Source organism: Myiozetetes cayanensis, unplaced genomic scaffold, assembly GCF_022539395.1.
Source record: "Myiozetetes cayanensis isolate MyiCay16 unplaced genomic scaffold, myiCay2020 scf6-25, whole genome shotgun sequence".
NCBI lineage: Eukaryota > Metazoa > Chordata > Aves > Passeriformes > Tyrannidae > Myiozetetes > Myiozetetes cayanensis.
In genome coordinates, this window is record NW_026087853.1 from 43,636,871 (window position 1) to 43,925,228 (window position 288,358).

Sequence of the window (288,358 nt, forward strand, 5' to 3'; positions counted from 1 at the left end):
AATGTCATCTTTTGACCATAGGGGGAAAAAAAAAAAATCTCATCTCTAGCACTGTTACTTTTCCTTTAGTTCTGAAAGAAATTATCCTGGTAAAGAACCTGGACAAAAAGGATAGAAGCCCCTTAAAATGAAGAGTATTCGGCAGTATCGATATGGATTGTGCTCCCTCCTTCACTTCTTAGAGTAAGAGCAGTTGCTTTCAAAGTTCAAGTACTCCACATGCAGTACAGTTACTGCAGTACTTCATCAATCCCACCCTCAGCCACTGCAGAAGCTGCTGTGGTAGCAGTAAGGCAGAGGGATCCTTACACACATATTCAGTAAACTGAAGGCCTAATGAATGCATGTCAGCTTAGCAGCAAGCCTCGTTACCTTTATTTCTCCTCAACAGAAAAGCTGCAGCTAATAGAAAAGCTCATGCTAATTTTGAGTTTCTAAGACATTCTTAGATGTCTGTAGCACACATCAAGGCCATACATTGTTTATAAAAAAAGTTATTCTTGTGCCATTGTCCTTTGTGCTCTGAGGTCAAAAAACCTTTTCTGTTATGAAATCACATAGTGATTCGTACAGTGAAGACTGTCAAAAGTGGCAGTATTCAAGGAGAGCAATACTAGTTTAGATCAAAACTCGAGCAAATCAGAAGTCCAGATGCCATATTAAGTCCTACAGTCAGATAAGAGCCTGTGGAATACCTTGAAGATACACATGGTTGGGTGTTATGGTAGTCTCAAAAATAATCTTTAAAATTAACTAATTACTTTTTCAAACATGCCATATTGTCAGTCGTATCTTTTATGTGTAAATGAAGACTAACTCCACAGTCCTCATAACAAGTCTAGACAGAGGAACGTTTCTTAAGACAACTGATGTTAATAGAAAACTAATAACCTTATAATTTTTGTCTAGCAGCAGCCATCATTTGAGCTTCTGAATCTTCACATTCTAAAGGGTCAGACTTCAGTATGTAATACTCAGCCCACACCATCAGTAAAAATCCTGACTTCATATTAACAAACTTCATATTCAGAGGATTCTATTACATGTATTTGCTTTTTCTATTGCAACTCACAACTTAAATCCTTTCCCCTCATGAATAACCTGACACAGCCATCATGGCGATGAAACTATGGAAAGAATTCTCCCAGGAGCATAAGGCCATTCAGAGGTTCTTATTTACAGCAGTCCATTAGAAAGACAACCTTCTTCTAGCTCACTGAAGTGTTGCAATGACTAAAAAGAAATTAAGAGCTTGCTTAAGAACTTCCAATTGCCCTCCTCTGCCTTCAAAGCTTAATTTCATCCTTTACCTGCTTTCTTTCAAGCCTGTACCTTGATACTTGCAAGTGATTATCTTTTGCCTACCTGTAACCTTTCTGCAAATTTGTGAACATGAAGAATTTCTTGCTCCTAATAAATACGTTCCAGTGTAACTAAGTCATCTAATTTCCATACACTACCCCAGCATTGCTTTCTTTACTCCTTTCCAAACACTTGGCACAAAAATGCATTTGGAATTAGCAGCTACTCCTCTCACTGAAGGAACAGGTTAGTCATTTAGCACCTAGTCCATACTTCCTCATATGACAGAAAAGGACGTTGGAGAATAGCTCAAATGGAGGAGCACTAAGCACCCACATGTGCAAATTACAGCTTAACATAACCACTGACCTGTACCTAGTTTTACCATGGAAGTCCTTTTCTGAGTTACTCCATTCCAGATCGTAACTGGAGACTCCCACTTGGATATGCCTTACCATACAAAGAACACTTCAGAGCTGGGTCATCTGCCAAGCCCTTTCTGTGCAGGTGCAGCCTGTTCAGGTGACACTGGGATGGCTGGGGACAGGTCCTGCATGCCCATCTATAGTCACTGTTCTCTCAACTTAATGCAAAGACAAGGGCAACTTGCTCCTCCAGCAGAGACCAGGAAGCTCCTGATGAGTAGCAGGTAACCACTCAGGTGAATTTATTTCCTTTGGACTGTTTTCAGGATGCATTAGGCCACTCCTTGTTCCACCACAGCCAAGAGACCCTACCTTTATCACTCAGGGTGTTATGATGGTTTACACCTGGGCAACACCAGATGCAAAGCTGCAGTGAACCTGTGAGTGTTCTCAATGACAGTACTGGTGACAGTTGCTGAAGCAGATAGACCTCACCATTGTCTCACGAAGAATTTAATGTAGTATAAAGAACAGATTAACAGCACCAGTACAAGCTTACACTTTGGCTTACATTTTTGGCTGGACTGGACAGTAGTGATTCAATGATGACAAATATAAATTCTTGCCTGAGAAGCTGTAAACATGGTAGCAAAAAGGCTCAAATATATCAAGCAGCTGGACTATCAGAAAATCAGAGAAATCATCTTGACAAAAGCTGAATTTTGCCTCAGAAACCAAAGGTAAACTGGTTTCCATCAAGATACATTTAGCCTGGCCAGAGGCCACTGACAGTGTCTACACTTGCAGAGACAGGAGCCTGAAATGCTTCAGAATGGGCTGTACCATATGCACAAGTATCTCTTTCTTCTTCCTGGTATTCTACAGTTCAGTGCACTTAGGAAAAGCCCCATGGGCACTGCAGCTAGCCACGTTAAGAGAATATACCCTACACATTGCTGTGTACACACACAGGTGGGAATCTATATAATTCATAGTTTAGTTACAGATTGTGTTAAGTGCTTGGACACAGCAATCAGTATGGATTACATATGAACCATGTAACTAACACCTGAAACAATTTAGTTATCCGGAAGTCACCCACCACTTCCCAAGTACTTCAAACCAGACATGCACAGTACCAGCATTCAAAAGAAAGTGTCACACTTCCTCAGTCTGCCCTTCTACCTTTTCAAGCTACTTCATTCTGAAGGGACTACAGAGAAACAACAGGACCTCAGAATCCCACAAATATCTTGCAGTTCCTGGTTACTACCTTTCCTCATCAATATGCACTCCCTCAATATGGCTCACTCCGAAGCAGAGTCCTGCTCACCTGCAAGTGTACTTCAGGATAGTTTAGCAGTGACTACAGAAGAACAACCCCTTTTTAACAAAAGCAGCATTAAGAACTATTTCTATAAAGATATAGGAGAAAAGGTACTGTGGAGAACTCCCAACAAGAAAAGTAACAAGGTCACTTGAGTTTTAGCAGAATCAGGACGCTTATCTCCGCAATCTTGTACCTCTGGCTGATAATCAGTAGAAGACAGTCAACTTCTTATATCTTTCATTCAAAAATATTGCAAAGAAAGGAAAAGCAGGTTTTATTTGCAATGTATGCGGTGTCCTGGCAAAAGAACACGGTTAGTGTATTACCCAAGGTGAAACTGTGACAACCTAAGACAGATGATTGGTGCAGACAGGGGGATGGAAGCAACCCACCAGTTAAAAAATATAGGAAGAGCAGCACACAATGGAGTTCAAAAGCAGACCTGACAGACACGTAACAGGTCCAGATTCCATCTGGAAAAACACAGTATGCCTCCCTTTAGAATAAATCACCAATCTACCTAATTATCATACACAGATCAAAGCAGTGAGACAAACAGATAAACTTTCCCTGTGCAAATGGGCAAGCTGAATCTCATGAGACATGAGTGACAAAAATCCACTCAGCCACAGCTAGACAAGATTTAGTTTTCTTACTCTGGATGGCTGTATGCCAACAATCAGTCTTCAGAATTATTGTTTTGAGACACAGAGAACACAGCTCACAGGAAAGCACCCACACCACACACAACTCTGAGATTCAGAGTGAGCAGAGAGAACACTCCTTCTGAAGAAAGCCCTAGAAAATGAATTACAGCATTTAAGCTATGGCCAGAAAGATAAACTAAAGAGAATCCTAACCCATTTTGTAAGGTACTTACTGATTTAGAGAAGATAAAAATACAGAAAAAGTTCCCCTCTCCAATCAAAAAAAATATGCAAACACTAAGCCCAGACTCATCTAAGACAGACATTCTGAAAGATACTACTAGCAAAACACAAGGTAAAGTTCAGGTCTCATTATTGCTTCAGTTTGTGGTAGAAGAATAAGCAGCACACATTTCCCTGCAATATCATCAGGAGAAGTGTGATTATACACAAGACTAAACACAGGGCAAATCACACGCTTGGAACAATCTGAAACAAACAGCCAAGCAAGGTCTGAGCAAGTTCAAAAATTTTTGTGCACTGTCCTAGCTAAAGCAGACAGGAAGCTGCCTCTGTTTTTAGGCCAAGAATATATTGGTTTTAAATTTTATTGCCTTAGTTTCCCTCCATGTTGTAACTGTATATATTCAAACAATAATGAAACAGAAGGATGCCAAATCCTTACCTGTTAGCAAGTAAGATGTAGAAAGTAAAAGACAAACATTAAAAACTTTACCAAAAAAAGGCATGTTGCTGCTGCAATAACTGCTATTTTCCACCATGGTTTGGGAAACAATCAAGACACTTTTATAATGAAACTCAAAAAAACACTTATACTACACTCGAAAAAGCACTATTTATTCTGAGACAGTCAGAAGTGATTAAGTCTATTAATAGAGCCAGTTATATACAGTAAATACTTCCTGATATAACTGTATAAGACATATGTCAGAAAACAAAATAATCTCCAAGGATATTAATGCCAATTTAAACAGGAAAGTAAGTTTATAATGAATGACAGTAAAACCTGATTCGTCTTCCTCACAAATCTTTCGTAACTCCTCAGTGGATTTCACACACAAAGAATGAATGTCACAATAAGTTTCCACAAAGTATGTGGATGACAATACAGAACTCACTGTTTTCAAGAGGTAGATACAAGGCTTAATAGGTGCAAAAATGAAGACTTCACTCAAGAGCATGGTCACACTGGATTGCATGTGCAATGACATGAGATTGTTTTAACTACCCTGCTGTGACTGCCTGTCAACTCACTGAACAGGGGGAATGCTTGCTTAATTAACAGCAATCCTAGTCTAGATGATGGCTTATGCTTTTACTTAAATGGAACAATCTTGCTATAAATCTAGTAGAGGGCTTATACTTAAAAATAACGCTTAGCTGGTCAAAAAGACATGATTCATCCACTCTGCCAGGTGTGAAGAGGCAATGAGCTACTGCATATTTTACTGGTCTAGCCACTTTCAAAACATACTCCTGTTTGAGTGAAAGTCCTTTATCAGAGAGGTCCTGAGGGTTAAATCCATTGCCCTTTGATATCAACTGATATCACTATTCCTCAGTTTCAAGTGACTGAGCTTTCAGCCATTTAGAAGAGCACTGTGGAATGTGGCAGTGTGCAAGCCCTTCAAAATAAACTTATTTCACACCAATTGCTGCTAAATACACTCTAGGAACTCAAACCTGTATGAAGGTATTACACTTTAGTCCATGTTGCAAATGCACTAAAATACCTTTACATAAAGAAGACTCAAATTCCATTGCATGCAAGTCAAACTTGATTTAAACAGGTTGGGTAACAGCCTTTCCCAAGGGTTCTCCCAGTACGCTCAAACCTCCGTAAGGCCACGTGAGCAGCATATCAACAGCAGCACTGATAAAAGATGGCAAAAGGGTGCATGTGCCTGTGTGTGTACACACACCCACAAAGCCCCTTCCCCCCGCCAAACACACCTCCAAAGCTTTCCCTTCAAGTTCAGGATTCCTTGTACAAGCGATGCAGGTAGTGGGTAAAACGCACTCTGCACTTCCTCAAAACAAGCTCCCACTACCTCAAATCTCACCTCCCACAGAAGCTGTAAAAATGAACAATAAATGCAACAGTAGGAAAGAACCCTCAAATCAGCTATAGGTAAGCCAACCTAGTTTGTCTCTAATGCGCCCTTTAGTTAGACAGCAAACTACAATGAAGTGAATTCCACTCTTCCCACACCTCCACTCAACTCATAAATGGAGTGGGATGCAAAATATTCCCCTTTTTCAATTTCTGAGCTCAGTATGAACTGGACAGAAGACTGATATGACAGTTGATTAACAGAAGGACAAACAATAGAAGACTGAACTGCAGGCAACAGGGCTGAAATTCAATTTCAACTACTATGTTCTCCAGTTTTCATGGCTATGTAAAACTAGATAAATCAACCTGTTAGCAAGGGACAAAGAGCTTCATTGGAAAGGACAAAAGTTTTACGCCTTGAAAGTATCAAACTCACATAAACCAACCTGTTGCTCGCCAGTATTTGAAATTTCTATTTGACTGCAATTCATGTGTTGAAATGAGCATTTTGTTTCCAAAACCACTTGTTTAGTAACAGATCAGAATGTAACAAGAGAACAGCTGCCAACCTTAGAGCTAACATACAAAATGATTTTGGTCAAGCTGATCTGGAAGTAATTCCGAACTGAAGAAGAAACAACTTAGAAACTAACTGGATTCCACCAGTGAAGTACAAATAAAAGGGCAACCATAGTTACCAAGTCCACCTGTGATAATGTGGGGTTTGCCCCTCAGTTTTCACACAACTGATCAGTTCGTAGGAATTTCCAACGACGAGTGCATTGAACTTTGCAGAAAATCCAAGAGAGAAAGCAATAAGGGCAATGACATACATGTGGGTTTTTTTATTTCTGTATGCAATGTAATGTTTAGGCACGTTGCTCGGGACGCCTTCTAAAATAAATCATTGGCCATTGTTTAGAGTATCCTTTTGGCTTTAAATACTGGTCAGGAAAACAAATGATGTAAAAAATAAATGATTACAGAAAAAAAATGGATTTGCATCTGAAAGTGCAGGAGTATTTTAACCCTTTCACCAGACAATGTGGCAATATACAGTATATTGCTTCTGTTTGTTTGAGAAGGCTGTTGGAATTTTACACTGACATAGAAAATTATAAATTACACAGAATTAGTTTCCATAATCACTATATATATACACAAACCAGCCGTGAAAAAACTGGTTTAGAACATACAAATGAAAGCCTCACACAGATCAGTACAGTGAAATTAACAATTAACATGCTCTGCTGCCAAAATTTGTATTAAAAACACTATTTACTTTTAAAATGCATGTACTGTAATTACATTAGCAGCACGGGCATTTCATTTACTTGACTTGTCTAAAAGGATTATAGCGTTTTAAATACGCAGATTGTTCTGAAATGTTCCATTGTATAATGCTTGGTATTGAAACTAAATCTTGGTGAACTGTTTAAAAGGCAGGTGAACCACTTAAACACAACAAGCCATGTGCACTCCAAATATTCTAGTGTTTCACCTGTAAGGTATTGTTTCAAGCAAACTAGACTTAACAGAACATATGGCTTTACAGTAACATCAATTTGTCAACTAAGCTGTTGCAATAAATACTTAAAATCTCTACCAATAGACTTACATTTTTTGATCTGTTTTGAACAATACAGAAAACAATTACCAATTAAAAAACCTGTTGTAAAATGTTGAACACCAAAAAATTCTTATTTAAATCACTTTTGTAAGCTAAAACAACCAAAATAACATTTATAGGGCATTTCAGTTTCAGAAAAAACATGAATTTTCTTTTTCTTTTTTACAAGGTGAAAAATGTAAGAAAACTGCTAAATACTTTGGTCACACTAATCGTCAAATAATTATGTCTCAAATACATTAGATTTTTGTATTCACTTTTTTTATAAAACTATTCTTACAGCCATTTTAACTATAGTAACACTACTGTCATCATTACATGGGTAGCAGGATCTTATTTCACAGGCTCCCCGTTATTTAGAACAATACAATATAAACATACGCAAAAATTATTGGTATTTTTCAATGTGCAATATTTTTACACTTATGAATTTCTGTACAATGTCTTAAAATCTAGAATATAAATGTTGCTGGTCCTGATTCCTTGCGAAATTAGTGCAGCAGTGACTGGCTTCAACAGGGTCTAGATGAAATCCTCAAGAAACACTTAAACACCTGGACATCAGTTCTTCCTCTTCAGCCAAGGTAGCAGACATCACATATCATACAGGGCCATTAACAGATGCCTCTCCTAAATGGGTGTGTTGATCAGTCCTAAGAGGCCAAAAAATGATGTAAGTATACCAGACAGGTTCAAAACAAATTCAGGTAGGCACAATAAGAACCAAACCAAAAAGCAATCCCAGATCATGTGTAGCATAACCCGCAAACTGAAGAGAGGAAACGTGCTCATGATGTCCTCCTCTCATTTATTTTCGGCAGTCCAGCATTTCTGGAGTCTTTACTGCCTAATTAAGCACAGCACTCAATTAACTGAGCACACCACTGAAGTGTTTGATCTTCATTAACAGGGATAGAAAGCAATCTCTAGAGATGAGATATCTCCAAGAGAATCACTAATAAAAAGCACATTTCTGATACTTATCCAAATCTTATTCTGTGGGGCAAAATGTGATACCAGGAGTTATCTGTGGGGCAAAACGTGATACCAGGAGTTATCTGTGGGGCAAAACGTGATACCAGGAGTTATCTGTGGGGCAAAACATGATACCAGGAGTTATCTGTGGGGCAAAACGTGATACCAGGAGTTATCTGTGGGGCAAAACATGATACCAGGAGTTATCTGTGGGGCAAAACGTGATACCAGGAGTTATCTAAGGTTACACTGGAAAGTAAGCAGCTAAGACACAACAGGAAAAACAACAGCATCTTAAAAAACTGCTTTAGTTACTAATCTAATCTACAAACAGTCATTTTACAAACACTTTGAATGTAAGTCCATTAGGATGAAAAGTTCAGGAAGTATGGAGGAAAATAGGGAGCAAACCTACAGAAGTGAAAACAGTAACGATATATACATTTCTAGACAAAGAAGTTTAGTGTAAACGTGGGCTCAATTGCTCTGGACTAGCATAAAGAGATCAAATTAGTGTATGAGAACTTTAAAAATATGCAAGCAACAAAGGCAAAAAATTTCAACTTTCATTCAGTGCAAGTCTACAGAATACATCTGAAGATTCCCTAAAAGAATGCAAATACTGCTTGAAACTACAGAGGAGAAAAGTTACCTGTAACTCCTGTTCTCTGATGGTGGACATCACAGAGAAGCCACTCTGGGGTCCGTGCTCTACATGCACATGACCAGCAGGAGCCCCCTAGCTAAGTCTTTGGCTGCTAAGCTATAAAAACACTTTTTAAAAAACATATGTACATATTAGAGAAAAGACAGCACTAGACAAAAGCAAAACACTTTAGAGAAACCTGGAAGGTAAGAAACAAGTGCTGCACGGACAGGAAGTGTGACAGTCTGCATGGCAGTCACTGGTCCATGACAGAATAGGGCTCCTAGCAGAGATTACTCCTGCCAGCCACCAGCCAGAGACCCAGCTAGGGGACGCCTTCCACTAGTCATACATACATGGAGCCCCAAAAGCACAACTGTGTTTGGTATTTATACTGTGCTTATGAGGATCTACTGTGACAGCCACCTTTAGAGAAAGTACTGAGCTTTGCTGAAGCCAGCTGGATTCAATGAAAGGAGTTGCTTGAGACTTCCTGCAAGCCAAAAGCAATCCAACAAACTGCTAGCTCTGAGAGCCCTCTGTTGGCTTAGACGGGCATCTTTGCTCAAAAGGCAATCACCCAGTACCCAAAGACTTCTTCCCTATAATTTAATGCATTAAAAAATAGGCTTGATAAAGACAGTACCTCCAGAAGAGGCTGTGAAAGAATTTTTGGTTTCCCACTTTAAGTATACAGGGTTGGGTTCTTTTTCTGATTAGAACTCACTTCTTGATCAAGTTCAAGATTTACGCAGAGCAGAAAGTTAGTAGAAAGGAGTTTATTAAATATTAGCTCATAAACAAGTCTAAAAAACCAGAATTTAAATTTTTCAAACATGTTTACATCTTTTTTAGTCTGCATACAGTATAATCAGAACATGTAGCAGAGTTCTGCATATCAATTCACTATTCTAACTTGATAACATTGTCACAAAACAGAATATGGATATTTACAACTCCCTGCAAGACAAATACATTTTGATGAATCAAGAGTCTTAGAATCAACAGAAAATACAGAATTCAATAAAACAGATGCAAGTACACATTTAGACTGAACTAAACTCAATCTGTTTAGATCAATCCTATTAGAAAAAACAAACAAATTGCTATTTAGAGGTTTGAAAGCATCCTTGAATGCAGTTACCTCTGTTCTGGACTGCTGTTAGTAGGCTGAAGAGCTGAAGGGACCTCTTCTGCAACCTCTGTATTCTCTTCTACTACATATTTACAAGAAGGATCCTGCGAGGTAGACAATTTTCCTTCCTCACTTAAAAAAAAAAAAGTTATTTAATTTATTTACTTTTTAAGTTTACTTATAGGGAATTTCAGGCAACAGGAGAAAACAGAGACGGGTCCGTATTTCACATGCAAATGGATTTCAAGTTACAATTGCAACATGAAGATCAAGCACATGGCTCTAGACTTTACAAACACCTAATGATGCACTGGTGTTCATTGAAATTTGACTGGATAAAAGGGCAGGAAATACAGTGATTGCAAATAAGATCAGAAAGGAAATAAGGAATGTGTGTGATGCCTGAAGTGGTAACAAATCACAGTCATGATCCTTTACTATACATACCGATACGATTTCAACACTCTGAAGCCAGAAGTAAGCGAAAATGGAAGAAAGTATAAAAGAAATTCAAGATTCCCTCAGAAACTGGCATTAATAAAATCTGTCCATGAAACATATCAGCAGAATCATTACCTTCTTACATCTTACAATCACTAATAACTCCCCAGTGAATATGATATATGGGTTACGTGGTACTAAGACACAGCCCAATCTACTTCACAAATTTCCTCATGAAGAAAAACAAATAAAAGTTCAGTGAAAAATCAGTACACTCACACAATATAAGACATTACCATGTAACCAGGTAGTTTCAAAAGTCATTAGCAAACAAATCTTCTGTTTTGCCTCAAAACCAAAGCTTTTCTGCCTCTCTATTCCACCCTCTTCCACCTCAGTCACACCATTATGAGTGCACTAAAATAGAAATATGACCATATATACCTGCAAGAGATAGTTACAAGATAGCTCTGAAGTAGACACAAACATCAATCTTATACTTCTGTGACAACAAATCTATTTATGCAAGAAGTGCCAATCTCCTCTGTTGGTTTTCTTCCTATTCTCACAGTTTTCCATGGATCCTCTAAATCTCAATGAATCCTTCTCTTTCCTCCTTCTACCTGCAGGGCCTGCAAAAATAGTCTTTTGTATTGCAATCTCTCCTCAAATTTCCCAGTCTAATCTTCCCATCTCATTTGCCCTGATAGTCTCTGTATTCATTCCAAATAAAATACTTGTCACCATCACAACTGGCGTCCTAATTTTTTTAATTTCTAAAGAGGTAGTCTCTTCTAGCATTCTTCCAGCGTTCTTCCTTCTCATTCTCCATTCTGAACTAAGTTCAGAAATCCCATTTTTGTCCTTTGCAGCTTTCCACAAATTAATTACTGTGCTTATAATGCTCTTCCTCCCCTCAACATTGACTTCAACATCATAAGTTTTCTACTGACAGAAATCTAGACAAAGCTGAAGTCTGGAAGCATTCACTTTGCGAGGTAAACAGGCCAGAATAGGACCTCCTCTCACTACTCTGTCTCTTAATCTAGACTTTTTCCCAGCAAGTTGATTTAAAAAAGAGCCACTTCAGCATTGACTCAGAATGAGGCCATACTTCTCTATCAGAGTTGAACAGTCTCTACACTTAATCACAGAATCACAGAATTAACTGGGTTGGAAGAGACCTTTGAGATCATCAAGTCCCACCCTTGATCCAACCCCACTGTGATTACCAGATCATGGCACTCAGTGCCACATCCAGCCTCATCTTAAAAACCTCCAGGGATGGTGAATCCACCACCTCTCTGGGCAGGCCATTCCAATGCCTGATCACTCTCTCTGTAAAGAACTTCTTTCTAATATCCAACCTAAACCTCCCCTGGCAGAGCTTAAGCCCGTGCCCTCTTGTTCTGCTGCTGATTGCCTGGGAGAAGAGACCAACCCCCACCTGGCTACAACCTCCTCTCAGGTAGTTGTAGAGAGTGATGAGGTCACCCCTGAGCCTCCTCTTCTCCAAACTAAATAACCCCAGCTCCCTTAGCCTCTCCTCACAGGACTTGTGCTCAAGTCCCTTCGCCAGCCTGGCTTCTCTGGACAAGACCTCATCTCTGAGTCTCCTTCCATGTTTTCTTAACATTTCCTTTCCAAATCAAGATCACAGAGTCCCCATTGCTAGACGTTTTCAAGATGCAATTGGACAGAGTGCCAAATAAACCATCTTGGCTCCCTTTCCCATGCAGATAATTCTTCAAGTTCTCTTCTGATCTGGGTAATTCTGTGATATTGCCTCCCTTTGCACCTCTCTGTCCTTTTAACTACAGTTCAAGCAGATAATTTCATGAAGGTAGGCAGAAACTGCCACCACATGCTGCCTCCTTATGTTAGTTTTTGCATCAGTATAAGAAGTCACAGAACTTCAAAGTGCACGTGAGCTAAAGCAGTTTAAGGAGAAGTTTAAAGACACCATGGATAACTAAATCAAATTGTAAACATCGAAGAGTGAAGACCATATAAAAGCACTCTCCAAAAGACAGAATAAACTGGAGAGCAGATGCATCATTTACTAAATCAGCAAGGCATGTCACATCAGTCTGCACAGAGTCCCAATACTTCTCTAAACTGCTTTGGTTCAATTCCTCTAACAATGCCATTTGATTTATAAGCAATGCTCCCTCCTCAGTACTGAAAAACATCAGAAGTTAAGTCAATCAGATAATCGAAGGGATGGAAGCAAGAGTGACTCAAATCTGCTACATTTCAAGTTCTATTCATTTTGGATGGTTCAGGAATTATCTACTACCACTTGCAGGAAAAAGTAAAATTAATGTAAATGACAGGCAGTGTTAAGGACTAACACTGGAAAAGCTTTTTCTACTGAAATCAAATGTGTTTGGGTTTTTTTTTAAGCAACTTCCAAAACATATAGACAGTTTCTTTTCAATATTTAAAGCTAGAATAGGGACAGATACTAGGAAGTTATTCTAAAAGAATGAGAAGAAGGTTGCAGGCCAAAATGCTAGTAGTGTGTTCCAATTTGTTAAGATCAGGGTAGAGGCAGAACACAACAGCTTCAATTAATGAAGGCAAAATTTTTGCAGGTCAGACTGTTTGTAGTCTGTTTACCTACATAAATATTTGCTACTAAATAAAAAACACTTGATCATTAAATCTAAGATCACAAGATCTTAGTAGATGGGATTAAGTAGACAAAACTGAAATGTGCTTTATTCTTGTAAAAGAATCATAGTGTTGATATATATAATACAGAATTTAACCATACTGAAAGACACTTATTCTTAAATAACGCACTTGGTATCACAAGATACCAAAATTAAGGAGTTGCTCTTCTGGTTATTCCAGAACTCCATGTGCCACTGTAGTCCAGAACAGATTTAACACAATCATGCATACCACTAACAGTGATCACCCCAAGTGTCTGACGAGCTGCTCTCAAGAGCAGTGCCTGGCTGGCCTTCAACTTCTGTCCTCCATCCTTCTGGATGAGAAGAATGAAATTCCAATCCAAATCTAAGAATTCCATGCAAAATTTAAAAAGCTTAGTTTTGACATGCAATTAACTGTATGTTAAAAGACCTGTATAGGGAAATTGCACAGTAATGAGCATCATGGTCAAAGTTGATTCAGTCTTCCACTAATAACCTTCCACTGAAACTAAGGCTTGATAAGTAAAGTCGTATGTTACAGTAACTAAGTAGAAGTAAAATTTCAAAACAATCATTTTGAATACTTTCTAATTAAATTATCACTTACAAAGAACTCTTTAATGACAGTGTTCCATCTACAGGGTCTACTTTACAAGGTGGGAATAAATAGGTATTCTTACCTTTTGAAAACAGCCGTTTCAGTTTTAGCATCTACAGTTAGGCTCAGTGTCTCCTTCATGCTGCCATTCATGACTGTTTCAGTTACCTTGTCTGCATTTTCTACATCATCCTCTCCATCTGAGCTGGCCTCCATGGCAACACTTCCTGGGGCTAGAAGTATAAATAGAAGTAATTTAGTACATGGCTAGTTATATTTCTATTTCATGAGCAAGCATATAAGCCAATATAACCAGAAAAATATTTTTGCAGTTTTGTACACTTCCTGAATTCTTCCTTACGAGAGAATCACCTTTCTGCAAGTGCCACACAGATATAGATATAGAGAGAGCATAAGTACTACTTACAGATGGCTTAAGAAGAAGCCACAGTCCGTAATTTTTTTTTTCATTTTACAGGCCACTTGTTGATTTAGACTGACAACAATTACTACAAGTTTGCCTAAACAAGACTTAGGTAGGATTACAGTGAAGAATTATTTTTCTGTACAGCCAAATTCACGACACAAGTCCACACAGTAAAAATTTGACACTACATTTCTGAGTACACACAAGCCTTTGGGAAGTCCAGTCTCCCTGAACTTCTCATCTGCACTTCTTGCTCTGTCTGTTAGTGATATATATAAAAAAAGTTCACTAAAATATTTTTGTTCTGTAACCAGTTCATATATGTAGAATAAAAAGTTAGTGCGTGCACAGCGAAGGTGGCTTGGAAAGGAATGAGTAGGAAGGAGAAATTTGAACACATTGAGGTTACCGGCCTGCTGCAACATTGGACGAGACTGGAGGTGACCACTCTTCTTGGGCATCAGCTCAGCTAAGTGCTGACACAGGTGAGAGGATTCTCTAACAGAACACACTTGGTTTCTTTGTAGTGCTTTTCTGTTTCATGATGTGCAGGCTTTTTAGAGGTAACAATAACACTGGTTCGTGTTTTGAACTGGAAACTACTGTAAATAGTTCATAAATTCTTTGAAAAGTCATTTTCATTACCTGGCAGAACAGCAGCAGAACCAGAGAAGAGGTCTCTGGAACTCTAAAATTTTAAAGTTCAGGGAGATCTTTCTCAGATACAACTCCTATAATCAAGCCATTTGCATTTGCGAATGCAGTATACTCACTCTCCAGCTGTGTTGCAAGAGCAGTTACGTTTGCACTCAAGGGATCACCTGGATCTGCGTTTGTTTCCATTTCCACAGGAGAATTACTTCTTAAGGAATCTTTTGAGCTTCAAATACAGTAAAAAAAGCTTTAGAAACCTTTCTGAATAGCAGAATGCAGTGTTCTTAAAACAGCATAAGTTCTCTATCAAAGCTCACTATAAAGTTCGCTAGAACTCTAGTGAAGCTGAAAGACAGCAAGTTTGTAGGAGTCTTGGAAAGACATGCTAAATAGAAGTTCAGTATTGCAAAATCCACCAGAACTAAGGTGAGGATGTTTGATGGTCATTTTATTTTGACTTGTTTGATTTGCTTAGCTTTCCAAATGCACTCTTTCCACCCTGAAAGATGGTTCTCTGAGACTGCCAATGCAGTCATCATCCACTACAAAAGTGATTTCACTACTTAATTGTACATGGCAGTATAGCTACAAGTTTTTCATTCTGAAGAAACTCAAAAGACAAGATTTGGCCACTTGAAAAACTTCTCACCATTTACAGAATAATGGCTTTTCTATCCAGTAATGTAGCAACACCAAGTCTTCATTTTCTAAACCCTTAATTTGGTTATCAATTTACCCATCTCAAGCATGAAACAACACACTGTTTCATGTTGAAAAAAAATCAAACTTTTATATCTGAGCTGTTTTAATGCCAGAGAGAAAAATCAAAAGCCAGATGTATAAAAGCGAAGTCTTCTGACTGGAGAAGGAATCAGTTCTTGATTGCTAATATCTGGCAACTCAAGATTTAGATCTATGTGATTAGATACACACACAAGACTTCAGTTACTTTCTGTGTACAGTTCCGTCGAAGACAGAACAGCATTATCTCGAGTGTTCTCGAAATAGTGCAGAACTGCCTAACCTAGTTATCACAGCTGCACAAATACATGAGTTTCCAAAACAAACAAACAAAAAACCAAACAAGCGAAAACCATCAGAAAACCCCCAACAAACCAAACAAAAACCCAAACCTATTTGCTTTATAACATCCATAGAACAGAATCCTCATCATAGACATTTTGTAACCTTTACATTCAACAGTTCACGTTCAACCCTTCACTGAGTTCAGTCTACATTAAAAAATAAACAAAAAAATTTACAGACCAAATTTTGGTCAGAAACCCATATTAAAGGACACAAATGTTCGTAAAACCCCTTTAAAACAGTGACACTAGTGTCATCCTAGAAAAGCCTGCTATGAAGTAGATCATACGAAGACATGCTGTTAGAACACATGGGACCCTTTGGACACTTTCCATACACCTCATATTCCATCAGAACTTCACTAACACAGGCTTGTGTAGAGATGGACACCCCAAGGAAACCAAACTTATTCTCAATGACTAAGTTTCTTACCTTAAAGAGGATGTGAAGTCAGAAAATGAAGCCCAGCCAGTTTCTTTTGCTGGCACAGGTGCTTCAGTACTCCACACACCAGACCCAACAGAATCCAGACTGGCACCATGTGCAGTCTCCATGGGTACATCAAAGTTCGCTGACCAGTTAGGTGCTGAAAAACCATCAGGAAGTTCATTAGGAAAAAAATTTAAATAAAGAACATGAATGCACATATGCCTAACACACTGATTCTCTCTATGCACATTTCAAAACCAAAGAGCCAAATTCCTAACAAGACTTCAAAGCACATGCAGAAAAATCTTCTATATCCTGTTAAAAAATGGATGTATTGCCTAAAAGGAAAATTCTGCTAGTAAGGCAGAATTAAGATCAGTAACTCAGAGTACTCTGCTAAAAAAAGGCTGTATTTATCTGAAGAACTAATAAATCATAATAGATCACAAGTATAATTCCACTTTATTCTTTAAATTAACATCAACATTTGTTAACATTTTTCAAAACTTATTTCTATAATAATAAAATCCTTAAGAGTTTTCATCCCTTTTTCAATTTCTTTAAATAATTTCTCATGCACTAACACCACTGCTAAGCTTCAGAAAAGTTTAAGGCTTTTTACAACTTAAAATATTTATTGGTATTCTAAATTTTGGAGTAACTGTGACTTAATAGCATCTAATTTAGGATAGGTCAATTCAAAATACTTCACCTACCCAAGGGAAACATGTTTTTCATTAACACTTACATACAAAAAAACAGGCTGAAAAGGAAGCTCTGACTAGCAATTAGAAATTCCAACCCAGGCAGATATGGGAGGAGACCCACATGGATCAAAACTTGTTTGACACACAGATGCCAACGACACCAATCTGACAAAAGAAAAGAAAACCCTTAACTTTTCCTTCTATTTTAATTTAATTCCTTACAGTCTAGATAAACACAGGGCTTTCACCTATAGACATTGCCAGTTTAACTAAAGCCAGTTTAGTCTTGACTTGAATGTGAAAACTTTTCAACCAATTACATCAGTTAAGATTTCACATTAGAGTCTCCTGAAGTGCACCTTTCATTTGCACATGAAACCAGAACAACACAAATTCACTTAGCTTCTGTAGGAAGTCTTTTCAAAGAGCATTGTTAAGATGAAAAGTTGGTCTGGAAGGCTTCAAGTAAAAATACCATCTTTTGGGATTGGAGATTAACAACCTATTAGTTTTGCAGGCATTCAATATTTATAAATGAGTACATTTAGTCCTTCCTTTCTGATACTCCTCCTTTTTTTTCCCCTCTTGAAGAGAGGTAACATGAATTTTAGAAACAAAAAGTAATTCAAGACGTGTAAGGAATTCAAACTTCCCAACATTTGCATGCTCTGTTGCGAGTGGGAAAGACTACTTTAAGATAGTTGGAATAAAAACAGTAAACAAGGAAAATCCTACAAAATCAGTCTGCTAGATCTAACAATTTCCTATAACCAAAGGAATAGGGAAAAAAGCTACGTACGTTCACTTAAGTCTACTTCCATTTTGTCTTCTGTATTGGTGTGCGATTCAAACAAGTCTTGTTTAGTTCCATCCTCTTCTTCAGAATCTGTACTTTCTTCACTGTCCGTACTGCCCGAACTTCAAAGACAAAGAGATAGTTTAAATTTTGCTTTTACTATCATACCCTGGGCACTAAGAAATACTGGAGAATTTGAGGCTAAAGAGAATTACAACCACCATTATTTCTGATTAGTAATGGAGATATAATTTTTAACTGTTAGAATTCTCCCCATTTCTCTCTCAAAAGAACAAGGCTTAAGGTTTTTCAGTTGATCACATAAAGAGGCTTTCAGTATATACTGAGGGAGGCTGCAAAACCCTGAGTTTTGGGGACTACATGCTCCTTCCCCTCAGTGCATCTTCCTATGTCCACAATCACACTTGTACTGTAGACAAGATAGCAAGGTGAACAAAGGTGTGGAGCTGGGCTGCCTTGTCCAAGGCAAGAACGGCTAAGCAGGTTTAAAAGCAGAGGGAAAGAACAAGCATCAGGAGGAAAAAACCCAAAACAACAAACTACAAAAGTTGAAGTGCAGATTATGGCTGGAAAACGGAACACTAGAACCATTTCTCTACGGAATTGAAATGCTGGACAGTCTGTACTAACAGCCAGTCTGAACCAAAGGACAGGGACATTATTACAGGCTCACTACATTGCTACTTGGATGAAAACCACATTTCCTACCTGGAACGCCTCTGGGACTCTGGTGTAAAGGCAATATGTTTTTCTTCCCAAATGTCTTCTTCATCAGAGCCACCATCATCAAACTGCTGTATCCGCTCCTTACAGCATGCCTCAAACAAGGCTATATTGCCCTAAATACAGCAAAAGTATAAAATACATATTTATGAGTGATCATTCTACTTACATTAGTAAACATCTTGAAAATATATGACTACTCCAAAGAGATTCTTAAACATTTCCCTTAAAGCAGTAGAAAACCAGAATGTCTTAATAATTTAAAGCTTGTCAAGAAAATACTCAGTGCTGTTTGCTTTACTTGGCTTACTAACAAGCTGAGTGAACCAAAGAACAGTTAGGAGTTTCCTTCATGTTTAAAAATGGGATAGAGGAATGACACCAAAAACCTTTCCAGATAACCTGACCACCAAGTATTTCAGCTTTATTTTCTGTAGGTGATGTCATTTCAGCTCAACCAACAAATAATATCTAGGTTTAGAGTCTCTGTTCTTACTTTTCTGTCACTATAATCTCACTGGAAGACTGAAATAGCTTCTAGTCATAAAACACAAGTGTGCAATATACACAAATTAGATTGAAGCCCGGTCTCAAACTCAGCTATACAAACTAGAAGCAATTCTGCTTAATACTGATCACAAAGAACAATAACAGTGCCTCCCAATTAGTCCTTCCTTTCTGATACTCCTCCTTTTTTCTCCCTCTTGAAGAGAGGTATCATGATACAGGAATAAGGTAGGGTAGTTATTTTCCAACAATTACACATAAAAGGAGTAAATATAATCACCACCAAAACTTTGAGGTCCCACATAAGTTTAAGGTAGTAATTTTTCTGACGGTACTGGAACACATACTTACACTTTCATTTGTATTGAGGGTAAAGTTGATGTCCGAGACGCGATCAAAAGAAACACTACAAGAAAAAAGCAGACATATTCAATAAAACAAGATTTTCTCTCATGACATTAACACATTTCTCATTGGTTTCTTATTTTCCAATAATCTAAATATAAAGACTAAAGACAGTAGTTTTCAACACAAAACAGTCAAATTTCACGTGAAGGAAGCCTGGCATTCATGAGATTTTTCTAACTTTAAAATATTTTAAACAAAAGCACAAAACAATGCCATCTCTACCCTACAGTTAACCATAAAGATGCAACAAGCCTAAACAAGCATAACTGAAATTATATACACAAATCTCAAATACTGTACTGTTATGCCCTGGAAAAAGTCTAGACCTGAAAATGCCTAACCTAACTATGGTCTACCATGATACAATTCAAAGTCCTGCAAATATCTGTGTTAGCAGTTTTTTTATATTCTAACTGATTTCATCACTCTATTTAAGGACCTTCTCAATACGAAGGGACAAAATGAAAAATGTAATACCAAGTTCTGTTTCCTAAAAAAAACCCCTCAGAAGTATTTTTTAACCACTGAAATATTTTTCCAAACATAATACTTTATATTAGGCTTGATACATCTTCACTTATTAAGCTATCAATCAATTTCACTAAAGTAATTACACACATGTCTGACTAAAAATTACGTTAGGCAACCTAGGTCTCTAGGGGACGCAAAAACAAACAGAGGAGAAAAAGATACAAAATATTACCAGACTTGCAGAAGAGTCAATACATTCCTTGCCTAGCAGTGCATTCAGCAGAGCATGCTACTACTCTTCCTCTGATCTTCAGTGCATTACAAATCAGGGAAAAAGGTAAGTGGTCTAAAGGAACCTAAGTTTCAAGTGTGATTGAATTACTGTGCAAGCGACCATCTGAATTGTTGGGCAACAGTATGCAGGTGACAAAGTGTAACTGATTCTTGCACAAAAGGCGTAGCCAAAATCCACTGGCTTCTAATAAAGTTAAGGAGTATCCTGAGTTACTTCCTCTACCATCATATCTTAATCTATAATCTCAGCATATTATATGGTGTAAAAAGGCACCATTTACTCAACATGTCTTATAGAAGAGCATTGAGATCATTATAAAAGTAAAATTTTTTATTCTAAAAACCATCTTGAAGTAATGCTTTTTACTCCTATCTATATGTTCTGGCATCCCAAACCATGAGATATTATAACAATCACGATGGACTCTGCTATCAGCAAGAACGCCCATTGTTCACCTTTCCCTTTATGGCATCAGTTTACTTAGAACTGAAGAAAGATATCAGTTTTGGTGGGGGGTATATTTTGTTGTGTGCTGGTTTTAGTTTTGCTTGTTTGGGGTTTTTTTAACCTGACCAAGACTGTTCTAATTTCCTCATCTTTGACCACATCTGTAGAAGTCTTAACTGCCTTGCCCTTATAAACAAAGGTAGATTTACAATGTCCTTCCTTACTGTCCCCTAAAGAAAAGTGCACTCAGAGACATGTTGTTCCTGTCATTTTTTACAGGAAAACTTAAAAGTAGAGATATTCATCTGGTCCAGTACATAGATTCAGCAAGGGAAAAAAAACCAAACCACTTTGAGACACAGAGAAAGTGAAAGTGCCCCAAAGCAATGCCAGGTCAATGGAGAGTCATAACTTTCAAAAGAAGAGTTATAATTTAGCTTTTTATTCCCAAGCACTGTGTTCTTAATGCTGACACAAGGAAGACATTAGAAAGGAAGATAAGTTGTTACTTTCCTCTGTAAACTGTTCAGAGATGCTTCCATCAATGCACACAGATGGCACAAAAAGACAGGACTGACTGGTAACTGCCTCACATCGGCAAACACTTTTGTTTATCATCAGCAAAACAACAGCCAAAAACACAGTAAGAAAGAAAACTCACAAGACTACAGCCAAAGTCAGTATAATGTTATACTCACTTGCCGATGTCATCTTGATCAGCAAACTTCTCATCGTTGAAGCCAAACTGGTCAATAAAATTGGACGTCATTTGTTGCATCTGATAATCAGAAAAGGCCTGGCAACCCCAGGACCAACGACAGTGATATAATGATTCTAATAATATTCTAAAACCTATTTGCCCATTTTGCTCCAAAGAAATAAAAGTCTATCTAAACTAAACATAAAAGGACAGGAAAAGGATTTGTCTTAACCTTTGAATTTTGAATGGTAACATCAACTACAACTCTTCTTACATTTACTGATTTGAAAGCCAGTCTAATAGTAGTTTTCAATAAAAGTTAAATCTGTAGTTTAATCATATTAATCAGCACCTTTCCAAATGCACCCTGAAGAAACAGTGAAACAACACAATATACTCTATAAAAGAAAAAGCTGTCTTTGATCAAAATAACATGAAGTTATATAAGTAGTAAGAACCCGAAAAGTAATTACATATTGATACTAAGCACAGTTGCATATTTATCATGTAGTTATCTCTAGCAGTATCAGTCTCAGGCACACACACCAGCAGCACCTATTAAATATCTAGAAGAACTACACAACTGAATATTTTACATGTCAGTGCAGTGTCACTGGCACAACCATACATAATTTTTTAAATAAAGATGCCAGTGTCAACTGCCAAGAGATGGGAATATACATATTAAGGTACAAGAGGGCATCTTCTCCTATCCATAACAATAGTTTTTGTCTCTCATTTCCCAGAACAATAAATTATAAATTATCACACATTCTCCAGGGACTTTTAATAATGTTATTTCCATGTATAAAGTCAGCCAATGCTAAGATATTCTAGGGAATAAAGCTGTCCTGCCAACTCTCTTGGCTTCTTGCCCCAGTAGCTGAAGGGACACAGTATGGTGGTAAAGTTGAATACAGTGAATATAGAAAGAAAACAAAAGAACGGTCAAAAACCCCCAAGTTTAGATTATGGCATTATGAAAACTGAAGGAAAAAGAAAATATATATAAAAGGAGGAGGTATACAGCAAGACAAACTTGAAAGAAGCAGCACTGGACCATCTGCATTTCTCCAGATTAACTACCTGGAACTGCTGGGATTGCCTAGGCACAGCAGGTCACTAAGGGGATGCATGAAAAGCACAGAGATATTAGAAGATCTTACTTTCTCACTAAAGCCGCTACAGATAGCACCCAACTTATCAAGTTTTTATTCAGGTGCACCTTACATGTACAAAAGCACTTAATTAGATAAAAATGCATCAGATTTTAAAGCTTGAGCCACCACCCACAATTCAAACTTATAGAAGCAATTACTTATTATAAAAACTACAGAAGATGCATACAATACTAAAGCCAGTCCTAGACTAAGTAGTTACTACACAGCTGTCAGTGTGAGTTGAAAGATTTTGGTTAGTAACCCAGCCAAGGAACATGCTCCATCTAAGGGATCTATTGACAATCTTGTGCCACATAGCTCCCACCCTTTCACCACCAGTGAAAGAATTCAAGGAGATGCATATTATGAGTTTGATAAGGCACAGTTGTGTGCATGCACACACCTTTTATCTTAAACTTTCTAGATTTATAGTTGCTGGCAAGAAAAATACAAGTTCCTTTGCTTCTTTAAAAACATCTGCATTTACTTGTACAGAAAGAGCAACTTAAACTGTTAAAAGAATTCAACTCACCTGCTGCAAGGAGGAATCCTGAGAGAAGCCAGTTTCTTTAAAGTCAATTTCATCATCACTGGAGGAATGGATGTGGCAGGTAGTAACCTACACAAAGAAATTTGGGTCACTTGCACAGCATAGCACAGTGTATACTCATATACACTCACACCATCTGGCTGAATCTTCAGTTTCATATCAAACCAAGAAACTGAACTATTGGTTTTTACCAGCTGTAATACCACATAAAACAGACCCTGAAATATCTCCATGGCATTATCACATACATGAAGCCAAAAGATTTTGACTACTCAAAATGACTATTTCATGTAAATAAGCCAGTCTTACAGCTGACAGTTATCTAAAACTAAATGAGACAAAACCTGAACCTTGTCTTGGGATTTTTTGCCATAGTAGCCACTGTTTTAAACATTAGTAATGAAAGAAGAGATTTATTTTTTTTTATGATATGACATGTAACTAGTGGGAACAGTTTGTTCAGTGACACTGCTACCCAAGCAATATGTTCTTAGAAGTACTCACTTTCAATCAGAACAGCACTCCAAAAGTAGTTTTAGGCTGGGACAGCAATTAACTAAAGTAATACTAGCAGTAGCTGACCCTTAAGACATACTCTATGAGGGATAACTAGTAAAAGGCAAATCTACAGAAGACAAAGTTCATACTGCACTGTAATATACTACATTATTTTTCCACACTCCTAGAATTCCATGCTACACATTCTCAAGTGATGTCAGGTGGTTCACAGATTCTTACTTTTTTAAAATCAAGTCTATTCAAAAGGAGCACAGAAACACATACAAAGCTTCATATGACACAAGCCTCTATACTTCAAGGCATTCCATATGGCATTCCATAGCACAACCTGAGCTGCCCTAGATACTGCCACCCTCATGTGGAACATTTTGAGAGGACAAAAGTTAATACACCTATCCCTTCTACAGTTGCAACTTATTGTGGAAAAAAGACACTCAAACCCAAGTAAGAAGCTGTTTATGTAGTGTTAGTTACTACTAATGAACAAGTTCATCTCCTGTAAAAATCTTGCCCTTACTCCTGTAAAAGAAACAAGCTCAGGACTCTTGACTAGACAGTTCTTTCTCCTCAAAAATCTCCCTTTGGCAATCAAGAGGACATAAGACCTTAAATCACAGACTCACGGGATGCTAAGGGGTTGAAAGGGACCTTAAAGATCATTTGGTCCCAACTCCCATGACAGGTTATGTATTGAATTAACTTGAAAAGAAACTAACATTACTCCACCCTAATAAATAAATGGCAAAATGATGCCAGGGAAAGAAGTGGGAATGTTCACTTGCAAAGTGCAGCAAGCAACACTTAGAGCTCCTCACTGTTCAGCCCAGTCACTTTCTAATACTAACACAGCACTGGCACTTCCCACAAATAATTCATTCTTATGTGTGGCTTTTTTTGCCTCATTTCCTGATAACACTGAGAAGGATTTCCTTAAGTGAAAGGAACTACATGGCAATTCTTAAGGCAAATATGAACAGTTTGTCCTGGAGACTGTTACTTTTAGGCTTGGGTAGGTATATTCTCCTCACCTAGTCTTTAGGTATACCTCAGAAACTTTCAGTATCATGAGTAATACTGGAAGGATGCCATAGAGGCACATGGGAAGTCTAGCTACAAACCTAGCATTACAAGCTGTATATCATTCCTTACTGTACCAGCATCATTAGTGCACCTTGTCTAAACTGAAAATCAACATTTACTCTTTATTTGTTTAATCTTCAGCTAGGTAAGTATAAGTAGGAAAGCCTAGAGAAATATTGTTACCTTCTACCAAAAGAACAATTAGCACTGAAATAACAAAAGTAAACTTCCTGTAAACTCTGTAAAGTGTTTTGGAGAAACTCTCAGACAGTTCTGCATGCTCACTTCTAAGTCTGCAATTATTGCTGTTATAGAAAATGTAACAAGAACTTGTCTGAAAGACAGTAAAACCTAAAGAGGAGAGAGTAAAAGGGATAAAGTGTTGATAGGTTTACGATCAACATCCGCAGTGCAGAACAACCAAAAAAGAATAGTTTTGGGGCTGCAGAAGCAGTTCATTATAAATGGAAGAAGACATAACTTGTTCCATTATAGTAAAATAGCCCTTGCTAATCACCAAAAACCTGAAGCATTGAATACTCACAAGATCAGTTATTTCCACAGCATTCACACACCCAATGCAGTTACATATTTTTCAGTTAACCTCCCACTATAAGGGTATGTCAGAGCACTGTGAATTCAGTAAGTTGTTTGAAGATCAAGTTTAACAGTAAATCACAGTTCTATCATTCAGGTCAGGAATCAGTGTCTGATATATTTTGCTTAACATCTCACTTAGCACAGAAAAACCCTGAACTAAGTAAATAAGTCTACTCATCTACCCAACAATAAGTATAAGGCTAATTCATATAAAATTAAGAAATGTGTGCTTAAGATCTTGCTCTGGGGGCATTGAAAAGTCTGCACTTTACATCAAGTGTATGATTTTTCAGGTATAAACATTAGTTCTGCTAAGTTGTTGTTTGAACCCAGGATGTTTTCATCAACTTGCAGAAGAGCTTGAACACTCAGACATAGCAAGTTGTCCAGGTTTATTTGTCTATGGACAAATCCATAGAGACCAAAGCACAGATCAAAAGTATGGTGGACAGCAGGGAACAGTATGACTGGGAAGAAATACTGTGCTTTCAGTATACACTAAAACAATAACCATACTTAAACCTGACTCAGCCAAACAGTAAGCTGAGTTTTCTGTGAGATCTTTTTTATCTCCTACACACTGTACTGTCCATTACTGATTAGCTTTGAACTAAATGTTAATCCTAGGTTCATGGTAATCAATCACACAAGCAGAAAGCAAGCCTGATTGGAGAAATTCCAAGACGAAGTTTTCCAGATGGCATTTCAGACAAAAGAAATTGTTTTAATGCTTTGTATTTCTATTCTACTGAAAATTGTGGAGTTTGGAGATAAGTTTTCAATTAAGTTTTACTGTTGCTACACCAAGTATATCCAAGCAAATGATTAGGTATCTAAAGAGCTAATTAGTGTTATCTATTATAAGTCAGTCTAAAACTCTTCCTCTTTACATAATCCTTCTCTTGGTGTTGACCAAGTAGTTTTCAACCAGAGGAAAAATAACATTAATCTATAAGCATTGTGCACTTTGCATTCACAGGATCAAGACAAATTGCTTTATCATCTGGTCCTGTCCACAAGTTGCACAGTTTCAGGTGAATTTTCTACTGCTTCTATTGACACCTGTTAGTATTATGTTCCACTTACTATATTATGTTGAAATAGCATGTAACAAACTATTAGTTTTATAGCCCAATTAATGTAGAACCAGCACAAGTTAGTTAATGAAGCCATATGCAAAGCACTGCATTCCTGGAAAAGTCAGGTATATTAAAATTCATGAATTGGTCTGTTGACATTGGAAACAGCCTATACTTAATAAAGTCTCCAAGTGATTACTCAAACTGTGTGTTTAACATGATTACACAAAACCTCTTCATACTTCTGCTTAAGTTTAGGGTTTTTCTAAAAGTGTAATCACTGCAGCTGCATGCAGAAGGAATGTGGCAGGTGCACAGGAGTATGCAAAGTTATGTGACTTAAGCAAGGTCAGTAACACTTGCAGTGAACACAGGTAGTATTTTCCCATTAAACTTACAGAGGGTCATTTACATCCTGTAGACAAAGCAATTAACAGCAGCTCCTGCACTTATAGTTGTACTCTTCAAGCAGAGAGAAGTTTGCAAGGACACTAATTTGAAGCAGTAAAGAAATCCTCATTCTTGGAGATTGTCTGGGATTAGCTATTACAAACTGAACTTCTGCATTATTCCCATAAAAATATTAATGATATGGCTTTAGTTGAAAAGTAAACTAAAGAATTATCAGTTCCATAGCTCAGTAACTAGATAGACTTCTCATAAGTACATGGTATTTTGGAAGACTGACAGTGCTGCTGACAAAAAGAAACTGGAGCCCAAGTAAAGCAGCAGCAATTTTCATACTTTATCCATCACTACTTACCAGGTCCACCGTATTCCTCTTGTTAGTTTCTCCTAAAGAGTTTGTGCAGAATGTCTCCCATCGCTCTCTGACATCTTCTGGAAGCTCTAGCGCAGGAAACAAAAAAACCCAAACCAATTTGATACTATCAACAATGAAGCAACACTTAATTTTCAAATGTTTTCTTCTGCTCTACTGAAAATACTGGTAAGAACAGACACATCCTCCTAAATCCAAAAAGATTCCACCTAGTAAACAAGTCCAAATTAAGCAGGTCAGCATCTCTTTGTATCTCTTTCAAGGAGCTTTGATACTGCTTGAAAAAAAAACATAAAACTTAAGCATACGTTTTGGGATAGCTGGGTTTAAACTGAAAGCTTCAGAAGTAATCAATATTTTCTTATTTTATCCAACAGTTACCTTTTAATTTAAGTTTGATTAATTTCCTCAGCATTTGATAATGAAATATATGAAAATAAATGTAAGACCATTAATCAATACCTTTAATGAGCTGCTGGACTAGTGTACTGTTTGGCCCCTTATCTGTACTATGCACAATGCAGTTTGCTATCCTTGTCAGGTGACCCATGTAGCCGTGCCGTCTTCCTCCTTCAGCCCTGCAAGAGACAAAAGGAATTCAACTGCCCACACTCAGAGCAACTGTGCTGCTACATGTTGTTATAAAACACTCTACCAGAGTCAAGATGTCACACAAGACAAATAGCACAGGGGTTCTTAAGCTAAAGAGTTGCATCTTAAACCAAAGGTTCACAAAAATGCTCAAGAATTTAAGGTATCAACTGCTGTCACTACCCTGAGCCAGTTTAGGATACTTAACAAGCATGTAAAGTACCAAGTAGGAAATCCAAATACTTTAATGTTTGTGCATGTAGAAAGAAAAATGTACAGCATTATCAAAATAATGACAAAATTAGCAAAAAATCTAGAGTTTTTAGGAAATTTCTGTCGCTTAGAGTATTTTGCAAAACTACAATACACATTTCCTCAGAGCTCTGCACCCACAATCAAAAGGCAAAAGAATTCTTATGTGTGTTTTAAGTATTTCAGAGCTTCTTAACATTACATTTAGCACATCAATTTAAGTCAGGACTTAGGAAATTTAGGAACGACATTTACATATTTACCAAAGATAAAATTATAAGGCTATTTGAGTATTTATGACAGAACTGCTCTGCAGAACCAGGAATTACCAGATGTTACAATAGTGCTGTGAATACCTATTATCAGTTGGAACCATTCTACATCTGTCCAAATAGCAATAATGAGAGGTCCAACTTGAACTGATTTTCTAGCATTTAGCTGCAAGGTAACCAGACTTCTGCTGCATCAGTTTAAGGTTTTGTGTTTTAAATGAAAACCAAGAAAGACCCGCTCAACTGGCTAGACAAACCTCCCATGAATTTGACTGAAACCTTTGTAAAGTGACAGCAGTTCAGGAAGTAGCTTATGTTATGCAAACACAAATCACATGATTTGATTTTCCACCACATCATCTGACACATGAGATTATTGAAATTATGTCAGTGCAAAATACCATGTATCAAACTATTACACTGTTTACAGGAACAACTTGAGAGAGATTCTTGCCTTTTTTGCCTTGACTACTTAGGTAATGATTACATTCAAAACAAGCAGCACATGATGATGGCAAAGCTAATAATTTCTAAGAAAGGATATGCCAATAAAAACTGTTTGTATTTGACAAACTGGACTGACTTGTCATTGCCCAGTCAAAAAGTCTGGAATACAACTGTGTTTTCTGTTAGTACATGCTTATTAATCCCAGTAAATCAAACAACTTTTCACTACATCAGATTTTTACCAGCAGAAAGAGTCTAATTGTTGATAAAGCTGGCAGTTCTCTATAACCTCAGGAGAATCGATATAAAATAGAAGACACTGAGTAGAGCATGTCTTCTACAGTTACTTGAAGTCACATTGCCTTTTTTTTCTACCCTTCTCTTCAGCATCCTTATTTCCAGGTCAGTTACATTAGCCATATATTTACTATCTGATTCACATAAGACAGGAACAGGAATGTTTTGGGGAGTGGAACTGTCTCAAATAACATACCATAGCAAACCTGCAGCACTATCCTAGTTACTTAATTCAGTATGTTGACATGTCAGAACTAACGTTTACTGTTCAGTATCTCCTGAGCCAAACTTATGAGCCTTCAGAGAACTGTTTTACCACCTCAGGTAAAACTGGAGGTTTTTGCTATAAAAACTGTTTCAGGCAACATTAGCTACTTAAAACTTATATCCTTTTCAACACATACTTTTAGAAGGTATTCCACTGCTGAGGACTTGGTTTTACTACTTAGGTATCTGAATGCTGCCCAGTACGTGATATCATAAATAATTCTCAATTGCTTACTTGGGAAAAGTATTTCCTGTCCTCTCAAAACTCACAATATGTTTCTGCACTTGAACATAGGTAAACTTTAAAGATCAAAGCAATATCTTACACATGGCAAGAATGACAACTATTGCATTCTCAAATCGTCAGGGAAAAGTATTAGAATGCTACAAAAAGTATGAGAGAAAGTTTTAATTTAAATACTAACACATAAGTGATTTCAGAACTGGCCAGATCACTTCTGATTCGGTTATACATTCATTTCACAATTCAAGATCTATGTGACAATTGCAGGGAATGAGAAAACTAATTACTCACTGTTTCTTCTCATTCATCTCCCAGGCTTCAAGTATTCTTTCTATTAATTGGCACTTAAGGAAGAGCTGTCAAAAAAGCAAAATATGCTTAGTAGCAGTAAAGTGGAACACTATTATGTATTTACAGTTGATACTTAAGTCCACAAGAAAACTAAATTCATACTTTCATTGGAGGATTTAAAATTTAGAAGCAACAGTGGATCTCAAACAGTATTTCTAGGCCTCTCTGTTAATGCTGTATTGTAGTAGCACAAAGCTACTGAAATAGTTATTTTAATTCTTAAAAATAGCAGGAACTTCAGGGAAAATAAATACTTGCAGCTCTGCACACATGCTCACTTTGGGGCAGCAAAAATCTACTCTATGACAGTTTCAGGTTTAACACCCTAAACTGATATTTCAAGTAAAACCAGAAAGATATTCTTGTTTGCTCTGTACATAAAGTAAAACTGGGGTATATTTATGTAAAACAAGAAAATTCAAGAGATTCACAAAAAACACAACTTACATGTTTCAGTAAGAGATTGTCCCCAGTGGAATCCTGATCCGTAATTGTGCCATTGTCCGTGCTTTCAAGAGGACTTGCAAGAATCAATGCAATACAGATTTCTACTTGAGTGTGCAGAAAGTTATTCCACGTATACTTAAAAAACATGTCCTGAAAAACAAATTCACCAAGGTTTGCCCAAACCAAGACCTTTTCATTAAACATAACCAATAGTCTCACCCCACCAAATGAAATGACTACCCTGGAAAAGATTCTTTAAGTCCTACACTAAGTATTACTACACAAGAAAAAATGTTACCTACAAAACCATTAATTCTTGTGCTTGCCATTATCTAAACCCAAGGAATACTATGCGAGATCAGAACAAGAACTCAGCTCTAATGGGATTTATTGCAGGTGTCACCAGTAATGCACTTTCAGACTACAAAGACTGGGACAAATGATGCTCCACACTTACACTGTTTCTGCAAGCTACAGGTCAGAAAGTCCCAGAGTCAGAAGGGTTATTTATGATCCTACAAGTCCTCGACAGATTTCTTTTTTTGAGTTTACTTAACCTTCCTAGTATGTACAGTACCTTTTAATAAATGTGCTCCTTAATTGAATGAGATTCCTTACAAGATAACATCTACCTATTTGCAACCCATCGCCTATTAATTTTATTCTTATATTGCAGAAAGCTACCTCAGATAACCTAGATGCAGTTTAAGATTAACAAGGCACAAGACAAATACTGAGGTTGAGACACAATAAGCAGCATTCATTTAGTCATGTTCCTGCTTCTCCCCATTTTTTTTTAAACATAGGAAAGATTTTTTCCAAGCTTTATGCTTAGTTATTTTAGACTACTTACTAAAAATCTCAAATGATTTCTGCCACTGTTAAAGGGAAATGAGTTATGGAAATATGCACAGTGATCTGAACAGCATTAAACAATTTTAGTCTCATTCAGAGTACAGTTAAAGGTCTTCAATCTTCATTCAGTCCTCCTAAACAAATGACATCCTCCCATAACTTTTCCTAACAGGCAAGTCTGCCCAGTAAAACATGCGCTGTTTCAGCAAACAGCATGAAGCACCGAGGTTTATGCGACTATGATTACTTTTTTCATTACGTAAAATCTGCAAGAGAAAAGTGTGTTCAAACCTCACTGAATTTAGTTTACAAAATAATCTAATTATAAGAACATACAAGTATTCATAGCCTGTATGTTCCCTTAGACAATGGATCCAGGAAAAGCTTTGGCTACAGTGAAGTTAGCTATTTGTACATAAGTTAGCACCTGCATGCAAACCCAACTGTGAAGAAAATCTGAGATGAAAACATTTCACTCATACTGTATTAATCAGTTGCAGGAAAAATGGATAGAGACAGTATTTACACTCTTAAGTTTGCAACTGCCTACTTAAAGTTTACATATTGTTCAGAAACTAGTTTAAGTTCTATATGATTTGCTAGTTATTTTTTTAATCGATACCAACACTTGAATTTCTTGGGTGAACCTAAACACAAAGATTACACCTGCTGTAGTGGGAGTATAAGGTAGGAAGTACTCAAAGTACATCAGCAAAGAGCAGCAAGTTAACTGAGTTCATTGTGCACCACCTTGCTTTGAGGTTTGAAGGCTACAAACTACCAAGAATAACCATTCCTTTATAGGACAGTGCTGAGATACCACTTGGTGGGCCATAAATTAAGAGAGGAAAGTGGGTTTTGAAGGGAATAACTTAGGTAAAAAATGAAAACAGCAGTGAAGCCTTGAACATGGCTGAAAACTTGAGAACATACAAGTAAAAATAAGCTTATGAAGAAAACCACTTCATATATTTATAAAGGTGTAGCAAACAAGAACCATTTAAGTGATCATAGGAAAACACTGACTTCAGGCAGATTAATTTAACAGTAAAATCCAACTTTAAAAGTTCTTAAACCAAGCAATAGTAATCACAATATAAATGTGCTGAAAAGTTAGGTTGGAATATTTTCTGCAGTGACAGAACATTCAGAGAAGATCCTAATAGCAATCCATAAAAATAAAGAAGACAGCATTAAGTTCTTACCAGTATTACTCCTATGCTGTTAAGTTCTATAAGCTCCTGATTCACACTGCTTGTATTCGTCTGTAAAAGGCTAGATATTAATCTAATCACATTTAAACGTGTGTTTCCCACAGGTGGATCCAGTACACCCCAGGTTGTCTTCATGACACTTTTCTGGAAAAGAAAAAAGGTACATACATAAAACCCATTAAAATGTACTTTTTAAAAAAATCAGCTCATCATTACTACAAACAATTGATGGAGTAGTGCTTAAAAATAAAATCAGTCCTTGAACAGCTGTCTTACCTTCACCCTGCAAAAAACTACTTTTAATTCCAAACACTATCACTTATTTTAATTCCATAGACAGGAAGCACTGAAACCAGCCACATGAAAAAAATGACTTTGTAAAAATTATTGTTAACTACACAGAGGATCTCAAAGGAGATGAAGTCTACTCAACACTAAATTCGGAGCTAGTTCCTAAGAAATGATTCCCACTAGTTGATCCAGCTGTAGTCTACATTGCTACAACATACACAAAACAGGTGGACAGTCTCTAAATTTATCATAATGCCTCAGCAACCCTAACTTCATATACTTGTAAATAATTTCATTAAGCAACCAGCATCTCTGGTGTCCTATTCTAATTTTAGCTGGTTAACAAACTGGAACTGGTGCCAGCCAGTAAGAAGAATCTGTAGCAAATGTGAAATGAACAGGAGAATTCATAACGAAAACGTCTCTCTAGCCTAAGACAAACACATGTTAAGAAGGAGACCAGTACTGCCTACTGTAACCCTGGATGTCATATTGCTGCCTTACCAGTGCCACCCTTGCATCAGAAAATGATCAGTCTATTTCTTAAAGCAGGCAAATATCTCAGGATGCTCATTTAATTAGTGTCCAAAAGAGCAACTTCACTAGCTGACTTATTCAAATGCCAAGTCCAACCATCACAAATTGTTCAAGTATCTTATGCAACCCTGCTTTTACATAATACAGACCTGTATATTGCCATGCTGCTGCAACAGGACAGTTTCTTTGCATTTTATTACCTCTTTTGCATTCATAAACTGTTTTTATCTTTTCCAGGCTAAAATAAACTTGAACACTACCTTGACTCCTATCAGGTATTTTCATACACCTCTGGTCTTTATGAGCACTTCAGCTCACAGGTCCCTCTCTGTTAAAAACTGGGGCACTCAGTTCAGGGTATCATGCTCCAGCTGAAATTCTGCCAGTGAAAATGTGAGTGAAAAATACAAATGGATCATAGGTATACCATTTATTTACACACTTGTAATCTTTTTTAAGATCAAGGCATAAATAAGTTGTTTAAATCAGTTAAAAAGCCCAAGGAATTTATCATGCCTGGAGTGCACAGATGTGCAGTGGAGCTGGTCTACTTGGGTCCTGGGAAAGATTAGAGAATTGTGCAGGCCTAATGTGGGTCATTTCAAAGTTCTGAACAACTGAAGCATCCATGGTCTGTGTTTCCTATCGAAATAGGATTTCCAAACAGAAAAAAGGACCCACCTTCAGAATTTGTATATATACATATATATCTGTGTGTATATATATATGTATATTAAAAAATCTATATAAATCTATATGAAAAGATATATATAAAATCCTTTTTGATTGCTTTCAGAAAGAATTAATTCTTCAAGACTACTCTGCTAATTAAACAATGTTTATGCCGGAAAAGCATATCAATTAGCACAATACATTACTGTTCATTATTCTTGTTTGCCTAAGCCAAAGCTCAACTGGCTAGGAAGTAGCCTGGGCACCTGCCTGAACGTTGTCAGACTGAGCTTTGTTTTTTATTATAGTCTGCCTAAAACGCAAGCACACAGTGACAGTCTTGCCTCAATTAATTTTGGTCACTTACTTTTGGAGGCTCAAGTAGGAGCTCATGGAAGGATGAAAGTCGTGCTTTTATGGCTTCTAAAACACTTTTGTTGACAGAGTATGTGGAATTGCTCATGCCTGGAGGACAGATCTCTATATGGCCTTCAAATCTAAAACACACAAGCAGGATCTGATAATTAATAATTAATATCAAAACAAGCTATAAAACATCTCTGAGGTATGTAACAGTTCTGAAAGAATGTGAAAAGAATGAAGAGGCAAACAACGCAAAAACATAGGGTTACACATATAAATTAAGTGTGAGGTAATGGCTGAACAAGATTTTCCCAAACTTCAGCCCTAGTATTTTTAGGTTAATTGTGCTTGAAATCTCTAGAATAGTTTTGAGATTAAAAATTACAGTTCTTTTTGCTCTTTGAGGCAGATGAATAGCTTCATTTGGCTATCCCAAACCTAAGCTGCACGTACCAGAAAGATCTGTTCAGCAGTTTCTCCAACTGAAGTTGTAACAACATTACAAATAACTTTCTAAGAAGTCAATACTCACTCACGGCACTATACATATTTACTCTATTCCTTGTATCCAGAAATAAACTGATGAAATGTAATTAGTCTGATCTGTCCAGTGGTACTTAAATTAGCTTTCAGAAAAAAAGTGCAGAAAGACCAGTCATTTGGTTAAAGTGTTGCAGTGCCAACCACAGTCACTTGGCTTGCATTTTACTCCTGCAGCTACAACAGGCACATAAATGGTTTGGTCACAAGTACATGAAAGACACTTGCTACTGCAGGCACAATTGAAGTGAAATAGTAACACTTACGTCTGCCGTCTTGTCTCAAGTAAGGTCAATAGTATTTGGATTGCACTGACTATTGCAGATTCATTTTTTTCTTTATGAAAAATATTAGACAGGAGCTGCTCTATGATTTCTTGTCTGAAAAGAAAAGCATTGGCATCAGATAACACTGCTTTCAGGATACAGCTGTCAGTAGAAGTAGTTAACATTTACCCACATAAAATTAATATGGGGATAATACCAAGAAAACTAGTAGCCATTTCAAGCTAGCAGGTATCACTAGGACAATCACTCCCATTCTCAGTGTCTCAATCATATTTTTTGATTCCTTCCACTGATCCAGTTTTTTGATCTGACCAAAAAAAAAAAAAAAAAAAAAAGGAAGTTCTCAGTCAGATCAAAAACCTGGTTCAGCTTGCCATAACAGCCACACATACCTAAACTTATAACCAGCAAAAGGCAGAAGGGAATACAGGAGAATCTGCTCTGGCAGAAACATACACTTAGATTAACTTAAAGCAAGTAACAGAACAAAGTCAAAATCTCTCATGTTTAGTCTGCACAGTATCAAGCTGACCTCCACATGTGAGATCCCAATAAATTGGGTAGCACAGAAAATATTTTAATGAGATTACAACTTCCCCACACCCCCACAAGAAAGTCTTCCAGGAGGGGCTCTGCTTACTTGCCCAGTTGTTTTAAATTACACAAACAGATGACGGGTAGTCAAGAAAATTCATCTGAAAAGTAGAGCTTGCCCTTTCTGAAGGTTTTCAAGTTCAAAAGGTAAAAACTAGTATTTTACAAAGTGAGAATTAAATCAGAAATTCAAACCAACTTACTTCTCTAAACTTGCTAGCAGTGGATCTGGTTCTGAGCTGTTCTGTACTTGTAACATCTGGTCTCTGCTTAGACGAATAATTTCACAGAGTGACTGTGATGCATTTGAATGCCTCTGAAACAGAAAAACATCACTTTTCACTACAAGAGTAACAACATGCTCCACTGCAATTCTTCAATTAAAAAAGGTGAAAGTTTCAACATTGACAAGAGTCCTTCCTAACCAAAAAACATTCAAGCAGAAGCTTCTTGCCATAACTAAGCCTTAACAAGACAAAAATAACCTTGAGACATGAGGCAAGAATCTACTTCCAGTATTAAGCTGGCAAAACACTAAAGCTGAATCTTCAAACACCAAGTATGCATAAGGCTTTGATATGGATCTCAAAAAGGGGGCAGGGAGGCAAATAAAACCACACACCCTCCCTCAAATGACCACACAAATACTGAAACCAGCTTACTGAAAAAAGCAAGCAGAAAACAGTAAAACTGAAACTTCTAACACCATGTTATACAGCTGAACAGATAGACCCAGAAGAGTGTCAGACTAATACTTACATCTTCATCTTGAGATGGGTGTACAATTTCCACAAGCCGCTGGATAATTCTTTCCTCATTAAGCCACTGTAAAAGTATTTGTGGATGTTAGTAGGAATTTCTTCCAAATGAATTAATTAAATGAATTTACAAAACTGAAAGTAGACTTTTGACAGCTGCCCCAAGTCATACGGTCAGTACTTCTAAACAAGGACTAACAATACTTCAGAAAAAAAGGAAAAAGTAAAATTAGTGGTTCTGAGCCACAGTAAAAAAGAAAGCCTTGGGTATAATTTTAAAATAAACTTTGATGCAAAAAGAACATTAGGTAAAGCACAAAACTTTTGTGCTTAAAATTGCATCTGTCGGTTGTTAAGTTAGATATTAAAGACTGGGGAAGAGACCAGCCACTTGAGTTCTAAGTTGTCCCCACCAGCACAGGGGTTCCACTGGAAAAGTACTGTCAGATCAAAGCATACAAAAAAACCCCACAACCAAACAAAACACCACACATCTAATTTCAGCACACTTAAGAAATAAACTTAGAAACACCATCAGAAGATAAGCCATCTTACAGTTCATAGGTCAGACAAAAATTCTGAGAATTTTACTTACATTCAGCACTTCTTGCCGGGGCTGTGGAGGTTCTATGCAAGTCAGTAGCCTGAGCAACAAATCCATGATAGCAGAGGTCCCTATGTGCTTAATAATGAGGTCTACAAAATCATGCTTCCTCTTTAAAAAATCCACAATCTGGAAATGAAGAAGTAAGTTTAGATTTGCTTCTCTGTATTTTATATGATAAATTACACCAACCACTTTTAATTTCTCTCTCCGACCAAACAGGCAAAATATATGAGAACTTCTGCCACTTAAAGCTTACAGTACAAGGCAAGATAAAATAATACACACAGAGAGTAGCAAAACTGGCACAGGGCAGATCCGTACTACATGCAGCATATGTCCTGGGCCTCCTCTCAAGCTCAACTTGCTGACCATAATCTACTTACAATTCAGTGCAGAATCAGTTTTAATTTTTGATATGAATTACTCTCATCCCAGCTTAGTGAGCAAAGTTCAACACAGCAAAGCCTTAACATAATACAAAGACTATCTCAGGTTTGAAAGGCAAGCCATTGCAGCCGTTTGCCACATGAACAGAATACAACAGCATTTCTGAGCAAGGAATCCAAACATTTCTCACCTTGTTCTATAATAATTCTTCACACCAACTCAGACCCACTCTCACTGATTCAAGTCATTTACCTTTGCCTCTAACAGCAATTAGTACAAATATCATATCACTGAGCTAAGCTAAGCCAAAAGGTAAGCACTCACACACAGATTATATAAATAGCTCAGGCAAATCTGAATCACATACATCTTACTCATCCAAGTGTACTTTTTAATCCTGTGCACAATAAGAAAGCATCTTCAGCCAGTATGGAAGCTGAAGGTTCTCTTTTGACTCTGCTGATATCCCTCAAACATGCAGTGTTAAAGCAGAATAGTACTTGTTAAATTGGTGAGTTTGTAAATAATTACCTGTTCTGGTTTTCTGCTTATAAGAATACTTAACACCTTGCTGAAGAAACTGGCCAGTAGAGGGTTTAGAGGAGATTCATTTAAGAGGAAGCTGTACAGTTTCAAGAGTAAGGATTCTTCTTCTCCCAGCCGATCATTGATCTGTGAGACATCTGATGTAAGCAGCTCACACGATATGTTTGGGTATCTGGGGAAAGAACAAGAATTATCTGTCACTCACACTTCAGAGCTGTCATACTTCCAGTTCTGGATGATAAGGCTTCTGACCAAGTTTTCAAGCAGGGTTGGTGTGCAGTAGAGTGGCAAACTAACACAGAGTAACAAAACTGCACATTCAGCCTACAAGCTCTGTTTTCCTTCAAGAAACAGACTACTTTGTTCTTCAGTAGCAACAGAATGCCAGTAAGGAAGTGGGGAAAGAAAAGAGTAAGTTTTTATTTTAAGATCTATTACTAAACCCATCTGTTCAAGTACTGATCTCTCATTTCAGAAGCCACTTTTTTTTCAAAGGGAAGAAAGTTATCAAGGAGTTAAAGCAGGCTGATGGTACTGGGCCAACTGTGGGGAGAGAGAAATGTTTCCCCCTTTCTAATATAAAGGGATTATATTAAAAAGGCCAAAAGGCAATCTTCAGGATTTTCTAATATACATGGCGATTATATTTAAAGTCAGTAAACTGGTCAAAACCTGACATTCTGCAAAACTAGCTACTAGTTAGTGACTGACTAGCTACTAACTAGCTACTGACTAGCTTCATGACAGTCAGAAGTACAGTTCAGAGCACTGAGTAATTAAACTACAAGGCAATAAACACCAGTAATTTCCTGTATTTGACAGTACTATCACCCACTCACACTAAGGCTCCTTTAGACAACACAGGTAGCTTAAGGTTATTAAGTGAAAGATGCCTAAATTTCAAACTCTACTAGAAACACTTAGAGGAGGCTTGGTTTACTAGAAATGGTGAAGTTCTGCAACTGAAAGTGTAGCTTATTTCACATTCTTTTTTACGACACCATTTTAAGAAAAAAAGTAGCTTTCTGCATGGACTACAGTAAAATAGGTCAGAAGCAGTAGAAGTACTTTTATACGAATTGCCAGATGGACTTTTGAGCTTGAACCTTCTCAGCAAGCCAGCTGAAGTCACAGTCATACTCAGGAAAACATCAGCAAGTGTACTTAAGTACACTTAAGTACTTAAGTACATTCTTCCAAGGAGTACTACAGATCTTCCAATAAGCATCTTCAAAACATATTACCAATCAATAAAACAAAGCTAATCACAGAACTATACTACACAAAATGGGATTTTCATTTAACTATTTTATTAATCACAACTATAAGACTCTTCATGTGAGTTCTGGCTGGACTTTTTTTTGCGTCTCCTTTGGACAGCAACTGGTTTTAGAAGCATTTGTGGACAACAAGCTTCCCTTTGAAAAGTATGCAAATATTAGAATTATTTATTTAAGTTCCACGAAGTCTCTTGAAAACAAACTTATTCTAAAAGATAGCAGCATTGTACTACACACTATCAAATTAACTAAGTTATAAGTTAGTCCTCTTTCCACCCTCCAAATCCCTCCCATCCCAAAAGTTTTCCTACTTATATCGAATTTTTTCATCCATGTCTTGAGGTGGCTCTTCAATAATAAATGAAACTAAGTCTTCCAAACATTCTGACTTCAGCAGAAACTCTATAAGTTTGCGATTCTGAGCCTTGCACTCCTGCAGAACATCCTCTTCATCCATCAATTCCTTCAGGGTTACATCTTCTCTCTCTAGAAGTGTATCTATGTGCGATGACGAATGGAGATCAAATTTCCAAAACATGCTGGTCTGTGTAAGAAGAATAGCAGTACATTAGCAATAGCCATTATTCTAACATCCAAAGATAAAGTTAGGCACGGTTTTACTTACACAAAAGGAACATGCTAGTTTGTATTAAAGAAAAGATTGTAACTTTGGTTTTCAATTTATAGAATTTGCTTTTCCCAATCTTTGTTTTTAATCTGTGATCTCAGATTCAGAACGACTTGCTCAGCAATTAACAGAGCAGGGAGAAGATAAAGTGGACAGTGCATAACTGCTCTACAGTACCACCCCCACTGCTGAAGAAACCTACAAAGGAGTAAGCTAAACTTTTAGGCAGCACACATCAAAGTGCAGGAGTTAATTTCAACACTTACTCTCATTGTCCCTGTCTCCACAAACTTGACACAGAAGGAACAATAAAGGACAACAAAATGTGTTACACAAACACGTCAAAGGACAGTGGCCCCAACCATTGAAACATTGTAAGAAGCTGTTAACAGAGATGCATAAGGATGTGCAATTTCACCGTTTCCTATAAAATGCTTTGGCATCTCTGTGTTAATGCTGTTTTTTTAAGTCACCTTGCAAAGTTACTACTGGGACAACTGTGCTATCAGAAAAGAGTCTAATCAGTCTACAATATATCCAATAAATTCCTGCTTTCACCTCTCATTAAGCTCAGTATAAGCATTTGTTTCATTCCCCTCACACCCCCAAAGGAGGGCTTTTACATGACACTTGACCTCTGACACAGGAGGATTAACTGGTCTCCAGTGAATGCAGATTTTAAGTGGATTGAAAAGAGATACTAGAAAACAGTAAGAAAAAACTTTCCTGTCCTTACAATTGGAAGCAGCAATTAGCAAGACTTCCAGTATTCAGGCTAAATATTGAAAAGCTTGGTATAATCACTATGGAGAAGTTCTAATTGCTTGTAGGGTTTTCACTGTTGCTTTAACCACTACATACTGATCACATAATACCACCTTACTTCAGAAGTTGTAACACACATAATTGCCCCTAGATTACATAGTTTTCTGTTTAAAGATATGGGAGTAAAATAAAATCAATCAGGAAATGTACAGAGATATTCAACTGCAGTATCAGCACTTCTAATTATCTGAGATCCCACGCAAGAATTAAGCAGTTTAGAAGCAGAAAAAAATTTTGTACTACAAGTGTTAGTAAACTTACAAGAAGGGTTTAATACACCTGATCTCACAAATTAGCTTAAATCAAATTATACAGTTGTTATGAAAAACATCAGCTTGTGGGTATTCGGGCTACACACAAACGTACTGTAAGCAAGTGAAAGTAGTGCATTATTAAAGTCACGGGATATTATTTCCTTGGGATTTTTAAACCTCTAGAAAGTAGATCAAATCCCTCCCCTTGCCCCAATTAGTGAAAGTATCATCCTTGTAAGTAACCACTACCAGCACTAATTTCAGACGTAAATACCTCTGTAGTGATTAACGCTCATTTCAGTAGTATTCAATGGATTTCTCAGTCATTTATTTCAAGAGAAATTCAACAATGGAAAATAGCAACAACAAAAAAAGAGGCATACTACTGCAAACATGTTACTGCGTTATTTCACAAACTGTCTCCCAGGAAAGCTCTTTTAGGGGCTGCTCCCTCAACATGTCAGGTGCCGGCCAAAGATTATTCCATCACTTCTCAACAGGAGCCCAGGTCCCTTGAAATAAGGAAAAATAAACAACATAAACTATGCCAAAGGGAAATCCAGGAACCCTGAAGAGAACTTTCTTAGGCATTGTCACTGGTAGTATTCTAGAATCAGCCTATCACAGTGCTGAATGGAAGTTTTAAAACCAAAACATGTTATTGATATTTTTCTCAGAGCCTACTGTTTTACCCTCCCCCCCAAAATCTACCGATTCTGAAATTCTAAATCATCATCATCATCCTTTTTCAAATTTCAGTCCCATTAACGGAGCTGGAATTAAGCTTTTTGTCCACAAATCAAAAGTGTGCTCCTCCCAGAATCTCACTACTTGCAAAATTACAAAAAACTCCAGAGACCAAAACGTTTATGGTACTCCCAATGTTACTTCACCGTCAATATGAACAGAAAACCACAACTAGATTTAATGCAAGATACAAAAGACTACCAAATATGAGATGTGCTCAAGATCAGATACTACAAGCAAAACAGTCCAGGATAATGTTAAAAACTCTCAGATGTGGAAAGAAGAAATGTGTAGAGATGGTAAAGCTGTCTTGTGTATCTGTCTTTTGTAACTCCAGCTAGTTTTCCACAGTCTCTGAAAGTTTCCAGTAAGCCAGACTGACATCCAGTTCATTAAACAGTACTTACAAACATTTACATCAACTTGCAGATGTACAACTTATGAGAACTCAAGATCCTAAGTAACATTTAATATCCAGAAAAAATATTGCTTTGTTTTCATGGTTAACATTGTGAACAAATTCTTCTCTGAATGAATGCTGAATAACATTCCATGAGTAAACACTTGACTTATATCTGAAAGGAAAAAAGCAGTTCAACAAGGCAAAGAAAGCCTGTCAACTGCTGCCATACAGGTAACTGAAATCCTCACTTGTATTATTTACTAAAGGGAAGAAATAAAGCTTAGAAACAATCCTTTCAGACCAAAAATCGAAACGAAGTCTTCTGCCTACTACAGGACAATAAACGACACTCCGTGTATTTTTAACAGTAAGTTTCTCTGTAACTTCATATGATAATAGCTCTTAAACACCTTTCCAAAATATAGACATTCATGTTTTCAAGCTACCAGACTAAGATGTGAATTCCAGTCAGAAAGGCATATGGTTTAATTTTGGACAACGTCTCCTATACTAAACGTTTTACAAAACAGACCAACAAGTCTTTAAGGTATCCAGAAGTCTTTTCAGTAAATAAGAAAACTAAAGCTGTTCATTTGAGTTAAACTCTTAAGCATCATATTTAGGTTAAACAAACATGAGAAACGTATTACAGTGAGTTACTTCTAACTTGGTACCTCATACTTCCACATAGCAGCTGAGTATTGGTAGCTACAAGCAGACAGGGTCATCTAGACCAGTTCAGAAGGAAAACTAGAAGGACCTCAGTAGCCAGTTGAAGGCTGTTTTACCCTGACAGATATATATATATATATATATGTTAAAGGAATATACACAGAGCTTCTGGTAGGATCTTCACAGATTTTCCTGCAATACCCAGTTTCATTTTTCAAGCAAGAGAAGCTTTGAGTGTACCCATGTTAAGCTGAAAATTTTGTAATATATGAAAGTCTGAGAAATACTACCTATAGAGTTGTAACAATAATTGCATTATAAAAAAAACAAACTCAAAACCTGTCATTTTTCTTTGTGTACCACTATATTTTCTTACTGTAGGGTTCAAGTGCAGAAACGGGGAAAAAAAAAAAAAGAACAACCAACAAATAATCAGATACTTTTGCACAAACATTTCCATGGTCTGAGGAAAAACAAAGTAATGGTGAAGATAATTTACCAACATTTTTCATGATAAAAGCATCAGAATTTATCTTCTAAGACCTTTAAACACATTAAGTTTTACTTTAAATGCCAAGCATGCCCTTCTGCCAGCTTCACATTACCTCAACTAATTAACTCTCTAGGTCTACTTGGTTAAGATTCCAGTTTTAAGGATTTTTTTTTTCCTTTCTCCAGTCAATGGACCATAATAAGGACATTGTGTTAGCTTTAAAGAAGTGCTTATTTTGACACTGAAAGTGGACCATCTGTCCAAAACCAAACTAAGCATGAATGCACGTCTGAAAAATATTTAGAGCTAAACAGAATTACCAGTGACCCAAAATGACAAAGAGACACCAGCGGCTACTTTTTAAATGGCCTACTGCACCCAGCCAGAGCATCACTCTCTGCAAACTTTCTGTCTACAAGTGCCTGTCCTCTGCAGGCTGGGGCACAACTCTTCATGGCATTAAATAGCCCATGAACTATTAAACAGGAATATTAAGCACTTAGGCATTTACTCTGAAATTGAGAGCAAATAATGCAAAAAGAGAAGACAGTTGCATTCTAGCTTAAAGATCTGAACCAAAACAATTCTTTTCCATAAAGTAATGGTAATTTACAGCAAGACATAGTTATGTGTAATTGAATTTCCCACTTTTCCACTTTATAAATGCAAAAAAATCTTTCCTATATAGCAACACACTTATACTGCTTCTTTTGCATTGAGTTCAAAGGAAAAATAAGGAATTCTTTATCTAATTTATCTCCCCAAAATAGTATGTTTAAGTAGTGTGAAGACTCTGCTCTTAACTATTCTTAGCTTTATTTCTAAATATTTCAAGTAATAAAACATCATCTATATCTTACCCAATAACCTAAATAAATTTATTTTCAATCAAAGAAGTCACGTTTATTGAGTGTTATTAGCTAAAAAGCTGTAAGTTGCTGTTCAAAGTCCATAGATTTAGTTACAGTACTTTACAATACACCTAGCAATTACAAAAGAATAAAAGCAATTATACAGGAGAATTTTCATGCTACAGTCACTACAATTCTTAAGCAAAATATAAGATCAATTTGACTTAGAATGCAACTCTCAAGTGAATGCAAAATAAGATGTAGCTGCTTCTTCGGTGTCAGAACAGCATGTTCACATCACAAATGAGAGACATCACAGAAATTAAATTTTGAGAAATACTTCATTACTTACATTATTACAAACTAGTGACGTTTCAAAGAAACTTTGTGGAGAAAGGAGACAACAGATGGTTTGAAATTATTAGGAATTAAATAGAACAGAAAATACAAACACTTCTACCTCAATAGTTTAATACATATTTCTAACACCATGCACATTCCTATTCCAAGGGCATAGCAAACTAGAAGAGATACCATAATGGAAACAAAATGGACAAAGAATTCTTTCATGGAAAGCTAGGAGATCTTGTGCAGGCTGGCTGCACCTCTGGCTTCACTGTGGGATTTCTGGATGCTTCATCGTCTCTCAGCTTCTTGGGCACAGGGGACTGCACAGTAGGAGGTTACCAAGGATCCCTGATCCTCCTACAAAACTGCTGCCAATATCTCATCCAGGGGACCCCAGACACGGGATAAGAGCAGGCTGGAACTCAGGCACATGAGGCGAGGTCGAGGGCAGGCCCTGTGCCCAAGGGGCAGCAGCAGCAGGGAAACAAAAAGGGGCCCTCAACCCACCTAACACTCCTCCACATTTATGCACACTAGCTGCACTTCTACCTAGGTAAGAACAATAAACACGCATTTGGATGCGTGGATGCAGTGGATGACAAGTTGACCACAAGCCAGCAGTGTGCCCTTGTGGCCAGGAGGTGCATCGGGAGGAGTGTGGGCCAGCGGGTCCAGGGAGGTGATCCTGCCCCACTACTCAGCCCTAGGGAGGCCATATCTGGAGTGCTGTGTCCAGTTCTGGTCTCCACAGTTCAAGACAGACAAGGAGGTACCAGAGAAGGTTTAGCTGGGGGTCACAAAGATGATGAGGGGTCTAGAGAATCTCTTGTGAGGAAAGACTATGGGAGCAGGGCCTGTTTAGTCTGGAGAAGAAAAGACTAAAAGGGGATCTCACCAATACATATAAATGTCTCAAAGTCAGGTGCCAAGAGCATGGTGCCACTCTTTTCAGTGGTGCCCAGTGACTGAACAAGGAATAACAGTCATAAATTAAAATGCTAGAAGTTCCACTTCAACATGAGAAAGAACTTCGTTACACTGAGCTAGCAGGGCACTGGAACAGGCTGCCCAGAGAGGTCATGGAGTCTCCCTCTCTGGAAACATTCAAGACCCACCTGGACACGTTCCTACATCACCTGCTCTACCTGATTCTGCCTTGGCAAAAGGGTTAGACTAGATGATCTTCAGAGGTCCCTTCCAACCCTAACTATTCTGTAATCCTGTGACGTTTTACTATATATATATATATATTTATATCTCCACACACACATCATGTGCATACACAAACATCCCCCTATTATGACCAAACGGCCCCATAATCTATAATCAATAGCTTTGACATGCTGAAGTATGTAAGTCCAAACTAAAATCAAAGACACCAATCCCCCAAAATTCAAGAGGTCATAACTGTTCAGAAGTACAAAACTCAGTTGAAATCTACAGCCTGCTGTGAAGTTACAAGAGTAATTTTATACCAAGCAACAAGTATATCCTTGTCAATTCTCACACTATCTCAAACCACAGGTTAATAAGTGTTACATACAGATCTTAATTACCTGTATTAACTACAAATCAGTAAAGAAAATGAATCATTTTTTAGTAATAACTGCCAAACAATTACATATTTAAAATATTCACTGGTCAAAGAATTCAGTTAGATTTTTCCTATTCTGAATTCTCCCAATTAGCTTCAAAATGGAAACGAAGATATCTACGCACCAAGAAAAAACACACAGTTCCATAATAATATAAAAAGCAAGCTAAACAATGCACAGCTAACCCAGAAGATACTTTTCCACCGAAACATGCAGTTCAGTACAAAAAATTCAACTGCAGAAGACAGTATTACTGTACTTCAATATAATAACCTGTAGTGCTAAACATCACTCATACCTAATATATGTCAGTTCATGAACACATTTGCTTTGAGACTCCTCCAAAGAAGGCCGGGTAGCAGATACACTTCCTGGCACAAAAGTAAAACACTGTAAAACAAACAGAATATCCACAACAGTGTGTCTAGCCGACCCTTGATTGTCATAGTAAGCCAAAGCAGGGTGGAGAAAGAAGATAGTGCAACAGCAGGGTGGATTAAAAGACAGTCAGAACCAGCCAGCTAGAACGTAGTCTGAAAAAAGCTGCTAGAAAAGATAAGAAATGGCCACAAAGCCTGAACTGCAGAAGGAACTGCAGCTTCGAAGGTGGCAAATGTTCAGAAATCAGGTAAGACTTTAGAGGACATCAGGGACATGAAAAACTTGAAATTTAAGTGGTTTCTGAATGCTTAAGAATAAAGCTTTATAGATGCAGAAGCTAAATCTATTGTTGGAGGTGAAGTTGAATAGTTTCTTACCTGTTAAACACAAAAGTTTTTAAAAGTTAAAAAATCAGAACGTTTGTATTCTCTCAGGCTCCTTGCCCATTACAGGGTGTCCTGGCAACAGCAAAAAAATCTTTCAATCTACAGTATTAGCAGATTAGCAGGACTGAATTAGCATTGAATTAGATGAAGCAGATTTCTTCCTACAACGACAAAAAAAAATGTAATACTGTTAACACGTTCTGTTCAATAGTTCAACAACTGCATGAATGAATACTAAGGATTGTTTTGCACCAAGTACAACACATAAACAGAGGAAGGAAACAACTTGCTAGGAAGAAGTGTCAGTTCAGTAGAGCATACACTGAAAACAAATTCAAAAGCAGCTTGTCATCTGAAAGACTTACTTTTAAACCAACTTTAAACACTCCCCTCCAAGAAACTTCACTGGCTCACTGAAATGAAATTGCCTTTATAAATCTGCACTGGACTGAAATCTAACACAAATCCAGACTTTTTTTATAAACTATGAGCAATTTCCCATGAAGTGATATATTCGGATCTAGAAGATTTAAAATACCCATTGCTAGAGCTTTCTGTAGTAAGTTTTTTCCTATCCTCATAACTACACTCTTATATTAACATCTGATTTATCCACAAACCTGCACAGAAGTAAACTAACAAGCATTAAGAATGCCAGTTATGTCAGCATAAGTCTGCAAAGAATTCAGTCACTTTCAATTTGAAAACAGGCTAACTTGGAAAAAGCAATACAGACTACATACAGGCTTCCAAAGGAACAACCTGCATTAAGACAGCATTCAGTCACCATTTAAGAAAATAAATAAGTACTAGCAACTAAGAAGGGTAGCAAAATTAGTAGAATGTTTATTAACTCAGGTCAGTGACTACCCAGTATTTGGCTGAGAAGCATTTCTATCACAGTTTGTCACAAATGCATCTTCAGCAAAAAAAAAAAAAAAATCAGAAGTGTTTCAAGTATTCTGCCAAAGAGAAGAATAATTTAACTTACACCTTCCATGTTAAAGATAAGGAGCTGTGTTTTTAAAGCTGGTTTTTGATCTTTGCAGATGATTTAAGAGATGGTCCCTGTCAATCTAAAGGTCACAGAATCAAAGAATAGTTTGGGTCAGAAAGGACCTTAAAGATAATTTCTCAGGTTATTTTAGTAACCAACAGACACATGAAGTTCAATGTTACAAACTGGCCATAATTCTTTCAAAGGTCACACACATTCTTCATCTGTAGACCTTCAGGTCTGCATGTCTGATAGACTTGCTAACCCCTTGTGAGTCAAGTGATTAAATAAAGCAGAAAAAGGAAACCAGCTACCTGGACTAAGTTTGTTTTACTGAAGTTTCCTAGGTTATTATTTCTGCATTTTAAGTGTGTACTTATGTTCAGAAGTAGAGTTCCAAAAAGGAGAGAACATTACTTCCTCACTTATGTCATGCAGAAACAAAGAAAGAAGCCCACTTAGCTTAATGCACTTTCAGAAGAGTTTACACATTCTTAAGACACTATCTACAGACTTCCATTCTTAGAACTATCCAAATGAAACCCACTTTTATTATTCCCCTTGCAAGGATGTCTTTCTGTTATTTCTCTACTCCACTTTCTGTTTGAAAACTTCACAGTCTAAATACTATTGTTTAGCACTGGAACAGCTGGTTTCTAGAGCTGGATTACATGGTAAACTAGAAACACTAGTGTAATCAAAATTAACAAGATACTTGCAGTGAACATATTAAAGCATATCCTGTGAAGGGTGCTCCACCAGAATAGAGAAGTTGGTTTAAAGAATGACTTTCACTTAGTGGTACAGATGGTTTATTAACTGGTCCTATCTGCAGCACAGATTAGGTGTTTCCTTATGAATAAAGGGGGAAAAACCAAACCAAACCAAATAAAAACACTAACAAAAAAAACCACACAGGAGTTCTTTCCTTAAAATAATTTTAAAAGAATCAACTGACTGGATGAGGTCCAAGTCCATTTAAATCTGACTTTCCTATATCCAGGAATAGCTTACATTCAGCAATAATTCAGCCACATTAATGTGTCTCTGTCACACAGAAGTGATGACGGTATCATAATGGAAGGTATCAAAAATTTAGACTTGAAGGTAATATGCAAAGGCAGGAGACAAGTATTGTCACATATACATATTACAATCAAATGCAAAACTATGAAGACCCATCATTACAACCAGGAACACATCCATGTTCGCATTTATCTCACACACCTAAAAAATAAAGCATGGCACAGCTACCCAAGGTAGGATCCATCTTCACATAAAATACAACAGCATGGTAAAGCCTGTTTTAAATTTTATCTAACAAACTTAATTTACACTTTTTTAAACAGTGAAGTTAACCACTTTGTGACCAGTTGCCATAAACAGAACTAAACAAATGCTATTAATGCCACATGAACTGGGCCATGTCTACTTCTAAAACCATTCCTGTGCATCTCCACTGGCCCAAACACTGAAACTAGACGGTTGTCTCTGCTTATAGAAACCAATGCAACATTTCTGCATCCTGGTAAATAAGTGCAAGAACTGCAAGCTGCTGAATAGTGCTGCTCTTACAGTAATCCATTGCGTGCATTCAAAGCAGTAACTTATATAACCTACTATATCTGAAATAAAGTTGTTATATAAGCTTGACAAAACCACTAGCAGAACACCAGCATCTCTTACAGAACAGTAAAGGCATCTGGACAGTAATTAATAATAGGAAGCACAAGATACAGCATGGTTTAGTTCTATCACCTCTTTAGGCCACAACAAGAGCAGGTAATTTTTATATAACACTATGCTCAAGTAGAAAATGGTAGATTTATTTCCCTTCTTCCACTGCCTTACTGGCCCAGAAATTTCCCCCAGTGAAGTCACAGTCTAGCAGCACAAAACTGTTTAATGTTAAATTTAGGCAGAGCACTGCGAAACATGAATTTAAGACTTAGCATTGTTCCTTACCACACCTCTCCAAATGTCTGGTGACAAAAATCAGAGTCACATGCACTCCTCAGAACACTCACATCTTAGGGCTTACTACAGACGTTAATCAGGAACATGCCTTCCCAAAAACTTTTAGTTAGGAAACCTCTTGAACAGATGGTCCTCAAAGAAACTTGGCCTGAAAGTGTTGACCACAACCATGAATTTATAGGGTGGAGACGGTTGAAGGGTGAGAAATCAGTGCATGTGACCCAGCCTAGAATTCCAGTTTGTGAACTAATGAAGTTTATAGAAAAATCTGCATGATTACCAAGGCAATTTTTAAACACTAAGAAGCATCTCACTTAGGCTAAGACTTACTTAAACTTTGAATGCTTTGCCTATCAGTTCCAAACACCTTGCTCAGAGGACACATTTGTATGCTGAAATATCACCATCCCCACTCAGAATGAGGATGAGGATTGAAATTCCTCACAGTCTCTCACAGGAGTGCTTTAGGAAGCTAAACTGGCTATGCAAAGCAGCTCTGCTCTACCCCTTGCTGTGCAGTCTCCCTCTGTTGGCTCCCCAACACTGATGAAACTTCTGCCAAGACATTTCCAAGTAAAAAACCTACTTCTAAAGTGACAAATGCAGTTGGTGGAGGAAGAAGGGGAAAAGCTTTTCTGCCACATCCACAGGCTGTAACAGCCCAAAGGGTCTGTCAATCACCAGGGCCAGCGCAGCCAAGGAAGAGGGAAATGCACCAGGGCAATCAGGATCTGATTCTTCCATCTTTGCCTCAAATTGTATGATCTCAAGCCTGCTCAGGATTACAGAGTAAAAGTTCTCCTGAATATGATAAATAACATGTGTACGGTTGAATTTGGACAATTCAACATCAGTTCTACTACTGTCTCAACCATCTGATAACTTGCAAGGGTAAATGAGTCCTGAATTCCTGAACTGCTACTCTAGAAATTTTAAAGAAATGGTAACACTGACTGGCTGCTTCAGCAGTAACCTTTTACATTTTTGTTAGAACATTTAAGAAACAACTACTGTAACTTAAAGACACAGCCTTAAGTTTAGATGCCTGAATTTTACCAGAGGTTTCTTTATAAGCATTTATTCTATTCTGTTCACTAATATTAGTTCAAAGAGAACATGGATTTGGATTTATTTTTTTTTCCAAGTTCATCATTCTTTTCCCCTTGTGGATTAGACTTTGAAAGCTGGATGCAAATCAAGTTCTGAGGCACATGAAAAATACATAGAGGTAGAAAAAAGCTACCTCAGCAATTTCTAACCAGGACACCAGTGTTCTTTCTGTATAGACAGTGCATTCATGTCTGTTACTAGCTTTCTTTTTTTCATGCAAAATCTCAGTCTTGTTAAAAAGAATCATTTGCAGTTCAGAACTGGACCCTATCAATGTCCTGCCTCCTGAAGCTCCGGTCAGCTATAGCTGCTGCCAGAAGTGGAGTGGACTCTTGCAATAAAATAGCAACTTCAAAATTAAAACAAGCAGTTCGTAACTTCTTGCTTGACTCTTCACTTTCATCAAAGGTTTCTGGGACCTGCTGATCAAGTAACCTGCATTTTCATTTCAGGTTACATGAACTGCACTAGTTAAAGGCTGTGGACAAGATTATCTTCCCGGTTTTTTCCTCATACTAACGTTTACAGAACCACTGAAAGAAGTTTTGGCAGCTGTAAATTCTCAAGTTCTTTTAATTAGGATACAAAGAAATGAGTCATTAAATGTAATATTATTGTGATTTCTGCACTACCATATCCTGAAAAGACTGACAGAAGCAATCAACCCACCCTAGATGCATACAGAGGTTAATACTCCCCTAATGACAGTATCATAAACATGCTTTGCTTTCCAAACTGGAAGTTGGAATCCCTAACACTCTGAAGAGTATGCAGGTACTACACCATGAAAAGAAAAGCCGAAGATATTACCTCTTTTGATCTTTAATTTAAGCAAGTTAAAATAAATGTTTTATTTTTATGTACTCTTGGGAAAGATTATTGACTTACCAAAGAGCTTAAGGCCCATCTACACTTTTTTCTACAATCCCTTTATTTTCACATTTATCAATACAATCCCTAGGACAAAAGTAGAAAAGTTATTCCAATGTCAATCAAGAGAAATAAAATACGGTAGCAGCACCAGGAGACAAGGGAAGTGATACTACTTTAGCATACTCACTTATCTAGATTTTGGTATCTGCATTCAGAAGAAATGCTTTCGTACCACATGGAATTTGCCCTAATTTACAGCTGATGTTATGGCTTCAGCTGAGCCTTTAACCAAGTGAGAACACACTTTTCTTCATAGAATATACTCTGTATATTCAGGAAAAACAGTCTATACAACAGTTTCCCCACCTCTGCAGATATCCCAAGGATGAAGGTAAGTAGTTAGAAAAGAAAAATATTTTAATACATACAAAATGTCAATTAAGTACTTGATGCCAAGCAGTTGGGTTAATGTATCACTCAAAGACTAAGACAACTGAATAGTGATTCCATACCCTCCACACACATTTTACCACCATTTTTTGTAATACAAAATGCCACAAAGTACCCTGCCCAATGTTATTTAAACAACAGGCACTAAGAAAGCATGAGTAGGTTTAGTTTCCTCAGAGACTCAGCTTACAAAACTAAGAAAATACTGCTTTGAATGAGAAGACTTCACCAAGTCTCACCTATGAAAGTTTAATGAATGGTTATGATTTTTATTTAGGCATATGCAAAAATATGTTCTAGAAAAGAAATTAGAAACCCAGCAAAATAATGAAATATTACCGTGAAGGCTTTTTGCACATAAGTTTTAAGTGGTTATTAAGTTAATACTGCCTTTTTTTCCCACTCCCCAAGCCCCCAGGCAATTTACATTTTGGAGCAAATCACTCCAGTAATCTGAGTTTTGCCATGCTGTGCTTTTACGATCCGCACACGCAGCAATTACACCACATTTTTCAGGTACAGGTGCCTCTGCTGTCTCAACTGAACAGACTTCACCATGGAAATCTTCTATTTTGATGGACAATACCAGAAAAATTAAGACTGCCTAACAGAATAAGCCATCTTCTTTCAGGCATAACACTAACCCCACCTTAAGGAAAAAAAAATCTGAAGTTTCATTAAAAAATGCCAAACCTATGGTTTTCTCTAAGGTCTTCAAAATAATCTTTTTTAAATTCTACTTCAATACCTCTCTCTGGAGCATAAGAGTACATTTGTTTGAGGACCTTTCAAAATTCTATCACAGTTGCAAGGGGCAAGTCTACCTCAAATATTTTTTTAGCAGCATTTCTTAATAATACTGTTTCTAAAGGGAGATTACTTAATTCTAAATTTTTACACTGAAGTGATCACCAGCAAGTGATCAGTGCAACATCATAAGTGCACTAGTATGTACTTGCAAATGGAGTTAAAAAAGCCATTCAAGCAATATGCCATAATTAAGGGAAACAATGTTGTTATGGAATGACTTATTCTGACTGGCTGTTTCCTCTATCATTTCCTTCCTGCCCTTCCAAGAGGGGGCTACCACACAGTAATTTGCGACAATACTTTTAGCATCCATTCCTTCTCTTAACTACCAATATATCTGCCAACAGGTTTCTCCTGCTGCAAGAAGAGTCTCAACTCTCACTAAGTGTTACTTTATCAACTACGAAGCACTGAACACACAATGTTTAAACTAATCCAAATGCAAGGCTGAAAACTGTACCGACAGATTATAGTTACAGAAAACTACAGTGATACTTCTGTGCCCTATGCCTACTCAAGGGATTTGAAGAATGAAATTTCAAAGAAACCAAGCCATTTAAAATGCTGGCTCAGAACTTAAAATAGCACTTATAACATTTATAACAGCATTACATGATAGAGGCCTAAAGAGGAATAGCCTGCTGAGCTGAAAACTTAGAAATCAATTTACTTAAGACCTGAACTTAAATCTTCCACTCTTTTAACTAACATTTAGGGTTCCATATAGACTTTAGTCAAGACAATCTTATTACCATTACCAAAAGTCAAGTCACTATGGCAAGCGGTACAGAAATTAACATAGTTTGACATGCTTGAAAATCTAAGACAAGGTTTGATAAGTGGTTTAGTAACAATTAAAAAAAAATTTAAAAAAGATAACTTTATCCCCTCTCTAACTGTCTTTATTTACAACTGTTGGTTTGCTTTTAGTTTTGGGGGGGATGGACTCTCTGACTATTGCTTGCAGTTTTTCCTATAGTAAAACTAAGATCACTTTTTTATCTGCAAAAACCTACTTAACAGTAAAACACATCTACCATTCTTACTTGCATTCTGTTGCTTAGTAATTCCACTATATAGCACCATAGTTATCAATTCACATTCCCAGAGAATACTTTAATCTTCATGCTCAACCTTCACCACCTCCAATATGTTATTTTAAAAAATAGATATTTAGATAACCTATAATCTCGCTTTCTCATAAGAATGAGATCAGTAGATCAATAGATACAAATTTTCTGTTATATCTATAACTTTATTCATGACTGCGTGGGGCTACAACTTCAACATGGGAGGAAACAAAGCTACCCCACTGCATTCTAATCTCCAGCCTTGCAGCTAGGACTGCAAATTAAACTTCAGAATTCCAGAGTCCAGAGGAGCAGAAGACAGGACTAGTGTATTTCAAAGAGACACAACTATTGTACAAGTATTAGCATCACTGCTTTCTGTTACGCCCTAAAAAGCAGCATGTTTCCTATAACAAAAAACAGTTGCAGGTGTTTCCTATATTAGGATAAATAAATAAACCTATGGGTTTTCCAGACTTCGAATCTTTTTTCACAGACACCCTCATATGTAAGAGATTCAGAATTATTCTTGCTTGCCTTCAATATCCTATCTCTGCAATACCAATCTGGGCAACTAACCTCCCTATTCAGTAGCCAGGGCATTAGGTATTCATTTATATTTTTAACTCACGTTTTTGCAAATTATAAATTTGCAATTTTGGAGCAGAGCATCCAAGCCAGGTGTGGCTGGTACTCAGTTTTGCTGTCTTCTTTGGCTTTTGTTCTCAAAATAAATAATACTTAAGTACAGTAGGAGAGCACAATGGAACAGACAGCCACAGGACAAAAAAGTATGTTCCAATCTATGAGTGAAATCATATTAAGACAACTGCACCTGGCACAACTACTGAGCAAGTAAAGATTAATGGGTTGAGAAAGAGCAAAGTGGCAAGTTCAGTCCCCAATCACACATCAGAAAAATGTATAAAAGTGTTTGTATTATAAGTGACTCTAGAAGTAAGCCTTAGCCCTTAAAGTATAGCTAAGAAGTATAAGAAATAATTTTCTATGTTGGCCACTAAGAAATGCAGACCTCTCATTAATGTTATCTTTACCACCTCTTTTATCAAACAAATTTCATCTAAACAGTGTTCAGTGAACAACTTTTTGCTATTTAGATTTGGCTTGAAGCTGTAACAAAGAGCCCATCGTCAGCATCAAGTACACACAGAGAAGGATCCTTTGATGAATGTTTGCTTGTCACAGCCAAGAGGAAGAACTGACTCCTTCTCAGGCAGCTCAGTGTAACTTCTACAGCTGTCCCTCACAGACAGGAAAAAACACCTAAATGCCATTACCCCTCAGAGATGCCATAAGCAGTGACAAACTTCTTCTTCGTAACCACCAGAAAGAACAAAGAAAGACAAACATGGATAATGGGAATGAAACCCCTACGCTGTTGCAGCTTCTAAGTGCACTTCCATCTGGACTGCGTGCTGACCAATGTAACTATTAGTAATAAAAAAACAAACAAAAAACAAACAAAACCCACACCCAAATAAAAACACCTTTCCCCCATGCCACCACCTGGTTTCCACTATACTTACACAGAAGAGCAAATAGCATTGTATTTTTACCATTTTTACAAGAGAGACTACTCTTATAGAGTGTATAACTGCTCTGCTACAAAGATGCAAAAATCCTCCCTGTGGAGGCTGTGGCTGATGCTCCTTTCACAATGCAAGCAGCACTGAAGTAATACCATTCTGCAGCAAGACAAGCCTTTAGAAATGTCTATTACTCCCTTGTTTTCTGCTCTAATGCAAACACTCAAACCAGTTACAGTACAATGAAAAAATGCAATCACACCTGTACTGGCATTGCCTACAGCCACTGCTGTACTACACTGCACTGCTTGAAGCTTTTAAATGTGCAACACTCAAGTGAGGACCAGGGTCTTATGCTTGGCTCTTCTAAAGTAGCATAATGTGCATTTACAGAATGCACCTTTCTTTCTACTACTAGTTTGGGCAATGAAACTAGTTGGAAATCCTACCAATGGTCACTCAAGAAGGGAACTTGCTCACTGCATAAGAGGACCTAGAATTCACTTTAGTAACTAACAACCTGAATGTTTTCAGTACTGGAATAGCTATACTCTAGAACATATATAATAAACTCAGAAAGTACTTTTTACTAAAAAAAATTTGAAGTTTCCATCCTCCATCCGAACTATGACTCATTACCAAAGTGGAAACGACATGGTCATTTCTCAAGCCTCATCCAGAAACTGTCTGGTCATCATAAAAAGGCTTTAGAGTTTTCTTCATCTACAAAAGCATCTTTTGGCACAGTTGACAAGAGGTGGTCTATGGTCTTCCAATGCTCATTTTCTAGAAGAGCCAGTGGACAGAGGACAGAGACCAGCAGGCCGTGTACTCCACCTCCTTGCAGATGCAAAACTTAAGACTGTATTCATTCAAAAAGAAATAGGATAAAGTTTTAAGAATGTTACAAGGACACTAATCAAACCTAAAATCTTACTAAGGGGCAATTTCTACTTGTGCATACATTTTTTTTTTACTCAATTCTACCTTCTTTCATTCACATCTTCAACCAAAGCCTCACAATGCATTTCACAGGCACTCAGCCATACTGCCAACACACCTACCAACACATACCACCCCTCCAATTATTACAGTTTCACCAGTCCATACAGTTGTACACTGAGGTCCTTTTGGCATTCTTTTCCACTGCTGGCACACAACACACCACATAGATTTGTCTTCGAGCATCACCAGTTTAAGAGGAAAAGATATATTCACATAACAGGATTAGGGGATGACTATATAGACTAACAGGATAAAGAAAGAAAAGTCAAAGGGTTAATTGAGAACTTTTTCACCCACTCCAAATCACATATACCACTTCAAACATGCTTCTTGGCACTTTATGGAAGTTACTAAATAAACAAAGGTCATGAAGAGTCCTGTATTTCACACTAACAAATTTTTTTGTCAATATTGTGTGAAGAACTATTCCATAAACAGACAAGGTTGTAACAGCTTATACTAAATGTCTTCCCAATCCTCTCAATTCAGTCTACCCCATTTCCTGAGAAATGTCCCAAACTAGCTCTAGAGCTACATATAATATCCAAGAGTAGAAAAACATTTAATTTAGTTGCTTAGTAGCATATAGTTTCTAAAACAGATGCTGGCACAGTGACACACTACAAAAACAATTATGCATGCTATGCAGCACTTTCAACATGATGTTCATGCTCTCTATGTATTTTCTGCTTGATCTTTCAAGCTTGCTTCCCACCCTGAAAATATCAGGATCAAATGTGATCACTAGTTTCTGAAGTTTTTTTGCTCTCTTCCTCCAATGTAACAAAATAAGATAACACAAGCAAGATATTACTTCTCATCTACCCCTACTTTTTTTATTATTGTGAAAAGTTTTGCCAAAAACAACGGTTCCACATCTTGCTTTTAGGATTACCCCATCAGACATCTGGTCTTCTAGAACCTGGATGTGAGATATTAACTTGAGATAACACCCAATTCCTAAATCTGGCATATGAGACAGAAGAGCACACAGCAGCCTTAAGGATCACAGACAAAGGTGCTACTATGGAAAACAAATCTAGATGGCAGACAATATGCTTAAGACATCCTACCTTACTACCACAACAAACCACTATGCTCATAGTTTCCATAATTTCCACCATAACTTCCAAAGGCCATAAAATAACACAGTTATAGGAGAGAAATGAGTGTACAAGCCTCCTACCTACAAAGACGTTGTGCAGGTTCGCTGAAACACTGAAGCTAAAACCATGTCTTATTTCAACATAGTCACACAGAGCAATCTAAACTAACTGCAGAGTTAAGTAAATACTTCAAAGCTTTTTAAACTCTTTTACAAAATCAGACATTAATGGACAGAGAGTGGACCAGACAGTTCTTTAAAGCATTTCTCCCTTCTGACTGTTTCAATCCCATACTGGTTGGTTTTGAGCCAGGTCTCTAACATTTCACAGTACAGGCATATCAAGCTTAGGCTGAGTAGAGAAGCAAAGCTGTTGAGCCATAACAGTAGAGTTCACTCTCTAAACATCTGTTTGTACTAAAACTACATACGTGATTCTCTGCTCTATCACAGCTAAATTCAGATTCCATTCTATTAATTCACTTGAATTTCACTCTTAGAACATGATGTGATTCTCTGAGTGGTATACAGGCTGTAGCATCACCTCAGTTAAGTGTAAGACAGAAGCATTCTGAAGGAAAAAGTCACTTTTAGTCACTTTAGCAAGTCAACAGAAGTGAGCAGTTTGCAGGCAGTATTGTGCAGAGACAAACAAACTACTTAGTATCTTTAATTCCATGAGGGAACAACAACTAGTTGATTTATATTCAAAAGAATCAAAAGCTGGTGCATTTTTAGTAGTTTACATACAAACCTACCTTGATTGTAAAGAAGCTGAAATGCACTACGCTACTAAAGGCATTCCTGTTAAACAGGTTGCTTTTCCGGAATTTCTAAACTTCAACTTTCACTTAACTCAATGTTTTCCTTAAGTTCACTGTAAACAGACCTCATCAGCAGTTCTTCTCGCCAAAACAGTCTCCCAGTAGTAATAGTAAACAAATTCCTTTAGTAACTCAGAAGGGGCAGGATTCAATATAGCACATGCATTCTGCTTTTCACACAGAATGCAAATAAGTGTCACCTATGTTCAAACCATATCACAGATGGAGGAAACAAATCACTTAAGTGAACTTCAACAAGTACCTAAAAATACAAACTGTCAAGAAAAATATGCAGACTGGATACCACATTTGCGTCTCATTAATGACGTCTCATTAACGATTCACACACTGAAAGGTAATTCTGTAGTGTCACTTTATATTTGTATAATACTCTTGCAAGCCACAGTTAGTCCACGCCTTACTACTGAAAACATAAATAACACAAAGCTAAGTATTCAGGCTCTTACCAGAATGTCCGTTCTACTGAAAACAGACATTGCAGTTCAAATAACTGCAGCAATCTATCTGAAACACTGAAACAGGGACACTTCCCATCTTTCAGCAATCAAAAAAAAAAAAAAATCACGCAGGTATTTGTGCAACCCAAAGACACACAGCACTGTTAGAGTACATTTAGACTCAATCCACTGAAGGAGATTTTAAACCTAAGTAATACCACTAGCAGTCACACAATCTTTCATTTCTAAGTTGTCAACATCTCACAAGGAACCCTTTCCCTAAAGCTATCCACCTACTCATAACTTTTCTCCACTCTTCCACTCAGAATACTTTTCTAAAATAGCAACACACCCATTCAAAGTATCCCACTGTTCTGACTTAAATAACGTTTATGCCGACAGAAATGATCTTTAGCCTCAATTGCATTTATGTCATATAAGACAGAGTCATATGACGCTAGATAGACTATAACACTAATTCCCTCTTACACTTTGGAAAGTTCTTAGCAACCAGAGCAAAACAAAACCAGAAAAACTGGCAGGTCCTCAGTGAGATTTTGCCAAACGCATTAAACAGCAGTTAAAGCTCACCCAAACACTGCTACGCTTTTAAAAAAATTCTAATTCAAACAAACTGCCTTGTTAAAAAAAAATTAGAACTCCAAGGTCCCACCAAACCCCGCCTCGGCGGAGGCCCCCGCGCAGAGGTGCTGGGGCGGGCAGAGCTCTCCCGGCTCGGCCCGAGCCTCCCGCCGCGCCCAGGCCCAGCACCCGCAGCCGCGCCCCGGCCGCTCCGGGCCCGCGGGGCGCGTGCGAGAGGCCGTGCACGACGGGCCCCGCGGCCCCCGCAGGCCCCGGCCCGGCGCCGCCCGAGCAGAGCCCGGAGCCCCCGCACGGCGCTGAGGGGGCGCCAGGCCCGCGCCGCCCCGGAGGAGCCGCCGCCGGAGCGCCGGCCCGCTGGAAGCGGCGGTGGGAAGGTGTCGCCGCCATCCCGGCCGTACCTCGGCAGCGCGGCCCCCGCCACAGGCCCCGGGTGCCTCCGCTCAGGCGGGAAACCCTCCGCTCGCCACCATCACCGACGCTCCAAGATGGCGGACATGGCGGCTCCGGCGAGCCCTCCTCTGCCTCCGCCCCGCCTGCCAATCACAGCTCCCAGCACCGCCCTCCTCCCCGCACCGCGCCTTTCTATTGGACGCCGTGCGCAGCGCGGCCTCTCATTGGTCGCTGGTTGAACGTCAGTCACCCCGCTAAGCGGTTGCAACAGGCTCGAAGGCGGACGGGGGCGGGCTCTGGGCTCCCTGTTGGCCAGTCAACGCATGGGGCGGGCACGTCTCCATTCCCTCCTTCCCGACCTAGCAACAAGGCGACGTCATCCTGACTGGCGTCCTTCTCGGCCAATAGAAAAAGCCAGCTCCTTTTAAAAATAAACGCATTCAGGCCAATCCGGACCCGTGGCGCTCGGAGGCCGCGGTGGGAGGGGCGGGCGCGCGCCGTGGGGCCCGGTCCCGCGGCTTCGCCCGCCGCGGCCCGCCATTGGTCGGTGTGCGAGGCCCCGCCCCCGGGGCGCGCGCGGGCGCCAAACTGCCTGGCAACACGGCGGCGGCGGCGCGCGGGGCAGCGCGCGGGCCCGGGGGGAGGGGCCGCTCCGGGGCCAGAGCGCCCGCCTGGGGTGCGTGAGGGGGGTTCGGTGCCCGCCCCCTCCTCGCAGCGGCGCTTGGCGCTTTCCGAGCTGCCGTCCAGCTGCCTGGGAGGCCTCCAGCGCCGCCCAAGATCCGGCTGTGGGTCTTCTATGGAATCGTTGAGGCTGGAAAAGACCTCTAAGGGGATCAAGTCCAGCCGTCAACCAGCAGTACCAAACGTGCTCACCACTAAACCATGTCACAAAGTGCCCCATCCACAGCGTTCTTTGAACACTTCTAGGGGATGATGCTTCCAGCATTTCCCTGGGCAGCCTGTTCTAATTCCTCTTTCAGTCAAGAAATTTCTCCTAATATCCGATCTAAACCTCCTCTGGCATAACTTGAGACCACTTTTTCTGGTCCTGTCACTTATTACCTGGGAGAAGAGACTGACGCCCACCTGGCTATGCCCTCCTTTCAAGCAGTTACAGAGAGTGATAAGGTCCCCCTGACCCTCCTTTTCTCCAGGCTGAACAACTCCAACTCCCTCAGCCACTCCTTGTAAGACTTTTGTGCTCCAGGACCTTCACCAGCTCCATTGCCTTTACTTGAAAGCTCAGGTGACAAATATCTGAACAGGCAGCCTCTTGTGCCCCACAACTGGCAAAAAACACCTACAATGCATGTTGAGTGCCCTGTGTCTTAAAGGCATGAACGTGTTCTGGGCAGCCAGGATGCGTTCAGCCTTCCCTCACAAAGCCTCCCCAATTACCTTTCCCTAAAACCATGGTGAACCCTCTGGCTGCTGCCCCTTCACCACTAGGGCAGCCTTCCAGGTTTCAGAATGTCACTGTTGTGATGACATCCATGTCCCTAGAGGAGACCACCCATCCATGGTCAATAGCACATCATCCATGGGCAGCAGGTCACCATCAGGTAACTGCAGTGCCTGGTTTCCATGGGTTTTGTCTGGTTTTGGTGGGCTTTTGACTGTTTTCTGCTCTGCATGACTCTTAAGAGCTTGGGGAGGCTGCTGATTGGAGGTGGCACCAGCAAGGCAAGGGCTGCCAAAAATGTCAAGGCAGCAGTACTGCTTCCCAGACCCACCTCTGGAAGGGAAGATGCTGATGAAAGGGGCTCTGCTGAGCCCGAGCTACCATTCCTGACCCAGCATGGCAGTTCTGCCCTTGACATTTTGCGTGCTTGCATTTTTTCTTAAAGTGTAGGGTTGGCAGTGATGTTTTTCTATACGAAATATCTGTCAATCTGTGAATGAGGGGAAAGTCACCTAGAGCAAAGGGAGACAGCCTGTCTACAAGTTCCAGTTCCCACACCTCCAGTCTTCTCCCCATCTTTTCCCAATATCATAACAGAGCCGGGAAAGCCTGTTGTTCTCCTTGTCAATTGACATCATGGACTTGTAAAACAATGCTTTTCTTGGAGGCTTGTTCAACTGAGACACAGTGAGAGAACATGGTGTTAGCAGCTCTTCATCAGTGTGTGTAAGCAAGTAGCTGAAGGGGTGTGGTGCTGTTGTGGCTCACCAAAGTTAGTTTTCCACTATGGTGATATTTGTCTTGCCTGTTGTGAGGGTAGCTGTGCTTTCTATGAGTGGTGGCAGAGACCTCTCTTTCATAATGAGTGTCAATCATGCATAAGGTAATTTTTTTTAATTTTAATATTTACATATATTCATTCTGACAGTTACTGGTCATAATATGTTTAACAAGAGAAACAGAGGAGTGCTGTGGTTAAGGCAAGGATTTATTTATTTACTCACAATGGGGAAAGAAACAGCAGCGCTGAAAAGATAGTTTAGTGATAGGGTAGTTCTTGCAGGCACCTCATATAGAGCATATGAAAACTGAAGGGTTTATTTCATATACTGAAGGAAGGGGAAACAGTGCATTTCTTTGACTTCATTATGAATCAGCAGACAAGGATAAAGGAACCTCACTTGTGAATAATGTATCTTCACATCTTTCACATGCTCATCTGACAAAGGTAGTCTCAGTACAGCTGCAGTTACATCTTACTGCAAATCAATCAGAAGATCTGCTCCCATTAAACAAAGTTATTCGTATTACAAAGAGACATAAATATTGAGGATGCTGCTGCAGAAAGCAACATCTTTTTCATCAGAGAAACAGTGAGCCAAGCTAGAAATGCACTTAAATCTTGGTCTACAAGAGTAGGATGTTAATGGGAGCCTGTCTCTACAAAAAACATCTTGGTTTTTGAACAAAAGGATGATATAACTGGTAAATCTGTATGCTTATGTATCTCTGTGTGTCCTTTTCAGAGTAAGGATTGAATTTTACCTCACATCAGAGGGAGTCCACATCTTCTCCTTCACAACGGTATTCTGTTCAAGAACTTCAAAGATACAGGCTGCTTGGGGTTCCTCTAAATACAGAAAAATAGGTTAAGTTGCTTGCTTCTAAGGAAAAGGTGACTATCAGATTTACAACAGCTGCAAACAGGCTAACAGGGCCTGGCCTTTGTGCTTTGTCCAGGCAGTTACGCAGCAGAAACTCTTGCCAGCTGCTCAGGTGCTTGGTTTCATAATGCCCATTGCATAAAAGGCTGGCCCCAGTGTCAGCTTTCTTTGTTTTCCTAAGTCCTTCCTACCAGTTGACCAAGCTTTGACTCCTGTGCTCTCTGTAGGAATTACTGGTTCTCCCAACAACTGGGTTGCAGCATGCTTATCCTACTAGGAGCTATCCTGGCACATGTTCCCCTTCAGTAGTATATGGATGGCACATCCTCACTTCACAAAACCTTTGTGAACAGAAACTCTCCATGAGCCCAGTAGAAGGAAATCGTTGGCTGCCAGCTCAGACACATGATCATCTTATTCTGCCTGAATAAGTTAGTGGAGCTGCAGCAATTATAGATACATGTGATCTTAATGTGTCACAAACACATGGTAAAAAAACTCAGCAGCATGAAATGTATTTGCTGATTCACAGAGCTACACAGTTGGGTGTAGAGCCTGTTTTTTGTTTTCATTTTCACACAAGCAGATTTATTTAGTAAAATGTACCAAAAAAAAATTATCCTCAAAACAATCAACGTGAAATGGGACATTGTTTCTTTATTCATTATTTCAGCTGGTGCTCAGTCCAGAAAGGTCTCTAGACTGTATTTGTTCCACATTTATTTTAAATGTCTCCTTTTTGTTTTCTTTTCTTTCACTGTGTCTGCTTTTGTGGGGGGTTTTGTTTATGTCATGCCACTTGCATGTTCTAGCAGTGAGTAACTGCACCAACTACAATAAATGGATATTTCACAATATAAAGTGTATAGAGGCAGTTCTGGTTGTATTGTCATTGTAAATGACAGTCTGTGGGAAAAACACTGGATAAATGAGTGTATGATGTTAAATGGCATTCTCAGGACAAGCAGGTAGGTTGTTAAAAGGATGATGAGATTATTACCTTTAGCAGCACCAGAGGTGGTATCTGGAGAGGGGATTAATAGTTTGAGTGTAGAACGGCTACAACAGTCAAATAGTTAAGTACCTCGTATAGTTTCTGTAAACATAAAGCTTGCCTGCACAACTCAGTAGCATTAAATTGTGCAATTGTTGACATGTCCTGTATCCTGAGCAAATGTGCCCTGATGGTGAGGGATGCATCTCATCTCAGAAAGGGCAGGATAATATTTACAGTGGCACATATCCGATTTTCAAGGATCTTATCACCGCCATCACAATTCTGGAAAAGTTTAGGACATCATAGGTCCTGTTTTTATCCTATAGAATTCCTGTCAATATATTTCTAAATCTTGATTTTGCGTAATTATTTTTTAAAACTACAGCTGTCCAAGTGATACTACCATTACCACATAAGTTGATAATGCTAGGGCACTACTACCTCAAGACAGAAAGACTTCATGTCTACAAGTAGAATCTCAAAACACTACTGAACATGAGGGGAAATGAGGTTATGTGACTTTCCTGATGTCAGACAGTAAGCTGAACCAGAGGCAAAATAGTGAAATCCCAGTCCTTTATCCATGGGACATGTGTGCACGTCTGAAGACCTCCACACCATTCCTATACTTGTGATTAGACAGATCAGAAACAAAACCCTAGCCTGCTTTCAGTGGCTGTAGTAGTTTGTTGCTGGCAGAGAAACTCCAACTTTTAGGCATGATACTGAACCTGATAGTGTTTTACTAAATGGGCTCTTGCTAGTATTGCAAATGTCAGTGTCTTAATTTGAGATGGCTGCTGCCTGGGGCACTTCCAAAGACAGCCATTTTTGATGGATTCCACTAATCACTCGAGTGAGACACTTCCCCAGCATAAAGTAATATAGGCAAATAAAAAAATAATCAGCCGGCTCAGTCACCATCACTCCATCACACATTGCTGAGCATATTTCCTCACTGTGCACCATTAGCCCCTCAGCCATAGCTGCTGCCTCCAGAAGCTGGTGGGATCTGTTGGGCCCCACTGCACCAATACCAGAGGGATCATTTGCTAGGGGTTGTGTGACTCAGCAGGTCTGCCACACCTTGGAGAACAAGCTTGTCTTCCCAAGCAGAGTCAGAGACTGCCAAGCCAGTTCATCCCGTGGCTCTGCAATTGCTAGATGTGACAACAGAGGAGGGGAGGCAGGACTGTACCCTCCCAGCGGCATTTCACCACTATCTACTGCTGCTCTTATGTAGCCATAATGTCAGATCATGAGCACATGGGATGTGTTTCTGTATCAGCTCTGCCAGGACAACCATGGTCTCTCCCTACCAACATCTAGGGCAGGAGGGACCTGTCTGAGGGACAGATAACCAGCTTGGCAGTGCTGCTAAGGGTTATCTGCTCCCAGTTTGCCCAGCTTGCAGACTTGAGTTTCCTTGCAGGTACAGGGAAGCATCGGTGCCTGTAAGGCAATGGGAGCACCTGAACACAAGTCTGATGCTGGACCTCCCCACTGGTGATATCTGGTGTTTGGTCACCTCAGGCATCAAATGATATCAAAGCCTATCCTGGCCGAGGTTCAGTCCTCTGAGTACTGACAAGTTACACGTAGGAAACAGGCACAGAAAAAGTGGGACAATTAGGTGCCTTGCACCAAAGAGTACTCGTTTGTGTTAACACTGAATGGATATTTGTAGAGTAAGCCAAGATAAAAACACCTCTGGTTTAAACATAACCCTTACAAAATCCTTTATTCCTCTTATAGTTCAGGAGAGAATAAAGCCTTCTAAAGAATTTTAATGATTTAATGTTTAGCCCAACATCTTATTAAAATTGTGAAAACTAAGTAGCTTTAAGAAGAGAGAAGGAGCATTTCTGAACAATGACTTCATGGTTATGCTCCTGAGGGTGAACATGGATGTTTGGCTGCACCAGACCCACAAGTTAATCCATTCAGTTGAAACAAAATGTTCAAATTCAGTTTTCTAATCTCATTTCAAGCATTGATCCTATTAGCATTTCTAAGGCAAAGCTGCTGGGGAGTAGGATAGGACCTCCATACCATCCCTGAGGCCCAGCTGGAAAGAGCACAGGCATGGAGGGAAGCTTTGGAATCAATCCATGTTATTTTCACTTGAGTGCTTTGCCATCCCCCTTACACCACCATGGGAGGGCTTATATCAGTATTGGTCATTCTCTTCTCTCCTCACATGTTTTCTCCCACCTACCCAACACTACCATCATCATCATGGCTAGGCTTCGTAAACGAAAGATTTGAGAAGGGCTGTACCCACGCTTGCTACAAGCACGCTGAAGACCCAACACGAGCAATCGTGTTATATCACCTGGGAGCAAAAAGTGCACAGTGTGGGCCCAGCATGCAGGCTGTGTGAGCCTGCTGGGTGGCCAGGAGAGTGGGGCGGCAGCACAAAAAAGCTGTGCCAACCCCAACCCTCTTGGTAGGATGGTTCTCACTTTTTCTGAGAGGATGCTGAAGGCTGGCAAGATGTGCCAGCGGTATGGGCAAAGCACTGATTTCTTCCCATCCATTTTCTAAAAGAGTAGAGGAAACATGAGGTACTGGTGAGAATATGGTCCAAAGCTGTTTGTGCACTAGGCAATTGGACATAATTTGCTGGAAACACCATCTACCTTATTATGTGGTAAAATGGGTGCAGAAATGGAAGACTAATGATCCTAAACTTTAGGTCCTGGTGCTACCACTGACACCATGTATATGTAGGGCAGTTTCCCTTGAGCCTTTGGATTATTTTATCCAGATAAAAGGGTTGGATGTTTACAGTTTATCTCCCATCCAAACATAGCACTTAAAAATTATGGGGAACAGCAGAAGACCTGGTTACATCAATCAGAAGCAAATTATGCTCTAATAAAACAGGTCCACATACTGTAAGCAGAAGAAATAATGTATAGTTTCCATCAAGCATCTGAGGCTAAAACCTAAGTCTAGGGATAAAGGTGATCAGAACTTAATTTAATATCAGTTGAACACTCACAAGACAAAAGCAGCACCCAGAGCAGATACAGAGAAGTTGCCTTCAGTGACTACAGCGCTGCTCATCTTTCTTTGGTCCTAACTGACCTGACAGGAGGCTGGCAGCACATTCCTACCCCAGGAGAGCTTGTAATCTGGTGGTTATAGATACATTTGAGAAGTGCAGGTTGAAATTCCTGTGGGGAAAGAAGGGAACAGGAGCTCGGTATCCTGCAGCCTCATTAAGGCTGTTTTATAGAAGGGGCATCCATTTCCATTTATTTTCCCCCTGGCTGTGCTTCAGAAGAAAACATACCCAAGAACTCTTGAGCTGGGGAGAGTCCAGTATCCTGGAAGTAAGGCTGGGACTTGGGATGCTGACCAAACTGAACTCCTGGGGACTCAGGCCAGGTAATACAGAGCTTCTGCATCATGATTCAAGTGTCAGCTGTTTGGCCCTCTCAGAGCCCTCACAGGGATTTTTGACACCTTGAAGCTTACAGAACAGCTGAGCAGGAGGACTGCAGGATTGCAATTTTAGACTGCAGTGTCTTAATCCCATTTCAAGCAGTTAAATGCTTTTGATATACATACTACTATCACAGAGGAGAAAAGAGAGAAGAAAGCAGCTAGTCAAGTAGTTAAATAGAGATGCTGGGAGAGAGGGAGTGTTCACTTTTGCTTCATTAGATGTGCAATGGATAATGTTTTTGTTATGTAGTTACCTATTAAAAAGTAACACTGAGTTCAGCTGCAGTGCTAATTACCAGCATAACCACATGACCACTCCAGTCTAATGATAGTCCTAAACCCATGCTATCTTTTAATAGCTAAGCTGATTAAACTAGCACAGAGGAAAAACAAGTTAGAGAAATTACCTTCATGGTACTTCTCCTAGGAAAATTATGGTCCTTCCAAAGAATGCAAAGTGCATATATCGTGTCATTTCCCAGCCAGCCAAGATACAGTGTCTAGTAACTACTGAGTTTCTGAAACAGTAGCGTGGGACTGAAAGAAGTGATAGAAACAGGCTGGATTACCCAGGCAAACTTGTGAAGACAGGGTAATTTAATCAGGTGCATGTCACAGGCAGCAGCCACATCTTATTTTTGCTTTAAGCTTTTCCTTTCTCTTCTCTTTCTTCCCCTCTCATTCCACCATGGAAAAGGTGTGACATCTCCCAAACTGGTCAATATGAAAACTTGCACATAGTTTAAGTGCTGCAACCTTGAAATACACAGCCAAACTTCAGTTTTAACTCATTGTTCCACTGCGTAGGAAGGAACAAAGGAAAGAGATGTTTCCCAGTTTCAAGGTCAGAAAGGACCACTACAATCAGCTAGCCCATCTTTTGATAACTAAGATGACTAAATGAGCAAAGAAAAAACAAGGTGGAAAAATTACCTTCACAGTACTTCTAGGACAATGAAGATGCTTTCTTCATCTCAGTCACTTTCTCTTCCTATATATCCTAACCTATACAGCCTTCATGGTACGGTTCACGTATGCAAAGACGAGGAGTGATCGCCAAAGGGATCAGGCTCCTAAAAAGTCTAAGTGATTGCAATTAACTCTGCAGGTGGTTTCCACCTCTTGAGATAGCAAACACCTTGCAGAGACCTCCTGACCCCACCCACCCCCACGTCTGGGTTTTAAGAAGCTGATTTAAATACCCTGCTTGAGGCTTTTGACTGACAGCTTCTTTCCAAGACTAATTTCACTGCTGATGTGAAAGAAATAGAAGGACATCAATGAATAGGAGTTTTGAAATTGGGCTTGGAACATCCTGTGTCAAAGAGCTCTGAAGAGTGCCTGATAACTGCTCTGTGACACTCCCAAACAAATAAAAACCCCACCCATGTGTTTTCTGCAGCGTTTAAAATATTTCAGAAGTTTCTCACTGACACTTTCAAAATTTGTGAAAATTAAGAAAAATTCTGTTTTCTGAACAAGTTGCCCATTTTTTTTCTGACCTGAAATGTCTTTTGTGTTGCAGTGAGTTCAACAGCTTGGTGATAATGTGATGTCAGGAGACACCACATTATGGTGTACATGTTATGTACTTTGGCTGCTTTTATGTCAATCAGCCTTTGTCCTCAAATTAATTTTTTTCTGAATAAATAAGAGATTATAAATACTGAATGACTCTACTCTGACCTGGCTGGAAAAACTCACCTAACTTTTTGTATCTCTTCACCCCATCAGTCCTGACTCCCAGCAGCAGCCCCCTAGCATGGGATTTGGTTCCTGAGAAGTGTATTTTATCAGTGCAATTAACTGATCATATAATTTCAACATCTGAGATAGGGAATGCCTTGCAGAGACCACCTGATCTGCTTCAGTGACACTATTTAAACTTTTTATATTGAGAGAGACATAGGCACACTAAGGACCACAACCACTGAAGTATTTGCAAGGATCTGTCTTTCGAGGACTCACAAAGGCATCAACAGGAGTTAGTATTCAGTCTTGAGAGTCTAGGCTTAAATAATGTGCATAAGGCTCCTGCTGAGAAAAACCTGGAATTTAGTTCACATCTGTCTGAGACTTCTACATTGGTAATAAGAGAAATTATGCTTGTATTGTGTGTTTTTCATTTCACTATTTTTTTTCATTAGCTTCCCCTCTTATGTGACTATATATATGTATATGCAGATAAAAATCCTTTTTTTTTTTGACAATCATAATCAATAGCTGTGTATGATGTGCTAGAGAAGCCACATGTGTACTTGGAGGATTTCTGTCAGGCTTCCAAGGCAGTTCCTTGCTGTATTACTTGGCTTTGTTTGTGCATTGATGTAGTGTCGATTTTCAAGTCATCCCCCAGGCAGAAATAGGTGACCTACTTTTCATCCCTGGACATCTGCTAACTGTAGCCCCATCCCCCACTCTGTCCTTTAACCCCTTCTTTCCTCCTTCCTTCTATGCAGACCATATGTTCTCTTCCAGGGATCTATGGCTGTCCTGCAGACCGCTTTAGGACCGTGGGCTCTGCTCCACAGCAACAGGCAGATAATCCGGGAGGCAGTGCTGAAGTGGACTACACACAGGACATCAAAGGGGGTTGCAGTTCTGCTCTATGCTACACAAGGTCATCTCAGTAGCATCCCAAAAGCTGTCTGGGCCCAGGTACCAGCTGGAAAGTCCTGGGACACCTTGCTGCCTCCTCACAGCTACCTAACCACTTCAGGGCTGACCAAAAGTTAAAGTGTGCTATAGCCTCTCTATTCAGAATTTTCCCTTTTATAGAGGCAGTGCCTCCTCCCAGAGGCCTCCTTTGTTATCACCGCACTTAGGAAGCAGACCTTGAGTGTTACCTTGTAATCTACTTCAACAGCTGTTTGTCCTGTCCTGGCTAGGCCCTTCCTTGCCCTGTGTCAGAGATATTCAGCTGGAGGCAGCTGTGGTGTTTGCATGCCCTGTGACTTTTTCAGGCAGTGCCAATTACATGCTTTGGCTCTGGATGGTATAGTGGTAGTCTGTAACGTTGTCCAGGCTGTGGATGGTGTAGTGGTAGTCTGTAAGGTTGTCCAGGCTCTGGCCTTGCTGCTCCATGGCATTTGCAGATTTGCAGGTCAATAGTGACAAAGGATGAGGAAAAGGCTGAGGTACTTAATGCCTTCTTTGCCTCAGTGTAATAACAAGAGCAGTTGTTCTCCAAGTACCCAGCCCTCTGAGCTCAAATACAAGAGATGGGGAGCAAAACGAAGCCCCCATAACCCAGGAGGAAATGTTCAGAATCCTGCTACACCGTTTAGACATACACAGGTCTATGGGGCCCCGATGGGATCCACCCACGGGTACCGAGGGAGCTGGTGGAAGAGCTTGCAAGCCACTTTCAATCATTTGTCAGTGGTGCTGACTAACCAAGGAGGTCCCAGTTCCCGAGAGATTAGCAAATGTAACACTGGTCCTACAGTAAGGGTTGGAAGGAGGATGCGGTGAACCGTAAGCCTGTCTTGGTGCCAGGGAATGTCTGACCTTGGTGCCAGGGAATGTCATGGAGCAGATCACCATGAGTGTCATCACACAGAACAAGCAGGACAACCTGGGGATCAGGCCTAGCCATCATGGGTTTAGGAAAGGCAGCTGCTGCTTGACCAACCTGATCTCCCCTTATGACCCAGTGACCCACTTAGTGGATGAGGCAAAGGCTGTGGATGCTGTCTACCTGGACTTTAGTAAAGCTTTGGACACCATTTCCCACAGCATTATCCTGGAGAAACTGGCTGCTCATGGCTTGGATGGGTGCACCATTCTCTGGGTAAAACACTGGCTGAATGGCCAGGCCCAGAGAGTTGGTGGTGAATGGACTTACATCCAGTTGGTGGCGAGTCACTAGTGCTGCTCCCCAGGGCTCAGTGCTGGGGCCAGTCTTGCTTAGTATCTTTATGAATTATCTGGATGAGGGATCAAGGACACTCTCACTCAGTTTGCTGACAACACCAAGTTGGGTGGGACTGTTGATCTGCTGGAGGGTAGGAAGGCTCTGCAGAGGGATCTGAACAGGCTGGATCCATGGGATGATATGTGGTTTGAGGTGAAGTGCTGGGTCCTGCCCTTGTGTCACAACAACCTCATGTAATGCTACAGGCTTGGGTAGAAGCGGCTGAAAAGCTGTCCACTGCAAAGTGCTGAGGTGTGCCCAGATGTCCAAGAGGGCCAATGGCATCCTGGCTTGTAACAGAAAGGGTATGGCCAGCAGGATGATCCTCCACCTCCACTCAGAACTGCTGAGGCCACACTTTGAATCCTGTTGCAGTTTTGGGCCCCTCACTACAAGACAGATGTTGAGGTGCTGGAGTGAGTACAGAGAATGGCAACAAAGCTGGAGAAGGGTCTGGAGCAAAAGTGTTACAAGGAGCAGCTGAGAGAGCTGGGGTTGTTTAGCTTGGAGAAAAGGATGCTCGTGCAGATCTTATCAGTCTAGAGTGCTTGTCACGAGGTAGGGATGATGTCTTCTCTCTGGTAACAAGTGAGGGAATGAGAGGAAAGAGTTTCAAGTTACAAGAGGGGAGCTTTAGACTGGATATTAGGAAAAATCTCTTCACTGAGATGGTGGTCAGCCATTGGAACAAGCTGCCCAGAAAAGTGGTGGAGTCATCATCCCTGGAAGTGTTTAAAAGGCATGTGGATGTGGCAATTTGGGATATGGTTTAGTGGTGAACACGGTGGTTCTAGACCAGTGGTTAGAGTCTATTATCTTGGGGGTCTTTTCCAACCTAATGATTCCATGATTCTGAGAGCATAGCATTGCAGGATGCTTCTTGCGCAGTGGCAAGGCACAGACTCTAACCTGGGGTGCCCAGGACCTTTGACTGGTTTTGCAATGCAAATGTTTCTAGTTGGGTTAATTTATGCACTAGCTTTATTAACTATACATGTCTCCCTTCTGACAAACAGCAGGTGGCATATTTTGATCAAGAATATAATTGCTCTGTCTTAGACTCTGGGGAGCAGGGGAAGATGCACGGTGATTGGGAAAATATTATGCAGTAGAGGTGCCTTTCACTAATTTTTTATCCTAACCCCAAGCTGCCACCAGAAAGATCAATCTTCACTGGACAGTCCTGGCTCTTCTTGCTAGTGATGGTCCAGCATGAGGGGAGGTGTAGCATTTCCCCTTGCAGCAGCCCAGATGAAGGTGCTCAGCTACCTCAGCTTGTCCGATGGAGTGAGAATATGCCCATGCTGACACATTGCTGTTGCATTTTAGACTTTTGGTGACGTTTGATGGTGAAAGCTTCCCCACAGAAGGAGTTAACAAAAGGGGCCTGGAGCAGACACTGAGTTCTAACTACTTATATGCTCTCATTTAAGTAATAAGTTGCTACATTCCCATATGCCACATGTACAGGGTGTGAGTTCACAGACATTTCAAACTTCTGATTTCCCATGCAAGGAGGAGGAAGCCTTCAGTTATTTCATTAATTAGAAAAAGAAAGGCCACCCAAAGCAAATCCCTGCCCTCTGGAAGAAGAAGCAAAGCAGCGCCAGAAATTTGATCTCATTTTTGTTGAAATGAACTCTGGACTTACGCAACCAATCCACAGCACAGTCTGGAGCAGGCTTTGCTTGAACAGTTTATTTGCAAGCACCCAGCTCTGAGTCTAGCTCTTTCCAGCTCTGCAAGCTCCTGTAGCAGCCTTGGGACCCTACAGAATCCTACTTGTGTCCATGAGGCCTGATCTGCCCATGAATGGAGCCTTCACAAAGAAAGGAGGCTCAACACAGCCTGTGGCATGGAGCAAAGCTCAAGAAAGGAACAGTATGGGAGTGTTGAATAGGGGAATAAATGTATATTTTCTACATGGGAATCTGGCTTGACTTGGGATATATGCAGAAGTTGATTTCAACTGGACAGAGTTAGTTAATTCCTCAAATTAGTTAATTCCTCAAGATTCCTAGCACTCACATCTAAGCTTATGTAGAAATTATATATCTAGAGAAATATGATATGTGGGGCAATTTTATATATATAACTTCAAAAAAGGGGCAATATAGAAGTGAGGGGCAGGGAAGAAAATGTGTATATATGTGTATAGACAGATAACTACCTGTTCAACAACACCAAAGGATCTGTTGTCAGAACTGTTTAACACCAAGCAAGAGATGCATCATTACTGGGTGTCTTCCTGTTAGAAGTAAACTGCAAAACATGGGCTGCTCCAGGCCAAAAGATCAGGCTGTCTGTGGGCAGGTTGGGCACTGGCATATTTCCTGTTAGAGAAGAGCAAAACAAACATTCTGTATGAGAGAAATTATTTCCACCTTCTTTCAAACAGCACTCAGCAAACAAAAGTAGCTCCAAGTGTCTGCACTTACTTTATGGTTCATGAGAAGAAGGGAGGGAAAGACAGACAGGTTGATAAGTCCCTTTACTGTGCTGCTTCTTCCTGGCAGTGCTAAATCCTCTTCATGCCCCTGCCACATGCAGGTGTCTCTGCAAGTAAGTGCTGTAAGGACATCCTTCCCTCCACCCCAAAAGATCATTTGTTCCTTCTGGGAATTTGCCTCTTCCTGATTCTCATCTCTGGATTTCCATACCTTTCATGTTTCCCTCCAAAGAAGAAAATGCAGGGATAGACAGATTTTTTAACTTAGTTCTGAAAATCTGCATAAGTCTCATGATATTAACACTGAAATCAGGCACCAAACAAAGTACTGCCTAGTAGAGATGTTGCTTCCACCAGCAAAAAAAGAGGGGGTTACTGTGACATTTTCTAGGGCTGAGAAAAGTTAGCAAAGCAGCAAAATGTTTATTGCCGTGTATTTCCAGAGTAGGGCTTTACTGTGTAATAAGAATCTCACTCTGAGAAAGCTACACTCACCAACAGTGTTTACTCTACGAAATCTAATGCAGGGATGGAGAGAGACAGGGTAGTTCCCCATTGAAAAGGGCAGCTGTGGAACTGAGTTTCCTTTGGGAAATGAAGTTGAGTGAGCAGCCCTTCACAGCAGATGACTGTGCCACCTTGTGGCTTTGCTTAGTGCTAAGCTCTAAAGTATTTATATTTTAACATGGATGCTTTCCCATAAACATCACGTGTGGCCAGCAGGACTAGGGCAGTGATTGTCCCCCTGTACTGGACACTGGTGAGGCTTTACCTCAAATCCCATGTTCAGTGTTGGGCCCCTCACTACAAGAAAAACACTGAGGTGCTGGAGCGTGTCCAGAGAAAGGCAACAGAGCTGGTGAAGGATGTGGAGCACAAATCGTACAAGGAGTGGCTGAGAAAGCTGGGGTTGTATGCTGTATGTGAACAAGCTCAGGAAACATTGTTCTCCAGGAACTGGGTAGCATAGTATAGGGCCAGGGAAACTAAAGTTTTGAGAGACCAGATGCTTGCCACTATCAGCTAGCATTCTTCCCAGCTTCAGGATCTTACTGAATCAAACAATAAGTTTATTATTTCAATCCCTAAACCTTATCATTGCCCTGTAATTACAGGCAAAGGATAGACAGCTGCTGTGCAAGAGAAACTGAGGGCACCTCAGCTCATGGGCTCCCATCTACATGAGCATTTCTCCCTACTCTAGCTCCAAGAAATCTACCAACTGAACTCTTGCCACTCTATTGTTCCCAGTACGTGGGCTTTTTGTATGACAGCCTACAATACAGAAGAGAAGCTAATTCTAATGCTGCAGGCTATGTATAATATGGGAACTGACAAATTTTTAGAGCCTGTGATTCCCAGATTCTATTTTGAATGTTTCTTATTTTTAGTGACTGCCTATGTACAATGCTTACACTAAAATGAACGTAAGCACTAAATCTATTTCCCTACAACCTAGAAGGAATTCAGATCTCTATGAGAGAAATTGTCTAAGAGTTAAGTCCTAATTAAACCTGTAACAATAGCCTGATAAGCCAAATTAAAATACAAGAGAAAGCATTGTTGCTGTTCTCATGAGTCCTTCTTGTGCCCTTCTAGTCCATGAGTAGTTCAGTGAAAAACATCACTCCCTGTGTAATGGATTGTTTAAGCAGTTGCTATCCCTTAAATCAGATTTATTACTAAAGTAGCTCTGCCTTCAGGAAATTGTAACAGAAGGCATTAAAATCAATTAGGGAAAGCCGAGATTCTGTCCTTACAGGCTGTCCAGAATATATATAAACCGTGGATATTTTTCTATCCCAAAAGCCAGCTCTAGCTTCAAGCCTACTATTCATGTTAATTGCAGACAGGAGACCAGTCTCTAACTGCAAGAAGAAATTCAAGACCTTATCCTCTAGAGCCCTGCCATGCCTCTTCCAGTTCTTATATTCCATGAGGAATCCATCAAAACCCAAACTGGGCAGACCCAAGTAAATTGCTTGTCTTAATCTCTACTGTAGCTATGATTTTAGCCAGCTGATCTGGCAATCCCCCTTGCAGTTACTATCCTTGCCTTATTTCTGCAATATATTCAGAGTCCAGCAATTAGCCTGGCTCATCAAGCCTTCATTTCTCAAACACTACATTTGTCTCCAGTCCTAATTATAGACAGAGGCCCTCTTCGTGATGCCCCAAACCACAAAAGCATTGGCTCCTCTGCACACCAACCCTCTTCCTATCTGCTTTCTGAGCAGACTTCAGCATCCACCTGCACTGGTCAGTGGAAGGCTGTGGTGTGTAGTGCCCTGTGCTGTTAGCAGGCCTGTGGGCAGCCTGCTGCAGTCAGTCTCTGAGGCAGAAACCAGAGAGCTTGTGTGTTTGATTCCCTTCTCTCACCATGCTCTACACAGCAGCACACACTGCCCAAAAGGCCACCCCACCATCTCCTGGCCTCTCACTCACAAGATAACCTGTGTAAAACCCCTCAGAACATAGATGGTTGAAAAGCAAAGATATCTGGGGAGTACCTGTCCTAAAAAGCACTGACTTCCCAGGAAGACCACTCTTCTCCCCATAACTCTCTGGGGGCTCTCTAGCAGCATGTGGCCACAGTTAACTCATTTTATTGGTCTGGCTGAGATGAAGGTAATTTTCCCCATATGTGTTTTGCATTGACAGCTGCAAAGGTATTTGTAACACCCCCGTGTTTTGGCAACTGCTGAGCAGTGCTCCCACAGCATCAAGGCTGTCTCTCCAGCATTCTCCCCCTATCAGGCTAAGGGGTGGGCAAGACCCTGGGAGGGAACATCCCCCAAATGACCAAAGAGTTATTTCCATACCATATGATGTCTGCTCAGCAGTAAAAGCTAAGACAAAAGAAGAGAAAGGGAGGGCATTAGCCATTGATGATGTTTGTGTTCTGGAGCAACTGCCATGTGTACTTAAGCACTGCTTTCAGGGAAGCAGAAGGACATTGCCTCCTGATGAGAAGTAGAGAACAAATTTTTTGTTTTCCTTTGCTTCTGTGTATGACCTTTGCTTTTGCTTTATTAAACTGCCTTCATCTTAACCCATAAGGGGTTTTTTCCATCTTATTTTCTCTTCCCTTCATCCTGATGTGAAAGGAGTGATAGAGCAGCTTGGTGGGCACCTGGCATTCAGCCATCACACTCATGCCTAATTATCCTTTTTTAGGCTCTGTAACACAGATAGCTCCAACACTGCTCTGATGTGCAGCATTTCACTCCAGGTTGCTTTGAGGCTGGCACAAAGCATGGAAGGAGATCCACATAGCTGAATAGGTTAGGACCAAGCTTTTCCTCAGCACAGTTGTGAGTCACCCATGTTGTGACAGAATGCATTTCAACCCCTTAAGCCACTTCCTAGCTCATCCAGATGGAATTAGTTATTCACTTGAATCCTCAGTGATGCTGCACGAATCAGCCAAACACCTTACCTGCCCGGCCATGGACAGTAACTGCTGGGGCAATTTTGTAGAAGATCAGGACCAATGGATTTAGAATTAAGCATCCTTCCCTGTGACTACAGGTTTGGTCGTGGGAACATATTTAGGTTCCATTCAGACAAATGATATATCAGAGCTTTATTTCCCAATTAACACATTAAGGAATCTGTAAGTTGTGGGACTGTGAGACTACAAAAATCCAGTCAGTTCTGCTTCACGCCATGTGAAATCCCAAAAAGCTTTCTGTTCTTCTGGGTAATTTGGTCCCACTTTTATAAAACAATAGGATGATGGAAGGCTGTACACAACATAGGAACTCCAGAATATTAGTTTTTTCCTTCAAACTACAAATGCACCTTAATCACGGTGACAGTATAAATCACTAGGGTCAGGCAGTCATTATATGATGGCCTCCAGGGTCCATTTATAATGAGCTTTATTAGCAAGAATAATGTGGCTAAGAGGAAAAATCTTTCAACATTCTCTGGTTTAGTACAATACAAAACTGAGGGAATTTCATAGGAAACAAGCTAGTCTCTGAATTTGTATGCTAAAATTTCTTCTACCCTGGAAAAGCCCAAAGAAACGGAACTGGACATCACCAGGACTGCTGATGACTGACTGCTCAAAAAGACTTCATTGTAAGTTTAATCTAACCACCATGCAGGGGAAAGGACATCTCCATTAAAAATTGTTTTGACTTCTAGGATAAATGGTAAATCTCACAAATCTGAGACCACCAATATTGACTGTAGGAATCAAGACTAAACTAGACCCACGAAACTAGTTTTCAAGTATGTTCACCATAGAAATATAGAAGTCATTAGTTAAAAGGTTTACTTTCACATCCTAGAGCATTCATTTAAAAGATACCATACAATTAAAAAGGAAATACAGATCAGATCTGGTCTAGTCAAAACACTGGAGATTGTTCCTATGGAGTGTAACAATTTCTATAGGTCATGACGCTAACAAACCTGTGGTAAGTTCTATAGCTAGCTAACAATTGTAATTCTAAAGGTGATTGGTTTTCCAGTCACCCTCTTCACTTTTCTGCTCTTGCTGTTTTTGTTCATTTTAAAATTAAAACCAAGGAGACAGCAACACTATCCATATTTAAACAGTACCTAAAACAATCGTGATATGGCTGGTTGTCTCTACTGTAGGTGATGAAACAGCTTTGCTCATAAAAAGGGCTGGTAACCAAATCTTTTTAAAGTATTTATTATAAAACAAAATCCACATAATCTATAGTACAAATACAGAGTCTGTTATCTGTACAAATATTTATACAAAATACCAGTTACTTCAAACAAGCCTTTGGTTTTGTTAACATAAAGAAACATTGCAGTTTCATGACCAGAAAATTGTTAACGTAGGATAGTCTGAAGTGATGACAGCCTCAAAGAAATTCTTTTTATGACAGTATTATCAAGTCATTTGTATGCTAGAAGACCATGCTTGAAAAAATAATTGATAAAGACTTTCTGTAACACAACGAAGATTTTATGGCTCTACTGAAAATGGTGACGAGCTGAAACCAGCGTTAATTTAATCCCCAAATACGTAAGTATCAGTTACTGGCATTTATATTTTAAAAAATGCTACGTATTTTGACAGGTATTGGGATTTCTGTTGAAATAGCTATGAATATATAAATCAAAATTAACTTACTTGAAAGAATGCATTTGAGAGAAATTCCAATATATTACAAATTCAAAACATGCATGCTCTAAAATTCTCCAAGTTGTAAGCTTTCAGTTAGTTCCACAACTTGTGGTTGTATGTATTTTAACTGAAGAGAACCCTAACAATGATACAAAGCTTTGTTAAAACCAGTGGAGTACAATATATCCCCCTCCCCCCCACCCCCGTTTACACGTTAATCTGTTTAAAATACACAAGGCACTGAAGTATTGGGTTTGGTTGTCTTTTGAGGTAACAAATGCTACAAAATGATACACGTATAAAGCTGTAATTATTAGGGTGTTTGCAGAATACACGTTTTAATATAAATATAAAAAGATTATGTGTGGGTTATATCATAAAAATTCTTGGTACTCTTTGTATATTCCTGTACATTTACAATAGCAGCGATTGCGATACAAGTAGGTAAGTAAGAAAGCGGTCTGGGTTACAGTTTTGTTTATGACACCCTCCAGGTTTCCTGTACAACAGCAAAGCAGTTCTCCCGCTTTTGTTTTATCTCCACAGGCTGATGAATCCCATTTATGACTATTTAGAGACTGCAGGATCTCTGTACAAAGCAAAGTGGAATATCGCTCCCTTTGTCAAACACAACTACCCTGGGAATGCTGTCACAAGAGTAGCATTATTGTTATTTACAGAGAGGTGCATCAGTGGGAGTACTTCCTTTTCAAAGGTGTGAATGTCGGTGAATTAGTCTGTCACTGTAGCTGTCAAACTCACTTTTCTCCTCTAGTAAGTCCTTCTAAGCTCATTATCTCCATGTATTTTGTCAATACAAAATGACCATTTAGGAATAGCCCTTGTGATATTCTAGGATTTTGTGTTGGCTGGTGAGAACCTAGCCCCTGACTCCAGAGATGGGCTGCAACAAGGGCTGTGGTTCATGTTGGGAACAGCAAGGATGTGGCAGCTTGCAGTCACAGGTGGCTGGGAGCACTGTCAGTGTGTCAGGACGTGGCATTTTGAAGGCTTTCATTGTGGAACACAGAAGACATAGCAGACTGATTTCCATCATTCCTATCAGCAGGCTTAACATTGATTTAAAATAAGGTTTTCCTTTTTAATTTTTTTTTCCTATGGGAGTATGATCCACTGTGAAAAGGCCCACAGGACAGTTGGCCAACCTCAAAATTAACAAATAAAAGAAAGACACCCTTTACAAAAACTGGAGTGTTCTCAGGAAGGAGACATAGAAGACCTGACAGGATTGAAAATATCTATGTATATTAATATTTCTTTTAACACGTAGTAAATCCCCTAAGCTGTTTAACTAAACCCACAACAGCTGAAGAAGGGGGTTTCCACATATAATGATGATCAGAAAGTATTGCAGTACCTAAGGGAACAGCAGCAGAAACAGCAGACACGTCTCAGAGTTTAGGATTCAGCCTTCAATGAATCTTCTACCGATAAGCCAAATTTACAGTGAGGACTGTACTCATAATTCATAATGGAGTCAAAACAAACACAGAAACAACCAAATGATTGATCTGTAAACAGTTATCATCTTTGACAGTGGCTTGTCTAAGGCTCTGTCCAGGCATGGACATTTACAAAATGCCCGTCAGCACTGTAACAGCAAATATGTTACTTCCAATTCAGGGCTCCGTGCCAGGCAGTCTTGTGTGTTATTAATTATTGGGAACACGCTTGCCTTCTGTTTTCATTTCCTGACATTAATAGATATCACTTGTGGTACAATTGTAAGCACAGCTACTCATTTGGACTGACTTAACGTAAACCCCAACAAAATGACTGACAGAAAAGATCTGCTTCCAAAAATGCTCGAAGCAAACAGGACACACAACATTTGTGAAGTTTAACTGTGCACACTTGTAAAGTAGAACAACATGCTTTAGAGGCTTTGATGAAGGGCAGCACAAGAGCTCTCCTAGCAAAGGGATCTGACCCTGCAGACAGTGGAGGAACAGCATCAGTCCAGCGTGACCAGCCCTTACTTGAGCGCTCCTGCTTCCAAATCCTTTTTCACTGGTGTGCACAGAGCTTCAGAATGTCAAAAGACCCAGAATCCAAGAGGCACCAGTTGGCACAAAATGGGGAGAATATGGTGAGTTCTAGATCTTCCATATGACCCTCCAGACACCAGATGGAAAATACATCTAGGGTAAATGGGCCTGGAGATTTCCCAAAAGCCCATCTTAAGTGTGTAGAACAAGTATTGAAAGAAGAGACCATTTTGTTGTTAATTTGAAAAGCATTAGAATTTTTAGGGAAGTGCTTGCACCCTTTACAAACCACAGAAATGAAGGTTTATTACTGAAAATCAAACCCATTATTTCAAAAGAATTCTTTTTCTACTCTTTTTTGCCTCCCTCTTTAAAATACGTTGATAATGATGCAATCTCATTTTTAGACATGGAGCATTTTGTACTATGACACTATCCTGAAGAAGACAATATTTGTCATACATACAGATTTAGCTTAATCTTAGACTAAGTGCTCTTTAACGATCTGTCCAGACAGGAGAAATCTAAGTAAAACAGCTGGGACAGTGCTCATGAAGTTTCCTCAAACTCATCCAGCAATAATGAACATATTCATTATCTCCATTGCAAATTTAAAGGTGCAGTGGCTGTTGATCAGTCCAGTTGAACAGAAAACTTTCCCTAGAAATCAAAGAATACTTCACTGTCAAAGATGATTACTTGTCCTATAGCCTCACACTGCTGCGACACCTGCCCTGCAGACAGGTCAAATTCTACAGAAGAGGACGTGACCAAGTGGATGCTTTCATGACTGCACTGGAAGGCAGGTAAGCTGCTCTCTGCTAAGACATCTGTCCTTTAAATGTAAACAGAGTCAACTGTATCATTTGTCCATTACTAGCTGCTCTGCAGACACCATACTGTACTACACCCTGAGTTGTTCCAAGTGCTAATATGCAGTCATAATGGGCTTGGAAAATAGTGGTTGAAAACACTGATTCAAGTACTCACAAGCTCACACAGGTAGTCAAATTACATGCACCCCCTGCAGGTTCTTAGGGTAGAACCCTTAGAATTTTTCAGTCCTCTTTCTCAGACAACTTTAGCATTAATAAAACTATGCTTCAACCTTACAAAAATACAGCTTCCCCCACCCCACCACGTTTCCTATTCATCCCTGAACTGCTACAACTTCTCATAAGTATTCACTAATTCCCTGCAGCTTTTTTTCTCATCCTGATCTAGAAAGTAGCACCTATTTTCTATGTTTTAGCCTGAAAGCTCACAGGATAGAAACCACTAAGTACAGAGTGGAGTTATTTCTGGAGAGAAGTAGCTCCTGTCACTCAAATTTTCTTTCTGGTCTTTTCTAACATAGGAAGTGCAGTAATCTCCTGCACTCTACAGTGCAGCAGCAGTCTACAGCAATCAAAAATAGTATTTAGTATTTAAATGTTAAGATGCTAAATTTGTATATAATCTTTTTTGGAAGAGGCTTTTAAATGTCAGTATTATGGAGCAGTACTGGACTTAGATTCTGATCACCAAACTTCAAGTGCCTCAGAGGATGGAATTTCTCAGCAAACATCAGCAGCAAGAGGTTATTTGAAATAAAAATGTACACTTAATTGACCCCATTCAGCAAATCTTCCTTCCTTCTCAACACTTAAACTCCAAAAGAATGTGACTTTTAAGAAAGTTTAGCTCTCAGCAAGAATGATAATTTTCTTGGACTCAATTCCAAGGTTTGTAATAGGATACAAGTCTTCAGATGAAGTGGTTATGATTGTTATAGTTGTGGCTCTTAAAAAAGATCAGTGGTTTAATAAAAAAAAAAAAAAAGGAAGTAATTTTGCATCCAGTGTCATCACAGGAACACAGGAAAATTAATGCGGTATGTCTCTAAGCTAGAATTGTAACACAAAACAACTAAATGAATTCATTATAAACAGTGAATAGTTATCAGACAGAAAATTACATATGATATGAAATTGGACTACCAACTGCTGTAATGCAGAACAAATACTCTTTTATATGACTGCTGTGGTTCATAAAATAGTCTGTGGATCTATATTCCTAACTTAGTTAATTGAAATATGATCATGCGAGAACTGCTTTTTTCCACCAAACCACTAGTTCAGAGATCTACCAAGTCACTCCAAGAGTAAACAAACTATGACCTTGCCCATCACTGGCATACTACAAAATGACTAATCTTCATAGGGGATGAGGAAAGAATCCATTCTTTAACTCCAGTGGTGTGTTCTCCATTTCTGTACTTTTCTCTATGAAAAACCACGGACATCTTCTTTGTGCTTAATTTCTCAAGTAAAAATTTAGACATAAGATAGTAAAACCTACTTTAAGAGTTTCAGTGACAGCACAAATCCTATCCTTGAACTATGCAGGACAGGAAGAACAGATTTGGAGTAATAAACACAAACTAGATCAGAACACTGTGGTCCCAGCCCTTCTACCACCACAACAAAGACCTCTCTTCCACAGTTGTAGGGTTCCTCTGATGAGCTCTCAAGTAACTTGCTAAAAAGACTCAAAACCAAGTTACAATTTAAGTTCAAAACAGAAAAGTTTTCATTGTTGCCTTCAATATTAACACATCTGTTATTCAGCAACTGTAGAAACAGGTGCAAGTTTGCATATTCAGAATTTCTCTCAGATGTCCCAAGTAGGCACTCACATTATCATCACCAGTGCTGAATTTATAAAGTGCCATAACAAGACCCAATCCCTTTTGCTACAGCAAAAGAGCAATCAAAGCAAAAATTTATCTTCTGAATTTGAAAGGGACTGATCCTAGCTCCTCCATTCCCAAAGGGTTTTTTTTGCTAGGAGCTGGGAACACAAGGCTGATCTGTGGTGTCCTTAGGTTATAGCAGTTTGTATTAGAGTTAATCTTTTTCATTTCAACACAAATAGGAAATGAGTATTTGTCTTTTCTCCCTCTGTTCTTTTTTTTTTTTTCTATTTCTAAATCTGAATTATGTGGCAAATTTTTGTGGAATATGACTAAACTGTTCAAATGCTTTTTTAATTTGAGCTATGCAGATACCATTTTCTACAAACACTGACTAAAACTCAAACAACTTTCCTCATGTGAATACAACTGACAATTCCACTTGGAAAATGGACATTAAGAGATGAAGCAATTCTCTGATCAAATCAACACAGGTTAATATTTCAGACACCTGGCACAGTGATTACTGGACTTCTGGGATAAAGAGAACTAGCACTGTCTTTTGAGAACCAGCTGACTATTTCAGCCTCTTCCCAGACAGTCAAAGCTTCAGAAAGAAGGACAAAGGAGCTTGGTTTGATCACATTTAAAATGGTGAGTCTGACCAAATCTGCAGTTTGCTGGGCGTTTCTCTTCCCTTAAATACCATTTTAAACTTGACCATTGCTCTCACCCACAGGTCAGTACAACAGCTTCTACTACCATTCACCCAGTCAAGTCAGGAACTGACCGGAACTAAACAAAGTTTTTTAGGACTGGTTATCTTATTTAACATGAATCAGTTATAGAATTGGTCATGTGCAGAGTGGTACTGACACGAGGTAGGACACGATGCCTGCGGGTTTAGTTAAGCTGGAAGGTTTGGCCAAAGGAAGAGTTCTTTCAGTTCAATGCTTAAGCAAATGCAGGAGGAGGTTTGAAATTCAGGTCTTGGCACACAGGTTCTGCTGGTAAGCATTCAGCTCACTTGCAAACAGGAGCATCTAAGGGTTGTGATCATGCATGTTTTCTCCCAGTGGTGATCCCAGAAGGGATGACACTGACAATTGTACTTAAATGTGTATTACTTCTCTATGAATAAACCTGCATCTTTCTTTAGACGCTTCCTCCTCTCACAAGCCACTTCGTTTTCTTGTCTCACATTAATAAAAAGAACTACATAAACTTTGCATGTAAAAAGGTGACTTAAAAATGCAGAAAGTCTCAACATTCCCTCCCCAAATCCTTTGGAGACTGAGTCAGTTACATGACTTCAAAAAGGCAAATATGGCACAAAAGAATGGAAATTAAGTTAAAAAAATCAATTTTATAAATATTCTTCCTCTGTACAATTTTTCACAGCCCCATCCCTCCCACCCATTTTTATTCACATTTAGTTTTGTTTAATTCCCACCCAGATTTATTTTTAAATCATAAAATATATATTTTAAATCTGTTCATATTTTAAAATATTTACAGGAAAAGTTCCTTCTGTTGAGGTCATGAAGAGTCTGTACAAGGAGAGGGTGGAGGGGGATAGAGGTGAAAATAGCTTCGTTCCGTGGCAGGAGACGGAGGGCAACTTTCTTCTGCCGACATGTACTGACTGCGAGGTGTGGGCGGAGGGGGATAAGGGTCTGAGTCTGAATTTAAATCTATATAGTATTTGTTGGCCTTCCATCGACTGGTAGTATAGTCACTGTCACAAACATCTGTGCTGCATGGGGTTGTGGGTGGAGCTATCCCTCGTATAAGGTACGGCCTGCAAAAAAAATAAGAAGAAAAAAAGAAAATAAAGCCCATGCATTAGTTGCAATCTGGGGAAAAAAGAAAGAGATTGAAAATGAACAGCTCTGTGTGCTCAGTCAAGATGCCTGCTCATTAATACTACGTGAGCCTTAATTCAGGCTTTCAGAGCAACAGGAAGTATCTGAACTGTGTTAAATTTGAATGGCATAAGTATCCTCAGCCAGCAGCACGTTCTTCCAGCCCCTAACCTGCCTGAGAAGACCACCATGACCATTTAGCCCAGTCACTAATAAATAAGCTTATTTATATTTTTATATTTTATATATATTTAGGCTTAACCTCAAGACTTATCAAAGAGTTTTAGGTTAAGCTTGAAGAAATGGACAGAAAACACCAACGTTCTCTATACAGGATGCTCAGTGACTGTTACCCAGCAATATAACATACATAATTTGAATGGTCATTTATTAAGAGGAAAAGGATATTTTTAGCAAAGTCATGTCTGAACAAGAACATATTACTTAAGATCCAAAATTAAAGGCAGATCAATAGAAAATTTAGCAAACCTTTTTATCTGAACTGTACCTGTAAGATCTTGTGTTTGAAGGAATGTTTGAGGAATAAAACATCTCTGCATTATACAGGGAGCGATCAGTAGCTGGGGAAGGAGGTGGGTTCAAGATCTAGGAAGAAGAGGAAAAAGAAGTGTGAAATTTTGGGTTAATTATACAACTTTATTTAGTTTGAAAACATTATTTATGCCTTCACCCTGTCACTCATCCTTATTCTAGTTTCCTCTCCTTGCTGCTTGGATGAGTTAATGCATTTTTAAAGATCAGAGTTCAATACAGGACTTTACTTTGGACTTAGGTACACTGCAGGCCTTCAAAGTTCTCAAAGTACAGGGAATTTTCTTCTTTGCCACATCCATTATTATGCTGCAAGGCTGGAGTAAAGCTGGAAATTAGACCCAATTTTGCTGAACCTCAGTGCACTTACTTGGACATAAGGACTGGTAGCATCCTAAGCCGATGCTAATAGGAAAAAAAGTATGTTTCACTCCCAGCCCCCAAAAACACCCACAGTCAAAAATAGGGTCAGGAAGCCAAGTTCCTTTACTATAATAATACAACTCCATCCTTCCCTGAATACTTCATTTTTACTGCTGTTCTGTAAACGTATCATTTTGGCACAATGATTTTCACAGTGCAAAAAGATTATGAGCTAAAATATAATTATAGCCTGCCTATGTGTGCATATACATGGTTGCTGGTAACCTTCACACAAGAAAAAAATTTAGCAGAAAAATTTAGGCTTCTTCCTCTAGCAGGAAGCAGAACCCCTGACATGGCCAGCAGGACACTGACCTAAACCCAAGAAGAATGCTTCACCCCTTCCAGTGTGGAAAATTGCACCACTGCTGTTGATTGATCCTTGCTACTGATGTGACCATCTTGTACACTGCCTGTCCTGGGCATTCTGCCAAATCATGGCCTGCCACAGTCACCATCCTTCCTCCGTCTCTGCTTTTCTCCCATAATGACACTCTAAAATCACTGGAGTGGAGATCATTGTTTCCATCTTCCCTGTGCAGCAAAATGATCCCTGACCATTGAGTTGAGCCCATTGTTACTAATACTGACAGGTCCTGCGTCCAGATTCATGTGGGGGGAGACAAGCTTGAATACCACCTGGTGCCAGGTATGGGGAATAATGAGTAATTGCTTCAAGAGTATCTTCCAGAAATCCTCTTCCTTGGAGAAGAACTGCATGCTACTTCTGGATTTGCTCCTACTAAAACCCTGAGCTGCATCAATACAACTTCATGTTGACATTAAACACATCAAGCTGTGTTAGCCAGGATGCCTGTGGCCAGGTTCTCATGTACATAAACTGGCATAACTTCATGGATTCTTTTCCAGGCTCTATTCACCAGAGTATCTCTCATTAGCACAAAGATGTGTAAAAACAAAACAAAAAAGCCAAGACAACTAGATGCTCAGATCTGTCCTTTTGATTGTTAACATAAAGCTGGGTAATTAGCTACCAGGCAGAACTCACCATAACATTTGGGTTAAGCAGTAACTTTAATGTAACTTTAGCTTCCTTCTAAGAATCCAGCATGCCTTTCACAAAGGGAAGGTTGATATCATCCCTGCAGGCCCTGGCTGACATAGCCCAGAGTGAAAAGGGAAGAAGAATTCCCAGCAACTGTCAGATTAGCTTAGACCAGAAATCAAACGAAACAGTTGATCTTTTGACCAACACAGATCCCATAGAATCACACAGGCAGATCAGCTCTTGGGCTTCTTTTCTCTTTTGGGCTTTATTTAAGTAAGTGTTTTTTCTGTTCCTTTTCAGTGTGGCACTGATACATCAATCATGTACTAGCACGAATTTGTTCAGTATGTTGTAGAGACACTGGTGAAGCATGAGACAGGCTAAATTAGGAGGGCTGCTGAGTTCCAAATGTCTGCTAGCTGTGACTAGGCAAGGCAAGAAGCAAGTAACTAATTTTACCTTATCAATAGATAAGTTCACAAGCCTCTCTTTTCCATCTTTGTCCTTCTTAAAGGGGATAGAGAGCACATTTGTCACTGGCTGAAACACTATCAATGAAAATGCCCACAACATATAGCATAACAGTTTACAAGTAAACACAAATGCATATATACCTACACATTCATGTGGACTCCTAATTCAATACTACTGAAAAATCATCTGCAGATCAACTCTGGCAGCTTGTGTAAGAGTGAATGTATTGCTCAGGAGCACTAAGGAAAAAAACTGTCACGACAAAATGCTGGCAAACAGTAACCATTTGGTACCTCTCCTCTGTATTCATACAGAATTTTCATTCTTGCTATACGTCTTTGAATTCATGAAACTATGACATGGGGACTAAATGTCTGTCACTTCCAACACTTAAAAGCCAGAAATGGAGCTAAATTTTTGCAGCAGAAAAATGCAAGCAAAGCAACTTCTGCTTTACGCTGCTGTACCAGTGTTTTCCCCCAGTGCATGTACTTGGTTTTCTGAATCAACAATCGACACTTTATCTAAACAGCCAGTCAATCTTATTTCACATGCATTTGCATTCCAGTCCTGTTGCGTCTTGTTTGCCTTATTATTCCATGGGTGCCTGCAGCATTATGCAGTGCAAAATGTCACTGGGCCACTGACATCAGACTTTACAAAGAACAAAGGAGGTGGCATCTCCAAGGGAAGAACAGCAATGTCCGGGAATAAACCAGCTGAGTATCATTCTAATAACAAAACATTTTAGACACCATATAGCACTGTATAAGTCTGATGGACTACAACAAAGCACTTTTGTGAAGTTCATCGAGTGTTGAACTGGGCCTCTATATGATAAACTGTAACTCCCAAGAATAACAGTTGTTAACATTCTTTTTAGTAGCACAGATTTTCGTCTTTCTTTTCTTCAGAAGCAGGAGATACCTAACTCACAAGTATACTTTCAAGACACACCTGTGGGTAGAAAGTGGCTTTAGTGCTGGATGAGCTACTTGAAGAGGCTCCAGTAACATGGTTTCTGTCATACAATGGGGCACCACTGCTTCCTCCCATGAGACTCATGGAGCTAATCATGGACTTTCCACAAGAGATGCCTGCATTGAAACAGAGAGGAAAACAAGGTTAGGTAAACCACTATTTGATTTACCGATGCAAAACATAACACAAATCCACAGCTTTGCAAACCCGTGTAATGATAATGGTTGTCATTTTGGGAAGAGTGTTTTATGTAAAAACTTCAGGATTACAAGGAAAAACACTTTTTGTAAAGAAAACATCCCACCCTCAGACCACCTATTGTCTCACTCAAGCACTGAACTCCTCACAATCTACTCTCACACTGATGAGAAAGGAATCTCAAGGACAGTTGATTCAAACTTTTCATCAAAATTGTTAGCTAAGAGATTTTCCAATTAAACAAACTTAGGCATTTACAAAAAAAAAAAGGGCCACGCAATGCCCAAGAAAAACAAGCTAGAAGTCCTCCAGAGTTTTCATTTCCATCCCAAGAAATTCAAATTTAAGTACATGAAAAACAGAAAACCCAACTATTTTTATTAAAAATAATCACAGCTAAAATTGAAAATCAGCAGAGATAAAAGGAAGAAAACTTGGATAACAGGAAAAGGGAAGAGAACATTCTCCAGTCTGTTTTACTCCAATATACACTTAATTCAGACAATTCATTTTCAGCTTCTTCCTGTCAAACTATGCAGTGCTAATGGAAGAGTTTAGTTTGGGAAGATTTCAGAATTTTTTCTCAGATGTAGGAAATATTTATTACAAGCAGAGTCACTCTATTTGTAACCATCATTCATGACTATGTATCTTTCTTGGAAATGCCATGCTATTATGAACCTATGTCTTTTCTTTAGAAGTAATATAAATAGTAGTATTTTCAGCTGTTGTTACTTGTCACAGCAATATGGATTAAAAAAAACCTCACGAATATGAATGAGAATCAGAATGACAGCTTGGTTTAGCACCTACAGAATTACAGACAAAAACCACTGATACTCACTTTAATTAAAAAAGCTTTATAGTGTGAAGTGCAATTTAAAACATCCTTGCAAAGATTTCACCTACAATGATTTCATCCTCTAATTTTATTTCCTACCACAAAACCCCCTTGATAACCATAGGAACATAATTTAAGCAGGAATAGCTGACCACACCACTGAAGTCCAAAAAGGCTAAACCTAAGTTGTATCTGGCTATCCTCAAAGCCACGGCTAGAAGAAAACAACAATTAGCACATCTCAAAAACTTGTTTAATATGAAGAAGTGCCACATCTTTTCATTTGTATTTATGATCTATCTGATTTTCAGCTAACATGAAAAGCAGTCTCCAGGCACTCAGAAATATGGATTTCTTGCCTGGCAGGTTTACAAGTGAACATTGACTTTCTAGCTTCCTGAAAAGTATGAAAACATATTTTTTCTTCTCATGGCTTTGTAGAAGAATTTGCTATTTTCTCCATGTGAAACATATTTTACATTTGTAAAATAATTTGAGGTACATCATTAAAGTGTTTGATGTCTGTATGGAGTTTCTGGGTTATTTTCTGAATGTCCTGCGCTTTTATTTATATTTCAAGTTCTCAGGATGACAGCATCATAACTGCATGCATTTCTCCAAATGGATGCTTTGAATCCTTTGCAAGGTAAAGAAGTTTTGCAGTTTTACAGATGTAGGACTGAGACAGAGAGAGAATAAATGCTTTGTCCAAAAGCAAACAGCAAAGCTGTCTCAGAGATGGGCTAAACCAAAGGGGATGTTTTCATTACACTTCAGGCAATGAGCAGCCAGACTACAAAACCCCCTCTAGACTCCTTGTGTTCTTCCACATTTGCTGTTTTAACTTCAGTGGGGGAGGTTTATCCCCTACTTTTTTGGTATTACAGTAAGCTAAACTGCTACAGTAAACCAAGCTTCACTTTTTTACTCCACTTCTTTCCACTGTAGATTAATTTATCCATCCTAAGCAGACAGGACACAACTGTGTAAAGACCTTTGATGGACAGGACAAACAGAAGGACATCTGAGTACAGGACACAAAGAACAATTCCACAGAGCTTACACTAGAACACTGAATGACACATGCATTCTTAGTTTCCAATATTGCATATCTCAAAGCCACTGAGCAGATCAACATCTGATTTCTGTTCTTTGAAAACTCCACAGGTAGCATTCTTAATGATCTGTAACACTCAAAATCCAGACAATGTAATGGTACTGGTTAGATGCAAGGTCCTTAGCATCCTTACCAGTAAAAGTGCCGTGCTGAGAACTTCCTGGAGCAATAAAATTAAGAGGGACATGAGGGGTGCCACTGACATACTCATGTGGAAAAGGACTGTTGGGCCCAGCATAGCGCTGACACACCACTCGCTGGCAAACAAAGTACATTCCTCCCATGACAAAAAGTGACAGTATTATACCAATGACAGGACCGATGGCACTACTGTGTGGTTGTGACTCATCTGAGGACGGTTTTGATTTTTCTGGAAAGAGAGGAGAAAAAAAACAAAGGAGGTCAGTCATTAAACATGGAGCAGTATATATGCTGCTGTCCTGGAGCTCATGCAGCAAATCAGCTCATTCACATAGTGTCTTTAAAAGTATCTGCATCACTTTCAGACATATATTCTGATTCAGTGCAAGACTTCATGCTTCCCCCCTGCATAAAGCAGCACGAGCAAAGTACTCTCCTTTTTGTCTAGCAACTAATCTTGTAACAGGATTACTTATCATCTTGATATAACAACAGCCTAGAAAGTTTCCTTCTCTTTCCCCCTCCCCAAAGTCTATGGGTCAAAGATATAGGATGCTTATTAAGTCCTTAATCAGGAATCTTCTCTCAAAAGCCATTTGGACTAGCAATTAAAAAAACCTAACATTTTACCAGGAGGAAAGATACCATATGTATTAAGCAGTGGATGTCTTCCTACCTAATATAGGTCTTAAAACAGAGTACTTTTCCTTCCTAAATTATGACTTGCTTTCAAAAAAATCCACCTTCCAAATTGCAAGGAAAACACAATCCAGAGTATCTCAAATACTTATTACTCCCCCCCATATAGTCCAATGCTAAATAATAAAAAGTGCTGCAGTATTTGAGATGAATTACCCATCATACCTCTCCCTGGTTATGGGTAACACATCAAAAATTCTTGTCAGATAAACCTTACACCTGTTTTTCACATATGCAATGTTCTTCAGGGAAAACGATTCTTTCCATGTGATTCCCACAGAGATATATTCAAAAAGTGAAAAAATAAAATTAAAGTTGTCCAAAGCCTATCAATTTTACATGCTCATTTCAAGCTATTGACCCTTTCCCCCTTAATGAAGTTGAAAGAAGTAAAAACATTCACATAAAATTCGAGCCTTCCCTTCACAAAATTTTTCTCCAGTCATTCTGGTTTCCACTGCAGTGGAAGGGAATGAAAAACAACTGAAATTTGAGAAGGAATATAAGGAAAATACAAAGATCTACCAATAAATTCTAAACAGCTCAGCATCAAGAACTCATTGCTATCCTAAAGTCTTTATCTCTTTTCACACTTATTAGTGCATGACAGCTTTTATGTCAGCTAGGGTCCTAACTTTCAAATAGTCAGATTAATTCAGCTGTGATACCAGAAAAAAGCAAAGCCAAAATGAAAACATGTTCCCAAATTAGCTATTTTAAAACACACAAATCTCATTTTGGTTAAACCTAGCCTCTTTTGAATACAAGATCCTTATCTAGAAGCTAGCAATCATTTTTATTCCCTACTTGAGTTCTTTCCCTCAGTCAAGTGGGAAACCACAGAATGCTCTTTTCCACAGTGAGACTCCAGAAGAGACAATCTTATGTCTACATAAAGACACATTTAAATCATTTAAGGCCTAATTGCAGGACTGGACCCAAAGTGCAAACAGGAAACAGCTGCATTAACTTGGCAGCACAAAAGTTTGCCAAATGCGCAAAGAAATTGAAAAAAAAAAAAAAAAAAAAAAAAAAGTGGCTTTGTATTATCCAGGGAATTAGGGGAACTGGGTGAAAGCTGAGAGGTAGATGGAAGATGAAATTTCTGAAACCTTTTGTCTCCATTCTTTCAGCCTTTTTTTCTATTTACCACTTGGGCTCTTTTCACCACTCTTATGCATGAAATACACTTTTCCTTGCAGTACCCACCATGAAGATGGAAGGAAAAACCAGGGTTACCCTGGACCAAACTTGGTGATCCCTCCTCTCATCCCAGCAGTGGTGCAGGTTCTGACAACTGGTGCTTCAAAACCCGACAAGACTCTAAGATGTTAAAACCTTCACAATCAGCTAAGGTTGCTCCTATAGGCAACATAAGTGCAGCATTTCTCTACACAAACCCAAACCAAGGTATTTGTTCATAATGAACCACACACAGATCTTTGTATGTATTTGCTTTTATTCTAAAATGCTGTGTTTCCAATATTTTGCTAAACCACTTGTGCGCTACTAAGTGCTCCCTTTATCTGTCCTATTAGCTGAAAACTTCATGCATTAGTCACGCCAACGGTGTAAAAAGATGGAAATTGCAAGAGAACCACAAGCAAGTGACTTTTACTGTCCCCTTTGGACTTCAAAATAACAGACTCTCTAGGGACTATTACAGCAATTGCCATTGTGTGTCTTGCATATACCTACTGCCATGAGAATTGAAGTTAACATTTTTTCCCAGAAAAATCAAGGCCTCTCCTTATATTCTTTTCCCACCTCCACTTTAAGAGACTGATTTGTGGTCTCTTGTGGACACTTGTTCATTGCATGCTAGTTCCTCCAAATAATCAACCTCCAGCTTGACCCTGTAATTGCAATGGATAGGGCTGCACATTCTTAAAAGCCACCCCAAGCTTAGCAGCAGCTCTGCAAGTTCCAAGGTAGTGAGCAGAGTTGAATCAAATTCCCCTAAGTATAGATCTAAAGACCCATCCAAAAAACAGGTAGTGTTGATACACTATTCTTTCCTGAAAGAATATTACTCTGCAAAGACAAGGACTCTGCATAGAGATGTAGGACATTATGCCTGTACAGGACACTTGAATCTCAAGAAAAGACATCTCACCACACATAAGCTCATCAGAACCATCAATACAATCTGGAAAGGAGTCACACTGTTGCTTCAGGAGGATACACTGGCCACTTGCACATCGGAACTGATTGGGTAGACAAATTGCTGCACAGAAAGAAAGAAAAGATTAAGTACTGATAGCATGGGAGCATTTCAGCATCTTAAGAAACCACAAATAAATGAGACATGAAGGCACAGTGCATTTTATATTGTGATCAGGTAGGCACCAGAACACCTGCTTTGCTCCTGTGGGTAAATTGCAAGTCTGCATGTCTCTGATTCTTCCTTCTTGTTCTTATACATCCTACTCAGTGGGGCTAAAATAAAATTCTGATCCCAGTAACTCCCCATCTTTATCAAATCAGTCCTGTTGAGGCAAAACTGAGATTGAATCAGCAAGAATGTCTTACAATAACTAACAAAGTGTAGCTGATGAACTGACATATTAATGAAATGTAGTAATTTGATATAATTATAAAACCTTATGCAGTCTATACTATCTTATGTAGACCCATCTAATATAACTTTGCTAAATAATTGCTGAATTTCTTATCTATATTCAGGAACCTATGTCTCAGCAAAAAGGACTTGTATCTGTATGTTTCAAGAACAGTTAGAATGCCAAATGGAAGCTTATGTTAGAACCACGAGTTCAGGAAAACTAATCTTACTATCACAGTCTGCTTCATCAGATTTATCTTGACAGTCAATTTCTCCATTACATCGCAAGTGTGCATCAATACACTGTCCCTTCTCACACTGGAACTGGGATGCAGAGCATATGGGGCAACTGTCTTCATCACTCTGGTCATCACACTCAGGAAATCCATCACACCGCCATGCCATTGGGATACAGTCAATCTCTCCAGTTGCACAGGTAAACTGGTCTGGGGAACAAGTTGGAGGTTCTGTAGAAAGAGAAAACAAATCATATTTGTATATTCAAATTTATCCCTTACAGCAGAGTAAAAGTGTGACATAAATTCAAATGAATACTCAATTTCTGATTGCAAACCACATTCTAAAGAATTCTAATCCCTGCAATTATATTAGCCTGGGCCAATTCTTCATCAAAAAACCTGACACACAGGGTTAATTGGCAATGAATATACCTAAACCATGTAATATCTACTTGTAAAATATCTGTTTCTCTTTTTTTTCCTGTGGTTTCTTAACAAATAAATTTCTGAGTCAGATATGAATTGAAAAATATGAATGGATAAAATATATATATATATAAAGGACTGTTACACATTAAGCTAAGTCCTCTGGCTGGAAAGTCTCTGAGCAGCAGGTCAGTGAAGTTTCAGATAGCAGACTGAGGAGCAGACCCAATCTTATGTTCTTTCACTACAAAGACAGAACACTGGAACTTGTGCACAGCCAATTTTATGTTTGTTGGACCTAACAAAGCTGAGACTTCCTTCCAATTTGATTTTTTGTGAACCCCAAGATCCTGGTATCACTCCATTCCACATCCATATTGTTAACCTTAAGCTGCAATCATGCACTGATAGCTTTAAGCAGCAGCTATAACCCCATATAGAGATGCTACAATTGTGCTGTAATAAGGCATTCATAGTTACTTTCTTCAGAATGTCAGAAGATAAAGACACTGCAGATTAAGAACCTATTGCAAAAAACGCTCCAGATTCCTACATACAGCAAGTTAGCACACACTTTTCCACCATTAGTATCAATGAAAGAAACAGACAATGTAAAAGTTATTCAGTTGTGTATCAGTAGCAACTATTTATGGTCAAAATGAGGGGGCCATCTCAAAACACCCCTGCTGCAAACAGACACACTTCCACTACTTTCAAAAGTCGCTGGATCCAAACCCTGTGATGTAATTAACAGTTAACAGAGGTAGTCATTAGTCCCCACAGCTGCTGTTGCCAACAATGCTCTAAGTAGATGCTTTACCACTTGGATTAAAAAAGTACCACATCACACCCTCGCTATGACAACACTATGAGCAAGCTGGAGGTGTGCTCTGACACTGAATGGCAGCACTCCTCTGAAAACCCAAGGAGCTTTGGTTACGATTCAGGGTCCAGAACGGACTTGACAAAGAACACACCATAAGGAAAGCTTCTTAGATGTAACCAATGGCAAGACTTTGGTATGAATATTTTTACTTCTGAGGTTCGTGTTAAAATGCTAAAATTACGCAATTACATGCAAGTAATTTTTAAAGTGCTGGTGTCCTGTCTTAATTAGGGAGAAATGTTCAAGAATGAGACTCAAGTATAATCAAGAGCTTGAAAACCAAAATGCAAGTAAAAATACAAATCCTCTTGGTTTTTGAAAAAAATGTATGACCTTTTAAGGTTGTCATTTATGAGTATTTGGAGTAGCAATATGAGAATTACAAATAGAGCCTGACAGCTCTAGGTAAGATAAAGATGTAGGATACACACATTAAGATAATTCTTCAATTAAATTTTGGTATGACTGTGCTGTTCAGATAATTCAACAGACAAATTACTACTTCTGCATGTAAACTCACATTTAATGTTGCATTATGGTTGTACTTGGCAAGCACAAGCTTACATTTAAAAATATGACAAAAGTATTCCTAAGAGTACATGGACAAATGTTCTCCATCCAGAAAGCTAAGTTATTTTGAAACATTGGCTAGTGGCTCTTACTAGGGCAGGCAAGACAGGCTAAGGAGTTGTTGCAGGCTTAGTGAATGATTAGGATAAAAAAACCCAGACACTGAAATGGAAGCCCCTGGATTTTTAGATTTATAACTGAAGATACAAAGGGGTGGAATGTAAGAGTCTCTTGCTGGCCTTGTTGTGCAACAACACTACAGCAAGAAGTATAATTAGATTGATCCGCCCTGCCTCCCCTATGTAACCACCACTACTCCAAAACCACGTGGTGTGTTGTGGTCATGGGAAAGAAAACAGTTTATCATGGAAATGGCTGTCCCATGGGAGGTCAGAGTTCAGCCAGAAAATGAAATCCACAGCAAAATAAATACATGGAAAGAAGTCAAGAGGACCAACAGAGCCAAATGATTTAATGCCTCCCAAAAAGAAACAATGTTTTGTTTTGTTTTGAATCCCCCCTGCAAGTGTAATGTTAACAGTTTTCAAAAATCCTGTGATTGTGAAATGGAAAGCTAGAGGAAATGTCTAGCATGTGGAAAGAAGAGAGCTACCTTAATTAAAAAGAACTGCAATGGAGCCCACATTTTATAACTAGCCAGTACAGTGTTTCGTGTTATGAGGCCAAATTAATTTGAAAGACTGGAGTATCATATTGTGAGAATCATATGCACAGTTTCTGCTGCTAGGTCATCACAGGTTGAGGCAACATCATCTTATAAGCACTTATTTAAAGTACAAACCTGTCACGTCATACAATTATAAAAATCTCACTAGAAGATGCAAGTATTTTAAGGTCAAAACCAATATTGTGCTCATGATAAAAAGTCACATATGCCCAAAACCTGAAGCAGAAAACAGCAGGTAGGAGAATCAAATGTTAATTTAACACAAAGCAACACAACATGTATAGGAAAACTTTGTGTAAACTCACATTTTGGATAGGAATGCAGAAATCACCCCCACATTTTTGATATAAATAAATTAGCATCACTAAAATATAACTCACCTCCACATGTTAAGAGATTCTGTAGAAGAACAAGGTGCTCGGGGCATGAACATCTTGGAGTTCCATCTCCTTTGGCAATGCAGATGTGTGAACATCCACCATTGTCACGGGAGCATGGATGCACAGCTGGTGAAACACACAGAAAAGAATATTACATAGCATAAAAGAAATTATAACTATTCCTAGCTAGGGGAAAATCAAAAACCACTCAAAAATAACTTTTGTTTGAGTAACCAAGATTTCACTAGAAATTATTAGGAAGATAAATACAGGATTTTTCAGTTCACTGCTCAAAAGCTGATCTATTACTTCATAAGGACTACATTTCTTCCAGTCATAGTGATATGAGCAATCTGATCGAGTTGAAGATGTCCTTGCCCATTGCAGGGGGCTGGAACTAGATGACCTTTAAAAAGTCCCCTCCAACCCAAACCATTCTATGATTCTATGATATGGAGACCTCTAAAGGTCATTCTTCGTTTCTAGGGTAGGAATCAAGAAATAACGTAAGTCACTGCAGAATGCAACTCCTAAACCCACCAGCAATTCTCCTTTAGTATTTAGTGCCTCAACTTTCCTGCAACTCAAAAAACTGCAATATAGGTACACATAATTATTTTTTTTTATGATAGAAAGCTACATGGTTGTGTTCCCAATCAGTTACCCAGAAGCACTGAGCACCTGATAGAATAATTTTAAATGAACATCAGGTGGATAAGAAGCAGGCACAGAGATGGAAGGTCACTGTCTCAGAACCCCAGCCCAACAGAGTACGAAGAGATCCAGTCTCTTGCCTGCTTATTCAGGCCGACAGCTGAGCATCTGCTGGAGCAATCTGTGGAGTGATACCCTGTGTTATTTGTGATGATGCTGAACAATGCATTCTTTACTACTGCTAAGGACCAAGAATTTCCATGGGGAAGAAATAGTATAGATATCATAATTTCTCTGCCAAAGTTGCTTTCCATCTGTCCAGGCTTCACAGCAACCTGCTTTCACCTACACTTATTAATTTAAAACAGTGTTTGAGACATGAGTTGCTTGCAGAAGAAGTGCATGCATGTACACTCATATATGCATATGTACTTCTACTCCCCTGTTGTAACAGAAAATATCTATGTAGAAGAGTGTTCAGCTGCAAAACAGGATTCTTTTCAGTGTGACTTAAGAGAAACAGTACATTAAAAAAAAAACAAACCAAAAATCCTCATTTTAAATAAACACATGGGGTAAAAGTAAACCTTTTTTTAAACAGGGTTGAGAAATACAGAAAAAAAGTCTTGCTTCATTCAGTAATACCTTTGAAATATACAAAAAACATGAGAAATGGCACAGAAGAAGAAAAACTGGGTATTGTGAAAGAAAGAACATCTGGGCCACGATTAGCACATAGAATCTACTACAGCTGAAATATTTACACTGCCCTGTTTGTAACAGCTTACCCACATATGCAAGTTCAGTTAATTTCAGCCATTACAGACAGTAATGTACGTGACAGTGTTAGCTGTGAAGTGGAACAATTTCTTCTGAAAATCGAAGCACTATACACAAATGTACGCTCCCCATATAAGACAACTCATCACAGGCAATGAACTTGAAAGAGACCTCTGTCTCTCACATATTGTTTGTGATTTTATATTCTCTTTCATATTCCTGTTAAGCAGGAGGAGCCGTAGATAGTCACTTTGAGGAGTGACTACTTTGAGAGGTTTCTGTAGTCTCCCTCAGACCACAGTAACTTGGACCACTAATCCAGAAAAAGAACATCCTGCATGCATGATCCCTTTCAGAAGGGAGCACCTAAAATGTTCCACCTCTGTTGGGAAATTCCACATCCATGGTACAATTCATTGTAGGAGCTTCCTCCCCTGGAGGTTTTAACATCATCCATTGTGCCCAGTCAAATCAGTCAGGCTTTACACAGGAGTCTGAAACCCCTGGAGAAAAGGCAAGTACAATCCTTTTGTCTCTTATTACAGGTTTTTCCAAGACTTATTACTTGGTACTTACAAAACTAACAACCCAAATTATAAGTAGCTTTTAGACCATAACTAAGTGTTACGATGCCACGTATTCTAGCTGTGCAACAATACTCCTCCCAACAAGAACAAAGAACTTGTTCCTCCTTCTCTTCTAGGATCCCGACTGGCCAAGTTGAAAGCACTCCATGGATGAGGATTTTGAGGGACAATGACCAAGACAGAGACACATCAGATACTGAAATAAACTCACAGAATTCTTCCATATCAAGCTCTTCCACAGCATGAATGCCTGTTAGGTGAGCAATCCGGCCTTGAATTCTAGTCCTTTTGTATCCATTCACTTTTTCCACTCTCTCAATCATTTGTTGCTGACGATCAATCCAGTACAAGTGATTCCCCAGCACAGTGAGTCCCATGGGCTGAAGGATGTTGGAGTCCTCTAGGGTCACACGGTTAGCACCTGAGATCAACAAAAACAAAGGCTAGTTTTACACCAGTTGACTTTTAAGTAATTTTTAAAAAAACCCCAAACTATCACAAAACAACAGCCCAACCAAAACCAAACCAAACCAAACCTTGCAAATAGTTAGCTATAAGGTCATTGCCTTCATTTGTCTATGCAGACTAAAGTTCTGCTTGTTCAGTCTCATCTGAGGTAAATCCAACCAGCTGCCAATTCATGAGGGCAAGCAGATACAACATGAAACACAGCTCATCCTTGCACACACTGGCTGATCAGCCAGCCATGATCAGCCTCATGCTGACATGTTCTGTTATGTGCACCTGTGAGCCATCCCTAAAAGCTGATACAGATTCAACTCTTAGGCCAAAAGGTTTACAATACATTTACACATGAGCAGTTCATTTTGTTGGAATCTACAAGCAAGAGTGAAATACAACCAATTAGTTTCACTGCCATATTCAAATAAAACACACCCATCATGCAAAGCAAGAGCCTTGTCACAGGCTATGTGACAACCACAGACAGGTGATCACAAAACAAAAGCTCATATTCTAGCACCCACACTTCTTTCCTCACCTTCTCCTTTTTACTCAATAACCATCAGAAAACCCAAAATCTAAGTAACTCAGTATGCTCTTAAATAGGAACAATATCAAATGTTCAGGTTTTCCGCTTTACAGAAATATGTAAAAATCAGGTCAAGTAAAAATGCATTTATTACTGCTTTTTACTTTAATTATTTGCAGTCTTAAGCTGCATGACACCCTACACTTACTGGCATTTAATTGTTTTTGTTATGCCTTTCTAGGGTGAACAAGAAATTCCAAATTATTCTATTAATTCACAGAAATCCTGTGTATGCCTATATAACTGGATATAATTGATTTTAAAAATGAAAAATCAAAACAAAAGCATAACTTGGTGGTGTTTCTGCTCTCATTTTTCATTTTGGAATTAAGACCTTATGCCTGCTTGCCCTTAAAAAAAATAAGTTTTTAATATCTGCACAAAATGAGATTATAGAATCAAGATACATAATAAAAATGCTATAAGATTCAAGTACTTTGCTGCATAAATTATCTATAGCTCAGCCAAGCATGAGAATGTAACATTAACAGGTTCTACTAGTTTTGCACTTAAATTACTACCTGTAAAGCAAGACATGGGCCTGTTAGCAGGTCCAAAGGAGGGTCATGAAGATGATAGGAGGGCTGGAGCACCTCTCCTATGAAAACAGGCTGAGAGAGCTGGGGTTGTTCAGCCTGGAGAAGAAAAGGCTCCAGGGAGACCTCATAGCGGCCTTTCACAGCACTTAAAGGGGGCTTATAAAAAAAAGAGAGAGAGTGACTTTTTACATGGGCAGATAGTGATAGGACAAGGGTAATGGTTTTAAACTAAAAGAGAAAAATTAGAAAAAAACATTGACCTTCCTTCTCTTTTTTTTCAAGCTACCTTGATTTACTAAGCTGTAAACTCTAGAGAAAGAAACATTGAAGAGTATGCAAACTTTTCAAATCATAAGGAAAAAAAAAAAGGGGGCACAGGGGAGGTGATTTAGGGTTTCTATGACTGGCAACATCTATTTAAATCTGATCTTGCAAGAGCTGCTTTCAGAACATAAAAGTCAAACGGCTCTCTTGGAGGCTGTCAATTATTACAGACATTTATTCCAATTATATCAACGATGGGAGTCCACCAGCAATTACTGTCTGTGACTGCCTACACAGAACTAGCAGTAGTAGAGATGAAAGTTATCAGAGTCAGCATCAAAGTGGGAATGATGTCCTATGCATGCAAACACTTCGCTGCAAATGTTTAACTTCATACCACATACCTGACAGGTCACAGCTTTCAATGCGCTTCAGATCTGCGTCCACCCAGAAGAGCTTTCCAAGCTTGTTGTCAACCACCAGTGCTACTGGTCGGATCAACCCAGTTGTAAAAAGCACTTCTCTCTCTGTGCCATCAAGGGCTGCACGCTCAATCTTGGGGGCTCGCTCCTGCATGTTGGTGAAGTACATGTACCTGAAAACAGAGACACCAATCTCTTGACTGAGAGCTTCAGAGAGAGGCAACTCACCCTTGTGCACAGGCTCTACCTTGTAAGTGGGAATGGTTTCACAGGTATGACTGGGCTGACTTTGCTCCCAGCTGCAAAGATCCAGATCTGTCAGCTGCAGAACCAAACATTTGCTAACTGACACAGAGATAGCCTGAAAGTAATAGAATTTGTCACCAGACCATAAAATGCCTCAGCACTGCTGCGCTGGCAGCACTGCTCCTGCACGGAGGTGGGGGTTGTAGGAGACTAGCATAGACTTTCTGCAACTCTCCTTGGGTAAAGCTGTGCCCATTTGCGAATCAAAGTCCAGAAGACAAAAAAAAATTAATATCCACCTCCTCTTCCTTCTGTGTTACCTTCCTTTTCAGCAAGTAGAAGTTTCTACCAAACCTGAGAGGAAAGAAGATCATAGAAGAAGAACAACTGATGTCTTCGTTACATGAATTCTTTATATCTGGCTAAGTTGCAAACAAAGGTAGTCTCTGCCCTCCTTCTGCATAGAGAAGAAAAGGCTTGTGCACCCATATAATGAACTGAAAACTCTCTAAGGGAAAAGTCCACTATATTTTCAGTGGTGAATAACGTGGGCAAACTCTCTAATACAGTGGGCTACATTGCTGCATAGCCTTTTGTTACGGCACAGGGAGGGAAGGCAGCAGTCAGAACATGCAGCCAAGGCAGAGGTGGAGGGAGGGATTTCTGGGACCATGGCAGAAGTTGTTCAGTACACAGTTCACTCATTCAGCTCTCCCAGATAGTCACAGTATTTAGCATAGCCTCTCCCCCATTTTTCCTCCTTTAATTTATAAATGGATTTAGCTTTAAATCATTTGAAAACCTGACTACAAAAGTTGAGGGTTTTAGAGATCAACAAACCCAAACTCCCATTTTAATGGAGAAAGCAGATAAGCTATTATAAATGCAAACTATATGCAAGTGACTTAGCCCCAATAAGATTAGAATCTTTCCTCTAATCGCCCTCTCCCCTTTTGAACAGGCTTTTGAACTGTGCAGAGCACACTGGTGTAAAATACCAGTCCTTTAAATGCTCCAGATAGAGTCTCTAGGTACTATTGTACCCATGTTCATGTGAAATATTGTCATTCAACATCTGCCAAGCACATGGTAAGCCATTTGGTAGTTAATTGGGATTTAAGCACCTAACTTATTAAAGAGAATGGTAAAGGACCATGTTTGACATCTAAGAATGAAGTTATTAACCACCAGAAGTGGAGATGGCATCTGCTGTATCTAACCAAAACTGTTTTGCAGCAAAACAAAATATTTTCTTCCTGTGGGAAATCACTCCAATGCATCCTACCTGTTTCAATAACTTCAGAAGTTTGTAAGACAACAACAAGGCAGAACTAACTTTAAAAATCTATAGAACAGAAGCATCTTAAGTGTTTGTTTAAATGTTAGAGTACTACATTAGCAGGAATTAGTTGTATCATATGAAAAGTTCCATTCCCCCTCCCCCCCCGGAAACATTTGTTTTATGATGACCATGTTTATGAGGACCAAGAGCCAGACTTCCAGTTGATACAGACACAATGTAAACTCTCCTGTTTTTCCCAAAAGCCAGAATCGGACAAGCACCTACATCCTGAACAATTAAATATTCAAGAATTCTCCTTTTAAAAATCCTTAGATGCAGCACAAGATTCACACACACACACAGCTGACACACATCCCAAGAGCACTCTGTACATACATACACACAGAAAGGAATCTCACCCTCGCTCTGCATTCACTACAATGGCTCTGGGCCTGTCGTGGTCCCCTCGCAGCACCATCCCGATTGACTCGCCGTTCAGCCTGTGCACATTGACTGAATTTGTGGCCTCACAAGTCCAGTACAAGGTGTGGCTGTATATATCGATGCTGAGGTCATGTGGCTGCTTCTCTGGGTTCTGACTTTGGTTCGGAGTGCTCATCACAGTGAAAGGCTGCAAGACAACATATGGGGAACAATTTCCTGTAATTATTCTGACTTTTGATTGAAGAACACTGATTGCACAGATAGCATGGTTTACCTACCTGATGGTTCAGAAACACCTAAAACCACCCAAAAGGAAACAAATACAAGAAACGAAATAATGCTTAATAAAAAAGGGTTTGATTCAAACTGTGGATTAGAGGGAGAACATCTGGACAAAACCTGTAAGATTACGCTAAACTCCCCAGAAGGTGATTGTGGGGACTTCCGTAAGTATTATTTAGTACCAGGAGACAGAAGAATGATAAAATCATAGCATGCTAAGGGGTTGGAATGGACCTTAAAGATCATCATTGGTCACAACCCCCAATAAGCACATAAAGCAATAGTGAATGTTTATGCATGGAACAAGCTTGAATGAACCAATGCAAGAAACTTGGCAGCCCTCTGGACAGATCTGCACTGTTATAGGGTCAGTTAACTAATCTCTATCTCTTGCCAAAGCCTTCTTCCTTCATTATTTGTAGTGTAGTAGATGCTGATTTTCTTTAAGTCCCATCTTCTCTTAAAACCTAAAATCTTTTAACAAAACTTGGTTCTGTTTGCTTACACGTTAAATGGCTACACCTCTGCCTCACCCCCTACTAACAACATTACCTGCTTCCACTCTCATGTCTTCAGGATAGAGCTTACAAAACTTGACAGTATTGCAAAGTTTCTGGAGTCATTACCCTCAAACCCTTCCAATCTAATTCATGTACAATTTACTGCACTTTTCAACATAGTGTTCAACTATGAATACTAACATAGACTTCAATACTTTATTTCTGTGAAGAGCACTAGGACATAAAAAAAAATTCCTGAAGAGAAAAAAATGTCTCTGTTTAACATCAGGCAGGCTCCACTAGCATATAGCCAATCCAAGTGTCACTGGGATAGTAATACCGGTGGCAGGACTCCCAGCATCAAAGTAGCCTTCAAAAGTGACTGCCTCTGGTGACATAATATTGGTGAGAGGAAAGTGGTGGCTTCCTTAAGTGTCTTAATGCAGTGCTCCCAATCCAAACACAAAAAGAGTACCAGAAAGAGTTCATATGGGCCAAGAAAGCTGAAGACTTTCTTGCTCAGCTTAAGTCAAATGAAGCACCCAACACAGCATCACTTGTGAAAGTTATATTTCCACAATTTCATTTTAAGTACAGTGATAGACAGGTTTTTTTATTTTTACATAAAGCTTGAACCTTATTTTTTCTTGACAGTGTGCCTAGCAATAAAACAAATCATTCTTTTCCTGAAACCAAAGGTGACATTAACCAGGTATGAAATTTATATGCATGATCTGCAAACAGCACAATGTAAGTAAAGTAAGTAAATACATTTAGTGAGGATTCAAATGTCAAAATTTTCAGGGGATATCTGTGCCTTCAAAGCTATGTGGCCAAGGGAAGGGAAACCACCGAGGAAATAAATCTCCACTGCTATTTGAACCTAGAAGTACCAAAGAGAAGCTACACTAGAAAAATGAGCACCTAGCATAAAAAAAAACAAGAGCAAAACTTCTTCAAAATTCATTCAGAACCCAACTGCTCATTCCAACATATCTACTCCTGATCTTAAAAGAAATGGCCAAAAATAAGAGCTAACATCTCTACCTTTACAGGAAACTGTAAAACCTCTGAGTTGCTAGATGCATGAAGAGACCAGTCAGTTTCCTTTGATATCATGTCATACACTTTAGACACAACTGCCCGAGAAATAGGAAAACATATCTGCCTTAAGTATAAATAGTGACTTTGCCTTACTTGAGCGCCCATCTTTAACTAAAGATTGCAATTCAAGGCTTATAATTTCTACATATGATGTACTCTATTCTATCACACTTCTTCCTATACAAATTGAAATCAAAATCCTAAAATAGAATATACATGAATAAGTGCTGACATGAGCAGTTTAAAATGATGATCCCTTGGTGTAGAGCATAGAAGGGGAAGGTCAAGCATAAAGTAAAAAGCACACAAAAAGCCCAACCCAAAATTATATGCAAGATGTAAACTTGCCTGAGTGCCATCATCTTTGGCTCTTTTTATAATATTCTGACGTCCATCCACCCAATAGATCAATTTATCTAAGGGATCATAATCAATAGCCTTGACGTTCCTCAGACCATGCATAGGTAGGATGATATCTGGACTTTGCTGATCATCTGGTATCATCCGGCTGATGGCAGATTTCTGGCTAAATAACAGGAAACTGGCAGGGGCTGAAACAAGCCAAACCAGAATGCATAAGAAAATGCAAGTCACAAAAATATATCCCCACAGAACACAAAGAATATTTGGACCTAAATCCCAGAGAGACACTTATATCCACAATGAAAATTAAGACAACTCATAAAACTGGACATTTTTGCTATTAAGTGGAAAATGTTTCTTTGTGTACTTCCAGAAGGTAAATATGCACATCCTCAACCAGAAAGTATTTCCTTTTCATATTATAAAGTAACTGTGTTCTCCATGTGGAATTTAAGTAACACCGGTGACTGTGAGCAATACAGCGCACCTGTCCAAGCCATAAGCACCCAGTTTCTCCAGGAGAATGCTGCGGGACACAGTGCCAAAGGCTTTACTAAAATCCAGGCAGACAACATCTACAGTCTTTCCTTAATCCACTGAGTGGGTCACTTTGTTATAGAAGGACATCAGGTTAGTCTGCAGGACTTGCTTTCCAAAAAGTTACCCAGTTAAAATTTCCTCATATGCTACAGTGCAGGATGCCCAAAGCTTTGTTGGTTTATTTTTTTTAAATCAACAGTTCATTTTCTATTCATCTGCTAATTTTACTAGAAACTTAAATTTGTATTGGACAACCAGTCAACCAGCAGACTCATAATATCACATGGAGGGAGAAAATAAACTTATATGAATTTCAACAGCATCTGCATGTTGTGCAGACTACTGAGGAGTTTTACTGGATGTTATTTTTGCTGACTTTATTGAACACTTAAGAGAAAAAGACATTTTTTGTTGATAATTTCTCGTCCACCCACCTACACGCTTAGGTAAGGAGTGGGAAAGCTTCAATCACACAGCTGAATCACCTAGAAAGCACTTCTGGTAAAACAAGAAAGACCAGATTTGACAGCGCTGTCAGTTCTAAGATCTGAAATACAAATCTTCAGCCTAGCTCATGTCACAAAAATGGCTATAAAATTCCATACTCTGTCCTCACAGTTAAAGATCACTTTTTAAGTCAGAACCTTTGAAATGGACTAGCGATCTCAACCCTTTAAACACTTGGGAGCCAAAAGCACTGCAGAATATAGTAGCAAACAAAAAGGCTTACAACTACAGTTCCTGCTGTTGGGATCCAAGGTATAATGAGCAGCACAGCCACACCTAAATCCATTTGGTATGGCAAGGCACAAGTGACCACAATGGCCATTATTTTGCACACAATCATTCAAACCATCCTGACGTGAAGAATGGAAGACCAATATATCCATCACAAAATCCAGATGGCCCTGAATAAGTGTCCTGTTCTTCCCACTGGTCTTGTCTGCTCTTTCTATGCTGTGAAGGTTCCAGTCTGTCCAGTAGATGTAGTCACTGTATTGGGTTAATCCAAATGGATGAGGTAGATCATCTGCTATGATTTCTCGTTCTTGTCCTGCAAAGAAAAGGACAATTCCCATGATATAAAATGAAGAGTGTGACCGACATTAGGAAAAATTTTTTTCTTCTTTTTAAAATAAAATCTCATTTCCCAAATCAGCATCATGGGATTCTTTATTAAGCAGTATCTGCTCAAGAGACAATGTAAATGGTTTCATTCAAAAACCTTATCCTGATACCCTCTTGCCCATAGAGCAATTTGAAACCGTGTCAGTGTATTGCAATTTAAACAAATACTACTTTATATGTCTCATGCTTATTGTCCCAAATAGACACTGGGAAACACATTCAAGAACACTATCAGCTCCAATAATCACTTAGGCCAATAAATTAATATGCATGAAAGCAGAAACAAACTTGAGATTCATACAGAAACAGCTATGAGAAATTACGGTGTTTCACTCAAGAAACAAATCTTTAGCAGTGCAATTTAACATACACCTATCCTGAGACTTTAGGAAACCATTTGTTTGGCAGAAATCTCAATACTCCCATACTCAGTGGCTCAGTTTGCAAGATTCACAACAGATTTAACATATTCTGGAGCATGACCACTGCCAGAGACACATTACTAATGTAAAGTCTTACTGTAAACTGCCTCCATAAATATTTTCAAGCACAAACCTCTGCAAATCTCTGACATCAAATGAAGATGTAGCCTTTATCAGCATCATCTCCTCTGTGTCTAACGTCCAATGCTAGATTCTACAGAATCTCATTTTTCTTCCTCTGCTTTACTTTCCCTTTGACTAAGACTTGAGAAAGAATAAAAAACCCATAAACCAGAACATGAAGCCATTTCTCTGTAAACCATCAGAACTAAATACAGAGGCAACCTCCCCATATAACTTTTAGGAATCTGAATCCTCCAATTTAGGGGTACAGATACCCTGCACACTCTCAGGTACTTCTTAGAGCAATTCTGGTCCACAGTAATGAATTTAGGGGAAAGACTCTTCTGAAGGAAGGAAGCAGCTGCATAATTCAACTTTCATAGTCAGTAGAAGGAGGAAAATCTCCCCAAAGAGTGATTTTTCTCCTGCTGGGTAATGTTTATAATGCCCAAGATTAAGCTGAAAGAGCATTCATTCATCTACTTAGGGATGCTTTATTCATCTCTGGTGGGGTAGATGTTTATATCAGCAACACTCATTTAGATCTACCCTGGCAAGGACATTGGCAGTGCATACCACAGGCCAAATGCAATAACATCTTCTTAACTGATGAGCTCACTTGCTAGAAGTCTACCTGCGTCTTTATAATCTGCTAATGAAAAAGACATTGTACAACAGGATAAAACTGAATAGGCACAAGTCTATAGGGCCTGATCAGATGCATCCCAGGGTCCTGTAGCAACTGGCTGATGTGGCTGGAAAGCCACTCTTCCTGAAAAAGGAAAAGCCATGAAATTGACGAGGACTGAAAGAATGGAAACATCACTCCTATTTTTAAATGGATAGAAAGGAAGACCCAAGGAACTACAGACAGATGAGCCTCACACACAGATTTAATACGAGTTATATTATTCAATTGCTTTACTATGGTCAGTGCATATTTCTGTACTGGCTGATGTACTGTAACACTAGATTACCGAGCATATTTGATGACTCAATCATGCTTGTGTCTAAGTCAGTCCAGTAGAGCCTTTGGTCCACATAATCAATAGTGAGGTCATTGGCACGACCCACTTTGTCCACCAAAGTGATGCTGTTTGTTCCGTCCATATACGCTCGAACAATCCTTGGTTTTCCTCCCCATTCAGTCCAATACATGTATCTGCAATGAGAAGTGGAACGAAAAGAGCATTATCAGCTAAGTACGATTGTGTTCAGCTGCATGCTTTGACTTTTCTAATTTTTTTTCTTCAGCTCCTAAAAAATAACCCAACAACCCATGTGATTATGTGCAGTATCATAATATTCCTTTTTTAGAGAAAGGCAGAATAATATTTTTGCCAATTATTAATTTTTCATTGTAACCCACGGGATTGTGAAATGTTTATTGTCTTTCCAAAGACTCTGAAGAAACGGAGCTGAAGAAATAAGCTGCCAAATAACTTGCCACATACAAGAATATGCACACAAAGCTTTGAAAAACAACACTGTCCCTTACCCTTTGGTAGGATCAAGAGCCAGAGATCTCGGGTTGTCCAAGTCCTTCCACACAAGGACCTGCCTATACTGTCCATCCAGGCGGGCTACTTCAATGCGATTGGTCCCAGTATCGGCCCAGTAGAGGTTCTTTCCCATCCAGTCTACAGCCATTCCCTCAGGATAATCTAGCCCAAACTCAATCACATGTTCAACAGAGCTCCCATTCATGAAAGCTCGGCTTATGGTCTGAAAAACAATTGTGTAAAAATATTACAGCATTTACAGATACCCAACCGCAATAAAAAGGAATAACGATTACAAAGTTTAGTGTATAAAAAGAAATAAGTAAAAAAAATCAACCATTTTACGTTTAAAAAAATTAATTTATGTTGTCAAAATAAAGATACAGAAATTCTCGGGATAAAAACACCTGAATTTCCAGAAAGCCAGTGGTTTCTCATGACCAGACCAAGACATTTTAAAAGGGTATGATTTTCAGAAAGCAGTATGTAGCTGCAGATTCTTCCTTGACCCTTCTCCCTCTCTTCTATTTGCACACAAGAAGTTGTTTTTAAAATTATTTAATTCATTGCAATGTTTTAAGTCTTAGAAACACATCTCAGTTTGGACATATCTAAATTCAATTGTTTCTCGTAATCTGTCACCTGGAGCACGTTTGCTGATGCCATCTGCATTTTAGTTATGCACATTCATCAAAGCAAGTCATAGGGCAGGGACTGCACACATATAAATAAGTCCCTCCTAACAAGGAGCACTGAAACAACAGCCAGGTAAATGGTAACTTGCAGGATCGATTATCCACCTGTGTTATCACCACTGAGCAACCATTCTTCATGCCTGCCAACAATTCAGCTATTGATTTCTTAGTAATTTGATAAATGAATGCATAATGGTAAGAGACATTCTGTAATTTCAAAGGTAAATGTCAAAACCAGAAATCATGTAGTATAGTTTTTGAAAATGCATCCTCATATAACCAGAGGCTGGAGGAGATCAGGGAAGTGGTGGTCACCACAGGAAATGGAGATGATTATGGGCTCTGAAATTATAATACCTGCTGCTAAGCAGCAGGATGTGGGGGACAAGAGGGAATGAGAACCCAGAGGTGCTGAAAAGGACCTGATATGTGAAAATACAGCATGCTGGATAATTCAGGGGGCTACAAACAAGTAAAATGTTTTCCAGTTCTGCACAGTGTGAGACTGGGATCTACATACTGATACAGGTGAAGTAATGTGTTTTCCACTACAAATGGTTAAGATGACCTCAACTCCTGCTCTCCACGTGCTTATGTGAGACTTATTTAGTGACTGTGTCTGCACTACACTAATTTATTACGTTGGCACTCTTCCTGAAAGAAAAGTATCCACAGCACTGTTACCACTGAAGCACAGCCCTCATTACACCTCACAGAGAGGCTGTGGAAACTGCACAAGCCCTTCAGGCTTTAAAATTGAGCTTTTCCATATTATGGCTTGGGCACATTGGCAAGGAAACTTTGATTGCTTTTGGAAAACCTATTAAGAGGCTAAATAAAAATGTAGTTACAGTAAAGTGAATCTGTTATTTTCTACCACTACTTAATTCACTTTAGAAAGCAAAGTTAACACTGATGAAGAGCACAACACTCACTTTAGCACACACCTGGATGTGAACCAAACATCACAGAAAGTGTCAAACTTCTGGGAAACACACTGAGATAGAACTGGGGTCAGGCAGGCCCTTAACACAGAGTGGAGGACACTGGACGAGTTCCCTGGCCTTTTCTGTGCCAAGCTGGAGCCACAAACAGCAACCAAACCAAAGTTCACTTGCTAAATCTTAATATTGACTACAATTGTTTTTCAAGTCAGAACTGGAAGAGGACAGAAAGCTCAGGGGGCTGCCAAGTTCAAATTGCTCTACTGTGTGACATGAAAACAGTTTTTCTACAGTAGATACATATGTGGATGCAACACATCCAGCATCCAAGACTTAGGCATTCAGTACAAGCAGACGCCACTTTGGATTTTTATTTGAAGCAGGAAGATGCCTGTCATCCTACTGTGCATTCAGCAATGCAACTGTCTTCATCTCCAAGGGTCTCCTTGGATGCAATTCAATGACAACACTAGCAACTGCTGGACAGATCATGTAACAGAGACCTTTGTTAGATCAAAGTAACTGCCCTGTGGCTTTATACTCAAGGAATTCACACGTCAGTAATACCTTCAAACTAACATCAGTCCAATAGATTCTGTTATCAGAGACATCAAAATCCAGAGCAGATGCTTCCTTGACTCCAGTAAGAGGAATAGCAACATCATTATTATTGGTTTCAAGGGAAATCCTATGAATTGCTGCTCTGCTTGTGAAAACTAAGAAGGCTTCAGGAATGATGCAAGTCTTCATGTCACTCAACAGCTCAAGGCCAATGGGACAGGCACACCTGGTCTCCTGGGGTGTAAAGAAACACAGATGGCTGCAGCCTCCGTTGTTCTCTGCGCATGAGTTAGTTCCTTATAAAAAAAACCAAAACAAAATCAAAACAGGTATTAGTGCATTTAATTAATTCCTTAAAACAAACAAACAAACCAAAACAGATATCAATGCATTGGGAAGGTAAAGGGGAAAGAGAAGCATGGGAGGGTGAGCAGAAACACTGTATAATTTTTCAAAAGAGGTTAAGGCTATTGGTTGTCAATAGGGAATTCTAAAAAAAAAAAAAAAAAAAAAAAAACACTCCAGATGGATTCTTTTCTTCTACCCAGGATTATGAAGCTGGACCTATCCCTCCTATTGTACAAATACCAGCTACAAACAGAACTTTCTTGTCTCCCCAAAGATTAAATTCAGTCTCTGAAGGCAGATAATGAACTGGGTTTTTTTGGCCCAGTACTCCATCCTTGTATCTCTTTGAAACCACCAGTTTTTATAAATGTTCAGTGATACAAAAGGGTGAGAAAAGAGCTGGATAACTGCAGTACTTTCCCAGCTGTTTAATTTAAAGCTGAGAAGATTCATTAGCAGGAGCAGTTCCAACAAGATCACCACAATCTCACACTTATTTTTTCGTGTGATGGCGAGGGAATGTGGAGGAGAAAGTAAGGACCAACAGATAAATGACTGCCTTTCTCCATCTGCTGGAACCAAGGATTTAGGTATTTAAAGACTGTCACCACACATAAAAAAAATCTCCAAGATCAGTCTCAACCAGTTATCTTTTCATTTCCCCTTTTTAGGGCATACATATTTCAGACCAACGGCATAACTTGCAGCTTCCTGAAAGGTTAGAAACCCATGTACTGTCAGGGTGTAATTTGACAGCCTGTGATTCCACTGTGACTATTCCCAGTAATTTTAACAGCTGGACAACGAATCTGTTTGTTGCTGTGCCCAGACTCTAGTGTTCCATGTAGTAGAAAAATCTGTGGTGAACATGCATCTCATGAGTTACTGAAGCCAGGAGGTCCTGTGACATACTCCCTGCAGAATGCCAGCAGAGGACCTGAAACACTGGCTGCACCGTTCAGCAGATGCAGTGGAAGAACACGGAGATCCAGCTGCTGATCCCATGCTAAAGGCAAGGTTTAATTTTTAAGATTTAGGTACAATTGGGGCATCAGAGTTAATATATAAGTGCCACATATTTTGGGGCAACGTTGTTATGGTGACTGACTCTGCCTATACCCCTGACACAGTGAAACGCATTCTGCTAACTCAACATCACTGGGACTTTGCACTGGAAGAAAAGAGCAACAGAAAACGGAGCATTTCTGTGAAATAATGATTCCTATAGCATAGAGCCAGGAATAAAATAAAATTCTCACAAAAATACAAAGAGTGTAGTGGAAGCTGTGGAAGACTTATGTCAAATGTCACTAAAAACTGGAAGCCCACACTTTTTTTGCAACACTGTATTTTCCCAACTTGACAAACAATAGGTGCAATTTTCCTTTAAAATTATTCAAATCAGACCACATTACAAATGATCAACAGCTGCTTTATGAAAGCAAGTCCATCTAGAAGCTCCTCCAGACCCATCCTATATTGCTCATGCTTACCAAACACTTTGGTAACACTTGTTGCTTTAAGGCCCATTAAATCTGGCAGCTGATCAATAATGATATCTCTGCTGGCCTTTATCTTGTGAACTCTTTCAATGCTTCGTCTCTGCCAGTCAGTCCAGTAGATGTAATCTCCCAGCAGTGTGAACCCAAATATATGTGGAAGCTTATCTTCTAGAAGGGTTTTCCTCATTGTTCCATCAACATTTATGACCTGTGGGATGCCCAAGAAAAGAGGAAAAAATAATCTTCTTTAATGTGGGTACAATTAAAATGGCAATATCAATCATATTTTGAACAACTACTCTTATGGAAAAACCTCCTGAAATTCCCAGCATGCTCCTTTCAAAAGAACATACCTCTAGGTTTGTTGAAAGTGAAATATATTGAGATGACGTGACTGAAAGTGGCTTATGCCAATTGAAAAAATCTAAGCAACTTGCATTTAACTTGCATCAGTTCAAACCTGCAAAGACCACTACAGAGCAAGTATTTTTTGGGGATAAGAGTGAGATTCAGGGGATTTTTCAACACCATTCATGTCTTAATGTCACTACTGAACTGTCTTCCCAGAAACAAGGGATTGTTGCAGTGACCTTCAGCCCTCAACCACAAGAAACAGAGGTCATCAGAATTCTTTCAGAGAACAACAAGGCCATGTAAAATCCTTACTTTCTGAAATTTTGGGTATTTTATACCATAAAAAAATTATGGTTTTTTCACTCTTAAGATAAGCAACATCTATAAGATGTGGAGTAAGTAATACCTTATATAAATTCGTATTGTAAAGCTGCAAAGAAGACAAAATAGTATTGGAGATGGGATAAGCTCCACAAATATATATATACACACACACACATATATGTGTGTGTGTGTGTGTGTATATATATATGCTATTGGTTAATTATTTCATAACCAATTACTACAATGATCTTGTGCTACCCCATTTTGCTGATCCTGACCCTGATTAATAATCAGATCAATAATCACTGGGCAAGACAGGAAATTAAAATGTTGACATGTCACACACCTAAAGTCACCTCCACCTACTATGCAAACTGCAATCATCTTTTCAATCATCTAGACATCTCCTACTCACAGCAAGGAATGTGTATTTATGAGATCAAGGCAAAATATGTATCTGACAAATCCTGAGATTTCTCTCCACCCCACTGCAATTGGTAGCTGCAATGTATCTACATTAATTTTAAGGTGCTGGTTGAAAATTTATATTGTGAGTGACATCAAGCTCAGTATCATAGTAAAACCAAAACATACCCCCACAACTTAAGACAATTTATTTTGCAGCGTGATCCAGTCAAGTGTCCATTTGTTGCTAGAAACTATTTACAGAGGGAAAACTGCTCTGCTCTAATTTAAAATACCATGATTTGTGATTGAGATTTTAAATAGTCTCCTCTTTACTATTATTTGGAAATTGTTTATTCAGACTCCTACTAAACCTGTACCTTGTAGGTGATTAAGCTTTCTTCATTGTGCAGTGTTTCTCTTGTCTTGTGTTTCAAGGACTGTGGTCCTTTGAACACTGTATTCCCCAACTTCTAAATTGCTGAGTGTTTGAGCAATATTTATTTCTTATTGTAAATATCTATAACTTAAATGCAATTTAAGATTAAACCATTAAATGCCTAAATGATGTGGGCAGTCAAAATCAACCATCATTTGTACCACAACTTTAATAAAGAGTTGTAAGGCTCTGTTCATACACAATAAACAGCAGAAGCACCTAAAATTAATTCTTTCAATGTGACCAGTGACAATTACCACATCTTTCTAAATCAGCATGTGAATTTCAGTATGTTTACACACACACAGTAGATATCAAACTAAATTTCAAAACTAAATCTCCACTTTCAAACCTTGTCGTACTTTTCAAATTTGTAAAAACAACATGCATTTCTTCTGTGACACAGTTGATACAGAGAAACAAAACTAAGAGATGAATATTATCTGAAAAAAAAAATTGTTAAATGCTAGCACACTGTATCAGGTTTGCATGCCAAAGTTTTTGGGGAGGAGGGAGGCTACAGGGGCAGCTTCTGTGAGAAGCTGCTGCCCCCATGTCAGACACAGCCAATGCCAGCCAGGTCAAAATGGACCCACAACTGGCCAAGACAGAGCCCATCAGTGATGATGGAAGTGCCTCTGGGATCACACAGTAAAGAAGGGAGAAAACAAAAAACTCCCAGGCTGGAGGCAGGAATGAGAATATGTGAGAGCAACAGCCCTGCAGACACCATGGTTAGTGCAGAAGGAGGGGTAGGAGGTGCTTCATGCACCAGAGCAGATATTCCCCTGCAGCCTGTGGTTCAGGCTGTGGTGAGGCAGCTGTGCTCCTGCAGGCCAGGGAGGACCTCGGGAGTGCAGAGATTCACCTGCAGCCTGTGCAGGACCCCACACTGGAGCAGGTGGATGCCCGAAGGAGGCTGTGACCCCATGGGAAGCCCGTGCTGCAGCAGCTAGCTGGCAGGACCTATGGAGAGAGAAGCCCACTCTGCAGCAGGTTTGCTGGCAGGACTCGTGACCCCACGGGGGACCCACACTGGAGCATGTTCCTGAGGGACTGCACCCCATGGGAGGGACATGGAGCAGTTCATGAAGAAGAACTGCAGTCCCTGGGAAGCACTCACGTTGGAGAGGTTCATGGAGGACTGTCTCATGTGGAAGGGACCCCAAGCTGGAACAGGGAGAGAGTGTGAGGAGTCTTCCCTCTGAGGAGGAAGGAGCAGCAGAGACAATGTGTGATGGACTGACCAGAGCCCTCATTCCCTGTCCTGTTGTGCCATTGGAGGGAGGAGAGAGAGAAGACTGGGAGTGAAGTCAAGCCCAGGAAGAAGGGAGGAGTGGGGGGAAGATGTTTTAAGATTCATTTTTATTTAACATTACCCTACTTTGATTGGCCATAAATTAAAGTAATTTCCTCAAGTTGAGTCTGTTTTGCCCATGATGGTAAGTGTTGAGTGATCTCTCCCTGTCCTTATCTTGATCCACAAGCCTTTCAATGTATTTTCTCTCCCCTGTCCATCTCGGGAGCAGAATGATAGAGTGGGCGTTTGGTGAGGACCTGACATTGCCAAGGTCAACCTACCACACACACATAGGACATGCTCTAGATCTTCCAGCCAAACAGCAGAGGTGAGCAGTCAACTACTGCATCCTGTATCTACCTGTGCTGTACACAAAAATCATCACTAGAACACTGTCTTGCAACACAGAGCACAGACGTCTTCAACTGCAGAGGAAAACAACTTCACGGGACCTTTAAGACTATCTAGCAGCCTATGTGAATTTGAACACAGGCTACAAGGTAAATCTCTGGATTCCTTCCAGACAAAAAGCCTCCTGCTGGAGACAGTTAAAAATAACACTAGCATTCCTGCAAACTAAGTTTCAGGGGAGTTTTATGCCTGCTCATCAACTTACAATTCTTCTGATACTTAATGGAGTAGCAGAGACTGAAGATTAATATATTTTTATTTTGTTAAGCTAAATAGAGTACATTTTTAAAAAGTCTGTATTTGTGGTTAAAAGCCAAATGGCTCTGCAATTATGTCATTACATCATGTCCAGGCAAACCCCAAATGCTCACTTACTTAGAAAACTATCAATCCCACAGGCAATACTGCAGGTTCAAAAGTTCGTCATGCATACTCAGGTGCTAGAGCCAAACTGGTGCCACACTAAGTAAACAAGACACCCTTTCCCCTACAGCAGTGCATCAGCAGGATGATGAACAAACTACCACATTTCCTTCTACTTTTACAGATATGGACAGCCAAAGTATAATTCAAATACTAGAGCTGCTGACTAAAATACAGCAGCAAAGATTGGATCCAAGGATGCAGAAACACACTTATTTAAATCCATGCACATCTGTGTATGTTGCAGACAACATCAAGCTGTTGAACTTCAGGAACCTCATAAGGTTCAACAAGGCCAAGTACAAGGTCCTGCACCGGAGTCAGGGCAATGCCCAGTATCAATACAGGCTGGAGGATGAATGGACTGAAAAGCCCTGCCAAGAAGGACTTGGGGGTACTGGTGAATGAAAAAAATCTACATGAGCTGGCAAAGTGCAATTGCTGCCCAGAAAGCCAATTATGTCCTGGGCTGCATAAGAAACAGAGTGGCTGGCAGTCGAGGGAAGGGATTCTACCCCTCTACTCTGCTCTGCTGAGACCCCACTTGGAGTATTGCATCCAGATCGGGGGTCCTAGTACAAGAAAGACTGAGAGCTGGTTCAGAGGAGGGCCACAAAAATGATCAGGGGGCTGGAAGACTTCTGCTATGAAGAAAAGCTAAGAGTTGTGGTTGTTCAGCCTGGAGAAGAGAAGGCTCTGGTGAGACCTTACTGTGGCACTCACAAATTATATGGCTGTTCAACATAGTGGGAATGGAGGTCCAAAATGTGCAATCAGACAGCAATAAAATGCTTAATAGCTTACCACTTGGCTAAGAATATCATGGAGTGTTTGCCCTCTCTCTCTCTCAAACATTCCTCCCCCCAACACTGAGCAGAACATCAATGAACCCAAGCAGGCTTCCCTTGGATGCAGAAAGGGCAGCTCTGACTTGGAGCACTTCTCTGTGCTGTGGGCAACTGCGCCCTCTTAGTGGCAGTTAATGCATGGTGACAAGCAGGAAGTGCTAACTAACCATGAGACTATCTTTTAGTAGCAGCCAGAGCACAGCTTCAACAGTGAGCTGTCACATGCAGTTCAATACAGGCACATGTACATGTACATGTACATAGTGTTTACTTCAAATTTTGCTGCCACCCATCTTCCCAGAGATCCAGCTCTACCCTAGCACAGTAACTTGAACCACAGGGTGCAAAATAAAAATCTACAAAGAGGCCCCACCAAAAGCACAACTCCTTTCATTAAAACAGCACAGATAATAAAATACTCATCATTTAATATCTGCCAACTGCAGACAAAGGGAAGCCTTTAAGGTGCAATCCTTATAATTTAACACAAATTGACTAGAATAGGCTTTATTCTATTCAGAGTTTTCATTCTCTCTCTATAACTGATAAATGGATCTCAAAGGATAAATGCAACACTAAATCTGCTGTGCTTTACATACGAAACACTGAAAGCTCCCCTTGAACAGCAGCACACACTGAAAGCCCCTGATTAGTCTTAAGACTTCAATGACAAATCTCCTAATGAGGCGCTGCCAAGCTCAGCTAAAATCTGTTGTGGGTAAAATGAAATCAACATCAAACGCCTTAATGAACTGAATTACACAAAAAACACGGTAAGGTGATAAGGTGTGATTTTTTAATTTTTTTTTTTTAGTTGCTGCTGCAATGTATGCAAATGATTTAACAAATATTTCTAAATATAACACTCAAAAGCTCTTGGCTCTTTGAAGAAGATTAAAGTAAAACAATGCAATTAAATTCTACACATCAGCATGATTCATGTAGTCAAGTTATATTTCAGGTGCATCTGTGAGAAAAACAACTATTCAGCCTAGATACAGGGTGTCTTTTGACAGAACAACAAAGAGAACTCAGAGACCTTACCCCTATATTTCATTCATTAAGATAAAGCAAAATTTATTTGATTGTTGTAGACAAAGCTGTAGTCAAATAGAAATCAGTTCTGGGGCCAAGCTAAATTACTATGTGAGCAGTCACCAGACATAACAGGTTGGCAACAGTAAAATGATGTGACTGGCATATTTTTAGGAGACTCATGTAGTGGACTTGTGGGTCTGGGATTCTTCACTTGTACAACTTGTGGAAAGCTACGTTTTTGTTGTGAGGGTGACTGAGAACTAGAACAGATTGCTCAAGGAGGTTGTGGATTCTCCACCCTTGGAGCTATTCAGAAGTGTTCTGGTCACAGCCCTGACCAGCTGTCTCCAGGTGGTCCCTGGACCAGCTGACCTGCAGAGGTCCCTTCCAACCTCAGCCATTCTGTGAATGGCTTTTAACAATTCTTACCAGCAGACTCTAAAATGGCATCTCAAGTGAAAAATGCCCAGCCTGCTTTGGCTGGAGAAAGAACTCGTGAAGACAAATCATGTGGGTGGCATGGAAAAGAAAACAGGGAAGTCAACAGGGAATGAAAAAGACAATGAAAAATGGAATGACATAGAAAACTCTGAGGGGTAAAGAAGCCTACCCCAAAGAGCAAAGAGTGAAACAGCTGTGAGCAGTCTGTACCAACCACAGTCTATATTCAGCTGAGTATAAGCCATTCGTTAACATTTCCAACAGCTGAAGCACAGCCACCTTTCATCAATGCTTTGGGACAAAAGTGCTCTCCTTTTTTTTTTTTTTTTTTGCCTGAAGGGCATAAATCTCAGGCATGTAATGGCAGACACTGGCAAGCAGAAAATGGAACAATATTAAAATAAACAGTACCAGAACCCATAAATCAAAAAAGAAGAGATGGATGGACAACAGACATAACTGGTCATTTTCTGCAAAGACTGCTTGAGTGTCTTAGTGTTGCTTCAAACACTTGAGAATTTAGAAAGCAGTTCCTCATTGTTGTCAGTAGTCTCTGCCCCTTTGACAATATTTTGGCTACCTGGTAAAACCTGCCTCACAAATAATATTCATCAGGCTTCTATTGCTATTACATTTCATGGATTAATCTTACATGCACTATTGTGGCTCTTCTTTCAGGCAACTTTTGATGATGACATAGATTTATATTATAATTTTTGAATTCTTACACTGCTTGATTGGTTGCAACTGCAAACTATCATCAGCCACCTACATTCAGAGTAAGCTGTGTACCATGAAAACACACAGAATCAATCTATACAATACCGTGAGTGAACTGAGAATAACAATTTGTCATTTGGAAATATGTGCAGTGAGTGAAACACCACCACTCATTTCTCACATATTCTTTTCCTTTCTTTAAGGGACTTTTTCTCATTTCTCACTGTAGAAGATGTCATTTTAGACTGCTGAAGACACAGCATGACAGGATATTTCTCTATGGCTACACAGATGGGTGATATTTTTACCCACAATACAAAAGCTACTTTGAGATGCTCAGCAAAGAAAATTCCAAGGAGGATTATTGAATGTCAGATCTCTTTTTTTTTTTTTTTTTTGCAGTCTTCCTTCACAACTACCTTTAGAGCCTGCTGGAGCTAAAGCACAGCAGTAATGGCAAATCATCCCTGCTGCTTGGCTATGTCTTGCAGCTGTAGTGGTGGCCTGCTGTGGCTGGTAGGGCAGTCATGCCAGTCCTTCAGACAGGCAAAGCAAAGCAAAGCAGGTGGTGGCTATAATACAAAATTATAGCCATTGATAAAAGAGCCTGCACTCAGAATTTTCTGATACTCTTACAAATAAAATTCTCAACAATCTAGCAGTGTCAGCTTCTTGACAGGACACTCTAAAACTTTGTTCCAAATGCAATCACTCCAGCACATTTTCTTAAACACTTTGTTCTATTTCAGACAATGTAAAATCTACCTTATAACTGAAGGTAAGACAGTTAAGTAGAGACTTGCTAAAAAAACCCCAACAATCCAACCTCCTATGAAGATGACAAATGCAACAGTATTAATCTACATGATAAAAAATAGTAGTTTAAAGTGATCTCTCATTTTCTCGGGTAATAATATAAACAAAATATATTCTTATCCTTGTGCTCATATCATCACCATTTGAACAGGTTATTTATTTGCACTGTTGATCTATTAATTTCTCCATATCAAACCACCATCACACCTAGTGTTCTCTTAGGATTTCCCAAAATCTTTTTAGTTCCAGGGAGAGTATTGCATTTTCAGACAGACTCTTCAAAATGAAATAAGCTCTAACACTGATAGATGGATAAATTTGTTCTTGTTGGAAAAGTTGTGTTAATGTGATTGTGATTTTGAACCTGCTTATGTTTTACAAATATAAACGTTCTCCATGAGTTACATCAGCCTGACATTTCCAGAACTTTTTTCTGCTTACAGGATGTCAGAGGATTAAGGGTGCACCTGGTCAATTCTGTAACTTATCTCTCATAAGCAGGAACCCGACCACATATTTTAAAACTACTTAAAATGTAACAGAAAAAGTTAAACTCAAAAATCATTTATGGCAACTGGTGGCTAGACTTTAAAGCATGGAGAAACTACTGAATTAATATTCCAGTTTTATTTTTAGGTAGGAGCTGCTTATTTAATGCACTTCAGGGAAATTTTACCTTCTGTTAATACTTTTTCATTCTCAAATGTTGACCACCATGAGTTTAAAGGGGCATGCAGCAACTCTCAAATTTAGCTAACACCCACTATGAAAACAATATGTGTTTCCAACTGCTAAGTAACTAGTCTGGGAAAGCTGAAGAGGAATTTAAACTTTTTACAGTAATATTTTTAAAACTCATGTATCTTAAGTTTTTCCTCACTTCTCTCACAATTTCCCTCTTCTTCAAATGGATTGGAATAATCCCCTAAGATCTTTACTTTCTCCTTTCCAAATCCAAACATCTTCCCAACTTTACAGACAACTAAAAGTCTGTGGAAATAGCACATCATGTAAGTATTTACTTTGTTATCCTCCTGATGATGATACTGGGATCGCAAGCATATTTGTAAGGTATATGTACAACATGGAGGAAAGACAAAAAAAAAAAACCAGAATGAACTTGATATGACAAAAAATTTGTGGTAAACTTTTGAGTCCAAAAAACAAGTCAGCAATTTCAGTAGCCAACTGGAATTTCTTAAAAAGTCAAAATGATGCCAAAAACAACAGCTACGCTTAATCTTGAAGCAGAAAGTGGCAGCAGTACTGGTCAATCTTTCCAAGGAAAAAACTGGTATCCTGTCCAATATTACCATGCTGACATTAACCTCTAATGAAATAAAAATTAGGCTAGATGTAGTAGTACATACTACTGCTATATTTATCCTTCTTGTTTGTTTACCTAAAAATACATAGATCTTGAATGTTTTAAAAAATAATTTTTTATGTTACAGACAATAAGAGGTCCCTGAACAATTGATTGAGAAACGCTGGTCGAGTCACGACCCCCTCCCGAGGCCACACAATGCTGGGTCTCATGCAGTCAGCCTCTGTCCACAGTAAACTGAGATTAAGCTGCTAGTGTTTTGTCCAGCACAGTGGGACCTCTTGCTCAGAACTCAGCTTCTTACTCTTGCCTTGGAGAATCATAACATATTCTTTTTCTTAACCTCACCACAGTGCAATTATCAAAAGTCACTTGTAGCCCTTCATACCCTCTTCACACCATGCTAGGCACATACAGTGCTTCAAAGAGTCCAATGATGAATACCTTATGCTCTAAGTCACCAGAAGTGTCACATATGGAAATTCCATTGGATGTCAAAGGTTAAAAGAATAGACCCCAGATTAGCTGACATGTCCCTCTATTCATGGCACTACACCTTGAAGAATAGATGCTTTTATCCTCATTTATTAATGGAATAGCCAAGTCTCATGTACTTTCCTCAGTTATTCCTGAATCAAACTGAATCAAAGTTCTCTCATTAAATATTTCTGTCGGAGGAAGACAGATGAAATACTAAAACACAACCAAAGGCAGAGGTCATTCAATGTCTCCTTGGAGGGAGACAGCGAAAGTCTAAGGAGTCCTGTAGGCATTTACAAATATTCATTCAGCTCCTCATCTCATGAGACCTCTTGGCCCAAGTAAACATCCAATTCTGATCATGATTCCCTTCTATTTGTACCATTTATAGAAACACTGCATTAGACTAATCCCATAAATCCAGTCTTACATACTACCATGTAGTGTGTGTCAACAAAGCGAAAGTAACCCAAACTAGGTTGTCCAGTTAACTGGAGTATCACCAGCTGCACAGAGGCCAGGCTAAGGTATTGTGTTAACACAGCCTCACTGCTAGCTCCTGCAGAACTAAGCAATGCAGTTCTGACACATGAAAGCCCTCTCACTGATGAAATGTGTCTCCTGAAAGAACAGATAACAACAAGACCTCCTGCCTTGATAAGTTGCCTGCACTTCACTGTCACTTGGGATAAGCAACAACATCAGTCATTTATTTAAGACACTATTAATATCGGTAAGTTATGCAAGGTAGCATTCAGAGAGTTTATCAAAAAAACATAGTTACCAGATGGTCTCTAGTCCCTGCATATGGCTAAAAAGGCGAAACACTTTTGTCCAGTACAATCTTCATCTGCTTTCAAAAAAATCTACCTTTCCTTCTCAGGCCAAAGCCTGGCAAGACAAACAGACACTTAGAGGACATTCTGAAGTTCAGCCCATTAAGTTTGCCACAGGAAACCAAGTCCTGCACAGCTGAAAGCCCTCTCTCCAATTACTGTAGTACAGAATGTATTTTGTGGTGTCACATAGGGAGGGTGCCACCACTTCTTCAGCCGAAACTCAGTCTCCTGTGGGGTAAACGTAACACAGGAAGACGCTCTACTACATAGCTCTCTCTTAATAATCTTCTCTGGAGGTCAGACCATCAGTTGACAGCCTGAGTTGCCCAGAATGTTACATTTTTTGTGTAAATCTCAAAATTGATCTAACTGCTCACCCCAGTTCCTAGAAACCCCTTTCACCAGATGAGTTCAGTGTACTTTAAGAAAAAGGAAAATAACACGATCCTGATCTCCTGACAGGACAAGAGAGGCATAGGAAAGCTGCCTTGAATCACCAAGCAACATTAAGTACTCCAGAGACTCAAGGGTCAACCCAATGCTGGATTCACCACATGACAGCACCTCTCTTCCCATGAGGGCACTTCCCAGGTGGAACAACCCTTCATGTGAAGCTGATCTGCAATATGTTCCACCTACTGGAAAAAACCAAATAAATAGATAACTTCCCCACAGCTCATATGGGCTGTTTTCACTCAAGAGAATATAAATTCTTCAGCCTGCATCCCATAGCTTATTATCAATCCTTGGCCCTAGGCCTAATCAGCACAGAGTGAGAAGTCTCCTAAGAGTAAATCCAAGTAAGGTTGTTGATCAAGAGCTTCTTAGATCAAACCAATATTAAACAGAGGAGTCAAGAGTTCAGTTGAAATTTATGATGTTCTTTTAGCTTACAAGACAGATTCTTAGGGCATGATTCCCTGCACCCCCAAGTAAGTAAATAAAAGAGGTATATTTATCATCTACTCATAAGAGAAGAGCAGACATACACAACATCTTCAGGCACTTAGCTACAGTCAACTGCAACTTGCAAGCTTTTATTAGACTGGTCTGAGATCACAATTAAGAACTGTTCTCCAAACGAAAAGTACCGAAGAGTCCCTTCTATTTGAAGTTGAGCAGCTAACTCAGGTATCAAGAAGATGGTTTGGTTTTACAGCTCAAATATTAGACAAAGAGGGATTAAATTGAGTCACCATACCTCTCCAAACACTATTTCTCCACATGCATAAGATGTATAAAATTTCTCCCTCTTTTCCGAACTCTGCATTGTCTGTTCAAACTGCTCCTCAATACCAAAGAAAGGAGGCAAGCTAATATATCTTTCAGAGAACAACTCAAAATCTGGCAGGCAGTGCTGCTCAGTCCAGTTCAAGCAGATGCCACTTTGCCTCTGGCCCCTCTTCTCCTACTCACCCTGACACCTTCTTGCCATGTCAGCACAACGACTTGTGTGGCAGAAAACATATCAGACTGAAAAATATAAACTTTTTGGCTGGTTATTTTTCAGCTGGATCAGTTCCCTGCTCTGTTTTTCCACGTGGCTGAACAGACTGCTATGCCAGCCAAGACAGAGCAGGAACACACTGAGAGAGAAAGGGCCTGGACTGCCTTCAGGCACTGATGCAAAGAACTTGTGTAACAGCATATTCAGCAATGTAATAGACCCAGGGGAAAAGTACATCTCTGCAGTGTGTCTCTCTGGGTAACACAAGGAGTTCTTGCCTTTTAACACAGTAGGAGTGATTTTCTGCTTAAAGTCAAAGGACATATTCTAAAATAATAAAAATATAAGTAATTGATGACTTACATGTTATAGAGTAGATAATCTTACCTTAGAGGACTGACATTAAATAAGAAACAAATTATTAAGTTTGTGCTCTCTTAATCCTATGCATATGTCCCAAAAGCTCGTATTTATTGTGAAACCAGCATTATCTGAAGACACTCAATCCCAGGTAAAAGGGGCAAAATACAATCTGTGCATGCAACTGAGTCACCGACAGGGCAGATCGGCAAAGCCAAGAAATAAAAACCAATCTCATCTGTAATCTAACTAAGCCAACTAACAACTTCCTTCCACAATAACTAAAATCCAAAACTCCAGACTCACTTTCAAATTATTATATGTGAAAGATGAGGAGCCTAATGACAGGGAAAAGAGCACGGTTTCTTCACCCTGAACTTGCGGAGAAGGCAAGAATTCCACCTGCTTGCACTCCAAGATTTCTCTATCTGCCCTGTATTCACTTGACCTTGCAAACACTGGGTTGGGGCAAAATCTCATTTTACCAGATTGCCACATGATGCTTCTAAGCCTAACAAGGTTCATCAGAAAACCAGGGTTCAGTTTTAAAGGGGAGGGAAATCTGCATGAATTTGAATGATACATTTTTTTAAAAGAATCAATTAATGATTTTATTTCTTTCCCCGAAGGCTGGCACAACTGAAAACTTGATACTACAGGAGACTGGATTTACAAGAAAAGCACAATGAAATACCAGTAACTATACTGTCATGATTATTTAGAAGGATAGTTATTTCTGAAACAATTGTTTCTGAATCATACAGGCAACTGCAGCCATGGCAGATCAGGCTAGAACAACAGTGATGGAGTGGTAGATGAAAAAATAAAGCATTTCATGTGAGCATTTCATGTCATACACTCGTCTGGCAGTGCATTTTAATATAGGCAAAGGCAGAAATGCTGATCACTAAACTCCCATCTCTCAGGCATCCAAACTACACGGATCAATTGTTGCCCTGCCATGTCAAGTAAAAGCCCCTGAGCTTATAAATATTTGAAAGATAAGAGAGTATTTCAGGTAAATAGTGTTTGCACACCTGGTTTTTCCTCTGTTTTGGTTCACTGTCTGAGATAGAAACTAGGAGCAGATGGACTTTGGCCTGAGCACAAATGCCTTTTTAAAGTTCTAACTCAATAATGTAATAGGAAGTCCTGAAAGGGACATCAAGTAAAAGATGACTTAGAAAGAAAGACTGGAAATAATCATCTGAGGAAAGTATTTCCTACCTTCTGATCCTAATTACAAAAGGAAAAATCTTCAAATTAGAATCCTTGAGGCCCCTGAGTTCACGTATGATTTTAGCAGCACCCAGGCTCTCAATGGAAGAGAGGGATCACAGGAGATCATCACCTACACCCACTGCTCCTTGCTGAGATCTCACAAATGTCTCTTCAAACAATACAACTCTCAAGTACAAGAAGATAGACAGATACTTTGAACTGACTCATGCAAACCCAAAGCTGTACTTCTCATTAGTAATAGAGAGTTTGCATCTAGATGGACATGACATTTCTAGTTCGCAATACTGACAATAATACAGGAGATATAACAGGTGAAAAGGAAGGGAGAACTGGAGACAAATGCCAATGCTGTACAATATTGAAGGCTTTGGAGGAACTCTACCAAATATGATCTCAAACAGCATTCAGCTTGGATGCAACTTTTACCTGTTACAGTAACAGAGGCATAATCCTACTGCTGCACTTATTCATGTCATTATCTTTGAGAATAAATGCATAACAGTGCCTCTTTTTTAAAGCAGTATAACATCATGTATTCCAAGTTAAACAAAATTACTTGCACTAATATTATCAGTCTACCTCCCAATACTTGTACAGAAAGCTTTCAATTAATCAGAAACAAATTTCTGTGTAAAAAGAAAAAGAAATCTTACAATTTTTCAGCAAATAAAAAATGAAGAATGGTAATTCAAAGAGTATTATTTCTTCTCAAGTTGATACCCTAGAAATGTGTATGAAGATTTCCAGTTCCTTTTCCTTGCTTCTTAAAGAGATATGTGACGACAAGAAACTGGTTCTCCTGGATCTTGTTGTTACCGGTGCAAAACTATTTGATATGACTAGGAAAAAGTTCTTCAGTTTGATTCTCCCCTTGCTTTCAATTAAGAGCTGCAAAAGCCAGTGATGTTCAACAGATATCTACGACAAGTGTAAAGTCTTCCCTAGTTGAATGTGGATCCACATACTTGAGAAGACTGAAGCCAGCGTAAAGGTTAGATGTTCATTTAGCTCTCTTAACACAGCTAAGGTTACAAATTTATTACACAATTGCCCAGAAACTTCATGATCATTTAAAGTCACTGGAAGAGATAGTTCAAGAAACTTTCTTACACATCAGCCTTCGCAGCTCATTCTCATTTCCTTCTCTGCCAACATATGCATTTCTGTGGCCGTATGGGCAGCAAGACTAAGGATTTGATTCAGCATAAACCCAGAAACTTTTCCTGTCCTCTCTCAGTTTAGTGCTGTGGGATTAAAGTCCAGTAGAAGAAACACTGTCGGTAGCAAGGCAACCTAAGACTGAGCCACTCTGAGACAAAAGAACAGCACACTCTTCTCCAGCATTCTAGTTTCAAACCTTCAAAAGAACTGAATGGTGTAAACTGTCAGAAGTAATGGTGTAAGATGTCAGAAATACAGTAAAGAACTGTATCTATTGGCCGTTAATTTATTTTTGTAGATGCAATGCACCCTGCATCATATGAATATATTTTTCTTGATTACCCTTGGACAAAACAGTCACGTAGAACTCGAGGCCCATGTAACACTACTTTTTCATTAAGCCTTTTCCGCAGTAAGGTCAATGACGTGGTCACTCTCACTTTGCACGAAACACAATTCTACACAGAATGTACCAAAATATGTCTACAGTGTCTTCAACCTCTTCTGCCAACCCTATGATCCCTTAGCTGAAATTAAATTGTGCTTGGATGTTTATTCAAAGGTTATACATGATGTCTGAAGAATCAGGCTGACAGCAAGCTTGTGAAGTTCAACCAGAATTGCAAAGGCCTGCATCGAGGGAAGAACAATCCCATGGCACTTCCACATGCTGAGGGCCACCCAGCTTGAAAGCAGCTTGGCAGAGAAGGACCTGGGGGTCCTGATGGACAAGAAGTTGAATATGATCCAGCAACGTGCTCTTGCTGCAAAAAAGGCTAAAGGTAATCTGGGCTGCATTAGGAGGAGTGCTGACAGCAGGTCGAGGGAGGCAATCCTTCTCCTCTACTCAACACTGCTGAGGCTTCTCCTGGAGTACCATGTCCAGTTCCAGGCTCCTCAGCAGAAAAGAGATGTGGACGTGCTGGTGAGTGCAGCAAAGGGCTATGCAGATGATTAAGGGACTGAAACGTCTCTCTTATGAGAAAAAGCTGAGAGAGATGGGTCTGTTTAGCCTGGAGAAGGCTCAGAGGGAAATCTCATGAATGTATGTAAATATCTGCAGGAAAGGTGTAAAAAAGACAGAGCCAGGTTCTGTTCAGCGGTACCCAGTGACAGGACCAGAGGCAACGAGCACAGAGTGAAACATGGGTGATTCCCTCTGAACATCAGGAAATACTTTTTCACTGTGAGAGTAAAACAAGCACTGGCACAGACTGCCACATTAGCCATGCTGTGATTCTGTGCAACTGCTGTTTTGCGAAGCCCTTTTATTCTAAAAAACAAGGAGAGGTGCGTGCTTCCCACCTCCGTTGTTTGTAGTCCAACCTGTACCCTGTAAATCCCTTCATGTTGTGGTCTCCAGCACATATGGAATGCATTGTGAATAGACAATCTGCCAGCTCTGAAAACAGCAACGCTTTTATAAAATATGAAACCTCAATCCCAGTTTTGGCACAATTATGGTAGTAAGTCTCAAACATAACCGTAAGAGTAACAAAAGAATTCTCTGCGTTTTGTTTTTCTTTAGATTGACTTAACTAGAATAAGAAAAATAAAAGCTGCACCTTCGCAAATTACAGAACTTTTAATTTTTCTTCTAGATTATACTTCATATTCTTAAGCAATAATAAGTGACAACCCACTCTTGAAATCTTATTTCTCTTCACAGTTCCCCATCTTTCCATACACTTGACAAACCTTTTAGTAGTAGAAGAGGAAGAATGTCTTCAGTATCACAGATAATACCCACAAGACTTTTTGTCATATCTGTGTGGTTTCACTGAATTAAAAAGCTCACTGTAACACATTAGAAAAATGCGAGGAATTGTTGAAGTAGTTGGGTAAACCTGCATGCCATACATCAGACCAGCAGGATACTGCATATAAGGATGTCCTGGATCTGAAAGTAATTTTAATACTGTAATGGAATAATGTCTTGTCAACAACAGACTGGTACCAAAGAGGAAAACAAACATAGTTCTTGGTACCGCATGGGTTCAGGAAACTCTTGTGATCTTAGTTTGAGACATTCTGAAATATCAGAGAACATGCTACTAATTAACAAATATTTCTCAGATGTATGACTATCTTACTTTAATTTTAGGAAAGCATCTGCATACTCTAAGTTTTCCTTCCTAGACCTTGTTGTTAATGAAAGCAAATTACTTAGCTGCCCTGTGATCTGAATTATAGAAAAAGCACATGACTGGGGGCAGGGGAGAGTTTGCTAACAAACACCATGGTTCCACTGTCTCTCAGTGCCCTACAGTTCACTGCACTACACGACTTATTTCTCCCAGTCTCTGCAACTTATGCTCCTCCTCTATGCTTACACACGTGGACAATGTAAAAGTGTTTCTCCTTTAAGAGGTCTATTTTTATAAGCGAATAAATGACAAAAAAAGAAGTGTAACATCTGATTTGGTGCTGTATTCACTGTTTTCTCTTTGCAAACTGCACTGAGTAAGTATTCAAGCACCTTTTTTTGGTTGTGTAGTCAAGATGCAGTCGTCCTCAACATACCGCAGCTAATACTCCACTCATTCCTTCAGCCAACTTTAAAACAAAGCAGCTCATAAAAAGGCTAGACAGTCTGTTTTAGCTACCTTCTGCCTTTTCATTTAAGAAGTCTGCTTCAAAAACACACCAGATATTCAGAATGAGACACTGTACTGCATTCAGAGTTCATGAGGATAAATCAATGCCTCCAGTCTCTCAGGGATCAAGTCCAGCTACAGAGAATGATGGCTGCAGTTCATGGTTTGGAAAACATGCCACCTACAGGGCTCTAGGTATTAGGCTCCCAGTACCAGCTCAAACACATTACTGGGGAGACACACACACACCCCACCCCCCCTTTACCAGAGCTCTCTGCCAGCCCTGCATGGCAGTTAGTAATCTCTCATTTAGCAACCTCAGCAATTGCCAGTGTTTTATATTTTTATGATAATCTCCACCAAGTTTTCACGCCTGCAAATGGACACAAATACTCAACTTCTTTTCTAAAGTTAGATTTAGGCTTTGGCTCAAAGGGCGGGGCCTCCACACTCGTGAAGCATTCTACCCCTGTTCCAAAAAAGGCTCAGCATTCCTGTTTTAGCTCTGGCTATCCTTTTAATCTCATACCTTGCACAGAACCCCTGACTTTATAGCTGCTGTATCATTCAGTGGAAAGCACAGAATGAAAGGGTGTGTTTCAGGGATGAGACCAGCCTCATCAAAAACCTAGATCCTTGGATGTCCACCTCCACATCTGGTTTCTAGTAACTTTACTTATTTATTATTATTTCTTTATAATTAGCTGAAAGGGATTCATTTCCATATACCAATTTACCAGTTTACCCTGTGCAGTATTTTCCACTGAAGCACTCTTAGTGCCTTCACCACTGCTGATAGAACAATGTCAGTGGGGAGTTGCAAGCCAAAGACCACCTGAAAGACTTTTTCTCTGAAGTCTCTGAAGTTTTTCTGTTCCTACAGACTGAAAAAACAGCGCAATTTCAACGGCGATACAGTTAATTTCAATCACCTGAGCTTTGGAAAGAGGATGTTGACTTGTATGTTCAGAAAAAAGGATAATTAAAGCCACCCATGTGTGAGCAGACACTTGGATGCCTTGTGCTGCTAAATGCATTTGAAATATGGCTGCCCCAGGTCACGTAAAAATGATCTGCAGACAGGCACATGTATCACACAGGGCAACAGAGACTTAGTCCCAGAAAATATCTTGCATTACAACTCCTCTGTGTGCCAGTGTGTCCTTGCCCACAGAGCACAGAACTCTCAAAGTAGCTGTGAAGCATCAATAACCCCTGAGTAGTTTAGTACCACTGTCAGTGGTACTGATACACTTTTTTTTCCTGCAGATCCAGACTCAAATGGGACCTGGATAGTTTGCAGTCTCTGAGAGGGACAAGCAGATGTGTGCTTTTTGTTTTGGGGAGAAGGGAAGAGGGTTGGTTTTCCATTTTATTGCAAGCAACAGCCAGTCAGAACCATGGGATCTGACTGTGCTCACCTTGACTTCTGAGGGTCAAGGCATCTTTCTCCTCTTCATCAAGTCACTGCTGATATGACCATGATCCACATTACCTCCTCAGCAACAGTAAAAGATGGAGGTGGGTGGAGAACTTGTGTCCCAGCAGAGCTCAAGAGAGAGAAGCAAACCAGAACCAGGGCAACAGATGCAGAAGTGGCCAACAAAAATGAGCCAACATTTAATGAACCCTGTAATCAAGAGCTAATTGCACTTGCATTGATAACACTCAATTTTCTCCAAACACCATCCCTCCTGATTCTACAAACTTCTGGAGACTCACAAACCTTCTGTTTTACTCTGTGTGTGAAAGAAATGGGATGCTAAAGTGGGAAGATTTTTTCCTTAGTTCCTGCTAGTGGCCACCTGCAAGACTGAACTAGTCTCTTCATTTCAGTGCCTGTGTTTCTTCCTCTCCCCTTTTGTTTTGTCTGTTTAGCTTTGAGGCTTGGTGGGTGGTTCCTTGGGTGTTGTGTATCCTTTGTGGGTTTTGGGGTTGTTTTTGCTTTTGTTTTTCTGGTTTCTTTTTTGGGGGCTGGGGTGAGGTGGTGGTTGTAACTTTTATTTGGCATTTTACTTAAATCTTCAGCTCTTGAGAGACACCAGCTGAGAGGGATACTTGGCTTAAATTCTAATATAAATGTTTTAAGAGTTCTGGGTTTCAGAGAAATTCAAAAAATGTAATATGAATCTCTGAAGATCTTCAAAGATAAGGGCAAAAGGCAAGCTACAAAAAGTCACTTTAAGTCCCCATTTTTAAGCAGATCTTCTTTAGGGAGAAGAGCTATTACATGCATGAGCTGCACTGCCTGGGGCAATGGGACAAACCCAGGATCTGAGTTTAGTAATACTAAATAGCCACACACTGTGTTTTCAGACTGTGACTGGCATTAGCAATCGAAAAAAAATAATTTATCCACATCAGGAACTTTCTCATGAAAACACACCTTGAATAAGGGCTGAGAAAGTTTCAGGATCTGGCTACATGTATGTGTGTGCTTATGCATCAATACAGATATAAACATACTTACATACATTTGTATGTGTGTGCATGTATGTGCATGTGTGTGTTCCTAATATGTTTTCAGAAATCCTGTTTCCTGTTGGAAGATTCAAAGACCCGAATAACCCACCCATGGACATATTCTTTATTTCTCAAGCCAAATTCTCCTGGTGATATCTAATGAGATTTTACATTCCTTGTGCTTCATTGACTAATTAGACCAGTGCAAGCTACTCCCCCTGTCCCTCCCTTTTTGTAGTAGGGAATTTCATCGCCTGTAGCTACACAAGTGTGGTTGCTTTTGCCAAATACTTGGAGATACTGCTAATGGCTTCATTTGAACTCCACATTGCTGCATATTAGTATGGAGGAGGGTGGGTTGTGTATTTTAATCCATACTGTGATTGCTTTGATGTTGTTTGTAATGAGGAATATGGGTTTATTTATACATATCAGAGCTGTTATAGGAATTTGTGCTTCCCAAAGGATTAGATTTCCACTATCAAACAAAACACAGTGTATACTTAGAAGAAGGGGGAGGCTAACTAGAGGTCAATTTTCCACTCACAAACTACAGTGCTTAGCCTCTCTCTCTCCGTTCTTTCCATCCATGGATCCAAACACTTTGTACAGAAAGCTATCAGTTATCCCCACGTTGCATGCAAGGAAACAATCAGGACACCACCACACACTGCTGTAGGTCACATGGATGGTTAATGCAGCATAGTAAAGTCACAGGACCCACTGCTGCCTCCAGATCGACACTGCCACGCACACATTTTATAAAAAACACACAGGAACTGCCAGAAATAAGGAGCTACAATTCTCCTTGACAGAGAGTGCATAAGAGGGCAGAAAGAACAAAGTTGAAGGGAAGGATTGGCTGAACACATTTTTAAAAGAAATACAAAAAATTTAACACAGGGAATATGTATGGCTCCTGTTACTCTTCCTAATTCCAAATGCTGAGACCACAAAACTACTTTTTTCTTCCTTTGGAAGCTCATAGTCCATGTACAAATTGTTGCGAACTCTTGAAATTAGGCATTTATGCCAGAGGCAAAAATGAAACTACATCTCCACAATTCAGAAGAATTATATCTCACTGCTAATCTCCAGGGTCAAGTACTTAGTACCCAAGACAAAGATAACTGTTCTGGAAAAAAAAACCCCAACCAACAAACCCACCATTAAATGAAGTTTCTGATACAGCTCACGTACATGTAAATTCAAGCCTAAATGAGTACCAGGCCTTACTGTGCAAAAGCCTGGAAAGTAAATCTGTCTTGCCGAAGTGAGTTTTGCTTCCCAGCTGTCATTTTGAGAGTGCTGCAGGGTTTATTATCATTTCAATTTCATAAATTCCCCTAGAATCATTTACTTTTAACATGAGGATCTTTAAAAATTACAATATATGCCACTTACAATGGGAGAAGACTTTTACAGAATACTTTGTGGACTCTCTAGAGCTTCCTTTTCAGAAGAGATCTTCTGCTTGGAGTATATCTTTCTCTCTTCATATTTATTCAAAATTATGTTTTGACTGATTTAGTTGTTTATGATCATTAGACTATTATGGTGGAAAGAAAATAAAAGGATAAAAGTAGAGGGGAAAGAGAGCAATGGTGTAACACTCCAGATGTGATACAAAAGGCAGTTTTACAGACCTTTCAGCATCTTCTGAACACAGTCAGATACACTGCAGAACTACAGAAAGAAGGGGGCTCATAGTTACTGTCATGAAGAATCCCGCCTGCTCCTGGCTGCCAGAACTGTACTCTTCACTCACTGGTGTGTGAGAAAATTGGTGCTTTCCTCTGACCCAGTGAGCAGCACATATTCTAAGCACTCCTTAAACACTAAGAAAGAGGGCAGATTCTCTGCAATTTCTCATTTATTTAAGGAATGCAAATGTCATCTGAATAAAACCTCCCAGTACTGTTGCTGGACAGGACCCAACTGCATCATTCTCTTACGACCCAACCGACCAAGACGAGGTGGCACTGCGCCTCACTGGGGCTGAGGGTAAGGACAGAAGGACACCCACCAAGTCCCACGTGCCTGGCACTGCGACAACCCCAGCTGAGCACATCTTACCTGCTACACAGAATGGCTTAGGGCCATGTCTAAGCTTTATTTCCCAGCTCACTGCCAGCAAGGATGACAAGCCAGCTCACAAGGATGCTGCCGAGAACCCTGTGTGTCAGCAGAGGTACAGACTCATGGAGAACCTCTTCCCTTGTTTTATTAAACAAGGCTGAAAACAAGAGAGAGTATATAAACAGACCAAAATAATGATTTTTTTACCCCTATACACTAAGTTGACATAAAAGAACAGCATTTTTAACAACTGTTCCATGTGTCTATTGGAAACGTATGGGGTTTTTAAGCACAAGGACATCGGAGGACGCAGCCACTGTGACTACAAAAATATCAGTTTCCTGTTTAAACTTGGGACTGTATTTAGATTTGACGGCTTATCATCTGAGAAGTTTCTCTGGATAGAAGGAAGGTTGGTTTGTTTGTTTGTATTAGGGATAAGACAGTTTCCTGACTGGGATCACCAGTAAAAAATTCAACTAATTTACTCAAAGACTGTCATGAACTTGTTCAGTACATCCAACCCCAATTCTTTTTATAAAAGAATTTGCCATTTCCACATGAAAAATATTTCAAATTTTGGGATTGCCTGGACTATGCAGCTGTTATATAGTGAACTATTTGATACTCAAAGGAAATTCCTCTCAAAGAGGACACTGAAGATGGTTTGATCATAAATATGAGACTTCCCATGACTTTTCATTGCCTGGATCTTAATGTCGATGTCTGAGTTCCAACTGTATATTCAACACAAGACTTTTTTTTACCCCTTGACCATGAACAGTTGGCACTGCCTAATCCATTGTTTCTCTAAGCAATTGTCCAAAGAAGCTCCATCACAGAGACAAAAATGATTGCAAAAAGGTAGGGTGAAAACTTTAACTCACTTATTTGGAAAGATTCCAGGGTGAGAAGTTGACAAGTGACATGCCTTTGGCTTGTCTAGCACTCACCTCTCCAAAGTAGAAGATATCTGAGAACTCATTGAAATGAATTTCATTTCACTCTTTGCTGGGGCCTCTAACGGAGAAGCTCAAGTCCATTTACTTTAAAGCACCAAAAAGACAGTGGTTCTCAAGTTGATTCACCAATGGATTAGTTGCTCAAGAACTCACAGATGAGCAAAGACCTGGACGTTATCAGAATAAATTGTTCCCAGTCTCATCTGCTGAAATGAACTTGACAGGTATTAACAGTATATAGATTCATAGGGCCTCTTCATCCTATGTCTCTTGCACAAATATTTGTTTCAGCATGGAAGAAAATGCACATTCGTACCAAGTTTAATTTGGAGAAAAAGGAAATTATCTCAACTCATAGCATAGGGTATTATACTCCACTTTGGAGACAAGACTGATTTGACATGTTCAAAAACTTAGACTGTTGCTCCAACACTAAATGATTTGTGGTTTATTACCAATCTGTAGCAGCAAATTATCTTTGACCTCAGCCCATCTTTCGCCTCTCAAACCTCAGTGATTATCTTTTATCTTTTGAGAATCACTTGTTAAATGTTTTCAACTTCTTTGACAATATGTGATATTCACCAACAGAAACAAACTTCAACTTTGCATTGACAAAGCTGTCCTGTACTACCAGGTGCCTTATGACAATCACAAGTTCAAAGTTTCAAAAGCCAGGAAATAGATGATGAAGGCACAAATTGATGTAACCTTTACTATGTTCTTAAAAATGGTAAGTAAGAGCTATCGTTGATTTTCATACATGGTAGCACAATCAACAGGCTACTGATAACTACAAAAACGAAAGGAAAAAAAAAAAGACTTGTTATCTTATAGATCCTTCCTGTCTCAGAAGACAATAAAAACCATGGTTGAGAAGCTCTTGACTACACAAGGATGGCATCAAGTGTGCTGGTTCCGTGAAACAAATGGGATTCTTCCTCCCTGTGAATTGTCTCCATAGCGGGAACAAACTGGTGACAGACAAGGTAGAACTGTCATGAGGGTGTTAAACTCACACCAAAAGGAGATCATGTTCATGCATAAGCACCACACAAAGTCTACAGACTCACATTCCATAACAGCACAACTACAAAATGTTGAAGACAAGTAGAAGAAGAAATTGCTTTTGCTGCCTGTATGGCCATGCCAGAAGCCTGTTGATAAAACAAGACAAAAAGGCAAATGCTTGTACCAAGAACAATTTTGACATTTGATCTGCTGCTTATTCCTCAAAGGCAGATTCACAAGATCAGAACATTAAAACTGTAAGTCAAGCCATAGGGAGGAAAGAGCAGAGGCCAAAGTAGAGGCTGTGTCACTCTGCAAAGATGCCTTAAATCTCAGTTCCTGGCAATAGTAAGTTTGCATTTATGTAGCATTTCACAAACCTTAAATTACTCAGGCTTCAACAAGAAAACACTAACCTTCTTCCACTGCAGGGGCACACGATACTGAAACACTCAACCAAAGATCTTGCTGCAAGTCAGTACAAGCACAACCTACTTTTGTCCCCTGGGGATCTACTTTCTGCTGGAAGATTTCCCCAGTGCAGCTCCGCCAGAAACAACCACTAGCAGAGAACATCTCATATCGAAGGAAGGAGAGATGTTTCTCTCTGGATGACAGAAGCACACTGAGCAAATGACCTTCCTGGCTGAGAGACATAACTTCTTCCACACTCCTAACCCTCCCAACTTTTAGACTGGGCCTAAGTCCCAAATCTAACCCTCTCCGAGCAGTTCACTTAACTGCAACATGTAATAATAATTTAATGATCTGTAACATAAGTAGGGAGCATCACTGCCCTTCACAAGAGGTCTTCAACTTTACAGAAGTGGGTGGCGCAAAGTTTAATCCTTCTCTAAAAGGAAATTACTTATACTTCACTGCCTCACAGGATGCTCTAGAAAGTTGCTGAAAAATACCGTATCTCCCTAAGGCGACAAATCCAAGGCTGGAATTTATTAAATCTCTGCTGAGCCAACACAATCAGCCTTTACAGAAAAAAAAAAAGCCAACAACAAAACAACAAACGCAAGGGTTTTGTAATTACTACTCCGGGAGAATCTTCAGAAAGTTCTGGTTCTGACCTCTGTTACCTCCCAGATTCCCCATGGAACCTGGCATTAATTGCTCATTCTTGTTGTGCCTAACATTTCAGAATCACTAAGGTGACATCACAACCTTAGGCTGGGGTTTGCCATTTTAAAGTAGGAGGGCGAAGCAGGGCAGAGGACACCTCTTGTATCAGTTTGGACTAGCAAAAATGATATTACCAAAGCACAGCACAGCCTTCAGGAGTAACTTCCAATCTTAAGCATAAATTCACAGGCACAAGATTTCCCAGCTGCAGTGATTCCTACACAAGCTGTTGAGGCAGTGACAAGTTGGGTGTTGAAAATTTGCTTAAGCTGAGATTACTTTTGTGGGAGCTGTACAAACAAACCCAATAAATTCTCTTTTTAATGCTCATGACAAACATTTCACTTGCACTTTAACAAAGACATGCATTTCTGTGCTTTCAGTTCAGGTCCTCCTTCATGTTGCTACATGCAGGGAGTACCAGGCTCTACATTCAGCTGTTGGTTGCAGCTTCTCTTTTTAGCATTTTTATTAATTTGATTTAACAATATGCAACCCATTAATATTCTGATCTGACAACAGACCTGGGTAATTCTATTACTTCCAGTGAGGATGAATCTGCACCAGAAAATCGAGCATTCAGAAACAGTTATACAATGAGAACAGGCAATATGTCAATTATCCTATGCTGCTATATGATGACACCATTTATTAGTGGGAAGTGGAGAACTATTTTTCCAAGAAGCATAACTGCTTTGAGTTCCAAATTAAAAAACCAAACACCTGCAAAAACAATAATGCTGCCTCATGAGGTCACACTGAAGAGTAAAGCAAAGAAAGAACATAGGAATGCACAGACAGACTCAGTAACAGCTGTATCACACGTAAAAGAACATTTCTATTGGTCCTGACAGCAGTAGACATAAAGAAAAGGCAATTATTGTCCACAGGTAGCACAGAATTTGAATGAGACAAACACTCATTGCTTCTGGGTTAGGAAACCATCCCATGACAAGAGCAGAGAGGAATGGGAGGTAAACTAGCAGACTGACTATCCACACCGTTTGAGCACAGTTTATAAACCCCTCCTTAATTGCTATCTGAGTAAGGGGAGGGAAACTTCAAAACAAACCAGATCTTTTATCATAGACATAGGCAAAATTGATGCATTGAGCTTGTTAATTCTGATTATCCATGAACTAAAGATCCATTCTCAGATGTTTTCAAGAAACAAGGGGTTTGAGTAGGGACTTTGCTCATGTAGATTTATGCTAATTACTAGGGGCTTAAACAGGTGGACTCACTCTAGGAATGGAAGATGAAAAGAGGCAGCCTGGTCTACAGTCTCACTGCTTGAACAGCCTGATAAGGAGAAACCTCAGGGAAGGGAAACAAAAACCAGTTCTGCTCTCCTGGAGACAGATCTCACCTGCTTTCTCTCCAAGGCACAGCTTTCATGACTAGGGCCTCTCCAATGCTTCACCTGCGAGGTGACAGCAATGAGGTTTTCAGGCATTCAGAATAAGACTAAAATATTAATGATACATATGACAAAATGAAGGCCGGTTTTACGTTAGGAGCAGCTACCGAGATTCTAACACTGCCCTTCCTGTAAAGTCTCTTCTTGCCTTAAATTTGCCAAAAACGTTTGATATTTTATCCAGGAATAAAAGCACACTCACAGTTAGGAGAAAGGTGCACTCAGTGCTTGCCACCTATTTTACAAATTGTGATGTTTTACTTTTCAACAGGATATACATATAATTATTTTAAATATACTTACTATATATGTAAAAAGATCTTACTGATAAGCTAAAAAAGCACGTGATTCAAAATTTCATATAATCATGAACTAGTGGGGAACATAACTAAGCCAATGCAATATTTGATCTAAGAAAATCTGCATGTGTTTTTTTAGCTAGAAAGTAACTTTAAGTCAAGTGAAGAACTCAAAGGCAAGTCAGATGAATAACTGGCAAAACATAATCTGAGCAATCACTCGTCTTTCTAAACTAAGAGGTCTGCTCAAGGGGATTTATAAAGGTAAAACATCCCATGAAGCAAAGTCACTTCAAATTAAGAAACAGGAAAAAAATTTATATAAAAATATAATCTAAGAAAGGAAGACTAACATATAAATTTTACAACTGTGAGTGGATGGTAGGTGACACATACAAGGCAGCTTTAAATGCTGGACTAAAATCACTAGAGGCAAGGCAAGATGAAAAAAGAGACCGATGTGTTCTCACAAGTGGCTCCTCAGGGAAAGCAAAAAGGTGACAAAAATACCTACACCAGCTGCAAATACAAAAGGACAGCAGAGGCCCTTCTTAGGTGACATCAGTCATACAGTAAAGGTGACAAGGAAAACATGCCCCAGACAGACACCAGCACACAAACAAGATGTAAAATGACAAGGATCGAGATGTCCCAACAGTCAGAATCATGAGAAGGAAATGGCCAACTTGAATATATTTCTCTAGGAAGTTTGTTCTTCATGTGTCCAGCTATGAAAAATCCTATTGAGTGACACTGACCACCAGTTTTAAGTTAAAAAATTTCTAATTTAGAAAACTACAGATAAATTAAATATTATAGAATCTCTTATCTCCTTAGCCTGCTTGGTGACCTCTTAAAAATTGCTTTCCTGGTCTTGCTGAAGAGCACATTTCTTTTTCTGCTTTTTCTCCTTTCCATTAGAAATGTGAACAGAAACCACATATTGCTTCCCTTATTACCTGTCTGTTCACTGTTGCTCTTATTTTTATATGAGCACTAATGCAAAAGCCACTGCAAACCATGCACAGGCTAAGCTTTAAAAAAATTAGTTATTTGTCAACCTTTTAATTCTTTTTTTAAACAAAGGAACAGAAAAACCACCCACCCCACTAGGAATCCATAAGTAATGGAAAGAGCAATGCGAAGAATCTATAGACCCATTCTTTGAAAACTATGAACAGGGAAAAGAAGACTATGAAAAAAGCTGCCCTTGCTAGTTTTTTGAAGGCAGAAAAAATGAGAAACAAAGGGTCTGAGTTAAAAATAAGAAGCAGCTTTCAAAATAACACCACACAAAATGCCTCTGTGTTAGGATGGAAAAAGGGGAAGGGGTAGAATAAAAAGGTAGAGGAGAGGAAAAAAAAAGAGGAAAATAAAAGAAAAAAGGTGGGGAAAATAGAAAAAAATCCAACAGCTTGAGTGTTAGAATCTTTAACACTGCCAGCTCACAAACCTGTCAGACATTTTCCTCTCATCTACTATGTTTCTTTCTTCAATTACTACAGTCCTTCTGAAAAGGGGAGGCAGAAGAAAAATTATTGCACTGAATTTGCATAACCACACAACATGGAAGATTTATCAGCATTTTTTAACAGCCAAATCAGCCAAACAAATTGTCTGCAGGACTGCAACAGTAAGCTATTGGAGTTCTTACCATCGGCAACATCACAAGTGTGTTGAGAGAATCACATCTTTTATTATAAAAATCAGTCACAATCCCCATTCTGTTCCTCGATCCCTAAAAAAACCCAAGAAACACCCACAAAAACCTGAGTGCTGCTAATTTAGCCTTCTCACTGAAGAATGAATACCAGATAAAAAGGGAGCCGACAGCTGGCCCTGAGCCAAAAAGAAAGCTTTCAGGCACAAAAATTGTCCAGAACAATGTTTGTTCTCTGCTCAGAATTATTTTACATGCAACTCTGTACAGACAAGACAGGCATATCTGACAACATGGCTAAGAATATACATTTATGATAGAGGACACTGCCTTTTAAAAGGAGAAATAAATTAGAGATTAACGTCTTTTATGCAAGCTGCAAGGAGTAGAATTCCTGGAGCAATTCAATTCAGCTCAAGGAACAAGGTTTCTTTCAAAAAGTCACCCTTTAACTGGGAAGGGCGCTTCTTTGCAGGGAGTCTGAACTGAGAAATACGCAGCTCCTTGCTTTCTATTTATAGTCATTCAGGCAGTGAATAGCCTCATTCCAAATGCCACAAGGCATACTCACAACCTTTTATTCCAGAGACCTGATTTGTGTTTCATTTCAAAAAGTCCAGCCTGATGAAGAAAAAAAAAAAAAAAAGTAAAAAAAGAGGGAGGGAGAGAAATGCATCATGCAACAGAAACACTTTTTTTCCCCTAACTTTTCCTTTATGAAGCTGGTGCTGGAGAGTGTGGAAAAGAGGGTGGAAGTTTTTTTAGAAACATCCCTATGGGAAGGAAAGAAAGTGCGAGCTTTGGAAGTGCACGCATTTTTACTCATTTAACACTGAATGCTGGTTGCCCTGCAATTTAAGCAAGTCTGAGGGAAGGAGAAAAAGGAGTGAGGGGTGAAAGCATTTCAATTACTTGGCTTTGAAGGACCCTTCTGAATGAGAAAGAGACAGAAAACACTTGTCAAATGCAAGTTCAAGTGAAAGCCACTTCTGCCAATAAAGTGTGCAGATGGCTGTGGGGGTTCTGCTGAACCCTAACTGGGCCTCTATTATGTCTTTATTGCTCACAAAAAGGCAAGGGTCACCTTCAGTTTAGAATAAGTTAGCATCCTTTCCCACAGAATGACTCTGGTCAATCAAGCCAAGCAAAGGAAGTCTTCCTTTGAGTGACTGCTATCCCATCAGTGGACTGAAGAATTTTTAGAAAGGATAAATAGACACAAAAACCTTTGGTCTCATCTATACTACCGACATTTATCAGAAAAATTTCCCACCACTAAAGGCAATCTTGGGAGAACTAGGGTAGGCTGACGGTGGCTGTCATGTATGTCTGTTAGATTTCTTTCTTGTTAGGTCTGGATGATACAAGTCCGAAAGTAGTACTGACAGCTTTCAAAATTTCACTAATAAGACATGGCATGAAAAGCAAGTTCTACACCTTTATTTTTAGTGTGCGTTCTTCAGAAACATGGGAACCTCAACAGGCCAGCCCGTCATGCCAAGTCTCCTGTTTCTTACAGCATCCAGGTTCACGTCTCACAACCAAAAGCTGCAGAAATTTGTGCCCATAGGCAGTTGACCTGCTCTCCCAGCTCAAGACCCAGCTGGAACTTCCAATATGATGTTCTGTGGTGCTGTGAAATATTCACTAAGGAAGATCCCTTAAAAAAATGACCCAACAAAGCTGAAACAGAAGGAGGTCGGAATTTGTGTTTGTGGCACAAAACTCTGCATTCTTGATCTGGAAAGGACACACCTAAGGTCACTAAACACCAAGAAAGGGTGTGATGTAGTCCCTAATGGGTTCAAAGAAGAGCAGGGGAGGACTTTTTCCCAGTGAAAAGTTAGTTCCCCAGTATGGTGACAAACCAACCTACTCGATAGGGCAAACTGTGCACATTGACAGAACTATGTGCCCAAAATATCAGAGAAACAAGTCTCTTTCAACACTGCTATAACACAATATTCATGGGATCACAACTCCTGGACAGTAAAAATCACCTTCCCTCTAGCTTACAGGTAAGCTGTATGGCAAAACTCAGCATTATTCTTGGAAGAGAACAGAAGAAAGTAGGAAAACAAAAGCATAAGAGGTAACAGTATTTAAAGGCAATTACTCATAGCTACTGGCAAACAATATAGCAAGTAATTTTGAGAAAGTTACCAAGTTAAAACCTCTCTCAACTATCCTACCTGCTAGTCTGCCGAGGGAACTCAAAGTTACTCCAGTTTCCATAGAAGCCACCTTTTTCTCAGCAAATGGAAAACATGTACTTAAGCTGCACCAGAAAATACATCAGGTTTCTCATAAAGGGGGGCTCATTTCCACACTTCATAGGTACACAAGCCTTTGTACTACTACATACAAAATTCCTCTTTTAAGTACAGGAAGCTGATCCCAGCAATGGAAGTAAAGCAGAATTCTCTCCCTAGCAAACGGAAAAGGGTGATTTGTTATCAGATAGCCTAAAATACTTCTTCAGGGAGAAAGGAGGGCCAGCAGAAAAGGGTGATTTGGTATCAGATAGCCTAAAATAATTCTTCATGGAGAAAGGAGAGTCCTAAACATGTAAAACTCAAATAATTCTTCAACTTTGTAGTTTAATACATCCTCCGGATTTCCTCTTGATAAATATGGCAAAAGCTGCACATACAGAAGTAATTCCTGAGCACTCCACAAAGACCAAATTTAGAAGCTGCCTGTCAGTTACTCGTTTTTAATGTTCTCCCTTTAAAAAACTAGTACAAAACAATATAGTCCGAGGATAAATCCACAAGATTTACAGGTCTTTATGACAATACAGCAACCCTAATAAATCACAAATGGTGGTAGATGAAAGTAACTTCATACTAGTACAAATTTGACTGTGGAAAGACTCAAAGCAGTATTTGAACTAGCAGCTCTCAATATTTGTGGATTTTTCACTTTGAAGCTAACGGATACAGCGCCAAGCTGGGCATATAAAAGTTTAGGAGAATCCCTGATCAAGACCATTCTATGGAGGTCCCTGCATAGGATGGTCATTCAATCAAAACATTATTTGAGAATTTTCTACTAGTGCATTAACTGCCATGATTAACAAAGGCCACATGATCTCCTGTATCATCTGCTTGGGACAAGAGGTCCATGCTGCAACTGCTTCTACACAAGGGGATTTTGCTGCAAGGCTCGATTTGCTCTACTTCTTTACAGATGAGCATTTCTGATTATTTACAATGCTGAAGGCAAGGTCAACTAATATGAACCTTGCACTTGGAACAGAGAAACAGAACTTCTTGATGTTTTCCAGTTCCTGAAAACTGGAAAAAGGGATAAGAGGGGAGGCTAATCCTGTATCTCAGCACAACCCTTAAAAAAAATTCTCTTTACAACAGAAAAGATTTGCCTTTACTGTGGAAAATCCATTTATGCTCAACAGTAGCCCAGACAGCAGTCTTCACTTCAAACATGTAGCTGCCTTTTCCATATGCATGGCCTGGGCCATGAAGAAAAGAACTGGTATATTGAAATTAATTTGTAGTTAGTTATCTGGGAGATCTCAGCTTAAAGAGTTAAGAATGTGCTCTTGACACCAGATGCTGCTGAGGAGACGATTTGGTACATGATTTGTGGGCTGAAGCCTCCACACCCCTGTCTACTGGGCTGCTTCATTTCAGCCAAAAGGTGACAAAGATAAGACTAAGCCTAGGTCATCATCCACCTGCAGAGGCACTCCCCGTGCCATTCTATTCCATCCAGAACAGCAGAAAAAAAATTCTCTCAAGATTGTTGAAGAACAGAAATTATATGTATCTCCAAGAGCACTACCAAACACAGGATCAAACTGGCCATGGTTCAGATGTGTTCCTTTTAACAAATACTTTCTTCTTCAGTACTGTCATACCTTTCAGTTGCTCAGGGCTCAAATACAAATTCGCCTGGTAGCCAACACTGAAAAGGAACAAGAGGAAATTCACCATCCTAAGTTTATCTTCTTCCATTCAGTCAATGAGCCTCTCTGCTCTGTGAACACTTCCTTACTACACAGGTTAGAGCAGAGAGGTGTGACAGGTCTGTTCTGATCTAAAGCATCTCATTTTGTGAACCTGGATCTGACTTTCTTCAACAGCTCCCACACTTGGTAACAGTCCTCTTAAAAGTAAACAAAGCTCACGTGGTGCAGGTATAAAATAACATATTGAAATTCCTAATTAAGCAGTTAAGAAAAATACAGAGAACTTGATCTTGTAATTAGAAGAGTAGAGCTAGAAGGCTCTATGCTTCAAAACAGGATATGGACATTGCTGGCAGGTAGAGGATGGCTATATTTCTGTGTTCCAGAAAGGGGTAGTATCACACCAGGAAATTCTGAACCAGAGTTCAGGGTTTAGAAACATGTAACACACCCAGAAGAGTTTAAATCAATTAGAAACCTTTAAGATCTGAAATCACTCACCAGTCTGACCTGCTGAACATTACAGATCACTGTATGTCATCTCAGCAGTCTGTTTCCCACTACAGGTCAGTGTGTACAAGGCTGGACTAACTGCAACATTATACAACATTATCTTTCTTGACTAACTTTCTATGATAGCAATAGTTGTTAGTCAAGAAAGATAATTCCAAATATGCATGAGCAGAAAACTCCAAATTCTTTCAGCAGAGGAAGCTGAGACTCCACTAACATCCCTGCCAGTCTGAACTGAGGTGCTTATTCTTGACCCCAAGTCTGCTGGTAAGTCTAACAGTGCAAGCAGAAAACAGCCAACAGGCAGGCAAGAGAGTGGTGGTAACAGAATAAGAGAGAATAAAAGACCCCCTTCCCCTAGTTGTGAAAGGTTTCCTTCATCTTCCTACAGGTGCATATCCCTGTGAGGCTTTATACAGTTTTGTAGAATTAGGATGTGTTTTGGTCAAAGATACAACTTTCTTCCCTTCCAGAAAAGTTTATGTTCCAACACAGCAAAGTCCATCTGGGAAAAGCAAACATAACTAATTTGTCAACAGTCTTACTAAACTCTGAAAACTGCCAGAGCTCTGTGACAACATTTTAAGATAGTCTTTCCTCCAAATGACTCCTCCTATCCATTCCACAATGACTATGTGGCTCCTGGTAAAAATCTGGTCCCAAGCTCACTAGTATAGATTATTTTCCTTCAAAACCTTAAAAAATCGTTGGTTAAACATAGGTCTTTGGACACTGCTAGAAATAAAGGTCTCGTGATAATGTTTGCTGAGCAGTTCCCTCCAAGCAAAACAAAAAAACTCCATCCACATTCAACAGCATTCACGCTTGCTGGTTCTTCAAGCAAAACACACAGCAACACAGAGGCCTAACAGCTATTTAAAGTTAATAAAAACATAGTGGTATATAATGTTCACAAACCACATATACAACTTCCAACAAAAAAACATTCTCAATGGCCACAAACGCACTCCTGTCACTCCCCAACAAAAAAACTTAATCCCAGTCAGGAGAGTCGTACATTGCAAACAGAAAAAACAGAAGAGGTACAAACAAATTGAGGTTGCAGGAATACAGTGCTGAGTGGAGCTTTATGAACAGCAGGGACGAACAAGTGGTTTGCTAGTCCAGTTCTGTCACGTGCTATTCAAATTTAACATATTGTATGTCAGCATAATGTGATACACATCACTTTAGATATGTAGCACTTGCATCTAGAAAGGATATAGTTTATAAATTTATCAGAAGTAAAAAGTATCGGATAGAGTAAAAAGTATATGTATCATCCATCCAAGGACCATAGTATAAGCTTCAATTAATAACATTTCACTGAGAAGTTTCAAAAAAAAAAGAAAAAAATCACTGAATTTAAGACTCCCTAACTATCATCAGCTGAAGTGACTGATTAATGCACCTGCCTATTTACAGCGATGTAAGATCTGAGATCCATTCTTTTGATCAAGGGGATCCTGTATTTCTTATTTTTATATCCATTTAACTTTTCTGTTCTCATATATACTACTATACTAATATGCAGTGTGGGGATTATTTACATTAATATAAGTATAAATTAGGTCTTCTGAAATACAGTTATATTTATAGATGAATAATGCTTTGAGATTTTTATATCTAATTAGCATGTAGCAATAAGTTTAAATCAGTTTTTCTCCCTGTGAGATTTGCCTGTTTCAATAAATCAGTCCAGAATATCTTCCAAGTAGTTCATTACCCTACACAGTTTTTAAAATTCTTTGGTGAAAAATACCAGTGCAAAGAAACACACACACAAAAATGTGTTGGTTATGAGAAAATGTCTCATGTATGACCTAAATATTGCATTTTTTAGGTCTGGAAAATAAAGTGTAATATATGAAGTATACCTGGACTTGTTGAATTAGCAGCCTTAAATTAGTTTAATTGTTATTTTTTTCCCCAGTACAACTGACTTCTAAAAATCCTACTCCTATTGAAGTTGCAAAATGTTCCAAATGCCCTTTTACGCTATTTATGTATAATGTAATCAACAACAAACTAATTGTAAAGTTTGTTTCCTTCAATTTCAAGGACAGTCCACATAACTGCACCTTGGAAAAAAATTTCTGTGAACTCCAGGATTGTCATCAGGTGCTGACTTACACTTTTAACTTAAAACACCCCATAAATTTGCAAAGAATTACTGTATGTGATTATGAAACTTCCACAAAAAACAAGTGAAGGACATTTGTCAACAGAGGGGAAGGGGAGGAGGGGGATGAGGGGAAGCTGCCAGGAGGGATAGTCTGCCGAATATTTATTCCAAAAATATTGCACAAGCTTAAGTAGGATGCATACAAAATAACAGGCATCTGAAAATTTCATAATTGCTCATTATGCAATTATACCTTAGGCACTTTAAGCAAATATACTGAAGAAATAATACATGGGAAAACCTGGCTTACCACAGAATTTTTTTTAAGGAGAATTAGGAAACTATACACGTGGGTCTTTGCTTCTCTCTCTGCTGGAACTCTGTAATCCTTATTAATCTGCTGTTTGTTCCTGGAAAGTAACTCTGTCAGGAAAATCCAAAGTTCAGTTGGATTAATCCATGTCCCTGACTTGTAGCTGAAGCTCTGATTTTGACAGACACAACTCAAAACTTGCTATCTATTTTTCATTGCCATACACTTTGTCAAGCTAATTAAAAAAAAAAAAAGAAAAATTTTAAACCTGGGAATAATGTTACCACAGGGTGCCAAATTTGCAGTGAAAGCCCCGTAGGCTCCTGTCACGCAAAATTTTGACAAGCCTTGCCAAGTGGTTTCTTCAGGATGCAAACTGCTTGCAAAGTGACTGGGCCCTTTGTGTTGCAGTTGAATGCTGCAGATGGGAAGGTTAGAAAAGGGGTTTTGACAGGAAAGGGTAACTGCTGTTTTCACTCTGTGAAGCTCTACACGCACAAGTAAAACACAACCTCCTGGTATGCGATGATGCTTGGTGTACCCTCAACAGCTCTGCAGCGTATTTTCTAGCTGTGGAAGAGTGCACCCAAAAGTAGTGTCAAAATGTGTTACCAGAACCAAACAAAACCACCCCTGACACAAACCAACCCACCAAACCAGAGATATTTACAGTATATTTCAAACCCAAGGTCCAGGAAGAATAGGACAGATGTCTTCAGCTTATCAAATTTCCAAGCTGTTTAAGTTCAGTCACTGTTTAAGAAGTTTATATATGAACAGGCCTTCCTAGTGAGAGTAAGATGACTCTCTGCAGATCTAAAATACCAGAAACCAGAGCAGAATGCCAAGCAGATACACAAGCTATATTCACTCTTGTTTTGTTCTATATGGAAAGGATTTGAAGGCATCCCATGTGATGAAAGGAATTCTCACCTACAAGCAGTTTGTCAGAAAGTACACAGAAAAGCTTCAAGAGCGCACTTTTTACATTGTTGAGCATCAGTCTTAATATTACTTCTTTCCTGATGGGCTTTAAAACCAACTGTGCTCTGCACTGTCCCTCTCCATTACCATCTAACAGCTCTTTAGGGTCCCATCTTCAACACAGACAAGGCAGCACCTTCTTTGCCTTCTGCAGGAGAATGTAGCTGCAGAGAGAAACTTTCTGAACTCTGTAAGGGCCGAACAGTTGGCTGAAAACTTCCTTATTCAGGAGCACTCAGCATAAATCTGAATGTCATTTTAGATGAAGCAAGAACTCCCTTCTTGCAGTGTAGCAGGAAAGTAAACCACCCAAAACATCATCAACTTTTTTTTTTATTATTGCTACCTAATGAGTTACAAAATAGAGTTACAGCTTACTATCTACTATCCCAGTTATGCTGGTTTTAGGTGCTACCATAAACTAAATTTATCCAGTAACATGCTTCAAGGCAGTTTTAGGTGCTTACCTAGAAAAAGAAAAATCTCAATACTCAGCCTGGTCAACTACAGTATAAAATATGTGTACCCTCGATTTGCAGTCAGCTGATTTGTGTTTCTGACAAGCTGTGGATGCCACATACACACAATACAAATACAGAACAAATTATGACACATCAACTGCATTGGCAAGCCAGTTAAATGGCATGTTCTTGGCAACAGAACACAAGCATGAGAAAATGAGTTTATGTTGAATAACTTTAGCAGCAAGTCAAAGTGGAAATGCCCCACCTCACACACCATACAGTGAGGTTTCGAGTGTAGTGCGGCCACCAGAGCAGCACAAACTATGGTTTACTGTGAAAATCTAGAGTATTGACAGAACCTGTCGAACACAATCCTGAAGAAAATGACTGTTAGGTTATAAACAGAGCAAAATGAGTAATAAATGTGAAATACAATCCATTGGGGATTGCTTCTATTCTAAAATATTTTCTTAGCACACTTTTTTCATCTTGTAGAGGAGTATTAATGAAAGGAAGCTCTATCAGAAACCAACCTCAAACTGACCAGTATCCGAGCTGTGTCAGTGACTGTTTGTCATACAGCTCCTTCCCAAGTGAGCAGAATATACAGATGTGACTGCCACATATTCCAAAATGGAAAATGAAAATTTGTTTTCTAATGAAAGTTCTGAAATACACATCCATTTCTACTGATAACATGTCAGTGCCATTTTAACTTGTGCCACTCCAGAACAGATCACAACAGACCCTTTCACAGCACACTTCATAACAGTGAGCAAACACACCTTTTTTTTTTCCCCCATTATTTTTGACCCTAAATGGGCCTACTGAGTTATTTGTTAATACAGGCTCAGAAGGAGTTAGTGATAATTAACAAAAGTAAACTCCAAACATATGGAGAAAAAGTGCAAAAAAGGAAAAAAAGAGGGGGGAAATTTTAAATTGAGAATATTACACCTGTTTTAATCTAGGAAAATGTGGAATCCATTGCTAGGAGCATTGAGATTTCACTCTTTGTGCTAGCAATTAAAATGAGGTTGCACAATATGTAGGAATCAACATTATCTACAGTGTCACAATTCACTTCATCTTAAGTGTATTTCCTATTTGCAAGACCAAGTGAACCGCTCTCTTCTGTATTTGCAAATAAAAGGTAACCAAAAAAAGGAAGTATAATAAGCAAAAGAAAAACCAAGTGAATAAAAAGTCCTTGCTTTCGTTTCTCTGATTTTCCTAAACTTTTATTTTAAACCAAACTGTACCACTGGTTTTCCTGCCTTACAATGAAGTGAGAGATTGAACAGATTGCCTAACCTAACCTCAAGAAACAGATAGCACAGCTTTGGTCCCAGATAGAAAAGGTGGCATCTGCAATGTTCCCTGTCCGGCAGACTGAAAGGTAAGGGGAGACAGGACCTCTCTGACCATCATCAAGCCCAGTATTAGCTACTGCCAAACACTGAAGTTAAATTTCTGGAGCTAACAGACAGTCTTGCTTCTCCTCTTACTGAGGGTAAAACCTTTAGAAAGCACAGTAATTCCTCAGAACGTATTTCTCTAAATTATTTATCTAAAAATGTTGCATATGCTACTGCTCCAAACAACATTAAAACTCAATTGATTAATTTCACAGGCCGTGACCACAGTAAAAAATTCCCTCTTCAAATTCAGGCACATAATGCCTACATTGTTTACAAAGCAGGCAGTACATTAAAAATTATTTCTTGTCCACAAATCTGGACAGCACATAATCATTAACATCCTGAATTATGGTTCCCTAGGGCCCCCACGTCCACCTGCTCCTGTACATGAACTTCACATCAAGTCTTTTGCATGCAGCTATTTTAGATAGTAGTTCCAAGCACCAGAGACAAGTCAAAACACCTTTTAAACAGATTTTACCCCAGTGTCCCAATTTGTTGCAAAAGCCTCAGGTAAAACCTGAGATTTCAAGCAATTAAATTCCACTTGGAGCAATGTAGACATAACAAACATAATATTTCTTGCAGAGGTTTTCTGAACCACATTAATGTACTTCCTTTCTTCTCAAATATGTCTTGTTATGCTAAACATCATGTTAATATTAATGAAACAAAAGACTCCTCCAAAAAAGATAAACGTATCCAAGACATAAAGCTTGAGACATGAGAATAGCACTTGTTTTCTACAAATGCAACCAAGTATGGCTCTATTACTCACCTCAATTTTATCTGTTTTCGCATCTCCCCAGTAAAGCTTGTTTCTTTCAAGATCCAGTGCCAAGCCATTAGGCCAACCAAGGGATGTATTCACCAGAACTCGCCTTTCTGAGCCATCCAGATAAGCACATTCTATCTTTGGACTTTCACCCCAGTCTGTCCAATACATGTAGCTGTAAGAAAAAGAGGGGAAACAGTTAAAGCAGCTCAACATACAAGAGAAGAATGTGTCAAGATTTGTCTTGCTTTTCAGAGAACTCACTTTCTCCTTCCCCAACAGCAGCAAACAAGCTAACTTGAACTGTAATCAGTAATGACAATATAAAGTTTTGAGCACTAAATAAAGTTAACTATTGAAAATGTGTGGTGGCCCAATTCTTTCCTAGTTATGATAACACTGAAGACGCAGAGAAAAGAAAATTCAACCAAACACCCAATGTATAGGTTCACTGAACAACACTATATTTAGAAGTTATCTTTTATCTGCACAGTATTAAAGGGATAAAGTAGTGGAAAACCAGTTATTTCCACAATATTTGACAAACAGCACACACATCATCCCCCAATTTATAAGTTTTCAGTTTCAGGAGACTGTAAACTGGATCCAAAGGCCTACCACACAGCTATCAATAAACACAAAGCTTACCCCATGACAGGATTGAGCACTATGGCCCGAGGTTCGTCCAGGTTTTCCGAGATAAGTATCTTTCTCGATGTCCCATTCAAGCGGGTCACTTCAATGCGGTCTGTTCCAGTATCAGTCCAGTACAGGTTCCTCGCCACCCAATCCACAGCAATACCATCTGGGTGGTTGATTTCTGTGGTTACCAGAGTCTGTGCTCCAGCACCATCAAGGTAAGCCCGACGGATTGCCCGGACATCATCATCAGTCCAGTAGATGTAGCCTTCCACAGGATCATAGTCTATGGCAATTGCATGTCTGATATTGTCTATCTGTAGAATAATGTCAGTGAAATCCGGCGTGTCCAGGGAAATCCTTCTCAAGTCAGTTCTTCTAGCAAGCAGCAAGACTTCTTCAGCACCTGGGGAGAAAAGCATTCACAGTATCACTTCCATTGCTACTGATGTGAAAATTTCAATAGAGCACAGCAGGCTGTGAACTATTACTGTCACTATAAAAAGAGATTTCCTTAAATAAAGACATCAAATTTTCATTAAAATATAGACTTGTCTGTATTTTAGATGACAGCATCTTTCTCCTGGATCATAGCAATCTCTATCTGGAATCTAATAAATAAATAAATAAATAAATAAATAAATAAATAAATAAATAAATAAATGGTGGGTGTAGGTCCAAATATTTCATCATGTTATACAGAATTGCTCAGCCAAATTCCCCACTAGTTGTATCAGTGCCTTAGACAGTTTTCACACGCACACCCTGCATAATAAATGAAAAGGGCTTACAGAAGACTCAAGTATTTTGTAAACAAATTACATTAATGATTTGCTCCAGACAGCTCAACAAGAAAGCAAGTCACAACCACAACAAGTATTTATCATCTGGCCAAAGTTGATGCAAAACTAATTCTAAGGCAATAGGATTGTTGTTCTTTTCTCTCCTCTATTCTTCCTCCCTGCTGCAAAATTCCACTGCTTTGGAAAGGATGCCAAACAACAACTTGGAGTACATTTCAAGGACAAATGGCATCTTCAGTGTTGTCTGACACTGAAGTGGCAGCTTCTTTTATTAGTACTAAAGGACACTCAGTAAACATCCAGTTGCTTAACAAAGTTTCCCCACACTCACCCATGCATGCCTCAGTACAAAAAGAGGAGTACGTGGTTTTTTCCTACTCTGATATTAAATTGATGCTGTGTAGCTTGAAAAATGACAAGAAGTTTTTATTGTTTAGCAACACTCCAAAACTGGAAATCTGAATAGAAGTACTTTGTTGCACTTTATCCAGACCAGCAAACACCAGCAGGAGATGGTAAATTCCAGTTCCCACCAACAGCCCAGACTGAATGAAAATGGCTATCATGGGACATATCTTTTGAGCCCACTAAGATTAATAGAAATTCAAAGCCTCATGAGAATATTCTTCTAAAATATTGACACCTAGATATGCTTATGGCACAATGAATCTGTTGCAGAGCAAAACCAAATTCACATTAACAACAGATGCTGGACTGTGCTGCTATTTGCTTTTGGGTTTGGAAATCAGGGCTTAGTCTCCAAATAATATCTCAGAAGCTCTGAAAACAAACAGTGCTCAGGCTGCAAGTGTATAATGCAAGAGAGAATCTAGAAGAGCAGTGTTGTAACATCACCCAAACTCTTCAATCTACCTCAAGAATCAGCTCCTGAATGAAGTAGTGCCGCTTTTCTCCTTGGCAGGGGCTGCTTGTTCTCACTCCTGTGTCACCCCCTCTCACATGCAAGCACAGCATGGATGTGTGTTGCAAACTACAGTAAAGAGCTGATCCAAACAAAAACTAACTCAACAGAAATAAATCCATCAGCCCAAGTCAACAACCAGATCTGCAGAGCTCCACAAATACTTGTGCTGGCACAGGGAGGGACTCCAACATGAATGATTCTTCCAGTCAGCGTCAGCTGACAAGGTTTGATAACTACATCATTAGCACCAACAAACTTTGGGGGAAGGCTTGAAGGAGAGAAACAACAACTCAAGGCTCACAAACACCGTGGAGAAAAGGGAGGAGTTGGAGCCCATATATTCATGACAGCAAAGTAAGAGAGACATCTACCACATGTCCACAATACAGATTTTTTCACTTCAAAGGTTGTAAAATAAAAACAGATTTTCAGGAATAGTGTTTCTCATGCTTGAAATCTCTTCTCTCTTCTGGACATAGCAAAACTAGTAACCTTTCTATTGAGGGAACAACATGCCTCAGCAATCCTACTTGCAAAAGTACTCGTTTTCAAAAGCTTTATGAATGTCCTGAATTTTAGAACCTTTACTAAATAAAAACAATGGGAAACTTAAACCAGCTTTTGATATTTTAAATTATGTTTAAAAATGCTGGTTTAATTCCTGAACAGTGAAAAATCAATTAATCATTTTCTTAAACACCATGGTGGACACAAGTCCAATATAAAACCTATCCTCTTCTATCACGCTTCTTTGCTAGATGCAGATTTTAACAAATCATCTCTGAAAAATTAGCTATCTGTAATGACAAATGGCATGAAAAAAAGGTGACACTGTTAACAACTTCATGGTAACTACTTTAGAGTACATCAAATGTGAGACAGTTCCCCCACAGCTATTTTAAAAAGCCATTTGGGAACAAAAGCAGTCCATACTCTGTGATGCTGTTCTTACTCTCTCCATCAAGGATTACCCCAGGAACAGTAGTCTTGGGGCTATGTTGACATCTCTGGATTAGAAAACAGGTCAAAACCTAGATAATATGGAGAGAATCAACTTTTTGCAGAATGGGAGGATCTTTAAAATCAATTGTATTCAAAACTCATCTCTGCAGTATTAAAACCAGTATTTTTATGGAGACTGTGTGATGAAAGGGGTTTAGATCTCTTCTGTTTCATTAAGGTATTTGTGTTGACATTTTCTTACAAGTTCTTAACAAGTATCGATATCCATGGTGCTAAGCATTACACGTGCTTGTTTTATTCCACATTACCATCTTTAAAGAACTTACAGTGTCACCAGGCACTGGTTTATCCAGAGCGCGTTGGCTTCACAGTGGCAAAAATGAAAAGCAATTCATGGTGTATTAAATCTTAATTACTATTACCTCTATATTACCTCCAACAATATTATTATCCACCACCAAATAGACTCTTTACAGGAAAAATTTTCCAAAGGTCCTACCCATTTACCTAAACACACAAAAAACATCTGATTTTCTAATGCGAATTAGAATCACATCCTAACAGCCAAAGGGGAAAAAAATCACTGTTAGAGAGAGCACCTGTAAACCAGGACATGGACCTGCAACTGCAGAGGTCAGAGAGGAAAGCTACAGCAGCACAGCAACTACAGCAGAATCAAATACCTCATGGAATGAAGTTTTATATCTAGCTTCTATGTTTCTGAAATATTTCAATTGCAGGAGTCAAAATAAAAACTCCTGTTCAATCCAAGTTGAGTAAAAATTCAGGCCTCAAAACTCAACAGGGAAAGGGGGGCGTGTCTGGTCATCTTAAGTGCTCTACAAACACAGAAAAGTTTTGAATTATATGTTTAAAAAGACAGGCTAGGAAGGTGAGGTGGTAGAGTTGCCCTTTATGTAAGAGAACACCTGGAATGCACAGAGTTCTGTCTCGGGCAGAATGATGAGTGAGTTGAGACTTCATGGGTTAGGATTAAAAGGCAGACTAGGCAAGGGTGCTGTTGTGGGTGTTTGTTCCAGAACACCTGATCAGGAGGAGGAGGTGGATGAAGTCTTTTACAGACAGCTGAAAGGAGCCTCACAGTCACAGGTCCTGGTTCTCATGGGGGACTTCAGCCACCCTGATCTCTGCTAGAGGAACAACACAGCCAAGCACACACAGCCCAGGAGGTTCCTGCAGAGATTTAATGACAACGTTTTCATGCAGGTGGTGGAGAGGTAGAGGTGGGCTGCTGGACGTTGTTCTAACTAACAAGGAAGGACTGTTTGGAGATGCGAACATTGGAGGCAGCTTTGGCTGCAATGACAAGATGGTGGAGCACAAGATCTTGCAATAAAGAAGCAGGGCCATGAATAAGGTCTGATGAAAGCTAACTTTGGCCTCTTTGGGGATCTTTGTGGGAGAATCCTATGGGAACATGTGCTAGAGGAAAGAGAGGTCAAACAGAGCTGGTTAATATTCAAGAAACAGCACAGCAGCTGTTCAGACACCCACAGCACTCAGGTTCATATCCACCTTAACTTCTGAATTTCTCCTATATTTATGTGTCTGCAATCATAATCTTAATATTGAAATACAAGCAGTGTGAAGCAGAGACCCATCAAATACATGCCTAGCAACTGATAACACAGCAATTACTAATATTACATGTATTTCTGGGACAATCAACATTACAAGCCTCATTGCATGGGAACAAACAGATAAGAATCAACTGCATATGTTTTGTCTCTTCCACAAGTGATTGCAGCTTCACCTTGGTTCACTGTGAACAAGGTCAGAGACAGAGGAAGGAACTGGCAGTCTAAGGCCCAGATTATGTCTAGAGATGCTGACGAGACAACAGTTTGAAAGACACTGTTAACAGCCCCTAAAATTCATAACTAATACCAAAACAGTCTACACTTCTGCACAGCAGCAATAATTAGACTCAACTCTATCTCATCCAGCTCTGTCATATGTTCACCTGTGCATAAGACCACACATTTATTTGCATACAAAATAGTATTTTGACCAGGAACAGCTCAGCCCAGACCATGAATCAACTACATCATGACTACAACCTTCCTGCAAACAGAAGAGAACAACCTGTTTCTGACACATTCAGCTGCTCTGACTCCTACTCCAAGCACACACTACTGTAGAAATATTCCCAGCCTCAGTTCTGTCCCATGGACCTACATGGCTAAACATGAGCAGGGAGAAAAAACCTTCTCTCTGCTAACCAACCAACCAAGCAAGCAAGCAAAAATACCACCACCAACAAAAAAAATCTTCTCTTCATTTGACAACTGGGACGTTTTATTGGTGGTTGAACTGGATGCCTCAGTAATTTCTTCTAACATGCCTCTAACTAAGACTTACAGGAAAAAGAAATAATAAGGGAAATGAGCTACCATTAAAGTTCTGGTTTCCTGGCAATTTCTTCTCTAGAGATGCTTAACACTAAGTCAAATATTACACAACAAGACCCTTGACAGATATGCATCCTTGAACGTTAAAAAGCACGTGAACAGAGAAAATGTTACCACAGCACACATCACTACATCACATGCCCCACTTGATCAAAAGTTGGTAAAAGTTCACTATAGTGAGTAATTTGACAGGTGCAAACCCCCCATCTTTTATTGCAAGGTAGTTTAAAATTACAGTGTTGGTTATAACCGTATTTGACTCCATTAACAAATTTCTGCTAGAGAAAAAGAGTTGGCAGCAGGCTCTGAGCACATCACAAAACTATGAGAACTTTACATTGGTTCTCTTTAAAAACCTGGACAAACACGCTTGTCTGGCTCATTAGTTTTATCTGTATCATGGAGGTATTTTGATTATTAATGTTGGTAGGAATGTTTTCAGGGCTACAGAAGTGTTCTGCTGTGACTTGCCTAGTGTTATCCTAGATACCCTAGAACCTGCCTAATACATTACAGCTAGCTACTTACCTAGTGCTAAAGTGCTATGGCATATATTTAATTAACGTCATCTTCAAAATCCTCTCTCACTGCAGTCACTTTTCTAACCACATGATTAAGAGATTCCCAGCAAAATTGCTAACTGTTACAACATGGTCATATATAATAGCACACAATGAACAAAAGCCTTTTGGGGGGGAGCAGGGAATGCAAACTATTCCAACATCACAATTGCAGAAACCAAACACTTCAGCAAAAAGCTTATGCAAAGTTTGCTATGCAAATCATAGATCAGAAAACCAGAAGGAACTAAGCCCCTCTAAAGTTTCAATTTAGAAAGCATTTTAAAATACACAAATTAAAATAGTTTTACTTTTTTTCAACTGGTTTAAACTTTGAACTATTTATTTTTCTCTACTCTTTTTTTTTTTAATTCAGCACAAGCTTTCCACATATCTTCAAAAGAAATTTTCAGGATGTCTGATATCCATAAAAGCTGATGACCTGTTCTGGTTAACACAGAATCATAGAATGGTTTGGGATGAAAAGGACCTTAAGGATCATCTACTTCCAACACCCCGCCATAAGCAGGGGATGCCACCCACTAGACCAGTTTGCTCAGAGTCTCGTCCAATCTGGCCTTGAACACTTCCAGGGATGGGGCATCAGAGCAATATCTGAATTTCAAAAAAGAAGCAAACAAACAAACAAAAAAAACCAAATAGAACAGAAAACAAAATAATATCATTCAAGGTACTTATTCTCAGTTCCTGAAGACTATATGTTCTATGTGACACCAATAAATCCTACAGAAACAGGCTTAGAGACTTTTTTTCACTTACATGGGATGCTTTGCTCCCATATCCAGTAATCAGTGTTTTCAATATCTATGCTAGGATATTGTCTTAGCTTTGCTTTGCTTTGGTTGGTTTGTGCTCTTATTATTAAAAACTCATGCTTCAGTGCTGGAAATGGTGACTGTATTCTATTTGCAAAATTAACTGCAATCAGAGCTGACAGAAGCAAAACAGGCCATCTCACCAGCTTGACAAGGGCTTTTTTTATTCTTCCATTAGTCCTCTTCACATTTGAAAAGTAACAAGATATCTATAATACAGTAACAAATGTTCCAATTTATTCCCCCAACCTAAACACGTAGACCGCAGTGGTTGCCTCTGCTAATCTTTGCCAGAAAATTCCATGCTATTCCTTTCCCATTTGTCTGTCTGCTAATTAGGCTAGAACAACCATCTATTGTGGGACTCATCCCCCAGTTTTCTGTACATGCATGTGCATGTACCTGCACGTACAGACTCAGTCTCGTCACAAGCAACTTCAGAAATCTCTATATTTGTGAGGAGAAAATCAGATAAACTGTAAAAATGGGAAAGCTTTTAGCTCTCCTCCAAAGAACAAAATGGTAAGCACTTTTTTCTAAAGAGTATCTTAAAAGCACTTTGACTGCAGGTAACTCCTTTACAAGTTGTTTGAGAACAGCAGTATCTCAGCAGTCTTGATAAACTAAAAAGATTTTCAGAAAAGCATGGGATTTTTTTGGTTGTTGTAATACAGTGAATTACCTGGCAAAGTTTCAGTGTAAGGTAAAAGGGGGCAGAGGGGACCAGAGCATGCTTTTTAATAAACTTTCTACAACTATGACACAAGGGTTCAGTATTAGTCACTCTTAACACTACAAGAAAAAATATGTAATGAAACTGTGAGAGGTTGAAATCAACAACACTGTGTAAAATCCCATTCCTGCTCTTCAGCTTCCTCAGAAAACAGTAATATTTAAGGAGTTAAACAAACTTGGGCAATACCTAGAAATAAATGGAAATTCTTCTTCTATATTCTCCTTGCATACCTTAACAGAGCCAGTTGCAACATGACCACCACTATGCATCCCAGTTCAGGCCTTTATTTATCTTTCAGTCTGAGAGGAAGACAGCACTGTTTCTTACTGTGTGACAGTGGTGGGCTGCAAAAGGCTGGTGATGTACTCTCCAACACTGCACATGCAATGCACATCAGGGTTACCAACTTAAACCAAGGACTACGCGCAGTGGGAGTATGCAACCAACAAAATAGAAACAGGAAAGGTTTCTTTGAAAGAATGTTTTGAGTGGCCACATTCAGACAGGACTTGATTTAATTGAAAGGTAAGTAGGCATAAGGAAAACTAACACTTGTGACAAAGAAAGGAAATACCAGAGCACTTACGTAACTCATAAATTACATCATATCTGTCTGCATGTTACAGTGAAAAAGCTATTGTCTACTGTTTCTTCCATTATCTCAGTAGCAGACTTCTGAGAGTTACTTTGCCTGAACCAGAAAAAACACCTACAAATCAAACTTTTGACACATTCATACATCCACCAAAATGAGATCCCACAGACGGACTATTAGTTAAACGGCACAGCTGATAAGATCATTAGCACAAAACAGCTGACTCACACAAAAGTTATGTTTTTTCCAGAAAAGGCTGTTGCAACACAGAAATCACAGCTTCCCTATTCTAGTTTAGGATGGAGCTTCTTTGAGTCTATACAGGCCTGGTACTACACTTGTGAGCACAAAGCTTTGCAAAGTTACTACTGACAGAGGATCAGAGAGCTGTGAGGAAGACTTACTCAAAAAAACATTAGTATAATTGCACTGGTAGTACCCAGAATCAGAGACCAGCACAATCATCTGGCTATCACTGTACCAAGCAGAGAATCTGCCCTTACACACAGGTTTCCTCCAAAGGCCTCAAAGCACTTGAACTAAATCTTACCCTGCACCACCACCTAGCCTGAGGTCTGCATATATATATATATATATGTAGGTGGGTAGCAAGATTTAGAGACAGAGAAGAGAAAGTTGGAAATGTTAAGTGGTAAATCTGAATATTAGCTTATGGATACCATAGTCCCAACTTCTACTCTTTATTAACTAAAAAAAAAAAAGAACATTCCTTTGCACAGAATTCTTAATAACATTGCAAGCCATAGGAAAAAGGACAGGCCAAGAAAAAGTCTGTTAGAAATCCCTACCGCCAAAAAAGGGGTAGGCTTTGGATTGTGGTTTTTCCTCGCAAAGAATGGTTTTTAAGTTTGCATGCACCTATTCTCTGCTGGAGATGTACAACTTCACTGGCTAAGAGTAAGGAATCACTGACTTCAGAAGTGACATCCATTTTACCACCTGCTTTCTCTTAAACAGAGGTTTGGCAGTAACACTTTCACATACATACAGACACTGATCAAAAATTCATTACAACTCAACAAGATGCATAACAATTACAAAAAAACCCAAAGCAACTGAACACAAATGCAGCAGCCTTTCTACAGTCCCTACAAAAGAAGTCAACTTCTGTTGACTTATTAAGTTTCTCTGCACTGCTGTCCTCCTTTATGCAAGGAGAAATACTTTATACCCCATGAGCCCTCTTTGAGGCTGGTAACTCTAAAATGCTTTAAAATTTAAGCATTATTTATTATGTTCCAAGTCTGATGGAGCCACAGAAAAATCAATTCTGAGCTGACACAATCAAGAAGAAACAAAACAACAAACCAAACCAAACAAAAACATACAAACATTTGCAAATTATGGTTTGCAAATCTAGGGAGCACCTCAATTTCACTGTTGCTACATTGATGCAGTAAAATAGAGCTTGGCCACCCAATGTTTGAAGTAATCGTCAAGCTAAAGCAGCTTAAAAAGTTATCACTGGGTCTTGGTAACTTTACCTATGTACATAGTTAGCACATACTGGATGGAAGATAACAAAGTTTACACATAAACCTTTTCAGTGTAGACCCAGGGTGTGGTTCTTTTGCAGCATAAAACCAGATTTAATCCAGAGACTTAATAGTGCTGAAAACAGAGAGTGTCCCTTTTTCCTTTATACACACACAAAAAACTCCAAACTCTAATCACACTCAAAATAAACTCTAACTAGTGTTTCAGAGTCCTGGAAAGTAGTCATCAATTTGAAACATGCACCAACAAAGCTTGAAAAGAAAGTTTCATTCACTAGCCCTGGAAAACCACTGACAACAGAACCAGAAGATGATATGGCAGACCTTCAAGAATGCTCCTCCCTCCCTCCAGGTTTCTTCCTTACAGCATGTTTCTAATGGCTTTTATCCAATGGAATTAGAAATAAGGCTATTTCCATATGAGGCAATTTCATTTTCTCACTATACAACACACTCCCCATTAGAAGTTGCTATGAATAGAAACTAATGCAATCTTTTGATATAAATCAAATAAAATCATCACCATAATGCACTATAAAAGGCAAGGGGGAAACAGACTCAAAACAAACAACATCTACACATGAATGAAAGGGAAAAAAAACATTCTTGAAATTTTTATGAAATGGAGTAGAAACAGAAGAGGTAGCCTCTAGATTTCCCGGACTCTTCAGGTACCCATTGCTGGATAGATTTTACTTACAAACCTACAGTTTCAACAATTCAGTATAAACAACAGAAGTATAATACACCTTTGGGAGTGCAACAGGGAGAGAGGGAGTGAAGAAAAAGTCCTCCAGCTTCTTGTAACATCTCCCTATGGTAGTCAGACATCAGGCACAGGACAGAAGATATCTAAGAAGTAAAAGCATCTTGCAACCTAAAGCCCATGGTTTTCCTCAGTTGCATTTCAACCACAAGCAAGGAGAACAGGCAGGTATCCAGTCAGATGTCAAGCTTCTAGGAAATGAGGTAAAATACAGTCTTCTTTTTGTTAATATTTATCTTGTGACAAACAGATTAGGACATGAGTGCTGCTTACCAATACAGCTGCAAATCAATGCCAGAATATAATCAGAGTTTATTTATGATATGGAAGCCTTCTCTTCCAGCACCCCCCAAGTGCAAGAAGACTTCAGACAGTTATTTTAGGTTATTGACACAAGGTCAGCAGAAGCTTTCTCAGGTACTTGAAAGAGCTGATTCTACAGCAATTATCCTTGATAACAAATGTCTCCCTAACCCTTCCCTTTTGCAAAGAGGCTGTTCATCTCCAATTAGCAGTTGTTCTACTTAATATACTGTTCCTCTTTATATATCAGTAAAACGTGTTTAGCAAAAGAGACCTTCTCTGGTAGTTAATTCGCATGAGATAAATACTTCACAATGAAAATATTTGTCTGCCTGCTTGTCTTGCTTGGAGGCTTAGTTGCTGTAATAAGGTAATGATTGCTCAGCCAGGAGCACAGGAGATGTGAAGAAGTGCCTTAACACTTCTTCCTTCAACATTCTTCTATCACCTACATAAAAACCCCCAGTAAAATTCCTGCAGTACTTGCCAGAGGTTCCAAAAACACTGTTTTCCATTTTGCAATGTGCAGAATGCAAAGGAGAAATAAGACACTGGGAATATTAGCCAACTGCGATCAACTGCCTCAACAACAGGATCAAGGATAGACAGGAGAAATTAACTCTTCAAACACTGAAGCTAGCACATTTTTCTCCAATTATGAAATTGTGTGTGTGTGTGGGGGGGTGTTTCTGTTTTTTATTTCGGAAAACAGAACTTCCCCATTTCTTTTGAGAAACTACAGCTGTCACACCTTCCTGGCAGAAACCCTTCAGCTTCTGTCACCACATGATATTGACTCAACAGTCAAAGCTCTCCCATTTTCAGGCAAATAACAGTTGTCTTCAAGTGCAGAAATGCACCTCTGGTGAGTTGAGGTCAATGTGCCATGTCTCAAATGACCACTTACATTCTGACATACGGGGGACAAGATTACTGCAAAAAGCAGCTGGCTAATTAAACATCTGGACTGAGATATCTAAAAGGAACCAGATCTTTAGAAAGTACCTATCACTGAGGTACATTGGAGGAGGGGGAGCAGAGGAGGGAAGAAATTCTCCTTTAAAACACCTCCTGCCACTGATTAACTAAAAGAAGGTTCTAAAAATGAGTAACCTTTTTAGTTTGACTCACACTATGCTTAAAGCTAAATATACGGCAACAGCTCTCATGTTGGCTTAAAGGACTGCTCACACTGATGTACAGTATGAGTTGATTTCCATATCTCATGCAGCATAAACTTCTTTTCTGTAAAGGCAGATTTGCAGGTGTAAAGAAGCCACCAAGTTAATTGAGAATTCAGGTACCTATTTCAATGTCAAACCTGTCAGCTACATCAGCAGGCCATTCACAGGTATCCTGGGACACACAAACACTAACAGTTCCTGCCCTTAAGCATTTATAGCATGCACTAAGAGTGTGTGTGTATATATATATATATATAAAAACTTTTTTTTAAAACACTTATACCCTAAGTCAATTTAATCCAAGGCAATAAAGCCAATCCTCTTTCATTCATGATAATGGAAGGAATTTAAAATATAAAATAACAACTACAAACACTTTAGGGTTATTAAAGGGCTTCAAAAAATATTCAGATAGGATCTTGGATGCATTTCCTGGTCTCAGAGAATCTTACAGGAGCTTTCCTGTGATCTCAGTAGGGTCAAGTTTCCACTACCATCATGAAACACCTGTGTATTTTACTCAATTTATCAAATCATCTTGAGATTATCTCTAGCTTAAGAATAAGAAATTTAAACTTTAAAAGGTCATTCAAAAACATTATACATGTTTATGTATAAAATATATCTATAAAGCATCTGACCAAAAAACCTGAAAGAAGCAAAAGTCACAGAAGAAAAGAGATGTGTTAACAACCAAAATAGTATCATTTAGCCATGTAGGGGCCCAATGTCACTAGTCACTGTACCAAAGGATTTTCTATAGCTGTATTCACTGCAGTATCTAATATATCCTGCTTTTCAGAGGGATGCAAATATCCAAATTTCCTTTATTTCTGCTCTATACTTTCCCCTCTGTCAAATCTTAAAGCAAGTAACTAGCAGGAGTCAATGTAATCTTGGATATTTACCCTTAATATATTAACCAGCTGGATTTTTTTGCAGAGCCTTTAGGAAGAGACGCCGATAGATGCAATCCATTACCATGCATTGCAAGTACAGCATCAGCTCACAAATCTGTCCCCAGTACATGGGCATTTACTTTTTCTGCGTTCAGTAATAATATCAATGTAAGCAGAAGCTACCATTACTATATTGCTGGTTTTGCAGCCAAATTATCTGTCTTCAGCTATTGCAGAATATCATTTATGTTTTTATTGCCCTTCCTGGAGATGGTTTTGCTCAGTCTACTCACAATCATAGAATATCTCAAGTTGGAAGGGACTCATAAGGATTATTTAGTCCAACTCCCTGTTCTTTGCAGAACCACCTAAAACTAAACCACATGACCAAGAACACTGTCCAGACACCCCTTGACTTAGATCTACACTGAGCAATGCACAGTGTATTAAAAGAACACACCTCAGCTGGCACTGCCCTTACTTCCAGGCATCACTCTTTTGTGCAAGCTTCAAAACACCAAAAGCATTTCTCTGAAACTATGGTAAACTTGGGAGGCCATGGACAGAGAAGGGTTATCTCATATAGATGGACATCAGGCTCTTACTGGTGTTAAAGATCAGAGCCTGGATTTAGCACTAGAAGGTAGGAGCAGTCTATAACAAAACACTGCTGATGCAGTTTACCACTAAACACTTCTCCCTGCCAAACACTTGCTTAAATTGCACTTGACATCACATTTGTCACCTATTGCTTGCATGGAATGCAAATATACATATACCTCAACTACCCATATGCCTTCTTACCAAGAGGTCTCTCATGCTGCTTTCAAGTACAAAAATGGAAAGACAATAAATCAGGGTAAAATTAAATCTCCAAGAGATTTCAGTCTCACAGAAAGCTTTGGGTAGTTTTTGTGTGGTCTGTTTGTTTGGTTTTTTTTTTTTGTGTAAGCAACTACAAAAGATTCCTCTTAATAGAGACTTAAATTTGATTTGAGAGGAATTTAGATATAACAAATGCACATAACACTCAGGAGCGTTTATTACAAGTACATCTGCCACAGGTTGTACAAGAAACAGAGAAATCACCCTGCACAGAATGAGACAATAAAGTAACATCAGGCAATTTCCTTCATATCAGAGAGTAAAATACATCATGCAAAATTAAAAGGAAGACTTTACAGAAATTAATACCTTCCTCTCCAAACTCCAGAGAAGATAAAGGAAACAGAGCTACTGTTTGCCTGACTGTTGTTGGTTAATCCAGTGGGCAGCAACATAAACCACCTACCTGTATAAAACAAGTACACATTCCCAAAGAAGAACATATACTTGATGTCAGTTGCAACCTATCTATCTATCTATCTTCTATCTATCTATCTTTCTATCTATCTATCTATCTAATATCCACTATTAATGATGGATATCTACTGTAGAGCTGATTAGAACATAGAGAATGCAAGAATGAATCAACACCAAAAGCCAAAACTACAGAATAATGGACTTATTATTTTAACATAGACCCAACAGTTATGGTTCCAGCATATCGCCAGTTATGTGTTTCATAAAATTATAAAAATCCAAAGTTCCAGAGTTTCAATACGTATAGATGTAACTCTCAGCAAGGCAAATACTGGCACAGCCTGTCCTTGAATTCATGTTTTTTGTTAATTACATGAGCCCTTTACCACTCAACATCCTTTGTAAAGAGCTACAGAGTTCTGAACATTACCAATATATGTATTCTTCAGTATTGAAGAGAGCTGAAACCACCTACGGGCCTCAGGGCTTTTCCGTACAAGAATTCTTTCAGACAGATATATACAGTAACATTATATAGTTATATTTGCACCAGTAAACTCCCCATGTGGACAGAGACTTTGAGAACAGAATGCTTTTTCTTCCTGCAGACAAACCCTCAGCAGTATTTGTGTAACTCATATAAAAGCCTAAAGTCAAAGAGGCTCAAATGCCCAAGTGACTCTGTGCTTTTGCACTTTTGCCCAAGCCAACAGGAAACAAAATGAAGAAGTAGTCAACATCCTTGCATCCACAGCTCCTGCTACAACTTTAGTACAAAAGGCTCCCGTGGAGAACAAAAAGTCAGTTCTTTGCAACCAAAGAGTTAATTAATAAGATGGGAAAGAGAAGCACATGGATGTTGGCATAAGGCAGACAGGACAACAAAACATGTGGAGCTTGGGAAAGAAATAACCCATAAAACTGAACCAAAAGGCCACATTCTTATGCAAAACCAGATTTCCTGTTCTCGTCCCACTTTTTTGCCCTCTTTGACAGAACACCCTTGGCAGATTGTCTGGCCTGACAATGGAAAGGTGAAAGCACAGTAAGCAATTGCTCCTGCTTGTGCTATCCAACAAAATGCCAAAAGCAGGGTGACCTTCATTCCCGCTGCCAGAAACACGAGGTCAATATGAACGTTTAAAAAGGTTGTCCTGAGCATTCAGCAAGGTTTTTATAAAAACTGTGAAAGGGAAACTTTCCAAAGCTGAAGGAGGAAAGAGAAAAGTCTTTCAGCAGCTGTAAGGACTACCTTATAAGCCTTTCAATTACAGCAGGATGAGCTAATAAAGCTGGTCCTTAAACCCTGGAGGTTCAGTGTTTAAATTGTGATTCAAATTCACAAATGAAAGGCATCTATTTTATGCTTGCTCTAGTACACAGACAAATGAAATCAAGTAACATCAGAAAACTATTAAAGTATTTGACTAAACTAAAAAATGCACAGGAGGTAGGCAGCAGACTCGACAGAACATTATCCAAAACCTTGCCTCCCACTGTCCTTCCACCCTATCACTGTTAATTGCCTCCTTTTGTAAGATGCACGTTTAAAAGAGGCTTCCCGATCAATGACAGAACCAAACTTTCGAAGTACACCACTAGGCTCATTCAACTTGTGGATATGAAATATGCATCTAGTTATACTTTCAATTAAAGCATATACTCTAGTTATTATTCTCTAAACAGGGACACGGAACAGCCACCTAGAACATTATTTTCTCTAGCTCAGCTATCTCAAAAACTCAGCCACCACTTCTGTATCATTGACCTCTACTGGACAATGAATGGGAGGGAGCAGTTTGTCCACTGTCTGAATGGAAAGATGTCCTACACTAACTTACTCCTAATAAAATTCTTCAATGATGGGTTCCACATACCATTTAATTCCTATGGAGAACTGGCAACACTAGACGCAGTCAAAAGTCTCTGATTTCTACACGGGATTATTAGTTTAGTTCATAAAAATCACCATTTTTGGTAGCTTGGTGGGAGGTTTGGATGCAAATGACATTTCAGTGTACGAGGCAGCTCCTCTCAGCTCATTTCTTCAAGGCTCAGCTTTGAAGCAGTGAACCCAAACCAAGCCAAGGCTGTGACTGTAGAAAAGCCAAGCTCTTACCTGCTTTGCATGTTCTGCCATCGTCTTCCAGCTGCACACCAGTGGGACAGGCACAGCTGTAGAAGGGATCTCTTGGAGACAGCAGGCACAGATGGGAGCAACCACCGTTGTTTTCTTCACACGGAGTGTGAACTTCAAGAAACCAAAAAGATTTATTTTCATTTTTCTGGAAGCCTTAAAGCCTTCTTTTCTCCATGAGGAAGAAATTATAGATCCCAAATAACTGGCACAAGCTTTAGTGCTAAAACGCAGAGGAATCACAACACAAACTGTCTGATTTCCCACACCACTCTCCACCTCCCAACCCCCAGCATCCTACTTCCAGGGGCCCCTAAACTGAGATGTAAGCAACTGATAGGGTGACCAGTTCTATGAAAGAAAGGAAAATGTAACAATTTGTACAATTCCTACATTACAGTCGTGTTGCACTTTAGAAATATCTTTTTCTACTGCAAAGCTTTTACAGCAAGACATATCCCTGAATCATCAGGAAATCCAGAGGAGCAACATGTAAAGTCGCAATTTTGGATACGTAAAAGAAAAAAAAAGTGGGGGAGGAGATGTGTACAGGACAAGGATGGACAGAACCCAATGTTTCTATCTCTTTAGATGGGGAAAAAAATGGTAGCAAGCTATGAAACTGTAATAATAAATAATTATGGATAATATTCCCACTTATTTAAAAAAAAATACTTGCAAGTTGTGCAAGATCTCTGCAAAATTACAGTTTGAGTAATCGTCCGGACTACTTTAATATAAAAGAACAAAATTTACAGCTCATTTTACTTTTGTTACTTCCACTGACAGTCACAGAGTTAAAAAACGGTGAGGAAGGAATCCAAGCCTGATCTTAATGAAGTCAATGGCATCTGAGCTATTTTCAGCATATGCTATTTCCCCATGCGCCATACTTTCTTTGTGACTGACTCAGAAACACTATGACCCAAGCCTGGGACATTCCTGGAGCTAAAAGCAATGACAAGAATTCAGCATAGACAAACTCTTATCTGGAGCTGTGAGATAAACCAGGGTGCTGTGCATTCCCAGCAACCACAATGAAAACTTGCTTATGTTCCATCACCAAGATAATCTCCAAACTCCTTTTGCTTACTTTCAGGCCTGTTTACTCACATCCTATAAACTTTATTGGAATAACAAATGTTATCTTTAAGAAAGCAGAATTTACAGTTGGCATAAATAAAGAAGCCAATCCAAATGGCAAGAATGTCTTCCCTAGACAGAAGCTGATTCTTCCTAGAGCTACATTTCTACACCATTGCTTTTAAGTCCCATTCAAAAAGAAAATCTAGACCAACTGCCACATGGAATCACATGCACATACAAAATACATGCAGCCTTACTTGAATACTCTACATGTGACTTCCTCTGAAGTAGCATCATACAATATCAAGAAAAAACAGAAGCACATACATGTTCATCTAAAAGCTCAAAACTAAATACCTTTCCATACTAAAACATTCCCAAACTGAAGATTAAAATGATCAAGTCTGGACTGCAAAAAATGCACTTATAAGTACAATATAAATATTCCATATTTTGTGGTAATTCTACTCACTAAAAAAACAAAAAACCACACATGATAAGCACTTTTCTCAGTTGTCTTTAAAACTGCCATTGAAAAGATGCCACATGAATCAGTATCATTCTCATTCAGATTTTCCAAACCAAAAGAAATCACTGAAGTACTGCACTGGATTTTGTATTTTGTTACCAAGTGGGATGGTGAGTGAGCTTACACCAATTCAGCTTGGAATTTTCCAAGAAAGGTATAGGATTCAAGCACTTACACCTTTAGCAACCAATCCCCTAACAAGCATGCACAACCTTAAAACTTCACACTAACCACCTTTATGATTAATGCTTTTCCTGCCAGATAAGTAACAGTCACGCAAAAAGTTTCAGGGAAAAGGAAAACATACAGTATGGCTGCCGGTCCGGACTCAGGACCTGGATGTCCATCGGAGAATACAGGGCAGACAATATTTCCCTCCTTTTCTCTCCTGTCCTTTTGTTACAGGCGTGAATGGAGCGCGTTTGCCAGTCCGTCCAATACAAAGTGTCCCCAGATAAGGTCAGAGCAAAGGGGTGAGTAAGACTGCCTTCAACAACTTTTTGCCTAGGTGAAAGAAAGAGCAAGGATTAAAAATGGATTGCCTCCACTTGTTAGCACGCAGAATAAAAACCTGGCTTTGTAGAAACTCATACAGGAGCTGTCATCTTTTAACAAATTCACTGGACCAAGAGATTCACCTGGTGATAAAAGTGACAACAAACTGAAAAATGTAAAGTAAGGCTTTATGCCTTCATAGCAATAAAGACACACACACACTGGGTTTCATAGCATCAAAGCATCTGATTCAGTTCTACACTGACCACTGAAGATCCTTAACTTCAGAAGCTGTGCAAATACCCAAACACAACTGACTTTTCAATGAAACATAAGTCTGAACACTGCCCCTCCCATTAAAGCATCATAGGACAACTTTGCCCAGAACTTCAGCTGCGCTGAGTGCTTCCTTGTAGAACAAAAAGGAAGAAACTACCTAAGAGTCTCATTAAATAAGCTCTCTTTAACTTAGTCAGTAGCAGAAACAAATATTTTTCAGATTATTTTTTTCATGTAGAGCAAGGGTCACTTATACTTTTTCTAATTTATAATTAATACAAATCAGAAACATTTCAAGATGTTTCTTCAATGACCTCATTCAGCCACACTTCTGAGAATGCATATATTTTCACACTGGTTATTAGCTGAACTGAAAGCCAAAAACACACGATGTTTCTAACATGTTTTCACAGGATTCCCAAATTTATAACTACTGCAATAAATTCGTACAATTCAGATCCAATAGTTTTGGACACATTTATTAAGTCAGAGAAAAGATACTTGACAATTTCTTAGTCAAAACAGTACGTAGTCAGTTTTCACAAAAATCATGCAGTTTAGGTATACAAAAAGGCATGCCCACACCTCTTAAACCAGTGCTATGACACACCAAATCAGTATCCAAAATCATTCATTATACAACTTTGAGGAAGCTGAAGTATCAGTGTCATCCTAAAGGAAAGTGACAAACTTATTTTTCTCATACCTATATTCAGATCTGCATTCAATTTTTTTCAGTTGAAGAGATTTAAGGAAAAACAAAAACCAGCTAACATTTGGGAGGGGAAGTATTCTGTTTTATTTTGAGCAGCATAGGTACTTATTTGCACTTTCCAGGATGCAGGGGAATTAAAAAGTATCCCAAAATTCTTGATATATATTCAGACATGGACAAGTGTAAAGCAGACTGACACATGCAAACAAATATGAGCATATACATGAACAAAGCAGATAATGTGGAAAAAATAAAACAAAAATATTAATGATCTTTCTTTTCTAGAGATAAAATTGAAACTCTCCTGAGATTTCTCATTCAAATTATCACTACTTCTTTTACCATAAAACACAATAGAATAAATAGAAATACTAATTTCACTTTCTCTTTCCACTCTCACCTTTGGTGTTTCTTTTTGATTAATAACAGCAGTGGTTGTATTCTAATATCATAACAGCTGTTTTCCACTATGTATTGCCCTATTTCCATCATTCTTAGATATCAAGTCTCCCCTTCTTCTGTAATTACATCCCTTGAAATAGTTCCAGCCAATGTACTTGCAAACTGAAGCATGCTAAGATACAAGACACAGATTGCTCCAGTAAAATTAATCCACCACGCAGAATGCAAATTTCCTTTTTATTTGAATTCTGAAGTAATTCTGAATTGATTCTGGGATGGGAAGGGTAGAAGCATTTGAAACATTACAGAATTTTTTACTGGTATGTATGAGTGAAACTTATTTTACTCCATGTTTAAGGAACAGAAGCAACTTCCCAAGTTATCATCTAGTCTGAACAATTACAGAAGTCACTATATTGAAAACTGCCTAAAAGTTCACATGCAGTTAGACATAAGAAACTTTCAGAGTGCACCCTGGACAGGAATATCCTGACCTCAAGAATGCATTTACATACTCCAGCAGTTGAGTAAAATATGCAGGAGTGAGCCAATTTTTTTTTTTTTTAATGCAAAATACCTTATTTTTCCCTAAAATACTACCGGATTTATAGTTCAACAGGAATCTGCTTGGGAGGTGGTGCACATGCGCTGATCTATCCCAAAGTCATTTGGACAGACTGCTGGAATTAGTGTATTCAAAGGCTTGCTCCCTTTTAGCTGGCCTTTCTCTACCTTGAAACGAGCAGAATAGATTTCACTTGCCAATTACAACTTTAAGGTTTACATTTACACGTATGTCTAAGTAAAGTTTATACAATTTGCATGTGCCTGATAACCGCAGAAACAGCCTGGAAACCTTACACTCTGCCACTCACCCCCCAAACAGGACAAACACATTCATGTTGTTAAATGAAAATCTTTCTTTCTGCCTATGAACCTGCAGCCAGCCTTTGAGCTACCACTGCCTTCCATAAAGGCCTTTTTTCCTTGTCTACACTTCTGACTGTCAGTCAGTACTTGTCACTTCCATTATCTAACTCTTACACAGTGCTCTCCAAGGAACATCAGTGTTTTATAAAGGACCTTTATAAAGGTCAATATTGCTATTCTTCTTTCATGACTGTGAAAATCAGGTGCAGAAATGTACCTCAATTAAAAATAAAAAAAAAAAAAAGAAACAACCATATGAATGCAGTGGTATTTTTTGGGGGGGAGGCATATTATTTTATTACACAGAACTGCATAAAACTCCTCCAACTTTTTACCAAGGCAAAATGATTTTATTAACACTGACATTTAAAATGTTACAAAATCATGAAAATTAAAATGTCATTTTATACAATCTGAAGACCAAAACCACACCACAATGCAGAGATTGCTTTGCCAGGACATTTATGGCATATGACACTCACCCTTCAGGACCAATACAACCTGCCCATTGAACACTGCACAGAACTGAAGATGCAATCTCAAATGCCTAAGTCTGCCCTGTCTGGAGTGTCACTTCTCTGTGTCTACAAAAGCCAAAACTCAACAGCACACTTGGACAGGAGCCATCAAACAAAACTTCCATATTGTGCTTCCCATCAATCTTTAGAAAAATCTGCTTCCTAATTGCTTGCTGTCTGAAACAACCTGAATTTGGTTAATTAATAGGCATGGCATAAAGGATATCTTTGAATGGGGCCAAGGACAAGTGTGTCTCAAAGTGTATTTCCTGCTGGAAAAAAAGACATTAACAATACTGTAAAATCCAAGTCACTAGTTAAATGTTATACTGCTTAGGGTCAAGAAGAAGCATCTCCAATTATTTTCAAGACAAATAAAAAATCCTGCTGTACAAGAACATTCTATAGCGAAATATTGATACAAATAGTCTTACTTTTAAAACCAGTTTTATAGTATGTGAGGCTATTTTTTGCAAGGTTATTAAGAACAGCATTTAAACAGAACATTAAGGTATTGGCATTACTCCAGCCTACTGAAAAAAAAAGTCTCAGTTTAAAATAACTGCAGGAAGTGAGAAATAACTTACACCATATTATTGACTAAAGGGAACTTACCTAAAGGAACCATCCAGATTTGCCCTATGAATGAAACTCAGTTTTGCATCAGCCCAGTAAAGTTTCTGCTCATCAAGATCTATCGTGAGTCCATTTGGCCAATAAATATCTGAATCAACAATTATTTTCCGCATGCTGCTGTCCATTCCTGCCCGTTCTATCCTGGGTGTTTCACCCCAGTCAGTCCAATACATGTATCTGAAAAAGACATACACAAATTAAGCCACAAGACATGCTGGTTAGCTTTAGGAACAGAAGGGATAGCAACTCTTTGCAAAGCCTGTAATGGTATATACATAGAGGGGTGAATAGACACCAATGTTTGTCCCCAAAACCTTAACAAAATTCAGTTACATAGGGCACAAAAGAAGTCCTTCATGAAATCATCTCTCACAAGCTTTTTCTCTTTATGATGTTTTACTGTTCTCTGCAAATGTTGGGCACTCCTTGATTATCATAAACATTTTTAAGTATCATCCTGATGTGGCCAGTTAATTATAAGTTAATATCCTAAATCACATTCTGAAGCAACTAATTACCTATCCAAGAAGGCAATAACCACACCTTAACTTCCTTTTGCAAGTCTACAGAGAAAAATGAATAAAATCAAGTGCCCTGAAATTTGTTTCTGTCAATAAATAAAACACGAATCCACGCAGGTTTAGAAAGACTGCATTAAATTTTTGGATATTTTTTCTCCTTCTATCCACGTCCCAGTTTCCCTCCACCTATGAGCAATTTAAGTAGCTTGAACAGACATTAACAGAAAGGACCAGATCAAGGTCTGGCAAATCCCACAACACCTGCATGAAAAGCTGAGAGTGTGCAGTTAGGAGAGAAATTGTCTGGTCAGAAGAGGACAGTCAGTTCACAGCTGGTAAACATTACCCAGCATCATATATCCAGCTTGCAAATTCAACATGTCAGTGGTACGAACACAACACGGTCAACTCCTAGCACAGCTACCTCAGTCCATTCACAGAAATTATATTGTTTTCCCAATGCCAATACAACTATCTGGGGCACGGGTCTGTGTCAGGAAGCATTTGATCTGAGTGAGCTTTAAACAAAATGAGGTGTCTGTGCACTTGACTCACCACTCCCCGGGCTCCCCGAGCTGCCTTAGATCAACAGGACTGCCAGATGGGCACCACCTGGCTAAGTGCACTGAGCTGCATCTAAGATAAGTCCTCCTGGCACTGGGGCTCCAGGAAAGCATGGTAAAGAGGCATTTATCTACTCAGCCTTGCAAAACTCATGCTTAGCCAGATTTTGCACAACCTGGATTATCCCAGCCCCCTGAAGACAGCGCTGGCTATGCAACCACAGTAGGAACCAAAAAGGAACTAAATGAATGTGCATTGTGAAAAATACATACGCACAATAAGCCAAATGATTTCTTTTTTTTTTATGAGGGAGAATGCTGTCCACTTTGGGGATGAAGTGGGGATTACATCTGTAATTGCTGTCATGTTCCTCAGCAGGCTGGTCTCCCCTTCACAACAGAACATTCCCTTGTAAACTACAATAGCTCTGTAGCTGCTTTACGTGCAGCTCGGGCCATCACTTCAGCCAAGGAGGAACAGGCAGCTGTACAGTCATCCCCAGGACATGTCCCTCACAACTCACTTCACTAAAATGTTCTGATCTCCCTGTACATCCTACAAACCGATTCAGGCCTATCTCCAGTTCCAGGGCTGTCGCAGCACCTACTTAGACCATTCTCATACAGCCGCATATATAATCACTAGCATGTTTATCCCACTGAAGGAGGGTATGTAGGTAACAACATAGACAGACAGACAGATAGAAATGGCTCACTTGGATCACAACACCTGAGCGTGCAAGGATAAAACAAGAAGTTTTCTAGTTGAAATAGTAAAGCTCCCATGCAGATGAGTCCTCAGGTTTCTGAGCTCACTTTAGAGTGGCTGAGGCAGAATCGCGTCCCCAGGTAACTTGCCCAAAGTTTCTCAGCCCCAGCAGCCAGGACAGACTGACTGCTCCTGAAGAAGCAGCAGCAGTAGCTGAGCTGCCGCATTTCACAGGACAACCTATGAATGTAAATTGCCACTCATTTTGGTTTTCCTTAACAAGTCAAGCTGTAATTTGTGGCAACTCAAACTGTGTGGGGAAGCAGTTATTGACAAACAACGGAAGACAGAGAAAAGCACGCATAAAAAAACCTGTCTACGCAACCAACTGGTGAATCAGACTGTGAAACTGATGTGGCCAAATACTCATTTTAGATCAGGTCAAATCAGTCCTCTGATCCAGTTCATCTGCACTAGCTTGCACCATTTGCTCTACCTCTGCAGGAATAAAGACAGACAAAAGATGGACTGTTGAATTAAGAAAAAACGGGCTATTAAAGGTGGCTTTGTGCCACATCATATGGCTATGACAATCTTACACTTACTCATATGTACTTATTTAAATGTATAAATGCAGACTAAAAAGGAGCTTAGACCAAAATAGAAAAAAAATCTCATGATAGTTATTTAAAAGTAAAAACAAAGGAGACAAAACTAGCTAAGGCCTATTAAACCTTTAAAACAGTTGAAATAAAGGATCAAAAAAATCCCCAAAACTATCATTGAGCAAAATTCCTCTCCTCCAGCCTTCCATTAAAATTGCAGTCTGTCCTGAAGCTCAGTGCATTCAGATGAAGAAAAGAAAAGAAAAAAAGAAGTCTGTAAGCCAAAGGGTCCTCATGGCTTTTCTATGACACTAAAGGAGCTCCAGCTCAAAAACCTCCTCCTAAAAAATACTCTGTTGCATAATTTCATAGGTGATGTGTATTTTACCCATGGCCACACAGAGACTGCTGTACAAAAGCAGTACTTTCAAACTCACACACAAATTTGTCACAGGAAAATTAGGTCTCTACTTTTCAGCTCTTTAAGAGACACAAAGCTCAATGCCTTTGTCATACAAAGGTTTAAAACTACATGGAATTAGCAGAGTTAATGCACCACAAAGGAAGGTTAGCAGGATGAATATGCATCGGATGACATGTAGAACAATCTGAATGTAGGCAGCATTCTTTCAAAGCACTTTTCTCTCAGTTGGACATTTTTAAAGCAACATACCCTGCCACCACCTTGCCCTGATTGCAGGGTGTCCCTGAAGTATCATAAAGCTGATCTTCCTGGTGAACTTTTCAGAGTATATGGAATCTCTGCAGTAATCAAGCACCTAATGAGGCAACAGTTTCCCTCCCTCTGTGTGCTACACAGAATCCCCATGGTCCATCACAGGAAAGCGTGCCAAGCCATGGAATGGTAAATACAGTTTTTGTCTCCATTTAACCTCCTCCCCTTTTCAAAGAGGCTTCCGTCTTTTCATCAGGCAGCAGGCACTGAGTTGCCATGAATTATAGGAAACTGGCTCAGATCAAGACCCTGAACTGGGAGTTTGGGTACCACTGTAAGAAGAGATCAGCTGATCAGCTGTTCCTGCAGCAGGAGTGGGCGTCTCTGCTCTACCTAAGCCTATTTAAAACCATGACACTCTCAAATGGAGCGGTCCCTTCCATGGTTCCTACCCCTGGTGCTGACATTAGCATCCTACAAGGAAACAAAAAGAAAAAACCCCAAACCTTTCAGCTTAACAAGCGAGCAGTCTGAGCAGCACTGATGGTCCCCCAGCAGGACTGCTGGTCAAACAGAAGGGACAAATAAAGGCAGCAACCACCCAGCTGAAGCCATCTATGAAACTTCCTTGGAGAAAGAGGCAATTCTCATCAACTCCCCCTAGATAAGTCATTCACCTTGGACTCTACAATTAGTTAGGGCATTCCCTTTCATCCCTCTTCTCCCACAGTTAACATCTAGGCTGTTTTGACATTTTTTGGTCAATATAAGATGCAACAAAACTCTGGACATCAGACCCTAAAAGGCCATAAAATATCATGTTTTAACTGCATGCCTGTTAAAACTGCACAAAGTGCCAAGCTTCCCTTTTTTTGGCGCTCCTCTATTTTGAGTGACCAACCTAGTTGAAACCAAATTAAGTACAGTGTCCCAGCTGAGACATCCTACACTGAGACTAAGTTGAAGACAGAATTTTTTTTGCAAAAGTTACAAATCTTAGAGAAAAAAAATCCATGATTATTATGGAAAGAATGATACAAGCTTAGTTAAAGTAGCACTGTAAACTTAAGTGGAACAATAACAAGAGAAAATTTTGTGGGTGAGGGGAGCTTTCTTGATGTGGATTAGTTACCAAGAGAAAGACAAAGGCTACCTATCCTTGAAACAACCCATGGGTCTGATTAAGCAAATTAGTCTTCTGTCAAAAATACTGAAATCATCTTCCATTAGCTGGGTTCATCACAGAAAGACTCAGCCAGGAAAAACAACGGAGGAACAAAGGATTTTAGTAATGTCCAGTGGTAACCTTTATGTCTTGCATTTTCCAAATGTCCCCAGTACACAGGATCAATTCTTACACTAAGAGCAGATACTTTTGATAGAAGCTTTATGGACAGGGGGAGAACATGACAAAAAGTTCCAAGTGGCTTCTCAGAGAAAGCAATTAGTCTGCATGCCATAAATCAGTTTATAAACTGATTTAATTCAAGCAGATTTAAATTAACCTTAATTTAGGAGCCTGGAGTGGTAACTGGCATATTATTTATATAGAGGGGGAGGGAAAAAAGGCTTTGTAAAATTTATTTTTTTAAAGAACACTCAAGAGTCCACATCTCTTATTCACCTCAACAAGAAACAAGCACTTTCAAACAGTCTAGACATCATCAATGTTTCTGGGACAGATGACGGTTTAGGACTGGGTTTTTTGTTTTTCAAATATAACCTATTTTGCTGGTGTCCAGTACATTAACAAACTCTATCGTTTTCATTTTACCATTTTTAAAAAATGGGTATTTAGCCCAGATAATGTTTCAGGAAAATAAGTAGACTATGCAAAGAATCTCAGTCCGGTACTACCTGTGCTATTATGCCTTCCAGTTTCAGAAGCCAGCTGAAAAGATGCACACCGAATAATAATGAACAGCCTAAGGCAAGTATTTGGGTAGGTTTTTTGTTTGGTTGATTTTGTTGTTGGTGGTAGTGTTTTTAAATGTAAATTACAAAGTTTTAAATACCCCTGGGCCAGGGCATACCATAACAATTGTTAGAGGTTAAAAATATCAAAGTCAGTTTGTACACATTAGATCGATCACATTTCAGGACTGAGATCTGGCATCTGAGGAGTTTTGTATCCTGCTTGGATTGCAACAGGTCAGTAAAACTCTAACAGCACTGAAAAAGAAAACATGAATTCCTTGAGAGCCAATGAAAACAAAATTTAAAAAGGCATTGTGGGCAAAATTCACTGCTAAGCAGCTATCACAAATCAATACTCTTAAAATCCCCCAACCAAACAGTACTACAGAAGCACTGAACTAAAAGCAGACCTTGGACAAATTCATGGGCTACTATATTCAGTTCTTCAGAGATGCTTAAGTCTTGCCCCCCTTATTGTTTTTTAATCTTAACTCCAGAGGAAGTTAAAAGGAAGGAGGGACAGGGGAAAGAACAGACTAACATGTAACAAATAATAATTTTACAGCAACTGCACCAATTCTGTCGCTAAACTGAATTGCACTTCCAGGTGGAACAAAGCAGAGCCAAAGCCAAAGCTTCATCAAAGATATGATACTTCCTTCTGAACACACAACCACTAACAGTCCATCCAGTCTATTATCCAGTAGCCAGAAGAGTTCATAAGATTCAGTTACTGCTCTATTAGTAAGCAGAGTAGCTGCAAGCTTCACTACCAAGCTTTTTAGTCAGAACCTAATTAAACAAATGCAGTTGAACTGCAGTCAACAAGTCACTAGGTTTTGGCATATAAACTACCACACTGAACCAGGGTTTAAATGGTGCTTCAGTCCTATCACAAGAATGGGACCGAAAGCCACCTTGCAAAAATAAACAGATTTTGAAGTTGGCAAACTGCACCCCAGTGGGGTTTTTCTTCTTTTGGGGTTAGTTTTTTTTGGGAGGGTTGTTTTTGGTGGGTTTTTTTGTTTGGTTGGTTGGTTGGTTTGGCTTGTTTTCTTTCCCCTGCTTATCTCATTTTGAAATTCCAGGTGCAGGAGCAAAATCAGGATGAAAACCGTATTTCCCCTCAGTTTTAAAGCTGCAGGTCATTTCTTACTTCCTGGTAGTTCATGTCCCTTGTCCTCATTTTTGCAAAGATTAGAAATCGTGGCTGTGCCCTCAAAGAGCAGCTGATCAGCCGTCTGAGCTGGAAGGTATCACAGACATAATAAAAAGCAGCACTGCCCAAACACTTTTTCCATCTCCCAAAATGCAGTACAGTTGCCAAACCTTACATAACCTGCTTACACAAAAGGGGCCAGTTGTACAGATGATATAAATCAGTAAAACTTCTCCAATTTCAACAATGTTCTCGAACTTATACAAGCCCATGGCACAAAACAGGAGTTTACAGGAAATTGCTATGAAGTTTAGATTCCTGCACATTTAAAACTAACTTCCCCCATCCCACCTTTAAAGTTACAAAAACTTCACTGTGAAATTAAACAGCGCCAATTGTTTGCAGAAGAGAAAAGAATGGCTATCTTGTACAGCATTAAGCTGCAAATTACTTACTCAAATTGCCTTTTTTTTTCTTTGGGTTTTTTTTTTTTTCCAAGCACTGAATTTGGAGACCTGGCTGTTGTTGACAAAAAACATTACATCAAATCCAAAAATATGCCACAGCAGGTAACCTTTACAACTAATCACACTGTATTCAAAGATGTGTACTTACAGCAAAGCAAACAAAACCCTCAAGAACCACACTTCTCCACTACAGTTTTCCTACAATGTCTTTTATTCTGCCTGATTTATTCTTTTAAAATATATACATTACACATATATAGTATAGTATACATACATATACTGTTTGGCAACTGAGAACACAGAGGAAAGACATAATTGCCTGTCAACTAATGGATGCTCAAATATTATTGAAGTGCTTCCAAAGAAAGAGCATATCTTTCCCTGCTCACCCATATGGAAAGGTGTAAGACACCCTAGTGATTTCTCAAAGTCAGACAAGCACACATTCAATACAGGACAGCATGAAGCTGAAAAAATCGTTGCAGGGAGGGACTCAAGATTTCCAAAAGCATTAAGTTGGAGAAGGAGGGCAGCAGTAAGGAGATAAGTAAGGATTTTCCAGGGAAAAAAACCAAGAAGTTGCACATGTTTTTCATGTTTTGCACTTTCCCCTCTGAAAGAACGTCCAGCACATTCATATGCAAGAACTACAGAAAACAGAAAAACAACTTGTCTAGTCCGGTTCTGAGTATCTCTAAGATTGGAGACTCTACAACCTCTCTGGTCAACCGTGATTCATCACTCTCTCAGCAGAGAAGTATTTTCTTTCACTTATGCAGAATTTTCTCTACTTCAGTTTGTCCTATTGCCTCTAGTCCTTTCACAGGGTACCACTGAGAAGAGTCTAGCTCCATCACCTTTATACCTTCACATCACATATTTATACACATTGATAAGATCCCCTGAACCTTCTGTTTTCCAGGGTAAACAATCCCTGCTCAACCAGCCCTGCCTTCTACGGTGGATGATCCAGTCCCTTAAGGACTTTTGTGGCTCTTTGTGAGGCTCACACCAGCATGTCCGTGTCTCTCTTGTGCTGAGGAGCCCAGAACTGGACACAGGACTATCAGGATTGTTTCACCACCACTAAGCAGAGGAGGAGGTTCACCTCCCTTAATCTGTTGGCAACACTCTTAATGAAGACCAGGATGCTGCTGGCTTTCTTTACAGCAAGGGCATATTACCGGCTCATATTCAGCTCAGTGACCCCAGGTGCCCTTCTTCTTTGACAAAATGTGATTTAGTTCAGGAAAGGGAAAAGTAGTCCAAATCTCACTACGTTCAACCTATTTTAGGACACACTGCAGACACTCAAAATTCAGGGTATCCTCATATCAAAAAGTGAAGAATGAACTTTGAACTCTCCATCAGCTTGTAAGCTAGACTTAACCACATCTACCTGAAGTTAAACCTAGGTTTCTTCCTCTCTCCATAAGGAACATTGAATTAAAACATATCAGGGCAGTCCAAGAACTTATATCTACACATTGTACTGACTTAACAGAAGATGGGGCCCAGCAAACTTATTGGACAACAGTAATCCAATCATGCAAATCAGGTATTGGCTCTCTTATCCACAGATCTCTGACCCTAAACATTTAGCTCAAGCCAATACATTTTGTGTTTCAGTGTGTTGATGCAGTTTAACTCAATGTTCAGGGAAAGGCACACTCCAGCTACAGACACGAATTTATCAAGGCATGCAATTTAAGCACATTCATTTGCATGCTTGTATTTTTAAACACAAGAACAAACAAAACCCTATGTAAGTATACTTTCAATAGGTTATGTGGAAAAATTCTTACTTTAGCTTATATTATTGCTTAATATAATGTGCTACTCATATATTCAATGTCATTACACAGTTTCAAACAACTAATCAAAAGCCTTAAAATAATTTTCTACTTGCAATTAGTTAATAGAGGCACACAGGATAATAAACTAATCTCTAACTTTCACGGCAGCAATAACCATGTTTCACTCAAAAACAGGGCATCTTCTGCATTTTAACCAAGTAGCCATGAGTTAAAGGAAGTTCTAAAAACCATAGTCTTTATTCATGCCATGTTTCATGTTTTTCTTCTCCACTATTTGCAACAGTCACAAGTTTTTACTCAGTATTCCCCCTGCTTTCAACTATTCTAAAGAAGATCAGTTGATACATTGTTTAAAATATTTCATCATTCACACTCATTTGAATCAAAATATTGAAAGCCTTAGTCTACTGCAGCTCATTCATGCAATCTTTTGAAATTTTTTTTTCAGGAAACTGAAATTTGCTTGCCTTGACACATGAAAAAAACTTGCTTCTGAAATGCATTCCTGCCTCTTCAGACATTGTTCATGATATTTACATTCTTTACACTACGTTGTATAGAATTTGAGCTACTTCTTTAATTGAGCTTGAGCAAAATCTTTACATACATTAAATTCAGTTTTGTTAGAAGCTGTTGTCCTGAGAAAACACAGAAATACTTAAGCAAAGGCTGCAAACTGAAACTTAACAAACCATCAACACTAACGAATCCCCCATCAGCAGTCTACCTAGCAAGAACGTATATAAATGCTAATGTTCTCCAAAACAATGCCAAGAATTTCAGCCTCACGTCCTTCGTTATATAAACTCAGCTCCACATAACCTACACACCAGGGCTGGGATCTGAATGCTCAAGACAAAATGTTCGCAAATTGGCAGAAAAACATTTTGCACTTTCCTTTATCTTAGTTTATCCTTCATTTCAGGGAAGAACAAATGGATTATCGCATGTTCTGCTTGATATAGTGGATCCACCAAGAAAGTTTTAAGGTGTATGGGGAAAAAAAGTGATGTTACATATTAAGCAGCCAGCCACATGTTAATTATGATAATGTATCAGAGAATCAGTAAATCCTGAACAATTAATGATTTTCACTACCTTTGAGAAAAGTAGAGACACACAGATAATCTGCAAGTGTCTCACAGTGTGTCTTAAAGAAGAGACATTTTAGAAATACTCTCAGAAAAGTGGTCACAGCACCAAGCCTGACAGAGTTCAAGAAGAATTTGGATGATATTCTCAGGCACATGGTGTGACTCTTGGGGATGGTGACTCCTGTGCATCCACCTATGAGATGTCAACTCAGCATTGGCATTTCATGCACTCTCTCTGATCAATCTCATCATAAAATACTCAACACCATATTCTCTCTTTAAATACACTACTGAACTCTAGATCTAAAGTGAGTTTTCTGCATTAATTAATTCTGCACAGATTACTTGCTGCCAGGATACCACAGGATTCCTGTTAATTTATTTGACATGTCACCAAAACAAGGATTTTGTTTCTTTGGCTACACAGTTTCATTTAGTACTTGTACATCCTTTGGGTATTAATCACAAATGTACCCATAACTCCACACATTCATCTGGGAAGTCTTATGCTGGAAACACTACAAAAACAACTGGACAAAGTCCCAGTCTATAGCATGGCAGCTGCTGACATGGCAATTTTAAGTTGCTCTCTGTTGCTTAGTTTCAGTTTTTACTTCTCACGCACCTGAAGTAGGAAGTTTCTCAAGAAACTGTCTCCCAGAGCAGGATAAACCACAAAGTACTTTATATTTGTGGCTTATCCTAAGCCCTTGCATTAACTCCCCATCACTTCGCAAAGAGGCCAGACTCAGTCAAAATGTCAGTCAACACTTGATCTTCTTACAGATGAGAAACCTACCTACATATACTACAGAGGAAGACAAAGTGATCTCTGAGAAAAGTGTTGTGAAAATGGCAGCAAATTAGTGGCAAACCACCTCACTTGTGTGGATCTGTGCACACGAGAGAAGTGCACCTCCCTTCTCTTCCATGGTTATCACAAGGGTCCATCTGGCACAGCAGATCTTCAGTGATCACTAAAACAAATGCCAGGCCCAAAGTTGTGTTTGTGCACAGGGATTGTAAACAGCACATGTGAAATGGTGGGGAGTATTGAATAGGGAGGGAGGAACCATACAGATACACAAGTATTTTCAAGAGCACTAGAAATTGCACATCCAGCCTGCTCTCTTATTACTTATTAACTTGATCACCTTAGAGCATTGGGAACACCCAGTTTCACCTGGACTCTTTACTTCCTGGCACAAACATGATTATTCAATATCATCACTTAAAAATATTCTGATTTTGTTTACCAGAGCAGAGTTCCTGTTTCAACTCATGCAGATTTACACACCTTTCTGTCTACATTAAATAGACATCACATATAAAATCAAAGTTAACTTACCAGACAAGATAACTGAGAAAATAATAATAATAAAAAAAATGTTTGGAAATTTAATTACCTTTCAGCAATGCAATGGAATAAGTTAGTTAATTATACCAGTTGAATATTTGGCTTGGCACCTAAGAACAGCTCTATTTTTCTTCTTGGCTCAGTGTCTGGGCTGCCATTACTTGCCACAAAATATTTAAGCTCAAACATACATTCAGTTACAGAACTTGAGAAAAATACCTTGGGAAAATGTAAAATGAAATAAAAGGCTAGGTTTTTCTTTCTTTTCACAACTAAAAACTCAAAATAAATCACTACTTTAAGCATTTAAGCCAAATTAATATTTACCCATGAGCAGGATCCAAAGCTATTGCCCTGGGCTGATCAAGGTCTTGCCAGAAGAGGACTTTTCTAGATGTTCCATTGAGATTAGCTACTTCTATCCTATTGGTTTCTGAATCCGTCCAGTAAAGTTTTTTCCCAATCCAATCACACGCCAGGCCATCCGGGGAAACCAGACCAGAAATGATGACGTTCTGCACCACATTCCCAGTTTGGTTAATGTAAGTTTGCTTGATGGCTTCTTCACTCACATCTGTCCAGAAAACGATGCCTTGTGAATACTGGAAGTCAACTGCAGCAGCATCCTCTAAACCACTGACCACTACAGTGGACTCCAGCTTCGTGCCTCCAGCATCCACGAGTCGAACGTCCCGCCGGTTGGCAAAAAGCAGAAGGGGAGATGCTACAGAAGAAAAAAAAACCAGAAAAACACGTCAGTATTATTCTCATCTACAGATGCTAAAGCGCTGAGTGCATGTGGCAGAGGAAGATTCATTTTCCCAGATCAGCAGGGCAGGGATTACAGAAGAAGTTTCACGTAAGTGAAAAATGCACAGTGCCCGAAAGCCTCTTCCTTCCATATGTCAGACAAAGGTGTAAAAGTGAGATGGAAGAGCAGGCCCAATTCTTTATCTATAGAATATGAATAGCACCTTCAATATAGTTGAGAGTTCGAATGGAGACTTCTCAACAATACCTTCTGCCAATCCACAAACCCACATTTAGAACAAAATAAGTCTTCATGGTCTAAAAGCTTAGTTCAACAAGTTGAACTAGTAACAACACACAGAATGCAGGTTCTGATGCCTCTTAGTAACAGACTGAAAACTAACAGCACTAGACACAACACCCTGAAATGCTCCTATCAAGTGCCCTCTCAGATGGTAAAAATTATGACAGAGTTTCAGAACTACTGTCTTCTCTCTCTCTACTGCACCACAATGCAAGAGAAATTCAAGACAGAGTTTGAAGGCACACAATGATGTCAGTTATGGAAGTTTGTGGAGATTGCTGTTAGCTGAAAGAGGCAGCCAGAGCAAAAGCACAAAGGCTCTCCGACTTCCCCAACCTCCCCCCCCAGTTCTTCTAACTCGAGCAGTAGCTGCTCAAGTTCTACACCAGTCAGCTGCTGACTCCTAGCTTCATATATAACCATTTCACTGCTTTCAATGTACACTCTGCAGAGATCCAGTTACTTGCCACTCAACTCAAGGAACAACATACAGAACAGAGCTGCATATAGTATATAGCCTAAGGCTTCAAGCCCGTTTATATAAATACCTTTAGTTTCAAACTCATGTTATTGTATGTAATATGTGAGAGTTACCTCGTGATTCTGTCTTTTAGATTCAATTTCTCCTGCACTTTTAAAAGAAGACAGTTTATACAGGGTCTGAGTTGCAGGTCTGTGATGCTGGCAGCCCTGCCAAATGCCTTTTTTGTGAATTCTGGCTCTGGGTACATTCTCACTGGAGAGTGTGTGTGCCACTGCACAGGCAAGAGTGAAGTGTATCTTTGACAACAGCTTATGTTTTTATGTGCAGGCAAAGGACCTCACAGAATCTACAATTCAACTTCAGATGAATTCAAAAACATGCATAAAAATTCGAACTTTTTATTGTTATTCTGCATGGCCTTTCCTTTCCCCCAAGTCAGGAAAGAGATTGTTTTATTTTTCTTTTTGGAGGAACACTATGCTGATGTAATAAGGAAAATTTAAATCAGCTGGTGGTTTTAGTGAGGATCTTGGACAGCAAAGACAACCAACTGTTATCACTGATGCTTCACTGAAAATGTAGTATCTTTGTTTTCTAAAATATTTAACTCAAGAAAGTTTATACAGCTTGAGGAGAATTACTTGTTAAGAACTGAAGTCTCAGTATCCCTCGTATTTCATTTCCTAACAGGCCAAGTCCTTCTCTCGGTCATCTTTAAAAACACGAGGAATAGCATCATGAGATCCCGACAGGTTAGTTATTGAAAACAGGTGAAAAAGCATCTAGAATGACAAACATTTGTTTTGTTCTCTGCAACTCCTTGGTTCCCCATAACGATGTCTATTTTAAGTGGCACTGTACCAAACTATTTGAACATTTGGAAAGTTTGATGTTAGCAGGCTCTAAGTCACAAATTCTTTGGGGCAGAGAACTCAAGTTATGCCTCACAAAACCAGTCCCATATCCAGTCAAAGATCAAAGCTGTAAAAAGCAAAAAGTCTACCTAGAAATTTTTAAAAAAACCAAAATTGTCCCAAAAATGTGTTTAGAGGAATATGAATAGATGGGTTTTCATCAAAGGCAACCTGAAATATCAAGTCCAATCAACAGCAGAGGAACTCAACAGCTTCTTAACTAAAGATCAGACATGAACAATGTCTAATCCAATCAGTATCAACATTATCCCAGCTCCCTTTCCCTTTCAAGAGATTTCTTCCCCACTGATGTACACAGTAGGGCAACAGCATACAGATAACGCATTAACCACCATGTTCTCTGTCACTTCTGTCCTTCAGAGTCGTCCTGATTGAAGTGCAGCTGCTTTGTGTTGGCTACGAACACCCAGCAGGGAAATCACACTGCCCTGCTTGCAATTGTGTTAAAAGTTTCCTGCACTACACACCCACATAAACTGATTGATTATTGAGAATGGCCAGACTTTATCCCCTTTAAGAACAAATAAGTATTCAATTCCCTTTGGAAAAAGATAAAAAGAGAAGGCAGAACTCTGATTTTGAAAACTATATTCACTTCTCTGCTCCTCCCTACCAGCCTATTTTATTCAGTCCAAATTTTATAAAAAATGGTTACAGAACCCTTCTAGACCAATGTGGGTTGGGAAAACATCCAAACAAACAAAAAAACAACAAAAAGACAAAAACTCCAACAAAAACCAGTGACCAAAACAAGTAACTGCTTCTCAACACTAATTCTTGCCTGGAATGCTGCTGAAAAAACCATGTGTCTCTCATCTTTGACAATAAAGCAAAAGTCAGAAGAGCAATTAATGCTCTGCTTCCATGGCCTTGCATTTATCACTTAGGTCAGAATGTGATGGCTCATTAGCAGGCAAAGTTAGCTCTGGTTAACTCTGCCATTTTGACTAAACACAACTCCCAAGATTTTCCCAAGAAAAGTTCACAGACCTTTTAAAATTTTCAGCTTTCCCAGTTAGTAAGCAGTAAATCTGAAAGAGGCAGCCAAGACAGCAAATGCATTTCTGAAAAGATAGATGCATAGCATTTAGTTTCATAGAATTACTAAATGCAACAGTTTAGAAATTCAAAGGACACATTCATATTCTATGCAATTACAACCAACAGGGGTTTTAAGGCATAAGAATGAGAAAGAAAGCTCAAAAAGCTTCAAAACTTTTGGCATTGACCAAAAACTTAATTTGCTGTGCCACTAATAAACCATCACTAGAAATTTAAGATCATCCCATCAATTCATGGTGTAAGTTGGTTTATTTTGAATCCCGCATGTATGTAGAATCAAAAGTCATTTCCAAGAACATGAAGACCAGTCTCCTTTCAAATCATGCTGTCTTCTCAATCCTGAACTGGGTTTGACAGTCTAGAGAACACTCTTACCCTTGATGCATTTAATTCTTTACTGCAAAACTTGTGGCAAAGCAAACTGGAAGGCCAGTTAAGAGCAGTTTCTGAAGAGAGGGATCACAGAATCACAGAATATGAGGAGTTGGAAGGGACCACAAGGATCAGAGTCCAACTCCTGGCCCTGCACGGGACCATCCCCAAGAGTGACACCATGTGCCTGAGAGTAGCATCCAAACACTTCTTGAACTCTGTCAGGCTTAGTGCTGTGATCACTCTCACTGGGGAGCCTGTTCCAGCAACCAAACACCCTCAGGGTGAAGAATCTTCTTCTAATATCCAACCTAAACCTCCCCTGACACAACTTCAGGCCTTTCCCTCAGCTCCTGTCCACGGTCACCACAGAGAAGAGGTCAGTGCCTCCTCTCCTCTTCCCCTCAAGAGGAAGTTGTAGACTTTGATGAGGTCTCCCCTCAGTCTCCTCTTCTCCAGGCTGAACAGACCAAGTTGGATGGAGGAGACCCAAAAAAACTACCATTAACCTTCCAATGAGCTTATTTGTTTCACAACGAGGAAATATCCCTCACTTGAGAAGTTATTCCATGGTTAGAAAGCTAGGAGAATCAAAGGAACATGCAATGTTATGCTCTATTTTGATCAGCAGTACTCCTGACAACTACAAATTGTTTGAAAAGGGAAACATCAGCTTCTATTTTCAAAAAATAAAAAAAATACACAGCAAAAGGATGCACGCCGAATGTGGAGGACAAACTGTTTATATTCAGTCTATTACCACCCAATTGAAATGGCAATATTTTAATGTAGTTTCAAAAGAAAATATTCTTTTTCAGTACAACTAGAAAATTAGAACAGTTCATATTTGCCATAATACACAATATTTAAAACTTCTGTACACACATAGAGTTCACAATAATTGAACAAAGCAGAAAAAGAACCTGAAGTCTCACAAATTAGGAAATAAACTCTTAACAGATAACAGCCTAAACTATACAAAGTTATAGACGTTCCTCTTGCAGCAATTCTACAGTCATATTTGGATCGTGCAGTACTTGATCAAAACCAACTCATTCTAGAAATACATACTATTTCTATTCAAAACCCCACCAATTTTCCAGTGGTTTTCAGCTAACTGGAAAACACACCCTTGACCTGACAATGGAGTGAGCTATCTACACACAGGCTTACTGTACAACAGTGTGAAAACAGAGCTTCTCCTCAGTCTATTAAGGAAGAAAAGGAAACACTCCTGATCAATCTGGGTAGGAATCAAGCAAGGGTTCAACTTCCAGCTTTGCTCTCAATCCCTTTGAATGCTCATGGGCAAATCTGTTCCTTGTCTATGGTCAATTACTAAATTCTAATTGTTTTACCTGCATCAGCGAAGTTGTCTTGTGGAGACACAATATAAGACTGAAGGATTTGTACACTTTTGTATAATTCAGTTGGTTGACTACTACAAACAGAATCAGTTTTAGCACGACTACCATAGTTCCTTTACCATCATCTCTATCACATTCATAAGTGATACAAAAAAGCATTTTTTAATGCACTGAGGCTTAAGACTCCTCTGCACTTCATACATAAAAACACAGTAATGACCTTTCTTTTTTTTGCCTTCCATCCATCTCTGTTAAAAACACAAGCTGAAAGAAGTATGGCAAGTCTACTGCCATCTGCCCACCTTTAACCACCTTCCAAAAGAACAAGCCAGCACGTTGCTTCTGAATTCAGTCATTATCTTTCACTGTTTTAATTGTACCAATCCCACCTAGAGCATTTAAATTTTATGAAGTGCTTCAGAGGTACCCATTAGCCCCAGCAAAGTGACATGGAACAAACAACTAAAAAATGCACTACATGATCTTTGTTATTAGTTTCAGTAATAGTTTTCTAAAAACCAGTTTGACAGGGTTCACCATACATATTAAGACTGAGATGATCATGAATGATAATCAACAGCGCATTTGTCATCAGTTGCTGGTTTGTTGCAAAGCTGCAACAGTTCTAAGACAAGCTGAGCCAGAGTTTTAAAAAGTTATATTTATATTACTGCTTCATACTTGTTGATGTGCCTACATTTTGCCTCCTTCCCCTTAAAGGCAAAATAGAAAGACATGAGAATACTGAGGCACGTGCATGATGTCTACTCTTGAAAGCACCAGAAGCACAGAACAAACACACATTCTATGTATAGCACAGGAGAAAAGCCTTACTTAACATTTCTTAAACCAGCTAACTAGGCTAAAGGTCATGGAAAGGTTTAACTGCGCTTTTAAGAAAAGTGACTGAGGATCTGGGAGTCTGGTACACAACATAAAATGAAGATCTCATTTTAATAAGCATACAAGAGAAAATAGCCATCCAAAATTACAGTATGTGCACCAACTCATATTTTAAATATTACTTCAATTTTTAACGGGACAATTGCAATGTAGAACTCTGTGGTTAAGCAATCTGTACTGCTGGACAGAGAGAACAGCATAATTCCTGCAGCAGTCAATGTCCTAAGCCACAAAAACACTTATTACCAAGGAGCAAAAACCCCCACACACCCCTGCCACAGGCACACAAGATGGTAAAAAATAAACATGTCAAAACTTTTGCAACCAAGGGTGTACCATCTCATGGAAACTCTAAGACAGGCTATGGAGTAAACATGCATCAGTTTTCTATACATAAAAATAGCTGCTATGCAGAAACAAGACCATGTCAGTAGGATCCTAGCAGCTATAAATTAATTGGAGAAACCAGTTCTGCAGCACCAAATGATCCCTCTTGTCCAGCTCTACTCTTTGGAGCATTAGGAGGCTTAGACCTTGGATGTCATAGAATCACAGATCACTCCATCGCTCTGACCAACTCAGTGCCCCTCCTCTGGACTCACTCCAAAAGGCTGATGTCCTTCTTATGCTGAGAAGCCCAGACCGGGACACATGTGGGGTCTCAACAGTACAGGGACAGAATCACCTCCCTCGACCTGCTGGTCACACTGCTTTTGATGCAGCCCAGGATGCTGCAAGTGCACGTTGCTAGTTCATGTCCAGTTTTTCATCCATCAGCACCCCCAAATTCTTCTCATCAGGGCTGGTCTCAATCTGTTCATTCTCCAGCCTGTACTGATACCGGGGTTTGCCCCCACCCAGGTGCAGCACCTTACACTTGGTCTTGCTAAACCTCATAACATTCCCACAGCTCTAACTCACAAACTTGTCCAGGTCCCTCCAGATGGCATCCCATCCTTCAGGCGTGGTAACCACACCACTCAGCATAAGGCTCCTTCCAAACATTTAGGAAAGGAAGTTTTACACATGCTGTCACCCTTCTGGGTGCTAAATTCAACAGCTTAGCTCAAGGAGAGACAGGAGCTGATGGCAGCCAGAAACTCACACGTGAGGAAACTCACCACTGGAGCCATAAGGACACAGGAAAGAATGCAAAAAAAGGAGAGAATCAAGCATAGAAGAGAGACGAAGGTAATCAATAGTCTAGTCAAACCTGTCTGCTAAAATCAAGCACAACTAAAAAACCGAGTCTGACAACTTCCTAGACAAGAAGGGAACATGGCATGTACAAATCACACACACACAAAAGTTTATGTCACTCTCATAATGTAATTGTTATATATTTAGCAGGAAAAAAATTATTATCTCTGAAATACTCTAAGCTCTGCATTGTGGACCCTCATCCTTTTTACTGGCAGCTGATGCTGCTGCAGAGAATCTGAAACCATCAACTTCAAAAGATAAGATTAAACATTGATCTTCCTGTACTAACTGCACAGACTCAATCAGAGTTTAAACTTGCCAAGTAGAATCCTCTAAAGAATAGAGGGCTGTGGCTGTCATCCTCAAAACACGTTTCCACACATAAAGTGAATTCTACAATTACTAAATTATAGAATATTTGTGCTGCAACACAGAGGTAGGTGGTGGCAGTTAGTAGGGCAGGACTCCTTGGTTTTCACTCCCACATATAGCCCCTTAGTGATGAACTTGAGCAGGTAATTCAGCCCAAAGATTTTTAGAAATCATTCCATCCACTACAAACATTCTCTTCCTTCTGCTATTAATTATCAAAAAGGGCTGCAGTGAAGCCTACTCATGCTTAAGCAAGGTACTTGAAGATACTCCAGCAGAAGGCTCCATGGTGTACTCAGCTTTTCATTCCTGACGTGGCTGACTTCTCCTCTCAGTGAGCTGATCCTGTCAGTGATGGTTGCTTTGTAGTACTACTTTAAGAGGAAAAAAAATACACTCTTTCCCCAAATTATATCCTATTCCTCTAACCCACCAGCTCAATCTATTTGACAGGAACTTCGCTTTCCAAAAGTGTTCTGGTTATCATATAAGGAGGACTGATTTCCATTTTATCTGATTTTAGTTAGAATCGAGATCTGAAATTCAGGGGGAGGCAGGAGTGTTATTTTAAAACACTGAGAATATCCTGCATTTACACACATTATGTGCAGCAGAGGTCAGGTAACTTTTGTAAACTTTACTCTTTACCGGCCTATATTATAAATTATTTATATGGTCACACCAGGCATACACCAGTGCAAAGTAATCCAATCCACATTAGTATCCTATATGATATGTTTGGTGACAGCTTTGGTTATATATGCTAAGTATTATCTCGAGTATCACTGCAGAATACCAGAACACAGACAGCATCTCAGTGATCTACTTGCCACCAGGCTACAGTAAAAGCAAGGCTGTTCATCCCTCAATGTACCTGCAAGAAATGACATGGCTTTAGCCACAACTATGTTTGGAAAGTTATGTAAATAAATTATGTAAGTTTAAAGGACATCTGGTTTAGCAGCAGCAAGCTGGAAAGGGTCCATACAAAGCACATAAAAAAAAGTTTTAAGTGGGTTTAGAAAGCATATGAAGCCTCTTATTCTCATCTAAGAGAGGAGCTGGGAAGGCAGGGAGATAAAAAATAGTAAAACAACAGACCAATCAGAAAATGCTTTTATGAGAGGCTGAAGTTCATTTCTTCTTAGCCAGTGGAGAAAGGTCACACTAAGGAAACTAAATCAGGTTAGGCTTTGTGGCTTCCACTGATGGAGAAGAGAATGCAGACATGATGCAGAGAAAACATACTCTGATGATACTGGAGCACACTACAGAAGCTACATAATTGCTTGCAATAGATGACTTTTAACAGCAGTTGGATAGCCATTCTCCAGGTATGGCTTTCATACAGTTAACTTCTGCCTCAACAAAGGAGTTCCATTTGTGTGTCTTGAAATCGAAGACGAAAAGGAGAAAAAAAAAAAAAAGAGCTCAGTGGATTGAACTCCCTATACCATTTCACTGAAAATCTTGATTAAGGGAGTCTGGGGTTGCTTGTGTTTATGCCAGGTTTTTACACAAAATAGTTTTAAACTCTCACAAGTAATTCACGTCACTGTTTCTGCTGCCCTCCTGAAGCAGATGAATTTAGTAACTTTATCAAACAGCAATGTTAAAATATGGTTAAATGAACTGCTAGCTACCTTTTATTTAATTTTTTTAAACAAATAAGCAGCAAGTCTTTTGAAGATCTTTCTATATTTTTGGCTGCATAGGGTTCCTTGCCCCAGTAAGGACAGGGTCTTAGGAAGACAAGATATTTACTTCAGACCACTGATTTTGTTTGGCAGCCTGGCTTTTAAATAATAATGTTAGCAGTAACAGCAAAATATAGCACTGATTATAGACTATTTCATCTCCATCGGCCCAAATCAGTTCATTTCCCTCAGTCAAGAGATGCCAAAATATTTCTCTAAAGAGCATGCTCTGAAGAAGTCCAGCAAAGGTGCTTTGCAGAAATGATAAAATTTAGGATTTGTTCAGTTTATCTGGGTGGCAATTAAATATTTTTAAAATCTCCAACAACACAATCTGAACTTATTCATTATGGTTCTGTCCTGTTTCTATTACTTACTTCAAGTAAAAAATTTTCACATATCAAAAAAGTCGAATTATTGGGTTCAGTAGGCATAATTCAGTGTACTTCCATCTCTGCAGATCCCGGAAGCAAGCTACATGTGTTCAAGATCACTTTTCTGTGGACACATTATTTTAAAGGAGAGTTCCTCAAACTTCCGTCATTTCCCACAGACCACCCATTAAGGACACCACACAAATGCCCCTCCTGGTGCACAAGGCAATGGCTCTCTCAGACTGCCCTTACTAGTGCTGCAGCAAATACCAAAATTGGTTACATAGAACAGCAAACTTCATCTTTTAACACAGCTTTAGCAGCTGGAAAGGAGGACAGCCAAGTCCATGTGGACGGTCAACACTACAAGGACCACCAAGCAACACACAGAACATACTCAGAGATCTGCTGAAAAACTAAACAAAACCCAGAATATCGGCCATGATTTGGGACACATCAACTTATGATGAGATACTCATCAGATAAGACTTGTAAAGACTTTAAACATTTTATTTAGAGGAGAACGTGATTCACTAAAGCATACAGTAATATTTGTTTGGTCTGTTTCGTTAGGGGAAATTTCTAAACATTATTGCAAAACTGGTTCCTGGCAATCTCTCTTTGTGCAATGCACAACTGGTGTTCAGCAAAACACCAGTTTTGAGGATTGCAGCCTCATGCAATCCTGACTAGCTAATGCTAAACAGATATGTCTGCAATCTGAGTTCCCACTTCTTTCTGACCTCAGTTTCTCACCCAAGCATTTTACAAAGGTTAAAATACACATGGGATTTTCCCAAAAGCAGAATACTGTTCACAACAATCTACTTGTTCTTCTGAGGATTCTGCTGCAATTTGCTATTCAGGAGCCACACACACACAACAGCTTAAATACAAATATACCATCTATTAGGGATTAGGGCATTTGGGCTTCAGACAAAAACCAACAAGCTCTGAAAACTAGTACTGTGAAAATGGCTGCTAAACTGAGCATTCTCCAATCTTACAAGTCAACTTTGGAGTTTGATGGAGATTAGAACCTGCACAGAACTCCAAGGGAGGTTAAACTCACAATTTCCATCAAACTTTAATGACGATGGTCAAAGCTCCCAAGGTACTCCTCTTTGCACTGATTCTGCAAAACCAAATACTTGCATTGCTTTGTCAGTGAGAAAGTTTCATATTTTAATTAAGGATTCTTTAAAGTACAAACTTGTATTTTGTCTAATACCACAGGACACTAGCTTCAATTCCATAACAGTGTTTACCATATTCAACCCACACTGGAGCTGTCAGTCTGACTCATGACAGTTTTCTTTGTGAGAATATGGCACTCTGCTTGAACTCACAAAAATTGGAAAGAGCCTGTCCACTGAGATTTTTGGTATTTTCTGATTTCAGAATAAGCAGAAGTGGCACTGAAGTAGTCTCTTACATGGCTTTGCCAAAATGGGTAAGTGCAGAGGCAGTGCTTAAAAACAGGGTTGGGGGATGTGAAAAAAATTTACTTGAATATTTCACAATCTGTGATGCAGAGTGCATGACAATAATTTTGCTGCTGTTATTCTAAATGCAATAGACATGGATTTCCCCTCAGCCCCATGACATGCTCAGTAGTTGTAAAACTGCAGAGGAAACTGAAGATTTGTCCTACTTCTGCATAAACTTGTTTAGAAGAATGCAGACAGAAGGGTGACTTCCCTGAACATCTAAACATGACTTTTCCTGTGAATAACAGATCAGGTCAATCCATGAACAGAAAAAAATCTGCAGTGTCCCATTTTTAGATTCTGGATGTCAACGGGAGAAAGGTTTTTTCTCGTTTGCTCTTTTTTTTTTCCTCCTTTTTTTTTCTTTTTCTTTTTCAGTTTGTTTTATTCCTCCTTGGTTTGGCAGACAGCTGTCTGGCCAATAATAGTAGATTACACAGGGATGAGGGTTCCAAACTTTTAATGGATAAAACAGTGGTTCTACATAATTTGAAAAATTTGGCTTGCAAATTTTCTCCAGGACTTGAACAAATACAGGCTTGACAAAGGTATGCTTGTTTCTGATCTGAATTGTTTCCAATTTTTAGTTCCAGTTCCAGATGTTACGTTAACTCCAAGAGACACAAATCTTAGGAAAGCTGAAAAAAGATATTTTACTTCTATCTCCCCTAAACATACAATCTGTACCCCTGAAAACATAATATATTTGTAAAGTGCAGAAAAAGACTCAGAAATAGCATATGCTGGCTTCAGCTGCTGGCAAACGTTATTCATTGGAACAGAAGTGTAGTCAAGTCAGATGTGGAAGACTCGAATGTTGGTTCCACAACTGGCACGGTTTTCTTCTAGCATTTAAGAATATTCCCAAATAAAACAACCTTGTTAAATGGAACCTGCCACATGATACTGGGCTTTAAAGGGTGTGAACTTCAGAGAAGTTCTTGGTGCCAAGTTGTAGGCAGGACTTCTGATTTTTGTGCAAGTCTCATGACTATGTTTCAGTCAAATATTCAAGACTGAGATTTTGTGAGAGCTTGTTAGGAAGGAGGACAAAAAGAAGACAAGATGAAAAGAAGTATTTAAGATAATGAAATCTGGAACATTGTGTTTGTATTTATATCACTGATAATACTTAATTTACCTTGTCTAATGCAGCAAATAAACAGAGTAACCTGCTCCAAACTTTTCAAATCACTGCTTGCTGGAGATGATTCTGATTTCGCCAAGAACATTGGTTGAACAAAATCAATTCCTTATGGTTCCTTTTGTCTTTTTAAGGTCAGTGTTTGTCCTGAAAGTTATCTAGAGCAAAAAAGGATATTTTATGCTCTATTCTTTATTATTATTATCATCTGTTTTTAAGCGTTGGGGGGCAGAGACATGGCACTTCTCATAATTTAGCTTTATCCCAAACAGCTATTAAAAAAATAGTGGATTTGTTAGAAAAGAGAGCATGTTCAGGATTCTACCACCTTTACTTACATTTTTTGTCAGATGTTGGCTATGGGTCAGAAAAAAAAAAAAATCTGACTTGCTTTATTTTTAAGTTAAAATTATCGTAGTATATTGCAAACTGAGTTGAAGAATCAACTCTTGCAAGGTCTGGAGAGAACTGCTAATTAAAGAGGTGTCACAATGTCATTTAATACAGCTGTTTTGAAAAACTCATTTAATGTGCCTTTGGTGATCAGTGTAATGGAATAGGATCCTACAGTCTTTGGGGCATGCCTGTACTCTGCTGTTAATGCAAATTAATGCCAGCATTATCTTCAATGGCATTGCTGTTCACATACTTGCAAAGCGCATGGTTAGCTCTGAACTGATCTGAGTAATGCAGGTAAGTGAATATTGCTCATTAACTGATTATATTCTTGCTTTACAGGGTAGATCACATTCTATTATCATTTATCTGGCAGCCATCATCTGCAACTGTGATAAATTTTTATCCCTGAGTCCAAATATTCTTGGTAAGGTCTTCCCAGAGATCGTATTTACTTCAACACTGAGTTCCAAGGACTCTTAGTAACAAACTAAGACTTAGTAATATGTAATTGCTGGACAGAAGAGCTTGAGTGTTTTCCCCATTAAATTATTTTCCCTTTAAATTGGAGATGCATGTGGCTTGCTCATAATTCTGCTGAATTATTGCAAATTAGAGAAGATTCTAAACTGGTAAAATTTGTTTGTTCTGTTAGACCTAAGTACAAATGGTCCCTAAAAAAGAGCAATGAAGTACAAATGCTAGCTCAGATGAGGAAACACAAAATAACCATCTGTTATTCATCCCTTCATAACGTGGAATTTAAGGACATTTCCAGAAAACACAATTGTTAGCTCAAATCCTCCAGAACAGAAGAGTCTCCACATTTGGAGTTGTATTGATAATATTCAAAAGAAAGCAGGTTGTATCACTCTTCTGTACTTGAATTTATAGGCTGGCAGTGTGTGTATGCAAGATGGGAAACATTTTCGAATTCAGCCCCAAAAATGCCCCATTTGCACTTTGGAAAAGGTTTTAAGTCTCAATAACTATTTAAAAATGAAGAAAGTCTCAGGGCCAATTGAAATTTGGAGCTTTAAAAGAAGTTACCTAGTTTAACATTTCTTGTTCTGCTGTTTTTACAGGTAATTACTGTTCTATATCACCTCAAGATTATTAACAGGTCACTCTTCTCAGTGTCTGTTGAATTCTGGTGTTTGCAGAATTGTGTGACATGTGTGTGACAGTGTGATATGTAATCAGGGATAAAGATCCCAAAAAGGAGACTGCTCTGCACTGAGGGAAGGCTATAAAACTGCAGAATGAGGAGCAGCTGGAGGGATTCCCCAAGATCCCAGGGCAGTGCAGAGTGCAGGACATACACTCCTGACAAACCCGGTATTCCAGATCAACCATAAACTCTGCGCAAATTGAACTCCAGCTACATGGCGTTAGGAGGGATCTTGATTTAAATATGCCCTTCGTATTGGGCTGGGTCAGATGTGTTTTGTTCTGCTGTGTTTGAATTGGCTGCCCATTCCTGCCCATCCCCAGGGGCAAATCAGTCCCCATTCCCCAGTCTCCTACTACATCACAGATGTTTTGGTGTCTTGAAATCTGCCAGTTTGACTGCTCCTACAGTTTCTTTTCTTCAGCTGATCCTGTCAAAAGGATCTTGGTTTAAAAAGACACAGATTTAAAAAAAGCACTAAGGCAACTCCCTTGCCCAGGTCAGCTGCAGACAGAATGTTGTCAAGTTGCAGACCTGCAGAGCACCCTCTCTGTGCTGCTGTGTCTTCTACAAACAGTGCTCAGGGGAAGGAACTTCAGAAGTGGTTTTGCGCTTACGAAAAATAATACAGCCATGGACAAACTCCTAACTCGTTATTTTGAATTATTTCCATGTGGAGCTACAACAAATTGTTAGTTATGTTTTATTTTTCAAGTTAGGCTTATTTACCTCTTTACATTTTCATGTGAGTCTCAGTAACATCCCACCAGCGTAAGAAATTTACTGTCTGCAATGCATATGCAAAAGAAGCTGTCACAACATTGTCAAAACCCCTCATTTTACAGAAACACAAAGTAGGAGAGGTACTAGGAAAGTATGGTGCACCTCAACTTCAACAGCAAGCTGGAGAATAAAAACAATTATTCTTTTCTTCCCAGTTCACTCCAAGATTAATTCTTCCTTTTTCTCCTACACGTGGTTTCCCCACCTGTATAAACAGCCAAGCCTAATTATTGTTTCAACCCAATGCATATCTGCCTTTCCCAAACAAGAAAGGAAGTGAGTATCTAAAAAGCCCTAAGTCCATTATAAAAGGGGGGTAAAATCAGAATCTCCCTGCAAAGGAACTACACGGGGGGAAAAAACAAACAACACAAACTACACAACACAAACTGTCATCATTCGTATCATGGAAACACCTACAAGTAAGAATTGAGATTTACACCCTGATAGACTCAATATGGACACATTGTAAAGGACTGTCACAGCTGAAAAACTTGTGTCTAGAAACACAAGGCAAAGACTGAAAGAAAGCCCACAGAGGATTGAGGGTCATGCAGTCCATGGCACAGCCAAGACAAGAGCCCAGTGTGCTAAATAGAACCCTAGTAGAACCATAACTAGTGTTTCTTTCCAGACAGAGTAACTTATATCCTTTTCATACCATCAAGCTACCTTACAGTTTTTTTTTAAAAAAGGCATAGGTTTTACTATAATGGACAGCTTAGGAATGATCTCAGCCACCTCGAATTTCCCATTCCTTTGGCAGCCTAGAAAAGGTGTACTGCAAATAAGAAACTGGACTTTGGAGAAACAATACATCTAGAGGAGTGTAACTAAATGCTTTTTTATCCAAACCCTATCCTTTTATTCTGCAGAAGAAAGTGCACAAGCTATTAGTACACAAGGAAGCAATATCATGGGAGACAGAACAAAGTGCACTTGTTTATACTAAAACAAAACTAAGTCAAGCGATGTGTGGTCACGAGTGACCTGATCATTCTGTTTTATGCACCATATCCCCTTTCTCCACCCTTCATTTGCACTATTAGGCTGTGCCTTCATTGCTAAAGAGAAAGATGTAATTATCACATTGAGACAGCTATTTCAATGTTAAAATGCCAGAGGAGAATTGGAAATTTTTACATCAAGTGAAAAGTCAGTGTCTTTATTTAACTCCTCCACCTGAGATTTCATCAGCTGCACAGAGTTGCACTGACTCTATCAGGAATTTTACATCAAGATTGCAGTATCAATGTAATAATTACACCTGTTTCAGCAATGAAGACATGACCCAGGACTTTCACAGCAGGAACCTTTCTCTCTTGGTGTCTGAAAAACATCCAGGGCATTTCAGATGAAGGATATTCCAAATGACTATTTGAACCACATGCAATAGTTGAGAAAAATTAATAAATACTGCCACCATTCAGAAGTCAGACTGGGAGTCTAAGGCAGAATATACTTAATACTCTCCACTGCTTTGCATTTAACACATTCCTAGCTGAACTAAGTATCAGTGCCAAGTGTCTGCTCTCTGGTAAAAGCCTGTTAAGCATAGTATGCTTATTACAACCAGTTTTTACACCTCTTCTATTTCCAGCTGTCACAGACTGCTTCAGAGTTTAAATGTCCTGGATCCTGCCCTCCCAATTAAACACGTGCGTATTTTTTTACTTATTAAACCCACTGCAAAATACAACTGTTAATACAAAAAGCTATGAGTCTAGAGCCACATTTCAAATTCAGAAATGTGACAAATACGCCAGACACCAGCACACTGTCAGCAAGTAACTACTGCATTTTAACTCTTTATAACCAAGACCCTGCAGCAAACTGTTAATAAACATCAAATACACGCAAGAAATGACCACGTGCATTTAAGTAACTCCCTCCAGGTATGAATGACAATGATTAAATACAAAAGTACACATCTACCCTCTCATAATACAACAGAGGCTTATGAACCCAATTGAACCCACAGATTTACATGCTAACAAGAGGGGCTGTTTTTCCTACATAATAAATGTAGCATGAAAATGTAGTATGCCCCAAATGTAAGCCTTATGTGAATAATTTCAAAAACAAACTGCAGACACCTTAAATTTCATTTTTGAAATGGAAGGAAATTGAACATACTGCCTGCATCCATCTAGCCTTTGAAGCACTCTCTGAAAAAGAAGGGTGAACAACCAGACTATTGTTAAAATAGAGGAAAAACCTACCTTCTCTAAAAACTAGATGTAAACTAGACCACAAAAGCACTTGCTTTTTATGAAAAACAGCTTTCTCCTCAAAAAAACCCAAAAAAAGTCTACCAACAAAACCACCACCAACAAAAAACACTCAAACCCACACCAAACAAGCACAAACTTGTCAACAAAAGCCTTCACTTCTCTGCTGCATGTAGACAGCTCCTGTAACTAAATAAATAATTGCTCAAAACCTTCATGCTTTCCTTCCAGAAAGTACTGCAATATTACAATAAATGTAGTACAAAGTGGAAATAGATAAGTCCTTCATCAAGCTCATCCAGTGCAGAAAAGAACTAAAAAAGATGCAAATTAAAATGCAAATGTGTTCTTCTTTAAAAAGGCAATCTAAAATCCAGAACTCCCTGCTCATGTGAGTCCTCTGTTAATTACCATGAGCAGTACAGGTCAACCTTGATACCAACAGACTTCACTTGGGGGACAGAAAGTAATTCACTTTTGAGGATAATTAAGGGGTTTTGTCTCTTTTGCCATGACCAATAGCTGCAGTGTAAAGCAGTACTGTGCAATACATATTATCTCAGCAGGAATGAGATTCAAAACCACCAACTTATTTTAAAAAAGTCACTGAGGGGCCAGTAAGTAGAAGTCATTATCATCCATCCACTGCTTTGCATCAAGAATCTCTGAAGTGAGAAGATGTGCTTTATTTCCCCTGTTATCAACATGTGAGAAGCATCAACTTTCTTAAGTTTAACTTGGAGGAAGCCAGGGCATTTAAAACCCCTCAAGAATGTGCTTTGCTGATCATAGCATTAAGTTATTTCCTTTATAAAACCTTAGAATGCAGAGTATGTTTATATATATATATATACACATATAAATATACATAAACACATATACAGACACACTTAATGAGGTAACAAGACTTGACAGCAAATGACACCAAACATTTCTAAAGGCTACTTAAGCTGAAACTTTCAAAAACTTCAGCCCATTGTCCAAGGACACCACAACATCAAAGGAGAAAACATCCATTTACTCCGGAGAACAGTTAATCCATACAATTAACCCTCTTTCACATCACATCACACTGTAAATGCGAACACATGCTCCATTTCTGCATTGCTCAGAAGATTCTCCAAGATGCTATTCTTGTCTCTAATGAGGTGCAGCACAAACAATTAAAGACTAGCAAAAATAACACACTGAGTTTAGATTTTTTTTATTAAAAAAACCCAAACAAAAAACAAACAACACAAAGAATCATCACATCACAGGCTGTGCAACATGTGAATTGCATGGAAACGTGGCATTATCCTTCCTTCAAAGTTGAATATGTTAGAATCATCAAATACTTGATCTTTCAGTATCACAGTTTTATTGGGTTAGAGAAAAATTGATTTAAATAGTATTTTATCCTATATCATAGACCAGTTTCCCTCCTTCTCTTTTCTGATACACGTATTTATTAATAAAATGTTTGATGGAGGGGGGAGAATGGCAAAGGGGAGGGAAGGGGAGGCAAGAGGGAAGTTAAAAAAAGTAATTGAGCACAGACAAGACATTCCACAATACAAAAGGTAACTAAAGAGGTTACTTTCAGCCCTAGCTTACTACTCAGCCACACATTTTTGTGCTGTCACTGGATGGAGTATGAAGCTGGATGCTGCACCAACTAAAACCACTGGACAAAGCACTCCACTTGAAACACGGTCCCTTCCTAATCTATGCCAGGTGTTGCAAACAAGCTCGGTTTTGTTCACGCTTAATGCAACATCATTAGTCACGAAAAGTTCCCAACAGACTCCAGAATAAAGAAAATTGGTAAATTCACTAAATGGCAAGACGCTGTTGCAACTTCATTTGCAAGATCTGTGCCTAAATATTGCATAAAAAACACCAACAAAAAACCCACAACAACAACAGAAGAAAAACAAACACTTCTCCAGGATTTAGGAAGCAACAAGAGAACCAGTTGTTCAGTTCCATTTAAGTGTCAAATCAGCCTCTGGGGAAGAGTAAAAAAATAACTAAAATCTAAACAATGAACTGCAGATAAACAAAATTAAGGGCTTTTTTTTTAGTGCCAGTTTTACAACTATTTAGAAAAATGTGCTTTGAGGTAGCTAGTAGACAAGTTGCAGGAATTCTTGTTTTTTTAACATGAACTTACAGCTGTCAGAACTAGAAAGTTACATGCCATTTCAGACACTGGGAAGAATTTTGAAACCATTACTGCTTTGCCAGTGCATTGCTGAAGCCAGTGCAACAGGTGGAGTTGAAGCTGGGAGATCTGTAGTATCCAGCAAAGAGTCTGATCATACATTTGGCACATGTTCAGCCAAACGTGGGAGAAAGACAGGCATAGAACGCTATCTGCTGCAGACTGATCTATTTGTTAATGTTTTGGGATCATCCCAGCAAAAATTTTCCTCCTGGGATTAAGCAATATTTATTACAGGACTCTGAATAAATTACCATTCCATGTTTCAAAGTCTTTCGGAATAAAGATAATAAAACACAGTCGCTTTTGGCCAAATACACAACAGTGATCTGACAGCTGACATCATACACATCAGTAACTGCAAAAAAACCCCCAAAACGCTATTTTTTTTTCTTCCAGTCATCTTACTCTCCTGCTGAAGGCCAAAGTTTTGAAATTGAACTTGAATAGCTTAAAAGTTAAATTTTCATTAAAAGAAATGTTGCCAGGCACACTAAGCAAACACTACTTACTCAAATACTCACAGTAATCTGTTCCCAGTGTCCTGCTGAAGTTTAAATAAGAAAATAACCTTGTGAAGTCCATTCCCTTTTATAAACAGCCAACATTAGTTCAGACTTTATAATAACAAACTGGTGCTAAAGTTTCCTTTTGCAGTTTTAAGTGTGTGCACATAATGCCTAAAAATCTCCCACTGTGCTTGACTGCTCTCTTCTTGCATACAAACATTTTAGTTAAAAAAAAAAAGTTATCAAAACTCTAGTTCCTTCAGAAAATTGGGAGGGTTTTGTAGAATTTGGTTTACTGCTTCTGCCTCACAATAAAATGGAAAACAAGTTACACAGGAGAAAGCACTGCATGCAGCTGTATTTCAGAGCACAGCACAGCACAGCAGCTGACAAGTCATATTTTTATCCCTGCAACCTCTTCACAATCTTCTGTTGATGCCCAATCCTCCAGAAGCCATGCAGATGCTTCTCATTAGCACTTGTACATCATCTCTAGATTGCTATGAAGTTTTACTGATCCAAAGATGAGTTCCTGTCAACACAGTGGTTTGCAACAGCAGTGATGGTTCTGTAGCAGGGATGAGACACCTGAACTCATTTTAGTTTCCAACACAGACCAAGGTTTTATTATAAAAATAAAATAAGTAAAAACAAACAAACAAACAAACAAAACCTTCTGCTAGAGTTTCAAACTGAGCATATGAAAGAATGTGTAAAGCAGCTTCCTCACACTTCATGGTCAAGGATCTAAACACCTGGAGAATTTAAAAGTAACTAAAATAGAACAGCAGAATTTACAAGTAAAAGAACAAATTCCTGCCCCATACTGGTACCCTAGTTGAGTGAATCTGTCCTGCACTGCAGCCTCCCAGGCAAACCAATACTTTTCCTGCTGTCTATTCAAAGTCCTCCCACCTACCTCTGTCTCATTACCAATCAAGGGCCAAAAACTTATCTGAAAGACACTCTTGCCATGTGACCTGAAACGTTCTCACAGACTCTTGGAAAACATCCTCCCTCAGCAACCAGTATTTGTGGACAAAAGGGTCCTAACAGGCTATCAACAAGCACTTGCAGAGGTGTCCTATTATAAACAACCACGATAATGAAACAGTTTACATCAGGATGTGACCAGCAGATGCTCAGATGCAGTAATGTGAGCCTGTAACTCACTCTTAATTCCCACAGTGTGAAATGAGTTCCAGCACCAAGACAGAGAAAGGACTATAATAAAGTATTCCAGAACTGATCTTTGTGGGGAAACCATTCCAAAATACAAATACCCCTGGGGAAGTAATTCTGGAATAGCTGTTAGGTTTTGAATTCATATTCTAATTCAAATGAAGCAAGTTTTGTTACCCTACAAAAGCCTTATAAATTGTACAAGGAAGGTGATTCTAACAGACTCCAAGAAAATTCCTCAAATTGAACAGTTAAATACAACTCCTTTAAAAAGAAAACTTTCTTCTATGTCCCTGCAACACTGACTCTACAAAACCCTAGGAGTCAGAAAAGCACAAAAAAAATGACACACCAAAATCTTTACCTATATCTACCAAAACCTTCTAAACATGCATTTTGCAGATATAAGAGCACCACTGTCAAGAAGCAAGGATTGCTTGGAGGACTGAGTCAGCTGTATCGAAAACTTACAGTGCTCCACATCCTCCCTCATTGCACACAGACTTCCTCAGGAAAAAAAAAAATTAAAAAAAAAAAACAGGCGAAAGGCCAATGCTTACAAAGATCCCATAGCCATTGTTCAGAGAAAACAAGTCACTTGCATCATTCCCCACAGGCAGTAAGCTCTGGGCTGGCTCTGTTCTGCCTCTGAGGACCAGCGCCAGATGTGCTCCAACTCCAGATGCCAGGAGTTCCACAACCTGGGGATCAGCAACCAGAGTTATTTTCCATGAACTCTAATTACTGTCGCAGGATGGAGAAGAGCTAAATGTGTCATGGTGATAATACCCAAGGTAAATGAATCCTAGATCACTTAAATCTTTTGCAGCTAACAATGAAGACCTTAATTTGGACCATGCAAAGTGAGAGATAATACCAATAGAGGTCACAAGGGTAAAGTACTTCTATGTGCTCATCTTCTCTCTGTTGTGCAGTAGGTTGAGTATAAACAGCATTCCTCGAAAACTTCACTATGTTGCACCTTCTCCAGTTTGACCAATTCTGTCCTGGGCAGACAATGTCAGTGGAGCTACATGCTAAAGGGACAGCAAGCAGCCTTTCCAAACTGCCAGAAACAGGAGGGTGTTTGGGGGTTGATTTTTTGTTTTGGTTTGTTTAGGGTTTGGTTTTCTGCCTTTCATTCAATGATGCTGCCTCATCATCCTACTTAGGTAAGTAACCCAACAAGTTTCCAAGCGCTCTCTTGACCACTGTTTTTAATTACCCACCTACAGACATTTCAGCCTTTAGCAATCTTGGTTAATCAGACAGTTGAGGGGGGGAGGAACATAACACAAAGCAAGCAGGTAAAAGCTTGGAAAAAAATACACAAGATCCCTGCCTAGAATAGCTTTCAAGAGAAGAAGAAGAAGAAATACTACCAATACAGGAGAGCAATACACGCAGAAATTCTAAAATAATGACTGCAAAAGTGGTTATGCAAGATCAAATATTTTGGTGCGCAAAATGTATCAGGCACAAAATTTTGATTAATAAAATGCATATTGACCTGCCTTCTCATGAATACTTTACCTACCACCCTGTTAGTTTGTGGCTTCAGTTCTCTCTAATGAAACACCAGTTATTGAGAGAGTAATACAATGGAGTCAAACAAAGTAGGTTTACTACTAGATGGTTATTTTAAAATGTACAGGAGAAGATCACTCTGAGGTGCTTCTTGTGTAAAACGCTCCAAGATGCATTCAGAGAGACCATTTATGAATCAGTGTCACCTTTTCTCAGATGAAATGCAGGGAGTTCACAGACTTAAAAGCATATTTCAGTAACAACACCAAAACCAAATCTGGGTATACTGAACTGTAGTCCCATACCTAGTGACTGTGAAACCTTTCTCCTTAAAGCTATGTATTGACATCTGACATCAGGAGTTAAAGCATAAAAAGCATGGTTGTGGTTTTGGTTGTGGGGCTTTTTTTCAGAACAGGAGGTTATTCAATAACACAACCATCAGAGTGAGAGGAAAAAACCAGAGCAGGCGAAACTGGTTAACCAAGTGTGTAAACATGTAAGAATACAGATACATAATGTATACATGCTCACACACATACATGGAAAACTTTACCACCATCACCCCATCCCCCCCAAAATCTTACAGTCTTCCCCATGTACATACTTCACCATAAACTAGCAAGAACCATAAACCTTGTAAGAAATTACTACTGCCTAGGTCAGCACTTCTCTGAACTAGAAGAAAATCTGCCTCTGCTCCAGGAAACTGAGTGGTCTGGTAGCTACACACAAACCATAGAGCTCACTTCAGTTGTCTGCAACTCTTACAGAATACCTGTAAAAAATGGTTTATTTACTGCAAATATCATCCAATGCTGGCTTACATATTTCCTGGTGTGTGTGCATTTCTCCAAATTTTAGCATTACAGAATCACAGACTATGCGGAGTTGGAAGGGACCCACGTGGATCACAGAGACTAAATCATGGTCCTGCACAGGACCCTCCAACAGTCAAACCAGGTGCCTGAGAGTATCACCCAAACACTCCTTGAACTCTGGTAGGCTTGGTCCTGTGTGTTCCAGTGCCCAATCACCCTCTAGGTGATGAACCTTCTTCTAATATCCAATCTAAATCTCCCCTGACACAACTTCAGGTCATTCCCTCAGCTCCTGTCCCTGGTCACCACAGAGATGAGATTAGTGACTGCTCCTCCTCTTGCCCTCTCAAGGAAGTTGTGACTGCAATGAGGTCTCCCCTCAGCCTCCTCTTCTCCAGGCTGAACAGACCAAGTGACCTCAGCTGCTCCTCACACATCTTCCCCTTTAAGGCCCTTCACCATCTTCATTACCCTCCTTTAGACACTCTCTAATAGCTTAATATCTTTCTTATATTGTGGTGCCCAAAATTGCACACAATATTAAAGGTGAGGCTTCACCAGTGCAGAGCAGAGCAGGACAATCCCCTCCCTTGCCTGGCTGGCGATGCTTTGGCTGATTCAACTTGCCATCGACCAGGACCGCCAGGTCCCTTCCAGTTAGTTACAGTGTTCACAGAAACTGGGTTTTGAGCTTCCTTAAGACTTCAGTTACTCAATTCAAAAAGCCTCCAGGAATATTCTCTGACTCTTTAGAACATACACGGTTCCTTCTAGTAGTTGCCTGACATTTGCAACTGAAAAATGCACCTTTTTAATGGCATCATAGAAAACCTTCCCCTCCTGCACTCAGGTTCCAAAAATCACAGCTGACATTGAGTGTCAGAGGGCTTTGTGGCTTAGTGTGGAATGGCTATTGAAGTTAGATCAAATGAGATGCAAATCCAAGTTCATACAGGTTTTAGGGGCAAGGAAAGACTGCAAACAATTCTATTCCAATTTATTGAAGCTTCACTACAATTTTGCCTGCATTAGCCACACCCTACCTAGTAACTCTCACTATGTAGCTTGCTTAAGTAAATCCAGATGTGTAACTCTTTCTACCATTGAACACCTGCAAACTTGAGATTGAGAGTAAGTACGTAAGTCAACTTTATCCAGACATAAAAAACATGCTGCTAAAATCCAGACAGACAAAAATTTCCCCTAACTATGTATTTCTTTTACTCAGCTATTGAAGATGGAGACAATGTACAGATTTTTTTTTTTTTAAATCATCCACAGCTGTGTAGACCTAAGTGGAAAACGCTACCCATGAGCATTTTCATCCTCTTAGCTCTCACATGGGAACATGAATAACTCAGCAGTTTAATTTGCTTTCACATGTTTTGGTGAAGACACATCCAGGTAAGTCAGCAATACAGATTTCTGAGGCTAAAACATTTTCCCTCTGGATAAAAAAATTGCTGTTTAAACACATCATACTTCAAGCTGCCGAATCTCAAGCAGGGGAAGCATTCAGAGAAAAACTTAAAGAAAAACTATTTGTATCATTTATATCATATTTTATGTCAAAATTCATTCCTTCATGGCAGGTAACTCTATTCTGGGCTTTTTCTTGTTCTAGAATCAGAACATTTTCAATGACTGAAATGAAAGCAAAATGTAACAGAGAAAACAGGAAACTTGATGGCCATGAGTAACCTTACTTCGATGGGACAGAATTTATAAGTGACACTTTATTTGAAATAAGTAGTTACACAAAGCCTCCAAAGCTCTTTGAACAATGTGCATGATGTAAGTAGTGACCAATATAAATCTAACACTGGGTAATTTATGATTCAGTGGCCAAAGGTGACACCTTCTATATAACAAAGGATTAGGTTTTTGGTTTTTAAATTCTGCTGCTTTGGGAAGTTCAAGAAACAGCATACTGGCTTTCATTAGTAAGCTACAAGTGCTAAGAATGAACACTAAGTATGTTATATAGACATCCCCTGTAGTTACACAACAGAGAATAAATTTCATAAGCTTTCATTCCTTTTCTTCCTTGAATTATTCACTGTCATCAGGAGAGACAGCTTCTTATCCTAGAGGCAAACTCTTACTTTTTCTCTTCCTCTATAATGAAATATAAAACAGATAAAAAGATAGCTCTATTTCAGAATATATTTTCCTGGCATCACCAAGACACTGGTCTAAGTGACTGAACTTGTATTGTGTTGGTGTGGCAATGTTTTGGCAATCAGGGGGGCTACAGAGGTGATTTCTCTGAGATGATTCTTCCCCTATGTTCTACAGAGCCAATACCAACACTGGTCAAGGCCAAGTCCATCACTGACAGTGGTAGCATCCCAGGGACAACATATTAAAGAAGGAAAAAAAGTTATTGTGTAGAAGCAAATTGGGCCCAAGGAAGAGAGAAGTGAGAATATGTGAGAGAAACAGCCATGTGGACACCAAGGGCAGTGCAGAAGGAAGGGGAGGAGTTGCTCGAGGCACTCAAGCAGAGATTTCCCTGCAGCCTGTTGAGGACACCACACTGGAGCAGGAGGGTGCCCAAAGGAGGTTGTGACCCTGTGGGAAGCCCGTGCCAGAGCAGGCTCCTGGCAGGACCTGTGGACCCATGGAGATAAAAGCCTACACGGAGCAGGTTTGCTGGCAGGACTTGAGAGCCCACAGGATACCCACACTAGAGCAGTCTCTGTTCCTGAAGGACTACACCCTGTGGAAGGGACCCAAACTAGAGCCATTCTTGAAGATCCACAGCCCGTGGGAAGGCCTCACACTGGAGAAGGTCAGGGAGCACATGGGAGAAACACCACAGTGGAACAGAAGAGTGTGAGGAGTCCTCCCTTTGAGGAGGAAGGAGCAGCAGAGACAATGTGTGATGAACTGTCTAAGCCCCCTTTCCATGTCCCCCTGTGCCATTTGAGGGGAGAAGGTAGAGAACTGGGAATAAAGTTAAGCCCAGGAGCAAAGTAGGAGTGAGGGAAACGTATTTTTAAGATTTTTACTTCTCATGATCCTAATCCAATTTGACTGGCAATAAATTCAACTAATTTCCCCAAGTTTGTTTTGCCTGTGACAGTAATTGGTGAGTGATCTCTGCCTGTGCTTATCTCAATCCACAAGGTTTTTGTTGTATTTTCTCTCCCCTATCCAGTTGAGAAAAGGAATGATAGAGCAGCTTTGGTGAGCATGTGGCAACCAGCCAAGGTCAACCAACCACAGAACTAAAAACAGTATTTTGAAGACAGATACACAGCAGCAACATTTCCTAAGTTACTCTAGCCACAGCTTTGTCATTGTCCTTCTAAAGCAATCATACTTTGCCCCAAAAACGTTACTTTTGTATCTGTACAAAACCTTGTAGAAACTATCCCTTACTAATTATTTGGAAGTAATCCACGAACAATAAACATAACAGTAAAGACCTATGGTCTTTCACCTTGCCTCAAATATCAAGTATATTCCACTCCTAAAACTAAAACTAGAGAAATCAGATTAGAAGACTTTCTAAAGTTCAACACACTGAGATTTCAACCCTTGACAGCTTTTTCAGACAAAGTCTGATTACACAGGAATATGCCACAGCTTCTGCAGCACCCTAGAAATGATGGACTGATAGAACATGACATGATAAAGTGCCCAAGAACCTCACAGAGTGCAAGACAGAGTAAAACCTTGTAACAATAAAGTAGCTGGCAGAATACTCACTCAACAACACAAAAAATACCCCTCAATCTTATCTGATAAGACAGATATAAAAAGTATGTTATTTATGAAGTCTGAGAAACAAGAAGAAAAAATCTACACTACAAAGAAACAAAGTTTCAGGTGTCATAAGCCAGAAAGCTCCTGGAGATGTGTCATGGTGGGAAACCTGCAAAACGCTCACCTATACCATGCACAACCCAGCTGTTTACTTCAGGAGCACGTACTAAACAATACCAAGCTACCTTTGATCACTGCCATCATGGAGAGTTCACTATAAAAGCATTTCACCTCTTTAAGCAAGGCCAAAACCAAGTATTTAAGAAAAGAGAATGGCAGAAGCATGTCATAAAGTGCAGCTGCAGGTGAGGACATCCTACATGCCGGCCAGCTCAAAGCAGTAGCTCTCAGAAAATCATTTTGTTTTGGCTGGTCCACAAGATATGTTGTTACTTATTTCCTATATATTGTCACGATGTCACCACATTCTCTGGTGTTTTATTTCACATAAAGACAAGTACACCAAGCAGGTATGGGGATGTATCTCCCTCTCAATTTATAAAAGTATAAAAGGAAGCAATTTCACCTTCTGGATAACCATACTCTACAGAAAAAACACACCAATTTAATTACATTTCTAATCTTCTACAGATTTTTTTTTCCCCCTGTCTTAAGTCCAGCTAGAAGACTTTCATTTTGGAAGAACAGCAAATAATGTGTCCATACAAAATTAATGAAAAATAGTACAAGGACTAGACAAAGCATCCATGAATCTGCAATTTCTGCAGAAGGCATGTAAGTTATTGACAAGGATTTAATTACATTACTGCTGGTAATCTGTGCCTAATTCAAAACCTAGAATATAAAACCTAAAATATATGGCTTAAGCCATTAAGTACATGCAACATTCCATAAAAGTTCTCAAACAACATATCAATAACCGATAGATTACAACAGCACTGTACACTCTCATCATGTCCCCTCAGATCATCCACTCTTTTTCCTTTTGATTTAGTCAAAACCAGCACTGAACAGCAGAAAAGAAAAAGAACATCTGCAAAGTCACATTATAGTAATACTATTTGATTCCCAAACCCAAAAGCTAAATAGTTGCTAAATAGTTCCCTAAGCAGGTGCACTCAATCCACTGCTACTCCTCATCTGTCTAAAGGTTCAGAAACACAAAGCAGGCAACACTTGCTCACCCTCTCTAGTTTTTTTTTTACTCTTAAACATCACAAAAAGAAGAGGTCAAACTTCTGTCCTTACTGACTGCCCCCTCCTACCTTCGATCTAATTCTTGCAGGCTGAGGATCAAGATTCCCCTAGGGCTAATTTATCACCTTTACAATCGTCTAACAAGCCACTTCCAAAAGCCAGTATTAATAAATGTTGAATGAATCACATTTAATGCAACATCACGGTGAAATAAAGTAAATATACAGACAAGGCAATCTAAAGAAAGGGCAACAGAGAACCTCTGGAATCACCATCACAAAATGTTGTCAAATTCTGAATCAAATGAAGAGACGTCAAGATAAGTAACTCAATCATTCATCTCCCTCTCAGACAAAACTCAAGCCAACAAGAGTCCTGTAAGAAGGACAGAACCACTAACCTAAGAGCACTGCACTTTCACAGAACAGCACACATCCTTTAATAAAAATCCATGAGAAAAAAATTAAAATCAAGACCTTTGTGTAACCAAATAAAAACCAGAAATACAATTTCCATCTTTCTACTTTTCATAGTAGAGGGAAGAGTTATACCCTAACACACTTTGAACTTCATTTCTCCAGTTGCATCATCTTTTACCATAGCTCAGGAACCGCACACCAGATTCAACGACCGATGCTCTGGTTACTGTCTACAGTCTCAACTGGAAGACCAGAGTTCAAAAATTCTGCCTGCCACAAAGACAACTTTTGTTACTGTTTAAAGTAAGTGAGCTTTAACTGGGGAAGCTCGATTCTCTTATGTATAAAAGATAAATAATACATGCTATCCTAACAGAATATTCAGAAATAGCTAAAATTCGTCCAGCACTTCAGAAAGCCAAAAGTGCCAAGCATTATTCAACAACTATTATATTATTAAGCAGGAACATTTTTAAATACATATGCCAACATTTAAGCTTTTCAGACCATTGACAGTCACACCAGGAACTTACTATTGCATCTGCTGTCAGTGGTGTTTATTGCAGTAGCAATAAACCTTCATACTGTGAAATGAAGACAATTCTGTAGCTGATTCACAGTCGAGAAATTCCTTCTCGCAGTAGGCTGTTCCATTAAGTTAATCTAACACACCACACATACAAATTATTTATTGGTTTAAAAGCAGTTTCAATTGCTTTAATGCTTTTATCATCCACAGCAAACACACCAATTTAAATCAAGCCTGTGTCAATTTACTGGCATCCTTGCAAAAGTTGTCCACGCATTTAACATCAATACAAAATGACACCTTACATCTGCCTATGCTGGCAGGCAAAATGTGAGTCAAGCAAGAATAAGGGAAAGAACAGTTAAATTAAAAATCTTGTTTATTAAATGGATTGTTAACACCCTTACCAGTCCACCACCCATTCCTTACACTCTTTGGAGCTTCTCAGTAGAATTGTGCGGCTTAACAGATATTTTCAATCTTTAGTAAACAGAAACCACAAAGACAAGACACTGGTGAGTTCCACATTCTGATTTTTTTAAGAGAGAAGAAACCAGAAAAATTATTGGCCCATAAACTCTTAAGAAACAACTGTACTGAACAATACTTTGTGGGACATAGTTCCCATTTTCTTTCCTCCTCTCACCACAACTGTTTCATCACACAAAATCTCAAGAATTGCTAAAAATGTCTTTTGACTCCATCATGATTTTTTCCATAGCCTAACTAAACAGGGGTAGGACTCTCCAGAGGTGCTTTTTCCAGTTCAGAAGCTCCAGCTGTGAGCTGTCAGGAGATGGCACATCTTTGCCTTCTTCAGAAAGTTCCAAGTGTCCAGACAGCACATGGGTTTGGCTAGCCAGCACCCCTAACCAAAATCTTAATTATTTGCTCCTGCCCTATGTGAACTTGAAGTTGCTGGACACATCCTGTTGCAAAGTAGAATAGTGAAAAAGAAAATAATCCATATGTCTCAAAAATCTCTAAACAAAATGCTCTTCTCTACTATGCATAGAGGAGCTGCATCGCTCCTCGCCTGTGCCACAAACTGGGGGGATACTTATTCTATTCTTGGGGCTTGGGTTGGTACCTATTTGAGTTCTTCACAAACATCTTGAGCAGAAAATAACATCTATTTCCTTCGAGTGTTCTCAGTGCTGCGCTTTTTTTCAGCCATATAAACTCCCAAGAGAAATCCCAAACTTACAACTGCCAAACATTTTGAATGTTTAATAGTTTGGGTTAAACACATAGGGAAAGAAATAAGCGAATTTGTTAGAAAGAAGCTGCTGTACGTAACTTTATTTCTCTTCATTCTAACAAGGAATTTAAACATTGTTCTCAGTCTCAAGACACGCTGCTTTCGTACAATAAGTATGTTCACAAGAAATACTGATTTAACAGGACACTACACCTCATCACTATAGCTGTTTCTGAGCACCACCAATAGTGAAATTTATTTCTAATTTAACAAAAAGAAACAACTGCTTTTAACTGTACACTACTGGCTAATTTTTAACTAGAAGCAAAGTTACATTGTACAGTCTTTTATAATAGTCACGTGGGTCTATACTCTAGGAGACGTTTTGTAACCTTTATTTGTTGTTATGCTGCCAAACCTTACCCAAACACTAAAGGATAACAAGTTCCCAGAAACAATCTCTGCGTTTGCTAAAAAGTTACCTTGGCTTGCATTATTCAAGAAACATGCAGGACTCAGAAAATTTACAGCTGGAACAAATCCCATGGTCTATTTTACTAACAACTACATTATACACAAGTAAAACATAAATTCTTAAGTTAAAGCAGTAAGAGACAATGGTGAAATTTATACTGGGATATCAATGAAATACATTCACGTTCTTCTAAAGCATTGACTTTGTATGTCATGCTGATCTATGTATTTCAGACACATCGATAGTATGAGTGATTTTACAGCACCTCTGGAGGCTTGAAAGTTAATTTAAATTTAAAATAATTTAATTCAAAATGAAATAATAACAAATGAATTCCCTATAAGATAGTTAAAGCCATTTAACTTTGAAGAGAAGATTCTGTGCTTTGAAAGTATCAACTTAAACTTCAGAGCCAGTCTTAACTTTCAGTATTTGCTCACTATTTCAAGAGGATTTATGACTATGATTTGTGACAGGCCCTCACATCATGCTAGTAGTAGTTACTAGGAAAACAGGCCCCTAAATCAATGACAGACTGACTGAAATGGCAATGAAATGCAGTTGAGGACTCCTATATAGCACATTTACCTGTCATAAAATTAGTAAGTGATCTTTACTGCTACATTCTACATTTAAACATAGTGATATATTTCACTACCTTTAGGTCATCTCAGGAAAAACGATATGGATTAAAAGTCATTTTAAGATTGTGCTCAAATGCATTTTTTTATTTCATGCTGCACCCCGAGTTTCAAGCATTTGTAACCATCCTGTTAACTTCTCTGTTTACTCTTCTGGATCTTGTGTTTCTTGGTATCAGGCAAATAGCAGTTCCATTAAAGAAAATTAAGATACAATCTCATGATTTTGGGAAACATTCTAGTGCAGGACAAGTCACAGCTAATTATGCACTTGTGAGTTTAAGTAAAAATAATTCTTGTTTAAGACTGTTCTTAAACAAGAACTATCTCAACTTAAAGGTTTTAAGAGCCCCACATAAAATACCTGCTCTGCAATATTAAGCATTCAGAACTTGAAGTATTTTCAGACAAAAGCATAAAATACTTTGAATGGGCAAGAGATTCCACCCTTCAAGGAAGCACCAATTGTAATGATCATTTTGCCTTATCACAGTGAAATGAGAGTCAAGTATAACCCATATCTGTAACAGGTTTATCATTATTTCAAGCCACATAAATAAAGCCACCCCTGACACCACCACGTACAGAGCGAGAACTTAGCTCTACAGCAAAATTATTTCACAGCCAAAGTATTCAAGATCTATTAAAACACATGAAACTTCACAGAAGCTTTAATACTGCAGAAGCTCCATCAAATACCCAAAGTGCAGAGATGTATTTACATATTTGTAAGATAAGCACATCAAAATACTTTTAATAGGTAAAATTCAGGCATCTCCTTACAGAGTGGGGCTTCTCAAAAATGGAACTAAACCCATGGAGAGCCTCTCACAGTACATCCATACTCCTTCTAAAAGGACAGATGAGCTGTCCTTAAAAGTACTGTACAGATCAATGCGACAAAAGAATCACATACTTTCGTACTAAGTAGGCAGAACAAAGGCAATGTCATTAAGATTTATAACCAAGACTCTTTAGCTAATTATTAGAAATGGAACATTTGCAGAAGAGTTCTTCCGTGCACGTTAAGGAATTAAGGATTGTTCACGATGAACATACTCTACATTAAAAGAATCAGTGTCTCTAAAAGGAGGTGAATGAAAACCAAACTCCAAGTTACAACTTATTCCTTAATTTTATCGAGAACTCATTTTCCTAAGTTATCCCTTTTTTAAAATATCTCTTTCTATTAGAGTCCGTTAAGTAAATCTCAGAAAATCCTGAACACTATCAGCCTTCATTTAAGAGTGCTAGAAGTTGATTTTTTTCCCCCTAAAGCTACACTAGCTTCATTCAGTTGAGCAGGAACATGAACACCTTTACACAAACATAAGTGTTCAGAAAGGCACAAGCCGCACTTCAGGCTTTCTGAAACATTTTTAAAAGACTGTGGTAATGTGCATGGAGAAGGTGCATCCTAAGATATGAAGGGCATCTTTTTCATATAATCCAGACGGATAAGCAATACAATAATACACACCCATATAAGAGCTCCAACTAAAAATATAGAATGATGATGCCAGCAGAAAATGGTCCGTTCTCTTGCTCTAAATGACAGTTCTAATAATTACAGGAGGTTTGAAAAGGTGGGTGGCCTAATAAAAAGAGGCCCTGAGGTGATGTTCTGACAGCCTTGGCCACACTGCCGAGTTTTCTAAACTACCTAGGAAATCGCAACAACTAGGTTTCAGCTTGCTGAAGCACCGGGGTGATGTATGCAGGAAGACCAGATGCAGCAGCAAAAAACCAGAAGTCTTACACATGCAGCTCGAAACTCCCCGTCCTGGGAGAGACAAAGTTGGACCGGAGCAGCATTCAGGAAAAACGGAGGAGAACGGACCCTGGTCCGCTCCCCACGGACGCTGCAGGCAGAGCACCGCCTCCGTTTATTTGTGATTTAAAAGGATTAGCACACTCACTTAAAGACAGTACTGCAAGGCAAAGCAAAGGGCAGGCTCCGTGCCCGGGACGGGGCGCGGGCTGCCGAGGGGCCCAGCGCTCGGCCGGTCCGGGGCAGGAGCTCCAGCTCCGGCAGTGCCCGCGGGGCTGGACCCGGGCCGGGCACCCGCAGCCGGGCCGGGATGGACCCGACCCCCGCCCACCGCCTCCAGCCGGGCCGGCCGGTTCCTCCCGCTGCAGCGCCACCCCCCGTCACCCGCCTGGAGCCTGAGAACGGAGCTGGGGCGGGAGGGGGACACGCAGGACACACGCACCGAACTCGCCTTCCCCCCACCCCCTCCCCAGCCCTGCCAAGAGTTTGAGCGACACCCGACACCGACCCCTCCAAACTCCAGAAAAATCCCTGCCCGGGACCGCGGAAGGACGGGAGTGGGGGCGGGGGGGCTGGGGGGCGACTTTTGTCTCTCTTTTTGCAACTGTACGCGTTTACCTGAGCCACCCCGGGGGAGACCGCTCCACCCCCCCCCAGCGGGATACGTCCCGAGGGAAGGGGGAGGAGAGGCCTCCTCTTCCTGCGCCCCCTTTTTGCAGAAAAGAGGGGCGAGGAGGAATAGTTCGGGAGTGGAGGGGTAAGCGACGCACCCAGCCTCCCGTCCTCCTCCCGCCCCGTCTCGTCCATGTGCGCGTCCTCTCCGCCCGCGGGAGCCTGGCCCCGCTCCCGCCCCTCCCGGCGGAGCGCGGGGGAAAGTTTGCCCAAGTCCGACAACAAAAGGGACAGCGGCGCTCGCCTCCCCGCCGGCCCGGGCCCCGCGACGCCCCGGCGAGCTTACCCCCGGCCGGGCCCGGCTCGCAGCGCAGCACGGAGGCGGCCAGGAGCCGCAGCAGCAGCAGCAGCGGGAGCGGCGGGGCCGCCGCCTCCATGTTGTGCCGCCGCAGCAGCGCCGGAGCCCTCGGAGCTGCTCAGGCAGGATCCATGCTCGGGGCGCTGCGCTCGGCGAGGAGGGAGGCGGGGAAGGGGGGAGGCGCTGGAGCCGACCCGACCCTCCTCCTCCTCCACCTCCTCCTCCTCCTGCCGCCGCCGCCAGGGAGGGGGCTGGGATGTAGGATCGCAGCTCGCACCGCATCCCGGGAGCAGGCGGGGGCGCACCGTCCCGGAGCGGCGTGTCCCGCGCGGGTACACCTGGCCGCGGGGGAAGGAGCTGGGATTGCGGGGGGTTCTTCTTTATTTTCATCTTTTTAAATCTCGTTCATTCTGGAGCAATTACTCCAAAACCAGAGGGGAAGGTTGGAGAAGAGAGCTCGCTGCGTTTCTGTCGTGGATTTAGAAGTTAAGAGCGGGGACGCCCGCCCTTTTTCTGTCTCCAGGAAAAGAGGTGGTTGTTTTCTTCCCAAATGGAGGTTCCCTTTTGCCTTTCTCCTCCCACCAAAACAAATGCTTTATAAAGTCACTCCTATGCGAAACATTAGTTTTCAAATAAAACTGCATTCAACAATAATCTTTTGTTGCCTTCTTCCCCCCGCCCTGGTAAACATGCCACCTGCTCCTATAAACACATTACCACTACGAAAGAGGCATAAACTCTGCCCTGCACCTTTCACGGGCCAGATAGTGCCCCCGCCTCCCTCGCAGGGATATAAACAAACAAACACGGTAAGTCAAGAATTTTCATTTCAGTCTCCATTTCCCCTTGTTCTGGCACGAATTTTACAATTAAAAAAAAAAAAAAAAAGATGCTAGATGGCCTTTTATAGAGATGGAATCCACAGAGGTCTGCCTGGCATCCCCTTAAACCATTCTTGTAAGTCTCAAGCAAGTACTTAACAAATGGATGTTACATTTAATACTTTCATTTCATTTCAGAGGTGAATGAATTCCAGAGTTCACAGTTGCCATATACTAATTTATTTACCTTGCTGTGGCTGCTACAACAGCAGCTGAGATTTTTTTTTTCTTGGTGTCTCATGGATCCCTGCCCAGGTCAAATACCAGGATCAAATATTCAAGAATTGTTTTAAGTCCTGTTGGTTACTCCATTGCAGGTGTCCCTGCAAGGGGAAAAGGTCTAAAAGACAAAACAAACCAAAGCACTAAAGTCAGTGGTATTCAACTTGGAAAAGAAGGCAGTTTAAAAAATCAAGGAGTTACGAAAGGCTCATAGTGCTGACCTTAAGGATGACCTGCAAAGGGAAAAAAAAGTTTTCTTCTGTATCTTGCTGCTGCTTTAACATATAAAGAACATGTATTTTAAGGGGGCTCATTTTAGGTGGCATTTAAAACCTAGAAAAATCTCAACTATCTTCAAGATGGGAAAAGCAGATGTTGGTCTTTTGTCATAGGTTTGTACTGAACTGCAGCCCAAATCTAGGCTGCTGTAAATCATCAATAGCAAAACTTTGTGTGAACACCAACTGAATAAGTGTTTTGGTTTGGATCTGCTTTAAAAAACTGACCAACACCAGACAAATAACTGGAAAAAAAGATTTCTTTGTTGAAGACAGTGAAGGGATTTTTTTGATGGGTCCAACCTCCTGCATCCTGGAAATTACTGAGTAGTCCTGGCATCACAGTAACTGGGGTTAATTAAAGTCAGAGGCAGAAAAAGGGCACATTAAACGGTTGCACTTGCAGCAGGCCCTGGGAACTGTGGTTGTGTATCCCATCCTAAACCACCATCAGATCAGGCTCATACACAAAACTGGTTTGTGTGTCAATTTCCTTCCCTGGAAAGGGATCCCCCTGGGCAGGGATCAGGGATCAGGATCAGGGATCAGCTTCATGCTACCTGGGCCATTGGGTTCCCTGTCTTTCCTCCCTTGTGCCCCTCCAACAGGATCAGGGATCAGTTGCTGAGATGATTCCTGTATATTTCCAGTGTCAGCGCCAAGCCGTGTGGGGTGGGTGAGCCTGCCCATGAGGCTGGAGTAGGGGAGGAGCAACTTCTCTTTTGGCCAGAAGCTGCTCCCAGCACTTGGTATCCTGTGTCCCAACATACCGTACTAGGATGCAATAGGGCTGATGCTATCCCTGCTCCATCCAAGCCTTGTTTGCTTATCTCCCTATCTGACCCTGTCAAACTGCATGGGCAATTTAGGATTGGCAGCATTTTATACCAAAACGGAGAGAGAGCAATATGTGAGCAATTAGCAGATTGGGTAATAGACTGACTCATATCTAAAACAAAATGTGAAGAGAGATCAGGCCATGGAGGCAGGCAGCTAGGGAAGAGAGTCTTACCAGAACATGTCTTTGGGGCTTTGACCATAAGCACCTCTGCTAAAAAAAGAAAAAAGAAAAAAAATATTAAAGACCTTCATCTAAAGTGACAACAAAACTGGTGGCATCCAGAGACACAGTATTTCTCCAGAAGATGCCACTTTAAACTCAGTTAATATGTGGCAGGGAAATTTGGAGGAAATTAGAGTTGTGCAACTCTGAAGTCTTGTGCATGTGCTGAGAAAGCTGCCTTCCACCTGTTTTCCAGCCCTGGAAAAATTCCTCCAGCAAAACCAGGTGAAGCAAAGTTATGATATTCCTGAAATATCTGATATATACATTTCTGCACGAAAGTAAAAACCAGTTTAAAGGAAAACAAACAAAAAACCAAAACAAAACCAAAACAAGCAAACAAATGAAAAAAACCATCAGGGTACCAAAAGCATGGTTCTATTCTTCATCTTACTGAAGAAAGAGGGATCTCTTTACATACTGTTGTATCTCACAGTGCCCAAGTAAAACAGCAAAAATAAAACCAATACCCCAATTCATCTAATATTTCTTGTGTAACCCTGGGCAAGGCACAGTCTAGAATTTCCTCATTTTCTCCTACAATGAAAGAAGCAGAGGGAATAATTTCCCTAACTTTCATAATTTCTGTGTATAGTGTGACGGAAACTGCAGCAAATTTGGAGCCTTACTGTGGGAAGCAGGAAAGGGGGAAATCCAAACTGGGAGCCCAGCCCTCCCCTGTCAATGGGTAAGCAAGTCAGTTCTTGCATTCTGCCTTTGCCATCCCTGATGCAGAAAGGAGGGACTTGCAAAGATACAGGAGAGAAAACAGAGATCCTGGCTGTATCTGAGCACCTAGAGATGTCCTCCAGGATAATTTAACCATCCCACAAGAGCTGGGAAACTTGGTTTAACTGAAATGTTTTCTGCAAGTTTACTCCTCCTGGATTTCTCCTTCCTACCCCAGTTTACAGTATTCTTCTCTCTCAGCTGCCAGAGCTGTCTGATCTCCTGCAGAGCTAACATTTAATGACAACTGCAGAAGCCCCTAAAGTGAATTTACTGTTTTACAACTGACACTCATGTTTGTTTCACGATGAATATCAGTACCAAGACGCACATCTTTATTTCTCTGGGGCAGCACAGTTTAGTCAAGATGAAGTCACTAGATCTGGATAGGCTGAGGCTCTCTGGTGTTTTGTAAAGGAGAGGCAAAGTAGTCAGTGAGAAACAAAGACATCATGAAAACATTTTCCTTCTCTACTGCTAAGGCTATATCACAAAATAATTTTCCTTTACCTATGTCTCAAATATATTTCTTCATCCTTATTCTGCCAGCTTTCAGATAGAAAGCAGTCTCAGTTTACTTATATGTAGGGACCCCTATTCTTTATCACCCTGTACTACAAGAGGAAATATTTACAGGTAACCTAGAATGAGTCAGAAATTACAGAAGAAAGTAGTATTTGCATACAGGTTCCCTCATTTCCTCAATAAAATAGACACACTAAGAAAAACATATATACACACCAGCCATAGTTAAGATTACTCCTCCTGAGGAGAAATCTGAAGTAGTCTAGGTAAGAGATGGGCTTGGTCAAGGACTCACCAGGACAAGCTTGAGAAAACCTGGGTTTAATCTCCAGTTCTACCCATCACAGACTCTACAGAAACCACTTGGTTTCTCCTCCAGCATCAGGTGCTCACATTTGTCCTGTTCAGGGGGTATTTTTAGTCTTCCTTCATCTGTCTTGCCCATTCAGAACATCCTTCTGAGCACAAGCTAGCCCAACAGTGGCCTGAGGCTGCATGGGGCATTTAGATGTTGCTTTGAAAAGGGTGATTTCCTAGGTACCAAATAATACTTAATGTTTAAAACTAAATCACTGTACTGCCGCTCATCAAGCTGCCTGGAATGGTAGAAAAGTGTTACCATCACCACCTTCTTATCCATAAAGAAGATGATAGTAAGAAAAATAATACCTTTGCCTGTATCATGCAGTTTCCCTGGCATTGCACAAAGATAACACCCTAATTTGCTGAAAACAATTATTCCTTAAAATGTCTCAGCAACCCAACTTTGTCTCTGTGGCAGTTTTCTTCTCCTTCCTTCTCCTGCTTCCTCAGATCAACTCTAACATGAATTGAACAATTAAACCAGCACAATCTGCCATGCAGACACCAAAAGGGGCAACTTTTTCAGTTTAGATTAAAATTGGTGATCTTTCAGCCCACAGATTGTAAGGTACTTTTAAGACAGTCCTAAAAGAAACGATGAAAAGGAAGCCAAATTTTGGTGTATTTAAATTTTCTATACAGAACTCTTTATGCTTATTGGGAGGCTTTAAGGATTGAGAAAGCTTAAAAATCTTAGGATGCTCAGTGAAAAGTATCAAAGAAAGCAATACCCATCTCTCCATCTGCCAACAGGTTCTGCTCCACCAGGGACAAATAGGGCACACATGCCAGTAACTCAAATACAGGGCAATCTGGAGACATTGCAAGTCAAGGGATCAGAGTGCTACAGGACAGAGATTTCCTGGAAGAAATGAGTTTAAGGAGAGAGATGGCTCACAAGAGGAGAACTAATATTTAAAAAAGTATGACAAATGTCCCACTGCTATCATTTGAAACAATGTTTAAGTGAGACAGCAAGGGTAAAGAGCCTGTTCCCAAAGTCTCCTGCTGGCTAGCAACCTCAGGAACAGAGGGGCTGACAGTGCTTGAGAAACATGTCACCATAAAAATTTCTGAAAACATAAGAATAGTCTAGTGGGTTTTTTGGTGGTGATACTTGGACTCTGAAAGCTTTTCTGGTTACAACTACACTCCCTGCTACAGCTACTACCACAGCAGTCATCCCATTTCCCTGCACTGTACAGTTAGAGTTTTTCTTTGAAACCTCCATGACAGATATTTTTGCAAAACTGCTTGCAAAAATAACTATTCTTGGCACTGGAGATACACCTTTTAGCTACTTATTAATCATCAAATTCTGTTTCAGAGAGGAGATATAAAAGAGCATGGAAATTCAGTTGCAGAGGAAGAAGATCTCCAGTGTCTCAAAGTGTCTAAAAAAATCCCTAAGTGAGTCCCAGAATGATTTGGGTTGGAAGGCACCCTTTAAAAGTCATCTAGTCCAATGCCCCTGCAATGAGCAGAGACATCTTCAACTGGATCAGCTTGCTCAGAGCCCCATCCAACCTGACCTTGAATATTTCCAGGGATGGGGCATCTACCAGGTCTCTGGGCAATGTGCTCCAATGTTTTATCACCCTCAGTGTAAAACATTTCTTCCTTTATGTTGTCATGGTTTAACCCCAGCCTGCAACTAAGTACCACAGAGCTGCTTACTCACTCCCTCCCACCACCCTGTGGGGAGGAGAATCAGGAAAAAAAGTAAAACTTGTGGGTTGAGATAAGAACAGTGGAATGATTGAATTAAAATAAAATATAATAATCACCATAATAACAGGAACAACAACAACAATAATAATAATTGTAATGAAAAGAATTCAAGTGAGGAATAAACCCCAAGAAAAACAAGCAATACACAATATAGTTGCTCACCACCCACTGATTGATGGCCAGCCCATCACCCCAGCAGTGATCACCAGCTCCAGGCCAACTCCCACTGGTTTCTGTACTGAGCCTGATGTTCCATGGTATGGCTAGTTCAGGTCAGCTGTCCTGGCCCTCCTCCCTCACAGCTTCCTGTGCACCTCCTCACTGACAGAATGTGGGAAACTGAGAAGACCCTGAGTTAGAGTCACACTACTTAGTAACAACTAAAATATCAGAGTGTTATCAACATTGTTCTCATACTAAATCCAAAACACAGCACCATACCAGCTACTAGGAAGCAAAGTAACCCTATTCCAGCTGAAACCAGGGCAGTTATATCTAGTCTGAATCTACCCTCTGTTAGTTTAAAACCATTAGCCCTTGTCTTATTGCAACAGTCCCTGCTAAACAGTCTATCACCATCTCTCTTTTAAGCCCGTTTTTAGTATTGAAAGGCTGCAAAAACGTCTCCCTGGACCCTTTTCTTCTCCAGGCTGAACAACCCAACTCTTTCAGCCTTTCCTCATAGCAGAGGTGCTCCAGCCCTCTGATCGTTTTTGCAGCCTCCTCTGGACTGCTCCAAAAGTCTTTCCCATGCTGTGAACCACAGACCTGGATGCAGCACTCCAGGTGGGGTGTCACCAGAGTGGAGCAGAAGGGTAGCATCTCCTCTCTCAATCTGCTGGCCACACTGCTTTAGATGCAGCCCAGGATATGTTTGGCTTTCTGGGCTGCAAGTACATGTTGCCAGCACATGTCCAGTTTTTCATCCACCAGCACCTCCAAGTCCTTCTTGGCAGGGTTGTGCTTGATTCCTTCATCCCCCAACCTGTATTGATACTGTGGGTTGTCCCAAACCAACTGCAGCCCCTTGCAGCTGGCCTTGATGGACCTCACCAGGTTCCCACGAATCCATCTCTCAGCCTGTCCATGTCCCTCTGGATGGCATCCCATCCCTAAGGTGTGCCAGCTGCACCACTCACCTTGGTGTTGCCTGCAAACTTGCTGAGGGTGCACTTGATGCCTCTGTCTGTGTCATTGATGAAGACAATAAACGGTACTGATCCCAGTATGGACCCCTGAGGGACACCACTCATCACTGATCTCCATCTGGGCATTGAGCTGTTGACCCTCTGGATGCAGCCATCCAAGCAATTCCTCATCCACTGAACAGTCTATCCATCAAATGCATGTCTCTCCCATTTAGAGAGAAGGATGTAGTGAAATACTTTTCTTATAGAGAATTAAGAACAAAAAGCTGAACACAACAAGAAAATAAGTTTTGCTTCCTCCTTCTTCTTTCCCTAGACTGCAAAGCCTAAGCTACATCTGTGCAACCAACAAAGCAGGCCTGTTTGTAAAAAATGGCGCTTCCCTTTCTCCACAGCCTACAGGGATCTAAAGGACACAGGAAAAAGGGTAACATGAGAAGCCTTCTCCAAATGCAGTATTAATCAGACAGAACTGCCCTGAGATAATGAGGATGCAAGAACAGATACTGAATGGGGCATGGAAAAATGATGTGATTTAGGGTAGGATCTTTACATGCCCCTACACTGTTCTGAACATCTCTGCACTGCAGAGGTGACTGGAGACTAAGTAGAGCAACAAGAGGTTTTTTGAAGGAAGAGTAAACACAGTGTTTATTCACATAACTGCCAAGTTTGGCCTCATTCTGCACCCCAACCGACTAGTTGATACACACGTAAAATAGTAGTATGTTACACTAGCACATGACTGTCATATCCATTCATACCTAAATGACAAAGCTCACTTTCATCATTAAAAGCATCAACCAAGTAGGACTGAATTATGTAGCAATAGTATCAGAAGAGCCTGGTGGTAAGGTACTCCCTTGAATAGACTGCAGGCAAGATTACAGACTGAGGTGATTTTTTAAAATTTTCAGCATTAGAAGTTTCCTTCATGTTTGAAAGCTGCTCAAGACAAAAAATGTTGTAAGCAGGGGTAAAACCATGCTCAACTAGTTACCATCTGACTAATATTTGTGGGTGGTTAAGATGCTAAGCAAGACTTGCTCTGTCCCAGCAAGATGGGAATCTTTCTACCGTACTCCATGGGAGAGGCCCTATGATATGGCTCAGTGCCAGGACTATTTAGATATTAAAATGGTGGATGTCGAAACCAATCCTGAATGCAGTTACATTAATTCAACCTGCCCTCTTCTTGTTGACAGCACTGGGAGTGGTTCTTGTTGGGATTACACTGCATGCTCCTGGTGGCTGCCAAACAAAGTAGAAGGAAAGTTAAGTGAGGAAAAGCAAAAAGCTGTACTGGGGTATTGTACTTTACTAGGGTAAAGTTGCTGACCAGTGTAACTGGGGGAAAAAAAGTCCTGGTAAAGTTTGCTGTAAGATTTATGTATTACTAGACATCAATATACACACAGATTTATTGCATTCAACAATTCTCTTGAACACCTGTTGTGCACTTTGTAAAAAATAAGAATGTATGGAATCATAGAATGGTTTGGGTTGGAAGGGACCTTAAAGGTCGTGTAGTTCCAACCCACCTACCATGGGTGGGGACACCTTTCACTAGACCAAGCTGCTCAGAACTCCATCCAGCCTGGTCTTGAACGCTTCCAGGGATGGGGCATTCACAGCTTTTCTGGGCAACCTGTTCCTCAACTACCTTACCACCCTCACAGTAAAGAATTTCTTCATAGTATCTAATCTAAATCCACTCTCTTTTAGTTTGAAGCCATTCGCCTTTGTCCTGTCACTATGCTCTTGTGAAAAGTCCCTCTCCATCTTTCTTGTAGGACCCTTCAGGTACTGGAAGGCCACAACTAGGACACCCCTAAGCCTTCTCTTTTCCAGGCTGAAAAAATAAATTCCCTCAGCCTTTCCTCGTAGGAGAGGTGCTCCATCCCCATAATTGTCCTGGTGGCCCTCCTCTGGACTTGCTCCACGAGGTCCATGTCTTTCCTGCGCTGGGGCCCCCAGACCTGGACACAGCACTCCAGATGGGGTCTCACCAGAGCAGAGTAGAGGGACAGAATCCCCCTCCCTCAACCTGCTGGTGACTCTGATTCGGATGCAGCTCAGGACACGCGGGCTTTCTGGGCTGCGAGCACACATTGCCTATACTGAGTTTGCTATGTGGCAAACCAGGGGAGTGAAACTCTGGCTGTACAAACAAATGAAGTCGTTTCCCTGGCCGTGCCGCAGCGCGACGTGTGCCTGAAGGTCCGGCACGGAGCAGGGGAACCTGCAGATGGCAGCCTTGGTGAGCGGCTCTCCTGGAACCGCAGCCTCGCAGAGCCGAGCCCACACCTACGGTTTCACAGCAAGTTCTTGCAGCACTTTTCACTGTGGAACACGGCGGTTCTTTCGTCAGTAATTTACTTTTCACGATTCGGGATTTTTAAATCATTAGTTTTTTTCTCTCTCATCCCTTTTGGGCAAAGCACATAGTCCTGCCAGAGAGAGTGCTCTGAACCAAAGCAGAGCTGTGTCAGCACCTTGTGGGAACTCTGACCAGTGATAAGGGACTCACTGTGATCGGCAGTATCCAGCTATAATAAGGATTGCTGCTATTCCTGAGAGAGCCATAATTCACAGTAAGTTAGGAGTGTAGTGATGAAGAACCTATTGCTCCTATTGGTCTGTCAACAGTATTCAAAGAATGTCCATTTTCTTTTACAGACAGTTCAAGATTAATTATAAAGTTAGGAAACTTTTGGTCATACAGAACTAAATAACCTGTTATCACTTTAGAGTTAATTTGAGTTTCAAACTCCCATGTGCCAGCAGGTGGCTGTTGAATTTGTGTTGCTGACAGCAAGGGAGAACTGATCAAATTGAACTGTATCCACAGCAATAAGCAAACACAATGCCACTACTATTGTGAGCTTCTCTACCCTCTAAACGTTAAATCTTAAACTGGTTTTGGGGCTGGATTTTCTGCATCTGCATCAGTTCTTCACATAGTTTGCACCTTACAAACCTATAGTGTCCAGAAGAGAAGCTGAAAGTCTTGGTCAAGGCTCTCATCCTGCTGGATGGATTTCAGCCACTCCGGCATTTACTGGAAAAGTAGCACAGCGAGCTGTAGGCAATGGTTTCAAACTAAAAGAGGGTAGGTTCAGACTTATATATAAGGCAAAATTTGTTTACTATGAGAGTGGTGAAACATTGAAACAGACTGCCCAGAGAGGTGGCAGATGTCTCATACATGGAAACATTCAAGGTCACGTTGGACAGGGCTCTGAGCAACCTGATCTAGTTGAAGATGTCCCTGCTCATTACAGGAGCGTTGGACTAGGTGATGTTTAAAAGGCCCCTTCCAACTCAAATCATTTTGTGATCAGGTACTTAGAAGTATTCTGAACTCTACAGTTTTCCTTCACCCATCTTCCTCCGATACTAAGTGTATGTATCAAAATTACAATATTTGCACAACACAAATACATATCAGACAAGAATTTTGACAGAATGATTCAGCAGGCACACACAGGCACAGCAATGTGACACTGAAGCACCATTCAGCATTCAGGAGAACAGAGCTTATGCACAAGAATTTATGTAAGGCTAATAGTTGTACTAATGAAGTATAAGCATGGCCTCAATCCAATTAAAATAGAGAACACATGATGTTCTGCTTAGGAAACAGAAGGATTAAAGTTTCATTACTTGTTGGAATTCTATGAGATGAAAATAATTTTTTCAGCCAATACAGTAGAACACTCTGTTGACAAGGAGGATGTGACTGAGTTAATGTCTTCATCCTCTTCATTCCAGACGAAAATGGGGTCTTCACAAGAAACTTGTAACAGCTCTATCTCCAGTTTACTGACTTCAGAAACAGGCTAGTCTTGAAGTTAGCTTTGCTATACTGATTTTCACCACCCTCCACCGCACACCCATCCAGCATTTTGAGTTTTCTTTGCTGCTATCTTCCCTGAGGGATTTCGTAAAACAAGCATTTTAACTCCTCGTTGTGGTTGGTAAATTGGAATAAGATCTGACGGAGAGCGCAGAGATGGCTGGGGTAAATTCAGGCCATAAGAAAACAATTTAGGAACCAAATTACAAAACTTTAGCCAAACTCAAACATGACAATGGTTACCTGTAGCTGCCAGGGGAAGTAAGGGATGAACTGAGACAAGGATGCCACAGAGCACAGGCTGCTCTGCAGGTTGTTCAGCCGTATGCAAGAAGAAATGCTGCAGATGCAAAATCTGTGATAGCACTCAGAGAAGCAAAGTCCTCCCTATTCAGTGCTGACAGCAGTGAAATGCACTGAAACAGAAAAGCAGGAAAGGAAACTGGTTGAGAAGGAGAAAACAGTCTTGGAGTCTTAGGAGAGGAAGAAGCAAGAAGAACAAAATAAGTTGTTGAACATGGAATTAGAATTGAACAGAATTCAGATCCTATGGGGGAAGAAAGTTCACAGGAGTCTCCAGTCCTTAACCAGTGCATACCTAAGTCACAAACTATCCTAATGTAGAAATGGCATGGAGAAAGAAACTAAATGTTAGGGTTCTTCAGCAACATCCACCAGGGAGGGGAAGCAGGTACATTCTGAGAAAAGAAATAAAAATGACAAGAAGTGAAATACAACTAACAGAATAAAAAAGATGATAAAGCTTGCATTTGTACAATACTAGTAAAAGGAAAACAAGTGATGACAGATCTATAAGAGGCATTGAAAGCTCTTATTAGATATCACCAAGCAGGAAGTGTTTAATGCATTTTTTTTGCTTCAGTGTCAATTAAAAAACCACTACAGTTCAGGCAGTCAACAACATTAATATCAGCAATATCAGGGATAACCTCAGGCTAGAACTCATAAAGAACAAAATAGATACGCTACATAGTTTTTAGCTGGATTAAATGAATCCAGGAAAATTTAGAAGAACCCTTGAAGCCATCAGCAGTGGTATCTGACAGCTTGTGCAGGACCAGCACGTTTCCAGAAGAGTTGTAAAATGTCTGTCTTAGAAAAGGGGAAAGGGAGGAGTCAGACGTCAGTAAATTGAAGTTTCATTTAACTTCAATTCCAAGAAGAAACAAAACTAACAACCCATGTGGGAGCATCTACCCAGTATTCTGGAGGTAGGTAAAATCCAAACCACATCTGTCACAAACAGATCCAATGAAGCATGTTTTTATGGCAAAGACCTCATAGAGAAACAAGGCAAGCACAAGGAACCACATACAGTGACTTTGCTGAGGGTTTTAACAGTGTTTCACTTATCTTGGCAGAAACAAACTAGGACAAATATGGTCTGGATAAAAATATTACAGAGTGACTGTGATATTCATGGTAAAACTGCATCAGTAGGTGCAATATTCATCAGAACTGGCAGCCTAAAGGAAAGAGGACTGAGAAGAGACATGAAAACAGTAGTAGCTGCTGCAAAGAGAAAAGGAATAACCTACTTTCCATACCCTTGGTAAACAGCACAAGAAGTACAGGGATCAAATTGCAGCAAGATGAGGCTCCAGTTTATATATATGAGGAAAAACATTACAATGTTATGGATTGCTGGAATAGATACTGAAGGACATTGAGAAATCAGCCCTGCCAGAGAGTTTAAGGGGTCAAGTATGACAAACACCTCTCGAACTGATGGTATAGTCAGTTCTGTCCTGAGGCTGGGCAACATCACCTGACCTCTCAAGCTCTCTTTTCTCCCTTGTTTACCTTAATCTCAAGAGCTCTTTACAAAAGAATTACAATAGTTTTCTGAATGTCCAGTAGTATAGAGAGGTGAACAGTGCTAATGAACAGAACTGTAAATTGACCAGTTTCTCTCTCTTGCCTGGACTGAAAATATTCAAATAGTCAAACCCTAAGATGAAAGTAGATAAAGCTGTTGAACTTCTGACTTTCATAATATCAGGCATCACTAAAAAAGAAAAAACACAAAGATTTTGAAAGTGTGCGATATCGACAGCTAATACTATCAACAGCTAAGATAACAGTCTTAAAAGTTCTGTAAGATAAAAGAGAGTTTTTCAGTGTTTTCTGAAGCTCTTATATATGGAGATTCAATGGAGGAAGGGGAAGGGTGAGAAGAAACAAGACTCCCCAACCTAGGATTTCCATAATTTATTTCCTCCCTTTCTGTGAGTTATCTTTCTTAGCTGTAAGCACCCCAGAATGGCCAAACACAGGTACCCAACCCATGACCAGAGAGCCCCCTTTTTCCTCTCCCAAGTGACCTGGGACATGCCAGAAGTGATCTGGTCCTGCTTTTCCCACCTCCTGCTCTCAAGACTTTTCTTACCTCATGGGGCCAGGACTCTGAGAGAGAGAATGATTTGCAGTGCCTGTCCTAGGGGCCCCATGCCCAACAGATCTCCCCAGCAAGTTCAGCCCAGCTGCCTAAACCAGCGAGGCCTTCAAGTATGCCTTGCAGGAGAGTTGTTCTGGGAAATGCCAGGGAGGTCCTGCCAGCCCACATAATGTTCATGTAATGGGAGATCTGACACCAGCAGGCAGATTTGGATAGAAAGGGAATGAAAATAGAGACTGTATTACCTCATGAGGAGGTGTAATGATCACAGTCTGAGAGGCTGGAGACCTGTATTCTGGTTGTGGCCTCAGTTCAGCACCTGATCTGCTGAATAACTTCTCCATGTGCTTTGGTTTTCCCACCTGTAAAAGGGCAGGAATTAATCTTGCTTTCCTCTGAAATGCGTGCAAGTGCTCCCAGTAAAGCCCACTACATAACAGCTACATGCTGGTTCCATCAGTTCATCAGTGAGGCAGGCAAAAATTCCTCACATGAAAATTAGCCTGTCTTTGTCTTTTATGCATTAAAGGACTTTTATGATGCCCTGCTGGCTCGCATGAATGGGCACAGTGGGCAATACTGTCTTGCTCTGTACAGTCTGTGCCACAAGAGAAGCCATGCTCACATCTGTTATTATTATGAGAAGACACCAGAACTCAGGAACTACCCAAACCCAAATGGAAATAAAGAGAAAACACAACAGGAATTAAGATTCTTAGCAACTGGGCAATAACAAGCCAAAGTGGAAAGTGGCTACTTGCAAAAAAAGCACTTGCACTTTATCTGCCAAGGCTGAAAATAAAGAAATCAACCTCAAGAAGGCATGCCAGGCAAAAAAGCATCTACAAAGTTTCTGTGTCTGAGAGCATTGGTAGGTGTAGATTATAACAGGTCGTGAAGCCTCTTGGCTTTGAAAAAACCCAAATGTTTATTTCCAGACCTCTAAAAGCTGTAGGTTGAAATATGACCATGAGTCTACTTACTATAAAATATCAGGACTCCTGGTTTTTGAACTAAAAGGCATATCTTAGTGTGTACATTATTTGAAATTGAAAAAAGGTGAGTGATAGGCAAGCAAGAAGCTGTGAAAAGGACTCAGTGAAGTGCTGCTTGGTGAAAGGGAGACAATACAAGTCACTTGGCTCAGAGAGGTGAGTGTGGGGAAATCTGCCCATGCCTCCTCTCTGAAATGTCTCTATTTGGAACATGAAGGTTTTGTTCCCAGAGGACTAGAGAGGAAAAACAGAGAAGCCACATCCTGTGGCATTTCAGCTGACTGGGAAGCAGAAGCCAGACCTACTGTTGTTCTCAAGTATTGCAAACTGTTTGGGGAGCCAAAAGGAAGAGAGACCTAGAGAAGCAAGAGCCAGGCTCTCAAGTTGTTCTCCTGAAATTCAGCAATGCCTGATTACCATCCTCTCCTTTGAAACCATGGCCGGTACTTCCTCTCTGTGCTGTTTTTGCCAAGAGGAAGGACACAAAGCCCACTGCTTACCCTGTGCTCCCACTCAAATTGAATCTGAGTGTGAGAAGTAGAATACTTATTCCCATCTCCCGCCTTCATTTTTAGCCCTTGTAAGTGATTAATAATAGTGATTTGGGACCTAGGGAATAAAAAAAGGAAAAAAAAGCTGGAATAGGAGGGATGAGGGAAAAGAGAGGAAAGGAGGAGGTCATCTGAGCAGCTGACTTATTTGTTATGGCAGAAATTAAAAAAGCTCAAGGTCTTAGCACTCAAATTTCTGAGAAACCCATGTTAGAGAGGCAGTCTGTGCTCATCAGCCTTCGCCTAAATATTTACTTTGGCTCCATGACTTTCCTGATCCAGGCTCTTGGCACCGTGATGGCACCATAAAATCCAACAACAGACTCCTGGTAAGAGAGGTGGTCAACAGGTTAGCTTTCTGGCACTGCCCTGGGTTAGTCCTTAGCTATCCTGCTTCCCATTATCACACCAATATGTCCACAGGGAGCAGAACTGCTTTTGGCTCTGACCTTATTTCCCTGCTGTCTGCACTAGGAACTCTCCTATATTTGTGCTGTAGCTGTAAGAAAGCATCCAAAAGGATTTTAGCAGAGCCTAAAAATTGTGGACATAATCTACTGTGGAAGAGGTAGGAACAAACAGCTTTGTACTCAAAGATCAGGCTCATAAATAACATGGTATTCCTGCATGGTGGGCTGTTATAACTGCTAAGAGTCTTACTTCAAGAAGCAGCAAAATTCATTCACCACTCCTTTCTAAAATACCAGGGCAGCTAGGAAGAGTAAAGTGAAACATCCTGATATCTTATACAAACAATCCAAGGAGCATCATGGCCTTCTTAAATGGCCACAAGTGGTAAGAAACAGAACTGTATATTTGAATTATCTGTGCTATCATTTTCTTTTTCCTTCTGAAATCTTTTAAAACCCTTTGTCACTCTTGATAGAAGACTAAAGGGCTCAACAATACCAAATTTGCACAAGTTTCATAAAAACAGATGGCTAGTTGAGGAAAGAAAGGAGAGGTACGACCTGAACTCTTCTTAGACACCAAAGAATCTGTACAGGACAAGATCCATTATGGGAGTGCCATGTCTAGGTAATATTTCAAAACAGAACTTCTCTCTTATTAGGCACTGAAGACTCCAGTTGTAAAAGATTCAGAGGAGAACAGCTTCCTTTGCTCATCTGCCCAAGTAGCTGTAAGCTAGATTTCTTACAAACCAGAACCTAACAGCCACACTAAAAGAATGACCTAAGAGTGGCTTGTTGAATGAGCAACATTGAGAAGTGCTTCAGCATTCACTTCTTGAGACCAGGTATTTAAATTAGACTGGCAGTCAGATAAGCATCAAAATAAAGGACTGAATATCTTAAACATCTCAATGCACTAAGTATGGACAGACTGGTCCTGGAAGTCACACTTGAGAAATGCAAGCCCAGCTGCTTTTCATTCATTAACATTAAGATAGCTGACCTCACTCCACTGACACATGTGCTGTTTGGAAATGTCCCCTCTTCCCCTGGGGATGGTCCTTCCAACAGCCTAAGCCTGATGAAGCGAGGATGGCTCACATCTGGGTCATGAGTGAAATGCAGGGAAGCAGCTGCACAGGATCCAGCAAACAGGGGTCCCATCCAGGGGAATGGTGTACAGTACAGCACACTGTTATAGAGTATCTCAGTCAGTCCTGCTGGACAACTTTGTTCCAATACTAGGATAATGCACCAAGGGTTTGTCTCAAAAGTGAGACCAGAATATCCTTTCACTGCAGTACTGTCATTTCTGGTGCCCTAGACCCTCCCTTGGCCAAACACATCACTGGTGGTATTATTGGTACAGCACCAAACCTTCTCAGTAGCCTGGTTGGGAAGCAAAGGGTGAAGGTGTATCTCTCTTCTATTTTCATTTCAAATTGCATTCAGTTTACATGAACACATCCTGCAGAAAAAGAAGCTGATGCTCCACATGGAGGACCAGGGGACAGTGACTAGTACGGCTTATGCAGAGAAGTGCAGAGTCCAACAGGAAGGGCTGAGACATGGCTGCACTGCCTGTGCTTTGACTACAGCCTGTTGTCTGGCCCTGGACCTTTCTGCCTCCTGTGAACAGCAGGTGATGGTGCACAGCTGCATGCTGACACATTCGCAGATTGGACTCGCAGAGCTCTTCTGCACATCTCTCTCCTTCCCTTTCACCCTCCGCTCCCTCTGGCAGAAATCTTTACAAACTCAGCAGAGCGACCATAAATACTAGCACTTCTTCCACAGTACAAGTTCAAGAGCAGAATTTAAAATATAATTTAAAAGCTAAGCACCATATTCTTAAACACAGACCATGAAAATACAAGCACTGGCACAGCTGGGAACTGCACTGCAGTTACTGCCAGGTGAGGTCAGCAATTTGTTGTTTCAGTGGAGATAGGGAAGAAATGGTAACTTTATGCCAAATTCATTCAGGTGCCACCTGGGCTGTTTAAGTGACTTCCAGTATCCTCCAGGCTCTATCCTCTCTCCCTCCACGCTCAACTCTGCCTGCCTCCCTTCATCTTCTACACCAGTTCTACCATGCTATACAAGATTTCCTCGTCACCAAGTCCTCCTCTTACTCTCTTATAATGAAAAACAGCTGTGGCAGGCATGTCCAAAACAAAGCCTTACACATTCCTGGTGGAACTGCCTCCTCACCGCCAAAACCCCCAGACTTTATATTTACTACAGAAAATTCAAAACACAACCACTTTTCCTCCTCCAAGCTGTAATTTCCTCCTTGACAAGCCCATCAAATTTAAGATTTCACTTACTATTCTTATCTCAAGTCCCTGATTCCCCCCTGCCCCACCACTTAGCAAAGTTGACAGCCCTCCAGCACCCTGAACATTGCTATAAGTAGCTTCTGTGCAGCAGAGTAGCACATTCTTACTTCTCTGAAAAAGCCTGCAGAGGGTGGTTTGAAGTAGAGATAGGAAAATCACTGTGGCACAAAAAGAATCTGTCTGAACTGTACTAGACCTTCTCACCAGATGGAACCCTGTTTAAAATCAGGCAGGTGGTGAACACCTCTCCTCTCTTATGTTTTGTTTTGTATTCTATTTTCTGGTGATTTTGCCCAGAAACCAGTATGGCAAAATTCAGAGACAAAGCCTGGGCTTTGGATATTTCAGGTCCAATTCTGCAAATTGAAGAAGTCTAGGTAATTCAGTTTAGGTTTCAATGCCAAGTAAAGGGATAGGTGTCCACTGTGAACCAATAAACATTTTACCCCTTCAGTTTGACTCTGAAAGTCACATCATGAACTTGGCCTGTGCTGGCCTAAAAGCAATTAAATTGATTTTTCTAAATTGCACTCTGAGAAATGTGGGGACAAGTTGCATTGATCTGAACCGCTCTAGGAACCCCAGTGAGTGATCATCTGTAACTCTTCCTACTCACAAGAGTTAAAAATGGCCATACAGAAGCCACTGACATTGGCAAGACATACAGAATGAGTTCAGGCACCAGCAGTACACGTCAATAAGTGGCTTTAAGTACTAGAGTGATCTCTGAATGAACCAGCTTGAGTCCCACACAGCCCTCAGCTGACATACAGGGGTTTCAGACAGGTTCTAGGACAGACAATGGGGTGCTTTGCACCTCCTCTCTTTTCATAGATAATAACTGGTACCAACACTACCATTCTGCTCCTCTTCCTCACCTCCAGCTCTTCTCAGTCACTGCCAAGGATGAGGTTAGTGATGGAGCTTAGCAGAACCCTCTCATGAGCATGATTCAACTCTATCAGCCATAGACTGCAGTGTGGAAATGGTGAGGGAGGTACAGGGCTGTATATCTGGCAAGATCTGCCTTTTGCAGACAAGGTTTCTTACACAAGCTGTGCTCACCCCTTACTTTAGACTGAGCTTTAAAACATGCTCCTGTGAAGCTGAGGTCTTGTCTGCCTTTCTGATGCTCGTTTCTCCTCCTATCCAGCAAACGAGGGTAACCTGAGCTACCAACGGCCTCAGTGATAAGAGGAAGGTGTGGTAACCAGCCAGGGGAAAGCAGTAGCATTGTACTTTCTTTCCTGACCTTTTTTTGCCAGTTTTACAAGCTCCTGGCCAGCAATTTATGTTATCAAAGTTTGTTCCAACGTCATACAAGCAGGAGTCTGAAAGCAAAGAGAGGCAAAGGAAGGTCAAAAAGCAACCTCTTCTCCCACCAGACCTTTAGTGAGGACATAATTTCTTGAATAGCCATGATGTATCAAGACTACCACCTCAAGGCTTGTTCTCCTTCAAGCTATACTCAGGTAGTAATTCTCATAACACCAGAATTCTTGAGGCTTAGAAAGGCAAGTCTTCTGTCAGCCCAACAGCCAAAGAACAAGCTTTCCTACCTTTTAACTCCTACCTGATTCTCCTTCTCAGTGCAGCTGCTTTGATACACAGGCAGCACAATAGTTCACGTACCTCAAAGAGATCATTCCACGGCCACATCCTCCTTGCTCCAGATGATCAGAAAATCACTTAGATATCCCAAGAATATCAGTCTCCCTGGAGTACCTAAAGACCATAAGCAGCAAACATCAGCCTTCATGGGACACACTAGAGCTTGTGCCTACAGCTGTATTTTTGTTAAGTAAGGCAATCCCAGCCACATTCACAAGCACTTCACATTTCACCTCCCAACAACGTCCTTGGCCAATTTACTGCAATGAGTTGATGAGTGTTAGCAGAAGTCCCCAAAGGGTTGGTTTGGAAACACTTCCTCCTACCTACCATCACAGCAGATTTTTACAAACTACTGTCAAACCCCAGTAGCTGCACTCTTACAGTAGAAAGAGGTATACCAACATAGACAACATTTTAGTAATGCAGCACACAGAGCATTCCTAATTTCTTACCTAAAACAAATCTACCAATAAGAAGGGATCAGAACAGGTCATTTCTGTGTTGGCAGAAGAAGCTCACTTGACCTCTGGCTGGAGCATTGCTGTGGCTACAACCAATCTGGCTGCTCCAATGCCTCTGAGCCACCAGGTGGGTGGCCTTGGGGAATAACTGAATCAGAGGCAGTTTCTGGCCACCAGTTGGCAATCAAAGCCAATCTCAGCAAAATCTACATAGGATGTGGTTGCCAATATTTGGCCTATGATTTCCTGTGTTACACACAACTTTATTGCCCTTTAATATAGATGCAGGGCCACTGTATAGTTTTCACATCTCCCTGCACGTGTCATCTCCAGCACCCAGCTGCACTCTCTGGAAGATTCCCTGTAACTTTCCTCAGACGAGTTATACAGAATAAGTAGAAAGAGGAGCAAAATATTTTCATGATGTTTATGGAGCCATCTGCACAGCAACTCTTTTTGTTACCAAATCAGGCCTATAACATTAGTGAAACAGAACGATCACAGATTGTAAACAGCTCAGAATAAAGGTTTAGTACAGCATCCTCAGCAATGTGACTGCAGTAAAAGAAGTAATGAGCAAGGAGGCCCGTGTAAGGATGATGTGAACACAGGGAGGTTACAGAGTGCAGGTGCAGCCATACTTCCCAGCCCTCATGAGTTCCCTGCACCAGGCAATTTTTAGAATGGATCAAGGAATAGTCAAGACAAGAAAAAAAAAAAAAAAAAAAAGCATTGGTGATTTAAAACTGTAGTCATAGTATGCTTTATGATCTTTCATTACCCTCATAAAGATTAAAAAGTGTGCAACCTCTTTTCTAAAACGTCATAAAACCCCATAAAATATATTTACCATGCTGTTCCAATAATAATCTATGAAGCAGGGCTTATCCTGGCACAGAATGCTGTAGCACTTCAGTCCTCCAGAGCAGGGTTAAACCTGCAGGTCACTTCAGTCCAGCCACAACCCTGCAGAGCCATCCCTCCTAATATTTGGACCACATGTTGATATTTTGCTGTTTTTGAAAAATGTGTATATTAAATATATGCAAGTAAGAGTGAATGATAAAACGCACAGAAGGAATAGGAAAGGGGGAAAAAAATTTCCCCCCCCATTTTCAGAAAGGAGAGGGGAAAAAGAGAAGAGTTCATTACATTCCTCTGAAGTACTGCCATGCTGCTTTGCTCAAATGCAAGAACTCCCCTTTACAAAGTGCTAGAGTGCAACCAAAACCATTAATTTGGGAGAGAGGAAAGAGACTATGATAACCTGTGCTGTAGGCCTTTTGGAGCTGTAACAATTTTAGGTCATCTAGCTTTAAAACTTCATATGTAGAGACACACACACACACACAATACCTGCATCAGAACCTATCCATTCTCAGGGTAGCACACAGGAGCAGCCCTCAGCATACAGAAGTGTCCTGAAAATCTTGCAGAGAAGATGGTAAGCCCGAATGAGGTTCATTGAAAAGCTTGCCCTCCATCTTCCTCTGGTGGCACAGCATAGCACAGGGACACCAAGGCTGAGGCTGGTACCAGGAGACAGGCTATCAGACTCACAGCCAGCTGCTGGAACCCAACAGCCCAGGTGCCAAGGTAGCAGTCACTGGCTCCTGGTAGCCAGTCCTTGCAACGTAGGATTTAAGTGATTTATAATGCAATACTCAAATTTATGCATTACCTCCTCCCTAAGATTTCAAGAAAACACAAATTTCCAATTTTTTTTTTTTAATTGTTGTTAGGGGTCACATTTCACAGCACATCTACTCATCTTTAAGTGATCATCTTATTTGTTTAGCTGGATGGAACTGTTAAGGTGAAATACCACATATGATGTAACAATTGGCAGAGTAATTTGGCCAGGGACCAGCATTTATTATTTACTTTCTCTTGGAGAACCACCAATCAAAGTGAGTGAAAGTAGTTCTCAGTCTACCAGGGCCAATAATAACTTTTCAAAGTTCATGGCCCATGTGACACCTAATCTGCAGTAACTGTCCATGCTCTTATTCCTTGGAATAAGGGAACAGATGGAATGAGTCAGTTTAGATCCGTTGTGAAGACAGGCTGCTGCTTCTGTTCCAGCAAACAAAGGTACAGGACAACTCCAATCAGAAGTAGACAACTCCAGAGTAAACTGTTGTTACATATCTTGTGAGACATAGAATTCTGGTGCTGGGGCACAGGGCTCTGCCCTTGATGAAGACTCACAGTACTGCTTCCAGTGGTCTCCACCAGCAGGACAAATGCCTGCATTATGAAAAGCAAAGTTCAGAAAAGTGTGAGATGCTACCCTAAAGAGGCAGAGGAGAAATAATAAATCAAGCACAAATATTCAGAAAGGGGAACAACTGAGTAGGCAAGGCACTGAAGTGGTCAGGACTTAGACTAAATCACAAACTGAACAAGAGGCAGGAGTGCTGATCAATTGTCATAATTGGTCCAGAGAAGGTCAGTCTTATTCTACGACTTCAGGAGTAACATACATTGGGTTCCAGAAAAAAAACCCCAGACATCCTGCCACTGGTCTGTGCAAACTCGAATGATATGGACAACACTTACTATTTCTCAGAATGCAAAAGCTAATGGGGGATAAAGGGGATGGGAGCAGTGGTTAAGCTGCCAGGCAAACATGTCTAAGACAAGCTGTGGGAAATATGTTTTTCATGTGGATAGCACATAAACTGAGGAACTCTGTGTCACCAGATGCTTTGAAGATTAACCATAAAATTTGTCTAATCTGTTTTTCAGTCAATAGAATTAGTCCATCAGGGTCTATTAAATGTGATGATAGAGATGTAACCTCCAGTTCAGGAAGTTTTTAAACCACTGATTGCTGAAAGATGAGTGTGCCTTATGAAGCAGAACATACACCAGATTTTATATTTTCCCTATCCATTACTGGACGTATGAGGCACCTGACACTGTTTTGTCTGAGTGTGTATTAAAGTGTGTTTCTCTCTCATCTAAAATGTGATGCAGTTAAAGGAAATGAACAATACTAATAGTTTAGATTTATGATAAAGAAAAAAGTTAGAAAGAACATAATTTTTTTTTTTTTTAATTGTTGTTAGGGGTCACATTTCACAGCACATCTACTCATCTTTAAGTGATCATCTTATTTGTTTAGCTGGATGGAACTGTTAAGGTGAAATACCACATATGATGTAACAATTGGCAGAGTAATTTGGCCAGGGACCAGCATTTATTATTTACTTTCTCTTGGAGAACCACCAATCAAAGTGAGTGAAAGTAGTTCTCAGTCTACCAGGGCCAATAATAACTTTTCAAAGTTCATGGCCCATGTGACACCTAATCTGCAGTAACTGTCCATGCTCTTATTCCTTGGAATAAGGGAACAGATGGAACGAGTCAGTTTAGATCCGTTGTGAAGACAGGCTGCTGCTTCTGTTCCAGCAAACAAAGGTACAGGACAACTCCAATCAGAAGTAGACAACTCCAGAGCAAACTGTTGTTACATATCTTGTGAGACATAGAATTCTGGTGCTGGGGCACAGGGCTCTGCCCTTGATGAAGACTCACAGTACTGCTTCCAGTGGTCTCCACCAGCAGGACAAATGCCTGCATTATGAAAAGCAAAGTTCAGAAAAGTGTGAGATGCTACCCTAAAGAGGCAGAGGAGAAATAATAAATCAAGCACAAATATTCAGAAAGGGGAACAACTGAGTAGGCAAGGCACTGAAGTGGTCAGGACTTAGCCTAAACCACAAATTGAACAAGAGGCAGGAGTGCTGATCAATTGTCATATTTGGTCCAGAGAAGGTCAGTCTTATTCTATGACTTCAGGAGTAACACACATTGGGTTCCAGAAAAAAAACCAGACATACTGCCACTGGTCTGTGCAAACTCAAATGATATGGACAACACTTGCTATTTCTCAGAATGCAAAAGCTAATGGGGGATAAAGGGGATGGGAGCAGTGGTTAAGCTGCCAGGCAAACATGTCTAAGACAAGCTGTGGGAAATATGTTTTTCATGTGGATAGCACATAAACTGAGGAACTCTGTGTCACCAGATGCTTTGAAGATTAACCATAAAATTTGTCTAATCTGTTTTTCAGTCAATAGAATTAGTCCATCAGGGTCTATTAAATGTGATGATAGAGATGTAACCTCCAGTTCAGGAAGTTTTTAAACCACTGATTGCTGAAAGATGAGTGTGCCTTATGAAGCAGAACATACACCAGATTTTATATTTTCCCTATCCATTACTGGACGTATGAGGCACCTGACACTGTTTTGTCTGAGTGTGTATTAAAGTGTGTTTCTCTCTCATCTAAAATGTGATGCAGTTAAAGGAAATGAACAATACTAATAGTTTAGATTTATGATAAAGAAAAAAGTTAGAAAGAACATAATTTTTTTTTTTTTTTGCCTCACAGGAAAAAAGATGAGGATATATGGCAAATCACTTTAAATATAAAGTTTTAAGACTGTTCTCTGCCTGGAAAGTAATATAAAAGGTTATATTTATAATAAATAAGATTTCAGTTAATCATTTCAACAAAATTTCACAATTATCAAGTTACTTAAGCATTATAGTAGACAATTGATACAGAATCCTCTTCACGTAGGATATCCAGGAACAGGTGTAAACAAATCATCGTCAAGATCTCTAGGTACAGTGTACAGGATGATCTAGCTATGTTAATATTACCTCTGGTCACAGGGAGGATTGCATGATTTTATCAAGTCTTTTCCAGCCTGCATGTCTAGGACTCCCATGGATTCAAGATGCCAAGATCCAAATTAGCAAAGACTAAAGAACACAAAGTGTAGACCAGGCAATACACAAAGGGAATCAGAGTTACCTTTAGGAAGTGATACGTTTTACCAAAGTTGGTGTTTCTACAGCTTTGTAAGAATATTCAAAACAATTGTTACAGCCGATTTGATAAAGACTCATCAGTCGGAGAGGAGGGAAATCTGCACTGATTATGATAAGTTGCTCTGGTAAAAGCAGGATTGATACAACGCTCTTTCCAGCGATGTGTGACCAGTGTTCACTGTGACACCTCCACAGTTAGAAATCCTTCAACTCCCCTGTCTCTTGCCCACAAGGCAAAAAAACAATGCTTTGCTGCTAGTCAAGAACTGTGCGTAGGTTGACCATCTGCCTAGCACATGTACTAGCTGGCCAGCCCACATCATAGTGGTTTGGCAAAGCAGATACTGGGACAGTGTCACAGCTGAGTTCTGCCAGTCTCCTCCCTGGTTAGGGCACAAATCTGTCCTTCTCACTTCTGCCTTCCCAGGGGTTTCACTGAATTTATAAACACTTAACTACTACCCTCATTACAAGTCTTCTGCCTGATTTGTCATCAGTGGACATCATTGGAACAATCATAGGAAATAAATTATTCAAGTAGTGACTGGTTCATCAACCCACTGGTTTCAGTGGGACATGGTTTTCCTCTAAGCTTTTGAATGGAAGATTAAACCTTGATTTGACACAAGTTTAGATGCATGTACTTTTCAAAATAGAGGGCCTGCCGTTACCCCTGACAAGATATAATAACCACAAGTGGTCACATACTGAAATCATAGAATAGGTTGGGTTGGAAAAGACCTTAAAGATCATCTAGTTCCAACCACCCTGTCATGTGCATGGACAACTTCCATTAGGTCAGGTGCTCAGTGACCCATCCGCCTGGTCTTGAATGCTTCCAGAAATTGGGCATCTCTGGGCAACTTCTTGTAGTGTCTCACCACCCGTAGATTAAAGAATTTTTTCCTAATATCCACAATCTAAACCCATCCTCTTTTAGCTTAAAAATGTTGCCCTCTGTCCTATTGCAACAGGCCCTACTAAATGGTCTGTCCCCATCTCTCTTAGAAGACCCCTTTTAATATTGAAAGGCCACAATAAGGTCTCCCTGGAGCCTTCTCTTCTCCAGGCTGAACAACCCCAACTCTCTCAGCCTTTCCTCATAGGAGAGGTGTCCTAGTCCTCTGATCATTTTTGTGGCCCTCCTCTGGAATCATTCCAGCAGGTCCTTCCTATATTAGAGGCCCCAGAGCTGGATTCAGTATCCTGATGTGGTATCCTGGCTAGCAAAGGAGTACACATTTTTAACTTTATCTCAGAATTTTTTATATAATTTCTCCCTTGCTCTCACTGCAAATTGCCTTCTAAGAAGAGCACACCAGACTTGGCTGGGCATTCTCCCTGTCCTCATCACCTCCAGTTTCCCAGCACCAGGAATGGCTCATTTCTGACACAGGCTTCTTCCTGTGCTGGCAACTGTCGTGTTTTTAGGTAACAATCTATTAACTATAACAAAACAACAGGTGCTACCTTGGGAATTGGCTGCTATAATCTGATGTATCAAAATGATGAAAACATCATTTTGGTTGGATGTGGCAGAGAGCACGGTTTACAGGGCAACAGATTAAATTACGCACAATAAAACAGCTGGATTAAGTCTCAGGGTTTGATCCAGAATGCAAAACACTGAATTAAGTCTGAATTACTTTCAGCGGCACTGGGCCAGTTCAGTAGTGTTTGCTATATGACAGTATGGATGCCCTCACTAAAATAATGTTTGGCACTGATGGCCATGGCAAGTGACAGACCCCCAAAACTGTGGGCATGACAGGCAAAGCACAGGGGGAAAACAGACAAGCAAGAAAGAAACATTGTCACGTCCCCCCTCCCTGCAAAGTTTGCCTGCTTCACTTGAGACTGACACAGATTCCTGCTCATTCAGAAAGGAAGATCTCAAGACCTGCCAGCATCACCCTGGACGATAATGCTCTAGCTACTTACAACAAAGCCAAAAGACAGGGAACACCAACCCTCTCACCACTGCTGCGCTTGCTTCAAATCTGTATCATCCTCTGCCTCCTTACTGAGCAAAGGAAGGATGTGGTTCACCAAGAATCATTTTCCAAATTCATCCCAATTGCTCAATTAATTATCGTTTAGCTTCAACATAAGGAAACAGTTTCTACCTTCTGCAGCAGGTCTATTTTTAGTGAAGCATCAATTTTTCTCTATTTTGTTATCCCTCACTGTTAGTCCTGCCCACACAACAAATCTGGCATTGATTGCTTGTGGCAGACAAATATTTTTGGCTTAGTCTGCAAAAGAGGCATGAGGAGGGATGTAGAGAAAAGGAGACTTAATAACCAGAAAGAGCATAATTATAAATCAGAATTCATATGCAGAGAGAAAAGCTAACAAAAAAAAAAAAAGGGGGGGGGAGGGGGAAGAAATGTATTATTAGTATGTGTTTGTGAATACGTATTTCTGAATATAAAACTACAAAATTACAAGCATCCCTCAGCTTCTGGAAGTGTAAATTCAGATCAGCAAATTCAAGCCCACATGAAGGAAGGCTTCAGTGTTGGATAATATTCCTAGTGTTTCAAAAACAGCCCTGCCTGCTGCCCAAGACCATCCCTTCCCATCAAACTACGGACCTCGCTCAACAGAGAAGGCCAGACCTACAGATCATTTTGCAGGCACTTCATATCCTCATAACAATTTCAAACTCTGAACAGCTGTCAGATCTGAAATCTCACCTCTGTGTTAGCTGCTTTCTTGCCTGATTGAAATGAAAACAGGTACTAGGAGCATGAATGTGACAAATACACAAGAAAGTACTGCTCTGAGTGATAATCCTGCAACTTGCAAGAGAAAAAGGAGCAGGACAAAAAAGAAACATCTTCCTTATCCACATTTGTCCACCTTGTAATGGAACTAACACCTGAAGTTATTTGAAGTGAATGGCTTTAAGGTACAGTCCAGCTCTACATATTATGTGCAAGCTTTGTCACCCTATATGGGTGACACCTGGTACCACACAGCTCCAGCTCCAGCCATCCCCCAGCAAAAGTCTTTTAGAAATAGTCATACATGGTCTGAGTCCCTGATTCCAGGTCCTGTCCCTCACCCAGCTCATCTGACCAGAGCTGTTTTCCTTTAAGAAAGTCTGAAGTTGAATCCAGAGCTGGGCTAGATGCAAGTGATGAAGAAGCATAAACTGTTCCACACCACAGTACCCCTGTTCCATTATCAGAATTTAATCACAGAACAATAGAATTGTGAAGGTTGGAAAAGACCTTTAAAATCATTGAGTCCACTTGTCATCCTTACAACTCACCTTGCAGCCTAGATCTTCTCTGACAGTGCCTGAGCTAGGCAAGGTGAAACAAAGCAGCATGACCAACTCCCTTTGACCTGCATGCTCTACAACGGTGAAGGGTTAAAGATTCTGACAATGATAAAACTAACTGGAAACTTGATCCAAAGGCCTACATTGGTGAGCTCAGCCTGCTTTATACAAGCCCATCCACACCACGAGCTCTCTTCTGTGGGCTGTTTAGAGTTTAAGAGCCTTGGAGCACCTTGAGCGTACTGCTGTCCTTAAACCCCAGCCCGTGAGAAGCAAAGGGCCTCTCAAAATCATGCAAGCCAAAGAAAGCCTGAAACTTGACAATTGTAGTTTATTGGACATGGGACAGCAGGAAGCAGACTCAGCTCTGGCTGAAAAATCTGGCTGAAATATCATTAAAGCTAGAGGTCCTGTTATAGACTGAGGAATCCATAGCAGAGTAGGAGGCAAACAGAGAGGCACCAGGAAAGGCTGAAGGGACAAAAGAGGAGTGCAAACTATTCATAAACTGGTTATTGCTGTGTACATACATGCCTAACTTTTATCCTTCAGTCACTATTTTGATCCATGCTAGCCCAGGATATGATCTCCAGCCATGGTGTATGAATGAAAGGAAAATAATCCTCATTTGATCTGGAAATCTCATATTCCTGACTCCAACTGCTGCTCTGGGACTGCTGAAAGAATCAATTTCTCCCAGACAGGCCAGGTGTTTAAATAGCTTGGACTGGAATTTACTGCCCTGAGCCACAGTTTAGCAGTTGGTAAACTTGGACTTTTGCCAGTGCCCTAGACTATTAAGCATTCCTGTAGCTCCATCAGCATTTTTGTAATCTTTTTTCTGGAAAACGGAGGAGCTTGAACCAGACAGATAAACGACAGAAACTAAATCTCAGAGATGGCCATGGTCAGTCCAAATACACCAGCTGTCTACAGCTAGGAGTGTGTCCAGCCCTTCAAACGAGGGAGGGAAGCTAAGCCCTGTGGCAAGACATTTATCTCAGTGATAGGGTCCAAAAGAGTTTTCAGGAAAGGAATACAGTTTGGGAGGCAAATTAGTAACCCAGAACAGCTTCCAGGACTGCTGTCAGTAGCTAGGAGGAGCAGGAAAAAAAGGTTATTAGGCTCCACCTAGAAGCCTGCCCTAGAGCCCCGGGCCAAATGCTGCTGCCTACCATCCACTCCCATAGGTGTGGCCAAACCCACTGGTATCACTGTGCCCTCGCCAGCTCTGTGCAAGGTTCATGGGCACTGTTGGAGCCCTCTCCCATCATCCTCCTCTTTGCATCATCAGACAAAAACCCCCAAGATAACACTGGCACATTTTTCTTCTGGATTCCCATGCTCCCAAGTCAGTAAATATCAATTCAGCTGGGTTTTTTTGTTGTTGTTGACTTTAAGCAGAGAAAAACTGACCTGTCAGGGATTCTGCAAAGAAGAGCTGAAGCTAATGGAAAGTAAGAGCAGTGAACTGTCCCACATAGAGGACAAACCAGCCTTCACAGTGCAAAGGGAACATATCTCTTTTAAGGGAAGCTGCTCAGAGGCCTTCAGTTGAGATTGCAGTTATGGTCTCCTAAGGTCTTAGGTATGTCATCAGTTCCTCTTTGGTCCTTTTCCTCATCTGTGAAACAGAAATAGCAAAATATATTACTTTTCCACATCTCTTTTTTTTCTGGCCAGATACTGTAATGTGCAGTTCAGGTCTGGTCAGGGTCCTAGTTAAGACTGGAGGCCACAAGTTCACAGCAGAGCCGAGTTTAACTCAGTCTGCTTAAGACACCAGGAAGACAAACAGAGATGCCTTCCCATGTTCAGATTTGCATTTCTTTTGTTCCCAAGGAACAGAACCTATGCAGATATATCCATTCCCACTGTGCAAACACTCCCAGGAGGAGGGTAGCTATCTGGAAATGTTCTCCCTCTATCTCAGCAGAACAGAGGCTTTAGTCTTTGCTTCCTCCACAAGCACCACACCTAAAATATAAATCATATTTCAGAAGGGGGGGGTTGGTTGTTTTTTTTCCCCACCCATTTTAACCTTTTACTAAGGTGTGGAAAGTGAATAATTCCAACTGAGCATTCCTTACTTAACAAACTTACAGTTGGCTGCTTAATTAGGAATTTAATAAATATGACTTAATTATCTCTTAATTAGATTGCTTTATTAATGCCCATGGCCATAACCCCTTAGGGTTCTCAATCTTGTTAGATCTCAAAAGCTGGGCTGAGTCAATACTTGAATAAACAGCTGCCAATAAAATACCTTGTGCTGCCAGAGATGGCATTTGAATTTTACCGGATTATTCCCTTCCCAGGCTGAACTCTGTACCTTCCCATAGTGCCAGCTAACCTCTGCTCTCAGAGGTTCCTTTTTTGTGTGAGATGCAAAGTGAAACATAGACCACTTTTGACACCGGTCACAGCAAGCACAGTTTTAAAAATCTTTCTGGCCAGGCCTTTCTCCAGCTGGACTAATTACAGTTCCTTTACTTCATTCAATTTTCACCAGGAACTAGTTTTTTCCACTTCTGAAGAGCTGTTGTGCAACGCTGCCCTATACTGTTAAGACCTGTCAACATGACAGATTTTTGGCATCTTCTGATGCCAGATCTTTGGCATCTTCATGTACTACCTGAAGTACCTATAAAATGCTCCTTGGCCATCTAGCACTCTTATTACTATTAATATTAGAAGAGAAACACATATGGACAGCTCTCATTTCTATTCTCAAATGGCTTTTTCCAGTTGTAAGCAACTTCAGCCTTTTCAGGTGGAATTTTGCCCTTCTGGTTTCTGCCAGAAAACATTTTGGAAAGTTTGGTTCAGCTGTTTTTCAGTTTTAAGGCAGTGAGTAGGCGAATGTAAATACAACTGTTGCCATGATTTAAGAGTTAAAATAAATATTCTGTCACCTTGTCTTGAGCAATCCAGCACTTCACCAAGAAAAGAGAACCTTAAAGTTGGCTCAGAAATGCACTTGTTAGTTTTCCAGTGAAAACACATCTCAAATTAGCTGGCCCTTGAATGCTACAAAACACCTTTTCAGAGCCTGTTCCTCGGGTCAAATGAAGGCAATTTAAAGGAAGTGTTGCATCCAACACCTGAAGAGAGGAAGATGATGCTGGAGAAAAATCCGTTCCCGATATTTGTTTAAAAAAGTAAAAAAGCAAGCAAGACCCACTCGTAACAAGTCATGCTGTTAATTCAGTACAGAGTAGAGCAGAAGAAATAGCTGAATCAGTACAAGACAGATGATGCAGGAATCCCTGGGGAACAAACACCTGATGAATGACACCTCAAACAGGGCCTGTAACTGACAGAACAGCAGCCCGAAGACACAGATTCAACCCAAGACTCTTATCCAGCTAGCAGGACAGGGGATACCAGACAGTGAAAAGTCTCCTTTTTCTGCCATGGCTATCTACATCCCAAAGTAGGCTAGAAATAGACCTTTATGAAAATCCATGGTTTTTAGGACCTTGAATTCAGTAGACCATCTCAGGTTCTTTCCAGGCACGCTGAGTCTTGGTACCATGTTTTGTCTCCTGCAATTTGAAAAACCCATGCAAAACAACTGCAGCCCTGTAAACATTTTCTCCTGGCCTGGTAGTAAATGAAGGCATGTTTCCTGGCAGGCAGTTTGTTTCTCTTCCAAACCACCCTGAGTGGTCTGCTCGGCTTTACAGCCAATGTGGACTGCTGCAGTGCAGCACACTGAGGAAACGTCCCGAACAGTTTTGTTTGGAGTTGACATCTCTGACAGAGAACTGATGCCTCATGCTTCTGTTTCCTTTACCCCTTACCATGGATCCTTCTTCTTATGTTAAAATGGCAGAAACCGTATTGTCAGCAATAGAAAGCAGGAAACAGGAAACCAGAAGTCCAGCCACTTCTCTTGACTTCACCACTCTTCGCCTCTACTTCCCTAAGTTAGCTGCCACTTCTCTGCATTCACTCTCTTTTATACCCCAAAGATGTCTAGTCTGTACAGAGCACAAGCTCTTTAAGCCATGGGCAGCATCTGAATTATGTATGCTTCCAGCCTAACTCAATGAGGAGCACAACTGAAATACTTTAAATAATTAAACTTCAAATAATAAACCCCACATAGTATAGGAGGGGCTGATCAGCTTTACTGATTTTTATGTGCTTTATGACTCCACGGCCCTGGCTCCAACCCACCAAGCCAGTGGGGTCATCTCCTCTGGCTTTGAGTAGCCTACACTCTCTGTATCATGACACTGCTTACTGATCACAATTTCAGGCACACTTAAACCTCCTAGACTGGGAACAACATCAAGCACCTCATCCTGGCAAATGTGCCATCAGGAAGGGAGGTTCATCCATGTGTTTGGTCATTCTACGCTCTATCTGGGATGAACGAGGTGCAGCCACTTGTCCCTCCATGCTCTCACCCATCCCACAGCTGCTGCTTTGCCAGCTGTCCGAGATCATGCCTCCAGCCAGTCTCACAAGCAAGAGAATCTGGTGCTCTTCATCAGCCTGTCCATGCAAGGACCACTCTTCCTGAGCAGACAGCCAAAGTTCAACAGACAGGGTACTTGATATGCAACTTCAAGGACCTGTCTCCTCTTCCTCCTGCTCTGTACTTCTACTGGAGCTTGCTGAACATCCCCCTTTTCTGCCCTCCCTGACTCTGGTGAATGCAGCTGTGAGAGCCACAGAGCAAGAACAGCTGGCCCAAAAGCAAGCACCAGCAGCCTCTCTGCTCATTTTCATTTTCCCTAGTGCCTTCTCTTCTGAGCCAACAGGAAAAAGCCTGCCCTGACACTAAAGCTGGAAAACCAGTGACCTCCCTTCTGCTGCCTGCACACACAGATCACCCAGAGAGCAGTGCCAAGGACAGGCAGTAGCTATGGCCCCACAAGGGCCAGGCCACCAGCACACACACACAGGGAAGAGGAAGTTGTTATCAGGATCCGTAACACAAAACAGCTGCTGCTTGACTAGGGCAGCCACTGCTCACCCCTGCTTGGGGCTGAGCAGCAGCTGTGCTGGGGAAACCTGCTTTAGCTTGTGGTCCAGATCCAGTGAATAACAAGGTACCTTAGGAGGTCCCAATGGAATCAGCACTCAAAAGTCTTCATTTGCCCAAGCTGTTTCAGCAAATCAGCTCAGAGACCTCGCTAACAAGGCCTTCCTCTGAAGATATCCCTTTCTCTCCAGGTTCTGCTGGCTCAAATAGGTGATGCTGCAGCATATCCCCATTAAGTGACAGCTGTAGATAAAATGTATTGGCCAGGAAACCTTAGAGGAAAAAAAAAAAAAGGAGGCCATCTCAGCCTTCCAGTGACCTGCCTTAGCACCTCAGCCCCACCTCAACTTGCAGCACAGGTTGTTCCATCTCTCTCACACCCTTGACCTGCTCTAGTAGTGCAATTCAAAGTCAGCTGTTAAAGAAAAGGCTCTCTTGTGAAGCCTACATAAGCACACAGTGAGAGGGATCTGCACTGAGAAAAGCCTTCAACAAGGCTGCTATAGCTGGGGGATAAACAAAAGAACAAGGTGATATGACTTAAAATCCACCTTTCCCAGAGGTACTCTTGTCTCCTACCCAATGACTCTTTACCCATCAGGAGCACAAGAAACTTGCAAAAGGATCCCTGTCAGCCCTCATGTGATCTCCTCTGTCCCAGGGTACATAGGTGGCCCAAGCCAAAATGTTGCACAGAAAATCACTCTCACTGTCAGAGGCTCACATTATCTGTGTAAATATTACAGCAGTAGCTTAATAATGCAGGCAGATCAGCTCCAGCCTAGGTTTCAAATAAAGAGCACATTGTGATTAAAATTGTCCCTGCTTGCTTTGCTTTGGGGTTTAGGCTTCCTCCACAATGCAGCTGCTTTTAGTGCAGCTTTATTATTAGTCTCTTCTACATTATGACCTCCTCAACTCACTGGACTGACCAGGAAACCCATAGAGAAAGAACAATCAGATGCCACATGGCATCTGTGGCCCTGAGAAAGGTACATTGTCATTTGATAAGTGGAGTTTAGATTTAATTAGCAGTGCTAAACGGGGAGTTGTGGTGTAATAAATCTCAGAATAAAAATTAGCCTCCCCATGGCACCTTGTGGTCACTTTTGGCAGGAAATGGCAAGACATGAAGGAGCACTAAACCCCACAGTTCAGGGCTGGAGCCAGATTCAGAGATGTGGAAGAGGCACCTCACATATGACTTTTTCTTTTTTTTACAAGACAGGTCTTGCATTTTCCTTCAAAAAGAGCAGTGACATCTGTGTGGGCAATGGGTGAAGTATATACACTTCAAAGCTGTTGTGGGACAACAGTTCCTAGACCAACACATGCCCACGTGAACACACACATGTTGGGCGGGGATGGAGCAGCTGCAGTGGGCATCCACACACGGCACTGGGGACACGAGGCAACCCCACCTTGCTGCTGCAGTGCTCTCTCCTTAGTGAGAGGTATCAGAAGAGCTTTAAAGCTAAGTTGGGAAAAGGATATGGTAATGCAGCAAACTTTCACACAGTCCTGTGGCCAGGAATTGTCTCCATGACCCTGCTACATGGATCTGCTAAGCCCAGTGTTCTCTGCTAGTAGTTTGAGTCAATGGGGTAACAACATCTCTTCAGCACAAACATCACATATCTCAAAGAATGCTTCTATTTCAGCTTTTAATTCCCTCTGAAGACAGTTCTGTACAAATGCATGCAGATGGTATACTTCTCCTTCATCTGGCCAGCAATCCTGTACACCTGGAAGCATGAAGACTAATGGCCCAATCCAGTTAAGGAAGGACTGTTCTTCATGGTCTTCCTTAACCTTTAGCATGCACACAGTTCGCATCATTTGTTACTTCTTCACAGTAGAGTTCTCAGGTCATCCTTTTCATCCCCTGGATTTTTCCTGTGCTACATTTGCCTGTGGGGATTTGAAGTCCTGCAGGGCTGCTACTCCTTCCCTTGAGAGATCATTACATAGTTTGACAGCTCTCACTAACATTTTCCAGAATTTCCCGCTGTCTAACAAAACTGCAAACATTCAACAAAAACTACGCTCTACCAAGCCTCACTCATGCTGATGGCAGAACCAAGGTTCACAGCTGGAAAAAACCACATGGGTTGTCCCACAGCAAGCCATGTGCATCTGCTGCCCACGTGGAGCCTTCTATCCCTTTCAGCCACTGCTCCCCTTCCTGCTTTAATTCACATGGATGTGATTTTCAACGGGTGAGATCATCTTTTGAAAAAGTTTTGTTTGGCTACAAACAGACCCCAAGACTGTGTGTGATTCAGGAGAGGCATGGAGACCATGTTCATGAGGCTCACCATTTCCTTCAAAATGGGATGCTCACTGCATGTCACAAACTGCTGGGTTATGAGAATGCTTTTTTCTGTAGAAGAGTCTCTCTACTTCTGCAAACTGAAGCGGGATGAAAAGCATAAAACTTTCCACAGAAATTCCCAAGGCAGTTTTGGACCACAGAAATCTCTGTGAGATGCTGGGGACTTCAACCCCAGGTAGGGACCAAGCCTTGGGGAAAGTTCCAGTGAAAACTGACCCACTCCAGGGTGCCATTAACAGGGATGCTCGTGGTTTTCTGGAGATCTTTAGCCCAATACTACTTCAGTCTAAATATTGAAGACATGTAGGTATACATAAAAATCAATAAATCAGAAGAAAAGTCAGAAACAACTGGCCTTCTTATGACACCTGGCTCTTCCAACACCTTTGCAATACACCTTGACCCAGCAATCAGGAGAATGAGATAGGAGAGTTGGCTTCTATCCTACAGATCAGATGGCCTTTCGGCCTGGAACTTGTACACGTGGGCTTGTCGCACACAGCGCTTCTGCTGATCTCTCACTGCTGGGAATATTCCCCAGGATGCACGCAGGAGGAATCAGTTTGGAGCCATCTTCTGCCAGCAACAGGTGCCCGTTACTGAGCTGGTCAGAAGTACAGAGCACGTTCACCCAGACGAGACATCTCTTCCATTTACCCTGTGTACCTTGAATGGCCATTTTAGCACAGACCTACATAAGAGACTTCACCTACTTCTAATAAAACTCATCAGCAAGGATTTCAGCTGCTCACTACAGAACTGCCCTGTGCACCAATATCAGCAAAGCTCCCTCCCTGAGCAAACTCTCTTTTCTGGCACTTTGCAGGCTCATCTGCTCGCTGGCATCACCTGGGTCACACAAGGTGCCACACCATTGTAAGGATATTCTTACAATTGCCTGATGCCTCAAGGATGCAGGACCACGTGTCAACCACTGGGGACCTTCCCATTCCCCTTCTGCAGTAAGAGGTGTCTCATTTTCCCAAGAGCATGGGAATTTCTGCCCCATGGTACAGCTTACATTGTTCATTATTCAGCTGCTGCCTTCATCTTAACTGCATTAACCAAGGATGAGCAAAGTTGCCCAAAAAATGCCTATATTGGGTGTGGCACTTCTAGAAAGCACAACATAACAGTGGGATTTTAAATACTTTTGAAAATTCTCACTTTTTAATCTGCAACAGTTGCTGTAATCTCAAGACCTGAGAGCAGAATTTATGATTAATTTAACCATAGAATTTGGTTAAATCTGGATTTTTTTTTAACTAGCCATGAATAGTTACTTCTAAATGTAAGCATTTTTCATCTGAATAAATCCCTCCTCCTTTCTTCTTCATTCCTTAGCGTTATAAGAGTTATGTGGAAGATGTAACAGTATTTACACTCACAAGCTTTGGCTATGTCACCTTCATGCAGTAAAGAACAGGAACAACTTGCAAAAGTCCATGACCTGCAAATCAGTGTAATTGATTTCACCTGTCTGAGCATGAAAGGGTTAAAATATTTAGCCACTTTTCACGAAGACAATTTATTTGTTTGCTTTTTCAAACAGATTGTACAATCCAGTCCAAACAGCTTTAGTCTTTTTAATTGGGACCAGCAGGATGTTGGGCAAGTTCTGCGTGCTTGCAGAGGACCTCTCCTTCAAACATACTTTGTAATTCAAACATAACTTCAGCCAAAGCAAAAGTTGAACATCACCCAGGGCTAACCAGGAAGCCCCAGATCAGGCGAAGACTCTTTTTCCCAGATCCTTTGGGGTTTCCCTGCCGGGGGAGACTGAACAGGCAAGGTCTTCTGGAGCCCCGCAGCACAACCTGCTGGCATTTCTCAGCCAAGGCAGGACTGCTCTAAATACATCATCCAGCGCAGCAGCAGCACAGACAGACAAGATCCAAGGACACGAAACTGCAAGGACGTTGAGGCAAAATGCAGCAGAGTAAAGACCACCTGTCCTCATAATAACCAGCGAGACCAAAAAGTCAAAGCAATCCCTAACCCTGAACTACTCAGGCCTCCTAGCAGCTCCGGGCTTTGTGTTCTTTAGCCGGGTTTCTTCTAGAAAAGCACAATCTTACAAACCGATACTTTGTGCAAGACGAAAGCATTTGCTTTTGAACCCATGGGCCAACTTCAGCCAAGCACAACAAAGGAAATTAAGTTTCATGAGACTTAGAGGCCACGGAAGGGAGAAAATTGGAGTTGCCCCGTTCTAGGAGGTGTTGCAATATGAACTTGCTGCCACAGTTTAACCCCAACTGACAACTAAGTATCAAAGCAGCCCTGGCACAACAACTAAATTAGCAGTGTTACCAACAATTTTCTCATACTAAATCCAAAACACAGCAGTGGAGGAGATAGTAAGAAGAAAGTTAACTCTTCCCCAGCTGAAACAAGGACACTTCCTTTACTGCATGCCAGAGAACCCACAGTGGAAAAAGTCCTTAGGAATGTTTTAGTATAGCAATGCTCAGGTTTCCTTTTGTGATGCCAAAAATGAGCAGCCACCAGACAAATCCAGAGAAACAACCTCCGCGATACCTCCGTTTCCAGACTTTCCTGGGCATTTTCCAATTACATGCATTAGCTGTTTTAAAGGTCATGCTTAAGAGTTCTGCATATGTTCTTTAATTCTCTGGACACCACATGTCATACTGCAAACTCGTATTTGCAGTTGAAAAGTTCTTCATTCCAACTATTCCTTTAATATTCCATTATTTCCTTTCTTCTCTTCTGTCTAGAGCAACATACTTCTAATACAGGTAATTAAATAAGAGGGAGGTGACATTCAGAATTAATCTAATCTAAAATTTAATTCCAGGATGTTCCTGTTTTATTGAGAAACAGGCCACGCAACAGGTTGAAACCCAATACGCATCAGATATGCTATGCTTCACAGCAGCAGAATGTTGTTCTTGGCAGTTCCTTTGCAGACATCTTCTAGAGAACTTGGTAGGACCCTACCTATTGTTATACTATGAATTCTGCAAGCAAGATTCCAAAGGTGTTGGATTTTCTCCCTTAACATACTTGCTATTAACTATTGTAATACTGCACCATGAAATGCAGCAGATGTGCCACCATTTAAGGCCTCAAAAGTATAACAAGTGAAGCCATTCCAGGAGGTTGGGTTTAGCCCAGACAGAAATAATGACTTGGGGGGCAACAACAAAGTGTATGTTTGCTGCTGGTGACCTCCAGCTAAATGAGCCAGCAGAGAAGAAATCATGATTGCTTTAGACTTGCATATCAAGTCACCACTATAGAAGAGACCTTTAGAAAACTGCACATGCAATCCACCTTCCACAGTCTCACTGCTCTCCTTCTTCAGTGCTTACAAGTAGCTAGAGAAAAAAACAGAGCTACCAAAGCAGTAAGATCTTTACAACTGGATTTCAATGTAAAAGCCAGAAAACACACCTTGACTTTCAGAAGCCAGGCTCCAGCCCAAGTTTGGGGATTTTTAATGTCTAAACTGAGCTAGTAAGAGACAAAACCATTGGGATGCAAAGAAAAACCTACTTCATATTTCTCCAGCTGACACTGCACTTTGAGCACCATTGAGAGGGGACAAGGGGTAATGGATTTAAACTAGCAGATGGTAGATCCAGACTAAAAATAAGGAAGAAGTTTTTTATGATGAGGGTGGTGAAACATTTGAGCAGGCTGCCCAGGGAGGTGGTAGACACCACATCACTAAAAACATTCAAGAATCAGGTTGGATGGGGCTCTGAGCAACCTGATTTAGTTGAAGATGTCCCTGCTCATTACAGGGTGCTTGGATCAGATCTTAAAGTTACCTTCAAACTCAAATCATTCTATGATTCTATAGCAAACAAAGATCTCCACCTTGTGTGCAGAAATACTCTGAGCTAAGACTCTTTCTGGTGCTCAGCCTAACACTAAAAAGCTCAGTTTCTGCTGAGAAAGTAATTCACACCTGAAAGTGCAGTAACTCAAATAAGAACAAAAGACAGGCTGTGCCAGTATCTGATGAGGAGACCTGGATGTAAACATACCAGAGCTGTGGGAACTGCATCAAGATTCTGAGGAGTACTCACCTTCCTGTAAGAACCTGCTAAGAAGCCACAAAGATTTTTATAGAGGTGGTTTCATTTAGCCATGATGTAGCTGTAATATTCTCACTGTGTCCATGAGAAACTCCCCAAGACTCTTGTAAATAGAGTTGTAACCCAATTCCAACTCTTGTAATTATATCATACCCACTTAAATTATCCCCGAAGGGTTTTATTTGTTTTTAATAAACCAACCTTCAAAAGTGTCTGTTTTCAGAACAGAAAAACTCAAGAGTTTTTTTTAAAGTAATGTCACTTCCCTCTCCCTTCCCTTCCTACTCTCTCCAAGAAATCAGTATCTCTTCAAAGAGGAGAATAAAAATCAGTACAACTTCACAGACTTCCACTCCACAGAATCTGGTGTCCAACTTTGGGTCTATGAACAGATCCACAGAGACCACAAAAAACCAAGCAATAGTGAGTGCAAAGTTCATTCAGAAAATTCCCCATATCTAGGATAAGCAATTACAAGTCTGAAGATCATGATTTCTGTTGTGGAAATGGCTCAGGCAACTTGGAAAAAAAAACCTGCAGAGCACTAGCAGAACAACTGCAACACTGACCCCTTATTCAGGAAGGCACTTCCTAAAGGTAGGAGTTCACTTACATAGACAAGGATGAATTAAAACAACAATAAATTAAAATCTACTATTTTCTGGATTTACCCTATCAAAAAGCATGCATTTATCCAAGATATCTAAAATAGGAGGAAAAGAAGTGAGCTGAATCTGAGGTAATGCTCACCTCCTTACTTGGGAGATGGCTGGGAGCCGAGGAGACAGCTCTTATCTTAGTTATCTCGAGCAGAGCTCAAAGACCACATGCTTAGGTCTGTGGTGAGTGACTCACCTGCAATTAAGGCGAAACCTGAGATCTCTATGTAAAGATAAATCTCTGGACTTTGTGGTTGTAGAGCAGCATCTGCCAGACATCTGCTAACAGCTCAAAACAGTTGTGCTGAGAGGTGAACAGTCCCAAGCCTCTCAACAGGGTGCAACTCCCCAGCTGTGCTGGGGGATGTTCCCAGCACCTTGTTGCACAGATGCTACACATGGGTGGCTCCTGAAAGATGGAAGAAATCAGGGGTGGGATCCCTTCTGCTGAGGGCAAACCAATTAATAGTAATCTTAAAATACAATACAGTTGAGACCCTCAAACATTTTTTCCCCCTCCAGGAAACATAGTGTGAATTTTGTGGCTTATACTTCAAGCTTTTCAAGGAGAGAGACTCCCTATCCTTTTACCCTGAGAGATGTTCCAGCCTACTGCCATATAGATGTGGTCCACGTGGAAATACTGCAAAATGCAGCCTGATGCTGACAACCAAGTCATCTCACTTCCAAAGCAATCTCTTTGCTCAACATACTCTACTTGCTGAAGTTTTGCCCTCAATATTTGAGTTGGGTAAGACTCAGGAAACTCTCTCCAGCCTATTTTGTTCAAACAATGCCTTGGCTCTGTCGCTGCTTATGTTATCTGCATTTCTTTTCATAGCACTTCCAGCTGATGATGAAGTCGTCTACAAAGTAACCTCTTCCAGGGTAAAGATTCCCTCCAAATTCTAAACAGCCAAAGAATCTGGATAAATAATCCAACCAGAACTCGGCAGCTCAGATTCTGAGGTTTACTTATTATCACTCTCGCTCAAGATTACATGCAAGCAGGATTAAAGAAGAGCCAACTAACTCAAAGCAAGAGAGAAGCTATCAATATGGTTAAAAAAAACAAGAACAGACCTTGAACCATCATTTTGCTACTGGTATGTACGTGTCATTCAAATAAGAGACATTAATCACTGAAGAGTACTTGCCTAAAGATCAAGAGTTGTCTACTCATTCTTTCAAAGGCAGATCATGGGAGGAAAGTTGCAACTGCATGTGCAACAAAGTTTCCAAAATACTAACAACTCTGTGCTGATCCTAAATGCAAAATAAAAACCAAAACAGAGCCTGATGCTCTAAGCGTGAAAGATAATAAGCAATAAGTGGGTCTGCATACCTGGGAGACTGGCAGCATACTGGTCTTAAATTATAGAAGCAGCATTCTGGAAGATGATCCGTATCTTCTCAGACATGTCCATGCTTTCAGTGAGGTCTTCAAAGCTCCCATAATTGGAACACTGAAGTGGAGGTAATTTACTTAAGCCCCCAAAGCCCATTTGGTTGCTTCTGAACCAGCAGGGACAGGAATGAAAACAGAAACACAACAAGATATGCCCTTCCAGGGTCCCATTTATTAACTGAATACAAAAATAAGATCATTTAAGTGCAGAGGCACAGTATTCCACTCTGTGGTGAAAAGATATCTTAGGTTAGCAGTAAATAGGGTTTACAATACCTTGTAAACAGACCTCTTTATAAGCAAGAAGCATACTGAAATATGACACACACTGGATTAAAAGTTCCCTGTTGCAACAATACTCCAGACTTCTCATCTGGCTGTTTGGGAGCACTTCCCAAAAGGTGGCAGCATCCTTTGCTCTGTTTTCCAAGGAGCACATGTAAAATGAATGGAACACAAGGAACTTGCAGTGTAACTTCAACCTGCACAGTTGAAGAAGTGCTACAGCATTTTCTGAGGGCGGTAGCTTACACCTTGTTAGGTTTGTTTTGCAATGAAAAATAATGGCCAAAGCTATTGTGCATTATGAAAGTGTTAAAAATTATTCCTCTTTTTATGTTTTTTACAGCAACCTGTTGCACAGTTGAATAAAAAATTATTTTTCTTCTTCTTAATATAGTACATGGCATTTCTCCTCAATTGCACTAGAAGTAAATTTGGAAGCACTTCCAGTTTGTTATAGGCAAATAGGAAGGGAAAACAAGTCAGGCAGACTTTGAAACCCCTTTCCACCTCTCTGTCCACTGTATTATCCCCACCCCTTCACATCTCTGAGTCCACATACATTCCATTGATCAGGTAATCCACTTGTGTGTAATCTTTCTTCTTGTAGCTCTCATAGGCCTGCATGAGGAAAAGAACTATAACAGTTATGAAAAAAAACGTACCAACTAAAAGCACTGCAAGGAGCGAACTTTTATCCACTAAATATTGAGTCAGAGGCTCGGCAGCAATGAGAAGATACTCATTGTCTTTGTCCTGAGTTTCTGTGAGGTTCAAAGCTGTTGTTTTGGGTGCATCTGTTGCAGCCACGGTTGTTGTAAAGATGGCAGATGTTGACTTTATCCCGTGCCCAGTCGTAGTTTCTTCTGCAGAGGCTGTAGTTAAAACCATGGCACTTCTTGTAGAGCCCAGAAGAGAAGTTGATTCACTCGAGGATCTTGTGGCTGTACTTGCTTCTGGTTTTAGATCTGGCAGCGTGCTGACATGCGGTGGATTCTCAGAGTGAGAATTCTCCAAGGGGATGAGTGTGGTGGCATGAGTGGAAGCAGTGGAAGATGTTCTTGCATCCTGGGGGATGAGGGTGGTCAATCCTGTGGTCAGTGTCTTCAGGTGAGCTCCAGCAGTGGTGGAGCTGTTAGAGTGGGGAGCACTGGTGGTGGTGGTAGCTGGGTTAGACTGCTCTGTTTGAGTACCTGCCTTAGAAGTAACACTGAAGGGAACAGAAGTGGGGGACAATACTGAGACAGAGCTATTATTTTCTGATGTTTGGCTGGTGGGCACAATCTGGGCGACATGGCTGGAAGTGGAAGCAGAGATGCTACCAGAAGTGGGAGAAAAGGCAGTGGATGGCATGGCTTTAGCAGTGGTATTAGAACCTCCAGAGATGTTTGAGGCTTTGGCAGTTGTTTCGTAAGTGGTAATGAAGACACTTGCATTTGTAATGTTTGTTGCTATGGCTGGGGCAGTGGGGGTGGTAGCATTGCTTGCAATTGATTTCCTTGTATTTGTTGTGACATCTCCATTATCAACCCCGAGCAAATGCCTCAAATGAATTTTGCGAGTCTGAACAGTTGAAGAAAACACGTTTTCCACACTGTGTCGGGCAACCTGTGCATTCAACATCCTCTCCTTTTTCTGTGGATAGCTTTGGTGGGGAAACAGGACTGTTTCCCATTTCACGCTGACAATTTCTTCAAAAAGAAAAAACCAATGAGTTTTGTAAGAATAAAACTCTCAAGCTCAAATCTAACCTCAACCCCCCAACATGCACACCAGAACACATACTCTGCAGTAGACGTAGTACAACTGGAATAAATCAGTCCTGAAGTCAGCAAGAACATGAAAAATCAACCCTCCCACCCTGTCTTTATTGCACATAATCCCTTTGAGGATTTTTGGCTTGGTTCAGTTTTTTTTACCATAGACCTCTAGTATTTACCCAACCAGGGAATTAATTTCACAGAAGGGGAGTAATCAAGTAGAGAGCTGCAACGCAGAAGCACATTATCAACAGGAGCAGTGTTACAAACGTCAGCTCCTGAGAAGAAGACTCACGCTTTCAAAGTTACACATCACTGACAAAGCCTTTGTGCTTAGATTTGTAATTTTCACCTCTCAAAACTGGGCAGAAATTTCCACTTACAGCTCCCTACATCAGGGTAATTTCCTTCACAACTAATGAGCTAGATTTATAGTGACATAAACCCCATCTGCTTATCACAGGTCTAGTTGGTATGTTGCAGAGAAACCTTTGCCAACCCAAAAGAACCATGAACAAACTCCTTTTAAAACGTGGGTATGGTGACTTCTTGAAACATACTTTAAAAGGTTGGTTCCCCAATTACAAATAAGCTCCATTTTGTTATTGTGCCACTTAATTAAAATTCAATACCCTGGCACTGGAAAGTCACCATGAGCAATTGCTGCTCTGATTATAGAAGCAGCCTGTTGACTCTGGAACAAAATCCTGGCAATCTCAGAGAAAAACAATGCCAAGACATTTTCCTTTCTCTGAAAAAAATATAAATACATCTGTTATGACTTTATTTTCACAAGGACAGCGTGTGGCATGCAAATGGCTTGAATGAATGATGTCTTCAACATGGAGACAAACTGTTACTCGGTAACAGTTACAGAAGTTATTCAAAGACACAGCCTGCACGTGCAGTCCTTATAAGGTTGTGGTTATTCCAATCAACTTTACCTAAAGAGTTATCCTACAGGCATTTCACAACCCACCTCCCTCAGCTGAAAGCCTACCAAGATCTAAACACAGGCATTTAAAGCAAAAGAACCAGGATCTTGGATTCACCAGGAACCTGAAACATGGCTTTACCTCCAAGTAGATCTCTGATGTCTTGTTCTCCAGCATTTTGGCACACACTCAGTTGGTGACACTGCAAGAAGATGCAGTGGTTCTGGTAGGGTACAGACCAATTACAGGGATGATTTCCTGAAAGCAGCAGAGAAAATGCATTGCTACACAAAACATACCAAACATGCTGCTTCATAGCTTTAATTAAAGAATTGGAAAAAACAAACAAACAAACAAACCCAACCAAAAAAAATGCAAACCCACACAATATCTAGAAGGTCTGGCCTTAAAAGGATCCTGACTCAGCCTTGGCAAAAATAACTGGAAAGCCAATGAAATCAATATAGCAGCTGCAGCCTACCTACCTGCTTGCCTTCTGGTACCAACATCTCCTAACAACAGCAATTCACTCACCCAGGCAGGGACAAAGAAAGTGCACTACAGTTTGTTCCCATGTAAATGCTAGCCTAGCATTCCTCTGCATGTCTTAATGAGGGAAGAAAATAAATGAGCCAAAACTGAGTAGACATCCATCTCATCACTCATAGGAGACAGCTCTTGTTTCAGTGCTTGGAGTTACACAGAAATTTACTCTTCACTCTTTGAATAATGATACCATGGAAGCCATCACAGAAATTGTCTTTTACTAAGTCAAATCTCAACACAACTAAAATAAACTCATCACAGCAAGAACTCACTTTCCTGGCACCCCTTTGAACTCACTAATTTTTTTCTACACAGCTACATATACATAATCAAGCTCTGAGGGAAGGAATGAACCTCCTCCAACAAATACTGAGGAGGCATTTTAAACACTGTGCCCAGTCTGGGGCTCTCTAGCTTACAAGAGTGGTATTGAAATACTGGAGTGAGTCCAAGAGAGACTATTAGATGTCTGGGGGGCTGAGGCAGCAAATCCCAACTCAACATCAAGGGAAGAAGTTAGTTTCTACCACAAGGGCACTCCAACACTGAGCTGGGGGCCAGAGAGGTCTCTCCATCAGGTCTTGAACAGATAGATCCAAGTTGGGGTTGGACCAGGGAACTTCAAAAGGTCCCTTCTTGCTGTGGTAGCTGCACTTCTTCTCTAAGTAACTGATGTTATGTCAGCAAATTACATCTATGGAAGAGTGCCTAACCATGCTGGGAATGTTATTCTTCAAGCTTGTAGCTTCTTCAAGTAATGTCCCTTACATGTGTGTAACTATTCTGTCAACTAAGCCTCGTGTCTCATGTCTGTAATGACAGAAAGCACAAAAAAATATTGTTGGGAAAGATGGGAATGGAGAATGAGATCAGTAAAGCTGATCTTAAAACCTAAAGCTAATATAAAAAAAAAGACATTTCAGGTCCTTCTTTCCACGTGATCTCTCTGCACATACATTTATGTCAAGAGTTTCTACCTTTTCCACCTCCCTTGACACCAGGTAGTGTGACAGACCGGCCATCAAGTAACAAATAGGAATTAAATTGCTTCAGTAGGTTTAACACAGAATGTAAAACCCAGAAAAGTTTATGCTTTTGGGTTCAGTCTTGCAGTGGTTTCCTGAGATGGAATGGGTCACCTAATTCTAGAGGCTCATCCCCTCTGCTCAACAAAGCTAACACTCAACGGGACTTATTTTGCACTCACAGATTAGAAAACAACAAAGTGGTTAAAGTCAGCAACAGGGCCAACCATGCAGCCAAGTCATGTTGCAGCCCTGACTGCAGACTAACTAAATTCTTCATGTTTCTCTTCTGGAAAAGGCAGCTGATGAACTTTTCTACTCTATCAAGATATTGGAAGGTTAAGATGACACGTGCACAGAATTTAGAGATTCTCAGGTGGAACACAGCAACATGAAGTGCTACAGACTCTAAGTGTCAGCACAGTCAGTGTGAACGTGTCATCTGTCTAGGGTTTACCATCTTAAAAAACAGAACCTGGAGTTCCAACAGCTCTGGTGCCTTGGGAAACAAACTGATCCTCATTTTATCTCCTAAATAAAACAATTTATAAAGGTACTTTCTTTCCATTATGAAGGAATGTCTCATGTTTGAACTACAGGTTTGAAATCTATGGGCATTAAAAGCAGCATCTTTATTATGCTCCTAACAATCTGAATGTCAGATATTCATCCACCTGAGCCAAGGCCTCATCTTCACCACAACATCACCAGCTAGGATTGGGACCTTCATAAGGACCACTCAAACTCATTTAGAAGTTCAGTGCTTTTATAAAGACACCCCAGAGGTAGTGGGCAGAAGGCTTTCACCTCACCAGATTTGTTTAACCCTGTGCTTGGTTGCAGGATACAAGTAGTTTCTTCTAAGGCAGAAAAAACATAGCAGGGAACAAAGACTACTCGTTCCAGTGCAGCTGTCCTACAAGAGCCCTGTTTACTTGCAAACATCTGGCAGCATGGAATAATCACTCTTCAATTCAAGTGACCTAACACTGTTTGCACGCTATCAGTGCACACCAAGAGCACATGCAGGCTGTTTCTTATAGAAGCTAGAAGGGCCCTGGGAAACAGTTGTTCTGGATTCAATTTAACCAAAGCTGTCAGAAGTTACTTAGCACTACAGCACTGCACAGAGAAGCATAACTATAAAAGCCTGCAAACAACTGGAATTAAGAAAGAAAGTTGTCAGGGGAGCAGTGGAGATCTTCAAGGAACAGAAAACGCAGCTGGAATTCCATTTAAGGGACAAGAACCTCACCTGAAGCACCTGGGCTTTGACAAGCCTCCCTGCATTGTTTTTCAGTTGTAAGCCTGTTTATTTGCACTACATGGACTCCTCTCCCTTTCAGGACAGAAAACCTGTGTTCACATACAGAGAAGGAAATCAGCAGGAAGAACACAATGGCAGTCCACATCTTCGGGGCTGGCCTTACAGGGAGGCTTCTCTTCCCAGAAGCAATTCTTCCTTATATCAACTTCAGATCCACTGCAATATACCTATTAAAAAAAAAAAAAAAAAGAAGACTTTTTATATTCCTATCAGCAGGAATAGAAAAAAAAATGTACAAAAGGTAAGCAAGTATCATTACACACCACAAACAAACAAGCAAGGACACAGAGGCAGGAGAGTAAAGACCATTCCCAAATTCACAGAGAGGTTCCTTCTTTGGAAAAGGTACTGTGCTCTTCTTCTCTCAGGTCCCAGTGAAGAACAGCTTTAGTCAAAAGCCAAGGGTACAAAGTCAGTCTCAAAGTACACAAGCATATGATAGCACAGATATGATTTTTAAGGGCAACCCTCTTCCTCATCACTGCTGCAAGCTTTAGTCCTCATCCTGCTGTTATGAAATGTCACAGCCTTCAAAGGGTGTTGAGATTCAACTTTGTGTGACATCTCAGAGATGTATGTGATGACTGCAAAGGCAGCTCACAACACAGAATGAGCAGCATGTATGAATGGTATAAATATCACAGTGAAGAACATCTCACAGTCATCAGTAATGTGCGTAAGACCCTGATTTAGCCATCCATGCAAGAAGTTTCGGCCTGAGCTCTCAACTCCAGTCCCAACTACACTTGTGAATTTAAGAGTCTGACTAAGAGCCTTTTTTCCCTCCAAGAAAGGCCAAAATAACGTTTATTAGCTTTGACTCACTGATTGCAACATTTTGATGCCTCCTACCATGGAACTTTTGTTTCCAATTTTTCCTCTAACCCCAAAAAGTGCAACAGTTTTAGCTTCAAAATAACCCTGTGTGAAAAGAGGTGAAATATAAACAGATACCCCAAGCTTTGCAGAGGACACACAGTATATACAGGTCCATACTGGATAGTCAAAGAGTCAAAGATGGGGACAAACCTTGATACTAAAATGCCTCAAATTCAGCTTCCGTAGTCACCCTACAAATTCCATGAGGAACTCAGAGTTTCCTTCCTGCCCACTTATTCCAGTAAAAGAGTTATTTTACCTCTTGAAAATAGATGGACCATTTCTTTATCTTCTGCTTTCCCAGAGAGCAGGGGAGCCCAAACTGACTGGTCTGTATGGTAGCTTGCACTGCTGACCTTAGCTCATGCCCCCCATCCAGCTTTCTCCCTGGAGCGAGTGTGCACAGCATTGCGCTCGCTTTGTGTGAGCAGGTTTCCCAGTGCAGTCAAAAGTTCATGCCTGCGTCATCCCACCTGGCAGCTGGAAATATTTCTAAGTCTGACCTAACAAGAGAAGTCTTGGCAAGAAAAGGCAGCTCAGCAGCCCCATCTAGTCCTGTGTACCAGAGACTACTCCTGGTGTCCACCAGCACCAGCTTCACCAGGGTCTCTCTCCATGTCACACTACGCATGCACAGCACAGACTGACTTTGCTCATTCCTTATCACTTGCTCTTCCAAGTGCACCTTAGCAGGAGTTGAAAGAATCAGCACAGAAGAGGAGATGACCTGTGCAATACACAAACACAGCCTTTGCAACACTCTACACTGGCATCGGCTGCTGAGAAAAGCAGGCCCATGTTTTTTGTCAGGGAATCGGTAATTTATTGGTAATTAATTTGTGCTATTCAGCCAAGCTAACTTCAGCCCTTTTCCCACTGTTTCAAACTACAAGACCCTTCTACAAGTTTGCCTTAGCCTTTAGCATGCCTTGCTGTCACTCTTAGCATATACTGTAAATTAACAATTGAAAACTGCAGTTGACAAGGAATTTGTACAAATAAGAAAATTCAGAGTATTATTTCAAAGAAAATGACTGGGGTGATGTTTCAGAGCAGAGAGAAGCCTTTGGAAGATAAATCCCTTGCCTCCATGCCCTCCCAGCCAGACTCAGTTGTTCCTGGTTAAGCAGCTGCAAGGCGCATGCAGGGACTGCACCAGGGTGAAGAGGGAGATGTAGAACTAGATCAAAAAAAACCATGGCAAGAGAGAGTGTGGGTGTTAGAGATCACAGGTACAAAGTGTGCAACGCAAATCATTTAGGGCAACACATGCTCCTTTGAGCTGTCATCGAAGAGCCAGCAGACACTGCCTCAAAATTCATTCTTACAAGTGTGCATGGACTAGGTATGAAATAAGGTCAAAGAGGGGCAAAGAAATGTTCTAGCTTCAGTATATCAACAGAGCAGGGAAAACAAAGGTGGGATACCTTTGGCAGACAACAATGCATCCAACTGAGAAGACATCAGGCCTGTTTCCCACTTGCATTTGCTACTAAACACCTGAATGTTCTCAGACCTCTAAACAAGTGCTGTATTTCTCTCTTTAGAAAAACAGAATTCAGCTAGATTTTGCTAAGGGAAAGACAACCACGTTTCATTTTGTAAATCAAGGCAAGAATACAGGAGACAGGGAGTCTGCACTGTAATCCTGAGAAGCATTTTGCTTCCCAAGCTTCTTTCCAAGACTGAAGGTGCACACAAATATAAGTCTGGAGACAGAAGGGGCAGCACCAAAGGTACCTGAGGCTGACCCAATGTCAGCTGAGCACAACCAGATGAAGTTATATGATTCTCTGCACAGCAGCTTTAGAGCCATTGAGTTCCTTTGGCTCCCTAAGAAAGTTATTGACAGGCTGCAAAGCTGTTTCTACAACATGTCACATACTATCAACAATGATGAACAAACCGACTGTGAATCAGACAAGCATTACAGATTACAGAGGAGGAAATACATTGCTAGGTCCATGGTCTGGACACAGTTCCTTTGACGTCCTAAGATGTCTGTGCAGTGTGAAGCATTCCCACTTCCTCAGAAAACCAGGATACAACAATCAAAGGCCCATTTTTGCCCCAATACTGGCTCTCCATGCCCCCATCATTTCCAGTATTAACAAAATGCTCCTGTACAAAGATGACTGAGGTGGAAAGTACACAGTTCTATACTTTCAGAGGGAGTTTTGAAGGAAAATAGTGCCTAGAAATCGTGAGTCTTATCTCATAGAATGCTGACCAACCACTTTGATCTGATATACACCTGGGGCTGATGTGAGGGCAGCAGAGCATTAGAGGATGATCTGCTGCAACGGTAGGACACAAGTTACACATGCTCTGAAATGCAATTCAGAGAAAAAACATTGCCAGCTCAGATACAGAAGTACATCACTTATATTCCCTCTGCTACACAGGTCCTAGCACAGTTGGCCATGTATTACAGAAGAGCTGGCACATCCATTCACATTAGCAGCGCACTCCTCACTGCAGCAGACAGAACAGGGTATAGGATGGACATAGGTTTGGTCTGCTGCTGCCTTTTCTGATGTTTCTCCCAATACATGTCCACAAAAAAGAGATTTAAAAAATCCTACAAAGCCAAAAAGCCTACACAGACTGCATCACACTAGAATCTGTTAAGGACAACAGCCCAATAAGCAAAATCATTTTAATTATGAAGTAATAAAGTTGTACATCTTCTCCTTCCTCAAATACAAACCACCTCCTCCAATTTGTAGTGTAGTCTCCATCTATGGTTGAAGCTCCCATCAATCTGCATGACACACACCCCACAGGAAATGTGACTGCAATGACTACAGTAACATCTACAAGCTTCAGGGAATGAGCCTGCTTCTCACCCCATCCCACCAGCAAGCAGGCTGGGGGTGCACACGAAGTCAGATGGGACACAGCCAGGACAGGTGACCCTAGCTGGGATATTCCAGACCATACAGCATCGTGCTCAGCATATAAAGCTGGGGGAAGAAGGAAGGGAGGGATGTTTGGAGGGATCATGTCTGTCTTCCCAAGACACTGTTATCTGTGATGAAATCCTGCTTTCCTGGGGATGGCTGAACACCTGCCTGCCCATGAGAAGCAGTGAATGAATTCCTTGGTTTGCTTTGCTTGCACGCACAGCTTTTGCTTTTCCTACTAAGCTCTATCTCAACCCAAGAGTCTTCTCACTTTTACTCTTCCATTTTTCTCCCTCACTCTACCACGTGGGATTGAGCGAATGGCACTGTGGGGCTGAGCTGCCAGCTGGACTTAAACCACAACAGGCAAATTTAGCTGCACTGGGGTTTGTGGGTGCTTTTTTTGGGTCAATTTGGTCTCAAATATTACCAGCTTTACCCCTTTCCATCTTTCTGTGCCTCAGTTCCCCACCTGTATTCCTCCCTCAGGTGACAAGGCATACAGATTATATAGCTGAGGACAGTCCATGCTGTCACCATTGAGGCTTCATGGCCACAACACTTTGCCCCTGAGGAAATAAATGTTAAAGCCTAAAACCCCAAGCCAGCATCACCCATCCATCATCCTTTCTCCCCCCATATTAGTGCCATGTGCTGCAGCTCCAATGCTGAGACATACAACTCAGCAGGACACTTTTCCTGTGAAAAATGATCAGACAGCTATTTGATTTATGAAACTGTGCCTTGTTTTGAAATATCTGAACCAATCTAGTTTTAATATACAGAAAAGTGAACTGCCAAAGGCTAACTGCATAAAGCTGTGAGTGAACAATAAATCTGTCAACAAAAATACCTCCAAGCAATAAAAACATGTACTATGGCTCAAGTGCAACCTTCCCTAGTCTGATCTGAACCTGAAACAGATAGCAAATTTTCAGACATGCTGTTGTCTTATGGGAACAGGAGATCAAATGCAGGGCATTCCATACCATGTGTTTCAAATTAAACTGCTTTCAACAAGACCCTCAAAGGAACCATCCAGTGGTTCCCACACGAACTCTGCAACCACTGAGCCGATACAGAGCAAAGCTGAGCAAGAAGGGTAAAAGGCAAACTCATGACTTTAGTTTTTCTAAGTGCCTGCAGAATCAGGCACTCTGCAGCAAGGGTGGTTCATGCTTGCTGACAGATGGCATTAGAAGCTAGAACCAGCACAGCGCACATGCACAGGAATAAACTCAGCCTGAGGTGCTATTAAATTCAAAACTGACAAGTCTGGAGCTAACAGAGACTTAAACAAGCAGTCACTTCAGCCTGAAGGTACAAGTGTTACTTTTGGAGCAAGTAAAACTGCCAATGTGTTGAAGTTTGGTCACCCACCCACCTCCTGCCCTGCAGAATTTTACCATAGTCAGCAAATTCCTGGCAATACAGATCGAGTTAAATTTCACTGAAATGCTATCCTTCAGATATTTCTGAGAAATCATTATGCTCCTCTACAGATACATGTAGCCATAACACTAATTTTAGGTCTGTAGAAACAGAGTCCATCTTCATCCAGAACACTGGGTTCTGCAACTTTCCTCAGGAATTTAATCCTGTGCACGTTTTTCAGCAGGGTTACGCACAGCAGAGATGGCACCTTATGTTACAAAAGCATCAGGCAGTACTGTGTGGAGCTCAGAAACTGAAGAGAAAGTTCAGACAGCCTGGAAACAGCCAAAACATGGTCCATTCAGTGCAATGACTGAAAGGAAACTTCTGCTCAGCGCTAAAAGAATTTGAAGAAAGGAAAGAATTTTTGCTATTTCTCCTTTCTGCAAGGAAGTAGGATCTTTATGCATATCCTGAAATACAAAGAATAAAAATAAATTTAAAAAAACTAAAAAAAAAAATCAAAAGATATGTGCCTCCCTTATCCTCACAAGCAAAACATACTGAGGGCTACTAGATTATGAAGGTTTCTTCTTTTTAAGCGGACAACTCAGGTTAAAAAACAAAGGTTGCTTCATACCAAAGATCTCCCAGGCAAGATGCAGCAAAAAGAGACTCCAGCTTATCTTATCACAATACAATATGATACTGGGGAGCTTTTCATCATACATAAATCACAAATACATAGCACAAATCAAGAGGTTCTTCATAAAGTCTTTAAGCCAGGAACACATTTATAGTGATACCAAATAAAGTTTGTTGGCACATGCCTCCTTGCTTTGTGATTTTGACAGCTTGAAAAGCATGGAAATCACAGGGCAGGGTGGGAAAGCTTAGCCAAGTCTATTTTTTCCAAACAAAGAAAGAATCAATGCAGTAGCAGCTTTCCTAAACCTTGCTGACCTTCCCTAAGGCAGGTTCTTCATAGCCAATAAATCTTCACCAACCTAAATGTAAACCTATGGGTTATCAGAACCTAGAGGAAAAACATCTTCCCTCTCCTTACTCCATGGCAGGATCTGCAGAAGTGCTTTAGCCCAGATCTTGGGTGTCTTGTCTCCTACATGGAAGCAGCTACTTCGTCATAGCTTCCCTCTTTTCAGTTTCAGGGGAACTCACTTAAGCTTTGAGTCTTGATGCTCAAAAACTGATTAATAAGTCAAAGTAAAATAAGCTTGATTTGAGCTCCTCAAAGCTTTTCCAGTACAAATGTCTCTGTATCAAAGAGCTCCTCACTGATGGAAGAGGGACAGCACAGGCAACAGCAGGTTCTTCTGAACCTTTCTGAGCTTGATATAGGAAGTCTATCTGTCTTCTGCTGATGTCACTGAGGACTCCAAAACTATTCCATGCGGTTACCTGAATGTCAAGGCCATCTACAGGCAGTCAGAAGGGCATCTCACCAAGAGAGATTACAACTACCACAAGAATTATATTTCACCAATATAACCAAACAGTCAAGTACTTTTAGTACTTAGTGGAAGTACCTTTGCAAGTTTCCTTTGCAAGTGTGGAGAAATCAAAGGCTTCCTCTGCCCTAGAAAACAGTGCTTCTGCCTCCACCAGCTTCCCAGCAAAATCCAGCTTCTGTCTCAGCACTCAGCTTCTCGGGCATCTGAGCCACTTTACAGTAAAGCACTTTCACTTCAATTGCCTGAAGTTGTATCACAAGGTAAATCTGCCCAAGCAGATAACAGAGCAGAAAAACTGTACTGTAGTGAGAATTAGGCATCCTCAGCATGCATTAGGGGGTTTTGGGGTTCGTTTTGTTTGCTGCTTTTTTTCTCCATGACAGCCATTTCAGAGGAATTACATGTTAGCAAATCCTTTAGCACTTAACACGCCAATACAGAAAACTCTCTACCTATACAGATGCATATTAACATCTACAACATCAAACAATCTCTAGCAGTTTAAACTGCATGCCCACCATTTCAGTCTTTGCTTTCTAAAGCATTTCCCTCCAGCAATAACCTTCCTGGAGATGAGAGAAAAATACTGAAATAAATTTGTACACATATTTACAATTTCTCTCCTTCATCCAGACATCTTTTATGCAGATGAATCACTATATGAAATCCAGTGTTACTGGATGGTATTCATGATCTTGCTCAGAACAACTGTAGACGTGAATGCTTGAGTCAGCGGTGTATCACAATTTTCGAGCACATATTTTAACTTCAGAAGGGACCTCTGTAGGTGTAATCCTACTGATTTACTGCAAACAAATTTGTCACAAGTCATGCAATAACTTAAGAGCTCATTTAGTAGAAGGGCTTGCAGTTTTTGGTCAGTTCCCAAGGGACAGCTTGCCTATTCCACAGTTTGCATGACATCTGTTTCAGTTTTCAGAGGGGTCAAGGAGCAAGTGCAGAACATACCGCCCAGAAAGAACTGCTTGCTAATACTGCCTAAACCTGCAGGGAAAAAAAAAAAAGAAACCAAAACTCAAAAAAACCCCACCTCACCAGCATTTTCTGTTTATATTTTATTTTGAAACACTTTCGTTCAGATATTTCTTATCAAGATGGGTTTTCAGCATCAGAAATCCACTTCTGCTACTTAATATATTCACTTAATATATTTCAGTGCATAAACACATATCCAGCTTCTACACATTACGAGATTCTCAAAGCCTAGAAAACCTTGCTCCCTTTTCAATGAGGCAAAAAACACAAATCTGTGGGATTCAGCTATTTGCTAAATAGCAAACAAAACTTCCTGCTTTTGCTTATCAAGTCAGCTGGTAACAAAAGCCACTTGCATTACAGCTCAACTCAGGCCACATGCTCCTCAAACTCTAGTAGCAAGTGTCCCTGAAGAATATTATCAGCTGTTTCCACATCAGCAGATCTGTCTTAGGCAGTAATTATTCAAACACACAAAGCAGGTGTTTAACTTTATATACGAGAGTAAGTCTAGCAGAACTAGTGGAACCTGTGACCTGCATAAAACTGAGTCACGTAACCGCTGGCAGGCTCATGACACTGCATTCCCTTGCTGGCTGCACCAACCAAAACGAGCCTGTTAGAGTCAGGTGTACCCCAGACATTGTTCATGATGCATTTCAGCCACAGCACGTGCCAACTCATCTCATGGCCACCACAGCCAGAAGACATGGATCCTGTCATTTCTACAACACAAATATAAACTGCTGGCAACCCCTTAAAAAAATCATCATAGATGAAGATATAATTCATGTCTCAGCAACGTGTGCTTGCCGCCCAGAAAGCCAGCTGTATCCTGGGCTGCATCAAAAGTAGCGTGGCCAACAGGTTGAGGGAGGTGATTCTGCCCCTCTACTTTGCTCTGGTGAGACCCCACCTGGAGTGCTGTGCCCAGCACCTCTCCTATGAAGACAGGCTGAGAGAGTTGGGTTTGTTCAGACTGGAGAAGAGAAGGCTCCAGGGAGACCACATTGTGGTCTTTCAGTACTTAAAAGGGGCTATAAGAAAGAGGGAGAGTGACTTTTTACAGGGGCAGATAGTGACAGGACAAGGAGAGATGTAGATTAGATGTTAAGAAGAAATTCTTTGCTGTGACAGTGGTGAGGCATTGGCACAGGTTGCCCCAGCCCTGGAAGTGTTCATGGCCAGGTTGGATAGGGAGCTGAGCAACCTGGTCCAGTGGGTGCCATCACTGCTCATGGCAGGGGGTTTGGAACTAAATGGTCTTTAAGGTCCCTTCCAAACCTAACCATTCTATGATTCTATGATCTAGGGAGTAAATACTCTTTACTTGGACATAGAGAATTTCAAGATATCACTGGGCATTTCTCACCTATCAGAAATTCCCTTCCTTAGCCCCTTAATAGGCTAATCTCCTGCTTATTGCATGGGGGAAAAAAAAGCTTTTTTCCACTATGTTCTCCTTTTTAATTAGATACAGGAATTAAAATCTAGTTGCTACTGCCAGCAAGATGTCAAGTTTCATCAAAAGCACTGATGGTAGAAAGAAGCTTTGCTGAGACAAGAACATCAGCCCAACCTTTGTAATACAGACCAGCCCATGGAACAACAGGGCATCAGCTCAAAAGAGTGGAGTGCAGTAAGACAGACCAACCCTCCCTTATCTCATAGGTGTGAGAAGACTGAGTCATTTGTGTATAGCTACAGGAACTAGTCAGAGCCGGATATGAAAATCAAGTCTCTTGCAATCCAAGTATGTAACTACAAGACAGTTCACTTTTCCTATGAAAGCGTATGCTTAGTAAGTGTGCCATTAAGAGCATCTCAGGAACAACCAGAAACATCTGCTGTGGAGTTTGTCTTTTCCGAAGGAGAGGTGGAAGAGGAGTGTTCCTATAACACAAATCACATACAAATCAAAATAATCAAGACTGATATTCAGGGCATGATGTACACTGAGAAATGAGGAAATGAAAAGGTAACACAAATGCATGAAATAGCCTTCTCTCCAATGAATGATTTGCTTAATCTTAGATCCCAAATATTTCCCTTCAACCAGTTTGCACTCATAACACTTCTACCTTTATTTCCTGTTCTTCAATTTATTCCCAGTTCATGAACAGGGATTAATTTTGCTCTCACCCATCTGCACATGCTCAGTTCCTGCTGACTTCTACAGAATTTCTCTCTACTAACTGACTTGTTTTACAGCAGTTTTAAATCTATCCAGAGGGAGCAAAAGGAAAAATAATGATTTTGAGTGTAGAAACTTACCATGCAAACACTTGTAACTGTTTTCTTGCTGCCAGGAATTATTGTGCCTTTAGGGGAAGCAAAAGCCAATAAAAGCCTGGATGCAGTAGGACTACAGCTGAAAGCATAGGAAAAAAATGTGTAAAATATTATTGTATGCAACCAGAGAGACATTTCTCTGAGACTGTTAAAGTATTTTCACAAAGAGGTTGAAGAGTGGAAAGGTTTATCCTGCTTTTTAATATAGAGAAGCCAAACAAAAAAAAGATAGAAGACTCAGCAAAAGAACATGCTTAATCCTATTAAAATTAATGAGATTTCATCCTGGTCTCCACACACAAGTTGTGCCAGGAGTTTAACTTAAGTGGATTTAAAACCAGATTTAGTTAAAGTGCTGCAAAGTCTCCCCAAGCCAAACAAATATAAATGCAACCGAAGTATATATGTAAAATTCAATGCAAATTTTATCAAGTCACTCCCCTCCACCCACCCACCACTTTTTTATTTTAACAAATCTGAAACCAGGACACCATGGTACATCAGATGTACATGCTCAAGGGTTTTCCTGGACTATTGCATAAGCAGTTCTCCAGGCCTGGCACCAAGTCAGAGTCAGATGGAGTCCAGGGAAGGCAATCCCAACGCCCTCCTGGGCAGTCATTGTTAGCAGAAGCAGTGACAATTGTAAAGAGGACTTGTTGAATGTCTCAATAAATTAATAAAAGTCTCTTGCACACAGACAACCTCTTCTTCCCTCTTTGTGTGCTTAGGAAATAACAGAGGTAGCTATGGAGGCTTGGACGCTCCATAGCCACGTCTGCAGAACACAATTTAGCTGTCCTTTAGAAGACACAGCCTAGCTGAGACTCCCCAAGCAAAGGTGACAGGAGCTGTGGTGATGTAGAAAGATAATCCAGGCACACAACTGCAACCTGTAGTGACTGTGCAACCTTCCTGCTCAAGTGGAGGACCAGCTGATTCCTCGAGCACAGTACAAATGGACGGTGGGTCCTGTCACATGCACTGGGGGACAGTCCAGCTGGCTGCAAATAAACAAGTACCCATGTCCCTGGCTCTCTGCCCTCTGTTCCTTTCTTCATACCACATTGTCCTACAAGAAAAAAACAAACAAACAAGCACCCAGTGTGCTTTCCAAACAGTTGACAAGCTATCATGTGAAACGGGAGGAAAGGATGTGATGGAGAATCCAGCCCTACATGCTGTCAATCCACAGATATCACATTCTGCCAAGTGCATTTAAAGACCAGCTTTCCCACCAAGGCAATTGCAGCCACTGGGGACAGTGTTTCAGTTCCATCCTGTTTGCCAAACACTACACAGCACCAACTTGGTATCAGTGCACTAGCATGCCTACCTTGCAGCACTGAAACCAAAGATCTGATCCTTGAGGCCATGCCCCAGAACAACAAAGAAAAATAAAGCCAGTAAAGGCAACAGAAGACCGTCAGAAGTTTTGCACTTACGCTGATGAACATTCAAAATTGCCCTAAGGAAACTTCGTTCCAGTGAAATCACAATAACAGCAAAGCAGAGCCCTCAGCTAAATGCTACTCTACACCCCAGCAAGGCAGTTGTGTGGTTCCACTGAGCTTTAAAACCCACTTCTGCAGTTCTTGCCACTTGCTTTCGTTGGATAAGTTGTTCACAGGAACATGCAGCAATGTCCATGTAAACATTCCTTCAAGAAGGGGGGTCCCCATACGATGCTGGAGATCAGTTGTCCCTTCCTGAATGAATTGCTGTACCACAGGGCACCTTGGGCACTTACCTGCACAGTGACTGACTTGGATTGCCACTAGTTAAAAGCTGGAGGAGCTGCAAACAGCATTTCCAAAGTGTGCAACCAGGTCTTGCCTGCACCAATTTTCAGCATTGTTGCTGTCCCTGCAGTGCCAGCAGCACCCTTATACCCCAGCTATCAATTCACAAGCCCCACTGACTGCTCCACGTCTAAGTTGTAGAAAGGGAACCAAAAATTACTGAAGGAATGAATATGTTAAAATGCTTGCTACCATCAAGAAAGAAAGGGTCCAGTAACAGTTTACCTCACAGGACTTCTTGGCTTCCCAGTCAACAACATCAACAGCTCTCTGGGGGAGCTCCTTCTACACCCAAGCAGGCTGGGTATCATTGACAGGTGGGGTATGACACCTGCAGGACAGGCTGGAAGTCGGAAAGGGAAGCAACCTTGCTGAGCCAGAGCACACAGTGTCAGATGGCATCCAGCACTCACAGCAGGGATATTGCCCTCACAGTTGTTTTAAGGGCAGGAGGAAAAAAAGCCACAACGATCACCTATCTGGTTCCTGGTGCAGCATGAACCATAGAGGTTCATTCAACAATTACTATGTTGGGCAGAGGGTGGGAAGGGTACCTCATCTACCACACAAATGGACTTTGTACCAGCTGTGTACATAGGGACAAACTCCTCCTTAAGAAAGGCATCCTATCCCAATTTAAACACTTCAAAGGGCAAATGGCCAGCTGCTGAGGATTGTCATTGCTCTGCAAGGGAGTTGTAGCAATGCACAGCAGCTGAGGATCTATATGCAAGTGACTGCTTTTTCCTCCAGCTTTCCCAGTGCATAATTGCTTTTGGTATTAGAAGTTTGTATCAAACACAAAGCAGTAATTAAAAGGCAAGGATAAATCTAAAACATGCCGCATTAGCAGTGCCTGAACATGCTTATATGTGGCGTCCAGGGATGAGAGAAGAAACCATCCAGAGCAGATGGATCTGAGCATGGCTGTTCAGCACTTCCACGCAGGCAACGCACATCTCCATATGGAGACCAGGGATACAAGGAAATGCACGTGCATGACACCCAGCCATCCCCACCACTGCTCTGAGCCATAAGCCCAGCATCAGTCAGAACATGCACAGCAGCCAGGATGAAAACACACTTCAGTACCCTGGTTTGTGGGTACACAGCAGAGCAGCAAGTTCTTTCCTCCTACATCTAGGTTGTCCCACAAGTCTTCATTGCAAATATTCCGGTATAAACTCTTGCTGGACTTGCTCAGTGGTGCTTTCAGTTTATAAAACTGTGTCCAAGTGTGGATGATGACACATAGAGCACATACTCACTTAACTATGTGTCAGAGCATGGGGAAACATCAGCAGAACTGTATACTAAAAGCATCATGCAGAAAATTTTTATCCATGTTTTTTTTTTTTAAAAGAAGAGGCAAGAAACTCTACCCAAACAAATCTTCACAGTTCCTTCAAGCAAAGTTTTGGACATTTCCAACACGATCTGCTTTAAACAAACATCTCCATTCCTTAATGTTTCTAAAATATTTTCCCCTGAAAATTTAGTCAGTAACATACAACTGAAAAAGTCTGATAGCATGCTTCTAGGTAGTTACATTAGCTAACCCTGTAATCCAAGGTATGCATCCTGACATTTTAGATACATTATCAGACGTTCAGCATTGATGTTTTTCAACACCATAGCTGGAAATTTTGCTTGCAAATTACTCCCATAGACTTCAAAAAGACTTTCTTTAGAAGGCAGAGGCTTCAGGTTGTATGCATGTGCCAATTAGAATTTCAATAGCAGATAACCAGATGCAAAGTTTTCTGGCAGATGGGTTTATAAATCCAGCAGGGATTTGCAATTAAAACAAAAAAATAAAGATGTCCCTACCAAGATGTTAAGAGGCATGTAGCCTGGAATTTCTCCCAGAAAAATACTAAAACAATACATGTGTGTATACATACATGAGATAGATAGACATATATATAAAACATAGAACCAAGCAGCAAAAATGCACAGCACATTCTCTAATCTACTGCAGACATGAAAGCTAATAAAAATAGATAGATTTCTTCTAAACTATCCATTACCATATAATGGACTGTATTAATCTATATAGTAGTGGTTGATTATGGTAGATTAATTTGTATTAATACAAAAATACACGCATTTCAGAGAAAGAGAAACACTGAATCAACACACATTGCCTAATTTTCAAAGCTACTGTTCAATCACAAGCCCTCTCAGGTCTAAGGGGCACCAAATGCTCACTACCAGCGAGTTTACCTCACTCATCAAGGCTGCATTGCAATTTAGCTTAGGGTGGAAAGGATTAGTATTTCTTGGGTTTGTTTCTCCAGTAAGCAGGCATCTAACTCACTTTATCAGGAAACAGGAGTGGTGTTGCATGACCAAGCCTGGCAGGGATTCAGTCAGCTAACATGCAGGACATCAAGGTACTTCACTTGACACGATCCTGTAACGTGAGTTTTCTTTGCCAATCCTAAAAAACAAAGATTGGGAGACAGAGGAGAAAGTTAAAGGATTTGCTGAATCTACCAGAAGAAGATCCACTGCGATAGGATATCCCCACAGGATGCTGTATTTGAGAGCTTGGTCAAAGAACAGTATTTATTCTTCCTACCATTTACTGGATTCCAGCTGACACCTTGCTAACATCGCCCAGAGTTCAGTTAAACCTTCTGAAAACCTTTACTTAAGGTAGGAAAAGATGTGAAAGATTTCAGTGCGGTACCACTCAAAGCAGGATGCCACTTCCAAGGGTAATCCCAACTGTACACACTCAACGTTATGTATTCAGCCACACGATGTATTTACATAGCAGTGATGCCACGCATAAGGGTGGCGTCTCCTACGGACACCGTACCTCTGAGGTGGTCCACAGGGCCTAAAAATGTTACTCTCAGGCAGCGAGTTACTTGCTGAGTCAATCACCTCTCTTTCCCGCAAGGAAACCCAGTTTTCCCGGCTCCCACCTCCCCAGGAACAAAACCATCTACGAGCATCCACACGCCGCAGGGGAGCAGAGCCACCACTCCTGCCGCTGCTACGGCGGGGGGCTGCAACTTATCGGAAAAATTATTCGCAACTCCTGTGACAAATTTACTTCCAACTTATGTGGCAGTTCGCGGGAGCGGCCGCGAGGCTCCTGCTCGCCCCCGGGCCGCGGCTACTCGCCGCCCAACCCACCCCCGCCGGACACCGCCGGCACCGCCGCTCGCCCCGCACCGCGCCCCTCCCGCCCGCGCTCCCCCAGGCCCAGGACGAGACACCGCCCGCAACTCACGACGTGGCGGAGCCCGGCGAAGGACGCGGCCGCGGGGCGGGAGAGGCGCTCACCCCGCGCGGCCCCGCGGGGCAGGGAAAGGCAGGGAAGGGCAGGGAATAGCAGCGATGGGAATGATCCCCGGCGCCCCCTGCCCCGCCACATGCCACGGCCAAGCCCCGCCCCCGAGCCCGCCCCTCCGCACGCCATTGGCCTGTTCTCTCAGCGCCCCGCCCCCGCCGTCACGGCCCCGCCCCTTCTCACGCCACGCCCCTCGCGTCTCGCCCCGGAAAGGCCCCGGAAAGGCCCCGGGAAGGCGCCGGGGGCAGGGGGCGGGGCCGGCCGCGGAAGTGACGCGTGTGGCGGCCCCTCGGGGAGCGGGGCTGTGGCTGTGTGAAATGGTCTATAAATTTACCTTGTTGTTGTTATTTCTGAGTTACCCTCAGCGTGCTCCGCAGCTTAGGGTTCCTGGCGTTTTAAGAGCTCGGTCTAGGATACAGCAGTGAGAAGCTGCGCTCGCAGGAGGGTATCCTGCTCCTCCTCCCGGGTTTTTCAAAACGCCAGCTCCGGCGTCACCCCCTGCGAGCTGTGGAACGGCAGCAGGAGTGGCTTTGTCAGAGCTCCCTTCGCTAGCAACGCGTTTTGCCCGTGTTTTTAGAGGCCGGGGAAGATGGAGCTGTGAGCAGCCTGGTCTAGTGGAAGGTGTCCATGCCCATGGCAGCGGGGTTGGAACGGGATGATCCCTGAGGTCCCTTCCAACCCAGGCCATTCTGTGATTCATAATCACCACCAAGCAGGAAAAAAAGTTAGGAAAATATACAGGATAGAAGCTTCTTGCTACCCTGGAGCATGGTGGACCATGTTCCACCATAATCTAGGCATAAATATTCTCGTATAACCCATACAAAGTGGAAGTCTCAGGTTTACTAGACCTGACAGTCCATTGGTGTAGTGGGTTGAGCCTGGCTGGATACCAGGTATCCACTATAGCTGCTCTCACTCTCCCCTCAGCAACTGGACAGAAGAGAGAAAATACAACAAAGGGTTCATGAGCTGAGATAAGGACTGGGAAAGATCACTTATCAATCACCATCATGGGAAAAACAGACTCAAACCGAGGAAATTAATTAAATTGGTTAGTAACAGAATCAGAGCAGGAGAATGAGAAGTAAAATAAATCTTAAAAACACCTTCCCCCACCCCTCCCTCCTTCCAAGTTCTGCCAGCTGGCACAGGGAGGCAGGGAATGGGGTTACAGTCAGTTCATCACAGGTTGTTCTCTGCTGCGGCTCAGAGGGAGAAGTCCTTCCGCTCCCTGTGGAGTCCCTCCCGTGGGAGATAGTTCTTCACGAACCTCTCCAGCATGAGAGGGACCCAAGTGCAACATGGGTCACTTTTCCACAGGGTGCAGTCCTTCAGGCACAGGCTGCTCCAGCATGGTTCCCCCCGGGGCCATGGGTCCTACCAGGAAAACCTGCTCCAGTGTGGGCTCCTCTCCCCACGGGTCTGCAGGTCCCTGCCAGGACCCTGCTTCAGCATGGCACTCCCATGGGGTCACAACCTCCTTTGGGCATCCCCCTGCTCCGGCGTGGGTCTCCTCCATGGGCTGCAGGTGAATCTCTGCATCCCTGTTCACCTCTGTGAGCTGCAGGGGCACAGCTGCCTCACCATGGTCTGCAACGCGGGCTGCAGGGGAACCTCTGCTCCAGCACCTGGAGCACTTCCTACCCCTCTTTCTGCACTGATCTTGATATCTGCACAGTTGTTCACAGGTTCCCACTCCACCCTTCTCTGGCTGCAATTTTCATCTGCACAAAAACTTTTTTTTTTTTCCTGCTTAAATACGTTATGACAGAGGTGTTACTATCATTCCTAGTCCTGGCTTGGACTTGTCTAGCAGTGGGTCCATCCTGGAGCCAGCTGGCATTGGCTCCACCAGACATGGGGGAAGCTTCTAGCAGCTTCTCACAGAAGTCACCCCTGTAGGCCCCCTGCTACCAAAACCTGGCCACAGAAACACAATACAACTGGCCACAGCGTTGTTTAAGTCGAGAATGTTCTGAATTAAATATTGAATCAAATACCAGAAATCAGCCCCTTGGTGTTTTGCTACTTTTAGTGCTGCTACCTATGCCAAAAGTTTGCACATCAGCAGCCAACAGCTGTTTGGGGCACATCCTAGCAGGAGTGGAGCTTTGAATCTTTTATGTACCATGGAATGTTCACGTCTATACAGACACAGACATAATACACATGTTTGAGCTGCACTCTGGAGTGTGGAGTTGGCTCATTAAAATGGCAGCAGGGGCAGGACTTCCAATAAACCATGAGTACCCATTTTAGAGCAAGCACACGATCTCCTTAACTCAGCTCCTTTGGGTTACATCCAGATTGTCCAAAGAAGCGAGAGATTTAGATTAGACATTAGGAAGAAATTCTTTGCTGTGAGGGTGGTGAGGCACTGGCACAGGTTTCGGATGCCCCACCCCTGGAAGTGTTCACCACCAGGTTTGAATGGGCTCTGAGCAACCTTGTCTAGTGAAAGGTGTCCCTGTCCATGGCAGGGAGTTTGGAACTAGATGATCTTTACAGTCCCTGCCAACCCAATCCATTCTATAATTCTATGAAAGAAGAGTTATCAAACAGAAGGGGCAGAAACCAGCCTCGTGCACACACAGGCACAGTCCAGATCGTAAGATGTGACTGTGGCATTGAACAGGTGAAGAAAGAACCCTTATTACTTCAAATCTTGTATGGATTTGTCTGCTACTGCTAATCTGGCCATAGATGAAAGTGATGCTGAAATCATTCACACATCCCAATGTAATTTTAGAACACAAAAATTTGCTTTTCAAAATGAGCAAAGGAGGAGGCGGAGGAGTTGAAACCCTCGTTCATTAATTAATTAAAAATAGACAAATGCAGAGCTGGCTGGCATTCTGCACTGAGTGCTCCATTTAAAGCATGTCTGTCTGTATACATTGTATACATATATCATTCCATCATTCATGTAGGATACTGACATCTATTGAAATCTTCCCTCCCCTCCTTTGCAGAGGAGGAGGAGGAAGGGAGAAGAAAGCTCTGCAATTTAAGAGAATTAGAAGAGACAGTTAAAGGGGGGAGGGGGACTGTCTGTTGTAGAACAGATTATCTGGCAGGACCAAGCACAGTGATGGAGGAAATAATGTGAAGCTGTTGAGCAAAGCAGGAGGGCACAATGGTGTAGTGAAAAACAAGCACGTTTCTGGGAAAAGCAGAGAAAAAAAATGCACATGGAAAAGTCCAGATGTGGAATGGGGAAATACAGACACTGAAAAAAAGCTGTGATCATGAAATCAAAGCGAATGGAACGTCATGAATGTGCCCTTGCCCACCTGTCTCGGTACCATGCATGGAGAATGTCAGTCAATCCAGCTGTTTTTTTTGAGACACACGGAGGACATAACTTTGAAGTGTTTAAAGATCTTTCCAACTTTACATGCCTTGTGTGAAAAGTTGGGGTGCTAAGGCATGCTTGCAATAGCAGGTTTTTCTAGAATATAAATGAGGGCTAAGTCACCACTGAGCTTTCAGTTGTTTTGTGTTTGTTCCAGACTGTGAGGACAGCAGACATTATGGGGTATAATGAAATGCTATAAAGGGGATTGGGCTGGAAGTACAGGAAAGGAGATTTTAGGATATTAGTTTAAACAGAAATGGCTTCAGTATAATCAAGCTATGTCCCAGACATTAACCCATTCAGGGATTTTGCACAATCCTAGCTGGAGACCAAAAGGTAGGTCTGTGTTTAAGCATTAATGCATTTCTGTTTTAAGAACAGATGGTGATTTGGATGGGGAGTATTTGCTCTTCTGGACTATTCAAATAAACTTAGCCAGTTGATGCAAATTTAAGAATAGTCATGCATCTCCTATTATGTCTAAGAAAAGGTGGAACTACACCCCTTAAAACACATGAGAGTTTGAAATTCTCTGCCCTGCATTGTAGTGGCCCTTTTTGTCTATTGCCAAGAAAGGTTCCCAGCCTGCCTGGGAAAGCTCTCCCCCCGGGGAAGCATCATCTTTCCAGCTCTGTGTGTGGTACGTACAAGCTGCTACAACAGAGTTTTAGCTTGGTGTATGCCAGATTCACCTCTGGTATAAACTCCAGTCTTAATTAAGCCAGGAACCTATTTAGCCTGCTATTATTTTTTCTGATAACCATCTTTTCATGGAGGACATGCCTGTGCCAACTCTCAGGCTGTGATTAGGGAAGAATCTGGATAGAACTGTTGACAATATGTTTGCAGAGTACTAAATACCATTTAATATGATCTGTAAATATTTACAGTTGGAGGAAGAGATTTGCTCTTTGCATAGTTTTCATGCTGGCAACTGAATAAATTACTAATGAAAATCACATTGTGGAAAAAAAAAAAGTCTATGCTGATTCTTTGGAGCTTTTTTTTTTTTTTTTTTTTTTAGAGACAATAGTGTGATAATGAAATACATTCCTTGGGGATTACATTCTCTGCAAAATGTCAGTGCTGGAGTAGGCACTATTGCTCTGTGGAACTGAGGCAGCACACACTGCAGGAGTGCAGGTTTTCCTAGCAAGGAACATATTAGTTGGGGAAAGAGAGTCCCTGCTCTCCAGCAGGACTAATACCTGCAGCCAGCTGTACAATGGCTTGCTTTGGCACAACAGTCTTGAAGGGATTTGGCCATGGTTCCTTTCTGATCCTGCATCTTTCCTAGCCCTGAATTCATCCCCACCAAATAATGAGTCTGGCCAGCTCTTGTAATTTTTGAGCCTTTTCAGAGCATTCCAGCTTCCTCAATCAAGATACTGCCTACAAGCCTTGACTATCATTTTAAAATGGCTTTGGTGTATGTGAGGAAACGTCTGGAAATGTGAAACAAGCACCCCTAAAACTGATAACGTGGATAAGCTTATCTCAATTTCAGTGAGATTAACTCCTCATATTTGAGCGGAGGGGTTCCAGTCCACCCACAGTGGTCACCTAAAAGTCAAATTTCATAATTAAAATTCCAAATGCACTTTTTAAACTTATTTTAAAGCCAATATTCTCATGTAATTTAATTTTAACAGTATACACCAAATAAAAGTATTGGTCACAGGGAGAGACCATCAAATTGAATGCATTTTGAACTACTGTAAAGCATTAAATACATGCAAACAGCTACAAATGATCTTCTCTGTGCATCCACAGAACATTACAACCACGGATATAACATTACTCAGGACCCATGAGGATATTCCTGCTGTGTTCAGACTCCTAGAGCTGTGCCACTGGCATGATGTTACTGCAGCTTTGTCATGAAAAATGCATATCATACTCTGCCAGAGATCCTTCCTCTCTGAAGTCATGGGAATCTCTGAAGCACAAGTTAAATATACACTGATTCCTCACAGAAGCAGCATGAAAGATATTTCTAGCACTTCATTATCAGACATGTATCGCACCTGACATCACGGCAAAATGTGTTGCAATGTCCTCTACTTAACTATCTTTCTCCTGACTGGTTGGCATTGCCTCCTGGTGCAGCTCCTTGCCAGGCTCATCATCCTCGATGGAGTGGAAGAGTAGGTGCAGGCTGAAAGTGGAGGGAACCTGGGACTGAAGAGAGCTACAAACTGCTCAAGAGGGTGGGGCAGAAAGGGGGTGTCAGAAAACTGTTAAAATTGCTTTTGGGCCATGGCACACGGCAGAAAGCAGATCTTGAGAGGTTTCTAAGCACAACCTCACCGTGTTACCCTGCCAACACACTGCAACCAGGAAAATCTCTTAGCCTAGTACAAATACATGCTTCATCCATGGCAGATTTTGTGCCCTGTGACGTCTGGGTGGGAGCGCTGTGGGAGTTTGTCTCTGGACTGCAGTTGGCAGCTGCACTCCACTGATGTGGCCTGTTATGCACTGCAGCAGGCAGTGGTGCCATCATATACCACAGGGTTATATGACAAACCAGAACCGGGGCTTGCAATATGAATTTATTCCAATTCCCGAGGGTCCAAATTAAAGCTTGTTGGCCGTTCTAGTATTTGGATTTCTAGTGACGCAGAGACTCCAACATCACCACAAGGGGGAGGATATGGTGTTTTCTGCTTCTGGTTTGTAATAATGTTCGTGTTGAACAGATGTGGAAGTTGTCTGATGCCTGTTGTACAAACACACACAAGAGCTGGTCCTCACATGCAAAACACCATCCAGAAGAAGAAGAAGAGCAGAAAGGCTTTGTCTTTACTAATGGGGGTGGAAAACACTTCTAGTGTATTAACTAATGAACTTTTCCTAAGGAAAAGTGAAACACACTTTGGCTAGTCAGTGTAACCTT

General features: G+C 40.3%; 3 protein-coding genes across 12 annotated transcripts; all 3 read right to left on the reverse strand.

Moving 5' to 3' along the window:
- Nucleotides 1-6,537: 6,537 nt before the first annotated feature.
- PPP6R3 (protein phosphatase 6 regulatory subunit 3) lies at nt 6,538-60,281 on the reverse strand. Of its 8 annotated transcripts, XM_050337009.1 has the most exons (27): nt 60,159-60,269; nt 46,923-47,092; nt 46,463-46,554; nt 41,439-41,567; nt 39,660-39,892; nt 38,054-38,240; nt 37,124-37,261; nt 36,530-36,595; nt 35,974-36,086; nt 35,156-35,269; nt 34,354-34,483; nt 32,478-32,630; nt 30,418-30,567; nt 29,911-29,975; nt 27,712-27,827; nt 27,232-27,317; nt 23,173-23,259; nt 21,479-21,576; nt 19,511-19,565; nt 18,638-18,768; nt 17,912-18,030; nt 16,409-16,562; nt 15,010-15,116; nt 13,892-14,042; nt 10,555-10,572; nt 10,117-10,239; nt 6,538-8,004 (listed from the first exon to the last, which is right to left on the reverse strand). In XM_050337009.1, the coding sequence occupies exons 4-27, from the start codon at nt 41,448-41,450 to the stop codon at nt 7,953-7,955; spliced, it is 2,658 nt and encodes an 885-aa protein (XP_050192966.1). In that variant the 5' UTR covers nt 41,451-41,567; nt 46,463-46,554; nt 46,923-47,092; nt 60,159-60,269; the 3' UTR covers nt 6,538-7,952. The 8 variants fall into 8 exon arrangements, with proteins under 8 accessions (XP_050192966.1, XP_050192973.1, XP_050192967.1 ...); XM_050337016.1 differs by lacking the exon at nt 10,555-10,572 and having other exon boundaries at nt 21,479-21,525; nt 60,159-60,270; XM_050337010.1 differs by lacking the exon at nt 10,555-10,572 and having other exon boundaries at nt 60,159-60,270.
- Nucleotides 60,282-85,179: 24,898 nt separating this feature from the next.
- Nucleotides 85,180-220,165, reverse strand: LRP5 (LDL receptor related protein 5). Of its 2 annotated transcripts, none has more exons than XM_050335104.1 (23): nt 219,979-220,165; nt 186,097-186,493; nt 174,864-175,061; nt 171,217-171,413; nt 169,277-169,408; nt 153,346-153,742; nt 152,701-152,872; nt 114,160-114,376; nt 112,325-112,614; nt 110,115-110,341; nt 109,594-109,778; nt 107,674-107,997; nt 106,389-106,591; nt 104,130-104,341; nt 102,165-102,355; nt 100,118-100,327; nt 97,886-98,011; nt 94,927-95,163; nt 94,250-94,360; nt 91,427-91,663; nt 89,114-89,253; nt 86,207-86,304; nt 85,180-85,634 (listed from the first exon to the last, which is right to left on the reverse strand). In XM_050335104.1, the coding sequence occupies exons 1-23, from the start codon at nt 220,067-220,069 to the stop codon at nt 85,373-85,375; spliced, it is 4,854 nt and encodes a 1,617-aa protein (XP_050191061.1). In that variant the 5' UTR covers nt 220,070-220,165; the 3' UTR covers nt 85,180-85,372. The 2 variants fall into 2 exon arrangements, with proteins under 2 accessions (XP_050191061.1, XP_050191062.1); XM_050335105.1 differs by having other exon boundaries at nt 186,342-186,493; nt 219,979-220,124.
- A 41,183-nt stretch (nt 220,166-261,348) lies between these two features.
- Nucleotides 261,349-282,181, reverse strand: CUNH11orf24 (chromosome unknown C11orf24 homolog). 2 transcript variants are annotated; one of them, XM_050335106.1, is made up of 6 exons: nt 282,039-282,181; nt 281,112-281,234; nt 276,972-277,068; nt 266,999-267,237; nt 264,314-264,430; nt 261,349-263,168 (listed from the first exon to the last, which is right to left on the reverse strand). In XM_050335106.1, exons 4-6 carry the CDS (start codon nt 267,153-267,155, stop codon nt 262,018-262,020), a joined length of 1,425 nt encoding a protein of 474 aa, XP_050191063.1. In that variant the 5' UTR covers nt 267,156-267,237; nt 276,972-277,068; nt 281,112-281,234; nt 282,039-282,181; the 3' UTR covers nt 261,349-262,017. The 2 variants fall into 2 exon arrangements, with proteins under 2 accessions (XP_050191063.1, XP_050191064.1); XM_050335107.1 differs by lacking the exons at nt 276,972-277,068; nt 281,112-281,234; nt 282,039-282,181 and adding an exon at nt 267,334-269,365.
- Nucleotides 282,182-288,358: the final 6,177 nt, after the last annotated feature.

Bases quoted from the DNA above. Each gene is read 5' to 3' on its own strand.
- PPP6R3 (XM_050337009.1), bottom strand. The intron at 19,566-21,478 runs GTGAGTATAACA...TTTTTCTTGTAG, and splicing joins GATCAAGATGACATCGGCAA to TGTTTCTTTTGATCGCGTCT. The intron at 8,005-10,116 runs GTAACTGCATTC...TTGGCCTCTTAG, and splicing joins AACAGCAGTCCAGAACAGAG to GACTGATCAACACACCCATT.
- LRP5 (XM_050335104.1), bottom strand. From the start codon at position 220,069: ATGGAGGCGGCGGCCCCGCCGCTCCCGCTGCTGCTGCTGCTGCGGCTC. The intron at 112,615-114,159 runs GTAAGCATGAGC...TTTTTTTATAAG, and splicing joins AAGTGTTACCAAAGTGTTTG to GAACTAACTCATGCGCAGAG. The intron at 102,356-104,129 runs GTGAGATTCCTT...CTCTGTTTTCAG, and splicing joins GTAGTGAATGCAGAGCGAGG to GTACATGTACTTCACCAACA.
- CUNH11orf24 (XM_050335106.1), bottom strand. From the start codon at position 267,155: ATGTGGACTGCCATTGTGTTCTTCCTGCTGATTTCCTTCTCTGTATGT. The intron at 264,431-266,998 runs GTGAGGTTCTTG...TGCTGCTTTCAG, and splicing joins TCAAAGCCCAGGTGCTTCAG to GAAATCATCCCTGTAATTGG. The intron at 263,169-264,313 runs GTAAAGCCATGT...TTCTTTTTGAAG, and splicing joins CATCAGAGATCTACTTGGAG to AAATTGTCAGCGTGAAATGG.